The 253,340-nt window shown below is 42.7% G+C and overlaps 1 protein-coding gene across 3 annotated transcripts; it reads right to left on the minus strand.

Annotated features, from left to right (window-relative positions):
- Positions 1–86,419: 86,419 nt before the first annotated feature.
- Positions 86,420–214,278, minus strand: ESRRB (estrogen related receptor beta). Of its 3 annotated transcripts, none has more exons than XM_084208527.1 (8): positions 213,846–214,278; positions 185,934–185,975; positions 127,349–127,758; positions 118,293–118,409; positions 103,965–104,075; positions 103,177–103,338; positions 97,002–97,271; positions 86,420–91,183 (listed from the first exon to the last, which is right to left on the minus strand). In XM_084208527.1, coding segments are annotated over exons 1-8 (1,359 nt in total). In that variant the 5' UTR covers positions 213,848–214,278; the 3' UTR covers positions 86,420–90,938. The 3 variants fall into 3 exon arrangements, with proteins under 3 accessions (XP_084064653.1, XP_084064655.1, XP_084064654.1); XM_084208529.1 differs by having other exon boundaries at positions 185,875–185,975; XM_084208528.1 differs by lacking the exon at positions 185,934–185,975.
- Between the last annotated feature and the right edge of the window lie 39,062 nt (positions 214,279–253,340).

The raw sequence follows: 253,340 nt of genomic DNA on the forward strand, positions 1-253,340 counted from the left end.
TTCTGGAGCACAGACCGGGTAGAGTGCTACAGCAGTGGATGGAAACTCTAAAGCCATTTATGCTGAGTGGAGAAAGGCTAAATCTGTTACCAGGCTTCCTGTAGAGTGAAGCTCTCATCTGTGGCTAAATCTGATGATTTCAAAACACATCTCATTACAGAGCTCTCAGAATTCCTCAAGTTGACTGAATACCTAAAAGTCCCAGTATTGTAACAGCTATGGGGGCCAGCTGCCCAACACAAATTGTCTGTTGGTTTGTCTAGTGAGTCCATATTTAAGTTGATGACAAGAAGGTGTTTGCACACCACTTCAGCATTGATTTTAGTAGTATGCAGAGTCTGTACTTTTCCTATTCCACTTGTTTAAAATCTCCTTTTCTGTAGTGTTGCAAATATCCTTGAAACAAGAATTTTGTTGAATCCAGTTACTACCTTGTGTCCTATTACACTTAATGTGACAAGACTATAAATCGTTCACTGTCTCATAGTAAAATTTTGGCACAGATATTTATGGCAGAGGTCCTAATCTTTGTAAATCTCCTTAAATGTATTTTCCTGTGCTGTATTAAAATAAGCTTCTGATGCCTAATAACAGTGCTTAGAACAAAGATCATCTTCAGATAATTAATTTTTCAATTTTTCCTCTTAATTTTCTTTCTTCTATTTTGGATGCACAAGTAGGCTTTGTAGTGTCCTGTAAGCTGTTCCATGTTTGCTATTCACTTTTCATGTTAATCTGGAGAAGGGAAAATGAAGAAAGAAAATGCATCTTCAATTTAAGAAATATTCATCTAATGGCAAGAATTGTATTTTGTGTTAAGACTTCCCTTACCCAATCCCCTACCTATCCTGCAACAGAGAATGTTGCATTTTTTCCTAGCTTTGTACTACTCAATCTTCTCTAATTTTCAGTTGCTTTGCAGGTATGCTTGAGCTAGATCCCCACTAAAATATCAAGTTACACAGGCAGAAAAAACAACAGGTGAGAACTAAAGTGAAAAGCAGCAGAGCTTTGGGATTTCAAAAAGTCTAAATAGCAGGAAAGAAAATAGAATGTGAGAGATTTCACTGTGTTATCAAGTTTTGTTCCTACAAACAGTGGCTATTCTGGAGCTTCCTTGGCTTCATCTCCCACAGTGTGTAGAGCTGGGGGGACCTGGTGATTAATGGTGGCAGATCTCTCAGTTCCTTTGGATCTTTGTATCCTCATGGGCCATGTTACCTAAACTCCCTGGCATCCTGGAATATTCTCATGCAATGAACATACAAAACTCCCTGCTGTTCAGGAAGAGCCATATATGAGTTTAGTCTTCTCTGGCTTGAAAGCTTGCTTGTGTACATTTGGGTATGAGCTCTCATCCTCCTGTATGCAGTGACTGCCAACCAGACAGTGACTGCCAACCAGACTTTTTCAGGGTGTGTTAGAGGGGAATATTAGAGTATCTGTACTGCAACCTGGTTCCAGGCTGCTAAGGTTTTCAGTTTCCTCAAACAACCGTGCCCTGAGGGATCACCAGCTTTTGCCTGCACTCTTGATGTACAGCACATTAATCGTGCCCTCCCTAATTCCTGCTTCAAGATAAATCTCTTGCGCTCCCATTATTGGGCTAATTGCTGTGGATTATATGGCAGTCAGTTGCTCTTTGGCAGGGAAAGATTAATGGAGGACACTTCCTTTGTTTTGATTTCATTTGCTAATTGCTGTATGGAGAAGTGGTTATGTTAATTCATCCTCTCTCCCTGTTAGATAGCAGGGTTTTGTTTAGCATGTGTTGGGAGAGGAGTAGTTGCCAGGAATCCTAAACGTTTCTTTGTCTTGCTCTGGGGATTTGGGACGGTTTTAGCAATTCATAGAGAGAGTGCTCATATGTTTATGTGGTTTTTTAATGTTTCCAGGCAGAGGATGTGCTAATTACATGTGCACAAAATAACGAATAAAGAATTTTCTGCATTTTTGGTAGGGGCTGAATCGTCTGGTTGGTCACTTTGTACCAACTCTGTCAGACTCATGGCAGAAAGTCAGGACCCCACTGAAAAACCTGGGCCTTTTAATTGAGCATGTATGTCACCATTTTGGCCCCTGGACAGGAGGCAGAGGCAGAGCCTGTGAGCAGCTAAGCACCTGGGAATTGAGTGTTGTTACTAGCTTTGTTTTTATTAGGTAATTTAAAAAACAGCTGTCACCAAGTGTGCAGTTTTCTCAGCTTTAGATAGATGCAGAGGTCTGAGAGAACTGGACAGATAATGAAGCCATTCACACTTGTTAACCAGAAAGGAGTCCAGGCAAGTCACTAGTGAATGAAAATTGCTGCCATCTGTTGCTTGTTCTTTGGCTTTTGCAAAGTGTCTGGATGTCACTCTTTCCTGCTGAGGCAGATGTTTCCCACTGCACATCTGCAGTCCAGGATTTGTGCTAACTGCCAGCCTCACCACAGCAGAGATGCCTCAGAACAGAGATTTTATTTGAGTAACAACTAAAAGGCATACTTGTGGGGAATCTGCCCAGTGCCTTCTATAATTTAATTGCTCTATGAATAAATAAGACCCCTCAGTCTCCAGAGTTATCAGCTTGACTGTTTTTACTAGAATAAAATTCTTTTGATCCAGTGGCTGCAGATATTAATTTAGGGATCCAGACATAAAGTCTTTAGTATAGAAGACTGCCAGTCTTTTTACCAAGAAACCTGTCAGCCAGATCTCCTAGTTTGGGGAAGATGAACAATCTAGTCATCTTTAGATCTGGATGTTTTAAAGACCTTTAAATTGAGCACAATAAAATCAACCATGGATAGTGACAGAAATAATTGTGCTAAACTATTTATGTTTCTGATTGTTTGTAATAAAAATGGAGGGAGAGGATTTAGTTATATTTGGATTTATAAACTATTATTATTATTATTATTATTAAAATTCCAGTGGAAGCCTATCTGTCTTCACTTTATAAGAGTATAGAGCATACTTGCCTGCCCCAGACTGTTCATTATTTTTCTATTGCTATGAAAGCATCCTCTTTTTGATAAACTCCTCAGAAGGAAACATTTTGTGGCCTCTCACAATTTTGTTGGTCCATTTTTATTGCTATTGCTTCAAGGTAGGCTCCCTGTATTATGTCACTGGCAATTTCTGCTGTGCCTGCATTACTTTTTGAATCCTTTTTAATCTTTTCCCCATTGCTGTGAGCTTAGCCTACAGAGGATCTTAGCTGAGCAGTAAAATTCCACTTCCTATAAGTCCATACTTCAAATAAACATGAAATATCTGATCTTGGATATTGCTGGATTACAAGTTAGGACTCTTCAGGTACGTCCTTAATCTTCTTCAAAAAACCATAATTTTGTGTTCAGAGTGCATCCTGTATACAAACTGTCAAAATTGCTTTGTGTAGGTCTTCAAATTGTATCTCATGTCTCCCAGGAGGATGCTGATTTCAAGAACTTGCCAGGAGGCCTTAAGACACTGGCCTGTTTCAGGTCTCTCAGAAGATAGCTGGGCAGGCCAAGCTCTGCTCTGTTATAAATAGTTCCATTTGGAGCACTTGGAACTTCTCCCATGTCAGGTTGACAAATTCAGCCTCAAGCAGGTTTCTTGGTATAAGGTAGTCATTGTCTGGAGTGTGAAAAGTGGTTTTCAGAGATCTCTTCACAGCTACTGAGAGCATTAGAATTTACCACTCAATGTAGCTGGGGAAACTGCTTTATTTTGTCATATATATCACTACTAGACTGTTTCTGTAATTGTGAGTGAGGGTGGGGGTAACATGAAACATTACAGGATGTTTCATGTTAGAAATGGGTTTGAGATAGGCTGGTGACTAAGGGTGTTTTACAGTGGGTGTCTGAGAGAAGGCCCACTATGAACTAAGTCATGTGGAAATGATTCCAAGACACTTAATGTATTTTGCAATTCATAGTACTTATTATCCATGGCTCTCAAAGCACTTTCAAGAAAGGTTAATGCTGTGAGAAGCCTTTAACACTGGGGCTGCTGTTTTGCATGGAATAAACTCACAAAATCACAGAATATTGAACAGGGCAAGCTGACTGAGAAATGCAAAGAGGAAAGTTGGTTAGGAAAAAGATGAGGCTCAGCTCCTCAGGTGATTAAATAAGCTGCAGTGCACATGGTACTCGTTTGCTCCTAATAAACTGATTTTGCCCCAGGAGTCCTAGCTCTTAGTTAATGTCTAAACTCTGGCTGTTGCTCCCTACTGTGAACCATCAATGAAACAATTGCAAGGCTAGACAGGGGAGACACAGTTCAATAGCAGGGAAAAATAGCATCAGCACACCAGGACCTCTTCAACCTAAGGGATGTAACAGTCAGAGGCCTGTGAAGACTCTTGTGGCCCTCAGAACAACAGAGAGCGTTGCCATCGTGGCATTAAAGACATGAAGCCTAAAGGTAAAGTAGCTAGTGCTCCCTTGAAATAGCAAAGAAAAAAATGCGCTACAGTGACCTAGCACTTAGCTAGAAGTGGCCTTCATGGTGCATGTGTGTGTGCATCTGATGAGCTAACTGAGATTATACATTTTTTAGTGCACTACTGGAAACATGATCCTGCAACACAGGTTGCTGCTGGAATATGGTCTGGCATACACCAGTCACCTGGAAGGAGTTCTTGATGAAACATCATTAGCAGCAAATTCACCAGGAGAGCGAAATGATTTCCATAGGCCACCGGATGAAAACCAATCTTGCTAAGTATTGGTTCCAGTTCCTAGCAGTTTCTGATAAACTTGAAAGCTGTGTAAAGGGAAAGGGTTTAGGACATTTAGTCACATGTCTCTACTACTTTGCCAGCTGTTGTTAGTTCTAGTAATAACTGATTCCTCAGGGTGACTTTCCTGATCTCCTAATCTTTTAATTAGCCAGAACTGATAACAAGGAGGTGACCTTTATAGACAGGGCAATGGAAATTATACTGAATCCCAAACAGAGGGGAGACTTACACTATTTAAGAGTTGGAAACTGTTATTATTTAAGGTATCATTCATTGTTCAGAATATGGCATTTCCCCTGTGAAATGACACACAGGTGGAGGACACAAGCATGCAGCTTTGAAAGACACCTAAAGTATTATTAATGTACGTGCTACAGGAACAGATAATGATATCCCATGCATACCTACACTACACAGACATTTTATTTGTGCTCTGTGCAGAAGAAATACCATATGTAGCAATGGAGGGATGGGGGTTTTTGGCGAAGTCTGCTAACTGCACTGGATGTTTGGACTTCCTCTGCCTTACTTCCTTTCTGTGCTAAAATTTGCTATTCAATTCATGTAGATACGACTCCCAGTGATTGTTGAGAAGTCACTGGAATCTAAGCATATGCTTTTGATGAAGCTGATGCTGATTACCTTAAAAAGGAAATCTGTCTCTCCCATAATGCTCTACACTGTTTCATCTTCCAAGCCAGCTTCCACAGGAAGTGAGCTGCTAGACATCATCCTTCCCAAGAACCCAGAGAAACTGGTACTTGCTTTCTGATGTGCTCTCTGATCTTGTGGATCCTTGTAAACTAGCAACCTTGTAAAGCAGGAACCAGCCAAGATTCTCTCAGTAAGGAAGGCGGTGGGGAATACACTGTTATGTACCTATTGATATGTAAGAGAACATAACAGAAAGGGATGTACTTTCCATGCTTTTCTCTTTCCTCTTTGAAAATAAAAAGAAAAATCTGGGCAAGTAAATGTAGAAATTATCATCATTGTATGTTTCTGCCTCTGAAGTATGTGACGGGTGTTTCAGGCAGTTTTCTCCTCACTGAGGAGAGACCTAAGGGCAGATATGGAGTCATATGAAACCATTTTACTTCTCTAGCAGTGTTGCTACAGATATGGCTTTGCTTAACATGGCTGTGGATGGCTGTTGTACAGCTGTGAGGTACCACATCTCACCAGCTGCTGCCATGGGGGGAGCCCATTCCCAAGGCTCAGTAGTATCTGTGCCTCATTAGGCCAGAAGTACAGGATGTTCGGGAAGCCCCTTTATGTTATAGTGCTTTGTCTTCCAAGGAGGGTTGGCGTTGAGCAGGCAGGAGGCAGACAGGGAACTAACTCAGTGGTGAGTCTTTCATGGCAGGACGTGGAGGACACCAGGTTATCTTGGAGTTTGGAAATAGATCTGTGGAGCTTTTGTTTTGCTGCCATTCCTATCAACATGTGTTTTAACCAATTGTTAAAGCTGTGCTTTCTGCTTGTTTTTAGAACAGTAATCTGGTTGGGTTGTACACATTCAGTGAGGTGGAAATGTGTGTATGTTAGTTATTCTTTTGATTTACTTACTCATGCAGAGGAGGTAGAGATGAGCCATGAGCACATGGGTCCAGTCACTACAGAAGCACAAAACATATTGACCCTTACCCTAAAGCTATTATCGTTTATATGTAACTGAGTTGAATTTTAGGAGAAAATGATGATTTGACACAAAGTATTTGAAATACTAGAAGGTTCTTCCAGCTCTGTAAAATATATGAAATTATCAATGGAGACTATAATGCCCAATTGTGCAAAACCTTGGATGATTACTAGGGCCTGATTGTGAGAAATTATTTAGACTGTGGAAGTTAAAAGAGCATAAGCAAAGCAGTTCCATAATTTCCCAAAGTTTCAGAAGGAATGCCATTAAAAAATTAACTTTGTTGCAAAATGAAATTTAAAATGCAGAATGCAGTGAGACAGTATCCTTAATAGAGGCCAGAAGGGTCATATCCATTGATTTTTATTTTTCTCCATGGGATGTTGCCATCTGAGAATACTGTCATGTCCCAAGCTGAGTTCTGAAATAGGGAGTTTGCAAGTTCATTTAATCAATCTGTAATTATTGTTTTGGTTTCAGAGGGGAATGTATGGTCAGTGAAATGACAGGCTGGCTGTACTTTCTATTCTCCTCCCAGAACCTAAGGGAAGACCATGATTGCCCAAGATTATTGCCAGAATCTGTCTGTCTGTTTACAATGACTGTCCTATCTTCAATGATTCCTGCATTGCAATAAGGAACAAAAAAAGATTTCTTGTTCTCATACATGTTCTGTTCACTTGCTTGAACCCTCAGAAAGAAATTTCCTCCAATACAGCAGCTGGCAGGTGTCCAAAATGGATTATAACCAGAACCACTGCCCCAAGAGAGTATCTGCTCTTTCTGGGAAATGGAAAATGCACATCAATCAGAAAAGCACACAAAAGGCAGGCCATAAAATGTTAGTAGATGTGACCACAGAGGAAGCTTTCTGGCCTTGATACAAGTATAACTGTGTCATGCAAAATCAGTTCTTGAGCTCCCAACTCATCATAACCAACAAATTCATCTTGGGTAGATGCACCTCTTCCAGCTTGTGCAACAGCATAAACCCTGCTGTTCTTAAACTGTCAATGGCTCATTTCCTTGACTGATCCTCTTCCTTCATCAGTTCATTGGAACATGTTTACCGAAATAAAAATATGTGGACTGAAAGAAATGTAGTGCTGACACAATGAGACGAAGTACAAAGTTACCTGTAAATGAATCAACAGAATGCTATAGACCTGTCAAATTAAGACTGGATGGATCAGTGAACCCAAGAGAAGAAAGTACAAAGGAACATAAAATGTCCAACAGATATTTGGTCTCACACATTTTAAGCCAAAAATGAAGAAAGAGATTCTGAAACATGTAGTGAAAAGATGAAGCTTGTAAACAAATAGAATTGAGGCAAAGAATGGTAGGGAAATATACTTACTTATACTGTAAGAAAGTTACAAGGGAAGGGAACAGTAGATTCTTCAGTAGATTAGAAGGATTATATTATCTGAGGGCATTACTATGTTTTTTTCAAGTCACATGGACAAAGCATCACAGAGACAAAGACTTCTTAAAGACTAACAATGTGAGACCAGTCTACACAAAAGACAGGAAAGAGTTCCCAACAATCAATGTAACTGCTAATAAAGTAGTACAGACAAATGTATTTAGGGTTTATTTAAGCATCAGCTAGTGCTTGCACATAGATAATATGGACAATGGGATATTTAGGTGAAGAGTCTGGGGTCTGCAGTAAAAGTGAATGGCTCCAGTGAGGGATACTGAGTGTCTGTTTTTATAGAGCACTCATCTTCAAACTGTTTTGATCAGCTGTCCCTATTAAAAAAAAAAAAAAAAAAAAGCATGCTCCACAAAGCCTGGGCCCTTGGAGTTAGCTCCTGACTCTGCTAAGCTCTGAAGGACTTGCCTGCTTTTCTTAGCTGATGCACACCCCTTGCTTCAGCTGGGATGAAACCCAAGGTGGGCCACACTCTGCTGGAGACACCAGGTAAGGGAAGGTAGGGAAAGGTAAGGGAAACACTAGGGAAGAAAAGTAAACTAGTAAGATTGATGTCTCCAGAGAAAATTCAACTTTCAATGCTTAGATACCCACTGCTTGAATTGATTCTCAGAGTCCCCTGGCATTGTTTGGGTGGATGTTTGCTGGGAAGTGTTTTCACTGTTCTTGGAGTCTATGGAGGAATGAAAATGATTTGTTCTAACAGATAACAGTTTGGACACAAAAATAGCCATTTCCATCTGGCTGTAGATGAGGTACCAAACCTTTCATTAGAACACTTATTTTTGATCTAAAATACTAAATCATTCAACTTGTTGACTATTAAAAGCTTGGCAATTTAAGATACAGAATCAAGACATTTCTGGAAGCTGGAATTTTCTCTCTACAGGCTGTGCTAGTCTTAGACGTGTATAATTTGTGATTTTTCAGTAGGATTTGAAAAATGCAGTTCTTCATGTTTTTTTTCTCTGTTTAATAAAATTCATGTATTTTTGAGTTATGTTTAGCAATAACATGATTTCATTTTAACTGCCAGCTATCTGAAAGACACATCTAAGTGATTTCAGTGACTCCTTTTTAGCTGTAGCTATCTGGGAGATCAGCCTGTCAGGAAGCAAAAGTTTAATTTCCAGTGTGTTTACATGCATAGGTAAACTCCTTTTTTCTAGTTTTTCCTGTGTGCCAGGAAGAATGTTAGTACTAAGCAAGACTTCTCAGTTGTCTGGGGTAAAGAAAGGAAATGGCCTCTGCATTTGCTCTTCTTAATTGACTTCTGTTTTCCTGAGTAGAAGTTTAAAAATCCATTGCAGATCAAGAGTTTTCTCACTGTTGAGCAACATGTAATTCCAGGAAGATTAATGTAATCCATCAGATCCATTCTTTCGTTCTTTGGATTAACAAATTTAGCTAAAATCTAATTTCTTAGTCCAATTTTATGTCCACTCCAGGAGTTTGCAAGGCTATATGGATTCACTATTCAATAAGATTGAAGACTTAAACTGAGGAACAGGAAATATGATCTTAAATCTCTTTTAATCTTGTAGTGCAATTTTACATTTTGAATTTCTGTGGAAATACTGGTTTTATTCTGGTGTTCACCATTGAACGTACATGCTGGTATACTGTGTATGATAGTTCCCCTGACCAAGAGAATAGATTATACCTATACCACTCTGAGTCAAGAAATAGTGCAATTTAATGTGCACCCATTTAGGATCCTAATTTTTGCATTTTATTATACTAAAAAAATCATGGCTTCATTTTTATCAGACGATTAATTCGTGTCAAGATCTAATTGGATTAAAATTGGAATTCAATTACAATGCACAAATAGCTTTAAATGTTTTATTTTTGTTACCTATCCAGACTGTTGGTGGTAGTTTTACTTGAGGTTTAGAAAATATTTTTTACTGAAAACTGAGTATTAAAAATCCATCTATACTTAGGGAATTGAACAGGTTGTTTCTGTTTGTTCATGTCTTTTGGTATTTTAAACCAGCCTAATTTCCACTCTCACATGTTATTTTTCTTAATATTTTGTAAAAGAAAAAGAAACTTTCCTGGCTTTTCAGCTCCCAGTTGATTTTTCAACTTTCAGTGAACAAGCCTTTGAACTGAAGTAGTTGAATAAACCAAAACATTTTCCTGTACTAAGAAAAAAGGCTCCTGTTGTCAAAATAAGATTCCTTATCTTTTAACAAGCCATGAATCTAGAAGTTTGGACAGTGGGTTGTGTGGATTTAGTGGTTTGGTTTAAAGTGCCAACTGAGAACCTGTACTACTTGCTCTTTTCAAGTTGATTTTTAAAAAATCAGGTTATTTAAGAAAATCCCAAAAGGGAATATGCTTCTGCACTTCAGATGCTTTGGTTTACAGTCCAAGAGAAGTTTAAATGTTTGGAGTTTGTAATGTTTCCTGCATGTCCAGTGACAGCAGCAGTGGCTGATAAATGAGCAGGTACTGAGTAGGTTACATGCATACATATTATGCTGAAAACAGTAAAAATGTAATCTCCCTCCCACGGCTGCTGCAAGATAGGTGTTCATAATTTCATTATATTCTTTCTGCCTAGAGGTGGGTATGCTTTCTTCTAAGCAATTCTAGGGGTTTTTTCCCCCTCTTCATTGTGGAGCATGAGAATAGATTAAGGAAGCCCATTACACACTGAAAGTCTTGGTTTGGTCAAAAATTAGATTAGAATTAGGGTGAAGGTATTCAGGTAGTAAATGGTACAAATCCTGACTTGTAAAACCAGCCCTAGACTCACCACTGCAGTAGTGTCTTCAGCTATTCTAAGAAGATGAATTGTGTTCATTCAAAGAGAGGCCATATTCAGGTTTTCTTAAAATGCAGCCTGCACAATTCTTTGCTTTTTGTCACCTGTAAGGCCATCCTCTTGCATTGTTATACTGCTAGCTGAATTTAGTTTTATTTTCTCACTCTTTAAAAATTTCTACTGCCAAACAGTTGACAGCAGGACCGACCCGTGAGTGTTGTGGAGTAATCCCAGGAGATGAATGGCTGTCCCTCTGTTTCGCACTGGAATGTCTGTAGTCCTGCACATGGGGTACCTGCATTGTGAACCTCATCCTCCTTCCTTCTGGGTTCCACTTTTGTCCAGGGAGCCTTCCTGCTTTCAGGCTGAGTACCCCTGCTGAGTATGTAACATGGTTTTGGGTTTTTTTTTTTCCCCCACAGCTCCCTTTGAATTCTCTCATTTAATGCCTGGAGCTCTTTTCAGTCAGCTATTCAGTCAGCAAAATTTATGACTACATACTGCTTTCCCCTGAGTTTTTCCTGTAGGTGTGTTTAAAGCGTGGTTTGAAGGAAATCAGGATGGTGACTCTTGCTCTTTTTATGATGAATAAATGTCTCCCATTCACAAAAAAACAATAACAACAAGAAAACCACAAACGTGTTCTCTCCCCTCTCTCCCTACTTCCAGAAAAAAAGCCTGTATCCTTTGCTGTTTCCTACGGGAGGGCCCTTTGGAGAGGTCGAAAACAGGGATCTTTCACCATCCTTCGTAATAGAGTTGTTGAAGTCTTTTTATCCTAACCAACAAAAACTCTTTACTGCGTTTTTCACTGCTGCTTAGAAGCACAGCAAAGTTAGAGCCGTGTGCTTCCGCTGCCGGGGAGAAGCTCCGGGGCTCCTCGGAGCGAGGGCGCGGAGCTCCCGCGGGCTCCTTCGGGGCTGCTCCTGCCGCTCGGCCTCTGCCCACGGGGCGGCGCCAGAGCACCGCGCTTGGCGCGGCGGGGCCGCGGCGCCCCCGGAGAGCCGCGGGCAGCGCCGGCCTTCCGGAGCCCTCGCTGGAGCCCTCGGTGCAGCCCCGCTCTCCCCGCCGAGGGGCGGCCCGCGGGCACGGCCGGGGTTCCCGGAGCCCTCGCTGGAGCCCTCGGTGCAGCTCCGCTCTCCCCGCCGAGGGGCGGCCCGCGGGCAGTGCCGGCCTTCCCGGAGCCCTCGGTGCAGCTCCGCTCTCCCCGCCGAGGGGCGGCCCCCGGGCACGGCCGGGGTTCCCGGAGCCCTCGGTGCAGCCCCGCTCTCCCCGCCGAGGGGCGGCCCCCGGGTACGGCCAGAGGAAGGGACACCGGGAGCCGCTGATGGCCCGGCCCCTGGGCTTTCGCCGCTCGCTGGCGCGGCCGTTCCGCGGCTGCCCTGCTCTGCTCCCTACGGCGTCGCAGCCATCGAGCCCGGGTGTGCTGCGAGCTCCGGCTGCAGCCCTGCATTTGTTACCCGGCGGCTGGGCAGAGAAAAGCCGAATAGGATAGCGAGTCTTCCCTGGAAGGTTTGTCACGTCGCCCCACACAGTACTCGGGTGCTGCCTTCAGCCCTCACCATCTCTCAGAGTACCTCCTGCCAATCTCTTCTGCATCGTGTTTCCGTGCCACATTTAAAAATTACTCAGAAATCTGGAAAAGCTTTTCAAAGTAATGTCTTTAAACAATTTTCCTTTTCATCTGAGATTGGCAGACACTTAGTGACCAGTCCTGGTTCTCAAGGTTGTGAAACAGCTGTGCAACCATTCCATGTTGATTATGGTACAGACTGATAGAAATATACATGGTATGATTCTGGCCTATGTTACTCCTGTAGCTCTACGGGACAACAGCTGGGAGAGCCTGATTCTGCACAATGTCTGAATGTGACAGAGCATATGAATGTTGGCTACTTTGGGGACCAGTGCACACTGAAAAGTACAGTGGACATCTTTGAAAATCACTGTTTTATGGTTTCCCTCCATTAAATGCGACTGTTTTGCTAAACAGAGATGTAGGGAAGCTCTAGTGTGCCTGTTGCCATCAATTCAGTGTACAGCAGCAACTTGGTGGCGAGGCACGAGGAGGTGCTGGTGGATGGTCACGTAGGGGAAGGTGGCAAGGGAATCCTTGATTATAGTTTGGGCCTATGTGTAACTGTGGTAGGGAACTGATCAGGTCTTTGCATCTGAGGGAGGTTGAATAGAAGACAAGCTAACTTAAAATGTATTGATAAAAAGTCTTTCTATTGCATGAAAAGTGTTGGTGCTCCGGCTCCACAAGCCACAAGCTCTGTCTCCAGTGACATTGCCCCGATGGTGCAGTCAGAACATCAATGTTCCTGCTGGTGCTGGCAGACAGGCTGAGCTCAGAGCCAGCTTTAGCCCAGTGTATTCTTTGGCTTCTCAGACCTAAGTTGCTGTGTGGATTGTGAGGGAGTGTGGGAGCACCTGGGAGCAAACACATCCCTGGACACTAGTGGAGAGTGTGAAAAATAGATGGCAAGTTAGTGAGAAAGCAGCTTGGCAGCTGTGGTGTTGAAGAGTGCGTACTCGTACTTGCTTGCATAGAGTTTGATAGCTCAAGCAAGATTGTGAATGGCTTCCTGTAACATGTCCAAGCACCTCTGTCTTGCTTTCTGTCTCAATGTAAGGTTTTGTTCCCAAATCCTTGCTGTATAGCCAGGTAGTAACAGATGGTCATGGAAATGCTGAGTGTTCAGATGCAGCTGAGTAGTAGAATTCCTTCGTCTCTTGATGTAAATGCCAAAAGCTGCAGAGACTACAGCAGTGAGGAGTGGGAAGGACAGTTTGGGGCTTCAAGCTTCTTACAGGAGCTACCTGATGACACCAGTCTATTTAGTTTTGAGGCCCTCCAGGAAACTGAGAAACATGCTGAGAGATTGAATTCCAGAGGACAGGTTTCTATTCAGGGGATAAATCTCACAGAAAACTCTTTTGCTGTTTGGTGCATGAACCCTGATATCCTTCAATCCTGTAGTATCTTTCTCAGAGCACCCCAAAGTACTTAGCTATACTTTTAAATGCTCCACTGACCTATTATTTGGTCCAGAGTTTAAAGTCCTGACTGACTGATGGGGGCCCCAAGGCATAGAACTAGGTTACAGGATTGTTGCAAGGTCATACTAGTTTATTAGCTCCCATTTGCTGGCTTAAAACTTTAAAGGTTTTATAAAGCTTCAGAGCTTAAATCCCCTTTCAATTCTCTGTCTCTGTGATTTTCGCCTTTATTTTTTTTAATGTAAACCTATTGAATCTCCTATGGGCAGCCTTTTCTGTTTGTAGAAGATCACATAATCTAACTCATGGTGGGAGGAGGCTTCCAAAGCTCTACATGCTAGACAAAAATCCTGCTGAATTCTGTGTATTTATTTAACCTCTTTAGAACCTAACACATGCAGAAAATACTTTTGTCCTATGTCTGAAAAGCACAGTGTGCTGGTCAACCATGTGAGGATCCATTAGCTCTTCTGGTCCATTAGTTACCACAAGTGAGTGTTAAACAACATTCAAAATGAGAAAATCATTTTAAATAAGCAAGTCATGGGTCTTAGGGAATCTCTGAATTACTGATACTAGCTTTTGTTCCATCTGGGTATTTCTTTACTGTTTCAAGGACTGTAAGATCACCTGGAGAAGATTCACCCTGGATATGGAATGGAAGACAGCCAGGGAGGCTTCAATTTCCTATTAGCACTGTTTGGTGGTGCCTTTGGGAAAGACAGTATCACCACATATCTCTTCTCTTGCACTTCTCCCATTCCCAGCCATGCTGTGACTGCATCATGCCCTGCCTTTGTATGCCAGAAGTCAAAAAAGAACAAGGGAGTAATGGGAAATCTGATATGGAAGTGAGTTGCTAAAGAATAGGGATGTAATTAATGCCAGTCGACATAGTTGTATGGAAACTAGGTCTTGTCAAACAAACTTGATCTCAATAATGTAATCTCAAAGAATGGATTGTTAAAGGCACTTGTATAGATGAGAGGTACTTATACTTTCATAAAGCATTTGGCTTAGTACTGCGTGATAGTCTGGCTAAAATTTTAGTATTACACGATATCAGTAAAGTGCCTGTTAAATGGATTAGGAACTGGTTAGTGAAGAGAGCTCAAAGGCATCATTTGTGGGAAGTATCACTGAATGAGAGAGTGTCCAGGGGATTTGGCAAGAACTGATATCAAGTTCAGTGCTATTCAACAGGTTTGTCTATGATTTGGAAGTAACTATCAACTATAGCTGAGTGTTAAGTTTTGCAATGTCACAAGATAGGGTGATAAATAATGAGAAAAACTATAATATAAAGTGATTAGCATCACAAGGGAAGTTAATTCTACCAAAATGTGTATTAGCAGTCGTGTTCAAAGTAATACACTTGGGAGCAAGTATCTTTCAGTTCTCCATTCTGTAGCTTTATATTAAAAAAAAAAGTTATTGCATTCCTTTGAGTTGACCACAGGATCAGGAAGTGGGAGTGCTCTGTAACCTCTGTATATGGGACTGACAGATTGCTAGTAGAATGTTGCATATACCTCAGTTTGTATTGTTTAAAGGAAAGTAGAAAAACGTAAGAGATCAAAGCAGAGGAACCAAGATGATTTAGAATGAGGAAATAGATCTCAACTAGTTTCAAAAACATTGAGAATAGTAGTGCAGAAATATCTTAATGAAGAAAAAATCCCAGGTGCACTTTTACCCCCTCCATGATGAGAGGACCCTTTCAGGACAACAGGAACCACCATCTGGAACCTAGAACAGTTTCTATTAAAATTGCTAGAGAAATTTCTATTAAAATAAGGCACATTTCTTTCAATAGAAGAATGAACAAGTACTGGAAAGACTTAAAAGGATGCTTTTTGTTTTGCATATCCTTAGCATCTCTCCAGTGCCTTCACGAAAGAGTCATTTTAACTCATTCAGACAAAGTGTAATTTTGTGGTCTGAAATACACAGGAGGGCATCCACATGGACTTCACTCCCTTAAGTGTGAATCCATGAAGTGAACACAGTGTTAAAGTTTCCTGTTGGCTAAGCATCTTTGTCTTTGCATCATATGTGGTCATAGGCAGCCCTGCAGTGTTTCACTGTGCCCATATTCAAAAAGAACAAACTGCAGGACCAGGTGATGTATTCTGGATGCATAAACACACACTCTGTAGCTGTATATAACTTGCAAAATTCCATCGTTCTTTCATCTTGTGCTCCCAAGCCACGAGTGAGTTAAAGCCTTCTGTTGCTAACAGCTTAGGCTGCATTTCCAACCTGCTGCCTTCAGTCATCTTGCCAAGTCAGGCAGCCTCCTGTGTTCCAGTCTTGTTTTTCTGGCCCCTTCACCTACACCTAGAGCTCCTGACTGTTCTGACGACTTTTTTTGGTCCATACTACTCTGTTTCCCTCTTCCTCAACCTAGAGTTCAGTTAGGTTATTTCTGGCCATCTCTACTGGTAGGAGTCAATGTGGGGAGCTGTGAAAAACTAGAAGGGTGCTAAGGAAGTCTCAGTAGGTCCAAGTAAGAAAATGCTCTGCTATGTCCCCTTTCTTTGCACCTATGAATCTGCAGATCCGGGGGAGGGGCAATATTGGAAATACTCAGAGGCCTTGGATAAAAATTAATAAGCAAAGATGGCAACAGGCACATGAAGATATGAGATATAGGAAGCAGAAAGAACAGAACAGAAAGTATGAGGAGGCTGATCAGAGGTCTTTCTAATAATTGTTTTTGTATTAGAAGGTTTCAGGAGAATAAGAAAAATCATTTGCAGCCAAAGCTGCAGTTTTGAAAACCCAGAGGCTTATGTGTCTGTCTCATGAAAGAACTGCAACACCATCCTGTTTCTCTCTCATAATGGACCTGGGCATGCATCCTCTCCTACTCTTTTGTGCTTCCTGTGGAGTTGAGTTGGCTGAGTTCAGGTACCAGCTGATCCTGTTGTAAATGCTGATGCCGTGTTCCTGGCAGTACCCCTGCCTTCCCACAGTGGTTGTGGCCAGGGTTAGTGGCCCTTACAACAGCTGTGTGCCCTTTACCCTTGCCTTCATTCTCTGCAATGGCACTACCACTGATTTAATAGCATTAATGTTTAAGCCTCTCTCAGATCATTCTACTTCCATTGGCCCTCTTCTTTTATCTTAATTTGGCTGGAAGAAATGGCAGCTTTTCTTATTGTTTGCTAATGAACTTGCCTAGAGCAACTTTGCAGGTGGCAAGGAAAGCGATGTGTCTGTGGCACAGAGCAAAGCCTGCCAGTGTCTCTGTGGACCAAGACTTTTTCTCAGGTATGTTTCATGTTCTCCAATCCAATGACTCATTTTGTGAGTCATATTTTTTTTCTCTGTTCCATGTGTGGTTAAATCAGCACTTTGTAAAGCTTTGTCAGAGGAAGAGAAAAATATTTGTTTGTAGGATAGACAGTATTGAGCTGGTCAGGATTCTTAGGTGGGATGCTGCAAATAATTACTGCAGCAAATCTGAGCTGGACTTTTCCACAGGCTAGTGCAGCTGTAGGACTGTAGCAGCTGTAGAACTCAGCCCTTGCCAAAGAAGCACTTACTAATTCACACAGAATGAAAAAGTTCCAACGGGAGAGACTGATCTCAGAAAGAGAAATTGCACTATTCAAAGTATTTAGCTATGCTGGGGAGGAGCTAAAGTCAAGTTTCAGATCCAGAAAAGTAGACCAGGAACTCAAGCCCAAATCCCTCATATCTGATGTAGGTCTCTTTCTACATGCAGGCTTCTGTGCTGCCCAGTGCAAATTAGGGGAGCCAAAACATGTGGATTCAACAAACTGAGTATCTCCCCATAAAGCTGGGTAGGCCAAAGACACAAGGAAGAGAACTCCACCGCCCATAAGCAGCTCTGTGGATGAGATGCTGACAAGTACATGGAGAGGGAGATGGTAAGAGAGATAATTAGATAGTTGCCCAAGCATGGGCAGACTTGTAGTAACTGTTTAACCCATGTCTCTCTTTTGAGTTCTTGCAACTGCCTTTTGTGTTCGGGCTGCAGCATATGGCAAATGAACCAACTTTATTTGGAATCATAGGGAAGATTGGGAGGTTTAAATAATTCTCTATGCAGTCTCTGCCTACAAAATACCATACTCCCTTTCCTTTGCCAATAGGAGTGGAGCTGTGTTTTGATGTGTGGTGCTTTTATGTGCAGACATGAACTTTGGGATTTTAGCCTGTATGGAAACAAATCCTACCATTACATTTGCTCTGCTTTTCCTGTTTTCAGTACTGTTGTTTTGGAGCAGTTTCTAGGACTATTATTTATTTATTATTATTTATTTCAGATTCATGGCTGCTTCTTCTTTGTCCCTGTTTGGACTGGGGCTACTAATCAGTGCTATCAAAAGACATCTGAGTAGGTCTTTAATTTACCACCTTACACTTCCTAGAATTATTGTTGTGCTTGCTTGTAACTGGAAGGATGTGTTCTCTCCAGGCCCTTGGTATTGCATCATGTAAGTGCAAGGTCACTTCTACAGCACTGGTTTTCATCCAGCTCCACTACTGCTTGTAAAGCATTCTCTAATAACTGCTTGGCCTTTGCAATGAGACACTCTCAGTCTATTGCCAGTGGACATCTGGATCAGAGTCATGCCTGGCATTGACCAGCCCCCTTGACAGTAGTCTTGGCAAAGAAGTCAGGAGTTGAACAGACCATTAGATAATTACAATCTACTCCAGTGCCTTGCAATTAAAGATCCTAAAGAAATGGATGCAGAGGGTCCTCTTGTACTCATAGAAGTAGTAAGTCCATAAGTATAAGTAAGTCCATAATAACTTAGGAGTAATAGTGGCTCTGAAAGTGTTTTCTCTGACACAAAATGGCAAGCTTTTGTAGAGTTTCCTGACCAACTGCTATGTCTTCTAAGGGGCTTGCAAAGCCAGGAGGTTTATAGAAGACAGGCCTGGATCTTTCTGTGGCTTGTTTACCATCCATATGATGGTTAAAGGTTTCAATTGTAGAGTTTTCTATTGCTAGGTGAAGAATCAGAGAGAGAACAGTTCTAAAGCCTAAGCTGAACTTTAAGATATCTTTTCTCTCTTCTCCAGGTTGAGCATGAAAGAGTGGAAGTTTTATAAGTCTGAAAATCTGACACTGAAGTTGTTGTTCTTCTAAAGAAACAAAGGGAATGATCATAGCATCTGTTTTCTACCTTTTTTTGTTTTGCCAGTACATTTAGTGAGAAATCTCAATCTTTTCCATTTCCCCTCTGCCCTCTTGCTCTCCTGTGAAAATGAGCAAGATTCACAGCTGGGCCTATACACTTAGAGAAGTTTAAACTAACACTGTAAATTGAAGCTGGATTTTCTGTAAATATTTCCTCTTAGCAAAGACATTCCTAAATCAGAGGTGTTTGTGTCTATTGTTTGCAGGTCCTCAGATAAAGTGTGATGAAATATAAAGTCACTAGTCAGCAACAGCCTGTCTGAATGGCCTTTAATGAGGCTTTGGTGCAGAGTGTTTTCAGACTTTGTCTTCAAAATCAGAGCCTTTGCCTGTGCTGTGTTAGCACCATTTCATAGCCAGAATCTGTATGAAGAAACTAAGCACCTTATTACTGTCTGGTAACATACAGAAGCCCTAATCCACAGGGAGACCTGACTAACAGGCCCAACATTTATTTGGAATCAAAGGTCAGGAAACTCATGTTAATTATGATGTTGGACTGTTTCAGCAGTAGTTTGTAGGGAACTTTTCCCTCTGCATCAGTCCTGTGCTACATTTATGTCCTTTTCTGATGGTTTTGACTGACACAGAAACTGCTAACGGATTTCTGTAGGAAAGGCTTCACACTCCAGATAGAATCACCTCCCAAAATGACTATCACTTTTGTTGTTACAGTGACCTATGACAGAGACATTATTTTTACTTTAATTTGTGGCTTATAACAAGGGAGTTAAACAGATTTCAGGACTGTAGTTCAAACAGGTATGCATGTAGAATATTTTTCTCACATGAATCTTGCTGATTCCCTTAATTCTTGATTCTCTCTGCTGTTTGTCACATATCATTTCAAGAGCTAGCCCCATCTCTGACTGCAGCTATTCGTTATCAGTCCCTTTGCCTTTACCATTTCCATTTGTAATTTAAACACCCTAATTTAATAGGTTTGTCTCATTATTTTGATTAATCATATTAACTCATATTAATTAAGAGATGGATTTAGGTAATGACAGAGGTTAATGGAGTCAGTTTTCACTTTGCCCTGGTTTTTCAGGGAAGGGGGGACTTTGGTAGGAAGGGAAAACAGAAAGAGAGACTAGAAAGAGTGAAAAAGAGAAACTGGGGGGAAATCTCAGTTAGCAATCAGAAATTCCCTGCTAATTGAATGTCTGATTTTATTAATGATGAAATTTATAAAGGTCCTTAAGAAAAGAAAAGAATTTAGCCAGTTCAGCAGTTAAGTGTGAATATTAACTAACTCCAAGATAAAAGTTAAAATATCCATTTTCTTTTCTTTTCTCTAGTTCTTTAAATAAAAAGCTCTCTTTGACACTTCATCCCATTAGAGCTTTAGCTTTCTTTGCCATCCATTGCTAAATGTCTGGAGACTATGCAGAGAATGTAATGTCCTGTATGATTTAAGAAATGCTAACCCTGGAGGGCAGGAAGTTAATACATGGATCACCTTAGTGCTTATTTTCCTTGATGCTTGCTCTCTGATGAGGTGTTGGTAAGTGGGAGAAGGTTTCCAGCTCTGCCCTACACTCTGTCTCTGCTCTGTCACACTTGTTTCCCTGGGGCTTGAGAAAACACAAACCCCGAGCAGAGTGTCAGATCCAGACTGAACTTTGTGTTGGTGCTGTGGGCTACATTTCCATCTTCACAAAGGCAGGGGGAATCCTTTGCTTATCCAAGACCTCCATGGCAGGGTCTCACGGTTATTATTCCTGGGGACGTGCAGACTGCTCCTAATTTGTCTCTTTCCTATTTGCACCAACGCTATATAGGCACAGAATCCCATTTAGGGAGCGGAACTCTTCATAGCCCTACTGCCATTGTGCAAATAACAGCATGAGGGCTACTCAGTGGAAAGGTCTTCCATCCTGTGCTCCATGACACTTCAACTGACCTGTTTCAGTCAACGTTTGAACAGAAAGTAATTTTGGAGCTGGAGTCAGCTGGTAGTGAAGTGTGGGGTAGCTGTGCAAGACACCAGACCAAGCAGTTAACCTATTTCCTTACCAGAAAAGACATTTCCATGACAATAGTAATATTTTTTAAAGAATGGTCACAAGTTATTTAAAATTTAGAGACTTAACCATACAGGAACAAAATCTGTTATGCAAACCCTGAAGTAATGAACACAAGTAAGCACTTTGTACAATTTGTCGCAAATCTGATGCAAAAAAAATTAGAAGAAAAAAGTTGTTTTGTGAACCAGCTGTTACCAAAAATATTTTAACAAAGTTGACATCTTTGTATATACTCTTCTAGCAAATGTTGCTGTTGAAATGTGTCACCCATAAGTGACTTACGAAAGGTAGCCAGTAAAGTTTGTAAGACCAGGTTCTAGTCTGAAGCGCAGTGCACTGTCAGCCCAAAGATTATAGGGCAATAAATTACAAAGCAAAACACCAGGAACATGGTGACCATTTCCTTTCAGTGAGACCAATTGTAGTCATTGTATTTATGTTAAATTATCCTTTCAGTGAGACCAATTGTAGTCATTGTGTTTATGTTAAATTGGTAGAATATACTGTCTGTGGAAGGACACACAGTACCTCTTGAGTATCCAGATTGTGCATCTGTGGGACAGTCCTTGCTCTCAGCTGCTTTAAAGTTTGCAACATAGATAATCTCATGTGAGTTTTTAATTTCATCCAGCTGGGGTGCTAATACCTAACCTGACTGCCACTCAGAAAAAAAAATTAATATTTATTCCAGAAGTTGATTATTTTCTGGTGATCTCTCAGTAAAACTGTGGAAATCTAAAGTGGAATTTTTCTAATTAGAATTTCAGAGTGGATGAATGTGACACATTTTTGTCCAAAATGCACTAGAGAGGTTGAAATCTGATAGACTAAAGACTGACTGACCTTTTTTGTGGCTTTTATGAGAGCATCAAAAATCAGTTTTGCTTTATGTATGATGTTCCAGAACAGGTGAAAAATATACTATAATTCAAGATTGTTGGCAACTCGGAAATGTTGACTGTCTGTTTCTATGAAGGTAGGAAACACTATAAAATGAACATTCTATTTGTTGTAATTTTGTTTAATCTTTGCTTAATATAAGCGTCATTGAACTAAGGAATGATTTCTGTGCAAAATGGCAGGTGTCCTGAACAGTGGAGAACCATGAGTTTGAAAGATCCAACTGGTATTCTCAGTTTAGTATCTTTTGGCTTGCATATAGAGATATAAGCCTGTAGGACTTGTATTTCAAGAGCACGAGGTTCAGAAGAGAGAGAATGCTGGCTATGTACCATTAAGGGACTTCAGAAATAGATGACTGGAAGCATCTGAATGCAGCCTGACATTATGAAATGACCCAGCAAAATTTCACTAAATTGGGAATTAGAACAATATAACTGGCAGCATGTTTTTGTTCAGAGAGCTAAGGTCTTGTTCAAGCAGGGAAAGCCTCTCAGGCAGACTTTGTCTCTGTGGAGTCTTCCTTCGTGGTTACTGACCCATCACAGCTTCCTCTCTACCTGGGAGTATTTCTAAAACTCCAGTCTCTGAAATCCTGCTTTCCCTTGAAGAATTCTTACTTTATTAAAGGCTGCAAAGCTTTTATCTCTTCAGAAAAGCTTGAAACAGTAGAATATTAATGGCTCAGAAAATGTAAAAGCCTGACAGGAAAATACAATACTTGTATATGGATGTGTGTGTATGTGTGTATATATATATGTAACATTCAATAGTAGCTCATGATGTGTTTTAAGACATTTGGGAGATTATTTTGGAAACCAACTCACACTTGAAATCTTTCATTTAGCAAAACAGTCAATGATCTCAGTGAAGGTTCAGATGGACAGGACATCAGGAACAATACCACATCATTGTGGTATTGGAAGGACTGAAATACTCCTTTTTTGAGACTCCTAATAGATACTATTTGAATTAATAAGTGTCTAAAGGGCAAGTTTGAAAAAAAAAGCTTGACTTTAAAGGTTAGGATTTTTTTTTCACACTCCATCATTATAATTTGAGGTAGAGATTTTTTTTTTTAATTACAGTAGACATACAACCAGAGATTTGCATACTGAGAAAAAGTACTAAATGGGCAAAACCAGATTGTACTGTTGGACTCTGACTACAAATAAAGATTGAAAATAAAAAGAGCACAGACAAATTCTATAAATAGGATATTTTTCACCTAAATAAACCCTGTGGCAGCTTAATCCTGAGTTTTTTGGTGTTGAATTTACACCAGATGAAAGTCAGTGGAGTTGCTGCACAGTGTACAGTAGCACAAGGTTAGAACCAAGTGCTGTATTGTAAAATATTACATGTAAGTGTATACATGGTCCTTTGTGGGTGCACTGTATTTCTGTGTCTATGCATATTCAAGTGTATATATTTCACAGCTGCTGTCTGCATAATTCACTTCCAAACCCAGCATGCGTTCATTTTCATAACTTTTTGTTCTATTACAATATTAATGGGACTATCAATGGGAAAGGACAAGAGAAGCATTTTTAATGTTTATCTGACAGTTGCAAATTTCACTTGAGGTTGTTTACTGGGATCTGATTGTTGGCAAAGAGGAGTAGGAAAGGCAGCAAGATGAATGGGATCACAGGAAGAAGAGATGTATTTATGGGTCCTCTTAGCACCATCTAAGAGTAATAAAAAGTCTTGTTTTACCCCTCCTTTACCCAGTCTTCAGTTTAAAACACCAAAAAATGAGGGATTGTTTTAATTAACTTCTATTTAATCCAGGTGGCCTGTTCAAAGTGAAACACATTGCATTTAAATATGTGAAAAATAGGTGTATTTGTTTATTCTCATCCAGTATCTTTTCCCCAATGGGAAAAATGCCGGCAAATAAGAGAGTTTGTGGACTTGTGGATGAATCTGCAATGTGATGTCAAACTGTACCAAATTACTGTCAGAGCTTGTCTTTTTTGACCTTCAGTTCTTGGACTATCCTAAGTGAGACTTATTTTTTTATGGGGAGAACTAAACATTTTCCTAATTTTGCTCTGCAGTTTTATGAACTGGGTCATGGCACATCCAAATTTTCTGCTCTGCAGAAAACCTTACCTCAGACAAAAAAGAAAGGGCAAAAAAGAGCCTCCAAAACAACAAAACCAACAAACAGTCTTGGAATTCCATTTGTGTATTAGTTTATATTTTAAAGTGTTTGAGTTTTTCATCTAGAAGTTCAGAGCACCTGACTTTCCATGAGCCAATGTTTAAGAGCAGAATCAAAAATTTCTAGAATATAGGTAGCATAAAAATGGTAGTGTGGTAGCCTAAGAGTATTGTGTTCCACTCTGGTCACCTCTGTCACAGACTTCTACAGAAACAGAAGAATTTCAGAGCTAGGTAGTGGGCTAAGTTGTTTGGAAAAACAGGCTGTTTATCTGTAGTGATAATGTGAGGGAAGAGTTTAATTTTTTACACAAAATGAAATAAATTTTATCGAGTTATGTAGGTTTGAACTGCTAAATTTTTCTTTCCAGACATCACAACTCCTGTGGTTCTCTTGCTGTTCTTCATTAGGCTGGGCTTTTTTGGTGGACTCTGTCTCCTTTCATGCACCTTTACTGCTCCACTAAGAAGCTTTTGTGATGACTTAGGCCACCACTACAGAGCACTGTGGCAGATTTTGTCAAATAAAAGGTATGAAGTTTCTACAGGAAACAGAACCTTTCCCCAAAATTGTAATTATGTCAAAGGTAAATTATTTGGAGGAAAGCTTGCAAGACCTTTCACTTGTCAGTGTATAAAATAATAATTGTCATAGTACATAGTACATTAATTCTTACTGTGCTTTATCAGTGGGGAAAAAATAAATTTGGAAAGGGACAGATACAAAACCCTTGAGGGAGAAATCAAAAGGCTGTAGAAATTGGGGTAATGGATGACTTGTACCATTTGCTGTCTTTTGGCAAAGCAGTTCACAGAGTTAGACTGCTTTGTCCTGCACTGCAAGTGCTGTGGTAGAAATAGATGTATCACAGGTAGTACATGGGAAAGACAGCTTGGATGGGTAATGAGGGAATTTGACAATGAAACAGTCAACCAAAACAGTGACCTTTCCAGATGCTGTTGTGAGCCTGCCTGATCTGTGAGCATTTGGGCTGGATTGTTTTGGTAGGGACTCCCTTTTCTGGCCTGTGGTCTTGCCTTTCCTGGATCCCTCTCTTTCCCATTCTGTGAGCTGGGGAGAGCCATGGAGGCAGACAGTATATAGTCATGCACACAGTTCAGGTGATTGGAAAACTGTCATGTGGGGAAAAGGGGGGAGGTGAGAATGTGCTTCACTGCTGCTTGTGACAGGAATCCCAGGGAGACACAGAGACATCAGTGGAGTCTACACATCACAGCCCATTTACTCCACTCACTGTTTATCAACTACCAGCACTAATTTCTGTTCAGTGTTATGTTTGGGTTAATTACAGTTAGGTTCCTTTCAGTAGTTAGGTTAATTACAGTTGTGTATTCCCTGTTGTCACTGCCCCCAAAAGCAGGTCTGATCCTGGCTCGCTTTCCTGCCTGCAAAGTCCAAATTCAAACTGGGACTAAGGTGGTCTGGGGCAGCGCTTTGTTAAAAAGCCAATGGAGCATCAGCCATGTTGCAGGTGTCTTTACCAAAGGCTTCCCCAGCACTTTAAAATCAATCTAGATTTGGTGTGTCCCTGTTTAGAGATCCTTCCATGCACTGTACACAACAGGCAGTACACTTACCCCTGTGATCCATGTGTAGCTCTCTCTACAGTGCCACTGGTCCCTGACTACCTTGAGAGCCCAAGCCTCCTTATTTGCAAGGTCTGCAGGAAGAGAAGAGTCCTACCCTTTAGATTAATAGTGAAATTGTGGGTATAGTATCCAAACACATATTAACTGGGCTTCCAGGGCCAAACCCACTGTAATTTCTCCCCAGTTTGCTGCAAACTGGCCTCTGGGTTCCATTCCAGTTCTTTGTAGCAAGATGATCTCAGCAATCTACCACCGTAAAGGTGGCATCAGCAGCGCCTTTATTCTGTCATGCAAATGTCTACATCTTCAGTCCCCATCATGAATCTTTCTAACCTGGTTCTTCTGGTAAGAAACTAGAGTGTTTTTTGGTCACAGACACAGCCCTCTGCACAGGGGACAGTCTCATCTATTGGTCTAACATTAAACTGAAAGTTCCTGTCTGAAGTCACTTGACTTCACTGTCCCAGCTTTTTCCTTTGGGGAAATGAATTCAGCTCCTTCTTGCAGGGCAAGGGCTGAGGAGTGCAGCTGACAGACTGGCAAATGAGCCTACTGGAATGGAGTAGGCTCATTTCTTCCTCTTGGTGTACCTGATCCTATTTTTAGGGCCCCTGTGGTAAAAAGTACAATCCGGGGACAGATGCCTCTCACCGCAAAGGTGGCAGATATTTGGTAGCTTCTGGAAAAAGCTCTGCAGGAGTGCTTTCAAAAGGTGCCTTTATGAAATAAGATAATGCATAGGGAAAATGGAGAACAGTTACATGTGAAATTCTACTGTACTAGAACAAGGCAGAGCCCCACAATCCTGACAGGAGGCTGGTTTAAAGCAGATAAACTTCTGTGCTCAGCTGCTGGAGGCTGTGGCACCTGAGAGCACTAGGATGTTTAAAGAGGAACTAAGCAAATTTGTGGATAACAGACTAATTCAATTGGTGCCAAAGAGAACTTGGGGAGGTGCTGCTGAATGTTACAGTTCTGAAGGAAGAAAGGAGCTGCAAAGGTGGAATTAGAAGAGATGGTACATGGTTCTTCTCAGCTTGCTTTGTTTTAGAGTGTTGTGTATGACAGAAAACTGGTGTGACAGGACTAAACATGAGGTGACCTGTGGACAGAATTACCAGAAGAGCTTGTGATCCCAGTGGCCTACATGGATTTTATGTGAAAGTAAATACCTCTGCTGGCTCTGAAGTGGGTGTAGCACTCAGTGAATTGTTTCCTCAGGGTGATATTGACTGACATTATTATTTATGTGCTGTAATTTTCCTTAACAATATCCAGGTTGGCTGGTGGATGAAACTGAATGGACACTAACAGCATAAGCCCATGAAAAAATATCTTCAGCAGTGCTATATGTGCGCCAAGGCTGGAGCTTGTTCTGTGGCTCAGGATGTTGGGACAGACTGTGTGCTTTGTGTCTCTTCTTATTCTTCAGAAGCCACTTCAGCAATGAGGATTGATGTGCAGTAGGCTCCACTGGAGCATGCTGGCAGCAGTGATTCTCAGCTGGGTGGCATGATGGGTACCTGTTCATGCTTCATGCTTATCCTAGAAGCTTGTTTCCCAGGAGCATCCGAAAATGTTGAGAACAACTATGTTGTTAATGCAGAAATATTATTACAATGCCTTCGAAGCTGTGATGCTGAAAGTCATGTTCCATGTGCTTATGTGAAGCTCTGCTCTAAGACAGCTTGATTCCATTTCCAGGTCATATCCTGAAGTAGTAAAGGTGTTTGCTGTATTTGTTCTCTCTTTTCAAAGGAATGTCTTGCAGCTGTACACAGCTCTTCTCAGAATAAGCTTTCATAGGACACAATGGAGAAATTTGGGAATTATGTTTAGTATATTTGTAGTTATCTTTATTCATATTCATGAAGTGCTTTGCAGGCATTTACAGTGCATTTTCAGATCCTGCTCCTAAAATAAGAAAGTGTTATGTCTAACTTGAAGGAAGGAGAGTAAAGGTAGAAGAAGGCAAAGGCTTTTGCTCAGGATTACCTAGTGACTCTGCAGATAGAGTCACAAGGCATTGACTTCTGAAGTCTGGTGCTTTTATTTGTGCCTCAGAATTTGGCTGCACTGCTGATGGCCTGGGGAATCACTAAATAATAACCTTGCTATGCTTGGTAGTAATGAACATACTCTCACCTGTACTTCTTGGAAGGATGGCACTGGAGTGTGCATCATGGGAAGGTTGTACGGACTGGCAAATAAGTCCCTAGGTTTCACTGGGTGCTGGGTACGTGAAGATGAGAAGAAGGAAGCACTCTGAAGTATGAAGTTGAATTTAGCAGTAGAATTTATTCTCACTGGATGTTGTGACCAAGAATATAAATGATATTAGATATTCAAGTCCATTGATGGGTAATAAATGGAATGGTTTTAATACAGCCTTTGGCTTTATTAACTCACTAAAGGACTGGGTACTAGAAGAGTAGGTAGACACTTTCCCAAACACCTGGCACCAGCTGTTGGTGAGACAGGATATTTGCTGTGATGGACCTTTAGTCTGTCTGCTCTTATGAGCTTCATGATGCACATTTTGCTATGACAATCAATGTAGTCTTGAGAATGACAGATAGTTAGTAATATTAAAAGCTATGACAAGGTCCTACAGCAACTCTTCCACTTCAATATTCCTTGCTCTGTCCTTGCAGCACTCTATGCAAAAGCCCAGTTCTCCACTCTAAGAAGTTGATAAGTATCAGGTAGCATAGGTCCTGCTATCAGAACTGGTGGTAGGGACTTGCTCAAGCTGTGATTACATAAGTCATACTGATCTTCTGCTAGGCTGTGCTTGTGAAATTGCAGTGTTTCAGAAGCAGTTTAAGTCTGAGATCCTTTTGTGTTGATACGCAAGCTGATGTTAAACATTGTTGTTCTAGACTTTGACAAATATGTTAATTATATTCTGTATTCTCTAAGGGTTGTTACAGCAATACTGTTTACTTTCTGTCCTGACTTTTGCTGTCTGTGTTGTGAAGTAGCCTGACATATATCTGGTTTACAGGTGCCAGTGTTTTCAAGAAAAATGAAATTATTCCAAGGTCTTTTTGAAATGAAACTCTGCATGTGCCTAGTCCATAATAAGCCTTTTTTCAAATGCCAATTGCACAAAAAGCTGTTGCCATCTCAGTGTTTTGTATACTTTTGAGAAGTCTAATGGCTAGTATTAAGAAAAGCGTGTGTCCTGTATCAAAAGTGTAAGACATAAATGAAGTAACTGGGGACAAAGCTTCTCCAGACTCCTTCCTTATGTTGAAAAATCTTAAATAAGTTTAAATTTGAAATCTGGTGTTCATTTGTGGACTAGGCCTGTAACATTCAGATTTGTTTCTGTGACTTACATGGCTGGGAAAGGAAGAAATTTTGGAGCATAGTGAAGTTTTTTCAGAAATCACACACCACTGTGTCTGCTTGGGAAGAATGTAAATGTGGCTGTGTTTCCCCATGATTGTCCAGAAGATAGCCTCTTTGGCATTCCACCGGACGGCCACCTGTCTGCCTGTAATAAATGATGGCTATAAAGGGAAGTGATTGCAGCTATGATACAGCCAGAGGCATTTGTTTATATTCTTACAATATGTATCTGATTGAATAGAAATTATCACAATTGACAAATGGAGAGTGAAGATAGTTGGTGGGTATGAGGAAGCTCAGTAAGAGCTGGGCCAGCTGCAAACTTTCTCCAGTGAAGGCTGTCACCAGAAAGCAGGTGTCAAGCCAGCAAGTGATGAATGGTGAAGCTGGAGGCTTGCTTGTGTTAATGATCCACATATCTTTGTATAGCAGCTCACAGTCAGTAAACCTTTTTGTTGCTACCCAGAAAGGCTCCTGATGGGTAAAGGCTGTCATTTTGGGCATGGGGTCTGTAATTCAGTAAATGGGAGGCAAAGCAGAGGAGTATTCTTGAGCATTTCTCCAGAAGAGTAGTACTGACATGCAGTGTTTCCCCTCATAGTTTAAGTGTTGGCAAGACCAGATGGCTGAACCCAAGCAGAGCACACCTGGCTGGATGTAGAAATGCTATTGTATGTTACTATAACGATAATACTGTTGTGTGAACAGGGGAAAGGGATATTCCTCAGAACATTTCCAGATCAATAAATTGCCTTACATGACTGCCTTCCTGGATGGCTTCTCCCTCTTGTGTCTGTGTAGATATAACTCTTCCTTCTCCAGATCAAGAAACTCAGTATGTCCAAGTGAGAAGTCTAAGAATTTATTAGTGGCCTGGACAGAGAAAGCACATTCAGTCTGAAAACAGACAATGTTTTAAGCTCCCAGTAGCATCTGATCTCTTTTGCCAAGTCTTTGGAGGGATACTGGAACTAAAGAAAAATCTTGGACCAGAGATAAAAAAATGTCATGGCTTAACCCCAGCTGGCAGTGAAATACCATCCATATGCTCCCTTATTCCCCATAACAGGATAAGGGGAGAAAGGATGAGAATCAGAAGAGTAAAAGTGAGAAAACTCATAGGCTGTGATAAAGACAGTCTAATAGGTCAAGAAAAAGCCATGCACACAAGGAAAGCAAAACAAAGAATTAATTCACGACCTCCCATGGTCAGGCAGGTGTTCAGCCATTTCCAGGAAAGCAGAGCTCCATCATGTGTAATGATTACTTTGGAAGACAAATACCATAATTCTGAACATCCTCCCCTTCCTTCTTCTCCCTCCCCTCTTATATGGCAAACATGATACCATATGTGATGTCCCTTTAATCAGTTGAGGTCAGCTGTCCTAGCTGTGTCTAACTCCTTCTGCACACCCAAACTCCTTGCTGGTGGGATGGTGCAAGGAGAAACTATTTGAACCAAAACCAGCATAAGAAACAATTTCTCACGACAGGTAACAGCACCTGTGGTGCTTGACATACATATAAAACAAGAGCGGATAAATCTCTAGAATATATGCAGCTGGTAGAAGCAGTGAATATATGCCCTCTATATGCCCTCTGTGATTTGCAGGAGAGTGTGGTGGTGTTCGCAGGGGTCCCAGGACGAGGGAAGAGATGAGAATCTTGACTCCATGTTTCAGAAGGCTGAATTATTATTTTCTGATATATAGTATATTAAAAGAAAACGATATATTAAAACTACACTAAAAGAATAGAGGAAAGGATTTCAGCAGAAGGCTAGCAAGCAATAGATAGGAACGGAAACAAAAGCTCGTGACTCTCAGAGAGTCCAAGCCAGCTGACTGTGATTGGCCATTAATTAGAAACAACCAACATGGACCAATCAAAGATGCACCAGTTGCATTCCACAGCAGCAGATAATTATTGTTTTTCTTTTCCTCTGAGGCTTCTCAGCTTCTCAGGAGAAAAATCTTGGCAAAGGGATTTTTCAGAAAATATCATGGCGACAGGAGAGCTTTTTGGATTCTACACGTGAAGATATATTCCTGCAGACACCTGTAATGATGTGCCATATTCTTATTTCCTGTAGGAAGTTTTGGAGGTGGGGTTGAAAAGAGATGAAGTAGGAGTGGCTGTGGAAGCAAAGTGCAGGTGAGAGTGCTGCAGAACAGGTCAGTTCCATTCTTAGTGCTTTTTCTCCATTTTTGTATGAAGGAATAAAGATAGCATCACCATCTATCTTGAGTAGAGAGAAACCCTATGGAACAGGCAACAAGATCTAGAAGAACTTAATGTCTTCTCACCCTTCTCTTGGTCTCTGAAAATGTTCCATATAGGCCCAGTCTATTTGTGAGTCTGTGGGATACAGAGCTCACTTTACTGAAAGCTCTTCAAGAGAGAGGCTCATCACATAGCTATTGTCAGGCGTAGGAATAGACTGGGTTATAAGGTGCCTTGTGGTCTTCTTCTGTTTACTAAAGTACTGCCTTGTGCCTGCTAAGGGAGGCTACCCCCTAATTCTTGGAGTCTTTCCCTAAAGCTGTCTTTTCAGTTTGGTAGAAAATGTATGTCCCAAATATGAGAACTCATTACTCCTGCTGGATGATAAGTTCAGGGAGTGCTGCCAGTCAACGCTATGCAAGGACTTTGAACTTGGAAAGGAATGTTCTCTCTCTTAATTTTCTGTCCAGATACTGGGGTTACCCTAGGGAAAGGGTTATACATGAGCTGGGTGATTGAAAACAACGTTACAAAAAAGTGAAACATTTGAAAGAAACTCATGCATTAGCTCTGCTGACAGCTGCTACCTTTGGTTTCCCCAACAACAGGAAGCTGTTGGATGCAAATAAACCCTCTTTTCTTTTTTTTTATGCTGCTTACAGTTAGAAGATGAATGGTTCTTTGTCTGGCTTCAAATGGAACAGCAAACTGTTCTGACTGAAGACCCATTGGCTTTGGCCTGCTTCCTTGTCTTAAATTTCTTTTCACACTTCATGTTTGTGCAGTGAGAAGGCTTCCCTCCAGAGACCTGGCTTAGATAGAGTTCACTGCTCTACACACTGCTGTCTGCTCTTGCTAGGACAGAATGTTCCTTGCATAAATTAATAAATCACAGAATGCCTGATGTGATCAATATACCCCTTCCATATTGGAATTCTGCTAATCAGCTTCTCCAAGAAAGGAGAAGGCTAAACTTGGTACATATACATTTCAAATCATGTTATGTCTATCAGTATGCTGTTTCAGGGGATTTTGTCACAGATGCTGGCACTGTAAAGTCTCTAAAGCAGTAATTATGATGTGTTTCTGCTTATGAACCATTGTTCAACAGAAGGACATTATTTTTATCCTCATGTTTAGAATGATGTGTTTATTTTAAGTTTTATGTCACAGCTGTGGGCTTGTATTCTTAGTTCTGCCATCAACTCCTATGCTCTGAAGAATTCACTATTGGTCTCTGTCCTGTACTTTTGATGGGACAGCAATACTTCTGAAACCACTTCAATGTCTTCAGGCAAGATGAACCACCCAAAGAATGTTTTATGAATAAACTACTTGGCTGAAAAGTAAAGCAGAAGCTTATAAATCCCTTTGCTGATTTCTTAATATCTTGTTGTTTTAAAAAAAAATCAACTCTCCTTCTTTTAAAGCTTTCAACATAAAAATTTTGACACGTGTTTTAAACCTCAAGATCCTTACAATAGGAAAAAACTTGTTTATTGCCTTAGCTTTACTATACTTTTCTTTCTGTGTTACATTGACAAATTCTTGTCATCTTTTAATACAGAGAAGCACAAAATGGTGTTTTAAGGGTGAATCTAAGGCAGTCTGAATTTATCCACTCAGACCTGGTACTGAGGTGATAATAAAGTACTTATAACTTTGCTTAGCTAAGTGCCACTTTGCTGAGGTATCAGAAGTAAGGTCTGTGCAGTTTTGACAATTAAATTAACTACTGGCAGTAATTAGGTGTTGTCTCTTAAATATATTTGTTAGCAGGTGTGGACACACCTAGACTTGTGATGTGTGATTGAATGAAAGATACGTCTTTAAAAGACCCCAAAACGTTGAAAACCAAAATCCTGTAACAAAACAATCAGCTTCTCCTCATCTTTGGAGGTTCGCTTTCTGATGTTTGATGGAACATTACAGATCTGAAGGGCAGTGCTGTTGCACTCATCTAACTGGCATTTCAGTAATAACTTAATTTGCTGCAGCTTCAGCATAGCTGTGCTTACCCACTTTGGAGTTTGACTATTATCCTTCATGTTCTTACTCCGCTGTCTTCTTGTAACTGAAGTTGAAAGTGTCTACTGCCATATTCTTTTGGGAACACTGACTTTCATTCAGAGATACATTTGAGCTATGGAAACATTTAAAATTAAATAGAGATAACAGGCAGGCAGTGACAGCATATCTCACCAGTATAGTGCTAAATTAATTAAACACTGTGAACTCATTAGTAAAGTTATGGAAGATACAGGAGGCCATAATATATATTGATTACATAGCTGCCACCTGGATATTTTCCTAGCTGCAAAAGCTTTTCCCCTAACACAAACTGATGTGGGTTGGGTGTGAGTTTTCTTTTTCCAACCAGGACTTTTGTACATAGAATAATGGCCTTTACTCAAGTTTGGAAAGTCCTCTCTGTTTCATCAGCATGGATGTATGAAAAAACCCAGTGGAGAATGAGAGGAACTGAAAAGGATTAAATTAGTCTGTAGAGGATACTGTCAGTGGAGTTAAAAATGAGTGTAAGCTGATAAAAGCTGTTGTAGTGCTAATGAGAAGCAATGGACTGAGCATGGCTGCTCAGTGTGCTTCCTAGAGAAGAATGTCTTTCCTCTGCTTTTGATTGGGAAACTTTCCATCTTTGTCCTCTCTATTCACATTGACAAAATCCATGGGAACTTTAGCAGTATGAAACAGCTGTAAATGTTTCAACAAGAATTCATGTAACTTGTTATCCTGTTTGATGATGACACTACTGCATACTTTGAGAAGAACAGTAGCATTTGGAAATCTAGCATTTGGGCTTCCTGAGCCAAAAGTTTCCTATTAACTGCTGGATGAACTACATTCAGCAAAGCAAGAAGGGGAGCTGTGAAACTTAGATCTTCTTAGATACTTGAAATATACTCAGAAGTGAAACCAAAGTACCGTTAGTCAAGTATAGAGGTGGTTGTAGGGCAACAGTGCCCTGGGTGTTTTGATGTACTCAAAAGAGCAAAATTCATCTTTAAAATAAATGGGAAGGAGTTAAATTAAACCCTGTGGCTGGGAAGAAGGTAGGACTGGAAAATACAATCTGTATGGAGCGTTGTTTCAGTCCAGCAGAGGTCTTGTTTCTTTGGTGTAGGATATGAATCACAAGAGGAGCTAGTTCTCACTCCATAAATTTGTGACTAATTCTTGACTTTTTCTTGTTCTGGAGAGAAAATGTATTCTTGTTAATGTGGTTGCAAAGAGGCCTGCCATTGTGTAAAAGAGAAGTTTAATTATACCAGGGTCCCTTCAACACTTAGAGCTCTCTCAGAGCACTCACAGTTTGTATATGAAACAGAACTGATTATAGCCTTCATGTGAGACTAGAACGTTAATGGTTAATGGCTCAAACATTCAACCATTTGCAAAAGCAGTAGTGATTTGCTGATGATGTGCAAGGTCACAGCCCAGGTGCAGGACAGTTGAACAACCACCACAGGATGCTACAAGTGGGGTTTGAGCTAGATAAGGGAAGAGTCTGAGAAGCAGATCCTGTGAGGTGGGATTTTAGCATGTATGCTTTTTGTCATGGCAATATTGCTATACAATTGGCTCAGGTGTGAAAACTCCCTGAGAAGTATCAACATTCACATGTAGACTTCAAGGTATTTGTCCCTTCTGATGAGCCATAGTTTGCTCAACTACTGATATGAGAGGCAGCTGTAACATCTTAAAAGTTTTCATAAATCATCAAAGACATCCCCCATGTGTTCCATCAGATAGTGTGAAACTCCCCACCCCAGGGGAGGTACCTGGACATTCCCACCTGGAACCTGAGCACATATTAAGCCCTTGAACTTTGTGTTTTCTGGGCTTCTCCACCCCTGGATTAAGACTGTGACCATCTCTTCAACCAATGGAAATTGCAACAATCAAGTCTCATCACTGAATTCAAGGGTAGTGACTATATACCTTTCTACTTTTATCCTTTTTTTCTCTTTCCTTTCCTTCATACGTTTTCCTAGGCGTTATTTTTATGCTTTTAGATTGTCGCTTTTTTAACCAAAATGGCTATAAGTACCTTGAATTTCTAAAGTTTGCAAGCAAAAGTTTGTCACTGAACCTCCTGAGAATTTTGTTGTTTCTTTGTAAACTGTGCAGAGTAAATCAAGCAACTTTCCCCTAAACTAACCAAGCAGACCAGGGCAAAACACTTCCTTGCTTGGAACTGGGCCATGAGGCTTGGAGTATGAAGAACATTTATGTGTGTGTGGCTGGGATGAAGATGGAAAAGGGACAATGAGGACAGGAGCCTGCACTGCTCTTGGTTGTGCATGTTAATAGCCCAAAAAGGAATAGGCTATGAACAATCCAACCAACTCAGTCTCAGCCACAGATTTCTGGCAAGTAGATGCTATTTAGGACTGGCATCTATTTTGAAGAAAAATAAATCAGAAAGCTATTACTTGTGAGACAAAGTGATAAAAAACATAGTGTGTGGGATTTCCTCTTTCTTACAGGCTTATTGCTTGTTCTTTCTACCCACCTTTTAAGGAGAATCAGGGATTTGAGTAATTTGTTGGATTTTGCATGTGTGTTATTTTCCTCTTACTTTTTTCTGACCTGCTGGTTTCTCTTCTTTTCTCTGTATCTAGGCTTTCCAAGCTGGCATATCTCTGTAGCATGAATGGGAAGTCATGCAACTAGGCCATCCCCTTTCTCCTACAAAAAACCAAAAAAAACTCCACCAAAAAAATAACCCAGGACTGACTTATCTCTTCTCTTCCTAGCACCCTAGGGCTCCTTGTGCAGTATTTAAGCATTATTGTCAGCAGGATGGAACTCCCTTTTGGGGTGCTTGGGAACCCTAAGTGTCACTCTTGAGAGTCTTACACACACACACACACTCTCCCAACTGTGTACTTATTCTCAAATTTCAATCTAGATGGTGACCTCTGCATTTTGTTCTGTTGCATCCCAGGCATCCTGTATGCAGGTGAGTATTCTTCCCATACAGAACTGATGGCACTTCTCTCTTGAGTAAGTCAGTGTTGCCCCTACCTGGGCTGCTGGATAGGAACAGGAGGTGCAACGTCTCTGGTCCTCCTTTTGTAACAGTTTTGTCCCCTGTGAAGGGTGTGTCCCATGGCAGTATATCTCAGCATAGCCTCAGTGCATAATTTGCTCTGGAGCTGAGTTTTAACAGCACTAATTACCTTCCCTGTTGTTTTCCAATAGAGAACCACCACATGCTTTACATGGGTTAATGAATTGAGTACCCCATGTGACATCAGTCTCTCTCATTATGTTCCAGGGGAATGAAGTAAACTAAGCATTATGATGGGAATTGACAACAACTTGTAGCCTAATGCAGCCCACACAGCTCTTTCCATGAAATGAAAGGGCGCATTCACTCTGAGCTGGATAACTTTTGGGTTCTACTTGCAGCCACTAGCTCATGACATTAGCCAATGCTTCCTCTTCTACTTGTCTCTTTCTTTTTCACTTTGGCTCCTCCATCTGCTCACCTGAACAAAATCCAAGAGAAGAGAGTTAACAACAAATAACATGGGGTGGGAATCTTTCCACTGCACTCTCTCCCCACCCCCCCTCCTGTCCATACAAGATTGATAATGAAACCAATACCTTTCACCAGCGTAATTTTCATATTTAATGAGCGTGACTCAGAAACTATTACATTAATTAGTCAAATCCCACAAACCGTTAATGGTGCACGTGGTAATTAATATTGTATTCAATTAAAAGATGACCTGTTTCAGGTGCCTTCCCCTGGTTTGGGGGGCTCTTTGCAGACAGCGTATGTTCCAATGCCTGAGGCCAAGCCTTTTATTTTGTTCCAGTGGTGGGCAAGGGAGGTATTTTTTTTCCTATTTGGATTTTATGTTTTTTTTCTCCATGAACATATGCTGGTTTCTCCCCCCAGCCCCCGCCCCTCCATCTCCAAACGTGCTGCTCTCACTATACAGACAACCTGCTTGCTGTGATTTATGGGATAGTGCAGCGCGGGGTTCACAGACTGGAAAATTTCCAGTTTACACAAGAATTCCCTGAAAAATGAGCTTGGTTAATTTATTTCTTTCATTAACGAGTTTGAACTGTGAGATAATCTTTCTGAAACCCTCTATCCTCGCATTTACAAACACTGAGAAGCAAATAGGGTCCCTGTTCTGCTTTCACAGGGCTCAAAATTGCACCTTAACTAGCTGTGGACAAGTATGTGTGGTCAGAACTTATTTTTGAAACTTATTTAAAGAGGAGAGTTTTTTTTTTTTCACCTGAAGTGTGGAGGTCCTAAGTCCTAATGTTAATGCTGCAGCTCATCTGAGTTAACTCTGCTATATCCTGCCTGTGGAGTAGCTGCTCATTGGTTCTGTGGGAGGAGGGTGCAGGCTTTAAGATAAGCCCCCTCTTGTTCAGCTGTGGTTTACTGGTTGCCTAAAATCCACAGACCATATCCAGTAGTTTCCTGTGCTGTTTCCTCCTGGTCAGTATGAGGTGAGGAGTTGTGCACAGGTCCAGTCCTGATGCTTCTGTCTGCTGATGTCATCTGAGGACCACTGGTCACAGTTGGGCTTGTTTCTTCATATCAGTTTGGACCATTCCATCAGAATCATTAACAGCATTGATTATCTGTGGTATGCTATGACCACCACCACAACAACAACAACAATAATAATAATAATAATAATAGTAGTAGTAGTAGTAATGTGGTTGGTTGGTTGGTTAGTTGGTTGGTTTTGTAGCGTGTGTGTGTGTTTTGTTTGGGCTTTTTTTTTAGCTTTTTCCTCTCATGTCCTGGTCACAGTTATGGTATATTTCCATAATACTTCTACTCCATCTTGAATGGCTTGGAGTTGTCTAGCTAATCCCTTCAGATCATATTCCAAGATCTTGCCTGAGGTCTCTCTGATTTTCCTGTGTTGTGAAGTAAGAAGGAGGTGGACTCATTGGAGCAAGTCCAGATGAGGGCCATAAAGTTAATGAGAGGACTGGTGCCTATTAAGACTGAGAAATGTGGGGCAGTTCAGCCTGGAGAAGAGCAGGTTGTGTGGAGACCTCACAGCAAGCTTCCAGTATCTGAAGGGTGCCTACAGGAAAGCCAGAGAGGGACTATTCATCAGGAACTGAAGTGACAGACCATGGGTACAGACTGAAAGAGGAAAGGTAAGATATTAGGAAGAAATTCTTTACTGTTCACGCAATGAGACATTGGAAGAGGGTGACCTGGGGAGCCTGTGGATGCCTCAGTCACAAGTGTTCAAGGCTGTGTTGGATAAGGCCTTGAGAAACCTGATCTAGTGATATCCCCGGCCATGTCAGGGAGTGGTTGGGATGACATGTTATTTACAGTGCATTCAAATAATTTAACATTCTGTGATTTGAAGGCATCCAAGGAGACAATAATGAATAATGCTCTAAAGTTGAATTAGGAAGTTGAATTAGGAGGAACCATTCCCAGCAGTAAAAGCAGCCTTGGGTTAAGCCTGGTTGCAAGGAGGAAGCTGTGGAGAAAGCCATGTAGTGGCAGTTTTGTGTTGCCCTTGGGATGCCTTTTGCAGCTGCAGTGCACCTGGAGCTCTGGGCTTTGTGGTTTTCAAAACCCTAACCCTAGGCGCAACCCTTACCCTAGGCAGTGCATTGAATGCAGCCCTGACCCATGTTTCTCACAAAAGGTGTGCATTTTGATAAATATTAAGATGATATTCATCGTAAAATCACCCTTTTCTCTCCCTAAGCATTTGGTAGCTCCTTTTGCCTGTGACTTTTCCCCTAAATTCCTGCTCTCTAGAAGATATGTAGTGGTTTCTGTTGCATTTTTTTTTTTGGTCAAGAAAAAGATATGCCTTATTTCTACAGAATTGAAGATAAAAATATGCTCGTCTTTGAAATATGCTGTTGTTGGATAGACTTTGAATAAGAAATGCATGAAATATCACTGTGATTGTTTTCTAATAAAGTTTCATTATATTTTTTGATGATTTTAAAAAGCTGGCTTTGAGACCAGTTAATGCTGATGCTTTGTAAACACATATTTTTGTCCCTTAAATCAATAGAATTTACAAGTTTTTGGAGTTAGGAAACAGTAGTCCCTGAATGTGTGAGCTCCTTCATATTTCCACTGAGCCTCCTGACAATGGGTTTCATTCCTATGGAAGTCTTTTGTGATTCTTTTGTGAATATTTTTAGGAGTCCAGGTACTCTGCAGCATAGCCTGAGAATGTAGTGTGGACTGCAGGCATGCCAATATTTGATTTCAGTGCCTTGTAGGGCAGGAAGAATGTTTCCTTTTCTTCCTTGACTGGAATTACTATTTACTTTATTAAATACCTCAAATGTACCAGCTGAGTAAAGTATCACAAACTCTTTTAACCTGCATATGCTTCCTTGTGAAGGGCAGGTAATATAGTGACCATTTTGCCCATACATTCTTCAGTGCTTTGTGTTGAACAGAGAGACAGATCTTTGACATGGAAGTTTAGCTTACCTTTTTCCTTACATTACTGTGCTAGACCATATGGTAGAGGAAAATAAATGAAATTTCTCTTATTTTCAAGGGCTAGGGTTTTCCACTGAGCAACTGGTGATATTGATTAAGAAAAGTGGGGGCAGGGCAAAGTTGAGCACATATTGAAGCTGGGTTCCAGTCTGTCATCTAGAGACTGAAGTTAGTGGGGTAGTGTGTGAAATCCCTTGGTGAACAACAACAAGCACTGAATGTGTCTGCCAGTTATTCTCCTCCCATCATCAGGAAGCTCATTGTGCCTAAATAAAGGAAAGTCTAATTTTTTTTTTTTGGGGGGGGGGGGGGGGGGAGTGTGAGACATAAAAATGCACATACTTCATAACAGGAAAAACATAAGAATTCTCTAAGTCTTGCTGACAGTGCTTTAGCCTCAGTCTGAGGGTAAGCTCTAAGATAGGTGGGTAAAAAATTCTTTGATCATGTATTAAAGTGTGGAAGGTAACACAGCTAAACTGAGGAGAAACCGTGGGATGGGTATTGCTTGATAAACTTGGGATGAAAGAGCCTTTTGCATTTGGGTTTCTTATCCTTCTCACTTAAAAGGAAATAAAATTGTGAATAGGAATATAATTTTTCTGCCTTTGATTCCTAGGACAGTCCACTCCTTTAACGTAATTTGCAAATGAGAACAGATTCAAGTAAAACTAGTTGACAATCTCTAAAAAGAATCGGAGGAATAAAACGTGATTCAGCACTTCTGCCTGAGAAAAAGACATTTCTAGATCAAATTACATTAGAACAGTAGATAGCTGCTTTTTTTCTTTCATTGTAGAAATATCTTTATTTGATTTCCAAAAATCCTGCCATGAAGAACTGAGCATATTACTTGCTAAGTAACTAATTTGGAGGATAGATGAAAACAAATAACTTGGATGTACCCAAAATTTTATTTTTTAGATTTTTCCTCAGTTAGTGAAGCACAAGTAATTGGACTCAATATACTTGTACAAACAAAGTGTCATCCTAGAACATGGTTCCAACCCGAGGCAGTTGTCTGCTTTATTTGCTTGCAAACATGATGCTGTGTTTTTAGCAGCTCTATCACAGATACCTTGCAGAGGATCTTTGTATGGCCCATGCACAGTTCTCAGCCTTCAACTGTCATAATTCAGAAAGGCAACAGTGTTTTAAAAATTATTCATATCTGAGTTTTACCCTTCCTAAATCTCTTTACCTTGACATTTCTTTTTGTTTCCTACTAATTTTCTCTTGTAAATGGCTGCTTTTGCTCCTACATCCATTGAGGTCTAGCTGGCCTGGGGCTGCTAATTTGTACCTTTCTCATTCAACAAGTTCTTCAGGGACCTCACTGGTTCTGTCTGTAGGGAGAAGGGCATTTTTCACTGCCACTAAAATATGCCGAACCTGCTGTAGTTGAGCTTCTGGAGGCATTCCAATAACATCATCAGTTCTGTAAACCTGCCTATAATACATCCAAAGTGACAGGCATGTAAATACAGATACGACTGCCAAAATCTGGTAATGCAAAAACCATAAGGATGCTCTGAGAGTGTAATCTTTCTGTTACTAGTTAACAATTTTTTGTGGAATAAATCTGCAATTGAAGAACACAGCTGAAGAACTTACTGGCAGTCTGGTGATGCAAAACCCATAAGGATGCTCTGAGAGCATAATGTTTCTGTTACTAGTTGGCTGCTTTTTGTGGAACACAGGTGAAGAACTTGCTGGCAGTCTTCTACCTTATCTACCTTCCAGCTCCAGCTGTTTGTTCCCTGGATGCTAACATAGCAGAGTCCGTTTATAATTTCTGTGTCTCACAGTCCTTTGTCTGATGTCCACTGAATCTTCTAGCCCTGAGCCCAGAGGCTTCTCATTCATATTTTTTTTTGCCCTAGAGATTGAATGAGTAACTCCTTGGCTGATGCCTAGTTTGTAGCTACCTGGAAATCTCCTGTTTTGGGAGTACTTGCTTTTTTTACATATTTACCTATCTTATTTCATATGTAATGTAGACGAGGACATTCTCTTGGCTTTTACCAGGAGTCCTGCAGGCCAAGTTCTGGCCTAATGGAGGATGCATGAATGTGCCCTGCCTGTGAACATTTGTGTACACCATCATGACAGGTTTCACTTGTTAGGACAGTTACTCTTTCTCTCTGTTCCATCTGAGGGTCCTCTCCCTCCATCATCTCTGTCAGCACCAAAATTGTCAAGACAGTAGTAGCTGTGATCCAAAGCACATGAGTCTCTTAGATCAAAGGAAAAGATGTCTGGGAAAATGCTGTATTTTGATTTTCTTTTTCTTGTTTAAAAAGAAGGTACATAAAGGGCAAACAAACAGGGTTTTTTTTGTACTGGTATGACTGGATATATCCCAGCCTGAGTCAAAGATGTCTCTCACCTTCTTCCTGAAGCTGTCTCTCTTTCCTTCCGTGACTACCTTCATCTGCTACTATAAACATGTCCACCAATATAGGTGTTGCTGATACATTTCATTCCTCCTGGCAATCTATGCAAGAAGTAACTCAGATTCCAAAGATTATCCTTTCTAGCCCCTCATCTTGGATGGAACATCTAAGCGAGGCAAATGTAGTGGCATGCAGGATTAGGCTTAGAGTTTGCAAGGAGCCTCAAGTACTACGTAAAATGATCTGAAACTTTCTAAGAACCATTTTGAAACCTTAAAGATGAGAATCTTCACATTACTCCTACTTGCTCAATGGTAGCTGGGTTAGAGGGCACAATTTGGCTTGCTAGACATGGTTACCTTTCAGAAAGCAGGAGACACTGCACTTTCCTGATCACAATGCTGAGAGCTGCTTGTGAGGATGGCAGTACCCACGCATGAGGAAAGCATCTGTGAACTCTGTGCATCTGTGTCTCTGTGTATATCTTGTGTGTGTGTGTCTCCATTTCCAGCACAGGAGAGAATCCAACAATATTTCACCCAAATGAGAAATGTTATTCTGCAGATTAAAGCCACGCAGTGCCTGGTTTTGTCTTTATTTATGCCTTTCTATTTCCTTCTCTGCTGACATGGGTGCACATGCCGGGAAGCACTGAAGGACATAATTGGCGTTGTGAAAAATTATTGGGAAGCCAGGACGTTCCCTTGCAGTGATCCCCCCCTTCTCTTTCCCATCTGTCACCATCTAATGTGACAAAGTTTTTATCGGGCATTGAGGCAGAGGAGATTAAAAGTAAATACTGCAATCAGGAAGCAGCTGGGGGGAAAATGTAACACATTTCACACTAAGCTGAACAGCTCATCAACTTAGCCTTGTATATCTACGGCGGATGAGAGAGAGGGAGGGAGGACTGCAGGGGGATGGTGTGGTTCAACGTGCTTCTCCACACTGGGAGTCTGAAGAGGGTCCTGTACAAACAGGACTTGTGCTTTCTGGAGCTTGCTTGCTTTGGGAAGGAAAAGGCCTCAGGAGCCCTGTAGCTCTCTATTTGCTTTTGCAACAAGCTCCTGTAAAACACTGTTCATGTATTTTTGGACTCCCTTCCTGCTTTTGTGATGATCCAGGTGCTATCGTGTCCTGTTCAGATAGGAGGGCTTTACCAGACATCTCTGGCTGTTGTGGGCATCCAGATGCCATGCCATCTCTGGGGAGCTACAGGATGAAAAGTTTGTTGGCTAAATGGGAGATACTACAGGGAGATACAATAATGTTTCAGGCTTATGAAACTGGACATTGAGATATTTAGTATGCACTGTGCTGGGCACTTCTATTCTGTCCAAATGGATCTGCCTTCGAAGGCCAAGAAACTGAAAACTTTGTATCATATTGCCTTATTCTTATTTGTGTATATAAAAATTAATGTTGTTGAGCACTACCAGTTATATTTTCTTCTAATAAAGCTTTTGGAAGTATTTGTTTTCGTTCCCAAAAATGTTGTCTATTTCATTTTCTGCTGTGATGATATCACATGAGCTCAGTGCTGTTGAACCTAAATAGACTGGTGCATGTGGAGGACTGTGAGAACCTTCTTATGCCTAGGATAAACAAAGCTTTGGAAAGTGTTGCAGACTTCCCTAGTATCCCCGCCCCATGAATGTATCACCTGCTATGGAAGGTCAGGATCCTCTTACTTCAGGAGAATCTCAGTCTCCAGCATTTGTTTGTTATAGCTGAGTGCAAATAAAATCTAATCTCTTTCATTTTGGCAGTCATTTCTTGTAAGGCATTTTTTCTTCAATTTTGCCGGGAAATCCCTGTTTCTTTAATTAATTTTATGTGATATCCTTAACTTACAATTACTTTGTCATTTTCATGTCACTTGCTCTTCAGTGTTGATGAGATGTCCTGTCATTGTTAACAAGTTTTCTAAGGATAAAAAAACCCCTAAAATCTTTACAGCTACTTGCTGAACAGTTAGATTGAACAGTATCTCCTAACATGGAAGTCCTTTTGCTGTGCTTGGTAATCTTTCAGGATTCCTAAAACTATAGACAGCCTTGGCTCTGAGGTAAATCGTTGTAGTTTTTGTAGTTTGTCCATTTGTGGTTTTTTAGTGGTGGTCTTCAGTTTCTAAGCACTCCTGGTGCAGCTGTGGTGGTGAGCCTCCTGTTTTGGCCTTATGTTACCTTTTGGTGCCCTGCTCTGGTGGTGTCACTCTGGGGCCATCCAGCTAGAAAAACTTGACCAGGTTGTAGAACGTATGCCAGCAATAAGTATTTTTGTCCATAAAATAACAATTTCATTATTGGCTAAGGAACCCTTTTATCTCTGTAGTGTGAAGGTAAAGAGGTAAGGATGCCAAACTGAGAAGCTTGACATGATCTAACAACATGCACTTGCACCCCAGAAAGCCAAAAGTAACCTGGGCTGCATCAAAGGCAGCGTGCCCAGTACTCTTCTACTCTGCTCTCCTGGAACCCCACTGGGAGTCCTGCATCCAGCTCTGGGGTCCTCTGCACAAGAAAGATGCAGACCAGTTAGAGAGGGCCCAGAGGAGAGCCACAAAGAGGTTGAAAAGGAAGGAGCACCTCTCCTATGAAGATGGGCTGAGAGAGTTGGGGTTGTTCAGTCTGGAGAAGAGAAAGCGTTGGGGAGACCTTAGAGCAGCCTTCCAGTGCCTAAAGGCAGCTACAAGAAAGCTCAAGAGAGACTTTTTACAAGGGGATGTACCAATAGAACAAGAAAGAAGGGCTTTAAAGTGAAAGAGGGCAGGTTTAGATTGGATATTCGAAAGAAAATTTCTGCTGTGAGGCTGGTGATGCAATGAAACAGGCTGTCCAGAGAAATTGTGGATACCCCATCCCTGGAAGCATTCATAGTCAGGTTGGATGGGGGTCTGAGCAAGCTGGTCTAGTGGAAGGTGTCCCTGCCCAAGGCAGGGAGTTGAAACTAGATGATCTTTAATATCCCTTCCAATCCAAACCATTCCATGTTTCTATGAATTACAGTGAGGCAAAGGGCCATACTTTCTTCAGTATCCCTGCATTATAAAAAGTGGGTAAATTACTGAGATTTTTTTTTCTGTAGCTCATATGAAACCAATAACTGCTTGCTAGTGTTTGGCAGCTAAATTCTCATAATGCTGTCTGTGACAAGCCCTCATTATGGGCTACTCATATGCTCTTCTATTGATGCAAATATATGCTTTATCTTAGATCAGTGGGCCTTGATCTGGTCTTCTATGTCATTGTTTTTCCAAACATCTGAAGGGCAATGTCATCTTACAGACCACAACTGGAAGCATTGCTCTTATAGTCTTTCATACTGGCATCATAGCCAGAGGGAGAAAAAGGAGCCACTGTCATGCAGAACATACAGATACAGAGGAAGTAAAATGAGGAGGGAGGAGCTCAGGGAAAAGTGCTGGATGGGTAGAGGAATGTGTCTGGGAAAGATAAGACTGGACTGTGAAACCCTCTAAGGATGGAAGGCTGCTGTACCTACACCCTCCTTAAAACCTCATTTGATGTCCAGAAGATTTTACATCTTTTGGTATTGGGTAAGGTATCGGACAAGCTGCTAGGGCTGACCAAAATAGAGATGGGGCATGCATAAGTTGGGGACTGACAGCATCTGCATTGGCCTTTACCTATCAAGAAACTGTTGGATAAATCCCCCCATGTTTTTCACCTGCCCCAGGAATGCATGTACGTGGGACCTTTCAGGCTGATGCTGTCAATTCTCTAGAAGGATTTTTTGCCCTGTCTTAACCTGTGCCGTATTTCTTTTTAGCTCTGGCACTAATAAAGGATATGGCAAACAGTCCATAATGCAATAAAGGAGGGAAAGATTTTTTTTTTCTTTGTATTTTGACTGTATTTGCAATATGTCAGCTAGTTCTGATAGACCAAGAAAGAAAAGACAATGGTCAACACCTGGAAGCTTTATGTAATTCTAGCACTAGACTATTACCTTTTGCATTCAAATATCTGTGAGCTATTTCTTTTTGGGTTTCAAGAGAACAAATTTTGGTTAAAATCCCTGAGGAGGTGGGTTTTCTCACCCACATTGGATACTTTGGTATGACTTGGTCTTTGGTCAGATTAGAACCAGCATTTGTACTGCAGCCATTTCAGAAGTGATATGGTGGAGAAAAGAACAGGTAGGTATTCAGCTTACACCATGGCAAGAGCCATGTCTGGTAAGAGCCACTGTTGGCCTCACACTTTCACAGGCACCATATTTATTAGAGAATCTCGGGGGTTGTGTGGTTTTTTTTCCTTTTTTTTGTTTGTTTGTGGGGGGTTTTTTTGGTTGTTTTTTTTTTTTGGGGGGGGGGGGTTTGCTTGTTTGGTTGGTTTTTTTTTTAATGCACCTCACTTAATTCTCTGACAAAGCCATTGAGGTAGAGATGGTGTTGCTCCTTTAAAACTTTTAGACTGGGTGACTGGGTGGAGAAAATATTTAAGTTGATTACCTATCATCTCAGTCACGAGTTCCCTGCCTCACTCTGTATCCCTTAGGTTTGGAAATGTAAAGGCTAGATCCCAGATCTGGGATTCCCTACTGGTGGGGAACAACAGCAGCTGATCAACCCAGGCACATATCTGGTGCATTTCCTTTCCCACTCCAAGTTAGAGGAGAAGGGAGCTGGATGATTTACTTCAAAACTTTAGTGCAGGGCGTCATATTGTGCTCAATATTTGCTCAAAATTCTTGCCAGGAAGTTTGTCTGAGTATACCTCCTCTTTAATTTTTTTTGCAACCCTTAGGAAGCACAAGCAACCTATATTGATGGCTACTGATTTTTTCATTGCTAGTAGTTTTCTGTTTAATAGTATTTTTTAAAAACAGAAGGAACTGATGGTTTTTAGCAGTTACTGTCTGAGGGTGCAGTCATGTGAGCTGACAGACTCAGCTCTGGGTCATGTCCTCTCCAAGGAATGCTTTACTGCAAGAAGCCTTATTAGAAGTAGTACAGAAAGAAGTACTTTTCTAGGGTTAGGTGGATGCTCTCCTGCTAAAGATTCTGCCTTTTGGATAAGATATGGAACTGAAGTTCTGAACTCTTTCATATTTTTATAAGTATTCCCTGACTCTCTGCTGGGTGTATTGCTTGTGCTTTGTTTGGGCAATACCAAGTACTGTGATGAAGTGCAAGTAACTCAATGGGATTTATACGAGCTTATGAAGCGGAGAATAAACCCCATAGTTTGCACAGTAAATCAATTTGTAAAGTGCTTTGGGATCTTTCTGGATGAAAGGCCCTATATAAATGTAAGCCATGACCATTCATCATTATTGAATATGAAATAGAGATATACACTCTATCAAGCTAGAAGCAATAGGCTTGGGCTCATGATTGCTCACAGGACCCAATCAGTCATCAGATCACGACATAATGCAGCTAGAATAAAAAAGAAAACCCACAGCAAATCATTTCAAGCAATGCAATTAATGGGCATCCAGTATAAATAGTGATCTCGGTCAGGAAGACTGGGCTTTTCCTGAGCAGTAGAGTTGATGGCAGAGTGTTAGCAAGGGAAGGAAAGATTCCTTGCCAGCAGTACACCATATAAACCTACAGCTAGATAAGAAAATGTATCTATGCTTTTCAGAATTGGCTTTCCATTTGGGAAATGAAACAGAAAATGGTCTTGTAAAGAAAGTGTTAGCTTTTGTTCTACAATGCACCACAGAGATGTTCATATTTTGCATCAAGTTGTAGACCAGGCACCTGGTGTTGTCACCTAAACTTGGTTGTCAGATGTAGCATCTGTGGCTCTGGCAATTCAACATGCACATCCATGGCAGCGTATATAATGTGTTTTGACTGCTTATCCTTGAAGGTACTGACTGCTGTCATGTGCACTGTTTTGTGACAATTGAGTCAAAATGTAGGCTGCTCCAGTCCTCTGCTTCAAGAGCCAAGCAAACTGAAGGCTTTCTTCGCTTGTGCTGGAGTTCTTTCTGTCTGTATATTTGCCCTCTGAGGCAAGGCAGTACTTTGTATGAACTTCCTCTCCTCTCCTTTTTGGTTGTGGTGATGTGTCTGTCTCAGACTGCTGTGATGCCATGGATATAATATTGTACTCTCATTTGCTGTTTGTTTGTTATCTAAGAGAGAATGAGCTTTTATAAAATAGAAGGGAAGGGGGTGAAAACTGAAATAAGAAATATGAAGGATCCCATTTCATAAAATCTGTCTTACCACTGTTCAGCTTATGAAGAATGGGAAATTCCCATCAGCTCTTCTACTGCCATGAGCACCAGTCTGCAGCCTCAGACTGTATGTAGTCTATAGTGCCCTATATTGTCATCTGCAGCTATCTTCATCTCTTGTACAGGCTTGCAGCTGACATGCTCTGAAATCACTAGATGGAGCAGATACAGTGTCTTAGACTACCCTTCTGTACCAGGGGTGCTGCTAACACAATTCAATATCCCATCAGAAGTATGACTGTAGGGAAAACAGGTGGAAAAGGCCCGCTTGTCCTCACTGCTCCATATTGTGGTGTCCTCTCTGGAGAGCTAGACTATTTTCTATTGCTTTCTTGACAAGGTAGGCCATCTTTCTTCTCCTTCTCTCTCTGTTCATTTAAACTCAAAGTGAGAAGATGAGGGGAATGCTCAAGTCCTGACCTTTCCTCCTCGCATCACTCCCCAGCCTTAGCTTTGAACTAGATACTGTGAACCAGAGATCTTTCTTTTGCCCACAGGCTAAAGATTGTGGTTCAAAGATGTGTCCCTTTTGCTTCCTTTGATTCTGCTAAGAAATATTTGGACCTTGCTTCCTCTCTCCATTGAGGCACAGGTGATCAGGCTGTCCTGCTACATCTGGTCCATGTGGCCTCAGAGAAGGCAAAAGTTGTGGTGCCTGCTACAACCATTTAAGGGTCAGACACTGCACTAGAAAAAAAGTAGAGTGGGAGGTGGGGGAATAAAATTTGTAAATTATTCCTAAATATGCCCTAATTTTTCAGTTGCAAACAAATTCAGCTGCCCTTATATCTGTTTTCTGTTCTGCACATGAGGTGTATTTTCTGACCTTGAATTACAAATCACATGTTGATTTTGTGGTGTTGCTAAGGCATATCAAAATGTGTGTGTAATTTTTGCAAAAAGCATGGGTCAGAACCCATGTAGTTAGAGAGCAACTCCGCAGTAAAGGACCTGGGTGGTCAGGTACACAAGTTGAAGATCAATCAGTAGTGTGACTGAGGTACTGAAAGCTGAGCATTAATGGGATTTTGTCCAGCAACTCAAGGAGTGATTATTCCCCTCCATTCAGCAATCACAGGACTGTACCTGTAGTCCTGTCTTCATTTTTGGGCTTCTTAGAATAGGTAAGATATTGACAAAGCAGAGCAAGCCCAGCTATGAGAAAGGTGGTTAGAGGACTGGAGTACATGATATAAAATAAGAGACTGGAAGACCTGAGTTTATTCAGCTAGGAAGAGAAAGCTAAAAGAGGTCAAATTTAGTCTTCAGCTGCCTAATGGATAGTTATAGACAGAGAGTCCCAGAAAAAGAATGAGAGGCAATGAATACAGCCTGCAATAGGGGAGTTATGAGAGCTCTAAGGAAAAAGTTCTTTGTAATGGGAGTGGTTACAGCGAGGCTGTCTTCAGGAGAGATTCACAGTTCGCCCTGAGCAGTCTGATCTCAGTCTGAAGCTGGGCCTGCTTTGAGCACAGGTTTGGATCAGAAGACCTCTAGGGTTCCTTTCCAATCCTAATTCTGTGATTTTAAGTGGGATTTATAACAAAACTACACTAAATTATGCAGTGAGCTGTCACCCTGGGTTTTTGAGATTTCTAGAAAGCCTTCTGATATTGACATTTTTTGTAAAGAACTTTCCCACACACTTTTCTGTAAACAACTTATAGTTTACATTCTTGTGGAAAAGGACACTGTTGATGGACTGTTGGTTAAGCCAGTGTCTGTGGAGAGGTGGCACTGTCACCCTCCAATCCACTGTCACCTTTGTAAAACTATAAATTATGGAGTCAGAGAATAAACGCCCTCTTTTTTCCTTCTCACCTGGAGAGCAGTGTGTGCGTGTGTTCTTTCGTGTCCTACAGCGACAGTGAGCTAAGCTGGAACATGGCAGAGCAGACTAAAACTAGTTCTTTGCTTTAGCCAGAGAAGTGGATAAAGAGCTGAAGTATGTACATGAGTTTTGTTTTTTTAGCCTTCTCTTGAACTGAATCAGAAGAATATCCTGAAGAAAAGGCTCCCTGAAGTCAATACCTGCTTTATTTGGTATTATACAATGGGTTTTTCTTGATGGATGGTTGCATGTGTATGAGCTGCCCTCATACACCTAGCTAATGATGAGTTTCAGTGGAATTAATTAGAACAAGAAGGGACAAGTGTGGCCCTGTGAGTTTATTTGTGCTTGATAACTACCTTAAGAGAACTGAGTAGCATAAATGAGGGGTCATAATCAGAGATTGAAATCCCTGCTCTGTAAAATGCCCTACTGAACAGAGAATGCCATGAAAGTTAGGCTTGCTGTCAGACATTGTTTAATGTCCTCTTGATTGTTTTCGTGCTGCTTTATTCTGTCAGAGGGAGTATCAGAGTACTATAATCTTTCTTCAGTTCTGCTGACTGAGAGAGCTTTTGAAAACAGAAATCCTGAAGGAGGTCCTGTAGTTAGTGCTAAGTTTCAGGTAGTATGAGAAATGCATTTGTATTCTCTTTGTGAATCTGTTTCCAAATGTTTGCTCACTTTTACTCATGCTTTGCTTACCATTTTTAAAATAGTCTAGGTAGGACTTTTTCTTTCTGCAAGCTCTGGCCACCAGTATATCCTGTGTCTTGGCATATTCAAAGCAGGCATAGGGAAAACTTTCCTAGGGAGCCTGTGCTGCAGTGAAAAAACATTACCCATAGATATGATGGAAGTTCAATCCTTGGAAGTTTCCAAGATTCAGCTAGACAAAGGCACAGCTGACAAGTTCTAGTGATGGTAGACATCCCACTTCATGACTGGACTAGATGTCCCGCAAAGCTTCCCTCCAAATGATTTGATGAGGTCACTGCACTGTGATGATTCCTCCTCTCTCAAGACTCCTGTTCTCACAGGAAGAGCAGATATGTTCATAGGGTAGCCAGTTGTCTTATATCAAACAATGCTGCAAGGACAGCTTGAGTTAAGACACGTAGACTGTGCTGCACCTTGGGGCTGGCCTGGGTTTGCAGGAGAAGGTGTGGTGTGAAGGTGTTTTAGGTGCTATATCTGTTTTTTTTCTGGGAACTGCAATGGATCAATTCAAACATTGGTGAGCCATGACAAAAAAACATGCAATGGCAAACACAAACCCAAACTTGTGCAAATATTGACAGGATTATATTTCAGGAAACACAGATGTTGAGACTTAGAGGTAGGAAAACACTCAGCCCTCAAAATTATGCTGTGCATGGAGACTATGGGAATGTCAAATGCTGACATGAACAGGGGCTTCTTTAATGTATTATGGCCCCAGAATTTGCTTCAGGTTTTTTGGGGTGATCTTGTGCTATGTAACTATGTATGTGCTGGCATGGCAGACTGATGAAGAGACCAGTTTGTGCTGAAATACATGACATGCTCACTAAATCAGTAACCTTAACTTCAAATAATCAGTTCAAAATAGTCTGGAATAAATCACTCCTTGTATGTATACATTCCACCCTCAGCTGGAAGCCATCTTGTAACACATTTGAAGAGAAAAAGTATGCCTTAGCACTTTGCACAGAATCCAAAGCTATCCTGTGGCACATCGTAAAGTTGTTATCTGTTGTTAAGAAGTTATTGATCAGAACTCAGGACCTTTTCCATTTATACCACAGCTTTCTCAACATTGAAACAGAAATAAGTTTTATGCCCACTTTTTATCCCTTGGGCATGCCCCAATCAATCCTTAAAACGGAGTCACAGGACATGCCACACCCTAGTGGACTGCGTGGCCTGTTCCAGGACTTCTTCTGACCCATGGCTTTTGGAACCTTCTTCACTGTTATGTTCTTGCCTTTTTTCAGAAGCTCACATGAGTGATAGTAAGGCCTGTTCTTGTTGTGGTGTGAGATTTCAGCCTCATTACCTGCAGAAGGGGTAGATATACCTGCTCTGTTAACTTCTGCTCTGTCCCCGTGGGATCATATCTATTGCAGGTATGTCCAATTGAAAATTGTAATTACATTTATACATAGGAGAGTCAAATAGATTGCAGTATACACTTACACGGATATCTCAGAACATCCTACGTTAAGCCAATTTTCTGGGACCCTTTGCAGTTGTGTAAGTTTTTTAAAATTTGTGTTTCCATTATCAAATTCATCTGACTTTTTAAATAACTGAATTTTCCTGTAATGTTGTCACAAGAGGGCAGAATCGGGGTTTGTACATGCAGTAACATTTAGCACAGCTGAACAAATTGCTGTGTATCAGCTGAGCTGTGGTAACAGCTGTGTGCACAACTAGCCTGCAGCAGACATGGTGTATTTCCACTTAACGCTGTCTTCTCCTAGGTTAAGTCAAATGACCTTGCATTTATCACATGCCAGAAGCATGCACATGCTCAATTATGAAGCTAGGATTATATGCCACAACTTCTTAAGGCTCGCTAACTTAATCCTCTATTTGGGCCCTAAAGGCTGTTTGTGTACCTTGAATTGGTATCTTCCCTGTTCCCCTAAAGCCAGACTGCACAGGCAGTCGGAGTAGCAGAGTCTGCTCTTTGGAATGCACTGGAGAATCTGCAGCTCATTTCCTTACAAAAAGCTGATTTTTGGAAATCTGGGACTGTGTGGGTAGCCCTGTCCCAGGAAAGGTTACCTTCACCTGCTTACTGATAGTTTCCCAGCATGAACTACTTCCATACCCATGGCTGAGTTATTTCTACCATTGCAACAATCTCAACTTAAGGGTGACTAAAGTTGTTGACCTCAATCTGTTCGGCAAGTGCAATAACCACACAGATCACTTTGAATGAATTCATTGGCAAATACATAATTCAAAACATTATAATAATATAGTTATATAGATAATAATTGCTGTGATTTTCTTTCCTATTGTTACTGAACTTTGAAACCACCTCTCATTTATAAAGAAACCACTCACAATTTTGGAATTAATAAAGCACTCGGTGAGAAGTACCTACTGAACTAGTCTGAATCACTCTGCTTTCTAGGTGAGAACCATGAGGCTGTAGTCCAGAAGGGACCTAAAAACGTGTCCTTTATGATGGCTGTCTTTACTTGCAGCTGGCACAACTATAGGAAGTGCTGCATGTAGTGTTTTCCCGTTATCTGTTTTAAACTACAAATGAAAGGAAAAACAAATTAAAAAGAGACTAAGTTTAAAAACAGACTTCACAGCTGAGCCATCCAGGCTCCTGAATGAACCACATCATAACCAATTAGATACATTCTTTCCAAATTAGCATCTCTTCTAGTTTGTTAAGCAGAACCTGTAAGACTCTTATAGTAGTGTCTTCTACAGTACTACATACAGCTATGTCTGCAATCACCCTTGCTCAAGAAGCATCTCTAAGGAGATTACATTGCATGGTCCCACCGTGCAATGGAGAGGGCACTCAAATAGAGGTGACTTATTGGTGGGATTTGTAGTCTCTGGGAACAGTGCCACTGGACAGAAGAGGAATGTGTGGAGGATTTTGCTCTCCTGTAGTAAAAGCTTGTCTTGAGAGCAAGTTGCTCTCATTCAGAACAAGTTTACATGACCTCAGTCTGAATCATGGATATTGTTCCTCCTGTTTTCATTTTTTCTCAGCTGCTGCTGAACACTTGAGATGGCACTGGCTTGTTATCTGTTCCTCGCTGTGGGTACAGAGGAACCTGTGCTCTGTGTGTGAGCATGCATGTGTGTGTCTGGCTGCCTGTCATTACAGCACTAATGGAAATACTGCACGGATCACAACTCTCAATTAGCTCCTTGGGAGATTGCTGTGACAGCCAGTTACTGAACAGCAAGGCCTGAAGGAATGAATTAATTTGTAGTACACGGCAGTTAGAGTCAGAGTGTTAGCAATGGAATAAGACAGCAATAGACCCTGATTAGACTTTGGCTGCATGGTGCAAGAGACGGTTACCTGGGGGACTGTTACCTTTCCTTTTTTCTCTATCACTTCTCCTTGAGTTAGAAAAGATCTTGGACCATGAATGAATGAGTTTAGAGCTCTTAGTTCAGTTCTTGGAATCACTGTCTGTCTGCCTGAGGCCGTTTGGCAGCAGGCAATGGGCTTTCATTCAACACAGACAAGGGCATGCTGCTCTCCTCCTGGCCTGGAGCCAGGCCACAGCCACCGAGTGGTATTCAGGGGAGGTAACCCGATCTTTCTGTCCTCTTCAAACAACAGCTCTCTTCCTTATTAGTTCAGATAATTGTGTATCACAGAGGGTGTCCTTAGCCTGCTGCACCACAGATGCTGGTGTCCTGCCTTTGCAGTAATACATTTATACATAGACTTAGAGGAGCAAAATGTGCTTGATAAGGTAGTCTTGGGGATCTTTATAGACAGTGTGAAGTTTCCAGGGCTTCTGCCCACAAACAGCCACATGCTCCCTGTACCTTGGTACCACACTGTTCAAAGATTTGCAGTCTCTTAGTCTGTCATTCAGAAAGATAAGTATTAGCTTTTATCAATTATGCAATCACTTTTTCTTAAAACTTGATTTTAGCATCTTTTATAGAGATGGCTTATTTCTGTGCAGAGAGGATTTGTCACAGTGGGACACCATCCTTTCTTTACCCTTGATCGACCGCCCATTGAAAAGCCATGTGAGGCCAAAGTAGTTTTGCACGTGGTTCTTGTTTTAGCTGGGTCAGATCTGACCCTCTGAACTGTGTGACATGCAGTGCTGGGGAGGGGTAAGGTGAAAAAAAAGGAATGTTCACAGAGCAGCCCTTGTGGAAGGTGAGAAACATTAAAAGAAAGTTTCTTATGAAGCTGTGTTGCTCTGGTAGGTGAAGTTCTTCATGTTCTAGAAGGAAAGATTTCTGAGTCGAGAGGGAAAGAGAAGTAGTTAACTGACAATGCAACCCCTAAAGGTGGTTGTCCTCTGTTTATCTGGAAAAGGACATGGAAGCAGCCCCAGCCAATCTTTTTATACCATCCTGGTTTTTAGGCACAAGAGGAATTTTTTGTTTTGACCAACTTCCCAAGAATCAGTCTGTGCTCCCTGCACAGTCAACCCCTTCAACAAACAAATGGAGCAGTTAACATGGCCTTTGTTAATAGAAGGCAGGAAATCAAGACCAAGCTCCTCTCAGCACTGGTGTCCTTGTAGCTTGCAAGTCAGCAAAGTGATTGCAAACAGGTTGGCAGCTCTGGCAGTGCTCCTTCCATGGGCAGTATCGCATTGATGTGCTTTTATTTTCCTTCATTTTGAGTACAAACAAAATTTCAAACAGTTGATCTTTTCCTCTGCAGCCTGTGGCACTTTGATCTTTGTGTCTGTGGTTAGTATGAAGCATGTCCCTTACTGCACATTCTGGCCAGTAAGTGGTGCTCCCCCCTTCCTTCCTGCAGCTCCATTCTTTGTGCAGAGCTGAGAGTGCTGTCATGCACTGCTGGTGCTTTCAGGTGTGTCTCACCCAGACGATACGTCATGCTTTGATTAGTGTATTGACACAATAATGGTATTTCTTAATGGGACTCCTAATGGTGTGTTTTTAATGACACTTCTTGGCATTATCCTGTTGTCTCTACATACTGCTACAGAGGCCCTTGGATAGGTTCCTCTGATACAGAGGACCAGATGTGTCTCAGCTGGGTCTATGTGTGCAGTGTTGAATGCAAGGAGAACCTTTATGTGGCTAGCATGCCTATAAGAGCCTAGAAATACTGGGAAAATGAGACCTTGTGATTTGGTAGTTTTTGGATCCACACATCCCAGTACTGTATTCTTGCCAGTTGAAGAAACATGTTTCTTTGCAAGGCTATGTGATTTGGCTAGTATATGGGATATGCCTTCTCCGCTGGCTCTTTAAGGATCTTTTCAGTGACATTATTCCACAATGAATTTGGATGAACTCGGTTATGATTTTTCCACACTTGATCACTATTGTCATGGGTTTTTTGTCTGGATATAAAATCCTACATGCTGAGCTGGTACCTGTGTTGAGTTTGTTTTTCTATGTAAAAAACATGACACCAGGACCAAGGCAGAAGTAGTTCATCTTTAAGTGGTGGTACAATTTTTGAAAGTAGCAAATAGCTACCCAAATAGTTATGTTGCAGAGACAGGGAGTAAGACATATCTGAGGAACAGGGAGGAAGAAATGGACTAAAAGAGAGAAGCAAAGAAGATGGGAGTACAGAAAGAGAGGAAAATTGATAAATAAAAAAAAGAGAAGTGACTAAAGCAAGAGAAGACAGAGGGAGATTCTCTCCTGATTAGAATTCATGAACTCCATTCTTACATTAAGTCTATATATGACACCTGGCCTTTAATGTGAAGCTGCCTACGAGCATTAAAAATTAAAAGCAGAAGGTAGGATCCATCCATCTCGGGCAGTGCTGCTCCCCTCCTATCTGAGCTCTGCACAAAGCTATTACACATTGATAAATTATTTTGGGTAATAGCTGAGATATTACATTGTTTCTGAGTGAAGGTAAAATCTCTCCATGACATGGGCATTTATCAGGAGAGCATTTCATCCTATTTATTATGGCCGAGACGAGATCGCAGGCTGCGGGCAGAGCTGGCACGTCGTGCTGATCACCTCCCCCATCGCCTCCCTTCCCTCTGTCACTTAGATGATGGGATATTGATGGAGCTCATGACAAGTTAATTATTAACTAAAGATATGCAGTTCACCTTTGCCAGGGGAGGGGGCATAGAAGAGAGCAACAATAGTTCTTAAAAAAATAAATATATCCATTTTATCTTAGAATTCTTTTCTCCACCTTCCTCTCCCTTCTACCTGTGGTGTTTTACAGCCTCCCAAATAAATCAGATATGTTATATGAATACCAGTATGGTCTAGAAGGCCAACAGAAATGGAAGAAACTCTAAGAACCTTTTGTTTTCTTAAAAAAAATGTACAGTAAACTTTTTATCCACTAACTTGGCACTGGAAATAACTTGGGAGAAATTTTTGTTGTCACTGAGTAACAGTGATTTCTCTCACTCTTGAGAGGGCCAGAAAGCAGAAGCATGGAGTTTTGATTCTGTCCAATAAATGAATATATTCTTTATGAGGAAGAGATGTCTTGACACCATCTGAATATTTCAGCTACTCCCTTCCACTGAGTGCTGGCTGTTCCCCTGGAGGCTGGTTGGTTGTGCAGGAAGGCGATGGCTGCGGAGATAACGCCGGCTTGCATGCTCATCTGAGCTCCCAGGCTAAACAGGATGAGTTTGCCAGCGCATGAAGGAGAGTTGCTCAGTTGATTGGTTCTGATCCTGCAGTTTGACTAGGTTGGAGCCAAGGCAGTAAAAAGCAGTGAGGTGCCAGAGGTAACTATTTTACACTATTTTAACACCATTTTACACTCAGCTGCTTCTGGTTTGTGCATAAAGTATCTTAATATTATGTTGTTCAGGTAGTTCTAGAAGAAAGGAGCCATGGCTGTAAACCACCATGACAGTGGTCATTTGGAAAATAATCACAAGGCAAAATAAAACAGTCTATCAAAGGAATCATTCCCTCCATATGGTTACTTAGCAGGACCTGCCAAGTAAGTTTTCTCCACTTAAGAGTCCTTCAGGAGAAAATGTTTGTTTTTCAAAACCCAAGCTGCTCTAGATGCCATCCTAAACTACAGACATGCCAAATTTCCCACAGGTTAGATTTGAGCCGTAGAGCTCATTTAGGACCCATCTAATTCCCTTCCTTGAAGACAGTATAAGATCATCACTTCTGCATTGGAAAAAAAGAAGAAGGTTATTTTTCTAGTTGTCCTCTTATGAGCTGTGGAAGGGGGTGCAAGATCTACCTTTTGTGTCTGCAACAAACTGTTCTCTCCAGAGTAAAATTGTACATACTTTCTTCATCCTATTCTGCTTGAAGTATTCCAAAACTTGTGAAAGCTGCTGGTCTCTATTGTGTGAAACATATATGCCTGTGAAGCAGCATTGATCAGGGTAAGGGAAAGCCAGCAGCATTCTTTGCAATCCACCAGTTCTGTTCCCTTGGATTAGTGCCTTATCCAGAAATTTCAGGAGCAGATATTTTGTTTTAATGATTTTTGGCTTCTCCAATGAAATCTGAAGTTTTGGTTCTGGGCTAATCCTGAAAGTTCCTTAAAAAAAATTTAATTATTTAAATAAGCATCATTACCTATTCTACAGCTGTGAGGACTCTATCTTTGAAATTACAGATCTCTAATTATTTGCTTCAAAATGGCAAATTTTAAGTATTTTGTACAAGTAATTTGGATTCTCAGGTGTAACTCTTTCTCCATGAGACCATGCCAGATACACATGCATTGAAATTGCTGCATATAAAAGCAAAACTTTCAGTGCCTTAATTTGCTTCATATACTTTGGCTTTTTGAAATCTCTGAAAACTAGCTGCTTGCTATCAGAGGTATGAGAAGGAGAGATGGGATTTGTCTCCCACATACAGATAAAGTGAGTGCTGTCTGAAACATGGTGGGTAGATGAGCTGTCTAGTTTCCGAGTAAGAAACTGCCCATCACTGTAGTAAGGCTAATCTCCCTGTCCTTGTCTGGTCATAGTGATCAGTTTGCCCTCTACTTAATATAATAAGATATATAATAAAATTGTATTAACAACTGAGAACCACCCTCATCTCCCTTCCAAAACCCCTTGGGATCCTCCAAGGTTAGAGGATGTGCAGTATACTCACCTCAAAGTAAATTCACGGTCATTATCTTCACCTTTTATTGCACACCTTGTCCTTGTCTGTTGCCTCTCTTGCAGCTGCTTTTTACTCTGGGCCTCGGTCTGTAGTCCCTGCCTGTGCAATGTAGCTGTGTTGACATCACTGGTAAAATACAAATGGTGCAATACCTGGTGGTCTCATTTATCTTCCAAAGATACCTTTCTAGTGAGCTTTGTGAGAGCCACATCAGGCTGTGAACATGTAAATACGTGTTCAGGGGGTGTGGGCTCATATGCTGTCTGTAACTCCTCCAAGGCAGAGGCTCCATCACAGTTTCCAAGCAACATGCCCACCTGCTGGTTTTGGTAATGACAAGGCTTGTAGCTTTTCCCCAACTTTTTTTACTTTACCTAGACTTTTCTCCAGACATCTCCCAACTCCAGCTGTAATTTCTTATTAAAACAGTGCCTCTCACACTAACATAGGTAAGAGCAGGAGTTCAGTGCTCTCATGTTGTTCATTAAAACACAGCTCTGTATTGGTATTGGTTTGAATAAGGAGGTGATGGAGAAGGGGCTCTGCTTGAACTTGGAAATCAAGCTGAAAGCCCATACAAAGAAGCCTTGGAATGATACACAATGGTATAAATATATTTTTGCTGAGGTCCAAAAGTGCCTATCCATAAAATTAGCATTTTCTATCAAAAATATGGTGATGCATGGCTGTATTACCTGCTGGCTCTCAAAATATAAGAGAAATTCTGAGTTAAGCTTTACTAACTTAGCTCAGCTTTGAATGTAACTCAGAGTGATTTAACTGATTTGTACCTCGGAGAGTGTTTTTGGCCTGGCAGTACGGGAAATGTCACAGGGCAGAGAGCAGCAGCAAATCAGACAGACCAAGACTCATCAGAACAGGGTTCCTTCCCAAGAGCTAGAACTGAATGTGCAGTTTAATCAGTGTTGTGTCCTGTTGTATATGACAGTTTTCCCTGAGTGTGAGCTGCTGGGCTGGCAGCCTACTTGTTCCACAAGGCTTTATGGCTGTGCTGCCTTAGATGGGAGGCATTGTGCTGCTGTGGTGTGCCAGATCTGGTATCCTTTGCTAACCAGGTTCCTTCTCTTTTGTTGTGACTGATGCAAAATCAGCTGAGAAGGTGCAATGACTCCAGGCAGGTGGAAAGTTAAGGAACTGCTGGACTGTAGGGTCACATCTACTGAGACTGTATGTGTGGAAGTTGGGCAGGGGCTCAGCTATTGTCTCCACACCAACATAGGTCTAGATCTCTCCTTGGACCTGCCTTACATTTTTCAATTGTGCCAAGCTCCTGGTATTAAATAGCAAATGAGGTGAAGATTGCACAAACTATTTGTATTTGGAAATGTTACTTTGTCATCTTTTCATTGCAGCGACTATCCCCTTCTTCCGTTTATACTCCAGCTTAGACTAATGGAAATAACAACCCCAACTCTTAGCTTTACTTTTCCTGTTCTTTATTCCTCGATATCCTCAGCAATCTGCACTTCATGTTTCTTACTCATGAGGGAAACCTAGCTGATCTGTCTTTGGTGTCCTTTGTACTGTTTCTTTTGTATTCCCTGAAATGACTGGCAAAACCACTTCATCCTTCAAATCTTTTCTTGTGATCCACTCCAGTATTTTGATGCTTTTAGCAAAATAACTGGTTCTAATGTCAGTAAGAAACTTGGTATTTATTAGTATGTATTTGTCTTAAAATTTCATATTAAAAGCATGTTAAAATAATTTTTTCTTAAAAGTCATCTACTCTTGCTTCTGGTGAGTCTGTCACTGTATGCCACCTTCTTTCTGCCACCTGTTTCAGTCTGGGATGTTCTTCAACTGAGTTTTCACATGGATTTAAGCAGTAAACTGAACAGTGAAACCTTGTGCTTGAGGGAGGTGCGGTGGCTTTGAGTGGTATGGTACCATAAAATAAATCATTCCTACTAATTATGTGCTCTAGGCCAGACCTGGCGCTGCCTTCCAAGCATGGCAGGCACACAGTGAAATACGATGTACCAGCGTGCTCCTTCTGTACACCTGCAAGCCTTGGGCACCTCCATGCCCCCCACCTTCTCCCTTCCATAGCATAAATGGAGGATCATGTTCCATATGCTCCCAGGTCAAACCCAGTTTAAGCAGCTTGAAGAAACACACAACAACTTAAAGAGTTAACCCCACAGTAATTGTGAGGGAGAGGGGGAAACAGTGTAATGGAGGGGTGAAGAGTTTCCATAAACCCATTGCCTCAGCTCAGAGAACCTGCTAAGGGGCAGTGGTCAGAGAGAAACAGAAGGAGAGAGAGAGATATCAAGTGTAGTAATCAGAATGAAAAATGGAGCTCCGGTTACTTTAAACAAGAGCTAATTTATCACGGGAACGAGTGGATAAGTAGCTGAGTTTCAGGCGTTCAGTAAGTTCCCCGTTCTGCTCCAAAAATTATTCCACCCCTGTCTCCATGCTCCCATAAATCATCCCCTTCTTCACTTCTGCTCCGATTACCAATTACTCCTGCCTACGACACGCTTTCCCCTGCCCGACACAATCTGATGGGCCCCTGCCTTTTAATTTTACAAATGCTTTTTCCTTCTTGCTTCTCAGCTCCCTGTCCCTACTCCTCCCCTCCCCAGTTTCCCTCTGTATCTTTGTTTTCCCTTTCCCTTCTCACTTCTCATCTACTTTTTTTTTTTTTTTAATTTGAAAAAAGGGAGGGCAGTAATGTTTTCTGGCACCTCCCCCATGAGGTTGACTGAGCTGAAGGAGAGGAATAGAAATTAATTATTTTCCCAAACCTGAACTCTCTTTGGGTTTGTGAGTCTTCTCCCTAAGCACATGATGAATTCTAGATCCAGTACAGCTGTATCAAAGGTGAAAGACTTGTTCTTGAAAGGATATGTTGCTTTTTGTTGAATCTTTGAAGGAAAATATAGGGTTTTTTTCCTTTTTTCCCTTTTCTTTATTGTGCACAGAACTTTTTGCAGAACAGAGATATTTTGTGAGCTGCACAGCTGCAGGCAGAATAATTTTCATTTATATTGTATCGTGCAATTTTTCTGTGTATGCTTCACCACTGCTAATATTTACACTGGAGTACTTCTAGCTAGGCATCATACAAATGCAGGAGGACTGATCTGTACCAAAACCCTGATAATTTAGAAAAAGCTCACACAAGAAACTTTTGTTGGCTTCAATGACTTCATACATGAAATCAACTTAAACTGAAGTTGTACTGATTAGCAAATATCTACTTTAGGAGCTTGTGTTGAATTTATTGTTATAGCTATACCTTCCTAATATAAAATCCTTTGATGCTGCTAATGAATGGTAATCTAGTGTGCCATAAGTCTGGTGCATTATTCAGATGCTGCATACATATGCACTTGGATTGCATATATAAAAATCCTAGAAAGAGATTTCAAACATCAAAGAACTGGCATACAATAATGTATTATTTTACTTCTATACATTTCTTTTCACAACATGAATTATTTCTGAATCTTTGCCCAGGCTACTGTTAGAGTGGTTGAAATCATAGTATGTCACATTTATGAGTTCATCATAGATAGACTCAACAGTTCTGTTTGATTGTAGCAAAATATTTTCTGGATGCTTCATTAATTGAGACTTAAATAGCCTGTGTTCAGGAGGGCTAACTTGCATGAATCTAGTAGATGCTGGCAGCTGCTAAGTTGGACGAGCCATCCCAACTGAAGGGAAATATTTATGCAGGTCATCAGTCTGGCCTAATGTGCACAGAGCTGTTATTTCCACCTGTAAGACATTCAATGAAATTGCCATGAGACTTACTGAATCTGGAAAGAGAAAATTCCCTTGCCCTGCTGAGAACAGGGTAGGCAAAGTGAAAGCTCTGCCTGCTCTGCTGCAGAGAAAGCGGCAGAGCTGATTTTTGTGCAGGATAATGGATGGAAGAGATGGATTACCAAGTGATAAATCACACAAAGGAACTGGCTGCTGCTAGAACCCATGAGCAAGAAAATAGCTGGCACGCTTTGCAGTGGGTATTACCATCTCCATCTAAGGAGCCACAGCCTTTATGCACAAACAGTAACACAGAACAGGAGTTATAGTTCAGCTTCTTGACATAAGACTTGTACAGCAAAACAAGAATGGCAAAGGGAATACATCAGTTCATGTTTATTGGACAGTTTATCTTTTTCTCTTTGGGGAAAGAGTTGAGGAAATCCTCTCTGTTCTCATTTCCCCCTTTTAGTCTCATCTTGTCTTTATTCACATTCTTTAAAGCCATAAGTGTTATTTTCTGACCAAGGATTCTTGCAGGAATCTTTCAATAAAGAAATAGAGGAGCTAACCAAGCATGACTCAAGTCATTCCTATCCCACATGATACATATGTAGTCCCTCTGTCCTGTCAGGCAAAGAATGGCTGCTGGCATTCACTATGTAACTCAGTTATCAATAATACTGCTCCACATCACCCTAAAGACCAGTGATACTCTGAGCTGAGTATACTCTGGGCTGGGAAATCCATGCATAAAAAAGAGTTACTTGGAGATGGTGGAAATTTGGCTTCATCATACAGCATCTTCCTATGATCCAAAAGACATGTTGTGTACTTTAAGTGCACCCAAAAAGTGTGCAGAGGTGCCCTTTCTTTGTGAAATCCTTTTCCTTTAAGAGCAATATAAGGTAATTCTTAATTCTTCTATTGACTGTGTACATGAAAACAGAGCCAAAAAGAGCACCATGCTTCTGACGTGCAGGGACAGTTGCTGGCTTCAGGTCAAGCCTTGTCAGGATGAAGTGTGCTCTGTTTAGCTGTCTTTAATAACCATACTTTATTATCATTAAAAGCATAATGAAGAAAGAGGTTGTTGATATTGTTTTCTAAAAAGCTGTCTTAGCTGAAGAAAGAAGAATCACAGAATTGCAGACTGGGTAAGGTTGGAAAGGACCACAGTGGGTCATTTGGTCCAACCTCCCTGCTCTAGCAGGGTCATCCCAGAGCACATGTCACAGGGTTGTATCCAGACATTTCTTTAATATCGCTGGTGAGGGGAAACTCCACAATCTCTCTGGACAACCTGTTCCATTGCATAGTCACCCACACAGTAAAGAAATTCTTCTCATTTTCAGGTGGAATTTCCTGTGCATCAGTTTCTTCCTGTTTCCTCTTGTCCTGTTCCTTGGTGCCACCAAGAAGAGCCTAGCTCCATCCTCTTGACACCCTCCTTTCAGATACTTAGAGAAATTGATGAGACCCCCTTTCAGTTGTTTCTTCTCAAGGCCTTAACAGGCCCAGCAACCTCAGCCTGTCCTTGTAAGAGAGATGCTTCTCTCTCTTGACCGTCATTGCTGCCCTCCCCTGGATCTGGTCCACGTCTCTCTTGGACTGAGCACTCCAGCTGTGGGCTCACCAGGTCTGAGCAGAGGGATAGGATCACCTCCCCTCAACCTGCTGGCAATGCTGTTCCTAATGCCCCCCAAGATATTTTCAGGTGTTCAGTACCGGGCTAGCATCACAGTGGAAACTGTACTAAAGTAAACTGAATTATTCCTGACTTGGGAGTACCCTAGTGTGCATGGCCTGTGTAAGCATGAAGATGACAATGGTGATCCTATTTTGATAGAACTGTGGCAGAAAGTTATTGGCAAAGAATCAGAAGGGGAAGATAGATACAAAAATGGCACTTGTGCAAGGTGTTTCCAACATGTCAAATTTCCTGAAAAGTGCAGCAAAAGTAGAGCTTATGCAGCTCTCTAGGAGGGGCTAGAAGTCACCAAAGAGTTAATGAGAGCAAGTCTTTGAATTCATTTTTTTCAGGACAATTGTCCTTCAAACTAATCTTTTCAGGACAGTTTTCCATGGACATGAAAACTTAAAAGTTTTCAATATAATGTCTAAGACCTTGGTGACTTGATACTTTTTTAGTAATTGTAGCCTGACACTGTTGTTTTTAATAATGTAAAACATTTGACCGAATCTTGACAAAGTCATCCATTACACATGGAATTAGCCCATAAGTTGTTTCATGACTTGAAGAACAAGTGAGATTCACTCTGCTCAGACACATGGGCACTGGATTAACATCTGACACACCAGCAGGTCCCCACCAGCACGTGTCACTGACTGTCTCTTTTTGACAGAGATCCTTGAAGCTTTACCTATATATTTTGAACATAATTTTAAAAGGTAGTTTGATAGTAGATGATTAATCTTCCAGCTGGCTCCTCCCAAGGACCTGGCATGTGCTGAATACTGACATGACAGATCCACTACCTTGCTCTGCTCATTGTTGAAAACACTGTGTGTGATTTAATGTTCAGAGTTTTCTCCAGAAATCCTTAGTATTTCACAGCAGTCTCATCCTAGAGAAAAAGAGAGTGACCTTAGTTTGCCTTGAATTAAGCATTCTTAAACTTATATGTATTAGATGCTCTGACAGGTACACTGTTTTATAGCCTTATGAAATTTGCCATGGAAGGAACTTTTATAAGGGTTCTTTTTTGGTTGTTATGAAGATTTGGCTGCTAGAAATCTCTGTTTCCTTCCTGCAGCTTGTGTTTTTCTAGGACAGCACTGACACAGTATCACAGCAGTAAACATGCAGGGTTTGTGGTCAAGCCAACAGTTGTGTTGCATAATCTGAAACCTGGTAGAGCCACCTAAGACTGCAATAAGAGACAGCTGGGCTTGCATGGACTGCCTCCCACCTCGTCTCACCTTCCTTTGGATCTGACAGGGAGCTTTCCCAGGGCCCCTATCCCTTTCGTGTGACACCAGGTGTCCACTCCCCACTTCAAAATGTACTGACTCACCTGGTTGGGAGCAAGAGCAAATCTGTGAGTTTCACTGGTAGAACACCACTCAATTTGAGGTGGAACAATTTTTTTGAAACCTAGATTTGATGTGAGGTCACAGATGTGCCTGAGGCTTTCTCTGCAGAGTGACTGTGGCAGAAGTAATGGCCATTACACTTCTCCTGGCTTTCTGTTCTCAGTACAGTCACCTTCCAGTGGGAATACTCTGCTCAAAATCCTAGACAGAAGATTTGACCCTCCCACCTCATCTGGGGTGAGTGTTTATACATCAAGAAGGGGGTTAAGAACTTCCTATTAGTTTCATAGGTGACTGAATGCTTATGACACCGTCACTGTGAGAATGAGCCCTTCCCATATTGAGAGATCTTCAGGCTAATACTACCTGCCACATCCATTTTGTCTTGAAAACAAATCTCACTGAGGAAGGTTAGCATGAAACTCTTTAACTGATCCCCTTGTATGTCCATCACAACAAAGGAAAACCAATTAGGCCTTACTGCCTTGCTTGCCTAACCATCACTTAGGAAAGAAAGGACCTGACAGGATTCGGGATACAGTGGAACAGAGGAAAATGGCTCTATTTCAGAATCCTTACCTAGAAAAAAAGCCCCTTTTATTTCTCTTGGTTTTTAGTGACAGTAACACTGTAAAGGGACAGGACTTAGAACTTGATCTGCCTAAAGCATAGTTTGAATGACTCATCTAATGCATTCAGTCTCTTCCTACACCAACACTTATCTGCCATTTTCTAATTATCTGAAATGGAATTTTCCAAATAATACTGTATGATTATTAATTTTCTGCAATGAATTTAGTTAAAGAAGCCCATTTTACTCCCCCAGAGGAAGAAATGGAGTTTATGTGTGGTATGAAGAGAGAAACAGAGTTTCTTCAAGCATACAGCAAGATTCCTGCTTGCAAAAACTTTAATCAGAAGGACAGCAAGGTACAGAGAGACAAGTGGAAAACACATTTCTGAAATCTGTCTTTCAATGTGTTACCTTCTTGTTAGCAGTTATGCAGTTTTGGAAGCAAAAAGAAGCATTTGTGATATTTTACATTGCAGTTTGATCAACTCAGGAGGAAAAGATGCAGGTTTCTGTTCCTCCCTTACCTATTGAATCTGTGACTTCCCAGAACAGATGTGGAGGGAGGCAGGGGAACAGTTGCATTGTGCCTGTAGCTTTAGTCAGAGCCAGACACATTTATGCAGTAGAGCATTTCTTACGGACAAGGCACAAGGAACCAGAGTACAGCATGATTTTGTGAGACTTGATTGAGTTCACTCATGACAAGTAATGATAGCTTTATGAAAACAAGCACATCAGTTTTGAAGTCATTAGGCTTCAAGTACTCACACCTTCCCATATGGGTCTAAGCACCATTTCATTTATAGAAGTACAGGAGCAATAAATAGCTGTGTGTATACATTGCAGCATGCACTGATGGCCAGAAGTTTTCAACAGAAACCAGAGCCCAGCTATGGCTATATGACCATAGAGGTTCTACAGGCCTCATCTATTTCTTCTGCAGGAAAAGCCTACAGGGTTTTTGGTTATAAGCTTTCCACTTCTGATTAGGAAAGATTTTGAGCTTGTGCAGCTTTTAGTGAAGTAGCTGGTGCTTCCAGGCGCTCAGTGCTATTCTGATTTGGAGCTTGGCTAGACTTTGGGGTAGCCTGGCTCTTTTTATTAATGTGCTTATTAATGAGGACATTCTGGGTGGAGATTTTTTATTCCTTTCTAGAACATGCCTGGATTTTTATAAGAAGATGTGTCCTGTAAACTAACAGATAAATGTTTCTTGTGGTCACTTCAAAATTTCCTCATAGTTCACAATAGAGAAATGTGATGCTTTGTAAACCAACAGCCTGCCTAATTCAGCTTGCTTTCTCAAGTCTCTCCTGCTATGGGAGGGCATTTCTTAGGCTAACTATCAAGCTGCATTTCTATTATTGTTAAATGCCTTCATCCCCAAGTGCTAGAAATCTATTTCCTTTAATTCCAGACACTAATATCTCTGGAAAAATTCTTTTTTATATTAAGTCAAAACAAGAAAAGGCTAGATAAAAAAAAAAAAAAAAGAGAAGCATGAAGAGTCTGGTTATGCAGCTGAACCCCCAAGAGTGTGTAAGAAAATACAATATTATGATAAAGAGACCACTGCACATCACCATTGCTCACCCCAAAAAGAGGACAGAATTGCCTAATATTGTGCTGTAAACCATATGCCATTAGCTGGCAATAGGGATTTTTCTTTAGCTTACACAGGAGTTTTGTACACTTAAAGGAAAAGGACCTGCACAAGAGCAAAACAGAAGATGGGATAAAAAGCAAGGAGATAGCTGGCTTTGATAAGATAACTGGCTAAAGCTTGTTTATCATGAGCTCAGAAAATCTTTAGATAAGGTGGTGCAAGGTGATTAGGGGAGGAATTCTGGGGTGACTGAGTGGGGGGACAGCAACAGGTGCTGCTGAAAGTCAAAATACTATGCTGAAAGGAACTTTTCTCAGAACTGATCTCTTCACCATTGGCCTTGGACAAATGGTCAACATGGCCCTGAGGAAAGGTCCAAAGCCAAGAGGCATTTTCAGCATAGAGATGCTTCCAGTAGAGAAATGGAATTATTGTGCAATAGTCCAAAAATCCGTTATGACCACTCCTGAAGCAGCAATGCAATTCCAGTCACCACCACCCCAGAGGAATGAGTACAAAGAGAACTGAGCACAGAATGGTACTGGCATGACCAATAACATGGAGAATGTGTTTTTCAGGATAATAAGAAATGTGCTAGTTCAGCCAGGCAAAATGAGGAGAGAGGGGATATGATTTCTATCGATTCATCAAACTGCAAAACCCTCAAGAGAGAGAACAGCTATTTAAGCTTAAGGAAATGTTGGCACAAGAAAAAATGGGTATAAACTGGCTGAGAATAAATTAGCTTGGAAATTAAACAAAGGTTTCTAGCCATCAGAAAGGGAAGTAAGATTCTGAAAAAGACTTCCAATGGAAAAGGAGCAGAAGAAATTTTAAGATATAGCTTGATCTTTTGTGAAAGGTCTTCTGTAATGGAAGAGAGTAGTCTACATGACCAAGGAGTCTGTCTCAATCTGTACTCCCACTCCACTCTCCTTTCCTCATCCTACACTGTGCCACTTCTCTTCCTTGGTACCCTGAGCTCCACCTGCTCCTGCTCTGAAGGCACCATGGATCCCTTATCAAAATTCTGCACTGCAATAGGTTGTTTTTAATCCTCCCCGTATCTCCCTATTTTTTTTCCTTGCCAAGCTTGCTGGGCTGTAATGTTTCCCTTCGTGTAATCCATCACAGACACAATGTCGCTTGTGCAAATTAAAATGCACCTCGGAATAATAAAAAAGGGTGGGTTTTTTTTCTTCCTTCCCAGCAGCAGTTCCTCAACACAAACCATTTGTCTCTGGAAAGAAATTCAAGAATGTTAACCCTGTGTATGCTCCTATGGGGTACACAGTACCTCCTGTGAGAACAACACTTAAAGGAGACCTTGCAGTTGTGGACCTTGCAGATGTGGACCTTGCTGATAGCTGGAACTGTAACCTACTACTTTTCTAGTGAAAACATTGGTGGTAGGGTCCAGTGTAACAAATTAAAGATACCCCATGTCAGGACAAAGAGATATAATCCAGAAGAACTACACAGCAGACCTTGTGCTGCTCCACAAAACTCAAATTGGGACCCTTAGAAGGAACCATTGGAAGCTATTTGAGTGACAAAAGAGTCACCAGGCTATCCCATACTGATGTAGAGTTCTGGAGGTTCACGGATCAGGCACTGGTCACTTATGATATAGAAATAAACTTACAATGAACCGCTGCTGAATGAATTCCATCCTTGATGAGATGTGCATGTAAAAGGTTACGTCAAGGACAGGATTTTATATTTCTTCCTTCTTTCATTTCGGGGGAGGGTGTGAATTTCTCCTCAGTGGCATATAAATTCCATTAAGTTAAAGATGCATTTTAAAAATCCATTTTATGTGGTAAGAAAGGTCCAGAGTTGGATTGAGAGGTAGGCAGGCACTAGATGATTTGAATGCTTGGCCACAGAGGTGGTGTGGCATTGCACAACTATCTAGGCTGCAATGACATGGAAATAGCAGTGTGGACAGCAGACCAAGAGGAACTACATTCCCTGTGGAGAAGCACTGGTGCTTTGATAGAGGATGCTTTCACAAGGTCATTCTTGAGAGATAGGACATCTTTTTTGTTTGTGGCATAGGTTTTTGGCTTATGGCTTTAGCTTTTGTGCATCCTAGATTTTGCTCAGACACAGATGGATGATTTTTCTTACTTCTGCCAAAACCTGTTTCATCCCAGACTTTGACTCCCATCACAGATGTTGCTTTATTTACTATGATAGCAAGAGGGCCAATGGGTCATCTCATACTCCCACAGAGTCAGTATTCTTTACTCTCCAGTTCCTCTCTTTCTTGCAGTTTTCCAGTTGAAGAGCTCACTAAGCTCTTCAGTGTGTGATCTTATTGGGAACTTGTTGGTGTACACTTACATGGCTTTCCATGTCAGGCACAGGGCTGGAATCATCCACTTCAATATGGGGAGAAAGCATATCCCCAAAACAGGAGCTAGACTAAGCCATGAAGGATGTGGAAAAGACAGCTGGTATGTGAAAGAAAAAGAGGCCCAAGCTTGGCTGGAAAAAAGCAACTTCAAAGCTTCAGGTCATCAAGAGAGGGGATATCTTCATTGTTCTTCATCCTTACTTGGAATAACATGACCAGTAGTGCTTAGACAAATGGGCATGTATTCAACAGTTTACAATGCACAGGCATACTGAACATCACTAGCTAGGCTTCCAGAGGAAGCTCTTCTGTCTTTGGAATGGCCTGATTTTGTCCTCACCTCAACCTCAAAAATTTGAGGTTTTTTTATTTTTACAGTTTTGTAGAGGCTGGGTAGGTGGCTGGAATTCACTCTGTAGAGTAACAAATTCTTTTTCTACATTGTGTTTTGTCTCAGCAGCAAGGCTGTTCTATTTTTCATTTTCTTTAAGGGTCTCAAAAAAATGACGTAAAATCCTGGGGGATTGTTGCTTTAGAATTTTTTCCCCCCAGTTCTTCCTACTGTGAGACTTGCTGTTTCCATGCTTCACCATTATAATCTGAAGATAATAATTCCAAGTTCAATCTCTTCTGAAAAATTTTGTTGCAAAAGAAATAGTGCTGTTTTCTTAAAGTGTGATTGTCTTCCTTAAACTCTCTCTTATAATTCAAATTTCATAATTTAAAGAACCACTAGTTTTCTGGTAAACTTTCAATCTCCAGTGGGTAGAGTGAAGATTTAAATTCCTCTAAAGCCCAGCTTCCAAAGGAAACAAGGCTTAAGAGATCACACTGTCTGTCCATGACAGTCTTTATCTGTCTATTTCATTCATTCCTCACAATATGTTTTGAATTAAACCTCTCACCCACAAATAAATACACCTGAAAGAGTGTAATCTCACCACTTGCTAGAGAGACAAAAAGTCCTGAAAAGGAGATGCATGAACATCTTAGTTGAGGGGAAAACTCTGACTGGAGTTTACCTGTTTTGATATGCAGCAGGGTAAATTCATCATAAGACACAAATCTCTAGGAAGCTGGGATTCATTCATGCCCCTGCTCACAAAACTACTTGCAATGGGTTCAGTAGGTGCTTTCAGGACTCCCCACACATGCTCAGTTGAGTTCTACCTGCTATGTGAATTTGTATGTTTCTTTCTATTGCTTTCTTCTAGACTGAACTTGCCTTTTCCACTGAATACTCACACTTTTCCCATTTTGCTTGTGCTCTTAATCATTAGGTGTCTTTAGCAGTGCATTCTGTTTAAGTGTCTGTGTCCATGGGCATCCTTCACAGCAGGAGGGGAAGTAGCCAGCAGTGCTCAGACCCTAAAGAAGACAAGTCCAAGCTGGTGTGGCAGAGCCTTCCTGCTTGATGGGGCCTTACAGAGTTGTTGTCTGCAGTGAGATGAGAGTGTCTACCTAGTTTGTGGACAGTTAAATATATGGTTGGCTGTGCTGGTTTGGGCTGGAGTAGAGCTAATTTTCCTCTCAGTGGCTGCTATGGGGCTGTGTTTTGGATTTGTGCTGGACGCAGGGTTGATAATAGAGAGATGTTTTTGTTATTGCTGGGCAGGGCTTGCACAGAGCCAAGGCCTTTTCTGCTTTCTGGGCTGCTAAGCTGGTGAGGAAGCTGGGAGGAGACTCAGGTCAAAGGGATATTCCACACCGTGTGACATCATGCTCAGTATTTGAAACTGAGGGAAGAAAGAGGAAAGGGGAATGTTTGGAGTGATGGCATTTGTCTTCCCAAGTCACTGTTACAGGTGATGGGGCCCTGCTGTCCTGGAGATGGCTGAACACCTGCCTGCCATGGGAAGCAGTGAATCTATTCCTTGTTTTGCTTTGCTTGCATGTGTGGCTTTTGCTTTTCCTATTAAACTGTTTTTATCTCAGTCCATGAGTTATCTCACTTTTACTCTTCTGATTTTCTCCCTGATCACACTGGTGATCTCCCTGATGACACTTGGGGGAGTGAGTGAGTGACTGCTTGGGGCTGGGTTGCTGGCTGGTGTTAAATCATGACAGCTGCTAGAAGTTTTAGCTCAGCTTGAGAAAGAGCATTTGCTAAAGAAGGAGATTAGAAACAGTATGGAAAATAGGGAGTTGAGAAAGCTTGTATATGAATCCTTGCTGTGTTTGGTCTTGGAAGCTCCCTTCCCTTGCAGAGTCTCAGTTTCCCCAGATGCAGGCTAAGAACAGTAACAGCTCTCTGTGTCTCTTGCCATTAGTGGAGTAAAATGAGATGTGCTTGCCAGCAGAAGAATCACTGAGTATTGTTGCTGTTCTGTTAAAGAGAATTGGGACTTTAGCAGGATATACTTTCACTGGAGTTTAGCAGGAATTACTTTCCAGTGCCCCCTAATATTGAGAGGAACAACCTGTCAGAACAGTAGTGCTTGAAAGTCCTTCCTGGCTCAGGCACACAGATTCACTGGGTGTCATGTTTTCTGTTTGATTCAGTGTGGGAACAGGGCCAACTTGGGTCATAGAAGGGGACAATAGAGAGCTGGTAAAGGCAAAACTGGGCATGATACCTCATTCCATTCTTAATTTTGTGCTGGCCAGTAGCCTTTTCCTCACTACCAAGCCTTGGACTACAACAAGGGCAGCTACACTGAGCAGAGCACTTATTCACCAAACCTGGTCCTCAGGATGCCTGACAGAGGTGATTGCTTTGGAAGCCTTGCATTCACTAGTTACTGCCATGGCCCTGGTGACCTCCTCCTGTGAGAGGATGGTAAGATGAGGAAGCCCCAGGAAGAGATTTTTATGCTCCTCTGCAGGAAGGCAAAGCTTTGTGTGGGGTCTGAATCTGGGGAAGCACTGAATGGTATTGGACACTCTGATACTCATCTTCTGTAGTACTTTTTCCAATCTGTCTCACAGCAGTGTCCCATAGTACCCTTTGATAATTACTAGGGCAGTGTGAGAAAACTTCATGAGCATCTGGAGCTCTGTGATCCCCATCCTTTTACAGGTCTTCTGCACTGTCATCCAGTGCTGTCCTGACCCTGTCTATTGAATTCAATGCTCTATGGAGCAGCTGAAGTTCCTAGCTAACTGAAGAGAAATGACTGCCTCTTTCTTCCCTGCCCTTTTCTGCAGGAACCTGGAGAAGATGAATTGGTGTGTTGATTCAGAGCAGAAGTAACTTGATCGTTGTGTGCTTCTCTGGAAAATGACCACACTGCCCTGTGCCCACATCTTGGTGTTTGCTGGTTTCATTGCTCTGACAGCATGAAAGATGTTTGGTTTTGTTCCTAATGCTGTTATCATTTATCATCCTCTTGTAAAGTCAGAACCTGCTGCTCACCCATCCTCCCTCTATGTTAGGTTTTCTGCTCCCCCTCCACTCCTGCCCTGGTAGAGAAACTGCTTGTGTGCCAGAAACAAACTGTCTGTCCACTGGGTACTAGAAAAGACACAGGATCCTTCTTGCTCCCTGAAATCACTGTTGTGATAAATAGTGATGGTTTGACTGAGTTTCAGCTCTTGGGTTTTGGAGGAGCAGCTCAATCATGGAGTGGAGAGCTGATAGTAACTTTATTTTATCCCACAAAGATGGTAGTTGGTCCTGAATCCAGGGCACTCTTCTACAGCTGATGCCTGTGGAAGGGCATAATCATTCAAATGCTAGAGATGGTGAAGGGGATGCAGTGTGTAAAACCCCTATCCTTCTGCTGAGTATCCCAAAGCTGCTTGGACTATAGCATGCATGTATCAGAGCTGTGAAATACATGGGGCTAACATGTGACTGAAAAAGCATCCTGCCATCTTCTGTCTTGTATGCATGTCCCCAATTAATGCATAGGCAGCCCTCTAACTGCAGATCAATGGAACATCAGTTTCTGTGGATAAGCTGAAATAATTCAGAAGGAAACAGAAATATCTGATAAGACTTGGAGATGACAAGGTGAAGAAAGGAGACTTACCATTCATGCCTTCATTCTCTCTGGTAATGTTTTCAGATAGCAACAGCCTGAAACCTACAAAAATGTAGTTTGGGACTAGAGGTATGCAGCACACTGCTACTGTTTGTGGTGTTAACATGGACTATGCTGAAGGATGTATTGCTCCTCCCTTCCCCTTCTCACTCCTGGTTCAGCAGTAACGATAAGTCTCATCCCTAGAAGCCTACAAACATTGTACTGTGTTTCTAGAGATATTGTGTACACCTTGTATGGGATTCCTCACCCACCTTGCAGAGCCAGGCTGTGATGAGCCAAGCCAGACTGCTTGCAGAAGGACCAGCTCTGTGAGGTTAATGATGGGAAATCCTATTGTGGGAGGATGGGGTCTGGTGTCCACCTTGTGATTTAGAGGGGCATACATCACAAATCTGCAGCTGGGATGGTGGCCTCTTCTCTGATGTCAAGCTCTTCAAGGACCAGAGTGGCCCTATACTTTCTAGGAAAGCAGAAATTACTTTTCACTGTCTGGTATCCCTGGACATTATTTCTTATGTGAACTCTTTGTAATTCTGTGTTGCGTGGCAGCCAGACATGCACTTGTAGGAATTGTTGCATCAAATTGGCTTCCTAACACAGCACTAGCTTTGCTCTTGCTAGATGGAGAAGGATTTTGATAGGTATTGGACCTCGTGCAGAAGCCCATTTTGATGTAAAATCTTCCCGTAAGCAGAATGATTTCATTCCATGGGCAGGCCATCATCCTTTTCCTATACATCTGCCAGAGTTGCCAGCATTAGACTCTTACTATCCTTATTTATAGAGCAATATAAAGGTTCTGAGCATTTTACAGATACATAAAAGAGAAGATTCTCTCTTCAAGATGCTGACAGTATCTCATATATATTGGAGAGATGGGACAATAACTCATGTTCTGAGGAGGGCTAACATAGTGCAAGAAGATCTCAGAGCAGAAGTCTGTGACAGGAGGCTGTGAGAAGAGGGAAGATATTGGCAACAATTTGGTGCAAGAAGCAGGTGTGGGTGATGTGGCCAGGGACATGATGAGAAAAGCTGGGAGAAGGTGGCAAGGTAAAATTTTAGGACTTGACTAGTAAGATAAGGGGACCTAGGGGTCAGTAAAATGCTATTGATGAATGGATTAAAACCAGCCTAGCAAGCAGTGCTCCATTCCTTTCTGCTCTCAGCACTGAGAAGATTAAGAACTTCTGCACCCTCCCCACCCTCCTTTTACTGCTCTGGTTGCTGACAAAGAGAGGGAATTATGTCAATGACTTCAGTAGCAGTACTTACAATTTGTCTGCCAGAATGGGACAAGGGCTGAAGTTCACTGTGGTTGGTACAATGAAGATTGTGGCATTTTTTCCCTAGTGACTCTTGGGGTCTGTGTACAATGTGTTTCGCTCCTCCTTCATGACATGCTAAACAAATCGTTGTTTCTATGCAACTCTAGTTTCTTGAGTCAGTTTGTGGGTCCCCAGGCTTGATGCAGATCCCTGTTTTAGGTCCATATAAGCTTAACAGCAGTGGAGTTGCATGGTTTCTTACCTCTCCTTTACGGAGTCATGTTCTCCTGTGACTACAAACCATAAGTCAGTAATGTTATCTTTTCAAGTCAGTGCATGTGGTCTGCACTGACCTTCCTCCACAAGTATGATAATGATTGTGGGAGAAAGCTGCAAGTTTTGCTTTTTTTGTCTGTCTGTGGTAATGGGCAACAGCTACTAGACTGAAAGACACCGTTGTCCTCCTCCCTCACTTCCCTCCCTGACTTTGTGCCCAACTGGGGCTAAGTACTCCTGCTGCTTTTTATTAATCTTCTCCTGGGACAGCACTATCCGTGGCCCATCAGCATTCAACATGCCCTCAGTCACTAGTGCTAACTCGATTAGGGCAGTGAGGAGTGACTTACAGGGGAAGCTCTTCTCCACAGGCTGTGTTTGCATACAGTGATTGATGCTGGTACCTCCTCTAAACACATCCACATTTTGCATTTTAAACAAAGCAATTGCTCTAGAGCTGCTCTCTGTCACTCTCTAAGATTCCCAGTACCAGCATAGGAAGTACCTACCCTTTCTTGAAATGGCCTCTCCTTCTCAGAGGACACTGCAGTAGAATGAGAAGAAGGTCACTGACCCCACCTTATATTTGAGGGCATGACACTAAAACCTATTGTGTGTCCTATATTGTGAAGTGGCTTGTGGAGAGTTCTGGGCTGTGTGGTCAATGTCACACAGTTAGTAGGATTTCACCTAGAAGATCAAGCTCATGTGGAGTACATAGCCTGAAGCGTCCTGAGTTTCCTTCAAACAGTCTTTCCTTGTCAGATTTCAGGCTCAAAGTAGGATCCCACCATAATCTCCACTGTCCCTGTCTTGGGAATACATGAGCTGACTGCACCATGGAGCACTGAATGAATTGTGTGTTATCCACAAGCATTTTTCATATTATATGTATGTATTATATGTACATATTATATGTGTACACCTCTTCCCCCATATGTATATGTATAGGAAAAAATCCATCTTGCAAATTGTCCAAAGAAACAACAGGTGCCATATTTTATTACAGCTTCTACTCTGGATTTTTTAGCAGGTTGTGTTCAAGTGAAATTCTGATTTGGAGGGGGGTGTCCTAAGCCATGTCTCTGAAGAGGACAGTGTACAAGGGAGGAAATGGGTGTGTTTAACTTCTGTTTGAAGGAAGAACAAAAGGAACAACAACAACAAAAAAATCTGTGGTGATACTGCTGGTATCACAGATTGCTTTGCAAAGTGGCAGTTGTTTTATCGTCTTTATTATATCTTAAGTGTTTCCTTTCTTTCAAAACAGAAGGAAATTTGCCTGGAAAGTAACCCCCTTTGAACAGCAGCAGGGACTTATTTGTAGTTGAGGCTGTGAGTCCCTTGGAGCAGGCACTCATTCCTTCCCTTTGTCCCTGGGGTGCAGGGATCACTATGGAAGCTAAATAAACAAATATCACTTCCATCCACTGTCTAGTGGTCCCAGAAAGAATGGCTCTAGAGGCCCAGTGCTCTTTGCCTTGCAGACTGCCTGCTGCACTGCGAGGGTGTAACACCTCCAACAAAACTCAGAGACCTGCTGGCACAGTGTTCCAGGGAGGCCCAGAAGAGTTTTGATAAGGTTTAGTAGGAAATACCTGTTTTCACTCATTCCTGTCATTACTTTGTCATCTTTGTGCTTATCTTAAAGGACCTGCCATGTGCTGCTAATTGACAATTTCATGTCTGAAAACCTCATGGTTGTGCAAAACCAGGCACTTCACCATTGGGCTCATGCTGTCTGGCTCTGTAGACATGGGAGCTCTACAGTGAAGGTGGCCCTTTCATCTCCTGCCACACCATATTAATTTTGCAAATGTGATAAGCTCAGCTTTGCAAAAATAACATATTGCCCATGTCTTGTTCTGTCTAATATTGTATTCAAATGGTCCAAATGCTCAGCAGCAACGTGGGCTGGGGAAATGGCTCTGCCGACTTCTTTATCACTTGAGTGGCAGCTGGCTTCCAGGAGTAATTATAGCCGTTCAGTGCTGTGGTATATCAAACCTCTTGGGGATTAGTGAGGCATCAGGTGCATGGTGACTGAGAGGAAAGAACAGAGATGGTCCAGTTCCCAAGCCATAGAGGTCATCATCTTTAGAAATCCTGATGTCCACTTAGCCTTTGGACTTCAGTGAAAAGGAAGCATTGCAGTGACCTTGCTGAGAGCATTCTAATTTTCCATGAATCCAAACAGAGAAATTTAGACCTTAGGAGTTTGAAAGTGAATTGCATTGCCATCGTGTGGATGCATGGAAGCTAACGTCTAGTCAGAAAAAATCTGGAACTCTCATTTGTTAGTTAGAAATAAAATCAAATTCATAATAGTTATGAAAGTTGTTAAATCAGAATGCTTATCAAAATGTGGAATGAAATGATAATAACAATTTAACCATGGTACTGTCCGAGTAAACACTGAAGTTAGTTTGACCCAAGTAGAATGGGTTATTGCTATGAATTAGAGTCTAACATGTTTATTAATGTCACTACTTAGTGACATTTGGGGCTTACAGAATTAGGTGTTAGAAACATTAAGTAATTAGAAAATGAATATGCAAAATAGCTAAAGTGGTACGGGATCAACATGATTCTTTTATGTCTTCTTCAGAGTGGTATTTCCAGACACAGAACTGCATGAAGGGTTGTTAGAGAAAATCCTATCTGCTCTGCTTGAACAATTACAGGTGTTGACCTGATAGCTCCTTTCATTTCTATTTAAGTAAATGTGATTTTATGTAGCAATTGCAGTACCAGAAGCAAACCTGCAAAATTAATGAGTGTTTATTAGGCTCTCTATAATCTTAAATTAATCTAAGTCAACAATGGCTACTCAAGATAGGGTACGTTTGCAAATACTCTTGCAAAGATCTAAACAGAAAATGAGAAACTGTAATAGTGCTGTCTGTGCTCTTTCAGGGCATGTTAACTGCGGGCTGGGTGCCTACATGCCTCTGGCTCAGGTTTTTGCAGGACACATACCTGTGCTCTTGAGTTTTCTGATTGGGATCTTCTACTACTCTGCCTCTAGCCTCTGATGTTTCCCCATGGATAAGAACCTGGCATATTGCCTGGCTGTCCCAGAAGTAACCCATGCTGGTTTCTGTCTTCTGCTTCAAGCTGCCTGTGCCCTCAACAGCCTGGCCATAGCTTGGCCAGCACCTTTCATAGGTCACTGCTACCTCCCATGTCTTGTTCAGAAAAAAGTGTTGTGCTGCAATACAAAAGCAAATCCTGAGTCAGGCACAGAACTGAGACCCAGGCTGGATCATTCTCTTCAGCGTATCTTACTAAGGAAACTGAAGAGGTGATCTGGCCTTTCATTTCATCTCAAGACTCCACCTGGATCAGGAATCATATAAGGGTTTGTGTAGAAAACTCTTTGCTAGAATGTTCTTACGGGTGGTTGCATGGTGTTAACATGGTAAAGAACAGTTTGCAGTGGTTTAAGCAATTGTTCTCCTAGAATATATAGTTCTTGTCTGTTAAGACTGGGACAAGTGAGAGACGGATGATGGAACACTGGGACCTCAGGTAGGGTTTCTGCTATTGCCACTTTTCTCTGTGGCAATGGGAATAGAGTTATGACATAAATAAATACAAATATTTCCTTATGCAGTTTTCCCCTGCACAGAATTGGATGGAAAGAAGGAAGAAGAAAAGCCTTTTATTTCTGCAGGACATAGCCAAATGCACAAAGAGTAAAGAGGAGTAACCTAAGGAGGAGAATTCAGAGGAATCAACAGGAGTTTTAGTGAGAAACACTGGAAAGAGGGCAAGGACACTGGAGCAAAACTAAATGAATTCCTTGTGATAGTCCTTCCCTGTGATTCTAATTTTACTTGATAATTCAACCAATTTACCTGGTTCAGGGTAAAGTTCAGTGGTCTGTGACTTGCCAGATCATCCCAAATGCCTTTTTTAGAACAACTTACAGCATTTGCTACCCTTCATTACTCTAGCATAACAGATGACTTTAATGAGAGAATTCATGTCTTCAGCAGCTCAGCCACTTCCATTCAAAACTCCTACAGATCTCTTGGATGTACATGGTACACTGTGCTGGTGATTTATCTGTTATTTAGCAGCTTGTTCCAACACCTTATCTCCTGACACTTTTGACTCAGAAGGTGTCTCATCTTCATTACTTGGAAAGGGTAATTCTAGGAGAGATGTCTCTCCAGTGGGTCTCTCTCTGGTGCAGTCTGGCACAGAGGAGCACCATGTTTTGATGTCTGGACAAGTACTTGTCTTTGAGGTCTGCTTCCCTTTCTTGTGTGCTGAAGAGACTCAGCCAATTCTTCTCCACAAAAAAGAGCACTAGGAACCACATGAATGTGGGAGCAGGAGACACCCTGTGTCTCACACAAATGTATATGAGTTGAGCTGCATTTCAGCAACTGCAATTTTTGCTGCTGGGAAGCAGTCCCAGAATTTCTACACTCCTCACTCCCTCTTTTTCGGATTCTTTGCTCCTGGCTATCAAAACACAGATTTGGGGTAATAGGTTAAATTCTGCTTTTTAGACAAAGAGGTGATTAGATATTTGGAAGATTAGATATTAAGAAGAAATTCTTTACTGTGAGGGTGATGAAGCACTGGACCAGGTTGCCCAGAGAAACTGTAGCTGCCACATCCCTGGAAGTGTTCATGACCAGGCTAGATGGGCTTTAAGCAACTTGATCTGGTAGAAGGTGTCCCTGCACATGGCAGAGGGGTTTGAACTAGATGATCTTCACAGTCCCTTTCCAACTCAAACCCTTCATTGATTCTTTGATCCAACAGAAAATATTGTGCTCATGTCTCCCTCCTCTCATTAAGAAGTGGAGTTTGGGGGACTGTGAAGGGGAGAAGTAACAGAAGAGGGATTGATTATTTATTTATTTAACCTGCTTAGCAGCAGTAGCTGTGAAGCATAAAACTATCTGCAAAGGATGATTGATTCCTCAGCAAAGTCTGAAGCAAAGAAAGGCCCGTGGTACTGCTTAATGTTCCCTTTGTGTTATAATTATATATTTTTCTCTCCTGTTTGTTTCAGAAGTACTATGTGTTCCTGACTTGCTGGGTAGCTGGTTACTTGATGAGTGCTCATGGAAGAAAGAATTACTTCATTTCTCCACCATGAGTAGGAGGTCATGCAGATATTTTTGTGACAGACATCTAGCCAGCTCTGCTCACCTTGTGAAGCATTGTCCCAGTGCAGATTAGTTGCTCTCCCTTGGCATCTAAGAGGTGAATTGCAACTATTCATAGACATAGCCCAGACAGTTTCTGTTGAAGTTTCTGTTCTTTGACTTTTTTGAGTCTGACAGATGAACAATTTGTGCCATGGAGGGTGCAGAGCCAGATTCAGAGGAAAGGGCATTTGCTGTGATGACCTGTGTGAGAATTAATGTAATCAGCAGAGTATGGGAACTGCTACCAAGGAGGTGACAGCATCAGCACTTAGCATGATGTCACTGACAACTTGGGGTAAGTTATTTATTCCTTGTACTGGAACAAATAACACACGCAGCAGGCAGCTTGTGGATATACCTTAGCTTGTGAAAATGTCCAGAGGACTGACAGGAGCAGCTTAGCAACATGCTCTAGGACACACAGCAATCACCAGCTCCAGAATGAGTAATTGTTGCATACTTTTATGAATGTGCTCCACGTGAAAGCAATACCCAAAGACAGTTGTCAAATCCCAGTCCAAGCTAATTCAGCCAACACAGTGGTTAGGTTTCCCAGAATTTGAGAGGTCCCAGGCATCTCCTATATTAAGTTTTCAGTCACTTTTTACTTATTTGCAAGCCCCATTACCTGAAGAAGAAGAGGTGAGCCAGGGGCCTGCTGTGTGTGCAGTGAGCAGCCATGGAAGGAAAAGGATCCTGCCCAAAATGCTTGCAATAGGCAATGGATGGCAGAAGGAAGTGCTGAGCTATAATGGCTCAGTGGGCTGGGCAGAGATGTTATCCAGCTGCAATCCCTCTTACAGAGCTCAGAATATACTCAGGGTATATTCCTCTCACACACTTTTACTCTGCTTGCAGCACAGGTTGGTTGGCTCAGAGCAGATCTGCAAAATGATGTCACATTTGCTTATCTATTGATTAAAATTATACATTGTATTTTTATAGTTATGATAATAACATTTTAATTTTGGTAAACTCAGAACATTTTATTTCCCTGTCCTTGGAGGTTTTGTTTATCCCTTACTCATTTACTGGCCTAATGTATGTCCAGGCAGGCTTTGTTCTTTTTCACTGGTTGTTTCTCTCATGTTTACATTTAGAAGGTTTCTATGATTTATTTATAAAAGGTTTTTATTTTCTGTGATCATTTAGTGTGAATTTCATAGTGTTTCTATAATTGCTATAACTCAGTTTGAATTAATAACTATTTGCAAAGGAAACACAGCTTCATGGGAATGCAACTGTTCTAGTTAAAGCACTGGCAACACCACATGTGGCTGTGTGCTGCTGCATGGCCTCACTGGCTTATACTGGCAGGATTTTGAGCTTCTCTTGAGTTGTGCAGTGGAGCCTGAGGTGAATTTGGTATTTCTCTGATTTGGCATAGTTTGTCCAATTAACTAGAGCTGCTGCAGCAGCTGCTGTGATGTAATCTGGCTGTGGACATAAGTTTGAGAATGACAGGAAAGGATAACGTGACCTAAAGGGCATCAAAGGTGTAATTTTACAAATATCCTCCTGTAGCCCTTCCTTTGGTTTGGGGAATGTTGTTTAGGTGACATTACATTTCTTGCAGCACTGGAAAACCAGGACATCTGAGGAAAGCTTCAGCAATGGGGAACAATAAACACTGTTAGCTGGTGTGACTCTCTTTCCAAGGGGAGGGTGTCCAGAACAGTGATCTGGCTGCCAGACACAGGGACTGTGTTTTTGAGGAAGCTGGAATAGTCTGTCCCACCAGAGGTCTGGAGAAGTTCAGTGTGATTAGCTGCCACAGGGGATGCCACTTGTGGTCTCCTCATCCACATGTTTCAGCAGTGTGCCAGAAACAGGACAGGAGGAGGGAGCCAGGAGAAAAAGAGACTGTCTAGTAGTGTAAAAACCAAAAATATATCCAAGCTAGCCAGGGAAACAGGCTGGATCAGAGCAGGAACCTTGTGATGAGAAATCTTAGAGCTGTGATGAAAAGAAGAAATGTGCAGAAGGAGTGATTTAGGATTTTTTTGCAGCTAGAAAAAGAGAGTCTGAGCTAGAAGAGATCAAGACAGCAGAAGAGCTGGATATAGCACCCCTCAAAGCTGATGTCTGTGCCAATGCTGGAAGCATCACTCCCTTAGGACTCTGCTGAATTTTTGTGGTGTAATGACAAAACCAATGGGGGGACATAAGTAATTTCCCAAGTCTTGGTTACAAGGGTTCATTAGATCAAAAAATATCTGATGAAACCTATTTCCTAAGACTGACCCAGAGGATCATTGAATTGTAGTAGCATTAACTACTGACAAAAATAAAACAAAGGTTTGATTGATGTGTTTGAGTTTAATAATGTAAATAGTAATAGAAAATTATTTGCAGCATCATCTGCTTTAGTGCTGCAATGGAAAAGAATTTGCAATGCTGGAAATACAATTATTGAAGGTGATTATAATTTTGGCTTCAGTTAAAGAATTTTCATTCCAAGTATAACACTCTCCACTCCAATGAGATTATTTACAACTTAATGTATTGCACTTGAATTAATTGGCATATGGTGCAAATTAACCTCTCTCAAAAATATGATTTATGTGCTTTGTTCTAACTGATCTACTAAATGCAGCTTTGTTTATGTTGATTCTTGCCAGTTCAAACAAAGTGATTTGAGTTTACGCTGTCTTGGCTTCTCTTTATCTGATCACTGCCCTGCTTTTTATAATTTAACAATAGCAGTGATGTCAGGGATATATGATAGGGCTTATTGAAAATATTGAAAATTGAAAATAAATTATTGAAAATTTCTTAAAATGAGAAAAAATGTATAATAATTTCATTCATCAAATAATGAACTTGTTTTTGAGCCTCTTTATGGAATGGTGAATGTGCTGATTTTAAGCACCAAAAAGAAGTAAGAGGTTGGCATTTCTGAATTAAGCAAGCTGGGACTTCTAAACAGAAATCAACTTCTTACAGTGCAATACGAAGAAATACATTAAAAAATGATTTTGTTCACTATGTCAGGGAATGCCTTAAAATATGCAGGGTTTAAAACAGTCATTATATTATAATAAGAGGATTACATCAGAAAAGGTGCCTTATTCGTTTCCTCTGTTTTTCAGGTAGATGAAAAAGAGAAAAAGATTGAGGAAAAGACTGTGTCCATATAAAGGAGGAGGGATTCCAACCTGTTGTTGTTATTATTATTAGGAAAAGGTGATTTAAATAGGCAAATCTTGTTTCTAAGTTACTTTGAAGGCAATTGTGAGCTCCAGGAGTGCTGTGAATGAGAACATAACTAAATAATGCAACAGGTGTGTACATTTGTGTGTAGCTAGCTACAGCAAGAGAGGTCTCTATATGTCTGTGGATCTCAGATAGGGATTAGATTTTTGTAGTTGTCTTTAAGACATCAAAATCAAGTGATGGAAGGCAGCCATTTGCCTTTCTCATTGTCACATTTTCCTAACTTAATTGGTGCTGAGTGTGCCCAGGGAAGGTGTAAGGCTGGCAGCCATACTTCTTCCCTGAGAAGAAATGACTGTGGGTGAAAACAAGACACCTAGAAGATTGTGAATGGTAAAGAAAATTGAGCAGGACCTTTGATCCTTAAATTGCTGGGAGACTTAATTATACCTCTTTGCCATGTTTTTACATTCTTCTCTGGTTATCTGCTGCTGGCCATGTTAGCAGAGACGGGTAGTAGGATAAATGGGTCTGTGGTCCGAACCAAGCCAGATGTTCCTGCATGTGCTGTGTGTGCTGCCAAGAGATGGTTGCAGTAGGCATGTGACTAATTATATTTATGAAGGACTCTGTGAAGCACTGAAGTCTTTAGCAAATCTGTGATATGTCACTGGTAGCTGTTTTCTTTCTTCTGTTTTTCTTGCACAAGATGCTTTGAGCCTCTAGCCAGTTCTGATCTTTCCTGTGACTTCACTTCTACTTATAATTATTTGGATGCTGCTGCTCTCAGCACACTGCTAGGTTAGTCCTCCTGCTCCTCAGGCACAGGTGTTCTGCTTTTCCCATGGTGTCATTTCAAAAATGCTGCAATGAGAGAAAATGTCTTTCTAAAGAAAGCCAGGCACACAGCGTAAGCTCTCCAGCTTTCCATTACTGGAAGTTGAACATTAAAGTTTTCTGTACCTCAACCAATGTTTGCTTTGATTTCCTGTGCAATACCTTGGCCTGAAAGAGAAAAATCATCATAGAATAATAGAATGGCCTGAGTTGGAAGGGACAGTTCTCTTGCTGGTTTTCCTTTTATTTTGGGTGTAGGTAGCCACAAAAAACTACTGCACTCATGTTTTAACATTTGAAATTTAAGCACATATCCTAGCAGTTAAGTGTGCTCTTAATTTTTGCAGGAGAAATGTGTTTGAAGAACTCAACATTGATTAGTAAAGAAACCTGCTTCCCTCTCCAGCTAATCAGAGAAATTAGAGTATTTTCCTAGTATTTCCTGTGAAACTCATCTGTAAGAGGAAATATCAGGGTTGGCCTCAGTTTCTCTCAATGCTACACAGGATTACTATGAAGACAATCCCCTTCTCTTTCTTTCTTTAATTCTAGTGTGAGTGAACACTAGCAAGCAAAGTAAGGAAAGCCTCAAACAGACCTAGACAAAGAAGGATGCCCAGGAAATGCCAGTAAGGCAGCCACAACTTTAAAGTAAGGGACTGAGGAATGGTAACAGCCCTTAAATGGTGTTTGAGGAGTGGTGCTCAAGCTCTCTGTAGTCTGCCTCTGTACTTACCAGTCTCTTGACACCATCAGCTTCAGTGCCACATGAACTTTCCAGAACCCCAAAAGCCACACATTTACATCCCTTTGCTATATTTAATCTGAAGTAGCATCCATTTTAAAGTCCTGCTGAGGTGGCCAAATCCAAACCTTCTGTGAATGGCTACAACATTGAGAGGACTTTTGCACGCAATGTAGGAGGGCTGTGTGTGACTGTGAGCTGCTATGTGAACTTGGAAGAGGATTGTGTTGGTTCTAAGACTGCATCTGTCACAGTCAGGGTGCTGCTGACTGTGGGGCAGGGGGTAGTTGTTTCCAGTGTAGAAAAAGCTTGTCACACTTCACATCCCACTACAGCTCTGTGCTCATCTCATTTTTTCATTCAGGCTCATTTTTAGCCCGTGGCCTTTCCCACTGGCCACCACTAATTCAGCCACCACCTCTTCTTCAGAGGGCAGGCTGAGCTGCCTCTTGATTGCCTGGTTTGATGCATCATAAGGACATTAGCAGTGTTGGCTGAGGTGTGTTGGAGGTGCTTAAACAGGGTGGGACAGTGTCTGGTACCTGATAGAATCAGAGGTAGAACAAAAACCTGGGGTCCTTGTTTCTCACACCTCTGCCTCAATCAGCAGAGTGCATTTCCTTCTGCTTTCTCAAGCAGCTATGAGCTTTCCCTCTTGCAATGCCTGGCCAGCAGATCAATGTGAATGCCACGACTTTAGCACTTGCATCCACTTCATAAGCACTGGACAGCTGCTGTAATGCTTGCAACACTCATGATGTCACTGCTGGGTTTAAGCCAGTGATCTATTTTATGATTAGAGGTTTTTCTTCACTGGAACAACTTCAAGATTTTTTCTTCACTAGCTCCTGTTTATCCCTTGCACCACTGAAGTGTAGAACATGGAAAGAAAAGGAGTGAGGGGGAGAAATAAACTGGTGTGTGGCAGACTGGCAACAGTGCCTGTCTTTAAGGTTCTCAGCAAAGCTCATCTCACAGAAACTCAGAAGCTTGCTGAGATTTTTTTTTTTTATATGGGAAAACATGAAATGAGCATTTCTAAGTGAGAGGGCTGGGGGGTTTCCTGCTCTTCTGCAGCAAATACAGACAGATCACGCCTCCCCCCGCTGGCCTTTTCTGCGGAGCCATGTGCATCCTGAGGGACAGAACAGAGCAGCTCCTAACACAATAAACATTACTCTGTCTGCATTAGTTTTTACATTTCTTTGTTTTATTTCTTGGTTTTTTTTGAAATGACCTGTACCACAGGAATACAATTTATTTAACAGGTTGTTATTTTTTTAGGAGCAGATAATAGTTAAGTAGATACTGTTTATTTCACTGACTGTCTATGACTACCTGCATCATTCTCACAGCCTCTGTCTCTCTCTGCCTTCTCCATGTAACCCAGCCACAAGAACAACAGAGCAGCCTTTGGCCATATGATTGATTATAGCTCCAATTGGTAATAAAAGCTCAACATGTTACATTCTAGGGTCTTTCTCAATTACTTGCCCCTCTAATAGCTGCTTACACATTTCTGGTGAAGCATGTTTTATTTTATATACTTATAATAGTTTTGAAAAAAAAGATGACATAGGTTACAAAGAGAAAAATAATGCCCCCTTAGCATGAACAATACTGCAAGGTTCTGATTGTTGTGGGGATGTTTCTTGTCGCTTCACAGTTTTGCTGCGAGGTGTAATGCCCAAGTTTCCCTAGAAACCTAAATTCAGAGTGGTAATTTACCTTTTAATTGATCCCCATGAAATTTGTTTTGCATTACAGGTCAGACACTGCTGTTCCCAGAGAAGAATGTGCCCAAAACAGAAGAGCTGGTCACTTGGGAAGAACTGCCTTTTGTAGTAGCTGGCAGGTACATGGTTTCTGTTATCCACCCGTGCAAATCAGGGGCTGGAGCTGCTTTTACTATAGTTGCTGGTGTGGGTTTATTCACTGCCATTGATATACTTACCTCTAATGCTTCTCTTTCCTTTAAGTCACAGAGCCCATCTGTGTCCCAAGGCTCAAGCTCCATCATCTTTTGCCCCATGAAGAAGGACAGCTGTTATGACACTGACTCTGTGAATCCTAGATTACAAATGAGCAGCATAAAGACTACTGACCTAAAACCCATCTCCTAGTTCATGTCTCACCTTCCACATCCCCAGACCTTTTTGTAAGAGACTGTGAGCATTCAAAGACCTAAGCAGTTGCTGAAGCTTCATTTCCTACTTCAAAGTGCATTGGGGGGGACTACACTGTTACACTCCTCTGCAATCCCAGCCCATTGTGTAGCTGGAAACGCTCCTCAGCTGTGTCAGTGTGATAGTACTAGTGATGCACAGCAGATCAGAGTAACTGGAAAGAGATGATTGTGATTCTTGCACTTGTTTGACGGGCTCAAGAGACCTGATCTGCTTCCCAATTTAGGATGATACAAGCCTTTTAAGGGTTAAATCTAGACAGGTGTTTGTGTCCCAGTTCCTGGGAAAGAGTTTGCATTCCTTGGCTAGAGAGTTTAATATATCCTAAGTACTGTCTGCTTCACTTCCCATCCTATTTCAGAAGAAATGCAAACATTTCCCTGCATATTATCTTCAAGCAATGGAGAGTATTTGGATGGTTTCCAACATTACGCAGCTTTAATGGAGAAAGAAGTTCCTGGAAAAAATGTATTTGGTATCTTCATATTGCTATGCCAAGGCAGGAGTTGCCTCTATCCCACAGCCCTAATCTAAATAGCCAGCAGTCTCTGTGAGCTAGAAGCTAACTCGGCCGCTCTCCATAATCATGTTTTGTAGACAGTTTCCTGTTATGGAGAGCACGCCTGAGTTCAAATACAGCAAAGCTAGAAGAGCCTTTTGGGGTTGTTTGGGGTAGTTTTGGGGTTTTTTTGAGAGGGGAGACTGGGTGGGTGTGTTGGTGTGTAAGTAGTGACCTTTCTGGCAGGGCCCAACAGAGTAAGAATTGCTTCTTAGGATCTTTTCAGCCCATTTTGGGACAGCTACCTTTGCACAGCAGGCTGGGACGCAATGTGCTGCGGCTCAGCTGGGTGGCACTTAGCAGCATTGCAGCAGTGCTCAAGTGAGTCAGACTTACAGGTGATAATGCAACCCAGCACATCTGTGAAAGCAATTATACCACAGCCAGAAAGAGTCGCCAGAGTGCAGCACGTGGCAAGCTGGTTCTGTAATGGTGGCATGCATTTCACTTTGGTCCCGCTGTTACAGATGGGTACAGGGATCATGAGTGCAACCAAAATCCTCTCATTTTCTCCCCAGCTGCCTTTGGGAGGGAGTGGGGGAGAGAAACACAGTATCCTCTTGAAGCACAAGGTTACTGTGTAATTGCTGCTGCTGTGAGCATAAAAGGAGTCCCAATTCCAATGTGCCTTCTGCCCGTAAGGTCTCTGGTGGTTTACTAATATGCCTGAAGTAAGACAATTCCTTTATCCAGTGAGTACAAAATGAGTGACTGTGTAGCATAGGAAGAAGTCAAAGGAGATGAAATGGAACTAACTTAAGCACAAGGTGTGGACTGGCTATGAGAGCTGAGAGGTCACCATGCCAGCATCCCTGTGTCTGAGCCTGCCAGGGCAGGGTTCTGCAGTATTGACAGCCCTGCTGGGACACATTCTGCTCCAGCAGAAAGCGAGCACCCAGTGTTTCTGATCACACACCTCAACCCTGGTTTGGAAGACTTCATCCTGAGGGCAATTTACTCCTCTTACACACTACCTTTCTCCTGGGGAAGCCAGGAAGGGGTGGAAGCTTGAGGAGAGCAGACACAGTAGAGTTAGTGGTGTCTCAAACGTAGATCAGAGGTTTTTTCTCACCACTAGTGCCATGCTGTTGACCACAAAAAAAGAGAATACACTCAGGTTTTGTCAGCTCAGGATGGCTAAAAACTAAGTGACCTAGAAAATAAAGTTTCAGAGAACACCAACAGACAGTTTTGTCAGTCACCTACATTCCCCTCTGGCTACTGGGAATGCAGTATGGTTTAGGCAGCAGATCTAAACCAGGTCTTGGAGACAGTAGGAACCTGGTTACATAAGAGTAAATAAACACTCCCCCTGTTCTTTTCCCACCACCTCGAGGTCAGGTATTTGCTTTCTGATCAGCAAGAGAATCTCCTACCAGCCCCAGGTATAATCTATGCTAGCTCTTTTTCTGCTGTTGTGGATAATGGGATGAGGCAGGGGAAGACAGTAGTTGGAGTATCAGGGGTTTCATGCCATCCTCTAATTTATTTCCCTAGTCTGCCACAAGAAAGCAATCTCTCAGGCTCTAGAGCTGCCTCCTCTGAAAAGCAGTGCCCTTGATTCCTAACTAGAATTTGGCAATAAGCCTAAAGTCTCTGTGGAGCCAAAGAGCTCTAATGAAGTCTAGGAAAGATCTGGTTTGGGGTGTATTTTTACTTGGGCAGTAACCATGCAGACAAAGCCTTGTGTTCTCTGCCACAAGGAACAGGTGGGGAATGGCACTGAGCTGAGCTGAAGAGGCAGGTGTGATACACTATGGGGTGAAAAGTGTGGAAGAACTGTAGTTAGCACCACATAGGAGAGGATGCAGAGATTATCAAGTCAACCCAGCACTGAAGTATAACATCAGGCTCTTTTCTCTTGCCATTTGGGAAAGACTTGCATTTTCTCAGGGACATACATCCTGCCTGTTCAGGGGCCTGCAGGGATTGTACACGGGAGGGACTAGCCAGGCGTAATGACACACTGTACAAGGTTGCAGAATATCTTACACTTAGTTAGGAGCATCTTTCCCAGTAAGAAGTGGGGCCTGTATGTACAAGTGTTAGAGGAGTCTGGGAGGCAGCCTTTTTGTCCAGGAGAGGTCCAGCAGCATTGTTCTCCAAAGGAGCATCTACTCTATGGTAAGAGGAAGAAAGGTGACAAAAAGAAGGACCGTGGCTGCTTCCCTTGCTAACTGACCCCTCATAACACCAGCAGATAAAGTTTATATTGACTCTATTCTTCCTCTCTTTTTGCTTCTGTCCCCACTCCCCCTCCGGAACTGGCAGAGGGTGCTGGGGAGCAGGCAGCCTGGACAGCGCTGAGAGCATCACTGATCAGAGGGGCTGAGCCCCCATGATGCCTCAACAAGTGCAAGAGCATAATCTGGTATTTCCCACAGAGAAAACAACGAAAAAAAGAGAAACAGGTGACCGATTAAAAGTTTCCCCCCTCCTGTACACAAGATTCTGCAGTCACGCCGACAGATAGACATTAAATAATTCTTCCATAATAAATGATTGGAGATAAAAGCCGGCGGTGCCTGCTGCTGCTGTTTGGATTGCTCCGTTGTCTGCATCTTTGTTTCTAGTTTGTTCCCCGGCCACTGTCGGCTGGTGCTGGGGCTGTCAGACCTTTGCCTCTAGCATTTCTAGGAAGAGTTTATGCATGGGAACCTTGCCCTGCAGTTTGATGCTGTAGAAGTGCTGCACAGCTTTAGCAGCCGTCTGCCGCAGGAGGGGCAAGGTCAGGAGCAGCTTGCCTGCTCGCCGGGGCTCCTCATTGCGCTGACTCAGCTCGTAGTCCTGCAGGGCTTCGTGGAGAAGGTCCTGGAGTTTCTGCACTGCATCCATGTCCTCTATGTGCATGGAGTCTGGGGTGAGGGAGAAAAGACACCAAACAGACAAGTAAGATGTGAGAAAGGAAATCCTTTATGCTTCTGAAGCTAATGATGTTTTCTTTCCTTCTTATCTGTTCTTGTGGGGGTTTTTTGGGTTGTTTTTGTTCCCCCCACCAGGCAGGGGGCGAGGGGCATTGTTTGGTTTGTTTCTTAAACAGAAAGAACCAGCTAGCCTGCAGCTGTGGTGCTGCTGCGTGAAGTTGGCAGCAGCCAAGTGTGATGGCCCAGCAGTGCAGGAACAGCAGGGTTGCCAGGGGTAGGTGGGTGACACACGTGCCCTGTGCGCTGCCCATTTTGCCAGCCACCCCAATGCAATGCAGGGGTTAGGCAGGGGCCTTTGTGATTTGCACTTTCACTTGCCCTCTATGCTTCTTATGGGGAGAGTCACCCTGCAAGGGGCAGCAGCTGCTGTGCCGCCGCTTGGGAGCAATCTCATTAAGAATAATTAACGCTGCTACAGCGCTTCATCTGTCTAAACTGCCTAATTGCCGTGCAGCTGCTAAGGGTGTCAGCAAGACAGAAAAGCCCCAGTAGGTCACAACCAGTGTGCCCAGGGGTGTTGCCAGACCCACCTTTGTGCATATGCCCCTGCTTTCAGAGACTGCCAGCAGCTGCTCAAGGAGCTTCCTGCTGAAATAAAGGAATCCCATGCCTGCTGCAAGGCCTCTTCCCTTAGGCTGCCAGTTAGATTTCTGTGAGCTGTTGGAGGGGCTAGCAGGGTTTGCAAGGCTCCTTAGTGTGTCTGTGAAGCGAAGGTAGGTAGCTGGTAAGGACCCAGTCCAGGGCTGAGATAGGGAACCAGACCAAATACAGACTGCTAAACTTGTGGGTAAGTCATGGTGAGAGAGGGCAGCACTGAAGAGCAGAGGCACAGCATCACCAAAGGGTTTCTCCTTTTTCATCTTGCTGATACATGCTTCTTTCTTACAACCGTGACAGAGCCGGAGACACTGATGCCTCATCTTCATTGTTCAGAGACTTTTAATCAATACTGAACCTATTGATAAAGGTTCCTGCCACAAGGCAACAAATCCAGAAGCAATGGCAAAGAGACAGTACGGCAAGCACACGTGTGCACATGTAATTGCACCACCTGCCATCACAGCTCAGGCTTTGCTTTGTGGCAAAGTGGTCTCATAGTCTCAGCCTACACACAAACACAAACGTGAGGACATGGGTTCCCCAGAGTGAAAGCAGTGAAGAGGAGGAAAGCTGACTGAAGTGCCAAAATCTCTCTGGAAACGTGTCATATTTATGGAGAGCACAACACAAATTAGAGACTGTGAATTTGGTATGATACATTTATGGTAAAGATGCTATTTATGATGCATGATTTATAAAGTATTACAACAGTTGGGAAAATGTTATGCCTAGCAAGAAAGCTGTTTAAGAAGCTGTTCAGAAGGAATGCACTAATAAGAAAGTATTAAAGGAAAGTATTCCCAAGAAGCCTACTGAAGAACAACTCTTGATACATTTACATTTTTTATCCAAGAGACCAGGCAAAGAAGCTCAGAAGAGGGCTGCTAGGTCATCACAGTGACCTGAGCTAGACATAGAGGTTGATTCTGAAAAGTAGGGAGGAAAAAGCATGTTGCCAAGTCAGTCTGGCAGCTTCTCCCAGACAGGTAGCACCTCTGAAAAATTTCCATACACAATCCAAGAGAAGTGAGTGGGATCTGTTTCCTGCCAAGTCACAGAGGTCATTTTGAAGACTGGAAGTATCAAAAGCTGGAATGTCTTCTGTCCTTTCTGTTTAATGTCCTTCTGGCCAGGGGCACAAAGGACAAGTAATGACACCCTGTCAGAATTTGCAGATCCTAGTGAGTGCTAGAATTACAATGTAATGAGCCATGCTTCAGGGTATTGTGGGTGCTCTGCTTTTGGGTACTGATGCTGCTGTACACTAGACAGAATCCCAAAACTGCCCTTCTGCCATCTAGCCTCTTAAGGTGACAAGATTTAACAGCAGTAAATAAGTGTATGCAATGAGAGAAATTGGGGAAATAAAGCTCAAAGCCTGCCCCACACCCACCACACTCTGCTGAAAGAAGCTCAAAATTGGCAGCTGACTGCAAAAAATAAAACAACATTGCAGGATTAATTTCCTTGCAATCCATCAGTGAACTGGTGTCAATGGCATTGATAAACTGTTAATTACGAAATCAATAGCTATGAATTTTTACAGCTATCAGAGCACTGAGGTGGGGGCAGGCTGCCTGACCATGTCCCTGAGGGTCAGCTGGCCTAGAAGCTGGGCTTCATACCAGGAGCTCTTGTCCGGCACTGCTGGCATGGGGCAGAGGGCAGGTGTGAGAATGGACAAGGCCCACTGCTTCCTCACCTCTGTTCTTGCAGCTTCTGACAGGAACAGGAACCTCACAGGACCCATCAGTACAGAATTTGCTATGTATCCCTTTGCCAGGTCCAGACATTGCTTACTCCATTTTAGCATTAACATGCATTGCAGAAAAAAAAAAAGGGTAAATAAATTTCAGCCACTCTGGGATGTCCTAAAATGAATGTGTGCTGTATGCTAACCTAGAGGGCTCCTCAATACATAGGTTGATCAATTTTTTTTTTTTCCTAAGGAAAGAGGACCTAGGAATGCTTACAAATGGACTGCTGACTCTGAAGGGTAACAAATTAGGTCTACATCACCTCTACTCTGTCAAAAAATGGGTGATCATATTACCTGGGACTTGCCTGCAGCTCTGGGAATTAAGAATTCATCCCTCAGCTCTCTAGAATGCACTTACTAAACAGAGATCCCTTGAATTATCTTTGCCAATCCCAGCAGGTGTGTCATTGGTGCATCACACCAAGGACTCAGAGATCAGCCTACTGCCAGCTTCTTCTCTAGTGAAGAGAGAGTGAGTGAGCTCCCACTTCTGTTTTCATTCGTTTGAATTCCTAGAACCAAAGGGTCAGTATACACAGGGCTGCATAAGTCCCTAGAACTTGGATTGCGTGAGCAATTGTATCCAGAATTTATCTGTGTGGGAGGGAAGGCAGAAAGCAGTTTTAGGCAGCACAGGTGCTAATCTAGGTGTTCATCTTCAAGCCCTATCTCTGATCCAAGGGAGCTGAAGCCTGGCCCAAACTGCTTTCCTCTCATTTTAGGAATTGTCTGTTTGCATGCAAGCACAGACATGCAGGCTCTGTAAGTTTATCCCTGTCAAAAATACACCAAGAAAAATAACTGGCATTAAAAGAATGTGAAGGTTCAATGTTAAGTTACAACAGAAAAATACACTTGCCCTAATCCAGCTTCCTTACCTGTGTGTCAGGAGAAGCTTTAATTACATGAAAAACAAAATCCCATGCTTCACTTTCCTATGTTTCAATACAAATAACAAAGCAGGATTTTTTTGTGGATTATGTTTCTACATAGCTACACTTCTAGCTGCACTAGGAGAAACCAGTGAAGTCAGAGTAATTTTTTCCATCCAGCTGAGAACATGCTTTGGCCTGTGCCTCCTGACCCTTACCTTGGTTCCTTTACTCCACAGCACTAGAAATGGAACCCCAAAGTGTTGGTTGTTCTGCTCTGTCTCTGCTCAGTGTTACTCCACTCCTCTGGAGACTGTCTCATTAGGTTTACTCTGGGCTTAGTCCCGAAAGTGCAGTGAGCAACACAGCAGAGAATGCTTCTGTTGCACTGTGAAGAGCTTGACAGCAGCGTCCAGAGCACAATGTCCCAGCGTGGCACCTCTCCTGTCACAACTGCTACCTCAGCACTTCAGCCTCTCTGAGGAGCCCTTCTCCCTGTTTAGTCCTGTGACCCTCCTGGTAGACAGGTTCTTTAACAAGTTGATTATGTCACCCACAGCCACCATTGCACAGAGGAGAGAGGCTAGCCTTGGCCATCTGCCCAACCTGGTTCACTGGCAAAGTGAAGGCAGCAATTAAAACTAAAAAAGCACCGTATGAGAAATTGAAAAAGGGAACAAAATTATGAAGTGCAGAAAAACCATAAGGGAAATGAAGGACATAGGACGAAAAGCCATGTCTAGAAGGGCTAAGGACAGTAAAGAAGTTTTATAAATATTTAAGGAATAGAAGAAAAATGATCATTTGTAGGAGGGCTCTTTTCAACTGGAGATGATTAACCTATTAATAGCAGTGCAGAGTAGAAAGAAGTCCTCCATGAGTATTTCTGTCTTGTTTGGAAAAGAGAAGCTTTATATACCTGTGTTATATGAAGGTGATGAAGACTTCATAATCTGTTGTTTATGCAAGAAGATATTAGAACTATTAGGACAAACTTCACAGAAATTAGCAGAGCTGGATAACTTGGCTTTAAGAGTTCTAAAATTGCTGGCTGGGGGTCATCTAGGGCAGATTAATGATTAGAAAGTCTTGGTATTTTTATGACATTCAAGATGACTGGAAATGTTCTAATGATGCCCACATTTTCCTAGGTCTTACCTGATAATTTCTATGCTAGCTTGATGTGAACCAGGGCAAAAGAAAGGAAAAAATAAAGGTGACATTCAGTTAAGATTAATAAGATGGCATTTATAAGACATGTAAATGTGGCACTTAGGGACATAGTTTTGCGTTGGACTTGGCAGTGCTGGGTTAACAGTTGGAAGTGGTGATCTTAAAGGTTTTTTCCATCATAAATGATTCTGGGATTTTACTGCCAGTCAACATGATACTTGAGAAGAGAGGTCTTGTCAAACAAACTTGATTTCATTCTCTGATGAGATTACAAGTTTGGTTGATAAAGTTAAATGCACAGATATAATAGACTTATGTTTTTATAAAGCACTTGGCTTAGGACCACAGGACATTCTCATTAGAAAATTAGCACTATGCAATATCAATAAAGAACACTTTCAATTGATTAGTAACTGGATAGATGACAGATCTCACAGTAGCTATTGGTGGTGAATCATCCCTGAAGAAGGAGTTTTCTCATGGAAATCCACAGGGATCAGTAGAAAAATCAGCTGCTACTCAACATTTTTATCAATGAGCTTTAAGAACTTTTTTTTTTCTTTCACATTGCTATTGCTAAGGAGTGGATGGATGGTAAACAAGGATAGAATGGTGTAAAATGGTGAGGCAGCCTCACAGAATCCTGGACCACATTCTTACACTTGAAGTAATATATCCATAGCCATGGAACAAAACTATGGAACAGGAAGTTTATCATGACAAGCTCTCAGGTATAAAAAGACCCAGAGTCATAGGACCCAACTCAACAAAGATCATTCTTTCGAGGCTGAACTCAAGCAAACAAACATTAAGATATGGCACCTTTCTTTTTCTTTTTTTTTTTTTTTTAATTGAGAGAATGATTAATCATTAGAGTCAGCTGCCAAGCAAGATGAAGATTTCCCCTCTTTTAATCCTTCCAGTTTCACACTGGGTGTTTTTCTGTAAAGTGGCTTTAGCTAAACACAGATACTGGCTTCAGGGCTGGGCTGCAAGGGTGAATTCTGTGACCTGCATGATGCAAATTTGAAATTTAGCAAAGAGATCTGATGTGAAACAATGAGACTCAGGGGATGTAGAGGGAGCCCTTGTTACACAGTAGCTTTAGCAGTTTTCCTTTCAGATGGGACTCCTGAGCAAATCAGTGTCCGGCTGGCTTTGATACAATGCAGCCTTGCTGGATTGAGGGCTGCAATCTACATCCACACTGTCTCCCAGTTAAAGGGGGATTCAGTGTCTCTGGTACCTCAACATCTCCAGGACAAGGCCAGGCAGCCCCAGCCCTACAGCTTTTTGGAACTGGGATGAGAGTTTCCCTGTTTGCTGTACCTCACCAACTATGTACCTGAGTTGGCGAGGGCCAGAGCTTTGAGTGTGACAAACTCCTCCTTTTCCACCTTGAGCTTCTTATAGCGGCGCACCAGTTGTAGGATGGCCAGGTAGAGCTCCAGCAGCCCTGTCAGACGAGAGTGCTCTTCATCCATGATGTAGTCCTCAGCATAGACCAGCTTGTCCTCGTATGGCAGGGAGCGGTACACAATGCCCAGGATGAGAATTTCCATCCAGGCACTCTGCAGAAGGCTCATCTGGTCTCCAAGGGAGAGGTTGGAGAACCCTAACAGGGCAAAAGACAAGCAGGGTCAAATGGGTGTGCAGCAAAGCCTTTAGGAGACTAGGGTCCTTAGTTTCCCTGAGATCCAAACCCTGCACTCTTCCCTACTGACCTGCTGCTTTAAAAATACCCCAAATAACTCACTAAAGTGACCCTGTCCTGATAGCAATCAGCACACATGGACTTACCCTTCTCTTTGTTCCTATGCCCACCCACAGCCTCAAAGAGGAATTCTGATGCTTTGATTGCATTTATGGGAGCCCAAGATTGGTGACAACCTCTGTTCAATGACCACTGCTTCTTTCATAGCAGCAGCTCTTTTGTACCACATTGCCTTCCCTCTCTTCCTCAGTAGGTCTATATTGCAGCCCATTTAGTCTGCCCCAGCTGAAAAATGAGCAGAGAAGAGCTCCAGACCACAGAAAAGAGGGCTTCTGATGGGATAGGAGGGAATGACACAGGCCTGAATTACTAGTATACTACAGTCTCATATTTTGGCAAAAATGAGAAAAAGTCCTGCCACAACAAAGCACCAAAATGTGTTAAAAAATGAATACATTTGTGAACAGAATCCTTCTCTATTCCTCATCCCACTCTGATTTCCATACCAGCAGCTCTGCCTACAACTCTACCCAGATTTAAAAATACCTTTGTGGTGACACTGAAGTACCTAAATCATAGCCAAACCTGGTAGCAATGGATCAAGCCCCTACAATGAACCAAATATTCTTGCCAAATACACAAAGAGCCTGACAGCCCTGACAGCTCCAGAGTCCACTTCAGAGGGTGGAGAGGACAAAAAACAGAGGCAATGTCCACCTCAAGGTGGGGAAAAAAGTGTATGGGGAGGAAAACTGTTATGTCTTCCATACCTGGTACCTTTGAAGGCCAGACCATGAAAGATCCTGGGAGATGGGCACTCTAACAGTCATTCCAACAGGAATGTCAAGGACAGTGTGCTGGTCCTCTCTAGGCAGCTTTTGCCCACCATGGACAGGCAGAAATTGCACTTTTTTTGGCAGCCCCTTGCTTCCAGCGGTTCCTAGGGCTGTGAAAGAACAGGACACCCAGGCATGCCTCGGCTGGAAGGGGGATGCTCTACCAGCCTCTCCAGGCAGTTTTCTCCCCAAATGCATATGAAGCCTTGGGGATTACCAAGAGACCTGTGAACTCACGAGCCTCTATGTAGAAGCCTCCCAGCTCCACTGGCTGCATGCAAAGCTCAGCTGGACTTCTTCATCCCACACCCCACCCTGTCACAGCTCTTGGCCCCACATCGAGGCTTATGTAGGCAGCCACCATGATGATCATTTGATTTCTCTCGTTATCAAGTTGGCAATTAACAAAAGAGCTGATGATTGCTATATTGACTGACTGTGGGATCTCTATTTCTATCTGCACTATCTCAGCTGGGGAAGGGAAGGCAGAAGGGTGGGTTAGTGGTATTTATTTATCTCTACGCCATGTTTTGTGTTTGTGTTGCCAGGGGAAGCAAAGGGTGATAATGGCCTGGCAGCCCTTGGACATCCAATTTCCCTTATCAGGCCACTGAATAGAAAAGAGGCCCCAGGCCACATTAATTAACAGATACCAATCAGCTGTCACGTGCTGTGTGTGCAAGGTCTGAGGGGAGCAGTGGGTGGGAGGGAAGAATCAATAAACCATTGGGGAGGAGTGCCAGAGGGAACAGCTAAAGAGGAGTCCAGGATAGTGGGGAGAAGAGCTGCAAATCCAGCTCCATGACTGTGAGAGAGATTCCTGTACCGCACAGCCTGTGCTCCTCATAGCCCTGATGAATCCCACCTCTTGCCTGGGCTGGGAGGTGGGTGCCTTGTCCTTTACCTCACCCTTCTGCCCTTTATGTCCTGCACTCAGAACTGGGCTGCTCTGGAATGCAGCCCTCCTGACTCAGTCCAAGTGCAGGCTGCTGCAGCTCCAGTGCTGGGGATCCTGTCTCCACAGCTCTGCCTGCTGCACAGGGAACAGATGAGATTAGCCCTGAGATTAAAGCTGCACTGCCACTGTTCCACTCTTTAGAATCTGAGATCTCTCCTTTGGTCATCCCTCTCCTAGCTTTGACCATGGAGATAAGTCCAGCATTTAGGCTGCTGCCTTAAATCCATTTTCTGGATCAGTCACAAGGCCTTTCTGCATCTTCATCCCCATCTGGATTACAAAAGGCATTAGGCCATTGCCTCACTGCAGTCTGCCAACAACATTTCTTTAAGCTTGAGAAACAGTCACAAAGCAGAGAAGATCCAGGAGAGGCATGGCTCATACTTTTCTGCTACAGAATAAAGTAGAAAAATTTATTTAACTCTAGCAGTAGCCTGTACACACAGCATCTCTATTAATTGCCCTTTCCCAGAGGCTGTTGTGGCAGGTGAGAACAGGAGATACCATATTTTACCCTTTGCCAAGAAGAACAGACCAGCCAGCTGCAATATTGCCCCACCCACCTGGGAAAGTCCCTGGCCAGAAGCACTCCCAGGTAGCCAACAAATCCAGCTCCAGCAGGCAAGTGGGAAGAGGGAGCTCTATGGTGTCAAGCCTGGACATGAAACGTCTGACAGAACTGGGACCCTTTTCCTCCAGTGTTCACACATGTGGAGTGCAAGGGCTCAAGAACTGTCCCTGAATCACTGAAGTAAAGGGGAAATCGTATAACTTTCTTCATGATGCAAGAGTTGAGATCAGGGAAAGTAAATGTTAATTACACCTGGCCAAAATCACAGGCTTGCTATTTATTATAGGATTGTAACACTGGGGATCCTCTAGTTGTGAAATTTTCTGTCATCTTACAGCTCCTAGGAATTGCTAGAACACAACTGTTTTGCATTCTTAGGCTGTTGATGGCCTGGCATCCAGGAAATGCCCTTACTGATCCATTTCTTGCTGCTTTTCTCAAGTCTGACCCTGAAAGGTGCCTAATCCACCACTGCCTCAAAAGAGCTCCTGGCTCCAGCACAGAGATGCATGCATGTTTCCCTCCTTCCCAGGTGCACCTTGAGAAAAGCTACTTTATTTGCAACAGCTGATGTGACATTCAGGTTGGGGGTTTTTTGTTTTAATTTTTTTATTATTATTTCAGTGGTTTGGCAGTGGGAGCTCCCAGAATTAAAAAAAAAAAAAAAAAAATCACATAATTTGTGGCAAGTGGAGTTCATAATCTGTTAATTTATTATCATTTCTGTCATCCTGGAGGGCCATTAGCAGAGGTAATAAAAGGAGATGTAATTATAGGATCTGAGGCCACTCCAGACACAGCTGCTGTCACTCCACTAGCCATATTTCATTCTGTGCTAGTACTAATGTCCTCCTGGTGAGAACAGCACAACAGCTACCCTGGGAAAGCCTTCATCATCACCCCTCAAGAGAAGTCCTGTCACCCTGCATCAAAGCAAGAAGCAAAGGAGGATGTTGTTGTTCCAAGACAATTTCCATGGGGGGAGACTGAGTAGTGGGGAGGGGGCCTCATACAGAAGGGAACAACCCCACATTGGCCGAGTGTGGCTTTTGAGCTCATGGCTAATAAGGCTATTGAGCTAATAACATTTGCTAAACACGATTAAACATGTTTTATTGTTATCATAGGAAAGTGTGTTTAAGTTTTACTGATTTTATTTGCCAGTACTGTGGGGTAGAAGTTTGTGTTGACACCTGGGATCCTTCAGGGCTGGTAAGACTTTAATGTCACATCTTTCTTCATTAATTCCAGCGTGAATACAAGGCAGGAATATGTGACTTTTTCTCCTTTCTCCATCCTTCTCTGACGAATAGTTTATGCACAAAGGAAGCAATGTCATGTTTTACTCAAAATTCTTGGAAGGCAGAAATACGGGGCATAGATAATTTAGACACCTGGCAGACTCCTGGCCCTGCCCTGCTCTGCCCCCTTGCTGCATAACTCAGTATGTTTTGTACTTGTTGCAGAGCTACAGAGTTTTTGTTCCATTATTATGAACTGTCTTTTATTATATTTTTTTCCTCAGTAATCCTCTCTTATGTAACAATTCTTGAGCTCTCGCCTTTGCACAGTCCTGTTATAAAATACTCCTGCTGCCCTGAACTGTGCCAGGCTGATTACTGGGGCTGTTACTGTGTTTTATGGCCTTTGATAGGAGAGGAAAACACACAGAGAAATTTGAGATTATGGCAGGTATGTCCTGATTTCAGAAAGGAGAGGAAGAGCCCCTTTCACAGTGCAGGAGCAATCTCTCCTACACTCCTGTTCTGGGACAGTATTGCCAGGATGGAAAACCCTGTAGGAATTTGTCTCTTCCCAGAGCCATAAGGTAGGGAACTGCAGTAGGGCAGTCTGTGTGAACAGACATAGCCAAGGTTAGAGGGATGTACAACAGCACCTCCCTGGACAGCCACAGCAGCTAATTGCATTGCATTAAAACCATTCCTGTTAACAGGCCAGGTATTGGGTTAGTAGAGCAATCCAGGCTGAGTTCTCTAATCACCACTGTAACCCCACTTGTGATGAATCAGCCCCAGATGGATTCCAGCACTAGTGATGGTTATAATCCCTGCAGATATGGCAGATCTCATATAAGAAGGGCACCACCAAGATTAACCTCTTCTCAGAAATACTGTCCTGAAAATGTTTCTTCAGACTTCAGAGTCCCATCTCATAACAATCCATATTCCATACAGTCCATAAAACCATTAACTCTTGGGTCCCAGGAGAAACACTCTACAGAAAAAGAGAAGCAGCTGCCAAAAAGCCAAAAGAGGAGCAACAGAAAGAAATAAAATACATGGGAAAACGAAACTGTCTGATCACATATGTTAAGATGCTTCATCAAAATAAAAAAGAAGAAAGCCAAGAAGCAAAGCAAAACAACACATGGAAGACATAGTCAGCATGCAGTAAATCCTGTGATCCTGTATCAGAGCCTCATATATTCTCCTGACAAAAAGAAGGAGAACAGAAGGCAGGAGATAGCTGAAGTGAGCTGTTTATAAACAGCTTTAGTGAGCTGTTCATAGTGAATTTCTGAAGCAATCTTTGGAAAGCAGCCTTGTAAATCCCGAGGATATCCTCTACGTTCCCTGGCTAGCCTTCTCCACACAAAAATCCAGCCCATCTGTTTCTGGTGGGGCTGGAGAGAGACTAGAGAGAGGGGTGCTATTTCCCTTCCCAATTTAAATCTGGGAAGAACCCATAACTCAACACTGAGGACCATATCTGCTCCTTCAGCCTTGGACCACCCTACCTGCAGGTGTGGGACACTTGCTATGTCACTCAGTCACACAGACACACACTACATATAGTCAGTGAGCCTTCCAAGGCCCGTCACACTGCCAATAGGTTGTCCTCGTTATTTGTCAACAAAGAAGCCTTGAGTTTCACTGGCAATAGCACATCATCCATTGCAATGGGATTTGTTCTGTCACAAATCCATTAGGACAAGTTTTCCTGAGTCTGGACAAGAGTGCCTACTGCTGAGAGGGTGTGTATCTGCCTTGTTATTAGAAATAAAGTCCAGTCACTGCCATAATATTTATTCAGCTATGAACACAACAGACCTAGGTCACGTTGATGTAGTGCAAAACTATGCAAGTCTACCATTCCATCCCTAAGGCTGTTCCCCAAGTGCTTTCACTGGGCCACTCAATGTTGGATATGACAGAGAACTTCATTGTATCATTGTATCATATCAAACCCTTCTGCATAATACCAGGGCACACACATGTACAGTGATCAATTTATGCACCTCCATCATAGGCTGCACTGGAGTTTGTTACCAATGAGAGCAGTATTTTCCACCCATCCAACAGTACTTTCCACCCATCACTATAGGAAAAAGTCCTCATTGAGACCAAAACAGATAGGCACATAGATAAATAATAGCTCCCTTTGCTGTTCATGCTTACACCCTTGAAATCCCCCATTTACCTGGGATGTGCTTTGCCCAGCCAATGATCACCACCAATTCCCTGTCTGCCAGGTCACAGAGGGTTGTCAGGGCTTTGATGTCACTCTCTGGCATGGTTGGATCAGGCATGGCATAAATCTTCTCTGGCTCAGCCACCAGCAAGTGGGAGACGATCTTAGTCACTGCACATTTCAAAGGAGAAGTTGTTGTACTTCTTGTGACACAAGGTGAACCCTCCTTCATGGATAAGACATGACTGTAGAGCCCCTAGGACCTCAGTAATGGTTTTGGTCACAACAGAAATCCACACTGCAGCTACACAAGCTGTAGTGTCTGCCTATGACAAACCAGCTCTGCACAGGGATGACAAAAGCAGGAAGCTGCTGTAATGTTGTCAGTCATTGTCTCAGGTAGGTCCACTGAGGGGAGAAGGAGGTATAAGCAAAAAGTTGCTAGGATGTGGAAAAGTTTAAAGAGCAACGGGTAGTATTGATGAGAGTAATCAGCATGGAAAAGGTTTTGTTAACATGGCTTGGGTTGTAAAGGAAAAAATCAGAATATCACTAAATGGATTTACATAATCTCCTAGGAAAGGCCTGGTATTTAACCTTAGGTACAATGAATACAGTACCTGAGCTGTACCTAGGCCTGTCTAATTACCTCTACAATACAATCATAACAAAATATTCCAGTACTCTTGTCTGATACAGGAATTGGAAGTGACAATTGCTACACTGTACTTTTGGGAGACCAGTGAAAAGAAATACAGTGGCAGCTCAGAGGACCACAATTCAAGACCAATACATACATGGCTTTTTAGCTGGGGGAGGGATCTGTAAGCTCAGGTAAGTGCTGCTCTCAGAATCCAGTCTCCTTTTGTATTTCTGACGGCCTCCACGGACTCGATCCAGACGAACACCTGCAGGGAAAAACAAAATTCCTCATGATTCCTTAGTGCCTTACAGAACCTTGACATGCCAATACGAAAATGTGCTAAGTAAGATGTTCCCCACACTCCAGGCAGCTTCCCTCTCCCTTGAGGGGAGATCTCAGAGATCTCACTTTAGATCTCAGCTGAACCTATAAATCTCAATACCAGCTAGACTGCCTCCAGCTCTAAGCATGCTGCTCTGAGCTTCACTTTTATTCAAAACATTATTGAACACAGAAATTAACCCATTCAAACTCTTGAATCACTATAAATCTTATGGGCAAATGAAAAGCTTCAGAACTCAATGCCCTCTACATGATCCTACTTTTCAAAAGAAACACTTTAAATGTCAATCAAGCCAGCAGTTATAAAAATGAGAAGTTAAATGTTCTGTGACCTCTCACAGAACCTTGTGACCTTGTTCTTAAAAATGAGAAGTTAAATGTTCTGTGACCTCTCACTGTTTATATTTGAAAAAAGTGACCTATAGCAAACAGATAATGAACTATGAGTTCAACAAAGATGCTTCAGCCTTGATCAAGTAAGGCAACTGTAATAAAAGTAGAATCCAAATAAATAGAAACAACCTTGGCTACAATAAAGCAATGATAAAGACAAAGTAGGGAGACACTGAAGAATTTGTTGCAGCTCTTTCAAAGTACAGTGAAAAAAATCCCAGTGACTGGGAAGTACCAGTGATTGTCACCATGCAAAAAACCAAAGCATCATCAATAGACCAGGAACAACAACTGAGTTGTCACATTAGTACAAAATATGATGTTAAAAAGAAACTGTGAAAAAAACCCTACAGATATTTGTGCAGTTGTCTGGTTTTTTCTGAGCAGCCATATGGACTCTGATAATCAGTCTGTGAAACTGGGGTAACTCAGTCTTGCTGGGAGAAACAGCTTTGGAAAAAAAATCTTCCAAGGTAAATGTAGGAGCATTTGATTGGAATAAAATTTTGAATATACACTATACAAGTGCTTCCTTAGAAACACACAGGAGTTTACCTAGTCTGATCATGGGAAGCAATTATGTGATACACTTACTAATCACATTAAGTCATTAATATTTTGTAATCATACCGCTACATAAACACAAACAACTAAAAGCAAACACTCCACATCAGTTTTGAAGTGACTTTTTGAACAACCAGTACACCTGAAAAAATCTGCAGTCAGCTGGCAAATATTCTACCCTAGAAGGAGGCATGTCTGTCACACTGCATTTCAATGCCATGTTTGCTTACTCTGTTAGGGAAAACATAATGCTCACACCTGACACACTTGCACCACCTGAAACTGCTACTTGCAACAACATCTAGATCCCGATATTCTCCGTGGCTAGAGCACCAAAACAATTTGACTACCAATTGCCCCCTAAGCAACAAGAATACCAGGCCAACAACGCTCAGTCTGGCAGCAGGATCTCACACTGAGCAGGAATGAGCAGGCGTGGAGCTCTGCACAGCAAGGGAGCTGCTGCTGTGGGTGGCTGCCATGGGAGGACAGCAGGTGTTGGAGAAGATGGAGAGAAAGGTATGAAGCTGATGTAGGTGAACTCAGGTCACACTGAGTAATTTCTTTCCCCTACCCCATTTTCTATTTCTTACTCTGTATAGAGAATTCACGGACATCCCTAAGTACCACCTTTCTCTTCCATTATGTGGTATTGTTTCTGAAAATGATGCCTATTGCTTCTTTTACTTCCATTTCCCATGGCAGGTAGCCTGTGGGCAAGACTCCTTCCTGGGAGCCCAAACACACTTCAGAGAGCAATTTCAAAAAGGACAGCCAGGGAATCCCAAACCTGAGGTTATCTAGGGAGATCCCTAAGGAACAGCAGTAATAAAATCCTGGGTGAAGCAGGAAATTTTCACTTCCATCCATGATTTCTTTCCCTCTGTAAATGTGCCGTGGTTTCTTAAGAAATAAGACTCTATTCTGTGCTTTGCTGAATGAATGACAGCTACCTGTAATCCAGGAGAGAAGGGAGGGTCACAAATTTCTGGAACTGCCAGTAAACCAAACAACCAGGTATGAAAAATAAAAGGATCAGGAATACACTGTTGGAAGATTATAGAGGAACAGGCTGCCAAGATTCAGGACTGAATCACATCTTCCCAGGACCCTCCCAGATAAGGATCATAGCTGGGTGCATTCCCTCACACCAGTGGTCAGGGGGAGGGAAAGAGGGACAGAAACCAACACACAGCCCTGCAGGATGCTTTTGCTGTGCAGTTTGCTAAGCAGCAGGAGGGGGAACTAGGAGGAGTAGGGAGGAAATGGGGGAAGGAGCCTGTTTCCCCCTCCCAAGGAGAATGCCATCCTCCAGTGCTTGGCAGAGAGATGGCTGCACAGGTTGCAGCAGTATTAGGGACCCTCAATCAGATTATAAGGACACAAGGGACTTAAGTGCATTAAAAAAAGATAAGAAAGACGCAGAGAGATTTACCCTCCATCCCTCCCTCCCCCACTGAGCAGATAGAGGTCTGTTTGCCCAAGGACTTCAGCTTGTTAATTTTGAACAACTGTTTGTCCTCCTCTTGTTCCCCTTCCCTTGTGACACTCCTTGAGGCAAACATTTTCAATCAGCACTTGCAGAGCCACAATTCTACCCTGCCATCGTTGCTCCAACCGCAGAGCTGGTGAACAGGCTGAGCCCCACACAGCACAGGCTAGCTCCAGCTGCAGAGTGAAGTGACTACAGGGGCTCTGTAGTCTACAGTGACAGGTACTACAGTAAACAAAAGCATTTCAGCCCTCCAAGTCCCTGACTGCGACACTCCAGACATAGGTATCATGGCAAAATCCTTTTTCTAAAGATCTGACAGCCTAATGGGTCATATCTAGATGGAAGGAAAGGGCATGGCCAAAAATCAGTACCTGTGGTATCTAGGTATTCAGGTTAATGCCTGCTGCTCTGCTTGATTTCCTCTGTGGTTGATTTTAAGACAGGCAGGCTGGTTACAGGGCAGCTCTGAGAGGGACACTGAAGGACAGACATTAAAATGGAGTGGAGGGGTGTGGTGGGTGAGCTCAGAGAAGCAGCATGAAGGAAAACACTAAGCAGAGAAGAAATGGAGGGGAATGTAAGCTGGGATATGAATGGAAGTGAGAGAACGTACGGTAAAGGAAGACAAAAGAGAGAGGGCTGGAGCAAAGCTGAGGGGCCGGTACACTGTAATCACTAGGGCAGGTAAAACACCACATGTGCAGCCACCTGAGTGTCAACTGCAAGGTGCAGCAGCCACGCATGAGATGCAGCTGTCCATACTGATGACTTACATAGGATGTGGTACAGCAGTCTCACAACAAGACAGCAGCAAAATAAAGCTCCTGCACAAACCTATGCTCACATCAATCACAACTGGCCAGTTCAAAGGAGAGAAGACAGTCATCCTACAAAAATGTCACCTCTACAGGCACTCCTGGACCCCCCCGCTTTCTATCAGCAGGGAGTTGAGATCAACAGTATAGGACAAAGTTTGGAAAGCACCACCCCTTGATAACTTATCTTGATGGCAGTTCCATCAAATTAAGGCTATCTATTCTGGAAACATGCCCTTTCCTCCCATTCCCCTCTATGGCAATAAACTGCTGTTCTTCATTCAGTTTTGCTACCTTTTGAGAGACCCTGCATAAAAGTCCTCCTCATCTGACCTAGCTATGGAGCTGACCCTGGTGTACACCCCAGGGATTGAATTCCAGCTCCCCCACAGCTTGTTCTCAGCTCCCCTGCCTGCCCAAGCCCCTCTGACCTTGCAGGGAGGAGGGCAGGGCCAGGACTTGTGCAGGACTTCTCAGCTCAGCATCCTGCCAGGGCAGGGATGTCAGTTTTCTAAGCGTCCTGTGGGTGCCACTCGTGTTCCAAGCACTCTCGCAGAGAGGTCTGTGCCAGCACCAAGCCTCTGCAGTGGGAGAGCTGATCTGCTGATCGTTCAAGCTCCCTGCACTTCTCTGACATGCCCCTTGGAGAGACGTCTGCCCGACAACTTTGGGATCAGATGTCCCCTTACCGACTTGATAACATCAGGCCTTGGGGTTTTTTTCTTAATGGAAGTAAAATAATTCCATCTTTTTTTAAAAGCTGGACCCAGGCCGAGACTGTCGGAAGTAAAAATAGCCGAGTATGCAGAGGCGACAGCACACAGAGTCAGGTTTAGTTTCTCTTTTATTTTCTGGGGACTAAAAATACCCTTAAAAGCTCTGTGAAGCTAAGCCCTGGCCAGTGGGAAATGCAGTCAAGGCCCAATATCAGCTGTCGTGTCAAATTACCAGCCTCACCTCACTTTCCATCGAGTCCTATCACATGCCCATGGATTGATAGGAACAGAAAGATCTATCTTGCCAAAAGAGCTAACGGAGGAGCCAGGCTACAGGGCTTGCATGGTACAATATGTGTCTAGACCAAGAAGGGCACAACCAAAGGGAACACAGGGCAAGGGCTGGCCAGGAAGCAAAAGGGCTGCTTTGCTGAGCTTTCCCGATACACTAGTCAGGCTCTGTGTCCACTGCCCACCTAATCCTTGAGCTGCAGTTTCCACACTGCTCTCCAGGGTCTGTAGCTAGCAGAGCACCTGTCTCTGGGAGCTGCAGTCTAAAGTACATGGATTGGTACTGGCCAAGGAAGCCAGAATGTATAGGCTAAAAGCAGAGAAGAAAGGAAGGGAGAAGGGTTGTATCCTAAGTGTTTCCTACAAAATTTCCCTCTTCCTTTCTGCTCTAAACTTCAGGAGAGACAGCAGCATGTGGTAATGGGATGAGTGAGCCAGGAGGAAGCTTATCAAGGAAACAGAAAGCAGAGATGACCGTTAAAAGTCAGGCCTGCAAGATGAAGAAAGAAATAGACTATAGGGAAAAGCATCTCCTCCTAACAGGAGTGGAGAGGCTGCAAACTGACTGGGCTGTCTTTTGTTACTCAGGTTGGTTCCAGCTTGGGAATGAGAAAAGATCCCTTTATACTATTAGGCTCTAGCACTGTGGCTAAAAGAGGCCAGCCCCTAGAGAGTCTTTTGGTAGGTGACTGATGTGATTACCCAACTCATCTGAAAAACAGGAAAGCAACTTGATGGTCACAAATCAGCATCACCAGAAGAACCCAGTGACTAGGCTGGCACAGGGGACCAAGGCTGGAGATTACACTTGCAAAGAGAGGGTGAAGAACTATCCTGGGGATGAGGTGAAGTGGACATGAAAATCTATCTCCTGTATTACAAGAGCCTACAGAGAAATTAGATCAGTTCAAGTAGGATGCTGCAGCTTCTTCCACCTTTGATGGTTTCAGGGTTATGTTAGTTGGGTAGGCAAGTTTCTTCACTGTCGGGCTGACTGAAGAGTGCCTGGTTGCAGAGAGACAGGTTAGCCCTGTGATGCCTGATGATACCTGGTCCCAGAGGCTCTCAGATGCCTTGGAGCAGTGACACAAGGTGTCAGCTCCTCACACACAGAAACACAAGCAGCACATCCCAAACAGTTGGTCCAAAGCATACAGAGTCAGGTGGAACCCGCACAGCTTCAAACCAGTCCTTCTCCTCTGCCAGTGCCAGCTGCATGGCTGCCAGCTCTGCAGGGCTGTCTGCAGCACTAGCCACTGCTGTCTCTCAAATGTACATCTTTATTCCCATGCTAAGCCCCTCTCACTTTGCTCCCCCCACTTTGCTCCCTCTGGAAAGTCAGGAATTAACAAAGGCTTCAAGGACAAATAGGAATAAAGAATACCCCTGTACCTCGTTCTCTGCAACAACTCTCTGCAATAAGCCCCACACCCACGTGTTCACCCTGTATCCATGGTCCGTGCAAGTGTTCTCCTCTGACTTCCCTCCCAGCCCTCCAAACAGTCTGAAGCAGGTCAGCAGCTATATTGGTTATGTCACCCATGGCCACAATACCTGCACAGCAGAGGGCTGAGGGACACTGTGCAAAAGGAACAGATGCAGACACATGCCTGCTAGGGAAACACCAAGGTTGTCTTTCACAACAGAACCTAAAAGATGACAAAGTCTCAGCCCCACTGATTTTCCAAGAGGTAGGACTCAGAAATAAAGCCCCAAAGCAGTGTTTGCTGCCTAGAGGAACATGCAGCCCTAGGTGTGATTTAACTCACCTTACTTTAGACTTTGATAGCTCCTTCTGTGCATCTGGACTCCCTTGACCCGCAAGAGATTAAAAGGCACCTCCACATTCAGCTCACTGGCCAGACATTTACCTGAGGAGGCATCATGACAGATACCTCTCTTCACTGACTACCAAGAGAACCCCTGTGGGGTGAAACCAATGCTATCTCTAGTCCAGTTTTCTGTCTCAATGTATTTCAGTGGAGCAGATTTTGGAACAGGTAGAGGAGCATAAGTATGGCTCAAGAACAACAATTTTTGATATATGACACAATAGAGAAGCCCCCACCACTGCATGGAAAGAGGTCTATTTGTGATGGAGATCCACAGAGGCGAGGGAGTTAGATCCACCTACACAGCATGCTCAGCTTTGTTCAGCCTCTAACAGCAAATCTGCTTGAGCTTTGAAGCATCTCCTCAAGTCCTCACCTCAGCAGTGGCTTTTCTAATGCTAAGAACTACTGTCCACTTCCACAGGAAGTTCTGAATAAAGATCCTCTCAGGATACCCTGCAGGCCAAGAGCTGGCACAGTCTTCAAAGGTGAGTCAGGGGAAGGGATTGAGAATCCTGGCAGAGCCGAGTCACTGGGGCACACAGGTTACCAGAGGCACATGCCTAAAGTTACTGTAGACCAGTGGGGGCATATATTCAGTCCCATCCCATCCATTCTTACATTGAAGAATCTTACCTGCTGTGTTGTCAAAACTGCCTAAAAGCTTCTAGGACAATGGCTGGGTTCTAAAAATCCCAGGATGGTTGTTGCAGTATGTATCTGCTTCCTCTTTTCTGTACATATTATAAGAGCACTAAGCACAGTTTTGGTGACTGAATACACAAAGTATTTATTACAAACCTATGTAGAGGTGATGTCTCTCTGAACCCACCTAGATGTATATTGATGGAATGTGGACTTCAATGTTTAAAAGAATGGAGATCTAGTTAGGTGTGGTAAGAACCACAAAATTCAAAATGAATGAGAGGAACCAAATTAAACAGATTCATAATCCATTAGATAAGGGAGAAGGTGTAGGGATGGTCCTGGGGGTGCCATTCCTATGTCCAGAAAACAGACTGCACTCAGCCCAATGTACAATTTGTGAACAGTCCATCTGCTGGAAGTCTCCTCTTTGGAAAATTACCATCAACCTGCCAAAGCACATGCTCTCTGTCACAACTCAGCTCCAGCCACATTGCAAATGCTCAATTTATGCCTTGGAAAATAGTTGGGTGTGGAAGATAGAGCCATCAAGATGCCACTCACTGCTCCCAGAGATCCCATTTCAAAGGACAGGGGGTTGCCTGTCTGTTTTGAAACACAAGGATATTTTAGAGAAAGAAAAATCCTTTTTTCATTCTCTTTTTTCATTTGGGTACCTCCAATAGTGATATATCTGGCAGCGGCTGGAGGCAGAATACTCTATAAATACAAAGCCATTAAATTGCACACAGCAGCAACCTGATCTGGGCTACCTTTTAATTTCCTGACATGAGCTGGCCACTAACCCAATTACCCAGGGTCCCCGGAGGAGCCCTCATCCTTCCCAGGAAGCACAAAGCAGGAGCCCAAGCATATTGCAGGGATGTCAGCTGAGCTTTCACTGAAATCAAATATCTTTTTGAGAACACATGGTCTGGAAGCGGGCATGAGGGCAGGAGGGAGAGGCTGCTAGAAGCACTTTGCTCCATTGAGAGATTCTTTCACTTGAAAACAGAAATTAAGCACCCTCCATTTGGTTACGTTGCTGAAAAGGAGCTCTGCTGTTGACTCAGTTATCTGGATTTCAGCAGAAGATGAAGGCAAAGTTGTAAGTGGAAGCGGTTTGAAATCGCCAGTGCTTGGAATCCCTTGCTCAGATATGACATGACTGCATCAAATTTACAACATCACACAGCCAAGACTGTCCAGGATGACAGATTTGATTCCTTGTGAAAAAATTATGACATCAGCAGCTGGTAAGGGAAACTGAAGAGTTAGGAATAAACACCTGGCCAATTCCACTGAGTACAAGGTTTCCTGATCAGCCATGGTCTTGAAGAGGAAATGGATTCAAGCAATAGCTTCTTCTGAAATTTGGAGATTACAGTCTCACCATCTTGGAAGTGGGCATCACCTCCAGCATTCACAGAGATGCAGGCACTAGATAACACAAGGGTTACTAGGTTGTTGCAAGTTTCTGGGAGGCAGGGTATTCCCAAAGACACCGGGGAGAGGAAGGACAAGGGAACAGGAAGAGCTGAATGAACTTTGTAGCCTTCTTCTGTAGACTTCTCTTGCCTGTTTCACTGCCTGCTGCTGCAGCGTCCGTATCCACACATTCCAGCAAACTTTACATCAGAAATTATATTAGACACATAGGAGTCCAAGAGCTTGGGAGATTTGTAGCAAAGAATTTGGGTTCCCCGTTGAATTCAATTTTTGAATGTTCTCTAGCATTTCTTATTGAAATGCACTTGGAGCAAAGGAGAAAAACCTGGCAAGGAATGGTTGTACCTGAGCTTACTACAGCATAACAGTTTTGGGAAGAAAGAGTCATGCAGATATGATAAATCACATGTCTTTACTGGATAATTGCCTAACTTCTCTCTTGCTATTAAAAAGCCTCCCTTTTGTGCATCCAGATCAAGATTACATATCCTTCTACTTTCCTTCCTTTTATTTGTAGACTTCACCCTCACCACACAAGGGTGATTCTTGAGAGCCAGGAGGCAAGGCCTGAGGACAACTTACCTTCAAAGGCATTCAGAGTGGGGTAAAACACCTCATACAGAGCAGGTTTCCTATCTGAGGAATCCCCACTCCTGCTTTTAGCACGTGCAGTGCACGCACTCCTGTGAACTCCTATCTTCTGCTTTCTGAAATAAGGTATACCTGGTCTATCCCTGGACACATCCACAGGGTCCTTTCAGTCTTTGCCCTCTTTCTTGGAAGCTGTCCAGTGATGTCTGCAAGAAGCTGGGCAGAAGCCACTCATACATCCCAGAAAGTTGCACTTAGGACTCAGTCATGAGCAGGACTCAGACAAGTCTCAGCACTGGCAGGGAGCAGAGGACAACTTCAGCAACATAATACACATTACTTCCATTAAGAAGGAAAATAAGACTCAAAGGCTGGGGGAATCATCAATGGCATTTCAATGCCTGGATGAGATTTTTTTTTTAACAGACATTTTCTGTCCTGTGTGGTTTTCTGCTGTGATGTGATACAATTGTATATGCATGCACTTCATGGAAAGCATTTCATGACCCAGCTTTGCTTCCTTTTCAGAACTGTTTATGCTCCATTTGGGTCTCTGCAAATGTGCCAGCACAGAACAGGGAACAACACAGCTTTAGGGACAATACAATCCTTTGAAGAAAAAGTTCTGCAGAGCTTCCACAAGAGAAAGGGCCAAACAACCAGACAACAGCCAGTCAATTCTCTTTGGTGTGGCATGGTTTGATATGTCCAATATCTGTCTCCTCCACTTGCCTGTCTGTCATTTCCAGCCAAAGATGAGTTCTGTAATGAGAGGCCTTGATGTTTCATTGCAATTCACCTGTTATCCCCATCCCTCTTCTGATGATCTCAGAACATTTCCCTTTCATGGGCAGTACTGCATTTATGTTACAAGGTTTTTGTAGCAGGAGACTACTACAGGGTGGTTTCTGTGAGAAGACATCAGAAACTGCCCCGATGTCCACTCCAGACAGCTCCAAAAGGGACTCACCACTGCCCAAAACTCAGCAATGCTGGTAGTGCCTCTGTGATAACAAATTCAAGAAGGGTAAAAGCAGCTCTGAGAGAGGCATGGGAAAATACAAAAGAAACAGTCCTACAGATACCAAGGTCAGAGAAGAGGAGTTGCCACAGGTTCTGGAGGACCTGAGTGTGCTGCAGGTTCTGAGAGGCAGCAGAGGTGTGGAGGGCAAAGTTGTGAGGTCATGTTTAACCAGCCAACCAATGTCCAAAATGAAACCTCTAAGCCCACATACACAAACATCGTGTCATCTGAAATTATATCTGCCTCTTGAAGAAAAACAAATTGCTGTAGAACAGAAAGGTTATGGGTGACTAGAGCATGAATGGCAAGGGTATATTCTTCCTAAAACTGACAAGGTATACTGAGTTTTTAAAAGAGTTTTGAGCAGCCAAACTACTGAAATTTCTCTGTATATTATTCCAGAAGTCCGGGAAGATCTAGATCCACTCTGTAGGGCCCACAGTTAAAGAACTAAACTTAGTCATTGGAGGCACAGCAACAGGAGCAAAGAGAGGCCATGGGCTGGACAAATCCTGGGATTCCCAGCTCTGAAAAAAGCCTCTCCACTACAAGTTGCAGGGCACACTTTTCCTGCACTGGCCATCCCCCTACACCAGACATGATCTTCCCCATTTGGGGTGAGCAGTATCATTGGTTTCCCTGATTTTTGCAGAGCAGAGGGGCATGCAATTCTACTAGACAGAGCTGTGAAGATGCCCATCTCCACTGCCTGCAGGCTGGTGGTGCAGCAAGGCAAAGAGCAGCAGAGCACAGATTTTCTGGGGACAGTGCATCCCTACATGAACACTGGGACTGGAGTCTGCTGGAATGCTGTACTTGAGATTCAGCAGGTTCCTATACGAGACTGCTAGGGCTAATTAACGCTCCCTGGAGGCACGCTCTAGATGGACAGGGAAAGTGAGAGACAGACAGGCCAACACTTGAGACATCTGAGCCAGCTGGGCTCCGTGGGCAGAGCTTTCTGCTCGCCACTTTCCCCAGTGAGTCTTGCCTGCTCTGCAGCACCACACCAGGAGAACCTGAGACAGCAGAGCTCTGGTGTCCGTGCAGTTCCCTTGTTGCAATACATTGATCAGAGCTCTCTTAAAGAAAGTGGCCTGGATATCTGAGACACCTATTGATTGCTCCATTGGCTCTCTTCCTGCCCTGATCCTCATTCACTTGGCATTGCCTGAATAACCTGCATGTCTATGTCAGGGCCAATCTCCCTGGATCTTAAAGGGCTACATCCACAGCTTTCTGCCTAGCTGCAGCCTATGCAGGGAGAAGAGATGTCTGGTGACCCTTATATGCAGTCCCCAAGAGGAGGATTCAAGTCTCCTGCAGCATCAAGCTGAGCATTTCAAGTGCAAAGCAGATCTTGAAGTCATGGTTATTTGTTTTTTGCCATCTTTGAGTACTGATGCCTTCTGCTTCTAGAACAAGGTAACGCCACATGCCCAGCAGGCAGGAGATGGCATTATGTATGGCAACAATAATCAGGAAAATGAGAAGAAATCATGAAGCTCTTAACTAGTTACTAATGGAACATCATATTCTTCTTGAGCAAATGGATAGTTTCTCTACCCAGAAACATCCCCACTGAGTTACAAGCCCAGTGGCTTGCCCAAGGAGAAAACTGTGAAGAGAAAAACTGGTTTCTAGATCTTGCCTTTAACCAAAAGACTGCTTTTCTCCAAACTTTTGATAATCAAGCAGGACAAAGAACATGGCTTAGCAACCTTCTGCCATGCATGAACCTAGAGATGATGAGAGAGGTACACCAAGGCAAAGTAGGAAGCAGATCTATTAAAAGGAAAAATAATCAAAACCCAAATATCAAGAGACAGCTTGTCCTAATGAGAGTTTGGAGACTGAAGAATAGGCTCTCTGGGGAAACCAAAACATCAGGGATTCTTAAAAACAGTTAAACTACTAGAATGGTACAGATGGGAACACTCATGCCTTGGCAGAGAAAAGGGATGAATGAGCTAATAGCATGACAGATCAGAGATGGAAAAGACCAATGAACCTTTTCTAATCTGAAATCCCTTGTCAATTCTGCATTTTGAGCAATTCAAACAATTATGGATTTGTTCTTTCTAGAAACTCTTGGCTCTATGGAGACCAAATTGTGTGACACTTTTTCTCCCTTCTTGGATTTGGCTTTTAAAGATGTGTATTGATTGAATTCTGTATACTAATACTTTGTGCTTCCACCAAGCTTCACATAAAGTTAACTAATTGGTCCTCAAAATTATTTTGCAAAGCAAAGCAGAATGACCCTTATTTCTCAGCTTGGGATACTGAGCAAAAGAGAGAAAAAAAGATGCCTGCCCAACATCACTTGACCACTCTCTGTCAGGACACAGGACCCCTATTTGAAGATTGCTAGGGTAGTCTCCTCTGCTCTTCTTGATATTATCATGTGCTCTTGTATCCCATTGCTATCAATAAATCTTTATGCTGTATTTTCCACAGCTCTAAATATTATGGGCAGGATCATAGATACACTAACGTCAATAGCAAACCACCCTTCTCCAGTGACTTTAATGATGCCTGATCAATCCCTATATGAATAACTAAATACATTTCAGCACAAAAGCAGCCATAGAGTCAAATTTCAGTTTACCACGGGTAGTATCCCACAGGGTTTGGGAGTTCAGGTGCAGCAGTGTGAGTGAATTTACATTGCTTTCCAGACTAATTCTGGTCTGGAAGAAGTTAACTGGTTTCACAGAACTTGGAGGCTAAGACATAAAACCCTTCACAGGACCGTGCTCTGGATCGTGCTGAACTCCCAGATCTGGAAGCAGAGGTGCCCTGACCACACAGCCAGCACACCAGCACTGGCTCCCGTGACTGTTCCCCCAGCTGCCAGCTCCAAGAACCTCAACTGCTCAGAAGCAGGACAGCTCAAACACTGGCAGCCAGCAAGCCTGAACCTGTGCTGCTGCTCTGCAGGATGACTGGAGCCACTACAGGCATTTAAGGTTGTTTTGTGGGATTCAATGAATAGGCTACAGCGCATTAACAACTGCACTCTCACTAAAGCCGGTGTCACCAGTGCATATTGGCTTTGGTGGGTGACGGGACACATCCCCTCCCTGAACTACCACATGCAGAGAAGCAGGTTTCCAGTGGTCTCTAACTACAAAGTAGGTGCCTTCCTCCCAGTAGGAGATCAAGATCCTCTGAGTCAACCACCTCTACACCTAGGTCGGGAACGGCCGAACTGCAGGAGCTTGCATCTCCTCCCCGTGGGAACTGGTATGCTCTAGAAGAAAGACATTTAACCACAGAAACGACACATCCATCAAAGAACAAAATGGGTTTAATGTCTAATCTACATTCTTAACAACACTGGCTGCCATCAACCTGACTCTCAAGAAATGAGAGAACTCTAGTGAGAAGCAATACACACTCAATTGACATTGTACAATTTATTACCAGCTGCTGTGATGTTATGACCTGGAAGAAAGTTGTATGCTGGCATCTTGGCTCCAGCCTACAGGACTCGTGCATAACCACAGCCAGCAGCTGTTTCTTGTGGTTAAGCTGAGAGGACCTTGCTCCGCTGGTATAGCAATGCAAAAGGCTATGTGCAGTGCTTCTCCTTCCTTCCCCTCCTCCCCCACTGCCTTTCCCAGAGGGACCCAAGGGAAACAAACCTTTAAAGTCAATCCATAAGAATGTGTTTAATTGCCACTGAATTCCCTGTGGTTCCTCTTTAATGGACAAGGATTGAAAAGGGGGGTGTGGGAGGAAAAACAGCACAGGAGAGAAGCTGAACACTGCTCAAAGAGCGCTGAACAGATCAATAGGCTGAGCAAAACACAGACTGAGTATGCAGGGCAGGGGACCCACAGCTCCCAAACAAACCTGTGCTACCAACCATCTTCAGAAAGTCTCCTGAGTGGTAATACAGGCAGGCTTTCATTGCACACTGTGCCACAGCTCTGCATTAACTCCATCCTTCCCTTATGAAGAGCTGCCAACTTAGTAATGTTAACAAAAGAGCCTCTCCTCCTCAACACCGAAAAATTACTAGAGTGCAAGAAGAGAAACACCCTCCAGCCCAGGGTTCCTTTGGGAAAGGAAAGAGCCTGGAATCACCAGTTTCCAGTTATTTAATAACGGAGCATGAGAGCACTGACCAGAACCACTCGTCTCTCGGGACTGCCCTCTTGGTCACTGCCCATCCTGACTCTCTTACAAAGCCTGTAAAAAGATACATTCGGAAACACAAAGAGGGCAAGCATGTAGTTAGCCTGGGAGATTCTGCAAGGTCTGGAATCCCAGGCACTGTGGGGACAGAGAAAAATTTCATTCTGTCTCTGTCTTACCTTCTTTTAGCATCCCCACTTTGAGGCATTTCATGAAGCGACAGGCCTGACAGGACTTGCGCCTCCGTTTCGTGATCTCACACTCATTGGTGGCCGGGCAGCTGTACTCAATATTCCCTGAAAGCAAACACAGAGATGGTCACCCAGGAGTCATGTTCGTCCCATGGATCCAGGGACAGGCTGCAGTGCCCAGATATTTCCACCACGGTCAGTCTGTAAATGTTGCATGTTTGCTCATTCACTTACACACACATCCTCTGAGACTTGACCCTGCTGACCTAGCCAAGGGGATGGCTGCAGTGCTGGGTTTTCAGGCACGTGTCCTCCAGGCATGTCGTCATCCCTTGTGTGGCACCCCTTGAAACCTGGCCTGTTCCCTGAAGTCCAGGGATGAGAGTGGGAGCAGTTCAGACAATACTAGAATTTCCTTTGTTGCCAGTCTTGCTCCATGTCTGTGGGATGGATGTCACCTGCCCTTTCTTGTCCTGCTTGGGCAACTAGGGAGTTCAGAGGGACAGCATTTTCTCCTTTGCTTCCTCCTGCCAGCTGGCATACTACAGGTAGCAGGGAAGCAATAGGTCTGCGTTGAGAAAAGTGGGTAATGTCCTGTAAAATGAACATGGGTTCTCTGTGCAAATCTTTACATTTTTACTTTATTAGTCCTTGTGCCCCTACTCTCACCCTCTGCACAGGATTCTTTCCCTCTTCCCACTTTCCTCATTCCCTTTTATTTATGATCACGCTTCAACACTGCCTATAAGACAAGATGAGAAAGAAGCATCCCAAATTTATCTCTAATCACATCACATTTTATTATAAGCCAAAATATAACCAAAACATGGATGCAAGGGTCTGATAAAAGGATGTAAGTGGAATCACAACGTAAGGCAACACTTATTTAGTACTAGAAGACAACAAACAGAATCCTGCCATTCACTTTGAGCTGATGCTTCTGAAGAGGGCTGGGCAATGTTTGCTGTGGAGCTGGTCTGGAAATCTAAACTTGGCACTGATGCATTGACAATGACAATACATTTAAAGCAGTCTAGTTACTGGTAAATCAGGCAGCGCTGAAAAAGGTACCTAAGCTCTACACCAGTGGAACAATAGAAAAGCTGGTTTAATGATTTAGAGTAGGAAACTGATGTTTGAGAGTTCAATCAGACCTGTAGAGAGAAGTCAAGGTAAGAGCTGAGAGAACACACAATATGGACTTCGTATAGCATCAGATTAGAAGTACAGTTTACAGTTTAGTAAAACTGGGACAAGACTTGATTTCTATTCCTACTTTTGTAATGGATTTTTGTGTTTTGTGCAAGACCATTCCCTCCTGTAAATAAAGATCAACAATCTGAAACATATAAATCTCTTGGGGTGGTAAATAGACCTTGGGGTTCACTAAGCTATTGGAAAGCCCCCTGGATTTCTGAGTGGAAAAACAGAGCACAGAATCAAAAGAAAGAGAGCACCATTTGATTTATCTCATTATTCTTGGCCCATGCCAAGAAATCCCAGGAGCACACAAACCCCAAAGCCTAAAGGTGGTCAGGCTACTAGCAATAAACATTCTTCCTCTTGCTTCTTGTTTTGTCATAAGACTTGCAACTTCTCCCTAAGCTTCAGCCCAGCCACCCTGTTCCCCTCACCACTGCTCATCTGCCCCCAAATGCAGTTTGTCAGCAAGAGCAGAGTGTGCTGCACAAGTTGCTTCCATTCAGGCTGTATTTCGTCATTGTGCAGCATCTGAATTTCAATAGCCAGCCATGTATCAATGTTCTCAGAGAGCTGGAAATTGAGATTCAAGCTAGATCTCAAGGTAATAAACCAATTCCTGTTCTAGACACAGAGCTCCAGCACATTACAGACCCATGAGTATGGTGGCCTTGATCTCGTGATCAGATGCTTGCTGTACCCCACACGGGAAGGAACAGAGCAGGAGCAAAACAGGGAAAAATCTCAGACACAGTCTCATTTTGGGAGGCTTTGCCTTTGTTTGAATGCCAGCCTTTCTCACCAAAGACAGGATCAGAGCTCTGGAGAGATGCTAGATTTCATGTTTTGTGGTGCAAAGGCCAAAAATTTGCCCTAACACAGAGACACTACAGTAAGGACACTGAGCCTTTATAGCAGTGGGAGTCAGTGACAGCTCTCATCTAGAAGCTCAAGGTCCCTCCATAGTATCAAGCAGATCCCCAAGCTTCCCCATGCCTCTACTCCCTGGATCCTTTGACTGGATAGAGCCTACAAATCCTACATCACAACTAAATGGGAGAGTGTGAGAGATGTGTAGGTACTGGTTACCATATACACACGCAATGTGCAGCTCGAATAAGCAGCTCTCAGAGACACGTCTGTGCTGGGATCATGATTGCTAACTGAGCCTCAGAGGAGGCTAGGCACTGGGAGTTTTATATCAGGCCCCAGAAGATGCTGTGCACTGCAGAGACTGAGAGCCACAGCTGGGGGCAATGCCTGCCATTACTGCAGAGAGCAGGGGCATCACTAGGGAAGGCACAATCAGCCTTACCCAAGCAGAACGCGACCAGAAAAAAACCTGACATTTCCAAAAGTTTACCAGAGTTCTCGGATTTTTTTCTTTTTTTTTTTTTTTTTTTTTTTGTGTCTCAATTTCTTTTATGGGTCCTGGGGCTGGCTGCCAGCACAGTGAGTTGCTCACAGCTCCCTGTAATTTCTGTAAGTGCCCTGTGATAAAGTGATGAGATTAACTCATCGAAATTCCAACAGCCTCCCAGCGGCTGGCAGTCAGATCACCAGCCCAGCTGCCAGCACAGGGGCCTCAGAGAGAACTTCCCTTCACTGCAGCAGCTGGGGATGCTGCAAAGTCCTGCAGAAGAGTGTCAGCACACAAAGGTGCACACAGACATGGACAACTCTGTATGCAACTACAAAATGTGAGTCAAGACTCTGTGTGTCATGAACTGTAGATTATGTGCCCTAGACGGAAGGGGGAAAAAAGGGGATAATTCAATAGACAAGGCCTTGCTTTGAGCTGTTGCTTATTAGAGAGATTCCTTTACTCAGAAAATATTTACATATTATCTTAAAAAAATGGTAGAACTTCACCGATGCCATGGGACAAGATATACCTTAAAAATGGCTTCAAAAGTCAAGTGGTGAACAGATCAGAGTTTGGATTTCTTCTAAGCCTCGTATATCACCTTGGAGGTTAAATCACTTCCTCACCATGTCCTAGTTTGCTCATGTGCAAAATGAAATGAACACCAAACCTACCTTCTGGAGAGATTGCAAGTCTCTATTCATTAAGGTGTAACTGTACTTTAAAGGCCTTAGATGAGAGATGCTACAAAACAGCAAAGGACTATTAAAGTGATAGATCATGCTTTTTTATGCTGGAGAACTGCAAAACTACCCTATTTTCTGCAAAATTAGACCTCTGGCTGTTAAACAATTTGGAACATATTTTCTAGTGTACATATAATTAGTAGCACCTGAAAATTGTACGCCAAAACTTCAAGAGACCCTATATTCACCCTACCTCTCTGGAGCAGGATGGACTGGGAAGACAAGAATGCCTCCCTGAGCTTGGGGAGCACAGAAAAATCCCACCCATCTCCTGCTTAAATTAGGGATAGGGTCCTCAGAGGAACAGAGCTCAAAATCAGTACAGCACTGGGGACTCAAGCTACTCCCTGCTTACTGATTCTGCCTTTCTAGAAAGCCTTTCTGCAAGGAAACTCAGGAAAGACTAGATAAAAATAGCCAACAAAGTCCTTAAATAAGTTTCAGCTCCTGATTCTAAAAAAGCCCATCTTGTTTTTTCTTGTTTCTTCTTCATTACTATTCACTTCAATTACTCCTTCTAGCTGAGGCATCACAGTTCAAGCCCTGGTGTGAGGAGAGGTACTTTGTGAAAATCAGAGGAAAATCTCTCAGTGATCTGCATGAGGTAAGAAGGGTTATTTTTTAAGCCTCAGCTTTCAAAGGAAAGGATTCAAATGATGTTACAAGGAAAACAGGATACATATAGGTGTAACACCAGCACTGTTTGCCTCCTCAGGGCGGCACACCAGGCTCCTGCTCACAAAAGAAGGCTTGGACATTTCACAAAACCTCACTCAAATCGGCCTCCTGCTTGCACAAGCATGCAGGATGGCGTTTCTGGGGCTCCCTATCAGCAGCAAATTTGACCACAGAGTTTCAGGCACAGAAGTATTTTACAGAACTTCCACAGAAAAGATTCTTCTACACAGAGCTTGCTGTACAGATGTACTGAGGCAAACAGAAAACACTAGATTAATAGAGTTGAGGTTGCACTGAAGATGGTTTTTTAAATTCAACTGATCTGTGAATAGTAAGTAGCAGTCAAGCACTAGATCATTGAATGCCACACTTTCCCTGGGTAAGCTTCAGAAGTCTTTGGAAAGCTGTGAACTGCCACCTGAAAAGTAGCAGGCACATTTCTGGGAAGGACAGAAGGATAGGACAGTGCCCAGCTGATGTGGCTGCTACTGTAGGGACACAAAACCTCCTTTGTGCATGGGGATTGTAACGCTCTTCCGCTCAGGAAAGCCTCTGTCAACTACTCCTCTTCCTAGGAGCCACTCCAAGCACCACAACAAGAAACAGAAAGCCCTAGAAGACTTTATTACAAGCCTGTTATAAATCCCTACAAGTCTTCTGAGCTCCATTATCCACCTTTTAAGCCCCTTATTGGTGTAGAGGAATCCCAACACAGCAGTTCTGTTGCTACACTCAGCTTGAAGCTCGCAGGACTCAAGCTGCAAATCCACAGATGCAGGCACTTTGCCTAACACAACTTTCCTATCCAGAAGATGATGGTAAATGTGTCTCTTTTCTCTGAATCTCCAATGTTTTGCTGAGCTTTGAGCTTTTTGTTTATAATAATGGGTCATCTTAGAAATGGCCTTTATTTTTACCATTTGAAGATGAAAAATAGACGCAAGGTAGTTATAGTCATGAGTATGTTGAATAATAAAGGACACACGTGGTTACACAGCACTGTTATTGGTTAATATTCAAAGCAGGCAAAACTACCTACTAGTTGTAACAATTAATGAACAAAAGAGATGAAAATATATTTGACTGATACATAATGCTCTACCTACTGAGCAAACTGTTAAGAGAAGGAATAGACTTTGATTGAGAATTCTATCCTGTAAAAAATCCAGTATTTGCCTTTGCCTAAATCTGGATGAAAGGATTACTTAAAATTTCCATGAAACAGAAATTAAAAAAGCTTTTATTTATAAACATCCAAAACTATATTTTATGCAACAGACCCATTCCTTTAGATTTGGCTAATATGAAATCTTTTGTTTCACATCAGACCTCTCTTGAGCACCAATGGCAGCCCACTTAAGCATGTCTGAAATCCAGATTCTCTCCTATCTGCACTAGATTGCACATTCCACAATATTCACAGTCAGGTGAGGTAAATGCAAACTGCTTCTAGAATATAATCCCATGAAACAGTACAGTGATAGAGAAACAGGATTAAAATTTTGTCAGCCTAGCTGAGACTGAAAATGCTTCAGGTCAGTTTAGGATTTCTGACTGCTTCAAAGCATGGGAAATGCAATCCTGGGGTTCAAAATATCATGTTCAGAGAGAAAGACCTGCAGCCCAGGGGTGTGTTCTCTCACCTCACCTCAGGTTTTCACTTTTCTGTCTCAAGCATTGTCAGCCCTGCAAAGTGGAAATGCCACACAGGTTTCCAGGCCTTGATCCTTTGGCAATGTAACACAACATAAGAAAGGACAGAGGTGTGACACTTCCCCATAATCTGTGGGACAGGTTAAGGGTGGGTTGGGTGACCCTGTCTTCCTGTCCTAGCTCAGGAAAACCAAGCACTCCATTTCAGCTAGAAGGGAATCAATGGTTTGGATTTTCCTAACTTCTTTTTTTTTCTCCTATCATCAAAATTTTTCTTGAGGAAATTTGACTTGATAAAAATTCCACTTTTCTTTGGAAAAATTCTACTGATAAAAAACTCCCACACACCCCACAGCACTATCAGCGACCTCAGAGATAATCAGACATGTCCATGCTGGCTCTCAGTCTATCTTCTCCCCATCATTTGAAAAGCAGCAGCCCTTGTGCTGTCCATGACAACCTGGCCTCACCTGGCCAAGTGAAAGTGAGCTGCAAAAAAGTTGTCATGTCTAAAGAAGGTCTGCAGCTTGGATGTCCCTTCTTCCTGCTGCTGCTAGAGCAGCAGAGGGAGTTGAAAGGCCATTGCAAGGCATTCTTGCCTCAAGATATGCAGGTTTTACATGAGTTAATGCAGCTTAAAAAACCTTAATAGGCACGGGGTAATTTGTAGTGGGGGAAGGGGGGCAAGGCTAGTTGGAAGTGGGACTTCATGTGAAGCTCTGCTTCATGATCAGGGGTTTCTAGATAGGGCTGCAGTGGTTTAGTAACTCAGCACAGATTTAGACCCATTTTATGGCAGCATGCACGTGTAAGGCCAGCAGAGTCAGCACTGTCATAGCATCCATTGGTTTTTCACCTGTCAATACACAAGCACAGAGAAGTGAAGTGGCTTGCCAAGACCACAAAAGCCTGATGATGAATTTACCTATTTCATCTCTTGAGCGTCTGGGAAATCCTGGGGTCATTGCTCCATCTCAGTGCTCAAACCATTGAGTCAGTGCCTCTCCCACATACTGAATCATGGCAAGATTTTGGTACTAGGATACTGGGAAAGCAGTTACACAACATACACATCTGCATGCTTTCTGCAAAGCCTATATCAGCGTTAGGCAGCCTGGACGAAGATGTTTCACTTGGTCTATTAGATGCCTAAAAGAGCTACTGAATATAATAAAGTTGCAGGATAAGCACCTTTTGGAAATGCTCTTCCCACTCACCTTCTCTTTCATCTGATCCTTAAATCCTTTTCTCCCGCACACCCAGGGCTATACTTGGATATCACACCCAGCAGCAGAGCCCTGGGAACGGTTTGCTTTCTTGACTCAACCAAACTCTGCAGACCTGTTTGCTGCCGGCTTCCCTGGGCTCAGCCTTCAGCTCCATAGCTGAAATTGCTCACCCTCAGGCACAGCACACTTGACTCTCACATTCTGAGGAATAAAAGCATTTTGGTACCTCAGTTGCCAGCCCAAGCTGATGACAGAGTGAGAGAAATTTCCACTTACTCCTTTCCCCCCGTCTGCTACATGTTAACAGGCCATCAATTAGGGAACCACCGGGAGAAAGAATATGGCTCTGCTAGGGAAAGGAAAATGGAGGGAAGCACTCTTCCCTCTTGGGATTCAGTCAGCTGGCATATCATCTGGTTGATGCAGGCTCCATGTTCTGCTACCATGCATTATTTTCTTTTGAAGAGTTTTCAGATAGAATCAGAAGTTCCTATGTCTTTTTCTCCTTCTCAAGATTTCTGCTCTGCCACAGAGATCCTCCAGTATCACTCCCATGAAGGGTTAATTATCTGGTCTTTTCCTTTATTAGGAGACACTGGGACTTTGCTTCAGAGTGCTACCCTGTCCCTCCTTGAGCATCTGAATGTGCCTAAAAGAAACACTAGGAAGGGTCCAAGGGCTGGAGAAGGGATGGAGTCAGTGCTGACAGAAATGCAAGTAAAAGTTCACATTCAGTCACAGAGATTCAGCAATGATAAATCACAGAAACCCTGCCAGGGAACAGGCCAATGCCCTGGAGATGGCCATGGTATAATAAAGAAGGAAGTATCACTGGGGCAGAGTAATTATTTCCACAGCTGGATTTCCACATCAAGGAGAGATATCTGAAATCTTTGAAAACAAGATAGATATAGTGACTTTTGTGAAGACCTGGGATAAACTGCACCCTGTACTGCTCAAGAGTTGAACATCCCCAGCAACAGAGTGTAATCAGATCCATTCAATTAACAAAGTGAGTGGTCTCCACATGTGCATTTCTTTCATTTCACAGGAGGCAAGAAGTATTGATGTGGTGGACTAACCCTAGCCAACAACCAAGTACATGCGCAGCTGCCTGCTAACTGCAGCCCTGCCTTCAGTCAGCATTCCATCTTGGGCAAACCCAATTCACTTCCCACTGGCAGATGAATTATCCTGTCATTTTTCCAGTTAGTGGAGGAAATAAAGGGAGCATCTGTACATCCAGGCATGTTTGCTCACATGGGGCATGTGTATATAAGTATACCCAAGCATCCACGGATATTGGAAGTTGTTTGGATGCACTCCTGCTTTTGATTATATTGTAGCTGCACATGTGCACATTTGCAAGCACACTTTTGGTAGTCAGGACACAGCCATACTCCTCGTATGTGACTTGTACATGAAGGAGCAACACCCTGCATTTCATCTACACATGCATGCATTGAGGTTTGCAAAATCACCTGAGGAATTGCTCGTCCTTAGTGAGATGGACTAAAACTTCATCTTCTTCAGTGCCTAGTTTTTTTTTTATCTTCAAAGAATCTGCATCTTAATGAAAAAGGTTGGTGAAACTGGAAAAGGAGAAAAAGACTGACTATCACAAAAGTTCTCTGTCCAGATTTGTGCTGGGGTTTGTATGGGGTTCATTGCTACATATCAAGACTGGTAGCACAGTAGAATTTCTCTACTCTTGTAATGCTGGAGTTTTCACCTCAAGGTACAGACACATAAATTCCATCTCTTGGCAGAAGCATCTACTCTTCAAATGGGCCTTAAAACATCATTAGAAGGTAATGCATTTCCTTTCCAGGCCTTACCCCACTAGCTGCCACATTCTCATAGTATCAGTGCCACTAGCAGAGGCAGGAAGATCCACTAGTCCGGATACCCAGATCTGGTAGCCAGTCAGGCACGGAACTTGGCAAAGGTTCCTACCATCACATAGCCTAACTCCATGTCCATGCTGATTTGGAAGGACCAGAACTGAGCAGGAGGAGAGAGGAAGCATACAAAAGGATGGAGAGCTAGGTGCATTACATTAATTCTCCCTTTCCCCCTTTTGTATGACACCACAGCCTCAGCAACGTCTGGGGCCACGTCCCTTTATTCCTATGGAGCGAACGCCTCAGTTTGCATTCCTTCCCACCATACCTTGAATAGTCCTCTTGAAGAAGGCTTTACACGCCTCACAGGAAGCCACGCCGTAGTGGTACCCCGAGGCAATGTCCCCACACACCAGGCACAGCCGCTTGGGGATGGCATTGAGCATGTACTCGCACTTGGTGGGCGAGTCCTCCATGATGGCGCTGGCGCAGTCATCGTAGCGCTTGCGGCAGGACCCGCCGCCGATCCCCGTGCCGTTGAACATGGGTGGCGAGTCCAGGCCGTTGGGGTGGCCCCCCATGGCGATACCGTAGCCACCGCTGGCGTCGGAGGAGCCGCTTGGGCTGTGGTGGCTGATGGCGTCGATGCCGGAAGATGGGCTGGAGGGCTCGGTCTTGATGAAGGACCCACAGCTGGAGGAGAGGTGCCGCTCCTCCGTGGCCATTCTGCCGAGCAGCCTGCAGGGAGAGAGCAAAGGCACTCAGCAACCGCCTGGCCAAAGCCGGTTCCAGGTTTAGTCAAAAGACAGCCCTCCTTTCGCCACCTCAGTCCAACTCCAGTTGGCTCAGGCAGTCCAACCCCATGCAGGTTCTTCCTGAGGAATATCGGTACAATTGACCAAGACCATCCCACCTGCTCCCCACAGACTTGCACTAGAGTAAGGACAAAGCTCTTCGTGAAGATCATAATTTCAGGCTCTTCACAGGCTGCAGTGCTGGGAAGGGGCATGAGTGCTGATGAAGCAAAGTCCAGCCAGAGCACCATCTACCCTGAGAGAGCAGAAAGAAAGAAGCTTGCCTGTGGCAGACCAGGTGAAAAAGGTGTTTGGCAGAGAATGGGCTGTCCTAGCTTTATGCAAAAGGTTCAGCAGCATACTCTGCAGAAAGGACCTGCTCAGATTGGATTTTCATTTTGTCATTTGAAATACAGAAGTCTTTCATTTTCAAGTTTGACTCCTTCTCTCACCCCATCTCACCCTTTACCCTGCCCTGCTGCACTATCATCACTAAAAGAGGAGCTTAGAAATGGAAGGAAAAATCATCTGATCAAAAGTTTCTTCTGCCTCAATCTTAAATCTTTATCTTTTTTTGTTTACTAGTATTGAGCTTTTGCATGGACACACAAATTTCTACTTCTTAAAGAGAGGTCACACTCCAAAGTTTATGGAAAGAAATTCACCATTTCCGTGCAGAAAAGAACTTTTCAAGCACTTCATATTTATTTTAGTCACAGATATTCTTATTCCTTATAAAAGTGGTCAATCTTTTTTTTTGAAGACTGCTAAATGTTATGATATTTACAGCAATGAGTGTCAGGGATTACTTGTGTGGTGTATGAACAAATCCCAGTTTTATTTGCCTATAATATATTTGCAGCCTGTCAGGCTCCCTGAACATCTCCTGACTCTCCTTCTCAGGAAATGTAGTTTTGCCATGTTCTCCTCATTCATCTCTTCATTATCTATGTGATTGCCCTCCATGCAGAAGTTTTTGCAGATCTCTTATCTGCTTCATCATCCATCTCTGAACTTCCTCTAGTCTGGCTATTTCTGTTCAGTCCAGAACAGAGTTCAATGAGCCAGCTCCTCAGCAGCATGGAACTGGCACTGCTCCATCACTTCTCCAGCTGAAGGTCTGGACAGGAGTCAAGGCAAAGGCACGCCATCAATTACCTAGTGACGTTACAATATTTTCAATGTTATTTTCAGTCTACATGTTATGTAATTCCTTGCACTATTTGCTTTTTTTCCCCTCTTTAAATGAAAATCTAAATTGTTACAATTTCTTCAACAAATAGTATCAGGAACTTAGTGCAACACTTGGTCTTATTCCTGAGTTGCTACAGTCAATTTAGAATCATTAAGATGTATGAAATATCAAATTAACCCTTCTGGCGTGCAATGTTTTGCAATAGTCAACAGAGTATTTCATGTGCTACTATGCTGTGCAGGCCACACACCCAGCTTTATTAGGATCCTCTGGAGTTCTTCACTCTTCCTTGGTAATTTGATTTCATCTGCAGTCTCATTGTTCACCCACTTCCGAGATCATTAACACATGGATCAAACACCACAATACTGATCTTTGTGGGTAATGCATGTTAACCTTTATCATGCTGAAAATTGACTTCTCTTTCTTTTCTGAGTAGGGTCTTTGACACCTTTTAATTGATAATAGTATTAACCTGAGAGGTTAAATTTTCCTTTAAGCGAGACAATTTGTCAAAGGCTTTAAGAAAAACTAAACATGAATTTTCCTGATGACATGGCAAAGAATTCTGACTGACTGGAGATGCTTGACTTTTCTTCTTGGAACCTCTGTTGTTTAAAGTTACCACACCATGGTCATGTGGGTAATTTCTATTTCAGTTTCGGCCTATTTACCTGGTAATAGTGGCAACTCCTTCTGCCAAGGGTTCAAATCCGTCAGGGGACAGGACAAAACTTTCTGTGAATCAGCAAGGCTGGAGTGCAGACTTTTATGTATCACACCTATGAGTCTGATGATAGGAATATAGATGTTTGATATGCAGCAAATTCACAGTCCTGCATCCTTATGATCTCATTTGACCTAAGTATCTCCTAATTTTCCCTTCTCTGTTTCATCCTCAAAGTTTGACCTCATATCCTATCTCTGGGATCGATCAGCCAAGTTTGTTTTTTGGCAAGACTGTTGACCTTGAGAATATGGGCAGGCATCTCACGTTCCTCAGCTGCTTTGCCTGGTGTTACATGAGAGGAATCCAGGGTTTGGGCCCTCTCAGAGACAGTGTGATGAGTTGATAAATGCCCATGCTTTGCCCAGAGGGCCACAATGAACGAGAGGTCATGGAGCAGTTACAGAAATCGCTGCAGGTGCATCCATCTCTATTCCCACAGGGCACCTAGACATATTGCAGATTTGGTGTAACGACAGCTGACCGTGTGAAGGAAGATGAAACTTTGCTAGCTGAGACTAGATCTTAGCATCTCACAGCAAAGCTGAAACCAGCTGTGTGGGCTCTGGAACCTCTCCCTACCTGAGAAGTGCACCTGTCATAAAGAAATGAAGATCACTGGACACAGCAACATGAAATTAAGGTTAAAATGGAAGGCAAAATAACCATAAAACACTGTTCTGCACTGTGGAACTCCACAGTAAGAGGAGCTGGAGTTATAATTCTCAAGGCAGACAGAGGAAAACACTATGAAACAGAATGATAGGGAGATGAGCTGGACTGGAAGATTACATCAGTGGAGCCCAAATCCCAACTTCTGTTACTTAAATAGCCCAACATTCACAGATGACCTCAAGAGTGCTTACCAAGGTACTTTCCTTCAGTGGAGAGAAAACAAACAAAAAATAAAAATAAAATAAATTTTTTAAAAAGAAGAAGAAAAAGAAGAAGAAAAAGAAGAAAAAGAAGAAGAAAATTAAAAAGGAAATAAAAAAGGAAATGAAAAAGAGAAAGAAGAAAAAGAAAAAGAAAAAGAAAAAGAAAAAGAAAAAGAAAAAGAAAAAGAAAAAGAAAAAGAAAAAGAAAAAGAAAAAGAAAAAAAAAGAAAAAGAAAAAGAAAAAGAAAAAGAAAAAGAAAAAGAAAAAGAAAAAGAAAAAGAAAAAGAAAAAGAAAAAGAAAAAGAGAACCTGGGGAAATAAGGAGCCTTCTTCCCCCAAGGCATGCAAGCAGTGAGTGTTTGATGGTGAATCAAGAAACAAGTCCCCTACATCCTTACAGCTGAGGACCCTCCTGTTCCCTTCCAGCAGGCAGCAGTACATAGCAAGTTCTGGTTGGATGTGAATGCATGCTTGAGAGCTAAAGCCCTTAACACCAAGATAGATCAAAGATTACAGCTAAGGTGACTCCAGCCATTCCAGAGCATGTGCTTTTCTTTTCTGGCTTCTGACTTTCTGCAAGTCTCATGGAGATCCCGTGCTGATTTTTAAACAGTCAGAGTGTCCCCTGGCAATGAGATACAACATCTTGAACTTCAAGAAGAACAGCTAAATGTTTTTTGCAAAGAGTTCAAAGTGATGAACAGCCATTTTGCTTGGCTCTAGTTACCTTAATAGGAATGTAAAAGGAGAGAGACTTGATCCAACTCTCCTCCGTGCTGGCACAGGAAACTCCGTTACTATTTCTGTGCCCATGTAACAGGCTTAGAGGTTCTAAACATTTCGTTCTTTTCACCTTTCCTCATCATAGGTCATTCCTTCTAATCCCTTTAGCATCTTTGTGGTCCTTCTCTGGATTTGTTCCAACTTCACTGGGTCTCTATTGCAGCAAGGTGCCCTGAACGGCACAGTGCAATGCTGCAGCACTACAGGGGAGAGTCACTCTGGAAAGCACGCAGCCAGGAAGACATATGGACCAACGGAGCAGTAGCTTTGCCAGACATCAGGTTGCACATCAGCTCACACAATTTGATAGCCTGTCTCACTGAGACCTCTCTGAACATAAGCTTCTTTGGCCACCATGCTCTGCACAACACAAAATTTGGAGATTCTCCTTGTTCCAAAGTAGACCCAGTATCATCTTTGAACTACACAGTGCTAATTATCACTTGTTTTACCAAAGCCCATTCACAATGCTCATTTTTTCAGCTTAGCTCTTTTTTTTTTTCCTACACTGATTTTTTTAAAGTATCTTTTGGTTCTGTCAACTGTAAATTTAAGAGCGATCACTTTTACATTCTTCCAGGTCACTAATGAGTATTTACAGTCAAAGCATTGTCCTTTTGGACATCATCTTTGCAGAAGGATAAAGAATATCTCTAACCCTTCTGTTTACACTCTGTCATTTAATCCGTTATTCATTTCACAGGATTTGTATCAAAACCAATTTGATCTAATTTCCCTAATAAGATTTTGCACAGCTTTGCATCAAATGCCCATGCATGGTCCAGAGTCAGTCTATTCACTGCATTCCTTTTGCCCACTAATTATCTAATTGCATCAAGAAAGGTTATTGTGTGCCTTGTGTGGTTATTGTACTCCTGTTTCATAAACCCACTGCTGTTTATCACTAACAGTGTTCTTGGCCTTTATGTGCTTGTAACTGCCCTCAGACAAGCATGCTCTGACCTCAATTATTCTGGATGTAAATACACAGATTTAGACCAAGTCAAGACTGTGCTTTAGGTTTTTACCCATTAGTGTTCTCTCCTTTGGACAGCAATGTTGGTTAATATTACAAGTTTCCTCAATTCTTCTCCAGCCTTTCATCGTTTGCTATTTCTCTGCAATGGCTGGTACTTAGCCATTAAAGGCTTATGAGCTTAATGATCATTTGAGAACAACAGCAATAATAAGAGAGGGAAAGCTTGCTAGATGGGGAGGAACAGAAAGGGACAGAAGACCGGAATTATAAAATTAAGGCAGTAGTGCCCCCGATTATCATTCTTTTAAACATCAAGGATTACAAGCTTGGGATTGATGCAGGTAAGGCTATTTTATTGCACATCCTTCTGGGTTATTTTTGCCTGAAATAGTAATTTGTACCTACATTCAGCTCTTTACCCCACTTATGGATTTGGAAATTACAATAACTCTGTAGTCTTTATGTATGAGCAAGAAAACAAATGTCCACCACTCACACCTGCTTAGTAGGACAGCCAGAACACCCAGCTTTGTAACAGAAGGTAACTTCTCCCCTCCAGGGGAAATTTTATCAGCTAAAGGTATACATGATTCAGTAACTTAATACCATCTGAGCATTGAAGTGCTCATGCAAACATAAGTATTTGACCTTCTATGTTCTCCAAGTACCACTTGCTATTCCAAAACTGGATCAAAAAAAGTTTAGTGTCAACACTGCTAAGCTTCCTTAGTGTCTGAAACCTCATCTTCACCAGGAAATGCAAGGATAGATCAGTTTTATACTCCAGTTTCCTGAAGAAAGGTAAGGAATGGGCATAAGTTCTGCCATGTAGTCCAGCCCCTTCACCAGTATTTTCTGGATTAGTCATTAAGTCACCAACTCAGCGTGTTGGAGATTTTCAACAAAAAGACTGAAATGATAATCAAAATGGGTACTGAAATACAGCTGTAGAACTAGTATCACCTTATGGAGGGGTGGAAGAGAAAACACTCAGGCCCTCCTCAGGAAAAATCTTCCCTATTCTGGGCACAATGAGAAACATAAAAGGTCAGAAATTGACTTTTTTTGGGGTGGCTCTACCCACTGGAGTATGGATTCCAGTACAGAATGAAATCTTGATTTTCTGAAGTTCCTAAAACTTTCCTTTTCTTTAGTTTTCTAAACTGGTAAACCCTGCAGAAAAGATGCCTGTAGAGCTTGACTTCCAGGAGCCATAGGCTGTACTTGTGGAACTGTACTTCAGTCCTGAAGTCCTCACAGCAGATTTAAGTTATATTGACAAAACCCAAGAAATATGCCAGTATAAAGCTGCTCACTTCAGGAACCAGCTTGTGATAAAAACACACTTTGGATTGCACAGAAATTTTTAAACCAATCATGGAAGATGAAAATAGCTTTAATCTGCTAACACCAATGATAAGAGAGATACAAACACGAATGATAAGAGAGATAAATCATCCATTCTCTTCTCTGGTACAGACCTATTTCTGCTATCAGTATTTGTCAGTTCAGATGACACAAACTTGCATTACATGCAATGCAATTAATGCAATGCACTGCATGTAAATGAGATGTGCACATCATGGGCAACATAGATTCTGTGTCTTTTGTGAGCCACATGAGAGAGCTTTGCAATCTACAGTGGACTGACAAACAATGTAGGTCAGCTTCTCAAACATTGGCTGCAACTCCAACAAGCCAAATTTTGTCAGGTGTTTTTTTTTAGATACAGAAGACAGAAATAAATAACGTTTTCCAAGTGTCAGGGTAGATGTGACAGCTGCAATAACAGCCAGTGTAATTTTAGGCCACTTATGCAAGGAGTTAATGTCACAGAGCTGAGCCACACCTGTTGGTCAACCTGCTTTTACCATGGACAGCTCACAGACACGCTCTCACTCTTGCCTTGCTGAGAACACCCACCAAAGTGCTAGGGAGGAAAGGCATCAGCACCCACACTTCTTTCTCACGCTCTTCTACTCCATATGGACTTCAAATGAGAGAGCCATCATTTAGAGACCATCTATACTGACAGCTTTTCTCCATTCAACAGTCCAAGAATAATGGGATCTGCCAATGTGCCACTTTACTCCTGTACAGTGGATAACTGTGGGTAACTTGGCCATATTAGGAATCTTTTCTGGGCTTATTCTATCACACAGGAACATACTCTGTTTCCAGGACAAACTTAATTTCTCTCTGAGCAGAGGCAAGAGCTTGGGTAGTACCCGCATGACAGGCATCATAAACATAAATACATCAGTGCATGCACTTGAAAGAGTTTTTGTTTCAATCACAGTATTTTGCATTGCTATAAAGGACAAGAGTCAGAACTCAGCTCAATTTAACTATTTTTCTCTGGAGTACAGATCTGATTTCTAATAGTTCTGCCATGTTTCCTAGTGATGACTCCCTTTGGTTTGCACGGATTGTGCTCCTATTCTGTTGTGGCAAACCCCAGACAGCCAGTTTTCAAGGCAATTGTCCATAATATGCCCCCCCCACGCCCCTAATACTACATACTTGTCTTTGGACAAGCTAGTGCTCACATTCTGGCTATTACACAAATAGTACTTGCTTGTCTAATGCTCAGAAGATATTTTATCCCTTTGACCCATTGCATAACCAGAGCCCAGTTACATATCAGTAGATCTTCTCTAGTCCAAGTTAGCTCATGCTGAAAAAAGCTGCCACAGCAAAATGTCTGGAGCCTGCTTAATAAAAAAAAAAAAGGCTCTCATGGGCAGAAGACATTATGGATTTCCCACTAGCCTTCATCCCTCTCCTCATTACTGTAATTTCTCTTCACCCTTACAACAAAAATGGTCTTGTTAGTAAATGGTAGAAAGTACTACAAAGATGAAGTGACAATTAATCTGGAGGTGTGACACATATTATCAGTTCACTCTCTTATTCACACAGTGCCTTTTGAAGGTATCTTGCCCTCTGGTGCACTAAATGGCACTTCCTCCAGAAGTGCTTTAGCACTTGAGCCAATGCCTCTTGCTTATACTTACTGCTGATACCACAGCAAAACAAGGACAGGGTTGACTTGCTGTTCACTATTTATCCAAGTTCTACCACCACCCTTTCTCCCCAGCGTTATAATTTTGTGTTTTACATTTCCACTTACACCACTATTCCTACATTCACAGCAGTTCAACGATTTTGCCTGTACACAGCAAAGCTGCAACTCAATCCCTGTTGAAATGCTCAGCTAGACCTTCATTTCTTCTTGAGTGTCTTTCTTTATACTCTGCCTATCTAGAGCACTTATAATCTGTATCTCTCTAAGCACTTCAGTGTCCTTCAGACACTTGTGAATGAGACCCATACACAGGAGGCTCAGTAGAGCCCATTTCAAACACTTATACATCAGAATTTTGCTTCCACCTTCTCAGATGAGCAAGGAAAGGAGAACTTCCAGCACTGCCATTCATATCGCACTTACTTTTGCATCGCAGCCTGATCCAACACCTCATCTCTCAGACACCTTTGGCTTAGTATCCTCTCAGCATTTCTGAGAGAAATCTGCCACCAATACAAATTCATCAGCCTGCACTTCCTTGCATTTCAAGATATTAATTGAAGACATCCCCCTTCAACCTTGCTTCAATTCTTGGTGAACAGTGGGATGAAAAAAGAGAGACCCAAAGGTACTGCTTAATTTTTCTAAGTGTTTGAGGAAGGAGTTAGGATGGGAGATACATATCAAAGACATCACCCTAGAACAAATGTGCAAAGAGACTTAGTAATTGACATTTCTTTAGGAATAATAGCTTACTTTAAAGGAGGACTTTGGGTTTATCAAGACAAAATATGAACTTGAATGTTTTTCAACCCGGATGCGTTTAGAAATTCTCTGGGTTTGAGCTGGTAATAATTTTTGGGAAGGTTTCTCTTTCATATGCTTAAACAACACAGTTGTAGTGTTGTAGTGGGATTCTGCCTCCTTCTCCCACCCTGGCCAAGACAATCCAGACAGATCAGATGAGCTTTGCCTAGACTTCACCTGTAGCTCTGAGAGAAATCTTTTACTAAGTGCCTCATCATTAGAACATTGCTCAAAACCTGTCAGATCTTGAAAAACTAACTGAAATTAGTTCTACATAAATTACAGCATATGAAATAACAAAGGGAAATTAGTGCTTTTTAATTTGATATTTTTTTTAAACTCTGACAATTCAGAAAGGATTTCTAAGATGATACAGTGACAAAGCAAGGTGACTGTGAGTAACTGTAAACCGGGCTCCTTTTCTGCTAATGAATACCACAGGTGTCAGGAGAATAGGTCACATACGGAAACAGTGGTTTCCTTCTGCACACCTTACACTGCTGTAACATGCAGGATTATCCTTAGCTACCTATTTAGAATAACCTCATGGTTCAGTTTTGCTGAGTCTCTAAACTCTCACCTCTGGTAAGTATTTAGATCTCTCAGCATACACCGCATATATTAAGTAGGCAGCTGTATCTGACCCAAATTCCAGCTTCTGACCCCCATAACTTATCCGTTTCATTCATCCACCTCACTGACTGTCCCCATTTCCTCTGACTGACAAAGCAGCTTCCCGTCCACTCAAGTCTGATCCTACCTGAGGCCCCACATTCTTACTTGCCTGAACCAAGAGATGGGATCAACAAACTGCTCACTAAACAGAAAATGTATAGCAGAATAAACACATCATTTTCCCAAATACTCTGCAAAACTTGCATGCTCCTTTCTCTAGATTAAAAAAAAAACAACAAAAAACAACCAAACAAAAACACAAAAAAAATCTCAGTTCAGCCAAAACAAATTCTGAAGCAATATACTTTTAATTACTTAGATTTTCCTCACAAATTGGAATCACTGAAGGAAAATTTAACTAAATGTGATTACAAAAACCCCACAAAAATAATCCTTTTGTCATCATGAATAGATTATTTTCTCATCCCATTAAGTTTTCACTTTTCTCTGTTACTGTTTCTGGATACAAAAGAAAGGAACACAAGCTTGCAAGCTCCTTAACCTTGGTTTCTCTTCTTCTTCCATTCTTTAGCATCCCTACTAATGGTTAAGCAGAAGCTAACACACAGACGTAGCAAAGCAGACAGACAGGCAGTCAAACACCAGCAAAGAAGCTATACAGCTGCTTCTACACTTTCATATAGTACCTTTTTGAGATAGCTTTAAATGTTACATGGCTTCATTCTGGAGGGTATCTGCGTATGCATAAATTTATTGTGCAAATACACACAATTCCCTTCTCTCACATCTCTCCTCTCCTCATCATGTGCATGCACCTAGGTACCATTCCAGTAGCTTTGCTATAGGAGCCAAACGATGACTTCATACTTCCTGATCATCACTGTGAGTGGTCAGACCTTTATAGCAAACATAATGCAGTAAAGCAAAAACAAACAATCAAAACCCACTGCCTAACTAAGCCATATCATCTGCAGCCTGCACCTTGAGGCACACTCCTCTGTCTATCAGAGCATGGGAGGAAGAAGATCTCACGTGGTTTTACACGTCTGCAATCTGTCCTAGCCCATATTTAAACTTGTTCTCTCTCCAGAGGTCAGGAAACCTTTGCTGATGCAACTAGGAGGGGGCCCACCCTCTTCCAAGCAGGGACCCAAAAAGAAGCAAATTTCATCAACTGACGGCCTGGTGTGACCCAAGTGAAACCAGCCCACCCTGACGGCATGTCCTCCCCGCTGAGCTTGTTCCCTTTGCCCTTGGAATGCTATCACTTGTTATCACGCTGACTTCTCCAGATGGGGCATTTTGGCTATTGATCTGATAAATAAACAGCCTGCTCGCTCGATCAAAATGTTATTTTGCATTTCAATTACTGTTCGCTAATGCAACCTTCATCCCGCCAAGAGTGCTGCTGGCAATGACACTCGACCTGGCACAGGCGGTTGCAAGCAAATTCGGCAGCACCCGCTGCAAGCACCTAACGGGATTACCAACCTCCATTAGATGCACAGAGAGAGGAGATGATGAACAGACAGGAGTGGGCTGGAGGGGAACAGACACGCAGAACAGAAGGTGTGAGCAACCTGGCCAAGGGGCAGAGAGAGGCAACAAGTCAGCTTTACCAGATATTTTGACAGTGGGAGATCTTGAAAGCTAAAGACTTTCCCTCCAGTGAACAGCCCCAGCAGCTCATAGCAGATAGACTGAGTTCTCTGTGTGTGAACCATGTAAGAGCAATGGGAAATAGAAATCAATGTCTGCTGACCAGCCAGCAGTGAGCACTGCAACCCATCAGGGCAAACAGGGTCAATTCTAAAGCTAGTTCTGAAGCCTAGCTCCACCAGGGTCCAGTAAGCCCTAGAGATACACACAGCATTCTGTATCTAAACTTGCAGGGAGGAAACCCTCTTAATCCTTGCTGGATTCTTCTGGGAAATATGACTGCCTCTGGAGAATCTGGTGGTGGTACAGGAAGAAAGGGGCATCCAGGTGAGTTGCTAAAATCTCTGGTACGTGTTGATCTCTGTTAACTCAGCACTCTGTTTACATCAGGGAATCCTGTGCCAAATCCACAGACTGGTTTCACTCAAACCCTGTCTACAACAAGAAACAGAACACAAATACTAAGTCAGTGAGCAGCCACCAGCAGTGAGATCAGACATGAGACAGCTTCTAGTCCCAAACTCTTTTGGTCATGTGACATACTTCATCAGGTGGCTGGTTTTGCACCAGACTCCTGCATGATGCAGAATGTACCTTACCCCTCTTTCTTTTTCCTATCTAAATTCCTAAAGGAAATGTAACAAAGTGACACAATCATTTACCATTGCAAACAAATAATGGTCAGGGCTTTCACCACCCCATGCACAAATTGCCTGTCTGGATTTTGCTCCCAGCTGACAAGATTATAAGTCAAGTAAATGCATTTCTCCCAATTTCCAGAAAGCCTTTGTCAAAAATCTCTTGCCAGGTTTGGACAAATTTCTCCCATTCATAAACAGACAGGATTCAGACTGAAACTGCCAGTCATCTAGGAGTTAAAAATAAACAAACCTCTGTAACACCCTGAGATTATATAAACAAAATGCTAAGTATAACACACTGAATGAGATCAATGCGATGCATAAAGACAGGATCTATAACTCCCCACACTCACACTTCATCTGCTCTGTGTGCCCAGCCTTCCAGTTCCCTCTGCCCTTGGAAACTAAGTCAGTGTCCCACACCCATCTCTCTCTACCCAGTCTATACTGTAGACCTTACCCTCCCAGATCTGCCTCTGTGCCCAACCTTTCTCTGTGGCCATTCTTAGGAGCAGTGTTTTGGCAATCATTCTGCATGTCAATCACCACTAGGTAACCGTGCCCCAAACACAGCCCAAGGACCCACACACATCTTGTGACTCCGAGTCACTGGCTCTGTGCTACAACCTGGGGCAGTGAGGTACAGCGCCCTCGGCCCTCAAAATGCAGCCAAAATGTCTCAAAGTCTAATTCCAACCTCACTTCAGCAAACCACTGCAGCTCTCCAGGACACTGCTTCCCCCAGCTGAAGGACCTACCTCTCAGGAACACCTTGAGAGTCAAACAGCAACTATGATTGAAAGAATGGAGTGTGCAGATGAGTGTCATAACCAGAACGATGGACAGACAAATTCTGTGCTCACATGATGTCCTCTGCTCCAGGCTATCAGCAGAATTTGAACCTTTTTCAGCAGCACCACAGCTCTCCAGCTTGCCTGTGTTAAGCAGTGTGAGTAGCTAGTGTTTTCCTGCATGCAAGCCAGCCAGAGGAAGAAAACACTGGCTTTGCAAATCTGTTTCTTCAATGCACACCAATTCTGACCTCCTCCTACACCTCACCATACTTTAAGCCCAGACCCCTGTGACCCAGTCTACACAATAACCTAATCTCTAATACTGCCTAATCCTATCTCCATCTCCTCACATACTATTTCACACACCAGCTGCCTCCTGATCACACCTCGATTCAACCCATTTTTCCATTCTCCTTTGCAATTATACTTCACTCCAAATTTTTCATCAAAAATCCATTTTTGTTTAAAAATGCTATTCTGTTTCATTACAGAACTAAGTTAATTTTGGTGATGTTTTTACTGTAGAATTTTCAAACAGCTGTAAAAAATTAGATGTTTAACTTTGCTTTGCTCCTAGCACTTTGTTTAGCCTGTCATGTGTTTTCTCGTGTTGTTTGATGAACTAATCACACACTATTTTCAGGAACATAAGGAAACAAAATATTGGAACTTTCTTGAAATAAATTTTATTGGAATTTCTACTTTGCCTAGAAGTTTAGGTTGCAGTCAGATTTGTGATGAAATAACATTGTTAGACAATAAATATTCTTGAACGAAGATTTTAATGTCCAGGCAGCTCCCCTCCCTGTGTTTTCCACACAGTCCTTTCTGTGCTTCATTCAGTAAGTCTATTTTCTCTACTTATATGCATTCAAAAAATATCTATGTTCTAATGTACACAGAAATGTTTTGACACTTCATGCTATCTTCTTTAGCCAGGCAACAGAGAGATTGAGACTGGGAAACAAACTGCATCTAAATCATCTGAAAAGGTGGGATTCTACATGAAAGTTCTGGAAATTCAAAAGTACCACAAAATCTGTGCCATCAACTCATATAAAATGGTTATCCTGTATTACTCAGAGATTAACCATGTGTCAAGGAGCATCTTGTAGCCAAAAATCAATCCCTCTGATTTGAAAGCTGAGTGCTGTTGGAGAAACACAGTTCCACTTTTCCATCTGGTGCCATTTAAGCTTTACCCCATTCCTTCTGCATCACAATGAAATCACTGCTGGCATGTGATCAGAAGCCCTGAAACCCTGGCTGCCTATCAGTTTACAAAAATTGACCTGAACATTCTATCCACTTTGATGAGAGCCTGAATGAAACTTCTTTCTCATTCACTCCTGGTAAGGAGTGCTACTTCCTTGCATCTCTGTGACCCACAAAAAATGCTTTCCTTTACAGCTCGCTGAGGGAAAAATGTTGGAATTGAGAATAAGTACCTTAGCTGACACCTAAACCTTACCCAGAATTTTCTAGCTACAGGGGAAATAAATCAGAAGTAGTTGTTACAGTATCCTGGCTCTTCATTTGAGCCTTGGTCCAACTTCTATTGAAATCAAATTGTACTTCCTATTGATCTGAACACAAACCAGTCCTCAGGATCTGAAAAGCCATCTGAATGTCCAACACTGCAGCTATCCCATGTCCTTTACTGCATTTCTGGAGATTGTTTTCTAGTGTCTAACTACTCCTTCCCCAAACACATTTTTATTTCAAATGCTCCTGGGAAGGAAAGGAAGGCAAACTTTTCCCAGTAGAGGACTTTCTCTGAAATTCCCACTTACACTAACAAACACTCTTCTCCTGCCAGTCACACTGCACAGATTGATGGCCCTGCCCACACATTGCAAATCACAGGGTACAGGGCATCCATTCATACATCTCCATCTCCAGGTGACATTCATTGGCCTGAGCATCTCTTGGACGTCATGTGCTGCCAGTTCTAACAGGCTTCTCCACTCTGATCAGTTCACTTCAGAGAGAAAATTCAATAACAGGCTTCTTTAAAACATCTAATATGGATTTTTTTTATTTCCTTGGATTCATTCTAAGCAGATAAATCAAAACTCTAAATGCCTCTGACAACTTCCCTGCTCGCAAAGAGGAGGCAAATTCTGTTCACGTTAAAGCAATCTTCTCACTTCCCACTTTTCCAACCTAGAAATAACATTATTCTCAAACCAGAATGAATTCAAGGCACCCAAGATGCAAATCAAAACAGCTACAAGTAGCTAAATTGTCTCCCATGCCGTACCAACCAGCTTCACAGAGAGAGTGCCAGTCCACAGGGTTAATAGCAGTTGTAGGAAAATCACTGCTCTTCCCAGCTACACCTGACCTGCCTGTTCTGACTTTCTGAGGTGCTGGCTGCAGTGCTGTTCACCCCTTGGCATTAACAGCATATGGTACAAAACAGGCTGAATCAGCAAGGAAGCTACTGGATTGCAGTGCTAGGAGAGGTTGTTCCTGACTGTGCACTAAGCTGGTGAAAACATGAACTTCAATGGTAGTCTTCCTATTTTTTTGTGCATAATTTAGCTGAGGTGTTTAAGTTCTTGACAAATCTGCAAACACTTTAAAGTTCCTCTGTTCCCTGCAGAACTGCTGGATAGGGTTTCAGGCCACGAGTTGGTGAGAGAGTGCCTTGTAATATGCTCCTTCCAAACAAAAAAAAACCAAAAACAAACCTCTCAAATTTGGTACAGCAAAAATCTCACTCATCTACAAGGTGAGATCCCTCCAAAGAAACTTACGGCCTGGAATCCTCCTGGAGGGATACACAACCTGTTGGATAAGGGACCAGATCGCAAGTAGGAAGCACATTTCCTGCAAACCTATAGTATTTGATCAGTTTGGAAGACTAAAACAAAAACAGGAGTTGTTTAGTCCAGCTTCAACATAGAACAGGGGAAAACATGGGTTTAGCTAAAGCACTGGCTTGCAAACCAGAGCCATTATTAAGGGCCTGTAGTCTTTCACCAATCCAGACAAATGAATTTTGGTCACACCTAGTTAAAAAACAGCAAGAAGGCACATTTTAAAATGCCACTTTGCATTATAATCCCCTGCTTCACATTGTGCCTGGAGAAGCCTGAGCTAAAGTATCAGTAAAAAAGGAAGAGGAGTTATGGATTCTGGTGTATCCCATCAGAGCAGTGTTTATTCTAATCAATCAACTGAAAAAATAGTAGCTGAGAGTAATTATTAATAATCAAGTAAAATTGGATTATTTCTCTGCACTGCAGTGTCATCTGGATGGAAAGGCTGGTATAGAAGCAAAGTCCATCAGTGCAAGCTACTGAAATAAAATTGCTGACCTCAGCAGTTCATCAAAGGAGGTGGAAAAAGGAATCTCAACAATGCATATGGTAGACTATCTACAGAGCATGAAGACTCACTAAAATAATTACTTGAAGGTGGCTCAGGCATTGAATCAATCCAGCTGTATATCCAAATAAGAGCAGCAAGACCTACTGCCTAAGTCTTCCATTTCTGAGGTATCTGGTTTTGTGATTCCTCATTCCCAAAAGCACAGTCAGCTCCCTTTCCAAAAATGCACTTCTTGAGAGGAAGGGTCTCAGACTGTCTCTGGATATGTTGTGTCCTCTGCGTAGCTGTGGTCGAGGCTGATTTTATACCCAAGGAATGCAACTGAAACGTGTACCATAAAGGACCTCTCTACTGAACATTTTGCAATATACTGAAGTCAGGAGAGCTGGTGTCACTCTGCCTCACCAACCTTAACATGCCATTGCACAGAGAGGGTCACAAACACAAATACTGAATTGTAACCACAAACCATGCACTTTTACTGCAAAACCAATGGCTCAGTCAACTTCACTCCCAAACACATAGGTGCAATTATATTAGCCATCTGTGTCCAGGAGTGCCTTGCCTATGCAATCAAATGGACATCTTGTAAATACTTTGCAAACAAAAATTAGGAGCCACCACTGAAAATAAAAGGCAGACATGATAACAATGGCCAGACTGGGTATAAACCAGTAAAGCTACTTTGCCAAAAATGGAATTGTACCACTTAAAAAATTTAAGGCAGCAACTCCTAGAACACTATACTTCTGGCAAGGAGAAATAGTACCCAGCTGCAGGGGGAATACAATACTGCTACCAAAGAAGGCAGAACTTGGAGCTTTCTGACATCAGTGCAAGATTTCAGCCATAAAATCAAATTTACGCAGCAGACATTTTGTGTTTAACAGCTTACTAATTACATTTTTAAATTAAATATTTCCTCCTATCTTGAGTATTTCTATAGCACCCAACAGAATCTAAGATGAGTTGCTCCTCCATTGATATTAACAATTTCTTAAATTAAAATAATTCTTTATTTTAAAAGGGCCATGGAGAATCTGGAGAGTTTCTTCCCCTCCCTGTCCCCGTTCCAATTGGTTGCTCCACAACCCCACCTACATATCATACAGGAATATGGGATCTGAAGAATGAAGCCTAACAGTCCCCAGGGCTGGCTTTTACATATCACCTGGCAAAGAGCTGTCTTCTCTGTCCCACTGCAAAGACCAGCTGCGCTGATCTATTTCTTTCTTTCTAACTTTTTTCCCCCCTATTTCAGGAAGGAAGGAGATGGTTTAATATTTTACCTCAAGTTGGATCAGTCCTGAAAAGTTTGGATCATTTGCCAGAGCAAAAGCATACTATTACTTCGGCAATGTTAGTGTCTGCTTTAAGCAGCAGCCCACAGAGCAGGATGTAGGAATGAGAAGAGGAAAAGACAATTCTATATAAAAAGCACATCAGGTTCTGTTTGCGTGGGAAGAAGGGGCTAAGCCTGCTTTGAGGTTCACTTTGTTCTCCATGGTTTGTGCAAGGCCATCAATCAATCAATCAATCTTCTCTCTTTCCTCCTTTTTTTTTTCTTTTTTTTTCCCTGGGACCCACTGAAGGAATATCATGCCCAGGATCTTGTTTAAATCCACGACTCCTCTCTGTCAAGCCAATTCTTCCAATCCTCCCCCCAAGGCCCCCCTCAAGACACCCCTTCCTTCTCTCCCAGAAAAGGGGCCTCCTGAGCTCGTTTTGCTAATGTATTCTCAAACCAAATTAGGGGCTCTGACTCTCAGTGAAGTTCGTGAGTTAGTTGCGGCGATGCACTGAATTAAAGATACCATCTCGGACTCAAATCAGATTAGAGCCCACACACACACATGCAAAAGCCCACTTTCTAATCAATTTTATAAAGGGCCTTCAGCAGAGATACACTAATGGTATTGAGCTAAGATCTTTAAACTAAGTCTGCAAGAAGTCTGCGGAGATAAAACACACACTGTATTAAAGAGAAAGCTCTCCACTGTGCCCTTGCCACCCAGAACCCTGTGCACATTGGAAGAGCACCTCAAAATACAAAACAGCTCTCCCAAACCTGACATGCTCCCTCACATCCTCCTCTCCTCTTCCTGCTTCAGACCCTTACATCCCTTCTTTCATTCACTGTCAAATGGCCGCAGAAGGTCCCTGCACAGAGGGCAGGGGAGACAGGGGAGCTACACAGCCATGATACCTGTGGAGAATTAGACATAATGAGAACACATTAACCCTTTTAGGCCTGTCACATGAATCTGTAAGAAGTGGGCAAGGTGAAAAATCAGCTGACCAGCTTCAAGGAGAGTTCCTACCTCAATACAGGTGCCCTGCAGTTACACACAAGGTGTTTGGCACTGACCTGGCGCTGGGCACATCCAACTGAGATGCCACAACAGCCACATCGTGAGAAAGATGTGACTAAGTGTGTGCTAAAGGACTCCTTTCAGAGAGCAGCTGCTTTCCAAGCCCAGCATCTTTGCATCCTTCTGTCCTCATCCCTCTGTTTAGCAGGGGAAGTTCTCATCTATGGCAGCAGGTTTCCTTCTCTGAAACCAACATTCTGACATGAAAAATAATGTTGCCTAAGGTGGCCCACAGAAGGTGATGATGAAAGGGAGACAGAAGGGTTTATTAAAGAAGCTGTAACTAAATATTTAATAGACCAGCTATTGCTCAGTCACCACTAACCAGAGAATAAGGCTATCTCTGAATACTCTGGTTCTCTGTGTCAGATCATGGAATAATCTTCTGCTTTTTTAAAAATATTTTCAGTAAAAATACCTCAAAATATTTCAAACAAATTAGAAAGCCAAATCTCAGACCCCAACATTAGACTTTACTTGCTTTCTAGGATGCCATTTCTAACAAAAGGGCAAGAGGATGCTTGCTAAGGTAACACAAAGTCTGTATTTAAAAAAAAAAAATCACTGCAAAAATTGAGATTCACCAGCTTTCTCTAAGCAAAGTAAAGGGACCTTAGCAAGAGAACTGTGATGCACAGGGGTCTGAATGCTCTGCACAGAAGCCTTGCTGAGAAAATTTTCTCAGGGCTCAGAGGGGCTTTCTTGAGACAGCTTCAGGACTCACACCACTGTGGAGTTCTACAATGATCATACGGTGAGGATGATGCCAGTTTTCAATGCAATTAACCTTTCCAGCCTAATGAAATGGGTCTGTTGGCTGTAGTGGCAGCAAGGAGCCCCTTGACTCTGGCAGGCTCCTCAGGACAGGTTATCGAGGTTGCAGAGGGTTACTGCTCCCCTTCTATTTGCAGGCTGCAGCTAATTGATGCCAGACCTGAAAGGAGTAGGCAATGCCAGCCCCAGTGTTGTACTCCAACATCATATTGATCCTTGGGAGCAGGGACTTGGGTCTGTGCCCACTGATGTGCTGTGTCACAGGCAGCGTTCTTCCAGGAACACACCCTGGCCAGCAGAAGGGAGAAAGAGGAAAGTCCCTCAGATGGGAAAGCAAATGGATCACTCTAGGGCTGCTCCCACCTTGTGACTTAGAAAGAACCAGAGCTGGGATGGAGCCTCAAGGTTTTGTGCTGTTTTTTCTCCAGCTGGGAAAAGAAAGGAATAACATCCCTCCCAAGGGTGGGTGACAGCTGCTGTACTCTAAGGGCTGATACTCAGGAGTCCCTCCTTTCCTTTCTAGCTGTTGAACTTTGACAAGTGGTGAGGGGAGAAAAGGCGTGGGATGTAAATCTGCGATTATGGGATACGGCCACAAACACACACTGCATGTGCAGGGAGGGAGGGAGGGAGGGAGGGAGGGAGGGAGGGAGAAATGGGTGCTTTGAGCCCTACATCAAGCCATCCTGCCAACACAGCCCACAGATATTTTAGTCATGGAGTTCCAGGAAACTACAAATCAGACCCACATTTCCATGTGACTTTAAGAGTGGCTATTGAGATTTACCCTGCAGCACTCAGTCCACCATACTTCATTAATTTTCAACCTGCCAAAGGGGTGTCACAAACTTAAGCACCCAAAATATTAGAATCTAAATTACACCCTTAAAATTATTTAAATGGCATTAAACACAGAAAAGAATGCACATTTAAAAAGTCATTTTTGTCTTCTGTGTTTGTTTCATGCTCTTAAGCTGTGATACCAACTTCCTTCTAATGCTGAGGGAAAAAAATTGCATTAAAAACCAAAACAATAATTATTTTCACACACCTTTCTTACTGTCTTTTACAAATTGTTGCTGCATTTTTTTTCAAATAGCCAGTGTATGTTTTCAGTGTTCCAGAGTGAAAAGTATATAGCAAGGATATATTCAGGACTTGGCTTCATGTCCTACATGAAACTCTAGCTCCATTTTGGACACTCACTCATTGGAAAATAAAGAAAGGAAAGAAGAGCTGCCAGCCAGCTGGCCTGAGGAGCTTTGAGATGCATTGTCCATGTGCACCTTACACGGGGAGTCTTCCTTGCTTTGTGTGTAGAGCTCATGGAACAGCACAAACCTCCCACAGTACCTCAATACTCAAAGGCAGAGGAAACAGCGCAGGAGACAGAACACACAGATGGAAATACATTTTGAAAAAAAATTCATTATTGTTATCATCTTTAACAATGTAGAGCCATACACATTCTGCATTACATCCAGTAATACCTACTTCACCTGGAGGTCAGTCTGGAGCCTACTGTTACACAAGATGACAATCATTGGATAGGAATCATTGATTTCTTTGGAACTCTAGACTACAGGAAGGACAAGTTGAGGAAACCTAGACTTCTGCACAAGAAAGGACAACAAGAATTCTCATCTCTGACAAGTTCAGTGATGTCTCAGTTCTTAAAGAGCAATTTCCTCTCCTGTCATTACAGTTTGTCACATTTTAGCTCCAGTGAGTATTTTAGGACAGCTAGAACTGAAACCAACATGTGGAAAAGGATCTCCTACAATCCCAAACAAGCATCATACTCTCACTGCTGCACTTCAGGGTCAGTGATGTGTGGTCCCATTTTCCTGGGAAATTGAGGGTAGGCTGCTGAATAGTACCCTGTCACAAAAAGCTAAGTGCTGCCAAAGCAGCAGCCTCCAGACAGGCGAAGATGCAATGTTAGTGTTTAAATCACAGCCATTAGCTGGGGAAGGAAGGAACCAGGAAGTTACATTTCTGTTGTCGAGACCATTATATGTTGCTTGGGTCTGAACAGAGCCATATGATTGCAGGGCACATCAGGCAAACAGATGGTGAACTTGTTGAAGCCTCACACTACAGAGACTTCCAGTACCAGCCATCCACAGGCTGCGTCCTCTGGTGCTGGTACCAAGGGAAGTTCCCTTATTAGAACTTCCTGGTTAAAGAGCCATTGGCCAGCAGGGTGCTAAATTTGATAAGTAAAGGGTGATACTGCAGAACTGCCCAGGAGATAAACCTAAGTAGTAGCTTTGCCCTCCACACTGACCTGGGAAGTAATTAAACCAACAATATTGACTTCTTCAGGTTACAAAGCTTCCCAGAATAGCAGAGTATATAGCAGAATATATCAGTCACACTGGTAGAATTCAAACACTTTAACTCATCCAGTCTGGGGCAAAGCAACACTGCAGATGAGGGGGAGGCCTGGCTGAGGTGGGAGGAGAAGTGAACCTGGAGTGGCTCTAACAGACCTGTGATGCAGTCTTGGGAGGCCAATTTAACTAGTGAGACACTGGTGAGAAGAAGATGGGAATCATGGGGAGTGAAATGGATGTAGAAGAGAAATTAGCTCTGAAAACTTTAAAATCTGTCAGAAACAGAAAACTAAGTTCCAATAAGTTTAAGTCAAAGGCAATCTGGATCAGACTGAAGCAGATACACCTCAAAACGAGAAAGCCAACAGGTTAGCAGGAGAAGCAAGAAAAACATTTTGTCATTTATGACTTTGGCACGGAGTATGAATAGACACAGGACACAGACAGTGTGATACAGATGCTGCCAAGATTAAAAGGTCTCTGAAATTAGTGCTTACGCACACACTGCAACACACAGAGATCTCCTCACCAAGGAGGATGTTTTGCAGAAATAAGAAATATGCTTACTTTGTAGGCTTCCAAGACTGATGTATGTATTTCATTTATTGGTAGGGACATAATACCTCACAAAAAAAAAACCTCTCTTTAACAATAACAACAAAAATAACCAAAAAAATCTGCAAAAAGTTTTTGATTTGCTCCAAAACTTCCATTATAAATACATTTGAACGGTTTTCAGGATTTGTTTTCCTTCATGATGTATGTTTGATTTTGCTTCAGTTATTTTAAGAGAAAGATCATTTTCACCCAGAACTGACAACAATGCAAAGACATAGTTTTGCTCGGGCACAGCTGGGAAAAAAAAAAAATAATTTTCTCCAGCTAACATTTTAGCACTACCATAAGGAAGTTAGGAAAAAACACCCAAAATGCTGCAGAGATAATCTCCGCTCACTGGGAACATGAACCAGACAGCAGAAGAAAGTTCTGGGCAGGAGAAACATCCACTTGACTGTCTGCAAGGAATGGAAAGAAGGAAACAGGGAAAGGTTCCCTCTGCCAGGCCAGAAAGCATTAACTCCACTCTCTGTGAGCACTGCAGGATTTGGGGAGCCTGTGCTGCCATCTTCAGGGATGCTCTCACCTTTCCGTGACCCAAAATCGCAAACGAAGGAAAACAAAAAAGGGCAATTTCCACAAAAAGTAAGGAAGAGAAAAATGAGATATCTCATTTAGGTCTGCTCGTTTACCTCCGGGATTGCTGGCTGCCTGGTCTTGACTAGCTCACAGAGAAACACAGAAATTAAAATTGGGAAAGCCAAATAAATCCCGCCTAGACCACATGCATCCCCAGGCTGCACTAAAGCGAACTAATCATTGCTGTTTCACCCTGTCTGATTTCTCTCCTCTTCTAATGCAGAGTGGGATTATTCACTGAGCCTCCGTGGCTGATGCTCAGTCGATGTGAACTAACCATCTCTCCTACAAAGCAATTTCAAAGAGACAGAGTGAGAGACCCCGACCCTTTCCCACAAGGGCTGAATTAAAATGAGTTAATTGTGTGCCCACAGGCTTCTCAAAGCCCTGCTTTGCAAGAACAAATCACAGGTATTCCAAAAACACATGTATCTGTTACTCTTCCTCAGACAAAACCGCGAGGTTTCAGGTGTTGTGGGGGTATGTACTGCATAATAACAACGTTACACTGAAGAGGACAAACCCGATTCTCATTCTTTCTGACCTAGTGGACTTGTGTCTACCTTGAATCTTTTTAAAGTGCTTTCTGATATGTGCATTTCTCTCTTTTTTCCCTGCTACAACCCATTCCACACTGTTGTAAATTCTTTTCCTCTTCTCTTACTTCTTACCTTGTTACATATCCCTTACATTTTTCAAATTGCTTTACAGGCTTCCAGCCACAGGGCCCTCACAGATCAAATATTACACAACAAAAACCAATCCACTAATATTGCATTTTGAAGCTGAAGATCATGTTGTCCCCTACTTACTATGCTAGGACAGGACTTTCTTTGCTGGTCAAAATATTGACTGAATGAGTACTGTATCTCCAGATCTCTCTTGTCCTCCAGCCTCACTATCCCCACACCCTCAGCAAATATGACTGCTTCATCTTCTCAATTCATCTGAATGACAAAAGAAGAAATAACATTTTAATTCAAATTAATCACCAAGTATTTGCTCCTACTTAAGTCAGGATAATTGCTGAATGTTACAGTATAAAACAGTATTATTGTGTTTTATTAACATTAATGATCCATTTTTGTACAAAGCTTTTGGCTTTGTACTTTATTTCACTTAGGTTACAGTTATTACTTCACAAAATGGAAGAGTTCCTTTTCTATCTGCTCAGGTCACTGTAAAAAAATATATTAGAAATTATGATTATTATATGAATAATAAGCAACATGCAGTATTTTTCATTCACAAAGCTAGTCCAAATTGTATGCACATTAGGAGGGCATTTCACTCATCCCATCTCTAAAGCCTAATGCAGCAGCTCTTCTGCTGTGTACAGCCAGAGCTTCTGAAGCAAAAAAGAGAATTGTTTGTCCCATTAAAACTATAATGGGAAATAGGGAAAGATGTAAACACCTGAGCTGAAATTTAATCAGAACACTGGAATCCACCAAATAATCAATACTGCAATGCCAACATGGGCACGAAGGACACAGGACAACCCTGATCCCAGGTTGAGGTGCCAGCTCTCAGATCAAAGAATTTTTGGTGAGCAACACCAACTCTTGCCCTGCCTTCCACATTTGCTTGCTTGGCTCCTGCTCAGCTTTGCTAACCTGCAAGAACACTCAGAATCACAATTTAGCACAAGTGTGAATGAGAGAGGAAGGAAAAAGGAAATGGTTCACTCCTACCTGCAGAGGCTCTTACTAAAAAAAGTTGACTGAACGGAGTAGAAAATTGTCCATTTGCTGACAGATTATTTTAGTTATTCCACAAAATTTAATAGACAGTCATGTCTCACATTGTCCTGATCCTTTCTGTGATCCCTCACATGCACTCAGCTTGGTCCATCTGTTTTGCTTGTTTCTCAATCACGTACCTGCCTTCCCCATGCTGTCCATCCCTTCACTCAGCCAACTGGCTGATGTTGTCTTGCAGACAATGCCTGCCATGCCCCTCTCTCCAAGACCTACATCCACTGAAAACACTGGCAGAAAGCAACTCACCAACGATGGGTGAGATGTGCAATGAAGGATTCATGCTTCGTCTTTCTGAAATCTTTACAAAGTAAACACACTCAGTCTACAAAACTGGACAGATTGTTTTTCTTTTCCCCAGCACAGCCCTGCTGCTGGTCTGAGAGAAAGAACAGAGCTGTCAAATCCTTCATCTTTGGAGTTTTGTGACCTCTGCCTCGGTGCCTCCTCTGCTGACCCCTCTCCCCATTCCCACCACACCTTCCAGGGCAGTACCGTGTTTCCCCACACCCCAGTACTGGAGTGCCCCACGCCCGGGCTCTGGGAAGAGCCGTTCCTGTGCCATCCCGGAGGGAGCCCGCAGGTCTGCTGCCTCTGGAGCTCTGGGATGCTCCCAAGAGGAGCTGCGGAGGCGCAGGGAGGTGTGTGTCACACTGGCTGCACGGATGCTGCTGCAAGGGAGGGTAGGAAAGGCAGACTGTAGGAAACATGTAGGAAACAGCAGTGGCTACTGCAGGCCACCACAGGGGAACATGAACAGAGCCAGCAGGAGACAGCTTATCCATGCTGTGCTTTGGTCTATGCAGTAATTCCAGCCTCTCACTTTCATAAGTGCTAAATTCACACAAAAATGTTTTTTTTAAAACCCACCACAGGCGATTAAGCTGTGATCTAGATTAATTAGCTGCCATATTTCATTTTTAAAATCAGAACTGGCCTGTGCTGACACCAGGGAAACTTATAATATTCTCACTCGTACCTAACTGCCTCTGATTTTTCACGCTGCCTAGAACTGAGTGGCTGCTCCCAGCCTCACCCATCCGTGCCAGGCAAGTGCCTGCACCTACTGCAGGCACCCATCCAGGGCGCTGGGGTGAGGCTGGAGGACCAGGGATCTCCTAATGAAAGTGCTGACCCTGGTGTAACCTGTGTGCCCCAAGTAGCACTGCTTCAGTGTTGAAAACAAAAGATCGATGAATTGTATAATGTACTTTTACTGCTGTTAATTTTTCTGAGTGCTGCTGTTTTGTGTCTCCTGGAGGCTAACAGGACCTTTTGGCCACGAAGCAATATTTACTGTATCCTGGCAGCTGGGCTGCTGGAGGCAAAAGATGCATCCTTGCTCCCCAAATGATAAGGAAATGTCAAAATGCACATCATGAAAAGGACATATCTGATGGAGGCTCAGCACCACTGCATGCAAACATGGCTCAGCCCTCGCTCCTACTCCTGTGATGTTCATCTACTTTGCTCCTTTAAATCATTCCAGAAAGCAGGAGGTAGACAACAATACTGTTTAAGCAAGATCTTACAAGTGATTTTTTTCAAAACTAATTTTTCAGGTGGTAGACTCTCTTGTCCAGCACTATATTGCTCCCTGTCCATTAAAATTGTAGCTCCTCAGAACAAATGCTGTTCAACTGACCTCCACAAAGTATCTTCTAGTCCTGATGACAATTCAAGTAAGTGTTTGCTAACAAAGCCCAGCCCCAAATCTCCAACTCCTACTGGAATTCTCTCATGGATTTAATACGTTCACACTCCTGTTATGTTGTTTTATGTACTACCTTTACAGAAGTCATCCTTACGGCACCTTCCTTAAGCCAAGGAGGTACTCTGAGACTCAGTTCAGTGAGAAGCATCTCCTGCAACAGAGACAGAGCTTCTCAGAAGATATCCTTGCTTGCTTTAACATAGCTGGAGACAGTGTGTGCAAACAGTGAATGCATAAGGCACAGAGGCGGGGTAACAAAGTGATTTACACCAAGGAGTAGAAGACAGACAGCATGCAACTCTCCTTATGTTCACTGGCATAGGAAGTATTTATATGAATAACAATGCAAAGTATTCCTCAAAAGCAGGTAAAACACAGAACCTTCCATTTCTTCCCCATCTCTGTGTATAATTTCTAGAGCAAGCACTGTGCAACTGTAAAGGGCTGCCAGAACAGGAACTACACAGCAATTCCATCAGCTCATGAACTTCTCAAGTAGAAGAGGTTTCCCATGTGCTGTTCTCTGTTCCCTCCATCCCACTCAGCAGGAAGAACTTCAGGTAAAAGTTGGGGAAAAGTGAAACCCTCTCTTGTTCCACACTGCAAAAGCCAAAAGGTAAGCAACCTGTAATCCTGCAGCACAGTGTGAATACTTGAAGCCATATTAATACCCAGCAGTGGCCACTAGAACATGCCAGAATTTTTTTTAGAACTGATTAGTGGTCCCCAGTTCTCTTGTTTTCCAGCTCACTGACTGAGCTTTTTCTCTGGGGGATATCCTGCAGTATATCTCTATCCCCATGAAAAACATCAGTTAAGATTTTCCTTCTTCCACACCAAGTCAGTGTTCCTCTAATTTGCCCCAGCCAACCTGCAGAGCTCCACTCCCATCCCACCTCACAGCAGTGTGTCATTGCTGCCTTTTCACTGGAGCAGAAGTGCAGCACAGGCCTCCTACCAGCTGCCAATGTGTATCTTTCGTCTCTCGTTGCAGGGGTGCTAAACACACTGCAATAAATCTCCTCATCCCAAGGGAGCAGTTTTCTTTCTTCAGGCCCCATGATATTATACACAGCAGCTCTTCCCGTCAGAAGCTCCATTTCAATGCTCCTCTTCCCTCTGAAAGATCCTCTGCTTTGTGTCTTACCACAGGGCAGTTTGCTGCCATCACCACCCAGATTTCAGATTCCCCACCACGGGGGTGGGCTGTGCTTTCAGCCAGTGACAGGGTCACAACAGGGCTATCAGGCAGAAGGGACCTGTGTGCTTGTGTGGGCAAGCTTTTCACGTGTACCTCTTCCTCACCTCACAAGGATGCTGACCACTACTTTCACCTTGCAGCAGAAAGACAAAACCAGACAGTCGGCAAGTGTGAATGAAAGTTCCGTCCCAGTGCAACAGCCAAATGGTGCATACTGAATAAGAAAGCTGGGAGGGAAACAAAGCAGTAGTTTTCAAAGGTTTGACCCCAGTTTTTAAGCCAATTCTCATTCAATTTTAACAACAGAAACCCGTGCGTGTGCTAACAAAATCTTTCTTCCTCCTCTGTGATCTCTCTTTCTCCTAAAGCTGTTGTATTCAAATTCCATCTTTTTGCAGGAAGTAATGGTTGTGTGTTTTCAGAGGATCTTCAGGGAAGTTAAATGAGAAAAGGTGTGAGAAACAGCTGTTTTCTACCACACCTCACACAAAAACCTTAGTCACAAGCCAAAATGCAGATACAGTGACGGGACCTTGCTGTTGGCTCTTCGGCCACCATTTCTCTGTCCCAGTGTGACCTCAAGCTCCGTGGCACAGGCTCTACCCTTGCTTGTCCTTCCCCCAGTGCACCATCTCCAATCAAACACAGCTCCAACAGTGTTCAGTGGAAGTACACTGTTTACAATCCAAAATCAAGATAATTCTGAACGATCAACTCTCCTTTGGATCTTGGGCAGAGCAGTAGAACGTTGTCTGACATTGTGTCTTGCATTTCTTTGCAGCATCAGAGTTCTCAGAATACTACAGAATCAGATGGTACTAAACTTAGACTTCCTACCCACAGGGAGCTCTTGCTTAAGGCATGATATGTTACATTTGCCTTCTTCTTTATCTTGATTTTATCTATTGCTATAAAGATGCAATTGCTACTCAGCTTGATGGCATTAGATATATAGATACCTCGAAAGAAGCTTAAAACCAGACCTGAGTCTCTTCTTCCCAGTCTTCTCCTTTGCACAGTCTTCTCCTTGGCATAGGGGATGGGTTTTATCCATATTCTATGGGTTTGTTTCATCCTCATAAATTTGGCAAAGGGCATTCTCCTCTGGAGGTCTCTGGAATTCTCCACGTGCTGGAATGCTTCTTTGAGTCCTGCTTTACTCACCTCTGGTGTGTTTTTATCTGGATAATCTTTGCAACTTCAGCGAGTTCACACTTCACCTGCTCTCACACCTCATTTGGCATTTTGTCCTCTGTGCATTTTAGCAATGCATCAAACTGCTCCCCAATTACCACTATGCTGCCTTCTCCAACATACTCCAAATTATTCCCAAAGGGGTGAAAGAATCATTTCATGCATTAGAAGCATGAAACCTGAACTCTGAAAGATCAGCCAGTGATCTGAGGCACTAATAGCACCTGGCAGAGTTTTATGGAAAGAAAATTGCTTGTTTCTGCCACTACCATACAAAGCTTTGAATCCTGCCCCCTCACTTCAATATGATTTTTTATATGGCTTGTGCATATTTCTTCTTCTACTGTGATGTTGAACTGAATGGCCCAGTATTATTCTTGTACCAATTTTACATTGGTGTAACCAATCTGATTTTCAGAGTTCCTTGTCATTTACAGTAGCAAAAATGACAACAGATTCCTATTCTAAGTACCTGGGAAGACAGTTTTAAAAAGAAAGTCCCCAAGCATGCTCAAAGGTTGTAGATGGCTTCTTCATCTTGTGGCTTCTGCTTATCTAGTTTCCCATATAAATTTTCAACACCAGCCTCTTTCTTCAACAGCAGTGACAGCATTTCATGGTTGTTAGCTGCTCTCAGAAGATGAAGTAACCTGATATAAATTACCTATTGCTGTGAGTGCAAGAGAACCTGTTAGCACAGTAGTCACTTCTGGAAGGCTGCAAGTACTGACTACATTATTACAGGCAGAAGGTTTTCTATCATGGTAGAAGTCATTTTAATATGGCATTCTCCTCCAAGATTTTTCTCTATGGCTATTCAAGGTTCAGTAGCCCACATGATAAACAGTGGACCACATTTGTGTCCTGACTCTCACATCGGTGATGTACAAAAGCTACCACTTGGATGGCATTCTTCCAGAAGAAACCAGAGGCACTAAGGACTGAGAACAGCAGTCAAAGTAATGGGAACTGCCAAATGAATTGACTGTTCCTGGTTAAATCTACATTTAATTGTTGCTCACTGCTATTCATTTGCCCTGTTAAGACAAGACGGGGTGGCTGATGAAGAGGATGATAAACCAGCTACTGAGTAAAAAAAATATAGAGGATACCTAAAACAAGTACCTCTATATATTCCTCATATTGTGATGTGGATAAGCTATATTCTAAAATAGATGAGAAATTCCTGTATATCCTCATGAAACATAATAGATGCTTTTGGTGAACCAATTGTAATTTTAAGACAACATACCTGTCATTCTTAGCTCAGGTTGCCAGAGCCCAACAATTAAGGTCTCAATGATCTCAATGACAGTTTTATTCCTAAGGAACCAGGTAGGAGATACTTCTCTTCCACATACATTTAGCCTTAAAAGATCTAAAATTTCTGCGTGCCACTTTATTAGGCAGTGACTGACAAACTAGAAAGAGTTTTGAGACACCATAAAATGACTGTAAACTCAAGTAGGAGATAAAAACCCTCAAAGGATACACAAGGCCATGAACTGAAATAAAGTAGGGTCTTTATGAACATAAGCCAACACTTTGTCACTGCTATGGGTGACCAAGCACTTGCACAGTTTGCTCAGGGAGGTTGTGGTGTCCCCTATCTTGGAGATATTCAAGAGCAGTCTGGACCTGGTCCTGAGCAACCGGCCCTAGATGGTCCTGCTTGAGCACAGGGTTGGACTAGATGATCTCCAAAGGTCCCTTCCAACCTCAGCAGTTCTGTGACTCTGTGAGAAAGCAAGTTAGTTCCACTTTGGAAAAAGTGTACATAACACAAATTATGCAGTCATGAAGATTAATGTATTTCTCAAAGTCTGCATGAAACTCATATACAAAACACTAAGGTTTCTCTTTTCCCCATCAAGCTTCCTTACCATGAGATCTTCACAGACTGTGGAATCGCCCGTCAGGCATCCAAACTTACACTAGTAAGATGCTGAAGGGAGTGCACAGCAGGGATGACAGAGTCTCCCTGAAGACTCCATCAGGTCCATGAACATGGACATGCTCTCTTAATGCAGTACTGAGAGCCAAGATGCCCAAGAGAAACCCGCATGTACTTTTAGAGGAGGACAGAGTAATTTGACCATTTTCAAAGCTCTGGCCTGTGAAAACAGAGGTGAGAGGGCAGCTCTGCAGGCGGTCCCGCAGCCCCTGTGCAGCCCGGCGCACTGTCAGCAGAGCCCTGCAGATGGCTGCAGAGCTCTTCCAGCTCCTACCTGCGCTACAGCAATGGGCACTTGGAGGCAAGGACACTGGCCGGTCCTGCACTGAAGGAAGCAAAATTGTGTCCTTTCAAAAGATGGACACCTCTCTATGCTGCCTTTATTTCTACCCAAATGTAACAGCCAGTCGCCTGCAGGCTGACTATCACTGTCTTTAGCCTCACAAAGATCCTCCGTTTACAAGTTTTCCCATGACACAGCTGAGAGACAGAGATGCTGTGGCTCTTGAATGTGACAGTGAACTCCCTACACACAAGAACAATTTATCGCTCAAGATGCTTTCCTTAACAAGGGTCTGTAGTCCTAAGAAGCTCTTATGAAGCAGATACTTGAAAAGATGTATCCTTTCCTGTCTTGCCCACGGCAGCCACATCCTCTTTGTCCCTTCCCCAGACTTCCATCTAACTGAGCTGAAGGGCTCACAGTCTTCTTATACCTCACATCAGGCTCAAGCACTGTTCCTAAAACAAGCTACTTCATCCACCATCTTTCCCTTAAACTCTACCTTTAGCAATGAATTCTTTAAAAAAAAACATAAATTGAGATCTCTGTCACTTTGGTTGCCCTCCTTCCTCCAAAGCCATGTCTCCTACTTCCTTCTCCCCTCTCCAGCGTTACACGGCAGATCTGTGTAGGGACAGGGGGGTTTTGCATCACAAAATTTTGTGTGCAAATCTGTCCCCTGTCTCAAGGGATTAATGAGCTTTTCTGTGTCCACCTTGGATCAGTGGCATGCTTTGAACACAGGGTAGCCTGATGTCTGTGCAGGTCTCTCAACAATTATGGACAGCTCCCCACCACAGGCACACTGCCACTCAGTGGAATTCAGTGCCCAAGTCAGATCACTCTGCTTGAAAATTCCAGCTACAGTATGACAGTAGGAACCATTTCTTCGTAGTTTATATTTACCTAGTCCCTTTCCAATCTATCCATCTGAATCAAGTAATTGTCTTCTAAGAGGGAGTCAAGAACTTATAATAGACACCAGCTGCCCATTCTCTTTTAACCCATCCAATATTAGATTCGTTAGTCATCAGGAAAACAATCCTGTTTGCAAATCAGCTACCTTTATCAGATAATCAGTGGGACCTAGTACAATATCTATTAGTGCAACAATATCACAACCAAGATATATAACTGCTTCTGTATTAAAACCTTTCTTCTAATCCTTCTTAAACTCAACAAGACTGATTGGCTTTTATTATTTGTGAATTAATTTTTAACTCTTGGTCCAGCAGGGGAATTGAATCTATAACATTTTGCAGAGACTGAAGCAAAGTAACAGTATGTTAAGAAAGTAAACCAGCCAAAAGCAGGTATCTTTTCTTCTTTCAACGAAAAATTAAGAGGGCTGAATCTGTTTTTCCCTAAACACCCAAGGGAAAATTCTAGGGAAAATTAGCACATTGAAACATATATAGATAGCGCATCACTGTACTGTGAGAGCTTTTGTTTTTGTTTCATAATTATGTCATTTAAAAAAGGCCATGGAATTAAATTGTTGGTATTTTAAGAAACAAGTCCATGTTAGACTAGGAAATCAAGAAGGAAAATTTCAACAGAGACAGTCCATATTATTAGAGAAGTAATGATCATGGGCAGTGATTAGGGCTTATAGTTGCTGTGTAATGACAGTTCCCTAACTGTAATTGCTAGGAAAAAAGAAACTGCTCTGTAGGAAAATAAAAAACACTTTAAAAAGAATATAAAGAGAATTGTCAGATACACTGTAGGTGATGAAATTAAAACCCCAAAATATTTCATACTTAAATAACTTTTTAAGTTATTCCATAAGGGGAAGCACACTATATTTTGTGGCTTACTAAACAAGATAGCATTAAAAAAAAAAAAAAAGAGAGAGAGAACACTTCCAAAACCACCTTATACAAAAATTAAATAAACTGATAAAAAAAATTCCAAATCACTGACTTTTATGGCTATGGCACTTGAGCCCATCTTTATCTTGACATGTTATAGCTGGATCTATGTTCTGCATACTGTTTTTCGAATTACTCTGCGATATTCCATTTAAAGAAAATCTCCGTTCCTCTTTAAGAAACACCAGTTCATTGATTTATAAACAGAAGATTAACTGCAATTATTTAGCAGCACCTAATCCTATAGAATCCATAATAATATATATTCCCAGAGAAACACCCAATTTTTTCAGTGCAAATATTCTGTATGGTGTATTTGTACAGCATTTTCCATTTACAACACACCTTCTATGTAAGGCCATGAACAGATTTACAAACTTGAATTAATAAAGACTGGGAACAATCCTGTGATGAAAACAGACAGACCTACCCTTATTTCTTTCTATACATTTATACACTAATACAGGCAGAAATACGTAACCACACACAGAAAGCCTTGTGTATGCATCCAAAAAGACATTGGATGGATAAGTAAAATAGTTCACTATGCAACATCAAATGCAAACTTGATTATATATAAAATTATATAGTTTATATACATGTGTGTTCTGTTAAATTATAGCATGTGCACAATTACGTAAAATTAAGTGTGTACACACACCCCTGACAGGCATCCATCCATGCACTCACAGATCTCTGTATGCAAGAAAACTCTTTTCTGTCCTACTCTGGCATATTCTAGTCCTGCACAGCGGGCTTGGTACCCCTACACAACTTGTATCAATTATTTCAAAGGAGATACAGCTGGCATCAGCGATGTAAAATAGTACCTATAAATGCATGATACACTTAAACATCATTTTCATAAAGTCATGTCTGCTATGACCTATTAAGGCAAAGACAACCCACAGAAGGTGAAGTCATCATCCTTCACGATGCCCAAGCACAAAAAATGCAAGTTCCTGTGTCGGGATCTGCTTGGCTTTGAAGGTGAGTTTCGATTGTACCAGACAGCTGTGGCCTCCTCCCTGTCGCAGTCCCTGGTTAGGCTGCACATCATTGCTCAAAGTCGCTGTTTAACAGCACTGTGTGGAGAGCCCTCATCCAGCCAGACACCTTCGCACTACTGATGAATCTGATAACAAATATTGCCTACTAGAGAGTGTTGGGCAATAGGCACCGATGCTTTTAGAATTTTTTCAGTGTCTCACTGTATCATTACCCCGTTAGCCTACAAAAATTATTAAAAAAAAAAGCCCTCATCAACAGAAATACAAAAACTATGAAGAAACTAAATTAACTAAATTAAACTCTTAAAGATAAAAATAGAAGCAATATCATATATGTCTGGAAAGGAACTGAAGTAGTACTGAATTTACGTTTTCTAAAGAATTAAATCGTTCTCCCTCTATTGCACTTTCTGAACTGTTAAAACTAGATGGTAATCACATGCCACACATGGTCATGAAACAAAGAAAAATAAAACAATGGCAAGTCCTTAAAATTAATGTGCTAATTATAAATGGTTTTAATAGTTATAAGCGAAGCATGTAGAAAATGTACACATTGAAAATGTGTATCTGTTAATTCTGGTTACATGCAGTAAAAATAAATTTTACACCAAATCCCCGAAATCAGTAACATCCTATGTTCTTCACTGCTATATTGCCACATCCATGAAAAACTCATCTAAAAAAGTGTAATTTCTTAAATCATGAAGCAAATATGTTTGAGAAAGAGAAACTCGTCAGTTTGACCTGAACAAAAACAAAACCAACACAGAAGACTTTGGAAAAATAAAATCTGTCGAAGAATAATTTTTTAGTGTCCTTCAGCTCTTTAATTTTTTAATACATAAAATGATGTAAATCTCACTGAGAAATTTGGTTTGTAATTATTCATGTCAGTACATTAAAAAAAGTACTTGCAGAAACTGATGGAAAATTGTATTTCTGTTTTATTTTCACCTAAGTGCTTATACATTCTTAAAATTATCTTCCTATGCAAAGTCATAATTGGAGAATTGAACATTTTTTTAAGCTGTTCTTTTGACCTTTGTCTTGAGTGAAAGGACAGCGAGACAATACACTCACCAGCATTGTTCACTGTGACGGCTCCATCACCAGAGATTGAGGGCCATTATTACAAAAGGGAACTTTAAAGTGACATAAGGAAAAGGGGGAAAAACCTAGAAAATAACACTTCTAAATATGCCATACGCACAAACAGCCTTTCAGACCAGCAGACATACAGCAAGAAAAATCTTCTTGTAAAAAGATCTGCAGTAAAACACAGACAATCAATTCAAAACAAAAGGTGCTGTAAGAAATTTTCTCCTGTTATGCGGGATACTCTAAACTGGAGGTCCCACTTCCACCACACACATTATAGGCTATGCTAATTTAAGGAAAATATATTACTCTTATAATACATGGTAAAGCAAAGACAATTTCCAGGATTGGGAGAGGAAAATTTGGACAGAAAGAAGGGGTCCGCGTCAAACGCTCTTATCCTACCAAGAAGAAGCTAGAACAGGTTTCCTTTTCCTTCCAAGCCTTCAACAGCATGCAATATTTGGACATGCCCTTACTGTCGTAACAAAAATTGTATAAAATTGTATAAAAACAGCCCCTTTCTACATTTAATGGATTTCCTTTCACATATACGAAAATGCAAGAATAAATAGAATTCTGTCCAAAACAACAGCAATCCTATCATAAATTTTATTGGAATTGAAGTCTTATCTTGAAAACAAAACAGAAGAAAGGACTGTTAATATGAAAAAGTGAAGCAGCCCCTTTTTGCTTCCTATGCACACATAAGTTTGTGACTTTATGAACTGATTCTGTGTTGTTCACTAAATCCATACGGACCAGGAATATCTTTTGTAGGGCAAAAAAGTCATCCTAAGGGTGACTAGACTGAGATTTGCCAGGATTCCATAAAACAAATAGGATTTGCTAGATATTTATTCCTCCCCCATTCAGAAAGGGAGTGCAAGAAAATTCCAGCTCAGCAGGGACAGAGAGCCATTGCAGGTTGTGTGATAACAGCTTGCCACCTGCTTTTCGCAAGTTGTCTCTGCGAAGTGCAAGGGGCACTGAGTAGTAACGTTGCCTGTGGTGATAGGAATGCACTGAACAGCTCAGTATGCAAAAGCACTTACTGGTACACAGTGCTCTTCACAAAGGGCATTGCAGAATGCTTTCCAGGCTGTGTCAGAAGTGCTAGGAAAGGAAATATTAGTGCATGTGTCACAGGAGGAACATAAGCACTTGCTATCACAATAAAAGAAGGTATAAGCAAATACAGGTAAAATGCTGCTCATAGCCAAAAAACAGGGGAAGGTGGGGGAGGGAGCGAGGTGGGGACCAAGGAGAGGGAGAATACAGAGAACTTAGCAGCAGTCACATTGGAAGGAGCATTTCTGTGCAAGAACAGCAAGGGTTAACAGTGACATATAAGCTCCAGTCCAGTCAAGATAGGGTCAAATGATGTGCAGTGAAAGTTTCAAGTCCTCAATCCCCCAGAGCTTGTTTGCTAATTACATTTGCAATTACAAACATGACAAATATATTATTATACAGTGTATTCCGCCTTGAGCAGACATGTTTCTCCTCACGGACAGTCATTACCAGCAGCCAGACTCTCAAGCACTGGAAGAATCAAAGTGCACTGTGCTCCACCTGCAAGCATCATTTTTTTTGTGGGCATCTCTATTGCTCTGAAGAGACAGGGCAAAGCTTTAGAGAGAAGCAGCATAACAAGGATGGAAACAAATGCAAAGAGTAAGTTATTACAATTTAATTTCTAAGAAGTAAAACTTGCCAAGTTAGTAGCTATTACTAAGAAGTAATACTAAATTGTGTTCTGTTCCCAATGACATGCAAATAGCACTTTACACACGCAAGCTTTGTAGAAATTACTACATTCAAAACTCAAATGCCGCTAATACTGCAAAGACAGAAAGAAACCAAGTGTTTCCTTTGTTTTTAGGCAAGGTCACCATAACTATGTACTGCTAATATCTTCTTTATTAAGTTACTTTACTAAACAAACAACCATTCTGATTCATAGTTTGTCACAGAAACTCTGATCTTTCCCCCTTTTTCCCCCAGTTTCCACAGCGGCATTACCTAAGACGCTCACTGCTGGGTTCAGGGCAGATGCTATATTTACTGGCTCACACTGCGCAGACTAAAAATTCTGTTGTGCTCCCTGGCTGTAATGTTACTGCCAGTAGCTCCACAGAATAAGGAACACGTCTGACTGGGAAGAATCTCCTAGCCTCTGCAGTCTACACTGGAATTGCTGATGTGCAGCTCTATGACCCCCACCTCTTAAACCAAGGAGCACAAGTTAGAATAAGAAGATGGGAAAAGGATTTTGGCTTTGTTATCCCAGATTTCTCACCACATTTTTCTACTTTTACTATTTCTTTCCTTAATTATATCTCTCTTAGACACCTTACGCTCTTTGGAGAAATTCTACCTTGCTCCTGACAGAACCCGTAAATTTCATCTACACTCAGGTTTAAACCTTTTTACCTTCTCCCTGTTTCTGTTCCCTAAGAGAATTTGTATGCTTCAAGCCATGGAAAATTTTGTAAAGAGACCAACTGACACAATGCACAAAACTTCTTATTGAGCTGAAATAATTTGAAAAATACAGGTATTTTCTAACAACATGAAATTCAGAGCAGTAGTGACAGTGCAGAAACAGGGCTGGGAAATAACAGCAGAAAGGGCACAGAAAGCAGAGCAACATTTTCTTGGAGAGGAAGAAAACGGGATATGAAACCTCTATCACAGCAACTTTCTCTGATGCAATCTCTCCAAAGTCTTTCCCCTCTCAGGCTAAATGCAATATTTATTGATTACTTCAAATCAATACAATGAAAAAATCCTATTTTTTAAATATATTGATCTTTCCATATTTCTCAATAATTGATAATGATTAGATCATGTTTACTTTTACAAGTGGAATTAGAAGAGGAGGGAAAAGTTAATACAAATACTCTAAAGGTACTGACTTCCTCATCAGCCCTCCGCTTACAAAACTTAGTGTACTGAGACCCCATTTTATGATGGGAACCTTGTCAGAAACCCAGTAACTACCCCAATTCCTTATAGAGGTTTTCAGTTTATTCTGTCAACGAAACAAGCAACTCCATCCTAGTCTCTCCAATTAACAACAGCTGGAGAGACTACTCCCAATTCCAGCCTCTGAGATATATTCAGAGCAGACAGTTGTATTCAGATTCTCTAACTCAGATTTCTTACCATCCACAGAATATGGAGATTTCCAGTAATGTCTGAAGTCAAGTCACATTACTTCAGTCTATGCATTAGGGTCAGCGACAGCAACTTTGTTAATTCCCTGCTGCAGGGTCTGGAATTTGCTCCTTCATTGCCTGAAAATTCCAACATTATACCACTTCACCTCTCCATCAAATATGTAATTTATTCCTTTCAACTTTTTCCTTCTCTTCATAAAATAATTTTTATTTTTATTACATCAGTGACTCACATGTCTTTCTTTTACCTCAGAGGAAACAGCGTAAGAGACATAGCATCTGGCAGGATGCTCTCATTTGCCAGTGATTTTTATTTTACCTTCATAATGGCTCCTTGGTCACTTTCTGTCTGTCATGTAGAATATTAATAAGAAACAGAAACGGCAATTTTGTAGTCCTGTCAACATTTCTAGTGGCAACTATAATGAGGCAGAAAACAAAATTCTGAGATTTCGAAGTTAATACGGGAAAGTAAAAATGCCGTATTCTACTCTCTACTGACACAGCCTTAGGTTTGCACAGGAGGGAGATACAACACCAGTACTCCACATGACCATACATATGCATGTGTGCATACCTACACACAAATATTTACAGATGCACACTTGTGTTTGAGTGTGACTATAATGACACGTTTTATACGGCAGTGTGTACATTAGTGGTGTCTGCACACGCATTCCCTTCCCGCCGTACCGCAGACAGCGCTGTCAGTACAGCTTAACTAATGTATTCTCACCATATGCCCTCACCTGAGAGACAAACTGCAGGTACAAATCACTGCCTTTGTTAATTTCCTAATTTGAAAATGCTTTAAACAAATTCCAATTCATACAAAAGCTTCTTTCTTGGACCTGCATCATCTACCCCAGGAACAATTCTCCCAGAGGTCATTACCAAAATGTAGTAAGCGGTTGCTAAATAGTGTATTCCTGTGTAAGAAAATAAAACATACGTGGCCTTAGAGTACATGCACAGGGGATCAAAATTAGGAAGCAGCGTTTTCTTACTCTCCCTGGAAGATTCTGCACTGAAAGAAACCACACACCTGCTAACAAGAACTTCCACAGGTTCCTGGTGCAATCGCTTAGATCAGCACACCCAGGCAATGGAAAGGGAATTTTCACTGCTTGAGCAAGATAAATACAAAACCTGAAGAATGAATTAGAGGCAAGGAATTCCTTTGCATAGGTTTTGTTCAGACTCCTTTTGGGTCTGACTGTTACAAAAATTAAGATCTCATCAAACTCCAAGGTTAAAGGAGTCACCTCTCCTCTCCTTAGCCTTGCTCCTTCACTCTCTGTTTCAATAATTATGAGGTGAAAAACAGTTTCCAGAGAACTGTATGGATCATATATTGTGTGACCACATCCACTTCTCTCCCAACATTTTAGCTTTCCTCATATTTCTCATATTCCTATAGCTTAACAAACAACTAAATAAGAAGAAGCAGTTTGCAATATTTTTAAATTAGTTCCTAATTTAAGGTTTAATGTGACAAAAATTGCCATCTACAGAATTAAAAGTGGCATTAAAAAAAAGGAAGAAAATAATTTAAAATCATTTCAATAGCTAGCAGTCAAAAGAATAAATCAGTACAGTAAGAATAATAGGCTCACACTGCTAGTTAGGGATACAGGCACAAATACAACACCTGTATTTACTTTGTATGTTCACAGGGTTACTGTGCTGCAGTGGGAGAAAAAGATGGTTAAACAGATATAGATGGGACAACTCATCCTCAGCTACAGGAATATAATGTGAAATCTACCCTTAATAAAACCAGAATGTAAATCAAATCAATACCAGACACACTGCACATATACTTTTATATATATTGTATTTTTAAAGCTGCTCATATCTTACTTCTCTCAGTAACTTTTTTCAGACTTTCCTGCACCTTCATACTCCTTTAAATTAAAAACATTGAAAAAATTGAGGTTGAAATATTTTAAATTATATCCCTCTATTTTACCAAACCTCAACAATGTTAAAGAGAAGGTCAGTTGGCACAGGGAACCAAGCACCTCTTAAAACAAAGAGCTCTCCAACAGTTTCTCATCTCAAAAAGCAGCACTCTCTGTCTGCTGTAAAGCCATAGGGGCTCAGTGGCACTTCCCCCAGGGCCACCTTCATCTGTCTACTCAGCAGCCAAGGAGTTGTGCATATGGGCAAGGTGCACTTGACATTTTTGAGAGCTGACTGAAAGCCCATGAAAAAGTAAAAAGGGTGAATGGTAATACAACATGCAGATTACTTCTTACTATTTTCATGTTGTTTGAGTTCCTTTTTCTCAATTCCAAAAGTACAAAAAAATAAAAGGAAAAGGTTAAGAGACTATATAGTAAGTGATGAAGATCTAGGTTTTCATTGTGGCATTTTGTTCTTTTCTTTTTTTTAATGAAGGTAAATACATCTTCTATTTTTGCCTTAATATTAAGACTCCCAGCAGCATACAGAATACATTTCCCTTAAGAAACTGTTTGTTTATTTTTAATTCAAAGTGGAGCAGCCACAAGTGTAGCACCAGTAGGGAAAAGAAAACCACATGGGTTAGATTATTAATTTCTATTAACAATACGAAGTCTCATTTTAATGAAACTGCTGGAAGCTGGGGATTAAAGGAAAGAGAAATGAGTGTGAAGACAGATGGAATATCAGAAAACAAGGTACAGAAAGACAAATAAAAGCTGAAATGAGGAAAGAGGGGTATTTGTGGATGATTTGTTTGACTTTAATTATTTTAATTATACTAAATACAATGTATTCTTAAGACAAAAGGAATGAAATAGGCAAAATTACTCAATTCCCACCTCTAATGACACAAAACCTGCATAGGTGACACTCGGATTAACATGCAAACACACAAAAGAGGACTCTGCTCAGGGTGTGATTTATCAGAGAAATGCATTTAAAATTAATTGTTCCAGTCAGCTGGAATCCACTAAATGCTGAAAAGGTTTTGCCTTGTTTCCTAACTTCCCCAACAGGATCAAACCAAACTTAACACGCTGAAGTGATTTTAAACACAGCATTACCAGGCACAGCCCACTTCGGAATACAAAGAGCAGTAGCAGGTGCTAAGGTATCAGCCACCAGTCCCAGCTTGGGATGTCTGTTTGCCAGCCCTCCGACTCACTTCACTCTTTCCCCGGGCAGGCTATCCAAAACAGTAGTCTGTGCGAAACTGAATTTCCATAGTGCATCTCAGATGAAAAACAGACTTTTAAAATAAAAGACGGTGCTTTAATGGATCTGGTTCGTATAATTTTATTTGCACATCTCTTCATAGGTACCTAGTAATTCATCTAATAAAAATCCTAGCACAGACGGAAAGTAAAACTGCGCAGAAAGGACTGTCAGTGCTCACTGTTAGCTGCCTGTTCCTAGGAGATGAAGCATTAGAGGGAGAAGTTACACGGCAAGAAAGAAACACACCAGCACGCCTACCCTCCCCAAGTGCTGTTCCGCAGACTCTTCCGAGGGAGACGCGCGGAGGTGCGCCCTGCCCTGCCCTGCCCTGCCCGCGGCCGGCGGCTCCGAGACACCGGGCACACTCCGTGCCCCGCGGGGGTGGGCGGCGGCGGCGACTCTGCGGCACGGAGACACCGGGACTGCGGGGTCGCTGCCCCATCCCACCCGCAGCGGGACGCAGCGCCGGTCCCAGCCCGCCCCCGACCCGCCCGGTCCCGGCGCGGCAAACTCACTGGTTATGGTAGCCGAGCGGGTCGGAGATGCACAGCTCGGAAATGTCCATCAGTCCAGTTTGAGCATTCCCAGTTGGAGGAGAAAAAAAAAAGAAAGAAAGAAAGAAAGAAAGAAAAAACACAAGATAACAACTAAACTGCGGCGGGCTGGGAAGGTGGGGAGCGCCGGGAAGAGGAGCCGGCCCGAGCCCGGCGGCGGGGCAGGGGCGGCGGGAGGCAGCACCGCTCCGCTCCGCTCCCGCACCCGCGTGCGGACACACTGACGGCGGCAGGAGGCGGGCGGCGCGCAGGACACGGCCACGGGGGATTTCGCCGCCCCGAGCCCCGCTGTAGCTTTAACGCCGGGAGACGGATGGAGACGGCAGGGCGGCTATTGGCTCCCGCGCAGGGGCTGGGCTTGGACGGCGGCTGGGGGAGGCACGGCCGGGGGGGCCGCCGGACCCAGCACCGCAGCGCGGCCCGCGGCACCCGCGCAGCCCCGGCCCGGCAGCGCTGCGCTCCGCCGAGACGGGGCGGGGAGTCCGGGCCGGGGCCGCAGGAGTCGGGGCGCCGCGGGGCGCAGTGCCGGCCGGCAGCCGGGCTGCCCCTGGCACGGCGGCGGGGGCTGCGCGGGTGACGCGGGTGACGCGGGTGACACGGGTGACACGGGATAGCGGCTCCGGCCGGTCCCGCCGCGGGAGCGGTGGCAGCGGCAGCGCACGCGGCCCTTCCCTCTTGCCCAGCGGTCTCTGTGGGCAGCGGCTGGAGAGTTTAGGGGGACCCAAAAACTTGAGGTGAAGGGTGCCCCGTGGCTGTTGACGCGGGCGGGCCGGCGGGCGGCCGTGCGCCCACACAGCACCCCAGCCGCTCGGCACAGGGCACAGCGTGCCGCTGGAACACGCGTGTGCCAGGCGCTGCTAATGCAAACACACCACCCCACAAACACTTCGTGCGCATGCAGACCCGCGTCTCAGCGCGTCCACAGCGCTGCACTCGGAACCATCTATTTTCCCATACCTATATCCATTGCCACAAACGTGTGCAGAAGAGCGCCGGAATCTCGTTTCAAAGCAGTGTAATTCAGATGTCACTTCAGTGCGGTTTATGAAACCACACTGGAATAAGTTGTGGCATGTGAGATCAGAATCAGGCATTCAGGATAATAGCACGCATTCCCAGGCACAAAAAACATAGCTACAAACCCTCAGAAGCCTTCACAAACATCAAAACTGGCACATACAACTAATTTCACGAAGGAGGCATTTTCAAAGCTCTGCATATGTACCGACTGCTGCTAGAGTCTGTGTCCTTTCACAGTTCCAGCACGCATTTTCACACTCACACAACTGCACTGCATATTTACAGCAACACACCAACACCTCTCTGAAGGTCCCTCTCCACAAAAGTACGCAAACCTCTCTGGCATGTGCCTGCCACACGCTGTCCTGCACTGAATGCCTGACTCACACGGAGCTGCACTAAAGGTTCTTGCCCCTTGCTACCTACTCTCTACCTTTAAAACTGCACTCACAAACCTCACTTGTATTTCTCCTATGCTTCTAGCTTATGTTTAGATGTTTGCTGCTCAAATATATAAAAATATCCTGAAGAGGTATACAAAAACCAGAGGCCTTTCTAAAACAAAAAATATGTACAACTATACCTGGATAAAAGCTTCATGCTCTTATGCCAGGCAAACGAAAATTTCTTAAAAAGTAGAAATCAGGAGGATATTTCTAAATATAAAATCAAGAATCTAATTTGAGGCAAATATGTACAACACCAGGAGAAGCAAGGGCAGATTAGAGCTTTTTGGATGATGGAGGTAATACAGAATAAAAGAAAAATAATAAGAATAAAAGAAAATGCAATGTGGCTCAGCTCTAAGCCATCAACACAGGATTAATGAGGCTACAACTTTTCATACAATTAGTATTTGTAGAAACTTGAGAATATTTGGAAAAGAGGAATGTGCAAATTCAAAGCCATCTCCTCTACCATCTCCTCTATCAGAGATCTTAAATGCATATAAAATAATGGTGTGCCCTAACTTGTCCCCAGGCCACGTGAGGACAAATTACGTGATTCTGATCACCTACCTTTAAAGGATGTCAAGACAGAGGTCTTTTATGGTACACATGAAGACAGCACAGAATACAGGTTAGTTTTAAAAATGGAGACAGAGAGAAGATGTATCCAGTTTTAAAGTACAGCAGAATCAGATTACCTGAATGTCGCAGGTGGCACAATTCAGATTATACATTTTTCCTCAACCAGAATTAATACAAATGAAACATAAATACGTATACCTTTGTACACTTCAGTGATATATCATCACAGCAGAAACCCTAAGATGCTTTAAATGTTGCAGAGACAAGAGACAAGCTTTAAGAAGGCATTAGCATTAGTAGGGCCCAAGGCTGTAAGGAATCTCACTAACCACCTCAGAGAACACCTGACCAAGTAGAGGCAAGGACAAAACCTGCACCTTTGTGTATCCAACAGAAAGCTGAGGCAGAGAGGGACTGACTGCTGACTTAGTTGCCCCATAACAAAGATTCCTGTTATGCAGTAGGGTGAGAGGCAGGAGGCACACAGGGCCAGGGTTAAGGCAGACTACAGTTCAAGAGCAGTCAGGGTGTTTGCAGTGAGCTGATTTTGACAGAAAACAATTTTCTTCAGAAAATCCTGACTGTGCAGAGATTAACTCTGGTGTAGGCTCTCAGCGAATGGGAGACCAGAGTGGGAATGGCTTGGCAGGCAGGTCCTGCTCTCCCAATAGCTGATGCTTTAATTCTGCACTTTAACTTTTATCCAGGCTGAGGTGATGCAAGCAGGGAGCCATGAGATTGCCTGGCACAAGGTCCACAGGGCAGAATTAACTGATATAAACAGTACAATAGTGGGTTTGTACGCTGGAAATGGGCTGTTGCTGACAGAGGACTACCTGGGTGAGGTGGGCATTTGCAGAGTGGTGCAGAAACGTAATATTAATCTCTTCTGACCCAGTGCAAATGGACAAATTGAGCTTCCACTGCCTTGAGAGTAACCTGTGCAGAGGTCTGACCCTTCCTTTCTGAGAAGGATAGAAAGGAATAGTCTCTGCTGGCTGGGCTTGATCTGCCAACCTGAATTCGCTAAGAGAACAAGAGTCCTGCAAGTTGGTTTTGGAAATGCAGAAGGCTTCATCCTTTGCAAACCTCCACACACAGCTGTGCTCTTCTTACAGCTTTGGCCAATTTTCTTCCCCCAAAGAAAAAAGAAAGAAACACTGATCTCAACATGGCTATCCTTCAAATAGGTGTGGGTTTTAAAACAAGTTCCAAGACGAAGTTAGAAAGGATTGTGAGATCAAGCTGCTGGATCTGGAAGCAAAAGAGCTTCCAAGGCAGAAAATCCACACAGAACAGAAGCACCAGACTTGGTTTGTGAGCACAGCCTTTGTTTGCTGCCCTGACCAAATCCTCCCCTGGAATCGCTGCAGGAGGGGCAGGGAACCATCCTGGCCAACTCTGTCTGTGGTGTCTGAGCAGAGCCTACCCAGAGGTGCTCTAGTAAGGGCCTCCCTTTGGGATGACTTTCATAAGGCAGCCTCTGGTTTTGAGGTCACCTGTTCTCCTCAGACATTGTCCCAATGCAGAGCAACAACGTTCCATCAATATTACCTTGGACAGATCACAATCAGAGCACTACAGGCTGATGGAGTGATAGGCAGTATCAGTTCTTTGAGACATGCAGGAAGAAAAAAGAAAAGAAAAGAAAAGAAAAGAAAAGAAAAGAAAAGAAAAGAAAAGAAAAGAAAAGAAAAGAAAAGAAAAGAAAAGAAAAGAAAAGAAAAGAAAAGAAAAGAAAAGAAAAGAAAAGAAAAGAAAAGAAAAGAAAAGAAAAGAAAAGAAAAGAAAAGAAAAGAAAAGAAAAGAAAAGAAAAGAAAAGAAAAGAAAAGAAAAGAAAAGAAAAGAAAAGAAAAGAGAAAATTGTGATATATGTCTCTAAGTTTCCTGGCTCTTCCAAGATATAATGGATAGAGACTTTCTTTAAGACTTTTCTCCAGCCTTTAAGGACCAATCTGGTTTTGATAAACTGATGTTTTACTTTTTAAAAAACTCTTATCATGAAATAACGACCAACTTTCCAGCAAGTTGACTGATTGATTGACAGAAATTTCATTTGGTCTAATATAGGAGTAACCTGGAAATCATGCCAAACAAACTCTTGATTTTGCTTGCTGATAAGGGGCCTCTTTTTTTCTTTTTTTTCTTTTTTTTTCTTTTTTTTGACTTAGGAAAATGCAGAAGAGGAAGAGATCTAGTTACTTTTATGGTTTGGGATAGTTTTTTTCCCTTTTATGAAGGCTCTATTATTGCATTTGCACAAGGAAGTGAGTGAAATGCTGTCTGTACAGGGCAAAAAAAAGATAATAATTAGGAGACCTGAACTGGGCTGAGCAGTTTTGTGTATGCACTTTTTTATCTTGTCTGCTGGGGAAGGAGGAGATTGATGACAAGAAATCTTTCCCAGCCTGTGTTTCTTTCAAGTTACAGAGGGGTCATTGAGTTGAATTCAGAAGACAAGCCTTTCACACCTTTGAGGCCAACAGAGCTGCATGACTTCACACAAGTCACTGTTACATGCCCTGATCCCTTTGCTTTGCAGGGCTAATAGCCCTAAAGAGAAACTTTAGGAAACACAGGTCCCTGATGGCTGGTAGGCTCTTGCAGACCAGTCTTCTTTATTTAGGGCTCTATTCTATTTTCTCTTACTCACCCAAACAAAACAGTTTGTTCTCCCCACCAAAAGCAATGCCTTCTTTTGCACCAAACTCCAATAGATTTTTTTTTCTGTAAAGATCAATTTGGCCTTGCAAACAATATGCTTCCATCTAAAGGTATCATGATGAAGCTCAACATCTGTTTAAACAGAAAACAGTTTTCATGCTGTGATTTTCAACCAATGAACACCCCTCTGAACATCCTTACGTGTGCTTCAAACACTACCTAGTCTTTAGAAAGTGTTGTAATTCACAACTTATAGACTGCTCAATCCTACCATAAAGAGGCTGTGTCCCTTGCCCCAGATCAATCTGAGCAGACCTGTAGCACAACAGTCTGAATATAAGTGTCTTAACCCTTACTGTCCTGCTTTAAATGAGAATTCTCTGTCCCAAAACTGTGACCTTAAATTCTGTGCTTGGATATGGGGCTAGGAGCTCTGTGCTACAGTGTGACACAGTGCTCCTAGCAGTGTTAGGAGCCCTGAGTTAAGACAAACATAGTCTCTACATTGCCAATGAAAAGTCAAGGCTTTCTTTTAATAACCATTTATAACTTTTTTTTTCCATATATGGCCAGTGTGGTTGTATACCCATTTTTGTCTTTGCAGTGTTAATAGCAGGCCTCAGTTCTACAGCAGAATGTGTTCCTGCTGACATCTTAAATGAAAGTTCACTGCAGAAACACACATGCTCAAAGACAAACCAGGCAAAGGAAATCTAACTTTTGTAAAATTAAAATAACATCAGAGTCAGAGGCAGATGTAGAGTATTTTATGAAATGGGAAAGAATAAAGACAATCAGAAGAGAGACATTTCTTTCCAGATTATGGAAGAATTTGTAATAGAAAACATAGAGAGGCAGGAGAGGAAATTATATAGCTGGGATTAGGCCTTCTGCTCTTCCTTGCATCATCAGTTAGCTGGGGTATTTGATAAGAACTTCAATCCTATTTGCCCAAAAACACAGCAGTGTATTTTCTTTCATGTTTTGGCAACCTACTCCTTAGTCAGTCTCTGCCTAACTGTTGTTAAACTAAGAGGACAGAAACCTTCCTCAGAAAAGACAGGTAATTAGAGAGGTAGGTTGATCTAGTAGGCTTAGAAGATTTCAATGGAGAGCTGTCATCCAGCTCCAAATTTGGATCTGTTGGTGGTCTTTTCTCCATTATATGTTACACTAATCCTCAACTGGATTATTGTGGTCAGGCAGAACATGGCCAGGGCCTTGACTGGAAAGGGATTTTTATTCACACTCACACCTACACATAATTTACTGGCACAGTAACTGCTACTTCCTATACTCTTTCAATTCCAGCAAAGCAGAAATTAATCCTTCCCCCTCCATGATCCTAGGTGTCCACAGGGCAGCAGCTGGGCTATCTGCTCAGCTACCAGGAGGAAGGAGAGAACACAAGGCATCAAGGAATCTTTACCTCTGCTTAGCTGTTGCAAATCCTCCATCACAAGCGTGGCCTTCCTAGTATGGTGGTTCATCCTGTCAGATGGGACATAAAGTCAAAGAGCATCTTTTCAACTTTAGCTTTCCTAAAATTACATTAGCTTCACGTGCACTATCTTCAGGTCTGGTACTGCAGAAGGCCAAGGAGGATGGTCAGTAGAACAGGGGGTGCTTGTTCATTGCTCTGATCTGGGGAGATGATTAGCTGGTTTCCTCTCCAAGCCCATGCACTCCAAGCCCATCCATTCTAATCACCCTAGGGCCCTAATATTCACAGTACCAGCTTACTCACCGGACCAATCAAAAGAAATGCCTGTCTTGTCAGGAGAAATAATGGTTACTCACTCTTATGCTGCATGCCAAAAATGAAAACACTTTTGGCATGTGCATTGATAGTGTTGAGTGTCTCAACCCAGAAAAGGAGTGGGGCTTAAAGAATTAAAATTTTTCAGAGTTACTATTGGTAAGAAAGTATGCCTACTGAGGGTCAGGCAGCGAGGGCGAAGGGTGATTTTTCCAAGTCTGTGATGGAAACACATGCAAGATAACTTATTTCCCAGCAACAGCAATGAGGTGGCTGCAGTTTGAATACAATGATGTGAGAAAAAACAGTGGGTAAGTGTGCAGGCTCCTCTTAGCTGGGTTCTCTGGGTAGGTAACAGAGATATTTTAGAACATGAGGTAGGCCATTATAAAGAAGAAAAGCAGTGAAAGGACTTTTCTTCCCAGGGTGTAAGGGATGAAGAAAGCAAGGAGAAAGACCTTCCTTTCCCTGCAGGAACCTCCACCTGGCCTCATCTGGGCACAGTTGATAGAAGAGTATTGACTTTACCAGGTCAGTCAGGCCAAATACAGAGGAGCTCCCCATCAGTGGATCTATACAAAAGTATTTAACAGTGAGATGAACCTGCAGGTCCCAAGTGACATTAGCAAACTTGATATAGTTTCTGTCTGGAAAAAGCAGAGATATCAGATGATCAGGACTGCTCTTCTGGTCATCATCTCCAGCCTCAGAACACTTCAGTTTCTCATAGTGATGGACTATAGGTTTTGGCTAGAGCCACATATGACAGGCCAGCTTCATTCTGGTATGCTGTATCAGCAGCACAACAACCTCAGCTCTCCTCTGCTCTGAATCTCCAAACAGCTCAGTTAAGTACATGACCATTTTAAGATTTGTTTTGTACTACCTTGAGTGTTTGTAGAACAATGCAGATTTTTTTATACAGCTCCCTCTTGAGTTTATTTATTACTTGAATAACATTTATTTCACTTGTTGGACAAAACAGCAAATTGCTGTGGCAGATTATTTGATTAGATAGCTTTGCCAACAAACCCCTTCCCAAGCTTAACATACTTTTAAGTACCATCATGAGTTACATATCTGCATTGCATTCAGACACCTTCAAGTAAAGTGCCTTAGGAAACCACTGTTCTGTCTACAAGTCATTAACATTCAAACACTGTGCCTACACACCATGAATGATCAAGTTTTTGCAGTACATTTTCAAAAAATAAAGAGAAAAAAATAACAAGCGAAATAATCCTTGCTTATACCACAAAGCATCACATAGAAGAGGCAGTGCCACTTAGGACCATACCTGCACAATATATGAACATACAGTGCCAAGAGAGCAGCCAGTCATGAAGAGACAGATGCTGGTTACCAGATACAAAACTCTTCCTTGCAAAGGAAAGGAGAAGTTTCAGCAGCTCAGTTCTAGTTCTGTTGTGCTGTTCTATGTATTCCAAAAGACAGCAATCTTTCTCACGTGTGGAATTACAAGCCCCTGGACATCTTTGAAAAGCTCTTGTTGAATGAGTTACAAGTCTGAAAATTTCTTGGAGATTCCAGCACAGAGGCAGTTGTGGGCAGCAATAAAATCTTCTCCTGGCAGACCTGAACATGTGTCACTCGATTTCAGCAAAAATACCTTTATCCTTCATAGTCACGTGTTGCCAGCTGCACTGTTCCTATGGCAGCAGTAGAAAGGATTGTTTTTCAGTTTCATTGTTAAGGCAAACTCAAATCTCAGTCCCATGTGGTTGGAGGGTGACTTTGGTGCAGCCTCCTAGCAACAGGTCCTCTTGGTCTCCACATTGCTTACAAAAGAAAAGCCAGTATTGGTCTTTTGCTAATCTCTCAAACACCTTTATTTTAGTGGTGATCAACGACTACCTCTCTGTTCCTGTGTTGAGCATAGCAATCTTCCATTAAACATTTCCAGTCTGCTGAACTCAGTAGTGCTCAACTCATATTTTAGACCTTGCCCCTCAACATTTGGCAGTATTTCATAACCACTGCAGTCAGCAGTAAGGGTAAAGGCTCACAGTAAAGGGTAGGCTTTTGTGATGTAACTTCCAGAAGTTGTTGCTACCAGCTTTGTCCTGTCAGCCACAGAGTCTGGGGACAGACTCTACTTCTCTTTGTTAAACCCATTGCTTTTCCAGAGCAGCAAGAAGTTAGACAGAAACAGAAGAGAAGGAAGGCAGTGGGGCAGACTTGTCACTGCTTCAGATACAGAAGTCCACTTAACCACCAATGATGCAGCACCCAGCGGGCCCTGCCTTGCTAATGAAATAGAAGGTTCTAGGCAATAATACCACCTTGAGATGCTACTTTGTTTCCAGCAGCTCATTTCATGAGGATACTCACTAAAGTGACTGGTCAAGGGGGACGTTAACACCAGCAAAAAACAAAAGTCATTAGCCATCAACCATCTGGGCTGAATCAGCCCATTTGGCACTGCCCATAGGCAGGGCAGCTGCATTCCCCCCAGACAGACTAGTGCCCCTTCCAAAGGCACTGTGGGGTGATGGTCATCAGCCTGCAACACAACACAAGGCTGTGCTAGTACACATCCCACAGGACAGCTAGGTCCTACTGGAGGCAGGTAGGTTCTGCTGGTGGAGGTAGTGCTAATACTTCCCTACAGAAAAACCTAGATGACACCCATCAGAGGAGCAATAAGTATCTCCAAGGGTTGCACTAGGATACAAACACAAAACATTTAGGTTTGACTGTCCACTTGCTATTTAAGGAGCATTTTTTTTAATCTACTACAGTTCATACACACAAGGTACCAAAGCAACAATATAAGGTCTAACTATTTGTCAAGCTGTCAAATGCCCATTAATGGGATGCTGTAAGTCAGCTGAACTGAAAAGTCAGAGCTTTCACTCCTAACTTATGTTCCCAGACTTTTACCTACACACTGTGGAGCAAAGGATAAGCACTCAGATGTCTCAGTGATTAGCTCTCCCAACAGTAAAACACATCCCAGAAATATGGGGTCTTAAGAGTGGTGTAAGAGTTATTAAATGTTTGTGGGATGTCTGTGAACATCACAGGTGTCCAGTGCTCTCAAGCAAGGGTCAATGCTATCTGCAATATCCTTGGAGGTGTCCTGTAGAGATTTGTCAAAACAAGGTATGGGGCAGCCTGAGAGAACCAGAGAACTGTGGCTTTGCTGGTACTGCTATACTATTTCACCCAGCCAAAACCCTTGACACAACATAAATATCCCCCAAACCCCTCTCTCTAAAAGAAGAAATTGTTCTTCTAAAACTAGGATGAGAAGCTGGGTCATCAGATGAGGGCAAAATTGGTTTAAAAGCCATTAAAAAGAAAGCAACCTAGGCATTCAGGAGCAATCACAGCTGCTTGGGCTGATCAGGAGAGACAGAGGGAATTATTTATTTATGGACTTCCTGCTCTCCCTGAGCGGATCTCTCCACTGGGGAAGCTTTAAGAGGAGTGGGGAGCAGAAGGCAGGTGCTGCTTGGAGTCCTCCAGAGATTTTCCTGGTCTGGGCCTCAGGAGATTTAAACACAGTTCGTGCTCAAAGCATCCTGGAGCCATCAACTAATCTTTCTCAGAGCAGGAAAGGCAAGCAAGAGCATCACACAGATCTCTGCTGGGATGAAGCACATGGACAGCCCCAGGCACCCAGACTGCCATGCAAGCTTTGCACAGCTTTCAGCAGGATCCCTTTAGAGCAATAGTGCTTGAGCACACAGCCATTTCTCTCTTCTTGTGGTTCAGCTGCTTCCCTTTAAACACAGATCAAGTGTCTCTAGGGACCCAGCAAGCATTTAACAGACCTGCCTGATGGAGGGACCTCCAATGAGAAAACCAAGACCTGAAACTCCCAACAGACATCCTCAATTCAATCCACATCTGAGAAAGCAACCCTGAAGTTACATGCAACCAGATTCTAACCGCACAGAAAGCATGTCAGTCAGTCTAGTCTGTATCCAAAACTCACCCAAACATTTTAGACCTTAGGGGAGGGAAATACTAGCAGAGTAAACATGAAGAAATATGTGAACTGAAAAAGGTCAGCATGGAAATACAGAGCTATTGATATGGTATTAAGAATTCCTTTTCAAGATGCAGTACTGTCTTTCTCAATGCAATTTCTTACTGTTTGCCAAAACTGGAGGACGAGGAGGAGTTATTCCCTAAAATCACAGTTGATAGTCTTCTATCAGCTGCTCCCTAAAAGAACACACTTCTGCATTCAGAGATGAGCCTTCATAACAAACTAAAAAAAGCTGTAGAGACAGAGAGATCTGCCCAGTCAGCCAGATCTGGTAACTATCTTCTTGTTCTGGCCTTGGTCAGAGGGTCAGAGAAGGGTACTAGGGGGTGGAAACTACCAACCACTACCAGAGTCTTTCACTAGAAGATATTGCAGAACTAGTGTTACAAGAGGGTCACTGATGGGGATTGAACAGATTATGAGAGAGGTACAGCCTGCACTGTGTCAATTCATGTCTGCCTGCAATTCATTACTGATGAAATGCCAGAGATTGAGATGAAAAGGGCAGGAGCAGATGGCAATCTACTGCTTTAGACACATCTCATTCAACTATCCCAGTTTATTTCTGCCCAGCCTCTGCCAGTTTATCTTGCATTACTCCCCACCAGTAATGCTTTTCCTCAACTCTGGTCTCAAATCAGTACATTGTTTTGTGCCATTAAAGCTACTGCAAAGGCTGTTATGGTAGCAAAATAACTCATTACGCTTTGGGAAACCTTTGAAAAGGAAAGGACTGAAGAGCAAGAGAGTACCATCTTCATCAAGATCAGTGATCCAAGGCAACCTCAACATCAAAAAAGAACAAAATCTAACCATGAGGGTGTTTAAGCAAGTCCTAACTGCCTCCTCCCCAGTCTGCTCCTCCCAACACTTAAAGGGATTTCTGTTACTTGTAAATGTATAAAACCAGGTTTGTTCTTACAGTTTATATTCCTTCAAACAAAGGCCAGTAAAAAAGGGATCCATTTTCCTTTCAATAAAACAGGTCTTACTTGGCCTCTCAAAGGAAAATTTTTCTGCTGCCCATTCAGAGATAGGTTATGTTTTTAGAGTTGTGTAACCTTTGTTTCCTGCTCTGGGAAGCACATCATTAAGCACTGACAGCTACATAGCCCTGAGAGAGGAGTGCTCCAGAGATGGTTGCATCCCCCAGGGAGCTGGAACCAGCAAGCCAGGGCTCTCCAGGGAGCTGTTCTGCTTTGACCATTGACTTGTGGCTTTACAGGGCCAAACCAAATACACTTCTAGTTCATAAGGGCTGGGGTTTTTCATTTGTGTGCTTTAACATGTGTTGTTTGAGAAATTCAATTCGTCCCTTAGTTTGCCAAATACAGCTTTAGGTTCTAAAATCCTTCAGAGTCTGTAGTGTCCTTTGCCCCCTCATACTCACTCATATGCCCTTTTTATTTCCCTTCCAACTTGCTAAAATTAAAAAAAAAAAATCCATTTTGATTCTCTTCCTGGCCACTTGACCTTGCTTTCAGAGCATGGCACACCAGCTTTTCCTGCCACAATGGTCAGATTACAAGACCAAAATAAGAATATTTCCCTCCTTACTGCCTGGGCACAGGCAGGCCCTGATGGTATTAGCGATGCCCAGTGTTCACCTCCTCTCGTTTCAGGCTTTCTTTGCATGAGAATGTTACCACAGTATAATTCAAGGTACAATTTGAAATAGATTAACTTAAGCTGGTGCAAGAGGCACTCATTACTATCAAAACTTAATCTGTTTAGACAACCAATGAGCAAAAATGAAGCATTCTCAAACTGGCAGGAGAGCATCCACAATTTGGATTTTCAGTAGTTTAAATGGATTGTTCCAAAATCAATGCAATTTAAAGTGCACACCTTACTTGTGTAGCAAAGATATTCTCTGAACTGAGGAAACAACAACACTGGTGGAAAAAATGACTGCCTGTCCAAGGGTGCAACACCCATTGAGGACTACTACAAAGCAACAGGAAGAAACAGCTGAAGAGGTAAGGTCACTTTCTTGCACACAGCCTGTTAGGAGATACTGCATTCAAATTGACTGCCTACAGGCACCCAAGAAAGAGCATCCAGAAGTGACAGCCAGGCAACAAAAATTTCAGAGACATCCCAGAATATTCAGAATCCTCCCTTGCCTGGGAAACAGGAGGGGAAACAACAAAAAAAAAGCACATGTGGGTGCTGCTTTGGAGTGTTCTGTGCTCATGCAGTCCATGCGTTACACAGAGGTGCAAGGTTGCAGTCAGCAGAGGACGCAGATTGGTTCTTGTAAAGCAAGCAGTGGACACAGTAATGCACATCTTGCAGCGCTCCTGCCCTCTGTCCCTGCCATCCAGGACAGCCCACAGAGCCCTGTTATGAAGAAAAACCTCTCAGAAGTTGCACCAGCCCTTGTGAGAGGCTGGGGCCAGGATCCACTGCTGTCAAACAGCTCCGCGGCCCTGGATGTGACTGCGGCGGGCGGAACACGTTAGCTAATGAAGATTGAGGCAGGCAGGCAGAGACATCCCTTCAGCCTGTTAATCCACTTAGGGAAGGAGAAGGGAAACCTGAGCTGAATTCCTCTGTTCCCTGCAAGGGACCCTACTGTCCTGGCTTTGGCACTCTAGGCAGAGCAAATCCAGCCAGAGATGGGCCACGGAAAGCTCTGAGCGCAAGACTAGAGCTTTTGGGAGGCAGGAGCAAGAGCCCAGGCAGGAAACCACAGTCCCTAGGGAGAGAGTCAGGGCAGGATTTGGTGACCACTGGGAATGAATGAAGTAAATTGAATTTTACTTACCCTCTCATTGGGAGAAAGCAAGAAGGGCATGTAAGTAGACTTTTACACAACAGCATGGTAGGGAGAACAAACGCACCTTACACGCTTTTCACTGCCCTAGAGTGGTTCCTAAGAATCAGATTCCTGGGTTAGCGAGTCAGAGCGAACATCTGCGCCCCAAATACCCTTCCCAACAGTGACAGTATGCCGGCATTGCCTCGCGGCCGCAGCTCATAGGGATGATGGGCGCCTATCCCAGGAAATGTCAGATTATCCTTAACCACCAGAGGGTGCTCCCCATCTCAGAGTCAATGTCACAGATGCACCCAGAGAGCCAGAGGAGCCCTGATTTCCAGCAATCGTGGAATCCGAGCAAGGGAAAAATTAGAAAATTAATAGTAAATAAAAATTAGCGATTCTGATCCTGTGTCTCACTTCTGTTTTCCCATCCCTCCTGGCCAGGCAAGCTACGGCCCCCCTGTCCCATTTGTCCTCTGTGCCCTGCTCAGTCAGGTGATTTTCCTCACACTGAAGATTAAATCACTTTTATTCATTCCTCCTAGATCGTGGATCCAGAGCAGGAAATAAACACTTTCTGCTTGGCAGGTCTGTAAGACTCCAACTTCCTGCCCCTGGGCAAGGTTAGGATCATAGCCTCTGGTCAAACTCAGTTTTTGCAAATGAAGGCCTGATCTTACCCTTGCACCACCACAATGGGGTGAGGGCCACTGGCCCTTATGTTCAGGTTCATTTACCCCACTCTGTCCTAAGCTAGTTTTCCAGAGATCAGAGTTCCTGTTGTGCAGGGATGCTTCAGGATGGTGTTTTAAAACATCAGTTTGGGGGCACTAACACTGCCTAACTCTATCAATAAAACACCTGTAGGCAAAGACTGTTAACTTTGGTAATGCAGTGACCCACAGGCTCCCTCCTCCTCGCACTGAAGGGAAGCAGAAGTGTCTCTGGGGTTGTACATTCATGAGCTGTGCACCTGGCAACGCACCACCCTGTGCCTCAGCCTCCTGCTTGCATAGGTTAGAAGCAATACCCAAGAGTTGCATCATACGTGGAGAACAGAGCAGTTAGGATGAAATCATAATGGTTGTAGTCCACCCTGAGATTCAGAAGAGAGCTTAAAGCATGCCAAGTAAGATCAGACACCTATGCAAAACAGACTAGCTCTGCTGACGTGATTGGCATAACATCTGTTTGTCCTAGCCCCAGCTTACTTTGATAGTCCAGGTCTGTATATCCCATGGGGAAACCAGCTCTCATTGATGGCTCCCACCCAGCACATGTGCTGCCTCTCGCTGTCTGACCCCTACCAGAACAGATTGTTATATTTTTTAAATTGTTCTTTGCTCTCCTTTTGCCACTAATGCCAGACCCTGCCTAAGGGGATTTTTGTGAGAGTTCCTGCACTTGGGTACCCTGGCATCACTTTTTCATGTGTTGTCTTTAAACCACACAGTACATTTATCTGATGAAAATGTTAAAACTGAGCAGTTAAGCCACTGCAAATGACACTCATTCAGTCTTTTACACAGGTTAAAATATGTTTGATCAGTTTGGCTTACTTTATTTCCTGAATGAACCATTGTCTGTAGACATGTGGGGACCAGTGCTTTCCAAGTCATAAACCAGCCAGCAGCAATACTAGTCATCCTTGAGAGAAGCATCACATTCTACAGCCTAAATAGGCCAACAAACTCTTCTTTGAGTATTTGAGATAGTTAATAAGGGAGAAAAGGGGGAAAATATAGGAGAAAAAGATTTTATGGCACATTTTTTAGACATCTTAGACACCTGCAACAGACAACTCTAATCCTTACAAACAAAATGTCAGGGATAGATCACAAAGGTCTGCTTCCTCTACCATTCATAACAATCTCTCTTCAAATTACAGCAAATATCAGACATGGCATGGAAAGATTAACCAGCATTAGGTTTGTATGCTGATCCTCCCAACACCATTAACCTTTTACTTCTCAGCTTGATACAGTTTAACACTTCTGCATTACAGTCACTACATACTTCAAAGAATGGTTTGGGTTGGAAAGGACCTTGAAGATCACTTAATTCCACCCCCCTGCCATGGACAGGGACACTTTCCATTAGACCAGGTGGCTTCAAGTCCCATCCAGTCTGGCAATGAACACTTCCAAGGATGAGGCAGCTACAACTTCTCTGGGCAACCTGTTCCAGTGCCTCACCACCCACAGAGTAAAGAATTTCTTCTTAAAATGCAATGTAAATCTATCCTCTTTCACTTTGAAGCCATTGTCTCTTCTCCTATTACTACATACCTTTGTAAAATGTCCCTCTTATATTTGTCTCTAAACAAGCACATAAGTAGTCATCAAAATTGTGGTTATTTAAAATTATGTGCTTTGAATGTTATATTTTTGCATACTTGCAGTAATTCCTTAAGCTTTGCCATTCTTCCTGCACATGTTACAGCAAAGACTTTCTAAAGAAATTTCCTAGCCCTAGTGATATTGTCCTCTTGCAGAGTGCTGCTGGGGGACTTATTGTTTTAATTACTGTTAGTAGGGTGTAAGTTCTCAAATATCCCAAGTTCCTTCACTGTTAAGAACAAGAGCATCTGGGTGTCAGTTTTGCTCATGATGCCAAATTACAGGGTCAGATCTGCCTTTCTCACTCACATAAATCTGCACCTCAGCAGAGATTACAACACTTGGAATACATAATATAAAAATGAACAGGTTTTGACTACCTGCATTTAGTTGATCTGCAACTACATGAAATGGCAACACTTAATCCAAATGGAGAGGCTGGAACAAAATTATCTTAATCCCATAGATCCGCAAAACTTGACAGGACTCAGGAAACAGAGACAAAAACTGTGTGCTAAGTAGAGCAGACTACAAGTGAAGTCAAGAGTTGGGAAAAACCACAATTGTGTTTACTTGTGAAAAATACTCTTAACCCTCAAGTACATAGGTATTGTTTTAGAGTCCCTAATTACAGGATCGTATTTTTTTCACAGTACCTCATCTCAGACTGCACTCAGAGGGGATTTTTCCTATGTAATGAGCAGCTGCTTGAGATGCTGGTTTCTGCTTATTGTTCAGGGTGTGGCCCCAGGCCTTAGTTACTGCACATTATTCAAACCTAGCTCTAGAGATTTATTAATTTCCTTATGTGTTTTTCTATGGGTTTGTCATTACACTGTCCAAGAGCTTCACTACCCCAAGATCTTTTATTTCTACATGCCTCTGCGAGAGGAGAGGGTATTTTATTCCCATTTTGTGGATGAATGACTGAACATGGTGTCAAAACATATCTGCTAATTCTGGGTGCCTACTCCAAGACACCAACAGCCTGGCTGATCTGTGCTTGTATAGCACCTCGGGTTTAGTGGACTCTCATTCAGTTAATTTGCAGCTTTAAGCACTCAGTGTTTCTGTAAAGAAGGCCCTTTGGGACCAAAAGATCCCCTATAAAATAAGGAATACACAATTAAACAACCCCTGGCATAGCAGCTGCTTCAAAAAACCCCCAAAACTATCATATAGAAATGGTCACGTACAAGAAGAAGTCAGCTGTCAGGTCAGAATTTCACTGCCTCAGCTGTAAAAGCTCCCCTTTCTCTCCTGCAGTCCCTTGTCTCACTCAATACACACCTGACAAATGAGGCAGGGGTCCTACAGATGGTGTCTTTCACAGTGTAACTCTGATTTACCTCAGAGCAGGTCCATCACATGCAGTGAAGGAGGCAGGGGTCCTGCGAAGGAAACAGCACACAGTGATGTAGCTAAAACACGAGTTGTAGAAGACACACAGTCAGGGAGACAAAAGTGCTTGAAGAGGATAACTGGTCTTTTTCCATCATCCAGTTTTTGTATTAGTACCATTTGAAGTGCCATTTTTAGAATTTGTTGTTACTTTTACAGCAAAGAAATTCTGTCAAGAAACATCAAAATGACACTTTTGTGGATTATCAGAAGGGACAAATCCTTCACTTGGGCCACTACAACCAAGGTAACAGAGTAAACAGGCTGCAAAGGTAGCTTATCCTCCTTTGTGAAAACTGTCATGAGGAGCATGAAACACTGAATGAATTTCTGACCCTGGTGACACCTGAGAAGTCATGATGCAGAGGCTCCTCCAACCACTCAATCCAAGTCATGCCTCTTTCCTTTTTAGCCCACCCGAGCCCACTTTCTTCTCTTCACTGTCTCTGCCTTCCCATGCTAACCCTTTCCTTTGCCTTATCTCACCCCTCCAAACACTATTCCCCCACACTCCACAGCCTTAGCCTCCTGTTCATCTATGTAACTATTTGCTTCCCCTCCTCTCCTTTTTGCCCAGCCCCCCTTGCACTGTCTTTCCATTCCTGTTTGGTGGCCCCAGTTACTGACACTAGCTGATTTAGAGCTTAGCAAAGAGGCATCTTCTTGATTTGTTTCTAAATGGAAGGCATAATTCACTATATTTTCTTTAAAATATAAAAAGTGCTGTTTTGGATAACAATTTGCACAAAAATTTCCACAAATAATGGAAAGTGGCAGTGGTATGATCAACTGAAATGAAACACCACTGGATGCACCAGTAAAGAAAAAAGATGGTGCTACCAATCTCTCTGTTGTATGAAGCAGTGGAAACGAAGATAACAACTAAGGAAGTTGTTTAAGCAAGAAAGACTGCTGCTGCCATCTCTTCAGAAGAACTACTGTGTTTGGGTATTTCAGCATTTGGATGGCAGGCCTTTGAAGGAATGTGGAGCACTTGTACTCCTTTGTAAACTATCCTGGTACCTTACAGATGCTAGTGCTTATTTGATATAGGCACCTGCACACATCTCAAGCTTGCATCAGCTGGACATACACGTCTTAACATCTCACAGTCACAAAAAAGAGGGCCAGGACGGGGTGAGGTGTGAGGTGCATCCTTCCATCCTAATGGATAATGCTATGGCAGTGTTATTCTTTCAAAACAGACTAGAAAAATATCTGTCAAAAATTTTATCCCTTCTCAGCCAGGCTGTTCTAATGCTTCTGTATCAGCACCAGTTTGTAACATCAAACTGAAATCTCCCACATTGCAATCAAAGCCCATTTACTTCCAGCTCTGTCAACATCAGACACAGCAAATGGCTTTAATCACTTCCTCTTGGACAAAGCCTCTTACTATTTGAAGACACATTCCCCAGATCTTGCCTAACATCTAGATTTCCAAGACAGAAATACTAACCTGCCTAACAGAAACAAATTAGCACTTCAGTCCCTTTAACTTAATTCCTGGGCATCCAACTTTATCACTTGGAAGGCCAGAGAGTTTATAGGAACATCCAGAACAAGGGACAAGGCTGCAACTGGCCTGCTGGCTTGCAGTAGACAAACCAAATTTCCCCTCCCTTCTAGGGAAACTCACTGTAGTTTAAAAAAACAAAAAAGGAGGGAGTGAGGAATGTGAAAGTGTTAGCCCTTCGCTCCGGCATATCTCCCACCTGGATTCAATTTCTCACACATTTTCAAAATCTTGATCTGGAATCTTGGGAAACTTGAGAAGATATATTCTGATAAATCAGGTCTATCATATGTTACATTCTCTATGTAGAACAGCAGAATTTATTAGCGGTCTTTGATGCGTCTGAGAGCTGTTCCTGTGTCCTTACATCCAGAGTACAAACCAGACAGATCTAATATAAAACGGTTCCCTGGAAACTGGAAGTCCACATCCTTGGTGCACATAGGTATGAGTGTACACAACGGCCAGAACTGTGACCAGAAATGTCAAAAACTTAAAAATGTGGGATTTAATATTAATTAGATAACACAGATTTGCCTCCAGTGCTACGAACTGTGAGCTCCCAGAGCAGCCAGGAGCCATTCCATGAAGACAGGAAGCAGAGGCCCTTTCTCTGCCACAGGTGTTGCGATGGGGGGAGGCGAGCTGGCAGCTCAAAGGCACGAGCAATGGCTCAGTACCTCAGTGCCGTGTGTTTGCTCAACTGCTCGGGAGCATATCCCTGGCTGATGTTATTCACAGGCCTTGGCCGACAGTAAATAAGACGGTGGAGCTTGATTCATGAGGGATGACAGGAAATCTATAATGTGTGGGCTCTATAATCTGCTCGCTACTGCGTAGCAAAATGAAAGAACAACAGTCCAATTACCAAGTCCTTGCTGATCCCAAGCACATCCTCCAGATCTTGTTCTGCTCAGAGCAGTAGGAGTTTATTGGCAACAATGGAAACCAAGCTCTGGCACATGCTGTCTTCCATTTTGGGATGGGGACAGTACTTTAGAAGCTCAGACTGCCTTACAGGGGATAAAAATGCAGCCAAGACTGTGGCATGATCTTCAGAGAAAATTTCTGTTGAGTTTAGTTCACCATAGGACTGTTCTCGTGGACAGCAGCTGCTGCACTCCACTACAGGCACTGTCTGTCCCGAGGGGCTGGTTGAGCCAGGGAGCAGTGATCTACCCAGCCTCTTGCTCTGTGGGGGACTGTGAACACCATTCCCCTGTCATAACACAAAGCAATCAAAAAGTAGCTCCACAAAACTGAAAACAGGGCTGCGATCCAGCAGGACACAGCAGCCGGGATACAAATGATGACCAAAAACACCTTAAGGGGAAGAAGAGAGAAGATGGGAGGGGTATGTGTATTCTAGGGCCAAACAGAAGAGCATTGGCTGAAGCTAGTATTCATACCAGGTGAAGAATTGGCCCAAAAGTCAGCCGGGACCAAGGCCATGTCAGAAGCAACCACAGAGCAGACTGCCCTCATACCACCAGTGCTGAAGATACATGGAAAGATGGAAGAAGGTTTCTTTCAGCCATGGTGTAGTGGGAGAGAGGAGGGCTGACAGTTCCAGACAGAAGGAAAAGGAAATAATTTTGATTCCTACTGTGCAGTGCCAGAAAATCCACACGGAAACTCAGGGCTGGGAAGGCACAGGGCCAGTCAGGTGAGGATCCTGGTAGCTTAGAAGAGCCAGTTCCCTCATTTTTCTCTAACCAAAGGTATGTTTGATTCCTTGGGTCTCTGGTCCTTAACGACTTTCAGATCTATCTTCTGCCTCTAGGAAAGGGGCAAGGGGAACCTTTCCCACTCTGGCAACAGGTAAACAGCGTGTCAGGGTGGGGAGAGCAGAACAATTTCCACTCCATCCCTAGCAAAGGCCTTCTGTGCTGAGCACACACTCTGGGGACTGCCGTCCCTTCCCCGCTTCCCCCTACAACAATCTGCTGCCACCTCCCCTCCCTTGTTATCTGTCAGTAAACAGTAATTAAAGAAGTGGCCTGCTTGATAAAGCTCCCGCCTGCCCTCACACGGTGCTGCCCTCTCGGACGTGTCTAATTAAAATCCTGATGAGAAGATGAAGAAATCCCAGCAGCTGGGAGTCTGCTGACTCTCTCTGCGCTCGGCCTCTTCATTACTGACGAGGAGGCACAGAGATATAAAGGACCCCGGGAAATGCTCCGACAGCCCAATCGATGCAGCCTTTTGTGGAGCGTGCGCTCCGCTCAGGACTGCCTTTTGAACTGTGTGGGTAATGAGGATGCTGGAGCGTGGCTCGCTGCGTGGGGCTGGTGGGGCCGGTCCTGCTACACCTCCGCTCCCAGGAACACGCTCAGGGCCCCGCAGCTTGGCAGCCGCTCCCACCATACCGTCCATCCACGCTGTTATAATAGCTGGGGCACTTGCCTGCCCCCCACCAAGCCAGGAATCATTGCTGGTAGTGCCAGAACCCTGTCAAACCTCCGAGCACTCCATCAGTTCTGTGCAAACACGGAGTGTGCATCGGTGCTGTTACATGCAACTGCAAAATCCTGAGGGCCAGCACAAACCTTCCCTAAGCAAAACCACACACAATGTGCACACCAGTGCGTTTACACGTCTGCTTGTACATGAGAGGGCTCTGTTTTCGCTGCTGTCCCAGGATTTTGGGCTAGAGGGAAAATGTTGGTGTGCACAAAATGAAACAGCAAAGGTTTACACACGTGCACAGCAATATCGTCATTGTGACTCACTATAACTATATTTAGACACACTTCACTTCATGCAAATATATCCACTACATGGTTTTATTCATGTGGGACTTTTTTAATGTAAGATCAGCTTTACCTGGAAACGAGCCATTTTCACTGTCCAATTCATGTTTATCTCAACACCACAGACTTCCTTGCTCTTAGTTTGAAGATGAAAGGAATAGTAAAAAGGTGGAGCAGATCTATACTTTCTAAAGTTTGAAAGCACATGAGAGGCACCTGCCTCCACGTCCCTCTGAGACAGCAGCAAGCCCACAGGAGGTATAACGCCTTGGGAATTGAGAGCATGCGCAAGAGTGGGAGTGCAGACACACTTGCAAATACAAGTGCACAGTGTATGTGCATGAAGGACATGCACATTCCACATGTGAAATCAATGAAAGAGTGAGCTTGATTCTAGTTCACACCTCTTGCTTCACAAACCACTACAGTTCATGCCATCAGTAACAGTCCAGCAATAGTTTGTTCCCTTTTTAGAGTCTCATCTAAGTCCTTGTATGCAGTTTATTCAACAGACTCAGTCACTTTCTTTCCCACTTCCTCAATTGTAATTACTTTTACAGCCCTTGTGTTCTTGGAAAACAGAAAAAAAGAGGAAAAAAAAGAACAAAAAGAAAAAAAAAGAAAAAAGAAAAAAAAGGGGGGGGGGAGAAAAAAAAGAAAAAGAAAGCAAAAGAAAGCAAATGAAAGCTTGAGAAAAATACATTTCATGAAAGTCTCATGAAGTAAAAAAACATTTATTTCTGTTACCATAATCTCTCCCCACCATAATCTCTCCAATTGCCATAATCTCTCTCCACTGTCCTCCTTGTCATGCCAGGTTCAAGGAAAAGAAACAAATCATTCCTGGACTGGTTTACCACTGAATTAAACTTGCCAAAAAACCCAAACCATCTCAAAACAAATAGTTAATAGCAAAATACAATCAGGAACAGCAAGAAATGATCAGGCAAATACAGAAGCAGTGGACTCAAAAGCTCAGGAATGCCACTACTAAGGGGCTTTGGGGAGTGCACTGGAAAAGACGAGCGAAGAGGGGCAGCAGATGAGAGGTGCCATGGCAATGGTGACAGAAGCACTGTCACACGGAGGTTCACAGCTCCTCTTGGCCCTCAGCCTCCCCTGGCAAGAGATGCTGTCGTGCAGATCAGGGCAGCAGCGTGGGATGCACAGAGCTCAGCACCAATCCCTGCCTGTCCCACTACCTGTACTTGATGGAATGACACATTGCTGCAGCAGCTAATAAATAGAAGTAATTTGATTAGCTTTCCCTAACTAGCGATAAGATCCTGACAAACCCTTTTTAATGCGTTTCTGGAGCAGGATGAAATTGTTTCATTTGGCGAGCAGGGCCCCACGGGAGTTGCCTCCAAGCTCCTTTAGTGAGAGGTAAAAATATGCCAATCATTAACGAGGGGAGAATTACGGAGACTTTAATGCAATCAGAAAAGAGGAGCCCTGAGGCAGCTGGGGAATAAAACCTGCCCTTAAATCAGAGGCAGGCAGCCGGAGCATGGAAATAAAGGCATACACAAGCATGTACATGCACACACACACTTACCACACACACACACAGACCTTGCAGAGCTGCTGTAAATGCACTGAGAGTTTTGCCTGGGCAGCAAACACCTATCTCAGCAAATGGAATCCATCTTCCCTCCGAAAGATTTTTAAAATCACAGTAAACTATATCCATTTGTCAGTCCCCTCCCTCTGCCAGGAGGGAACATCGCCCAACAGAATTGCAGGTTTAAACATTTAAAAGCCAGAGCCTTTTGTGAAGGAGGCATATTAGCTGCTTGGGTGTCAAGCAACAGCAGCAGCAGCAGCAGCAGCAAGGCAGCTTTGCCAAGTGGAAAGGTGCCTCTCTCAGGGAGAGACTTGCTGCACGAACACAACATGTATAAACTGCTCACTGTCCTGCACTCATGCCAGAGGCAACATCTACTACATGGTGAAAGGCACCTCCTCCCATCCCCTCTCCACTCCCTCCTCAACCACTTCAGTGAATTCCCTCCCTCGTGCACAAATCCTGTAACATTTATTCCTTAGTGAAACAGAAGTTTAAAGCTGCTGGCATTTTCTCTGGCACTGTGGCAGGCCCTAGTGGCCTGGCTGGTCTGTATTTTGCAGGGGTGTGTGTGTTCTTTCAGAGACTCCTCCTATGAAAGAAAGCATTCCATCTTTCTGCAGCAATTCTCTAACCCTTGCTTGCATAATACAGATAGCTGCATCAGCAGAGACCATCCCAGAGAGTGCTAGCTCTCAGTTTAATGGCATAAAAAGCAGGACAGGAGTTTTCCCATATCTCTTTCAGATTCATCTTGTTTACTTGAAAATAATGAGCAAGAGTACTGGGATATCAAACACCAGGCGCCTTTTCTCTGCCAGATACCAAAAACATGACGCTACAAAAGCTGGGCATGCAGTACTTCAGCCCTTTTCTCATACAGAGAAGCAACTGAATGGCTGCTGAAAACTCTAAGCGGAAAATCAGTTTTAATTTCTGGCTTTAATATACATTTGAAGGGATGTGAGACAGCTGTTTCTTCCTCCCATAACTCCTGCACTGTGGTGAGAGAGTGTGGCACCCCTGCCTTCTGCTAGGTGGAACGACTGTCCTGCTTAGCGTGCACTGAAACAACACACTCCTGTATTGAGAAAGTGAGGCTGCTGCTTCTTCTGCCCCTGAGATGTATCAGACACCTCTGCCACAAAAAGGCTGTGCTTCTGCACCACATTCTCACATACACTAGACAGCTGTGGAGCAACAACACTGGGGCAAGTGACTACCAGCTGTTTAGCCCTAAAGGCAAAGTTACAAAGTCGCCAAGACAGAGTCAAATATTAAGAACAAGTAAAGAGGAAGCTGGCCTGAGACATGGAGCTTGAAGCTTAGCAGGTAAGTTATGGTATGCAGGGGGCACATTCCCAATCATGTATCAAGCTGCATGGCCCACTGTTAAATGATCACAGAATGTTTATCCCCAGATAAGGAAGCCTGCACAGCCCTCAGCAGCAACTCCTACTAGCTACTTGAACCCTATGATGATGGGCTCCCAAGGTAGCATTGCAAAGCTCTCTGTAGCTGAAAGTTTGGAATGAAAAGCACCTCAGAAGAAAAGAAAACCTCCAGGGTTCTCCCAAATTCTGTGTATCTGAGACATCAAAGCAAGTGTTGGGTATATTGCTCAGCCAGACTGCATGGCCTCAAAAGTCAAAGAAAACACTTTCCAGAAATACAAACAAGTGAGAAGACCCTATGACAGAGACCATCAAGACTGCAAAAATAGCTAGCAGGAAATTCAGCATGGCTATAGGACAATGCTGTCTAGCATCTAGAAATTCTATTTCTGCCCCTTTTGAGTCAGGGCCAATTTTGGTCCAAAGTTCCAGTTGAATTCAGTGATTTCTTCCAGTCAAGAGCTTTGGGCTATTCAAGACAGTTACTATACCTCTTCCTAGGTTCCACTTCTAGGGATGATGTGAGTTTTATTGTCACAGTCCAGCCTAGTTTGTGGTGGCACTCAAGCAAGCAGAGCAGCCTTGTGTCTCCCCTGAGCAGCAGGCAGAGGTCTGAGATGGTGTCACACACTCTGGCTCCACACACAGGCTGCCTTGCTGCAAGCAGCTCCTTCTCATTCTGGTTTGTTATGATTAAAAATGCACATCACCCAGCGAGGCCTTGGAGTGGAACTCAGCTGGAAATTGGATCATTAATATTCCTTCTCATGCCCATTGCCACAATTTCTTACCTCTCCACAAGCAATTGCTAGCAATGCAACAATTGAGGGTCTCAGACTAAAAGTGGAGTCAAAACTAAAATGCCCATTGTTACTCCAATTCATCAACCTTTGTCCATGCCCTGGCATCCCATCAAACTTAGGCCAATGTGCTGCATGTCAGCTGTCTTTCCACCCTCTGAACTGCCTCTCCACAGTTTATCTACCAAAAGCTCTTAGGATCCATATTGTCTTAAACCATCAGAAACAGGACTCAAGATTATTCTCATTCCCAAGCAGATGGAAACACAAGGAAAGGAAACAATTAATTCAAAGAATCTATCAACTTCTGGTTTTAACTCTTGGTCACCACACTTTCCACAGTTAAAGTACTCTAAAAGGGTTGGAGAGACAAATTCAAAGCAAGGGTAGGACATACCACATGATGGAGAATCCCACAAATGTTCAGATGGGGATATTTTCTTATCTAGCAGAGTTATCTACAGGAGCTCCTATCAATCCTATGTGCTGCCACTGCTGCAACTTATTAACTGGGCAAACTAGGAGACGTGCAAATCCCCCACCTCTGCTAAAATGATCCTTTGACAAAAAGGATCCAGAAGCATAGAAATGGCACAAGACACAGAGCAAGGGATTGAAATCCCCCTTAAGTCTCATTGTAGGCACTCATTGGCCTATTTGAATGCACCTTCCTGTGTGGTGTTTACATTAGACAAGAAAAAGCACAACACAATCAGGACTACAGCATTGATCATGGAAAAATAAAAATGAATAGGCATGTTTTCTCTTAGGACACTAGCATCATCTCTATGGACATTGGTACCAGGCAGAGGAACTTTGTTCTTGCTGAAATTCCTTCGGCTGTGTGCTGCACAGTGTCCAAGAGGTTGAACATCTGCTTGAGAAGTGGAGAAACCTGCAGGCCAGCACCTAGTATAAGGCAGCTGGGAAAACATCACACTCGCTAGAGTCTCAACAGCAACACCTATAAATTCTGCTCCAGATAACTGTTAATTCTCCATTGCCTTACTCAACTCCTCAAAAACATCTCCTTCCAGTAAACATTTTGCATCTTAGGTGGATAAACTGTTTGGGACTCAAAGGATCTGTTACATATCACTGAAATGCCCCGCAGGCTGAGGACTTGCTTCGTGTCCCGCTCCACAACACAAATACAATACAAATATCTCCAGAATTAAGTGTTCGCTAATTATCACAAGGGCATGATTTAATTTTAAACTGCTCCTGCCACACACAAATTTGCATGTTTGGCACTAGCATTTTGATGTCACTGTTTCTTTAGTTGTGTTTTATGTCAGAAATAATAATTCTTGATGAAAAACCTCTAACAGTAAAACACGTAGCTTCATTACCAGCCACTTCAGTGCAGAAACATGAATGGTGACCATCTCAGAGTGACAGGCTTCATGAATTTACACAGCAGTGTCAGCTCAAAGGAATTCAGAAAAGCAGCTGTCCCATCAGTGAGATGGAATAAACACAACCCTGCCACACCAATTTGAGATAAACACAAAGAAATAAAAGAATAACCAGAGGGTCTGAAATTATATGACTGGTCTTACCTACTTAAAAGATGTAAACTTTTCAAAACCAAAATCCTAATGAATTTACTGTGCCACACCACAGACATTTCCCTTCAAGGAAGAGGAAGAAGGCACTGCCACTGCCTGTTCCCACTGGCAGCTCAGTCAGTTGCTGGCATCTCAGCTTAGCACTCTGTTCACAAGGGCAGAGCTTTGATGGCTCCTAAAAGCCAACAGAGCTCCAGCAAACACAAATCTGCAGCCCACAGAAAGAGAGGCAAGTCTTATACACATTAAATGTATTTTAAAGAGACAATAGATAAGAACAAAGCTCTGCTATAGGATTTGTCAGCTCTGGACTCCTTTGAAGATATACAACATGCAATCTCCACACAAGGATCTGTGACTTCTTGTGAATCACTGAAAGCCACAAACTGTGGGTACCTCAGCCATTCAGCATTCTGCCAATGCTTGAGTGCCTGCTTTTCCTACCTGAACTGAGAGGCAACTCCTGAGTTTTCCTAATCCTCCAAGCCCCAGCCTCCCCAGCATTCCTGGGGCCAACTTACATGCCCCTCTAGACATCCCTCTCTGTGACCATGACAAGGGCAGAGCAGAGGGTGCTCGTGGCAGTCTTGCTCAGGGAGCACTGGCTACCATGCCACAAATTAATTTAGCCCTCAATTTATTTAAGGGGGTGGGGGAGGCAGGCAGAAAAATATTGAAAGGCTCCTTCTTTCCTGCCAATTTTTCCCATCTTCTACCTCAGTTCTGGCTGGATTCCCCCTTCCCCCTGTCCTCAGCTAGCACTGCCAGGCTCAGTCCTCCTCACCCTAGCCCCCCCTCCCCAAGGACAAGCAAAGTTATTACAATAATGAATTAGCCAGGCTGCTTACTGCTGCCAGTGGCGAAGGCAATTATCCCACTCCACGTCCCCAGCCACCACTCAGCTCCCTCATAAAGAGAGGCTTTTGGGGCCGCTTTGTGCTTTGATTGGAAATGAAGAGATTGCTAATTAGGGAACCCCTGCTGGGATCGGGCTGGCAGGAACAATGGTGAAACGGACGGAGCACGCGTCCATTTAGAGAGGGGGGAGAAGAGAGAAATGTGAGCCCCTCTGTAATGTAGTGCATCCTCTACTCACACCATAAACAACAGGGCAGACAATTTTATAGAGATTTTCACCTTTTAAAGTATGCTAATTTGTTTATAGAAAGCAATAATTTGGTGTGTGTTTGCATAGGTCAAAGCCTGTAGTTTTTGTGTACAGTATGCGCTGGCGCATGCGTGCGTACACACGCTCTTGAAGAAAACGCCTCTGGAAGCAGCTGAGGGTATCCACACATCTGACCATATCCTTCTTGTTATTCACTGGGCAGCAGGCATCAATCCTTCATTAACAGGGAAAGATGCTTAGAAAAGCCTGTTGATGAGTATTAACGCGGAGTTTTAATGCCTGATTCACAAATCACCAAAGTTAAAAATGACTTGCTGAATTAGTCAGTTCACCTGAGGCTTGCCCAGGAACCACTTCCACTGCTTTGCCCAAGAGCTTTAAATGACAAGTGGACCTCCAGGAGGAGAAAATTTCACCGTTAACACAATTATTTTCTTATACTCATCCTGAAATTTCTTCTTAATTCAATTGCTCTAAATGCCCATGGAGGGTCACAGGAGCTAAATTTACCTTCCTCATCTGATAAACTGTGCACCAAAAAATTAGAGAAGACCTCCCTCACAGGGCACAAGCACACACTTCACAAAAGTGCATCAACAGCCCTTATACACCTAGTATGCTGTGGGGTTGGGGTCTAGTGACTTTTAACTCTTGTCAAATAAAAAAACATCTCCCCCAACATTTCAACATATAAATCTCACCATTTATAAAATACAGCCCGTCAACAAAAGCAAATGTCTCACCTTTTTGTGCAAAGCTGACAGAAAGCAGTTGGAACCTATCCTGCATTACTTGGTTAACTAAGTCATTGCATCAGGGGAGCATGAAAATACCATGTTAAAACTGAAAATACAGTTTTCAACCATACATTTGACTTGCCATGCAAAAAAATTGCATACTGTTGATTAGTGCAATGTATACACTATACACTAATGATTTATTTAAACTAAAGCAAATTTCAAATTTGAAGATTGAATTTACATTTCAGAATTCCCTTGCAGATACTGAACCATTTGAATATACAAGTGTAATATTCCCTGAAAATATTTTCAGTAAAGCACAAGTCTCAACAGAAAGCGATTACTAAAGGCAGAAACACAGCTGAACTGAAAATGACTTTCAAATTCACAGACTATTTGTCCCCACTGTTTGCTCACCTCTAGTGTTTATATCCTTTCAAGCAGTTGTAGGTGGTTTTCACGTTCCTTCTTAGTCATCACTTAGCCAAGCTTCACATATTTAGCTCTTTTGATCTTCCCTCATAAAAACAATCCCTCCAGCTCTGTTATCATTTTTGTTGTTCTTCTCTTACTACCTTCCAAGTTTCCTCTGCATTTTTTTTGCTGCTGGTGCCCAGAGCTGCACATCTCACCAGAACACCCCTCACTGCTTGCCGGTGTCCTGGCTGCAGACAGCACAACCCAGCCTCTTCCAAGGCCAATGTCTGCAGCCTGCCCACTCTGCTCCCTTGGCCTGTCTCTCACTCCCTTTTCACCAGTGTTCCACTTACCTGATGGAGCATTTCCCCTCGTGTAGCCATACAGTCAGAAAGTAAAGCCCTGTGCTAAAACCATGCTTAGGGTTGTTTCAGCTTGCTGAAAACCCTGTAGTTACTTACTGAGTGCATAAAACCTGACCACTTAAAAGCAAGGAAACATCTACCTAGTGACCCCAGAAGCCAAATAGCAATGTGATGTACAGTGGCAGAGCTCGTTTGCTTTCACTGCAGCTGTACCAGTTTACACCAGCTGAGAAGCTATTTCCATAAGTCTTGGATTGCCCATATCACAAACAATCACAGTCAGAGAAAGTACAAAGAAGGGTATATTTCACTGCAGCAGCTGTTACTCTGATGGATGGATGAAGCCTCTTTACCTTGATTTCACAATCTAAGCATTTCCATTGTAGGGATACAGCTATACTGAATGTACAAGCAATTCAGTACACCTGCCAATACTTTACCAAGTGCTTCTTTGGTAAAGCACTTACCATTGCACTCTTGATAAGCAAATTCTTATTTAACAGAAGAGAAATAAAACTCATGGTAAAATTATGGATGGACAGGCCACCTTTATTTGAGACAGATGAATGGGCCTCATTACTACATCCATTCACAAGGTCTGATTTTGACTGGCCTAAATATCCTTGCAAAGGGGGTGAAAGAAAGTGGCCTTCTCATGGCATTATAGCAGGCAGGGCAGGGGGACATGTTGGAAAAAATAATCAAATGCTCTAAAATCCCAAAAGATGGAAGACAGTCCATTCTCTCTTAGAATGATTCTATTGTGCCCTTAGCAACACACTACTGGTTCTGTCCTCATGTAAAACTCACTCTCTTTCAGAGCCCAACTTCCTTGAAGTAACTGAGTTCTTAATATTCATTCCTGCGTAAAGCCAGGAAATATGAACATAAAAGCACTCAAACCAGGACTTCTTCCCCGGATGCTTCCTGAAGCAACACAACCATATTCTGCCACATAGAGTATGGGCAAACCCCAAAGGCTTTTGGAGTGTATAAAATTTCTTTCTCTAGTGGATTTAAGTGTAAGATTTTGTATTTTAAATTACCAATGAATCACATCCCTTCCTGCCCTCTGCAGAAGTGTAGATTTTCCCTTAATTTGACACAAATATGTGCTACATTCACAGAGCATAAAACTACATTGTTCTTGCCTATTTATTTCCTTTAGGAGTTTAACTTTTACAAATTCAATTGTAGAAAAATGAAGTCCCTCTACTTAAGCTCTTTAATGCCCCTCTGTTGCAGAAAGCAGAGATCTTACCATCCTTCTCAGCTGAGCCACATTTGTCCTGCCTCCTCCCTTGTGTTAACACATGTGTTTGTGCAGGTCAGATTGAGGAGCTGGTCTGGGTTAAAAATTCCAAAAGGTTAGCTTAATTCAAAATGACCACATGCAGGATTATTGGCAGTCCAGCTGAACACAAATACCTGTACGTGGCATATGGCTCGCAGCAGTCGGGAAAGTTGAGAAACCATTAGCAATGTCAAAGGGCTTCTCAAAAGAATTCATATATGGGGTATTTTTCTTGGAAAATGTCCCCATTTGTGTAGACAAATGATGACATGGTTGAGACAGAATGAGATTGAAAGACATAAGTTACTGAACTGAAAAGCATGGTGCTGTCAAACTAATACCTGCTTGAAACAAAACCTATCCAATGACAGATATGAGAAGCATAATAAATTTAATTCCAAGAATAGGCTAAGGGTTGACCTGATCTAATTGTAAGTGGGGGGAAAATTAATCGTGGAAAGTTCTTTAATTTAGCTTTAAAAGAATATAAGACAAGATTATTCTTGGTATCTGAAACTAGAAAAATTTCACTTAGCTGTAAAGACATTTTTAAGCAGCCAGAACCAGCCATTGGGACCACTTGTCATGAGGCATGCTGGTTATTCTACACAATGTCTCTAAATCAAGGTTGTATGTCTCTCTAGAAGTTGTTGAGAAACTGCCCAGACAAGTGCAGGAGTTGCTAAGTGGATTTTAGATTTTAATGCAGTTAGGGCTAAAGCATGAGTAGTGTGGGTCTACCTTAAAAATCTGCTGAGAGTCCTCGTGGTTCTCTAAGGGTTGTAGAAAGCAAGACAAGCGTTCCAAGACAGCTTCTGCTTTGCCTAAGCTGTTCACTAAGTGTTTGAGATGTTTGTCCAGTGCTTGTTTGTCCCCAATAAGCTTCAGTTGAGACAAGTCATACATGGCATTCATAAGGCAATTTCTTATACATTCTAGTAATCCTGCTATGAAAAATTACACATTTTTGCCAGAGGACATATGCTTTATCTACCAGAAAGTATAAAACATATACAAAGAATGTGTAAAGGCAAGGCAAATGCTGTGCAGTGTACAAATCTTAAACAGGTGAAGTGGTTAGCTAAATTTGTCCATGTCTTGGAATTCAATAATCTTTGTGTTGGTTAGAGGTGAAAAAAATGAGATTTAATTTTATTTAAAATCTCTTTTACTGTTTTGAAATTTAGTTCAAGCTTCATAGAGCAAGTTGCCAATGAGAACAAATACTCTAAATCCATCACATAATGGTTACAAAAGGGTGAAGAGATCTGCTGGTCAATCAGTCAAGCCCAATATGTTTGCCTTGCATCAAGGTTTGCCTACACTACTACAGTACTCATTTTCAGTGTGGGTGCACTGAAGTCCAGCTGAGAACTCTGCTGTAACACAAGCTCATAAACAAGAGAGGAAAAATTGTTCTTCCAGTTTCTCACATATTCTGGCTAACTAAACATGGCTCTAGTTTTAACAGATAAAACAAATCCATGATTTCATTCAGACTCTTTCATAGTATTGGGGAAAATACTGTTCTATTCTTCTCCATTGCATGTTCATTTATTACTTTATTGCCCACTGAAGGCATGTCAAAGGCACACACTGTTGTTCTCCAAATCCCTCTGATCTGCGTCATTGCAGGCTGTGTTCAAAAACTGATCACCTGTTCCCTCTACAACATCTCTCAAAAATCAGCCTTGCTTTCCTACTACAACTTATTGCCCCTTGGCTCTCAGCAAGGAAAAGCTATATTGCCTTTTCTCTAAAGGGATCACACCAGCCTTCTTATTCTTCTGGATTCTATCTTTTCATAAGGATGACCCAGGAAAAATTATATTCACTTCATCAGGAAAGGCAAAGAACTTAGAAAAAGATATTTTACGTTTATTGAATATTTTTTAGAGTTTTGTTTACTCTAACATGAAACTATTCAATACTCTGGCTGAATTCAGTGAGGTGTCTTTTGAAATCACTTTCTGAAACAACTCACTGTAGGAGCAAAAGTCCTTGATGATACTGTTAATTTTTTAGGAAGACCAAATCATACTTAATCATCTGAAAAGCCACACTAGCACAGCTTGGGGAAAGAGGAGACAGCAACCATCAAAGTAATTTGTGGTCTCAGTTTCAAGTACCTGACTGAAGAAGCAGTCCCTGGGTCCTGGCAGATGCAGACTATGCAGACTTCCCTTACAGAGCTCCAGTGATGCACCAATGAGGGCTGCAGCAAGGCTGACCCAGACCACAGGTGCAGGACTTGCCAGGTGGTAGCCTCTTGAAAAAGTCCTTGTCCAGGCTTGAGAGAGAATGTCCTCCTACACACAAAAACCTGCTACCTTTGACTGGCCTTGAAGACAGGTTTAAAACAGAAGAAGGAGTCACTGAACTCAAAGAGTAAAACATTCTTAACAGAACCACAAAAAAGATTATACAGCACTTCCAGAGACTGATACAAGGTTGTAGCAGGGGGCAAAAAACAACCCCATAGAGTCTACTGGAGGCAAAGAGTATTTCGAGACAGGACTGAAATCCAAAAAGTATCAAAGAGTGTAAACAGTGAGGAAGGGACTGGACAACATGAGAGAGAACCAGGGAGAAGAAAAAAATTTAAAAATTCTTTCAACTGCCTAACTATGAATATTTCTCTTGGAGTAGAAGGAATTTAACTGCACAACTGTCATCCCAGAAGCGAACAGAGGTTTGCTTATGCAAGCAAAGCAAAGCAAACCAAAGAGAACAAAAGAAATGGAATAACCCAAGAAGCTTTTCCATCTCTGATTGTTGTGATCTTACAACCTGGAGTATTTGGTAAACTTAGGAGATTTGTAGCTACTATCACAAAAAAACACACAGAAAACAGGACCAACACCTCCCCACCAAATCAGTGATATGTTACTGTTAAGAAACAGTTTTCCATGCTCAGAAGAGGTTTTGGGCTTCCCCTTTAAGGGACATTTAAGTATGGGACATTTTTTCTTCCCTAATGATAGGAGAAGGAAGTGAAGGAGGTCAGAGTCCTATAGACCTCTGTGCACTCCCTATGGTCTAGTTTAGGAGACTTAAAAGGATTCAGATTAACTGGGGTGGCTTTGTTGATTAGACACAGAGAGGAAAATGACCCCATGTGGTAAGTGTTTCCAGGACAGCTGCTCCGTTGGTGAAACACTTCTGCATTCCAGAAATAAACTCCTACTGTCAAATTAGCAGCTCAAGTCCTCTCCACAGAAATGTGCCTTTACTAAAGTTGCAGCGTTTCCCAGATGAATGGGAAACCAGCAGCATAAATTCCTGCTTAGCTCTGCTTTTAAATAGAAAATGATACAAAAAGATGTTTGTACAATATCAAATCATTCTTCATAGTCACATAATTGCCCCACATTATTGATGGGCTCCAAAAAAAAAAGGAAGTTTGGAATATTTCTGGGCAGGTTGGAGAGCTAAACCTAGCATGGTTCCCCAACACTTCAGGCCTGTCACAAGTTTTCCAGGTTTGAGGGCTTATCAAGACTGCAGTATGAAAGATTTTGGGTTGATTCCCATGCATGACAGTATCTACCCGTGCAAAGCACTGAAATATGCAAAAGATTACAATCAATGTGAAGCAGGATAGGAAGCACTGCTGTCCCTTGCCTGGCCTCTTCTAGCTCCCAAAAATGCATAGCTATCCTCTCACTGCAGAGGTGAATTCTGGCCCATGAAAGTAAATGTGCTCAGAAGCCTGGAGTCATTTCACATCTTACTGAAAACATACAGCAGCAAAATTACATGAGACTACATGAGCTTCCCAGCTTACACAGGTTTACAATTACAAATTTACATATGGCAGCATTGTAAAGGCCCAAGAAATCCTGGGGGGAAAAAAAAAGCCAAAACACCAAACCACAGTTTTCAGCAAATAAGAGGGCACATCTTCAGTACTCTGGGCTCACAGGATTGTTCAAGAAGCATGCTTCACCATATAACCACCGAGTGCAAGATGTCTGTGGTCCTTCCTCTTTCTCACACTGTACTATCTCAAAATATCTTCTTCTTCTCCAATTTCCTCCTCTGTCAGGTAAAACCTGGGAAGGTATTCCCATGTGCTGCACTGCAGAAAGAAGGTATAGAGGGCATATCACTCCCTCTCACTCACAGATGGGGAAGTCAAAGCCAGAAGCCATTGACAAAGTTAAAGGAACAAGTACCAGCAAGACGAGGGCCCTGCTGGCTGTTCTGGTGCAGTGACCATTTGCTTCAAGAAGCCTTTGCCAGCTGATACAGCAATGCAACGCTCCTCTGCCTCAACACACCACCAAACCAAAACCCATCAGGTGACTAAACCTTCTGCAGAGCTCAGCATTACAGAGCAAAGGATGTGATACACAGAAACCAACTCCCAGCTGCTGCATAATGTGGCCTTAAACATAAATACCTGACAGGGTCCTCTAACCCACTGCCTCTTTCCCTTTGCCTAAGTTCTGCCCTGAAAATGTTACTTCAAGAACCATGCAGTCAGTGGGAAGGAGCACAGTACCATAAAGAAAGGGTAAATTCAGGAAGAATAATTTCTGCTTAGCTGAGTCTTGCTCCATGGCTGCAGTCTTCTCTTCACTACTACTTTTAAATTGGCATAGCTTTTCTATCCTAGGGACTTTAGCAGCTTTAGAAACACTACCTACAGCAGGAGAAAAACATTCAGGGTAAGCAAGGTTGGATATCCCAAAATGTAGATTCTACATATCTGTAACAGAGTATCATGTAAGCAACTGCAAAAAGTGACAACACTGAATTCAGTTGCAAGAAAAGTTATTAACAGAACTACACCAGGTCAACTTAAGACTTTGTCCCATATTCTACCTCCGATATCAAACACTACTATGTACTCAGGGAATGACTGTAAGAAAGGAGAGTTTTTCCCCTGTTCTTAACCTTGTTGAACCTTTGCAGACCTCATCATCAGTATGTTGGCAGCCTGTGGCTTAGACAGTTCCCTCTAGACTATAACATGTACTTGCCACTATTGAGTCCACATGACCAGTATATGCCTTTATGGGGATATCTTTTTGAATCCATCCATAACTTTGTCACTGAACAACACAGAAAAAAACCCAAGGCTAATTTTATGTGATATGGTATTTTATTTGTTTTATTTAAAGCACTTCTTTATAAAGAGAAAGATGACTCCCTCATTGAAAAAAGTAAGGAAAAGACTCATGTATGTAAAGATACTGAGAACATGTAGCAGAGCTCTCTTCTCAGTAAGAAAGTGGAGGTGCTAATTTTGCAAAGCAAAGAATTAGACAAGTGTTACACAAGAAGATAGAGGCCTGTGCTCTTTTTGGTATCTTTTTGTTAAGTCCGTATCAAGCGAAGTCACCTGTATTCCCAAGAAGCCACACTTTCAGCAGTATATTACCACAAATTCCCATCTCAGCCGCTCTCATCTGTCCTCTAGCCACAGACTTCCTGACTGACTCTACCCCTAGTAGTCTCTTGTTTTGAATCAAATTGGAAGCTCTTTCAAACAGAAGGTGTCTCAGGGCTAAATGCAGCAGCCCCAGCTGTAGGGAATGTATCATGATACAAACAAGAGCAAAACAGAAGCAACATCCAAAGCTGCCAGTAGAACTCATCACTATAGTCTGAGAGCTAGTTAAGTAGAAGTAGAACAGTCACAGCATGAGATTTATTAAGTAGTAGATAATAATTTTACATTACATAACATATGATGTTTCATACTATATTAAATTCATTATTTTGAGCCTTAAATGTTCAGCTACTGATCAAATCCCAAAAGAAACATAATTATATATTCTATTATGCATTGGTGCTTATTAATATAATCTCTTTTTTTAAAAAGACTATAGCTAGCCTTACTTTTTAGTTGTTCCCTGAAATCTTGTGGTAGAGACACTTTCCTTCTTTAAAAAAAAACCTGCAATTTTTCTCATCATCTTATTTCACATGGTTGAGATGCAAAGTCAAACATCAAGTGCTGCAATAAAGTTGTTGGCAACATCAAAGAGGATGAAGTATAGAAATAATATGTAGGGTAATTAAATGGCTCTGTATTTTATTTGCATATCTCTATATATAAGCTGGCCTGACTCAACAAAGAAGCATTTCACAATAGCTTTTTGGCCCTCCTAGCTTTGTGCAAGATTTTGCAATGCGCTCCAAGTGGCCCCAAGATTTCTTGGTGTACCGACCTTGCTATGGGAAGCTGCAGAGACCTGCCTGAGATTCCTCAAAACACAACACATCCCAAAAGAGAAATGGTGCAGAGCCTGTTGAAGTACAAAGCAGAGACAAAAGGATATGGGGAGCATCATGAGCAATCTGCTCATTTATTTCTTCAGGCGAGAGTCCAAAACTTGTAGCTACCAGCAGTGGTCCAGCTAACGGTGTGAGCCAGCCCAGGTCATCAGCTGCTTGTGACTGATGCCTCAGGGGCAGCAGTGCAAGGGCTTCCCCAGCCCACTGTGCTGCTGGATAACTGAGAGCCCAGACACAGTCAGGGCCTCCACTTCTCACAAGCCCATGGTCATAGAAGCACCCAAGGGATGCTCAGGGCTGACATTCCGCAGTGCTGTGCTCCTTGAACGAGTTTCATGCGCGCACAGGGGCGGTGTAGCTGAGTGACCAGAAGCACCGCTCCTCCAGCAGCCCCTGCACCTGGTGGGTGTTTCTCCTTCTGCCACCCTAAGGCCAGAAAGAAATCCCTGACTTCTCAGGGCAGGTGCTTCAGTGCAAAGGAGGTGGGATGTTTCACCATCCACTTCCCATCAGCCCACACAAGTGGGCTGGCTCCTGGCTAGGAGGTGGCATTGGGATCACAGGATAAAAAGCACTTGGACCACCCTGGTTCAACAAGTTGGTCAAGCAAGACCAGCTGAGTGTTGACTGCCAATTGACCAGAAAGGTGAAGGGAAGGAAAGGAATGGGAGAGATGGATATCCTGTGACATGACAGCCTGAGACTTTGTAGAATCATAGAACAGTTTGGGTTGGAAAGGACCTTAAAGGCCATCTAATCCAACCAATGCTTCAGACCAAGACACTGCCAGCAAAGACTCAGCATGGCAATTCACAAGCTACCGTTTGCAGCCAACCTCCATTAAGCACTATAAAACATAAACACCTTCTGAGCTACTGCTGCTCAGTCACCTCTCCCTGGGAGCAGACAGACAAGTGGCAAACTCAACATGTCTGGCATGGTTTTTTCTGGAATGAGTTAGCAATAGTGCAGCTCTTGCTTTGCACTAGCCTAGGTAAACAGAGGTTGTTGCTGGTACAAAGTGCCTCAAAGTGGCAGGAACAGCATTATCACTTCAGTGCTGTTCCTGAAGGATCAATAAGCCAAGACAATCAATTCTTCTGGCTAGTCCTTATTCCCCAGGAGAAGCTGTGACTCTCATCCCCTATCATTTAACTCTTCACAAACATAGCAGCAGCCCCATTAATTCTGTCCTCCTTAAACACACATTTCCCAAACCCATGTGCCAGGAGAGATTACAGCGCTAGAACTGCTGTATCCACATCAACATGGTATTACCAAGAGGTATGGCCCATCACTTCAGCACAGTAGTAACATGTCTATAAATACTTGGAGCACATGGAGGCATCCTCACATCTGCTTTCTTTGTACAGGACAGAGAGCCCAAAGAAACTGTAGCTCTCTCTCCCCAACTACTTCTCTATGCAGGGAGTACAAGGCAGAGCACCAGCTGACGCTCACAGAAGGGGCTGCACGGGCAGTAGATGGCATGAACAGTCATCACAGAGGGCCACAAGAGCAGAGCCTATTTAGAGACACAAAAGTGAGGTTCAGTCCTATGTAGCAAAAGAGAGTAAGAAGGGTGGGAAGAAAGCTCAGGAAGAATGGAAGAATCATGTGATTATCTACAATGTGAAAAAGAGAATAGAGATTATGGGGGCAAAACAGGACCATACTCAAAGCCTGCAGTAACACAGAGCATTTTGCTGGGATCATACAGTTCTCCACAGAGAATTGAGAATGGGGAAGCAGGAACCCAGTTAAGAGGTGGGCAAAAGATATCTCATCAGTGAAGAGGCTCACCTTGAACTGAACAGGGAGCCTGTTAGAGCTAGAATGGAAGAGCAGCACTGATACAAACACCTTTGTCTAAAGATTGGCATGAACATACTTAAAGCTGTACACAGCAGTTTCCACCTAAAAAGCAGTGGGACATGAGATGGGCTCCTCAAATATCTTTCTGAGCATTAGAGAGGATGCTGATGCAAGTAATCTCTTCCTCGCCAATGTTGCACTCAGAAAATCCTTGTCTCCCTCTCCCATGCAAAGATAGCATTCACCAATATTTATAACTTGAGTGTTACCACACTCTCAGTGCTTCAGACTGTAGATCAAAAAAAGTATCACTGAGAAAATCCTATTCACATGAGCTCTTCATCAATCTACTTGAGTTCACATTCCCAACAGGGAAAGGTTGGAACCCCCTGTACCAGGCCATGGGGACATGATGCAAAAGAAAAGAACTTCTTGTTTAAAGGGAAGAAGTAGAAAAATCTGCCAGTGACAATAACTGCAATTTTGAAAAGTCCAAGAAGCCTGTGGGGAAAAAAAAAAGGTCTAAGGATGAATTAAAAAGCAAACAAAAAGAAAGGCAAGCCTGGTGGCAGACATATCCTCTTCTCACCCAGAAAGTTACCCTCTAGGTCCTGTGAGCTTTAGGGGAATGTGAATTAAATGCCTGTTTTAGTACACAGCTACCAGTCATTTGTTCAGGCCTACTACAAAGAGGTGATCAGAGAAGAATGGGGGAAGAACTTGTGGAGTACATTTCCTGCTGATCCAGCAAACACAATTACGAAGAAAAAGAGAATCCATTCTGAGAGCAGCGTGAAACTCTTGTGAGCAGGATCATTCGCATCTCACATGGTTGGGGCAAAGGAAAGGGCAGCAACTCCTTAATGAATAAAAATAGCCACTTGTGCTTCCTTCTCGTATGTGCTGGGTATATGCTCTCCAGTATCCAAACAGCAACATTTAGTTGCAAGATTCATCCCTCCAAAAAAAGTAATTTTCCCTCAAGGTGCAGCACTTTTTCTAGAGATTTTCAAGAGTGCTGAGACTTTAAAACTGTTGTTACTTTAAAGACATAATGTCAATTAAACTATGTATTTTAAAGTTTTACACCTGCAGTTTTTCCTTCCTTGAAATTCCTCTATTACTATATTTTTTTAAGTAATTGTAGCATGCAAGAACACAGTAGCTTTCTTGGGAAAGTTGAAGAACACTTTTCTGTTTCCCAGTTCTTCATAAAATATATATGTGCCAGGAAACGCTTCACTGAAATGCAGCCACCTTCAGGGTAAACAGTAGCAAGTCATTCATAAGATTCAGCATAGCACTGGAAGGATAAAAAGAGAAGAAGGAAGTGTATTTTGCCTGAAAGGTCAGCAGGGAAAATCTAAGTATAAATTGGCCACAGCAGAATAGTGATAGTGCAGGAGAGGAAAAGGTTGAGGCAAAAAGAAAGGAAACTGCAACGGGAAGGAGAAGGCAGGAAAAAAAATGTTACACAGTTTTCAGCTCAGCCACAGAAAGCTTTTGTTTCAAAGTGATCTGCTGTATATTCCAGTGATTAGAGGGAAAGAACACAATTAATATGTATTTCAAATGCATTTAATAAAGTACACCCTAGCTGATGGTGCTCTCCTCAGCAGGTCCAGGCACAGGGCACAAAGAGAAAGGGGCCTCAGGCACTCACATCAGGTCGCAGTTTTAAATAATTTTAAAACTAGGGCAAGATGCCAAATCTTACCTCAAGGTGCTACATCCAGATAGACATGTCAGCAAGTTTGGTGCCTACAGGATGACCATTGATACACACGGCTCCAGATGAAACAGTGACTTACATTTTTAGCCAGAATTTACCACTTTTGGGCAATAAGCCTGGAGCTTCATCTCAGCAAGGGTCACTAAGACTAAACTCAGACTTAGTGTACAGGACAACACCACTGAAAATTACACGAGAAGTAAGTCAGTCTTCTATTTCCTACTTATGCTAAAATCAGAAAACCTTATTGGTGGCTAGTATAAAATGTATTAAAAAAACTGCAACCAAACAAACCAAAACCCCTCCCAAACAACAACAACAACAAAGTGAAGGGGGGCAACTCTTGTTCCCAGTATAAACGCTCTTGTGTTCAAATATGCACCCATGCCAGTGATTCCCAGTTTTTCCCATGGGCAAATCAGCCCCTTGGGATTTATATAGGATTGTTTTTTGCAGATCTTGGAGTTATTTTGATGGCAGTCACATATCATTTTACAAAGAGGGAAACTGAGGAACACAGAGAACTGACTTGGCCATATGTCAGAAAACAACAGGTTTCTATCCCCATTCCTTTCCAAGACCTCTTTTGAGAAGAGAGGCGGGATCATGGCATAGTCTTGATTTTGTACAGTTCACCTGCTGCAGACAAATTTTCTGAGTCCCAGCTTGGAGCAAAAAAGCTTACTGCTGGCTATTCACAAGACACCAGCCCTTAGCAGCACAGAGGTCCTGGGCTTGCTGCAGGCAGGCAGGCCGGCTCTTTTGCAGCCACAGAAAGGTCTCCTCAAGCTGCCCACGCATGTGTGATGAACTCATCACAAAAGCAATCAGCCATTAATTTGGTCAATCATTCCTGTCACAGCAAATACAGTTCTTCAACTAGACTGTTTGATACAAGACTCCAGCTAAACTGAAGGACAGAAAAAAATGCCTCCAAAGGTACCAGTCTACAGAACAGAAAGAGGACAATTTAGATATTGACCCATCCATACTTCCTTTATGCTTTTTTTTCTTTTTTAAAGAAAAGGTGACCCGAGAGTTAAGTCGAAACAAAAATAAAAAGCATTAGAAAATTAAATTGTGTCTTCCAGGCATTAATAATAAAAAGGCGACCCACCCTCCAATCCTTCTCATTTAGAGGAGTATTTATTTGGAGTTTCTGTTAGGCGGCTGCATGCACTGCGTGCATCCTGCTTCACTGAAGAAGAGCCTTTTTGAAGCATCACTTGACTTTGTTTTAAATATCTTGCTACAGTTTCCATTTTAGCTCGTGAGATGATTATTTTCTCTCAAACTGAAGTTATACAGCAGTTGAAAATGCTGATGGCTTAACTGGTTTCCTTTTTTTTTTTCCCTCTCCACAGCAGCCCTGAGGGGTTTTAACTCTTTCTTGCAGCACTGAAATCCTGCTTTTGGAGTTCAATGTTTAACTCTCGCTGGGAGACTCATAAATATTCGGAGTCACTCTCTCCCTCTCTGTTTGATTAGGAAATGAGCCTTTAACTCAATGTAATCCCCAAGCCATTAACAAAAAAGCCCTCAACAGCTCCACTATTAGAATTTCACTCCTAGCCCACAGAGGATTGAATTAGATTAACATAACTACCCGCAATCTGAGTTTATTTTCTGTGCCAGATAGAAATGTGTCTTCAGGAAAGGAAAAGAAGAGAGCTGGAGAGCAAGCACAGCATAATGAAATGTAAAAATAGATGAGAAATAGATGGACAGATGTACAGGTAAAGCGATAAAAAAGGTAAGAGAGGGAGAAAGCTGCACAGTCTTTAATAACTGGCTGCTGGCTTTGGGGGGTTTATGCAGAAGGCCCCTCAAAACACAGAATTGTTTCTGGAAGAGTATTTTTATTCTGCTTGTGCTTACTTCATATTCTCAGGGATTTACAGTGAGGCACCTGAGCATGCTGTACTCCAGACACCTGTGCAGCAGATCTGGCACAGGTTTTATTTATAATTCCCTAGAGATGTCATACTCAGCAATGAAAGGAGAGGCGTGGAAAAGAGAATCTGCATGTCAATCATTACTTTGCAGTCAAAGAAACAAATAAACTGGGATAAAACAAAAGATGTTTGTTTGGTTGTTTTAAGGAATGAAAAAAAAATCATGCAATAGCATATGTACAGTAAGACAGTTCAGAGGTTGATGGGTGCTTAGTCCACAAAATGTGAATCATTACTGAAGCAGAAACTAAATAACAAACTCTATCTGCTACATAATGCATTGGTCTTCCCTCTAACCACAGGTAATGCCTTCCCTCCCAATAAAAGCGGTCCTATAAAGCATTGATCCTTATCCCAAAGGACAGTAGGTGCTTGGTTATTTTTTTTTTCCAAAGCAGTAATAACAAGATATGGCAGGTAATAGGGCAAAATACTCACATGTGGTTGAAAGAGAAGAATAAAGTCCAGCAATTATGTGGACACAATATTAGAACAGTCCAAATAAATTCCTAAGACTGAACCTTTTACAGCTTTATACTTAGAAAACTTCTTTGATTTCTCAGATTTCCGCAAAAATATGTGGTAAACTGGGAGGGGGGGGCGGTGGGGGGGTGGGTGGTTTGCAGTAATTTCCAAGCATAGTCATGCTAGCATTGGTTTTGTGTAGGGAAGAAAATTATTCAATTTTTTTTTCAGCAATGTCTCATGGTTTTTAATTCTTAGTGGGACCTCAAACCAGCTATATGATAGATTCTTTGTTGGTTACAGAGTCAGCAATTTTAGTCCTTTAATGCTTTTCAGAAAAATCTGCTTCTTTTATTACAAAATAACATTGCATTATTACAGAGAAGCAATAAATGTAATATGATGGCAAAACAAACAGAAAAGGACTTAAATAATTTGAATATGTTCATTTTTAAGTAAAGCAAAAAGCTTTAATAATCAAAATGAAGCTTCGTATGATGACGGTTTTATTTGTGAGAAAAAAGGTTCATAGCAGGAAATGTGTTGGAATGATATTTTGGGGCATTATTTGGGCATATTAATTTACCTGGTTTATTCATATTCTCCTAAAAGCCTTCCTTATATCAGAATTCAAGCTGAATGATGGAGTATCCATATTGATGGTTAAAAACTTAGAGAGCATCAATATGTAGTCAATATTTTTTATTCCTTGTACTTAAGCTAAATCTTCTAAGTATTATAAAATGTACATTGAAGAAATGCAAAATGAAGAACTAAAGAAGAAGCCTATTTGTCACCCTTCTACAGTCAATCCAAGAAATTTGTCTCTCAAGTATTCCTCAAAACCTGATGTTTTAATGGTGAGGCAGCTCTGGTTTTATTATTCTGTTTCTATTAGACACTTTTTCTTCCAAAATATTTTAAGTTCAGCTTCATTTTATTTGTTGTTACCTTCAAAATGGTACATTTTGGGGGTAAAAAAGTTTTCTAGAACATATATTTAGTGACAAATTTAAGCTAAAAACTTGACATACTAAAATTAAAATTGTAATATTAAGATTTTGGGAGGTAGACACAGCAAGGTTATTTTCCTATGCTTAGAAATAAATATTAACCCAAAATTTTGTAAAAAGATGTAACTCTGAAGCAAAACTATGAAACAAAAAACCTCTTATATTTTGACAAAAAACATTATACGAAAAGCTATTAACAAAAAAATTCAGAGTAATTATTTTTCTCCTTCTCTTCATATTTCTACTGAAAGCTATTAATAAAAAAAAATTGACTAATTGTTCTCCCTCTCTTCAAATTTTTGTTAATAGAAATACTCCAGAAATATATAATTGTTCAAACATTTTACATCTTGGCTGCTTTTAAGCAAACATCTTGTTGGTGATGAGATAGTAAGTTCCTTTGATTATCACTTTGCCGACTTTGCAAACACTTGCACCCCTCTTTTGTTATTGAAGATTCTTCAGTTGCTTTGGGACTTTTAAAATTAAAGAAACATCAACTGCTTAATGCTAAATACCTTCAATAAAAGCAAAATTTCATTGCATGTGTCTGATAAGAAAAGATTTGATATGCATGTGGGGGGGTACTGCCTTTTGGGTTTTTTAATAGAGGGAAGGTTGTCACTTGGTTCTTTTAAGACAGGACTGCTAAAGTTCCCAGGTTTGCCTTTACCAGCATGGGATAAATAGCACCTGTCCTTGGTAAGCCCTTAAGCAGAGTTACGTTATACATTGACCTTTTTGGAATGCCAGCAAACCTGACTGTTTCTATTCCCAAAACAAAACTGTTCCACTCAAACTTTCATTTACTTATTTCCAGAGGAAAAAGCCACACTCAAATAGTGAAACCGCCTGATTTCTACAAAGTTCTGAACCAACTCCTCTCCTTGTGGGTCGCACTGACCTTCCTTTGAAAGAGTGAAAATCAAAAAAATATTACCTTTAACTGTACCGAGATGCTGCCATAATTTTTAGACCAGATAAAAGGATTTCTGCAGAGCAATGCTTGGATTTAAAAAAAAAAATAAAAAAGAAACAAAACACAAGCCCATAAATGCAATAAAAGATAGAAGTTCGCTACTTACATGCTGCAGGCTGAGAGATGAGACTTGAGGCTGGAGTAGAATTTCCCTTGCCCTCAGGTGTTTCTAATTGCTGATTAAATATCTTTTGGTTCTGCCTGCACCAGCCGACAGTCCCCTCTGCGTCTCTGCCTCTCTTTGTGACTAGGACACAGTACTCCGAGTCCCAACCTATAAATAGATCCCAGCTCTGTGATTGATATAACAGGCAGCTGACAAAAAAAAAAAAAAAAAAGAAAAAGAAAAAAAAAAAAAAAAAAAGAAATAACCAGGTCTTGAGCAAGGCAGCAAAAGCTGGGCTTTTAACTCTGCACTGTGCCCAGGGAGGAGTCCCCCACAGTCACCCGTGGGCATCAGAAAGAGAAAGTGCAAGGCAATTACTTTCCCAGCAGCATTACAGCAACTTGAGGCATGTAAAGTGAATGAACAAAATCCACTGCACAAAGAAGAAGAGGCAAAACACAACTAGCAGACTGCATCCAACTCTTTTGCAATTTAACAAAAATAAATTCCATTTTCCAAACAGGCTGGGAATTCTGACAGAACGAGAGAGGAGTTCAGAGCTGAGTTCTGGGGGTTGGTCCAGGCATGCTTGTATTTCTGCTGCAGAACAAACCAGTGGGCAGGTTGGCAATTTAACAGCTTGGCAGTCTACTTAGGGTCTCTGCCCACAAACACTATTTGAAGAGGCTGCTCCTGCAAACAAAACTGAGGGCAGTGATGGTACCTCCCTATTGACTCAGCAGGAGTTACTTGGCTCTCAAGGACCTGAACCCTCTTTTCTGCTTAAGTCCTTGGCTGCCAGGAGAAAGTGATGAGTTACAGATATCAACAAAGCTCTCTCACAGAGGCTGAGCTGGGAGCCCACCATCCAGAGAGTGACTTGAGAGAACACATCACAAATGCTTCTGTTCTGGTCCTTATTACCCGACACAGGGGGAAGGGTCCTGGATTTTCCCATATTTAGTCCCTGCAGATTCTCCTGTTAGAGCCACAGTCAGGCAAGGCCAGTAACGTTTCCAGCAGGCAGCTGTTTCTCCAAGCCTTTGCCGGCTCCTGGACATTCGTGATCTCCAGTAGAGTCTTAGTGTCTAGGGAGCTTCACAGCTAATGGAATCAAAGGCAAGGCAGCTAATGATGAAGACCAGTGGAAGAGTGGGGAAGAAGAGGGAGAATAGTAGGCAGGGAGAGCCAAAACAGATTTCATGACACTGCTGTCTTTGGCAAAATCTCCTACAATCAACCCTAGTACCACACTCACTTCTGCTGGAAAAAGTACTAGAGCAGACAGGGAACCAGACCCACCAGCCTTCCTTTCAACATATTGCAAGGCTTGCTTGAGCTGAGATGGTAAAGAAATGCTAAACTCAAAGAGCAGGATGAAATCCTCAGGCACCAAGCCCGTGCTGAACCCCATGGTTCTTTGGCTCAGTGGCTAGCCGTACCTGAACTATTTAAGCTAGTTTGGGCATGTCTACACCGCACTGCAGCTGCTGCTGTTACTGGAGTAAAGAAAGTTAGTTCAACAAGAGCAGCTATCCCAAATCAAGGCAAGGACCCACCACATCAGAGCCAAGGTCTCATTCAATTTCAGCTATTGATTATATAGGAAGATACAGTTCTTTCTTCTCTTTTGGTGAAATCCTACTGCATGCTTAATTCACCTCGTGCCGATGTCCTTTGTGTCTAAACTGGTAGGATTCAGTCAAGGAGTTTTACAAAAAAACACTGTGTTTGCTGGAGAGGGGTCTGATGAAGCACTGGGCAAAGACTCATGAGGATTAGCCATTTTCCTCAGCTGAGCTGCTGTCCTGTGTCAAGTCTGGCTTGTCACTTTAGCACAGCTGCATATCCCTCAGCTTTAAACAACAGAGATAACTGTACTTAACACTGTGCTTTAAAGCACTTTGATATCTACAGATGAAGACCTACAAATGAAGAGGGGGAAAAAAGTATCTGACAGGCTGAGCTCCAGCATGGAAACACACCCTTAAATGCCTGCTGGATTCTGGTCCTTCACCTAGTTGAATCAGATCTCAGATCAAAAATAACCTGATAAACAAGAAAAAATTTTATTTTTGCTTCTCAGTTGGGCTGGCAAGTACAAAATACTTTGGGATTTAATACTGAGAGCTGTAAAACCTTTTACACTACCCATTGCTATCAGAAGGAATTTTAGACACTCAGTACACAGAGCAATCAGGCTGAGGCATGGCAGATGAAGGTCCCAAAACCTAAATCCAAAAGTCACTTTTGAAAAACTCAGCTATAACTGTCAGACTGATCTTTGCTGTTATATGTCGCTGACATCTCAAATTCTTCAAATACTACTCTGTCAAGCTTTGTGTTGAATGGAAAAGCATCATCCCTGCCCCCTTACATTGTCATGGGCTGAACTGATGCTCTGGTGGGAATACCCATGATGTAGTCTAAAACACAAGAACTTTTTGGGTACGTCTCAAGCAGGTAGCTAGGAAGTTCTATTCAGTTCTTAGGTCCATGTCCAGTGTTATCTCTAGCATCCCATACCTACACAGCAGAAGTAGTCCTGGGCATACACTAGTACCCCATTCTTCCACTCTCTGCCTGAAGGGTGAAGGGAGGAGGTCTTGGCAGCATGCCACAGTTAACTAGCGTGAATGAACTTTGGATGGAGTCAGAATTCCTCCATCCTTCCTCTCTGCCTTTAGACAGCAGGTTGTATGACTTTAATTGCACCACAGTGGGGTACCCAGCAATCCAGAGGAGATCTGCTTCAGATAAAACTTCAAACACAACTTCCCCACCCCCTCTGCCAGCACCCTTGTGCATAAACAGCACTTGATTCCAGACTCCAGACTCAGGGCAAGACAGGGAAAGAATCCAAGAGTGGAGGCCATAGGACTGAATGCCCACTCAAAACACTGCATGAAGAAAGCCAGAAGATTTCAAAAGCAGATACATTAAAAACAAAAAAATGTACAAAGATAAACATTAGTGACTTGTAGACTCTAGAAAGGCTCACCCCTTTCCTTGAGGTACCCGAGTACAAGGTATCCTTGAGGTACCCTTTATCCATTGTAAAGTGCAAGTGATGTATTTTCTACTTGTTTCTTGGGAAGGTATTTTTTAAAATGCTTCTTGCTAGGGCCACTTCGATCATGTACCTGTATTTCAGTCTCAGATCCTCAATTCTACAGTGGACGTAAAATTTCAAAGCTTATTTTCTTTCAGACCCAGAGTTTGAGTCTTGCACATATAAATTTGGGCAGAATTTGCTCAGCTGCATGCAAATTATTCTAGAGGAATGCAAAATATACTTTCCTTTTAAAGAAAAAAACAAACAAAAATTCACAGATACCTTTTTTTTAGATAGGGCCAAAGCAAAAACAGTTGAAGCTTGAAAATACTGGTCCAATCCGTGTAATCTTCCAATTGCCTCCACCTGTACATTAAACTATATAGATAATCTTTGTCCCTTCTCCTGTGTGCCTGAAATGTGCAAATCTGATTTACATGTTGTAAGTTTAGAGCTCAGAGTCAGTGCTGCTTTTGTATCAGGAAATGCAGGTATGAACACAAGTATTAAAAGACAAACTGAAAGTCAGCTTTGCAATTTCCAAGGCTAGCCACAACCTATGAAGAATAATTATAACACACAATAAAAAGTATCTTCATCAGAGTCATGCTACTTTGAAAAAGCCTCACAAACCCAAAATTTCTAAACAGCTGTGCTAGTGCCCTGCGGGATTTAGTGGGATGTGAATTGCACAGATTTCAAACAGGGACTACTTACACCAAAAAATATGTTCTAAAAATGATTTTTTTTTAATATAAAGGAAATAAATGTAAAAATCCCTAAACTAACAAACCTCTTCCAAGACTGAAAATTACATGACGAGAATTAAAAGAATGAAAAAGTTTGAATAGCCACTCTCTTCTGTATGCTTGGCACATACAGTATGACTCTTAGATCTAATAGGAAGTTAAATATACTATGCATTTTGATGCAAAATAGTCTGAAAAACAGCAATTGCTCAAGAGGGAAATGCTGATATTATTGCAAGATTAGTGGTTTTTTAATTCCTTAATTAATTTTAATGCCATAAACTTCATAATGCTTCAATATTCTTTTTCTGTGCAACCAGCAGCCAACATTGAACACAAAGTTCATATGTTTGCATCCAGTTTTTTCATGTACCCTCCAGGATGCTTCATGCCATGTTGCCATGTCAGGTCTCTGTCATCAGCAGGGAAAGTCACACTGTTCTAATACTCTTGCCAACTTTGCCCCTTCTTTAGTTCCTATATATTTTTAAATTTTTCATTTTTCTCAGTCCATCGGTAATAACAATACACTAATGAAAACTAGCTTGGCCTGAGTAACAAAACACATACCAGAGTGTGTTCAGAAACTATCCAGAGCAAGGATTCAGTTCTGCATGTGCACACAGAAATAAAATCAGTAAGGATTTAACTAAAGCCTGCAAGCACTGGGACACTCATATGCTGCATTACATTTAAGTACCCAGCCTTTGTCAGCCTATCACACACAGTATGATAATACAGTCTCTTCTACCCTTACCTCGCTTAGATCCATTCTAAACTTTCACTCCTACTACACAGCCTTTGCCTAAAAGGGCTCCTGTGCTCACACCCATGAAAAAATAATAATAAAAACAGAATAAGAATTCTTGAATGTACTCCTGCCTAAATGATGCAACCACGATATTCACTCACTGGAAACCACCACCATCCTCTTCCAGCAGCAGCTGCAGTGCATTCCTCCAGCGCTGGGCTGTCCATTGCATCATTTGGGGCAAGCGCCTTCTGCACTTTTTTTTTTGCTGCAGATGCTTTGCAGAAACTCACCGCTGCTGTTGTACCTTGCTCAGAACCTTGTTTAGCACCAGCAAGTCCACACCTGTGCTGGCAGGGCACTGGCTGTGCACTCAGACAAAGCTCAAAGCAGCCCGGCAGCCTACTACAGTCAGCTTGAGGCAGCAGATACTGTTTCATGTTCTCGGTGACCTTGGCGGGGTGCGGAGGGAGAGGAAGCGTGGTAACTGTCATAACAGAGCTGGTACCAATTCTGATATCAGGATAAGGAGGACAAAGTGAGATTTAAACCAGCTTTGGTGCCAGATCAAATCGAGACCAGGATCGCCAGAAACTGCTTCCCTTGGGTTTTTGTTTTGTTCTTAGTTCAGATTCCATCAGACAACTTCTACAAAACCCAAACAACAACTACATTATAACCACAGACAGGCCTAACCGTGATGTCTGGCTCCAGATCTGAACTCCTCACAGCCAGACTGTTAGCTCAGCTCCCTTGAAAAAGCATCACCATCCTCCAAATTTGTGTGGCGGGGGGCTGTTAGTGCTCTCTTCTCCTCTCCAGGGAAAGGCTCCGTACTCTGTGTGTCTTGCTTGATTAAAAGGTAAATTTTTAAAAGTAAGAAAGATGGGAAATAACTGATGAAGTTCCTCAGAGGAAGAGGATGTTCTGCCTGCAGACACCCAGATGAGGAATAAGCTTTTCCAGGAGCCCTCTGCATGGAAGCTGAGGGGTTTCACCTGCCCCCATTCCCACTGGGGACATGCCAGCAGGCTGGCACAACTCAGCAGAGCTCTCAAAAGAAAGTGAGGTGCTGTGCAAATCCTGCTGCTTCTAAAGTGAGGAAAGACCCATCCTGCAGTGGGTCCTACATGAGTCCACTCCAAAGCAAATTACCAATCTCAGCCCTGCCTGACCCCCCAGCCACATTAACTGTGACAGAAAGAGCCCCACCTCTGCCCTGGGGGTGGGACTCTCGCCAGTCTAAGGAGAAGGTCCAGCTCTTCCCCCTGTCAAAATACTGCTAAGTGTCAGTCACATATCCACTCCAGGTGTCTGTGGCCAGGTGCTGGCTGTGGGGTGGCTGCAGGGCAGCATCAGTGAGGAGGAGCTGGGGCTAGCCCATGCCTGAAATGGCCAGTTCCACATGGCTCCAACCCACCCACCACAGGGCACAGCTGACCCCTTGGACAAGACGGTGGTGCCCAGGGGAAAAGGTGTAAGAAAGGGCAGAAAACACTGTACAGGCAGTGAGAGACAGCTCCGAGGCACTCAGGTCAGAGCAGGAGGGGAGGAGGCACTTGAGGTGCTGAAGCAGACAGTGCCCCCATGCCCCTGCTGAGGGCATGGTGCAGCAGGTGGGTATTTCCTGAAGGAACTGCAGCTCACAGCTGGCCAAGGTCAGCTCACCACAGTGTGTCACAACTGATAGAAAAAATCTGCTTCCTTCAGTAGCTCTCCCTCTTGTACCCCAGACCTGGTCAAACAAGTGCTCCTGACCAGGTTACCTCCGGGGGTTTTGTGTCAGGCTGGATACACCACAGGGACAGGTAGGAGAGGACAGGCAACCAAAAATAACCCTGAACAGTACTAGAAACTGTCTTGATACTATGGGAGAGCCTATTCTCCCACACAGGTCAGACCAAACCCCTACCTACAATTCTTGACTGATGAGGAAATGAAACAATTGTGTTTGGGAGGCACTTGAGGGCACACATGACTTCCACAGACACAGCAAAGTGTATGCAGATGCCTGCTTCAATTCCCTTGCTGGCAGTGAAGTTCTGCCACCATAATAAACTCCCTCACTGTGGGTAAATCAAACACAAAATGTCTGGCTAAGCATTACCCCCACAGAAATCTCCCTAGCACATAAAGGTACAACGTGGTTCCCTTGCACCTCTAGGGAACAGGAATCTGCATTTCTGACTAAAGCCTTTCAGCTTCTCTGTGCCATCTAAAATCCCTTCTGGGCCCACTATATGGCTGCCAGGCCTTTGGCAGGGAGCTCTAAGCCCTTTTAAAATGTTGAACAGGTACAGACCCAGGTGGTTTCCTTCTCTCCCTTGTATCTCTTTCTATCTTTAGGCTAAGCATAGCAAGTTCTGCTGAACTTTGGCTCAGCTTCCTCTTAGCAGTAAGTGAGGTGGTTTCTTCCTCTTCACTACAATTCTGTTGCAGTCTCCTTTGCCCCCTCATTCCATCACCTCAAGTCATTTTTCATCTCAGAATTGCCAGTCACCTCTGAAACTCTTCCGACCTGGACCCTTCCTGCTCTGCAGCCTGGAGCACCTCAAAACTCAGAGCATTTCCTCTTTAAGAGAGTGGAGAGAGACAGAAGGGGAAAACAGCAAGAGCCTTTTCTTTAAGTATAGTTACCCATACGCTGCGGAAAGAAGAGTTTCACAAAAGGATTTAGCGTTCCTTTCCTCTACCCTCCAGGCAGCCAGGAACTCAGCTACAAAGCATGGAGCTCATCCCACGGGAAGGAGCAAGGCCACAGCACACAGAGGGGACAGGCTGCAGGGGAAGTCAGTGCAGCTACAGAGCTTTACTGCTTGTAAATCAGTCACTTAGGATTTGGCCTGAAGATGCTGTACACTGAGAGAATGTGAAGGAAGGGACACACATATGACACACATGGGCCCAGCAGAGAGGTGGCAGTGCCAGGGGGTACTGGGACAAAGTGCCAGGTGCTCAGACAAGTGCAGCACTGCTGTCCCCACAGCCCAAAAGAGCCACGTGCTGCCAGTGACAGAACGAGAGACTGAGAAAGAGCCAAAATGCCAACACTTTCTCTGCAGATGATCTGGGCATGTGCCACAGAGAACATCTCCCCTGCAATGTCTCTGTGGCCTTCTTCCCCCTCCTCCTCCCCTTCTGTGCTCCTGGAAGTGCTATGGGCCACTTCTGGGCACAAAGCTGTTCTGCAGCTCATCACAGGTACTCAAAGCTGCTGGAACCTGAGCTGGAGATCAGGTATAGCACAGTCCATAGCCAACTACACTGCCCTCCATACTCCCCTCCTCCTCCCCATCCCCACCTACCCCCTGTAAAGAGATGTCACATTCACCAAGGTTTAACAGTGAGAAGGGGGGAAAAAGCATCTATCAAATTCTTAACTTCAAGTGGATTTACCCAGAGCCCCTTGGAAACAGCTGCTTGAGGAAGGTTTCTGTGGAGCCCGTGTTCCAGATGCAGACATTTGGTTGCTCAGTCCCTTGCTGTTGCTTTAGTCTGTGCTCTTGCCACACCTGGACCTGTCCTCACCTGGAATAACCAGTCCCTTCCATCGCCTCTGCCTAGGGCCCTGCTGCTGTTGGGAGGTGAGGCCCAGCTCCTCTCCTGTTCCCTCCCTCAAGGAATGTGTCACGGGCATGGCCTCACACACTCATCATCCACTGCCTTGTGTGACTGCCCACCCAGCACAGGGAGGAAGGTCTAAAGCACTCATAGCAGCTTCTTCCCTGACACACCCCGTACCACACAACTGTCCTGTGCTTACAAGCCTGGGGAAAAACCCCCCTATGAAATCACAACCTTCCTTTATCACCTCTGGGCAGCAATGAGCTTCGTGCCAGGAGTGTTGGGTTCTGCCCCCTGCGTGCTTTCGAGGCTGGGCAGCAGTGTCACTTTGCCAGGTAACAGGGACTCCAGGAGAACTCCTGCTTTTATGCCACACAGCAAATAAAGGTACATTAACAAAACAAAGCTATATAGGGCTATTTGAGCATGCTCCCAAGAAGCTGGTTTGGATTTCAGCAGAAAGACAGCCTCATTCATTTGGACGTTATATCCAGATGAGATCTAGGCTATATTAATTCAATGCAAAGCACCATGAGATTGTATCGAGGCTGAGCTATCACTGAGTTAATATACCTTAATATAGACAAGAACAGAACCTCTCTTTCTTGAATATATTTTGTGCCTTGTCATGAGATCCTGAGATTCATTTACCTGGTGAAACCCCATGGAAACTTGAAGGACAGACTACCTTCTTCTCTTTGGAAGCCCGTTCTTCAAAGCTATTGAGCTACATACGTGTCATTCTCCCAAAGAAATTTCTTTATCAGATGACACAGTTCACATTTTTAAATTTGTAAAAATGTGATGTTAGAAAACATATAGCCTGTGGAAATGTTTTTATGTCTCCTTCTTAAGTTTTCAAAGACAACAATTCATGTTTAGAAAAAAAAGTTAATTTATTTTTCATTTTCTCCCTGGTCATTAGGCAGAAAATGAGACTCCAGAGGCATGTGGACTGCTCTTTGTAATCATGGGGCATTTCATATTTCTTGATGATATTAGCAAATTCCTCAAGAAAATATTTTCCTAAATCTCTGTGGTTCTCTCACAAAATTTAACAAAACACTATTTTTTTAAGAATTATTTTCAAGTCTCCTCTGTTAACTACTATTGTTCTGAGCTGTGGCGGTAACTTGGTGAAATTGTTACTCACTCCATAGAAGCTTAATCAAAGAGCAAACAAGCAAACAAGACCTGACACCCAAAGCCACAAGGAAGCAGTTCCTTGCCTTGAACTGCTCATTGATTCCCTCCTTCAAAGGTGATTTCTTCAGCCAGATTCTCCATAAATGCAAACACATATTCAGCTCCTTCTTCAGGATGTGTGAGACTGTGCAGAGAAACTGCATCTGCGTTGCTACATCGTGTTTGCAAAATGTTGCCTGTTAGCTTTGCAAACATGGTAGAGTGAGTCATGGGCAGCCTCAGTGGTCTACGTAATGGCAAAACTGCAAACAAAAGCTCTTCAGCAATTACCTTTATTTAGTGTTCAGAGCAGGCAAAAGTAAGGAAGTTCTCAGACAAAAATGTCATTAAGGTTGTGCCCTGACAGAGATGACTGCATAGGTACTGCTCATCTCTGAGACTTAATGCTTCCAGATGCCTCATAAATGATAATTTTTACTTCAACTAATTACAGACATGCTGTGGTGACTCCCCAGACAGACTTTTAGGTTATTTGTCTTGTTATTATTATTATAACCAGCATTCAGAACCTGTGGTCCTTTGACACTTAGCACCACACATCTGTGAATATGCAAATATGGTCTTTACTGCAAATACTTTGTAATTTGAGGCCTGGTCTGCATCATTTTTGTGCAAATGCAACTATCCCACTTCACAGGAATGATTTTACAGGAATATTTCACTGAAAAAAAGTTATGTAACTATAACCACATTTGTGTTAGTCTGGCTTACATCTCCAAAGAACCTGTGCTGAGCTAAGTATGTCGGACCAACGTAATGTTTATGCCAGAACTGGACCATGGTGACCATACTGGGATCCAAAATCACAGTGAAACCAGTACTTAGAGTCTGATGAAAACTGGGGCACACATAAGTTGAGGGCAGAGGATACAGTCAGTAAGGACATCAGCAATTTTATATCTGCACTTCAACTTAACTCCTTTAAGAATCTTCTATTTGAAACAAAGATGCCTTGTTTGCAATAGCATTTTCAGTTGTGTTTGACTGACTTTTTAATTCTATTACACTGAGGCTGCACTGTTACTCACCTCTTACTAAATTCCAGGGAATCCACATGAATTAGCAGGATTATGAATGTCCAAAGAGAAGGAAGCTCATGCCTTACTATTCACTACAGAATCTGCGAGACACTGACCAAACAATGGATCCTCTGATGCACTCACAGGAAGATGTGAGCCTCAACTGAACTCTTCTGTAATTAGGGCATTTGGACAGTGCCTGTCCCATGTGGATTTCCTGGACTCTAATAAGCATGAGCTCATCTTTCCCTAAGGTATAATAATAAGGTCTCTACCTGTCACCTATTTCATGAAACTTGTCTGAACTTAGTACCTTTCAGACTCTGACTGGGTGTAAAATGCATTTGAAATTAGATAACAGATTAAAAAGCTACCCAGACTTAACCAGTGTAATCACATACTGAGTATTCCCTTAGAAAAGCGGGCCTAACAATAAATTCAAATTAAACTGAGGGGGAATTTTTCTAAGGAACACAATTATCTGTATTTAATTTTCTTTAAAAACAAACCAAAACCAGACAGACAAGTGACACCCACAGGGAACCAAGGCCAAAAAGAGCTGAATGTGGAACCTGCAGCCCTCACCTGTGCAGTGCTCAGCTTCTTCCTGCTTCACTCTTCTGGTTTTGCCAAATCCCTCCTTGCTGATGAGCATCATCCCACCTCAACTCTAATCTGCCTTACATGAAGCATAGGAAGGGAGTAGGCAAGGGCTTCATGAGCACTCCTGGATTCTGTAATTGGCGGCAGACTTAGGGCTAACAGTTTCCTTGGCCGCCAAGATGTGCATAGACTAAGAACAATCTTTCATGTGCTGATAAATTGTCACTATTGTGCACAAACACCTGAAATTGAAAGCCAAATTATTCTTCCAGATTTAGTGCCTCTTTTTGCCAGCTTCTATCTTTAGAAACACCCCTGTTCACTCTGGATCTCTTAGGGAACTTGAGGATTTGAAGTGGTGACGGTAGGCTGCAATCTGGATAGCTGTTTTCCTTCTGTGCTCTATTACTCCAAGGAGGGTGGGTAGATCCTCTGCATGTTCCAATAGTAGACAGGTTTCTTGGAAGAAAATGCAGCAGACAGCTACATTCTCTAAAGGCAGATCACAGGATAAATAGATCTGGATTGTGTTGGTCCCATATGAGGTATCAGTTCTATGTCTTTGTCTTATCATTCCATTCCTCCTGCTTTGCAAACCCAAAACACTTTCTCTGAATAATCACAACTGTACTGATTTCTTCCCTCTGCAAGGGAGCCAGGAGCCTGCACTGATATTTTTAGGTAACCCACTTGCCCTGTTTTCTTTCCCCTCTGTGAATAGATCCCTCACTTATTCTAACCCATAATCTCACATACATTTCTCGTCTCTTTCTGTTCTGGCACTCTCAGAACTGCAAATGCAGCACCTACTGCTTACATGCAGGGCTACACTATTGCTTTCTGCTGGGGTTTCCTTGCGTTCAACCCTCTCCCAGGGCTGAACAAGAAACACATGACCAGAAGTACAGAGCTAGAGACTGCAAAAAGACCTTGATAAAAGTAGAGAGTGGTTGAATACTATATAGAAAGCCAAGCAGAATTTCCAATGAATATTTTTATGATTATTCATCAAAGCTGATAAAGATCCCATTCCAAAGGAAGGAAGGTAATCTACAACCAAAGAAGTTTCTCATCTAAATTCTCTCCTGTTTCATAGTGACAGTTGGCATAAAATATCACTGCTCTGACATGCGGAAGCCTTGGTGCCAAGTTTGTGGAAGCACGAACAACAAAACCAGTAAGAAGGTGAGAGAGAATCAGTCAGTCCTTTTGTGGCTGTGTCCAACCCATGCTGCTGCAGTCTCAAAGGAGTTCCCCCTTTGATTCTAACCATATCCTGGTTTTTCATTTTTTCTCATCTTCTGCTTTGGGAATCTTAGGAATGTCTTTTTACACACACCTCTTTCAGCCTGTGAGCTTTGTCCTACCCATCTCCTTTTTTCCTCATGCTTTCCATGCTTGATCCCAGTCTTTCAGTTTCTCTTTTTTTATTTTGGCCCACAAACAGCCCCCTTCCCTTGCATGTCAACAGCAGTGGGAAGTAACCTAATTAATAGTTTCTTGATAGGCTACCCCACACATGCACACACCCATCCCCCCAGTATCCCGCTGGCAATTCAACAGCCCTCTCTCAAGAAAGGAAAATATTTCCATACTAATTAATAACAACATCGGGTAGTTCTGGGCGGAAGGATCTGGGATTCCCATCTGGGCCTAGATCTCTCGAGCTGAAGGAGCAACTGTACCTCAGAGCACATTTCCTTTTCCAAATCCTTGTGTTATTAACTGTTTACACTGTTCTCCGTATCAAACATCCTTGCAGCCTGGCTCCTGTGTTAGCTGGTATCTCTGCAACTGAGTTCAGGCTGAATTCCTTCAGCAATCAGACTGTGCCTCTCATTTAGCACATGGCACTTGTTCAGAAACCTACAGCGCTTCCCTTCTCTCTTCCCCATCAGGATTCACATGAATCAAGGACCTTGCATGCTGTGGTTCTCAAAGGACACAGACGCTACTGTATCCATTTAAAATGTCTTTGCTGCTTGACTTCCCCTGACACGCACTTCCCTGTCTCTGCTTCTGCCACTTGCAAAAAAAAAAAAAAAAAATCAAGCTCTGTTTTTGAAGTATTCTGCAGAGAAGGAGTAGTTCTGTGTTTACTGAGCTTGAGCACAGATGTTTTTCTCCAGATGTAGTAGGATAGTCCACTCCTGTCTTCACCCAGGCAAGGGGAAAGGTACTAAATGCTTCATTAAAGACTGTGCTCAGAGATGGGCTTCCAGAGAAGAGGTGAAGCATATGAGAATTTTGCTGTCCTGTCTCAGAGTCACCAACAAGGGAGACTTGTGCCTTCTGCCTCTAGAGGGAACCTGACACAACATGACTACTTGCTTCTTCTGCATCACAGGCCGGAAAAAAAAAGAAAATCGAATAAAGTGAGAGAAACACAAGTGCTTCTGAAAAAAATGCAAAAGACAGAGCTCTTCCCAGTAAGCTCTTCCCATCTATCAGCTCCTTAAAGCTATGACAATTAAGCAAGAGTATTTTCTAGAAGCCCTGTACAGACAGCTTTGTGTTAGGGGACACAGTATTGAAGCAAGACTGCCATTCTCCATGACATACACTGGAGGAAAACAGGCTGTCTCCAGGGTCTGTTGAAGAAGCAGAAACACCAGCAGACACTACAGAAATGTTCACACTATGCAGGAAGATACCCGCAAGAACAGGTCCTTCTCCTGTACAGAGTGACCTGGAAAAATACTTCCAGAAAAATACTTAGATAAAAGAAATGTACAAGGAGCACATTTAAGAAGCAGTGGGCCAATGAAAGGCATCTTCAAAACAGAGTGATAAGGAAAGAAGAGTAAAACAGAGAAAATGAAGATAAGTGAGGTGCCCCCAGTTATTCTGTCAGAGCAGTGCTGCCTGCTCAGCCTTCACAGCATCACATCCTCCACATATCCACTTCCCATGCCAGCCTTCTTCTGAAGAGCCTTTCAACCCCCGGCTGCTGTCCAAGCCTCAGTGCATTCTCACTATCCCCAGTACCTGCTTTGCCCCAGTATGGCCCAGTCTCCCCCATCTCCAGAAACAACCATCCTTGTACAGCAAAGCACATGTGTCCATCCACAAGACTGAAAGAAGGAAGGAAAGAAGGAAGAAAGGATCCCTCTTAAAGAAGGGGGAAGAAGGATGGAGACAGAGGCAAATAGGAGGGAGAGTGAGAGGGGCCATAAATTCCCTTCTAATTCCAAATAATTCCGATTACATGGATGAGTAGTTTTCAATCAGAAAGATAATCTCAAAGATAGATGGCAGGATAATTGCTCGTCGGCGCGACGTAAATATTGTGTCGTTTCTATTAATCTCAGCGAATCGGGTGTCAGGGTTGTCACTCATTCATCAAAACAAATTAAAAAAAAACATATTAAAAAAAGAGAGAGATGCTGGAGGGAGGGGGATGTGTATCCAATAAGCAGCTGAAGGCGTGCAAGGTAATGAATGCTGCTTACAAGCTGTTTGCATTTTTTTGCTTTATAAAAGCTAAAGCTAACTCAGGCAGTAGATCTTTATTAAACTCTTGGTAGGCACTGCAAGGGCCACTGCTGCACACAGAACTGAGCAATAGGGCTGCAGAATGAAGCAAGGGAGGGAAGGAAGTGGACAATACACCCTAAATGTGGGCCTGAATAGTCTGGGCATTAACAACAGGCAGGAGGTACTGCAGGGTCATCATGGTACCTGGAAGAAAGGACACAGATCACACACAAAACAAAGGCAGTGCCTCCATTGCCAGGAGAATGAAGAGTAATGTGGAGGAGGAATGGAGAGTGATGTGGAGAGGCCAGCTAGCAGGGACACAGACAAAATTGCCTTGGTGCAATTTTGCCACACTGGCTGCAGGATGACAGCGCGTCACTGCCCCACTGCTGTATCCACCTGTCTGTCTAGTATTACATCCCCAGGCATTGTGCACCTCCTCTCCCTGCCCTTGCAAACCACATGGCCTTAAGCATCTTCCTCACAGCCCTTTGGTCCCCTGACTCTACTGGACTGGCTTAGTTCATTACTGCTGACTCAAGCAGGACTGATGCCACCCTCCACCCCCTAGCACTCTCCCCCTCTCCTGAAACACACTCACTTGCCTGGACAGTGCCCTGGTCTGGGACCTACAGGTAAGAGTTTGGGTCATGCACTGGTCAGTCACCAGTGTTTCGCCACTGACTACACAGAAAATTCCTTGGGAAGACCCTTATTCCATTCTGACATCCATTTGCTGACATCCTGTTTCCTGAAAACACCACATTCCCCAGTTCAGGACCCTAGACTCAGCTTCTGTACAAAGGATTTTCTGTAGTGGGTGCTGGACTGAAACTGCCACTCACATGACACATCTGGCACAGCTTTACTGGTAGAGATCAGGTAGGAACAAATAACCTCAAAGAAAAGGCTCCCCATACAACTTTCACCTTACCCAAGGATAGAGAGGAAGAGTGGAAAACTTCTGCTTGACAATAACCTCAGCCTCATGCCATCCTGTGCAGCAATCCACCAGAGCTGGTGAACTAGTCAGGGCTAGATTAGCATTTGAACCAATAACTTCCCCAGAAAATTCAGCCATGGGCAGGAGCAGTTCATAACTGTGCAGGAAGGTTCTCTGGGCCAAGACTGTTTGAACCTGCTGCTCACTGCTGTGATGCACCAGGGAGGCCTTTCAGTACATCTGTGGTCACTGAAGTGGTGCTCTTCAAACAAATCACCTCACTTTGCTCTTGAACAAAGCTGTTTCCTTTTCCTTGCCCAAAGTCTGGAGCAGCCAAAACACTACCTGAAGCTTGTGCTCTTGACCGGTGCATCCTAAGTACCTTGCATTGAAAGAAATGCAAAGCTATTAAGTTTTTAGACCAGACTTAGTTTGTCAATAAGTCAGACAAGTTTTGCCCTCCGGTGCTCCAGGAAGAAGCTGGCAGGTTTTGGCTGTAAGTTAGCTTAGTGCTTTGCAAACAGCCCCCTAACACAAGGGCCTGAACCTGTGCCAAGGGGCTGTCTTCACTAAGCGGATTTGAAAAATGCTAATATTTCATCCCTGGCCACATCGGTGTTTCTGTTCATTTGCTGCTGCTGTTTGCTAAGTGAACTTTTTTATTTAAAATGCTGTTCTACTGGTAGCTCCTGTTGAAATTTGGAAACAAATTCTCCATGAACATCTTCCTGCCAGGCTGCAACAGAACAGGTTCCAGTGTAGGACAGGATTCATTAGGATTGAGTGCTGTTCTCACTGCACAGTCCTCTAGGACAGAGGGAGCAGGGATACTTGTCCCAGCAACACATTTAACCTGTCAATCCAGCCAGCAACGCAATATCCCCTGGGGATTTCAGTTCTTCTGTGATCCTGCCTTATCTCCCTACATCCCCCGGCGTGCCCACCGCTCGGTGAAATGTCACTTCTCTCTCCCCTTCTTCCAAGATGGAAGTGAACTTGTGTGCCTGGCAGGGGTCTGACAGACATGAGCTGAAAGGCTGTCAAGGACCCACTGAAAAGCAGGCAAGCCACACTGTGTCAGATTTCGGGGTGTAACACTGCAGCCTTCTGTCTGCTCTTGGGCTAACTCTAAATGGAACCTTTGAGAGGCAGCCAGGCAGCTGTCATCACAGGGTCAGGCTCAGAAGCAGGAGGGTATGAGCACCTGGGAAGCACATGCCAGTGAGCAGAGAATAGCAGCAGCATTGTAAGGCTCAGTACTGCAGGGAACCAGGAGCACCAGAATGAAGGGAGAGTCAAGCACTGGATAATGCAATAGGCCAGGGGCATCCATCCATAAGTCCTGAGAAGACCTCGGTTCCACAATGGTTTCTCAGGGGTGAATGTCCCACAAAACCAGCCTCCTACTAACTCCTCTGCTCATTTCACTCTCTTAGAAATCAGCCTAAAGGAGACTCTTCAAGGGGAAAGACTGCAAAGGTAATTCTCTTCAATAACCACCCAGTGCCATTTTTCACATCCCATCAGCCTCTGACTTCACTGTGACTGGTGTCAGAGCATCTAAACATGACTTAATGCTCAAGAAGAATTTGCCATTTCTCTGTATGTCACACCTTTTCCAGTGAGTCCCTGAATGGCTCTCTACAACAAATGACTGAGCTCACCCATGAAGGATGTGAGGGAAGAGTAAATCCACACTGAAGGGAAGCTACCCAATTCCCTGGTTCAATGGTCCGATCCCTGTGCCCATAGAAATTGGAGTTAGAATTACGAGCTAAAAGAATTAAAACTGTATAAACTATACACAACAATATACAAATAATTAACTTACAGTACTAATTTAGTCAGTGCTCTCACTCCTGAACAAGAGTTGGTCCTTTGTTTAGTGGACTTCTTTAAAAGTACCTCTGCAACAGCTTTGAGAGGTAACCAGCTGACAATCTAGACCTTCAGGTAGCAATTTTTTCAGAGACATTCTTGGAAAGCCAACATCTCACCAACAAGAAAGTGGATTAAATTGAAAATGTTTGTATAGAATGAAAAGATACTCTTCAGAATGTGTACAGCTCAAAAATTTAGTCACACCAGGGTCTGTGCTAGGGCTACTGAGGTACATTGTGTGTGACCTGGAAACTGAGAAGAACAGGTTGTAGAAAAATGCAGATGACAGCTTCATTTAAATTAATCAAGACAAAAGTGGACCAAGAAGAACCTCAGAGTGACAAAGCTGGATAGAAAAGCAGAAATCTGCTGGGGAAATTCAGCATCAGCCAAAGCCAGGCAATGCTGACTGGCCTCAGAGAGCACTTCAATACTCCTGGAAGCTCCAAAGGAATACAGGAAACAGACAGTTAGATGGAAATGACCTTTCACTCCACAATGGTGGCAAGGGGAAAAAAAAATCAGGGAAATAAATCCACCAGGATTTATTCAGATACACCAGGAAGGAAATACTAAGTGATAATAGACAGGAATTTTTGTCCCTGTGTTCTGTGCACTACAGTAGCACTGTCTCCAATAGTATACATGGGGAATCTCTCAGTAGAAACATTGCTGTTCTCCATCTTTTTCCTTCCTTACACACCACCAAAAAGAGCAAAAGGAAACCATGGCCTCAGAGAGATCCATAATAGCTGGTTAGCACTGAGTATCTTCTGGAAGAGAGCAGAAACAGGAATGCAAAGTTGAGAGAGAAAAGTTTCCAGAGAATATAGAATATATAAAACCACATTAACTCCTGGGACTTACCCCACCAAATAGCACTGAGTCAAGCAGCACAGCTTAAGCAGAATTAAAAATTGTATCAGGTAGATATTTGAATTATAGTGTGATCTATAGAGGTTCTTCAGTCCTCCTCACTGACAGCAGCCAAAACTTGCTGTAAGAATATCACAGTAGTTTAGAACAATCTGCCTCTCCACATAAAATTATCATCATGACAGTCAGAGATACAGTTGGTGAAACTCTGAACATCAGTGAGTAACACTGCACCCAAGCCCACATCAGTGACTGGATGCCACCTGAGGGAATATTCCACAAATTTTATAGATAAATTGGGTGGCAGCTCTTTGGCTTAAGTGGTGATTTGTGTACTGACAATAGCTGTTTCTATATCTAAGTTCTTACAAAAAGAGGTGAGAACATACAAAGCTGTTCCCTGAGTTTGCCAATGTGCCACCAGCTGGACACACCTTCTTGGAGAAAAGCCAAAAAATATCCAAAATTGGAGGCTGAAGTCAACCTCAGACCAGCAGACAGAGAAAAACACCTTTCCTCCAAACTGGGCTCTTCTGAAACATCAGCCAGGCTGGGAAACAGGACTGAGGAGCAGGAAGATAATTGGTGTGAACTGGCATGATAACTTCCATACTTGTACATGTCAGCCCACCTAGCGTTGTGTCAGGTGCTGGTTGGATTTTTTCTGTGTAACTGCCCTGCACCTTCTTATAGCTGCCCTCTTTTGTCTCTCTAGAGGAGGAGAAAGGTGTGGAAAGGTTTGCCTTGTCTGCCATGTTACCCAGAGGCAGAACAACTGTACTGGCCACTAGATCCACTTGCAGAGGTCAGGCTGGAAAGCATTGCAGGGTAGAAAGAGCCATCAAAGGCAAAATTTATAAGCTTCCCTTGTTACATTTCCCATCTCTGCCTCACCCTTCCATGACCTTTACAGACTGGCAACCCACCACTGCTGAAATGCCCCTCTTGAAGACAGCATTTCCCACATTCTGTAAGAGCCCAGGATCAGCCAGTTCCAGCATCTAAACTGAGTAGCAATACTTCATTCAAAGCTTTTTGTAAAAGTGATTCTTGAGTCTGTCAGGATCAATGCTACTCTACAAAACAGTTTTAATATATATTCTATTTAATCTTCTCACTTCTTCCTGCTCCACAGCAGAACCTGCCAAGACTGGCAAGGTGCATGGTACAACTAACCCCAAGGAAAGCTCATTTGCTTCCACTCAGCCTCTGTCAGCCTCTCCTGAGCACTACAAAGGCTACGTAGAGATTTTATCATTGCTGTGAGCACCTCTGGGAGCATCCATGATGCTGCTCACAGGAAAGCCCACACACAGAGCACTCAAGGCACCCAGAAATGAGAGAGGGACATGCAGAATTGTTCTTCAAGGGATGGATTTTCAGAGTCCTCTCACATCACCTACCTCACTGACCCGGCCTGCCACATACAGCTGGTGGGAGATGTTTACCACATGTCCCAGCTGAACAGGAAAGTCAGGGACATAAGGGAGAACATCCTGCAGCAATGGCTCAAAGCAGTTCTAGGCTGACAATGAGGCAGATTCCCCAACAACATAAAGGGTGAAAGCTAACCTCCAGGATCTATACTGTTCTCTTCTCTCTCTCAAATGATAAATGGAAAAAAGACAGAGAATGACACTGTAATGCAACAACAAAATCCTGGGACTCCCAGGCCTGAGTTTGGCTTCACATAAATAGCTCCCTGCTATTTATCTCATTACTTCCCTGCTCCTCTGTTTCTCCACCAAAGGTTACCCTGGGTACAATGTTGACTAGGAGACCATGCTTCCACAGCTCCCTGGAGATGCTGGGAGGGGAGCCCTGGAGAAGGCTAGAGCAAGTTGGTTAAAGTGCATTTGACCATTGATCTCACTCACTCAGCTCCTGCATTGCAGCAAAATCCTTCTGCTCCTATTCCTGCCTCCCCTTCCGATCCCCTCTGACTGTAATTAGGCACTTTCCCCTGTGGACACCCTAAAGGTGGGGCTTTTTACAAAGGACATGATGCAAAGCACAAGCACTGACTCAGTTGGGTGCACACGGTGCTTCTGACCACTCTCCCACTGGCTCACTCATCAGCACTCAGACACAGTCTACAGGCCATAACCAAACCTCTGGGAAGCCTCTGGAAGGTTTTCCATTGTCTTCCTCATATAATGAGGCAGCCTCCTTCCTCTCTCCATGGAGCACAGTCTCAGATTTCCTCCAATGGACAGCAATTTACCCGCTTCCAGGCACCAAATAAATACTCTGACCTAGCTGCATCTTCTTCTGCCACCACGGCTTTTTCGGTTTCTCATCTCCACACACCATGCTCAATGTGGTTTTCTTTTGCTTCCACATGTCCTGGCAGCAAGGACCTTTCTTTCTTACTTTTGCTTCTAATTTCAAATCCCTTAGCATCGCCACACTGCAGGCATTGGTTACAGTGCTCCAAATGTATATCCTTTAATTTAGTATCCTGCACATTTAATTAATGGTCACTTTACCACCTCTTTCGTATATCTAATCAAAAGTATTAATCATACCAGCCTGAATGGTGATTCCTGTCCCACCTCACTGGCCAGCCAGCTTTGCAATGGCAAAGATCAGATCTTTCTATCTCAAGCTTATATAATTCTTTTACAACCATCATCACACTTGGATCAGTTTTAAGTCCCTATTCCTTCTCCTATCTGGAGAACACCCACATATTGCTAATGGGGTTTCATATAGTTGAATCAAATGCTTCACCAGTGATCAGATTCCTGTAAAGTATTAGTAAATGAAAACATGAATAAGCAACAACACCGGAAACCAAGAGCACTTTCCCGATGTAGTTTGCTCTCCATGCTATCTTTGCAGATGGCACTACCTCCACCCAAGGTGTTCCACATTATTCCTAATTCTTTTACACTTCAGTGTACAAGGACATACCTCCACTGCAAGAATCTAAGTCCTTCCACCACCCCTATCAGTGATACCTCCACTGCAAGAATCTAAGTCCTTCCACCACCCCTATCAGTGATCCCTATCCCCCATCTATCCTCTCTTAAACTCATTTCTCTTGTGGATGTTCTCTTACTGTGGGTGAAAATAAAAAGGTTTTCAAAGTATGTTAATTACAGAAGGCAGAGCAGAAATAACACCGGACCATTACAGGATGAGGATGGTCACCTCACAAACAAGGACAGAGACAAGACAGAGGTGTTCAAGGCCTTTTTTGCTTGTCTTCAGCACTGATGACGGGCTAAGGGAGACACAGTGCCCTGAGCTGGAGAACCACGACTGTGAGAACAATCAACTTCCAGCTGACCTGCAAGTTGTGTGGGATCTGCTGTCCCAGCTGTATCCCTGTAAGTTTATAGGGCCTGACAGGATTCATTGAGAATACTCAAACAGCAGCTTGATGTCATTGCAAAGCCTCTCTCAATGATTTTTGAATGGTCTTGGGAATCTTGCAGTTGACTAGAAGCTGGCTAACATCATAGCAATTTTTAAGTAGGGCAAAGAGGATGACAGTGGACACTACAGGTCTGACAGTCTCACTGCAGGGACTGGTAAAATTATGGAGAAGATTATTCTGGAAAGTGCTGAAAAACTCCTGAAATGCAACACAGTCATTGATGGTCACAGATAGTATGGCTTCATGAGAGGAAAGTCCTGCTTGCCAAATCTGATTTCCTTTTATGAAGAGGCAACCTACCTAGTTGATCACGGGAAGCCACTCCATGTAATATTTTTGGATTTCAGTGAGGTTTTAGATACTGTCTCTCACAGTGTCCTTCTGGACAAAATGTCCAGCACACAGCTGGATAAACAAGTGATGAGATGGGTGAGCATCTGGTTCATGGGTGAACCATAAAGGGTTATAGCAAATGAGATGACATCAGACTGGTGTCACTAGTGGGGTTTCACAGGGCTCCATCCTTGGTCCAGTTCTTTGACATCTTCAGAGTGCTGAAGGTACAGGACTGGGAGGAACTGTTGACTCCCTTGGAGGCAGAGAGGCTCTGCAAAGAGACCTTGAAAATTATGGAGCTGGGCAATCATCAGCCGTACAAAGTTTAAGACAGACAAATGCCAGGTTCTGCAACTGGGATGGGGCCACCCTGGATGTAAGTACAGACTAGAGAATGAGATGCTGAAAAGCAGTGCTGCAGAAAGGACCTGGGGGTCCTGGTTGATGGCAAGTTGAACCTGAGCCAGCAGTGCCCTGGCAGCCAGGAGGGCCAACCCTGTCCTGGGGGCATCAGGGACAGCATCACCAGCCAGGCAAGGGAGGGGATTGTCCTGCTCTGCTCTGCACTGGGGCAGCCTCACCTCGAGTGCTGGGGGCAGTTTTGGGTGCTGCAATATAAGAAGGTTATAAGGCTGTTAGAGAGTCTCTAAAGGAGGGCCATGAAGACGGTGAAAGGCAACTCTGTGCTGGCTGTGAGCTGACCAAGGAAAAAGCAGCTGAAAGTAGATGACTTTACACACTGTGGGTTTCTCTCTGACCTGTAATTTCCTTCTGATCCATTTTCAAGAGGTCCAAAATCCAATAAATTAGGGTCAATCACCCTCACGTGTGTCCTTGGGAAAATCATGTAGTTAGTCCCCTTAGAATGTATTTTGGGCACGCAAAGGAGAAGAAGGTGATTAGGAACAGTCAGAGTGGATATTCCAAGAATAAATCATACCTGACCAACCTGATTCTCTCCTATGATAAAATGATAGCACTTGTGGACAAGGGGAGAGGCATGGAAGGCATTTGCCTTGACTTCAGCAAAACATTCAGCACTGTTTCCCAGAATGCCTCAAGACTGACAGTAAACCATTATGAGTGGACTATCAGATGAGTTAAAAACAGGTTGGATGATGAAGCTCAGAGGGCCATGTTTATACCCTGCCTGTAGGCCAGTAACAAGATACATGCAGGGCACCTGTCCTGTTTAACATCTGTATCCATGACCTAGAGGACACAACAAAGCACACTCTTATCAAGCTTGCACTTGACACCAAACTGGAGAGACCAGCTGATATGCTTAAGGCAGGGTTGCCATCCAAAATGCCCTAGAGAGGCTGCAGGGCTAACATGAACCTTACAAAATTCAGCAAGGACAAATGCAAAAGCCCTATACCTTGGAAGAAATAATCCACTGTGACAGTATGTACTAGGGTCTGCCTGCCTGGGTAGCAGCTCTGCTGAAGAGGGCCTGGGGCCTGATGGGTCTTGAGCTGAACATGAGCCATATGAGTGCACCCTGGCAGCAAAAACAGCCAGCAGGGCCCTGCATGGTACTCACGGGACCATGGGCACACAGGTTCCAGGGATGCAGTTATTCCACTTCATCCAGCACTTGCCAAACTCCATCTAGAATATGTTGTCTAGATTAGATACCCCCTTACAAGAGAAAGATTGATAAACTGGTCCAAGAAATGGAGGGTGAGCGAGGGGATCAGCAGTTCAGAGCATTTTCCCTGCGATGAGAGACTGAGGGCCCAGGTTTGTTGAGCCTGGAGAAGGTTTTAGAGGGACATAACAGCAGGCTTTCAATAAGCACCTTATCAAGAACACAGAGACAGGCTCTTTACAGTGGATCATGTACTGCCAGTACACAACAAATACAAATGGAAACAAGAGAGATTCAAACTGAACAGAAGAAAAAGCTTTTCCAGCATGAGGTCAACCAAGCATTGAAACAAGCTGCACAGACAGGCTGTACAGCATTAATTTTTGTAGGCTTTCATGATCTACCTCCATAAAGACCTGAGCAGCCAAGTCTGAATTTCAGTATTGATCCTGCCTTAAGCAGGGGACTGTATCAGAAACCTCCTGAAATCTCTTCCAACCTGAATTATTCAGTGATTCTACAAACAGATTGCAGAAGACATCAATTTGTTGCAGAGGTGTTTCTGGAGTAGGAGCAGGTAAGAAAGCACCATGACCTGCCTGCTACCTCCCACAGTTCTGCAATTACTGCCTCTGGACAGCAGCTCTTCTCATGGCACCCATCAATATATGGGCCAGGACCAGAGGGAAAACCAGCTGCTCTAAGATGATGACATGACCCTAGCCACTCCCAAAACCATCAAACTACAGCCATCTTTTCTAGTTCCAGGGAGGGACTGGCCCATGCCTTATCAGAGGCACCACTGACCACTCTGCCAGCAACAGCAGTGTTCTGAATGCAGCATGCTGTACAAGTATCAACTTCTCCATAAGAATAAAAATCTTTCAGAAGAAAACTCCTAAAAGGCAATTTGTACCAAGAAATATGCAAAGATATTTCCATGAGGGCAAAGTAAACTGGGCCTCAGGCAGAGCTGCATCACAAAGAAGTTTGAGCAGTTTATGTCTTATCTTCACATCTTTAAAAAAAGAGTTATTTCCCAGCAACCCACACATAGACCCATCTCCTTATAAAACCAGATATTGTGGTAGGAAGAATATCCTTGTCTTGGCCAAGATAGTTGGAGAGATGGCAGAAACCTGTAGCTACTAATTCTCTCCAAAACCCAAAGAACACAAGATGGCTCAAGCCATCCTTTGTTTTTTATATTCAAGACCTGAAGAAATATCTTTCAAAAGTAAAACTTTCAATTGGAACAACTCAGATACCTTCAAAGAACTCACTAGAGATATCACTTAACACCTTTATAAAAACAAAACCCAAAAAAATGCCCAACATGATACATGACTGAAGCAGTGATGATAGGGAAAATCCTGTAGTTTGAAAAGGACAAAGGGGATGGTGTCAGAGAATTCTAGATCAGTTAAACTTGAGTGCTCTGGACAAACAATGAAACAGTTAATCCAGAATTATACTGGGAAAAATAAAATCGAAGGCTAAAAATATAGTGAAAAGTAGGTCTTGCTAAGCTGTTAGCCTCTCTCTCCAGTCTTTCCTTTTTTGTTGGTTGGGGTTTTTTCCCACTTTTTTTTTTTTTTTTTAACATGAATGCAGGCCTGGTAGGCAAAGACAGCTGTGCTAATGCAGCCTACCTGGACACCTACAGCAAAGCCACAGCCATGGCCACTTCAGGTGTCATTTCACATGCATTATGCAGGTGCTAACACATTCCTGGCCCCAAAACCACCCTGTTCAGTGCATGCACCAAGCTCAGTTCCAACTGTCCTCTGTACATAGGAAGGCAGTAGGGGCAGTCTGATGCCAGTGCCATGCTGGCTGCAGGGGAGAGCACTGAACATGCTGCTTTCACTCAGTCTGCTCCGTGCACTTTGCTCTGAACATCCTGGAGCCATGACAAGCTCTGGGCTGGGCTGCAGGAGACAGCAACAGAGCACTCAGTCAAAGGACTGACACACAGGAATGGCAGGGCAATCTGTGTTCCCATGGAAGGAAAGCATAGAGCTGGAGGTTTCTGGTTATGGACAGGCTGCAGGTCCTGTCTCTGGAGAAACAAGTGTCATGACAGATTTGGAGCAACGTGACACAGAACAGGAACGTGGGTAGGATACAAAAATGTGCCTTGGTCTGGAACAAGGAAGACACTGGGCTGAGTTTTCAGGAACTTCATGAGGAGAGGAACATGTAGGACCAGATTCTTTGGCTCAAACTTCCTTCTGTGACACCTCAAGTAATGAGTGCAAGCAACCCATAGGGTATGTAATCCATGGATTAAAAACAGGCTCCCCACTTGAGATTCAACAGTAAGATGGCCTTACACATGGGCACGAGCAGAGGTCTGCACTGACCCATTGCAATTCCAGCTCATTGCTGGTATTGGTACTACCTACAGATGGATGGGGTGGGTTAAAACATGGAAAAGAGGCTGCTCTCAATGACATGACTCACATAATTCTCAGTAACCCAGCAATGCATAGCCCAGGGTAAAATACAAAGCTGGAGGGACAGATGCTGCAGGGGACTATCACAGAGATAAATCTGGGGCTCCCAAGCACAGCATGAGCTCTCATGTAACCCTAGGATCTACAGCATGGGAAAGATTAAAAGCACTGTGTAAACACCTTGCTTACATCAATTAGGCAGTTGCTAGAGCCCTTGTCCCCCACAGGTGCAAGCTTTTTGTCCCCTTGACTAGTCAAGACTGAGAGAATGTGCTTACCATGGTAAAGCACCTGAGAGCACAGTGCCAGTCTTGAAGAAAGAACTGTAAAGAGATACAGAGCCAAAAGGCTGAAGCTGCTGGCTGCAGTTCAGAATGAAATACTGCCCTACTGCCTCCTAATGGCAGGGGGAATCATACACCAGCCGAGGAAGAAGAGAACTAACTCACTTTTCTGTGGCTTACACATGTTTATATGAGATAAGTTACAACATAGAATAGTCTTCAGACACTGCTTACCAATCCTTGCAGATCTCCTGGAAGAAATTCTGTTGCAGGACTCTTCACCTGATGAGAATACAATATCTTGGACTGCTGAAAGACAAGCTGTGTGCATCTGAGAACATATTAAAAGCCAGCTATCAACAGAGGACCTGCAATAGGACTCTAGAGATATGGAACAGATCACACAAGATTAGTAGAGACATGACTGTATCTGAGGTTTCCAATACTTCAGCTCCCCGAAAGACCCCTTAGCTTTAGCCTTCAATAATCAAAGGACATGTAGATACTGTCCCAGAAATTTAAGTGAAAGCTCTTTCTTAGAACAAATTTAATTTTTATTTGAAGCCACCACAAATCGTCTGTGATGCAAGGTCCTCTTTGATAGGCAGGCAAAGAGACAAAGTAGCTCTGAGTGCTCTAGTACCACTCCATGAAAGCACTGAAAGTCTTAGCCTGCAGTAACTGATCACTAGCTCTTCTCTATTGCAACAGTTCCCATCCTATTTCCCCACACTCCCTTTTGTCAGGAGGAATTGTCTATTCAGTCCTCATTGGGATGTTTTTTGGAGCACTGTGATCAGCTCTGAACCAAAACTGTCCAACCCTTGTGGACCTTTTTTTCCTTCCTAATATCAGAATGAGATTTCATCTTGATGTTCAGAGCTTGAAGACCCAGAGGTCAGAGGCCACCACACGATCCACTGAGCCACCCAGTCCCTAGATCACGATGTTAACAAATCACCATTTATCTTTGTTACTGCAGCAAGTGTCCAAGGCAAAACGGTGCCAAAGATCATATCTGTTGGGATAACCTATTGATTTGTGTCATATTCTGCCCAAACCCTATTTTATTCTTGCTCAGGCAGAGGTCAAGACAGGTTAAAAATAACTCCTTCAGTCTGAAGCACAGGACTGAGGAATTTAAAGCCAGGCTGTTCTTCCCAAGGGTGGGGGTTCAAAAATCGCCAAGACAAGCAACTGAATCAGAAATCTACAGAGGTATGAGCAAGACCTTGTAGTCAGGGAACACAAGCCATGGCAAAAAGTTTTGCAGCTTTAACTATGATATTTTTTTTTTCTGTGAGAGGGAATAAATCAATCATCTTAGTTCATTCAAGCAACTAAGCATTACAAAATTTTACGTGATGTCCATACACAGTAAATGCTTTGAAATACCAGTGCAGATTAATGCAGATGCAGTTACAGCATCCACATCTCCTAGCCAAAGTACACTGACCAACATCAGCATAATTCACTGTCCTTATTTGACAGTAAGTTAAAATTTTGACCTTTATTACAGGGGTAAAAAAATAAAAATAAAAAATTTCAGAAATTAAGCACTTACTGCTGTTCCTAGCACTAATGTTAATGTGCCATTTTTGTCAGAGAGCTCTCTAGGTAGATGCAAATTTTTATTTAGATTATTTTATCCCATTTCAAAACCTTAGAGGTAAATTGCCAACACTTTAGAGATATTTTCCCTTCCATTAACATTATGCCCTCCAGAAAATGAAATTTTCAACTAATACACATTTACCCTTCTTTTTCATTAAAGAAACACAATGTACATGCAAAGCAAAAAACATCTCTTTATTGAATTTACATGATCTCCTGAAAATTTTGCCCTGTGATGCAAAAGAGGATCTTACCTTTACTCTGGCTTCATATTCCCACTCTCATATATAGATTAGATGATTAAGAAAGGAACAGAGTTTGTTACTGCATCTTCTAAAAACAGAATTTCTGACACTTGCACTAAAGCTCAGGCCTAACAGGTGAAAAGTCTTTTTCTTCTCTCCACAGAGAGACTTACATTCACTTAATGGCCACACTACTACAGGCCTCAGAAGTCCTCCATAGAAGAAAGGAAATTAAACCAGTCTATGCTACCAGGTGATAAAAATAGGGACTCTGAATGACAGAGACAGAAAAGAAAACCTCCCACCAACTATCAGTACCTCCCCTGTAGAAGAAGACGGGGGTATCAAGTGTGTCAGAAAATTCACTCACTTTCCCAATCAAATGTCAAAACAAATATTGCTTCTCTATCATCCTTGGACCTGAAGAGGCAGTGTATTTGAGGAATATACATTAGTCATAGCACTCTGGATAAGGAACAATTAAGGACTTCATTGCTTTTGCACAAAAGTAATATGGAAAATGTGTGGTACCTCCATGGGATGTGAACAAAACAGAAACTCCAGTTCTTAGATGGGATGAGAAAAATCTCTGTATAAAGTAGCTTACTGAAATAGAGCAGTAAAACCACCTTAATGTTGTAACAAAAAGCAAAGGAAAAATCAGGAGGGGCTGAAGTTTTCCTGGGCTTACAGACTGGCACGGGGGAGGCAGGCTGGCTCATTGCACACAGCATCCTGCAGTTTTGGCAGAGGGGAAGGGCATGTGAGAGCAAGCAGGGGATACTGAAGCAAAACTTGACAGCACTGAAACTATTGAAAAACATGAATATGTTCATCTCTGCCCTGTAATAATCAACAGGTGGAAGAGCCAAAGGGCAGTTTAAGTCTCAGCAGTGCCATTACTTGTATGATACATGCTCCAAAGCCATCTCTTCCCTTACTATATTCTTTCACCAGCCATTTCTGGAACAGCAGGGCAGAGCTGGGGCTGCTCATTTACAGGTTAAAGAGGAGACCACCAGAGCAGGCAGGAGGAAGAGCAGACAGGGGCAGGAAGCAGCAGAGACTTAGCAAAGCCCTCTCCTCTCTGCTCGCTCTCTAGTGGTTCTGCAGGCGATTACTCCAGAGCATCCAGCCATACCAAAATCAATAAACAATTTATACGCAGCCCAGGGAATTTTGCCACACTTAATAAAAGTCTCCAGTCACAGTTATGGCTTCATTTCACCCTAACGTCTTCTTTAACTGTCCCTTCTTTTCAAGATCAATTAGAGGCACGTGCAAAAAGAAAAACAAACAAAAAACACAACCACACACACACACAAACCAACCAAAAAACAGGGAAAAAACTAAAAAGCAAGGTCAAACTGAGCAGGCCAGCTTCTCTTCACCCCTCTCCCGAGGCAAACACAGAAATTCAGGGACTGACAGATTACACATTGGGACACCTTGTTTACACATGCTCCTCGCAGCCTCTGGTTCTGGGCACAGATCAGCAAGACAGCAGCCTTATTTAGGAGAGCTAGAGTATTTGGTAAGACAGTTGAGTCTGCAAAAGACACCTGTGTTCCCTGCAATTTCAATGGAAATTCAGCACCTCTGAAAATTCCAAATTTAAAGGGTGAAACTCTACCTATCCTCAAAAGGGACACAGATCAGAGACCTTTGAGTAGCGCTTATCTTGTGCTAGGATGATCCAGCCTCACTGTCCCAGTCATGCTTTGGCTTTTGATGAGACATCCAGAACCCTGCCACAGAATCATCTTCTTTACTCCAGCGATTTGCAAGAGGAAAGGGGTAATGAAGGAGGGTAACTTCCATTAATAGCAATTCGGAAAAAATAGCTTTTGATCTCTCCTTGACTTTCTGAATTGAGGTGCTAATGTTGCTTTGATGTTGTGTATTCACTTTTAAAAGTATTAGAAAAGCTGTCTGTGTTTTCTTGGTAACTTGTTAAAAAAAAAAAACTATCTCTGCACCTGGGATATCTGCTCTTGAATAAGACATAAAACAGTCTGGCAGGGCCTGGCCCATTTGCCAGACTCTCAGTCCTTATAAAGCTTCTTGAGTTCAAATGCTTCCTCAGAGAGAAGCCAAAGTCTCTGCCCTAGCTAAGTTGGCCCATCAGCCACCATAGCTGTTGCAGACAAGAACAGCTGAAACAGCCCTTTTCATTGTTTTACAACTTTTCAGACCCAGGCAGAGTAGGATTCAACAGCTTCATGCCCTTGATGCCAGCACTGCCTGTAGATCCTTAACCAGAAATATATAGCAGAAACTGGCTGAAATAATTTCAACTCCTCAATTCTTCTCACTGCTGCAGGAATCAGCAAGAAGAAGATTTGCTTTGCCTTCATGCCGCCAGACACAAGAAGGAATCACCTGAGAGCAACCCTGGCAAAGCAACAACTGGGATGACTGACCTCCTCAGGGAAGACACTGCTGAACTGCTGCCACTCAAGAGCATGGGCCCAGAAAATCCTGTTCCCACAGGTAATAGTCTGGCCTCTGACACTGCTCTTACAAAGAGGGACCTTTTCACTGAAAGCAGTTTTGAAATGCAAATAATGGAGATTCAGAAAACAGAAGAACACTTATCACCATGCCACTGTCCCCAGCAAAGCACCTCCCCAGCTCAGGCCTCAAACCTGAGGTGGATCTGTACTGAGCCTGGGTCTCCTCTTGTGTCTCCTTCACCAGAAAGAAAGAATTCAAGGGAGGAAGCCTGGGGACAGGCAAACACCATTCTCTAGCTGGCTCCCACTGCGTTGGTAAGGCACACACAGAATAAAATGCATGCACAGTCAGCAGGGCAGTCTGGCTTTCAAATGAAAAAAACTCAAAGAAGGTGGACAATAGGTTAAGATATAAGGTACAAAAAATTGCTCAGCTTTCAACCCAAACCATATTTCTCCGTTATCATCTCCAAAATGTGAGCTCCAGCTAGATGTCTATTTAAAACACATCTACCTCTTATCTTGGTTCTTCTTCCTGCCTGCACATACCTTCATACATGTATCTTCCCTGATGACTTTCAGTGTGCTTTAGCTAGCATCCTGAGATGCCCTGGCTCAGGTCCTGAAGGTTAAAGAAAATTAATTCAGCAATCAGCAGTTCAGCAGCATCTCTTTTTTGCCATTTCATTTCACACTGATGTCATAACAGATCATGCATCATCCTGCCCTTCCTCACCTTTACCACTTATGGCCTACACCCACATCCTTCTCTGCTGGACAGTGTGTTCTCTGAACAGTAAATGCTCCTATTCAAAGTCTGTAGAGTCTTGGGGGAAGATGGACTTCAATATTGACCAAAACCTTCTAGGGACTATAGAAGTACAGAAAGAAAGGAAAGACTGAGTTTACATAGATCCCACAGGCTATAGCAGTAGCTCAGGGCACCTTGGTCCTCAGATTCTTTGAAGTACTGCTTTTCCAGAAGACAACCTGGTCAATTTTCTTCATCTACCCTTTGTTGGAGGAGTTTAGAGCTCTTCATCCACTACTCCCATGACACCGTGCAGATTTTTCAGCACCCTCACACTAAAATAACCTAAGTTTGGATCAGATGGAGTGAAGCATTTCAAAGAAGGTTATGCAAACCTGCACCTGTTATAGCCTCATAATTCGAAGCCTCTCAGGGAACATTGAGATCACCAATATATTAAAGCACACATCAGAAACTAATAGGGTGTTAAATATTTCCAATTGAAAAGAGCCTATGTGTCTGGGAGGAGACATCTCCAGTAAAAAAACTGTGTGCTGCTGCATCACAAGCCTTTGGCCAGACAAATAATTTTCTTATGTGCAATATTTTACAGATTGTTCAAGGCCAAAGAAAATCTTTCTTTGTTATTTAAATGCAAAACATCTCAGTGATACCTTGCACTAGAGTTGGTCATCACCTTGTGCCAAGGTGCTGCTGCCTGTGTCAGTGGGTACACAGCAAGAAGTCCTAGAAATTGGCACCTTCAACAGAGTGCAGTCACCAGCTACTGGTTTGGAGTGTTTGGAGGAAGAGGAGGGGTCTAGACAGAATGGACATGGAGACCAAATAATGCATGCTGTAAGTTAGTCACTGCATGGAGCCACTAAGAACTGGAAACAAAATAATTCAGTCAGAGTATCACTGGGATTAAGGTGACCAGAGGGGTGAAATGCCAAAAACCATCCACTGGTAGGAATCAGAAGAGAACCTTCTCCTCCACAAACACATTGCTACTCATTTATTACACATCAAGTTTATATCTACCTGGAAAGCACCAGTTGGAAGCAAGGCAATCTCCCAGGCTGTGACAAAGCAAGATTTCTATTAATAATCCATAATGCCACCTAGAAAAACAGAAGGAACACAGCATTTTCAGAACTACTCAAGATTCTCACCTGCCCATGAAACCCAGTTTTGTAAACACAAGTAAGCTGATGGATTTGTTTTCCCTTAATGTCCAAACACTTGGCTATATCCAACCAAGGTGTCAGGAGGTGACCATGAGGAATAACAGTTTCTTAACCACTTTCAGAGACCTAAGAGTCAACTTCTGCAGCTGTACAACAATGAGACCAATCACAGCTGAAGCACTCCTTTTACCTTTTTTTTAAATAAGCAAACATCCCATACAGAGGCTTCCTCCTTTTGTATATCCCAAGAATTTCCATATTCAACAGAAAATTTTTCTCAATGCTGAGCAACCAAGAGTCCTTATCTTGGGATGGAAATGGACACCTAGTAGATGTGTTAATGGAGCTAGATCATATAGCCAAACTGGATTGCATCCAGTTTATAAAGACATGTCAGAAACCTGTGCCAGAATATGGGGCGATGGACCAAATGGTTTCCCAAAGGGAGACATATATTAGAGCCAGAATGGTAAAAAATATAAACTGAGTCTAAGCTTCTAAGCACTGCATTGCATTCCCTGGGTAGAAAAGGGAAATGAAGGAACTGCTTGACAAAGAGGTCACTTTTCCCTGATCCCCCTAAAGCTGGCAAAGCTGTGATTTTATACAGGAAAATTGAGCACTAGCAGAGTCTGGAATAGAACAGGTCACAACTCTTCTTCTCCCAGCCAAGACGACAGTCCTAAGGGTCCACCAAAGCACCATATTTGCTTGTCTTACTCTTTCAAGGATCACTTCAGCTGTAGCATTGCATTGGACCCTCCCATCCAACTGGGATTGCCTCCAATAGGTTTAATTAAGAGGAAGAAGTATTCAATACAGGAATACCCTGATGTTAATGTACTCCAGGATGCCAAGAGGCCTGACAAATATACAGTCCCTTGGGACAAGGTCTTTTGTGCTTTTTATGTGCTGATGCAGTCTCTGAAGGTGGAAGTGGATCTGATAACCAGCAATATGTGTCACTGCAGCACCTGAAAATAAGGCCATCCTGCCCTTTAAATCAACCTGCTTTATGCTTTCCTAGATGGAAAAATATAGTCACATGTTAAGCTCTTTCCTTAAACTCAGAGCCTCCAAGCCCCAGGAGCAGACAGTAACTGCAGTTCTACATCTGAGAATTACTCAGCACAGCTCATCTCTGCCTCAGAATGGCAATTGCATTGCCTGGATTGCCTCACTACAAGCACAAGAGGGCTGGAGAGTCAGACTATCTCTTCCACTGTGGAAGAATATAACCACTACATCTGTGTGCACCCCGGCACACAGGGGTCAAACAGCATTGAAGCAGTGACACTGCTACCCTGGACCTGGGAGATGGAAGAAAACAGAGACCTTTCTGGATTGGAGTGCACACCCCAATCAATCAGACATATTTCAGGCATTTGTTGTTTGTTTGTGTTTGTTTGTGGCGTAGTTTCTTGGTTTTGGTTGGTTGGTTGGTTGTTGTTGTGGCTCTTTCATCATTCACAAATGGCAGTTCTTTTCCTTCTGGCTTCACAGTATCCTTCCAGACCCCAGAATGCTTCAATACTCCCATCTGACAAATTTTTATCTACCTAACCTACTAAAAGGGAACAAGAAGAACAAAACATTTGTGTTCAACAGGACAGAAGGATTTGTAAAGTTAGATGGGGCAGGGCAAGCTGAGAGATGTTTGTTGATATGACAGAGAACTTGAGAGTGGGCTCAAGTGACAAAACTGTGAGAAAGACTCCTGCATTGCCCAGTGTGTCCCTCATGCCATCTCAGACAGGTCTGTCACTCCTGTGAAATCCTCACTTGGACATTCTGTCCTTCTTTGGTGGCTCGAATACTTAGCAAGCATCCCCGTTAGCAAAGCCTAAGCCTCCCTTTCACAAGCGGCAGGCTGCTGCAGACGGCTGCTTTACCAGGCAGTAACACCTGCTGGAAAGAAAATTCCTGTAAGCAGATTCCTTGTGACTGAAGCAGCAACCTTGACCAGTCACTTCAGAGCCCCGTTACATCCATAATGATACTGTCTCCACCTTTCCCTTCCCCCCAGCATGAAAGATGAGTGGTTGTGTGGAACGAGTCCCCGAGCTGTGATGGGAATCCGTCTCGCTTGGCTGCAAAAAATATATATATCCTGGTATGGCTGTGATGAATCCTTTCATTATTCATCTGCAATTGCCCTGCTACTGCTGCTGTTCTGTTCTCACTCTCTCTCTTTCTTTTATAAATAAAAATGGAAACAGATTAATGACAAATATTGACAGAGATTGCTTTTAAAGAGCCATACCTGAATGTGGGCTATGGGAGAGAAACGGTGGCAGAGCAGTATCAGAGGGATGGCAAGTCCAGGAAAGACTAAGCAAGAGATGGGAAAAGATAAGGATGCTCACTCCAATTGGGCTAGGTGAGTACTGACTGGAGCAAGGTATCGCTCTGGTGATGTGGACCTCAATTTGCTCCAGCAAATGAGCTCTGGATTAACAGAGCTGTGCACCCAAAATATTTGAAGTAATTAGAAGCAGTCAGTTGTGCTGTCAAAGATACTCTGAAGCAAAGTTTGCAGAGACTAGAGCAAAATATTCAGAGGGCAAACCCACAAAACACAGAGGGACAGTTACACACAGATCACCCAGTGATCAATAAACCAGTGTTTGTCCCACTCCACTCCCGGTGAGCAGTGAACATCAAGGCTCTAGTTGGCACAACTGCCAAAGCTACCTGGATGTTAGGAATGTGACTCAGATGGACCAAACAAATCTGTAAGCAGCCAGGTCACAGGCTGACAATGAGAGAATGCATCCAATGGAGGCAAACCTGGCCTCATGCTGCCCCTCCCTGTCTACTGCCACTGTGCGAAGAAACACGGTAAGTGTTATAATCAAGTAGCACTCCAACAAGATGAATTGTTTATTCCCGTTTAACATTTCATCCTCCTATTGAAGAAAGTAGGAGAGGAGTGGCAGAGATGGTATCTAACTCCTAAAGAAAGAAAAACCAACTCACTCTGGGTTTACCTCTCATTTTAAAATAACCTGTTGTAGTCACTCTGAGCAGATGGGCTGCGGGAGACAGAGCTCAAAGTCCTGGCCTCTTATAACCAAACTAGACCTCTTCCTTGTAGATCCTGGTACATTTTTTCTCATCACACAAACACATGAAAGACCTGACTTACAAAATGGCCAACTCAGGCAGCTTGTTGTGCCACACACTGCTGCAGCATCACAGAGAAGGGCAGAGAGCTTCAGCCATTGCACTTGCCTTAGTATTTAGCCCAGATGTTGCATCTTAAACCTCCTAGGTGCTGGGTAAAACCCACAGATTGGAAAAAGTCTGCTCTCCCAATCAGAGGGCTGATGCCACTCTTGTCCTAAGCACCTAGTGGTGCCCTTCAAACCAGCTGGGGGTTCAGAGATGACAGTATTTTTTTTTTTCTCCAATCCTCTCTCTGCTTTTAGTCTCTTCCTCATCCTCCACAAACAGCTTGAGTTTTATTGCTACTTCTCTATATATTTCTATCCCTATTGTAATCTCGTGATTGCAGTCTCCCCCTCTTAGGTCCCATACTTCCTAACTGAAGCACCACCTACCTCTCCAAAGATACCATGTCTACCAAAATCACCTTCTACCAAACCATTTCCAAGGCTATCTCCCCTTCCTGCCATTGGTTACACTTCCTCTCCAGCTCCTTATTCCAAAAAGTGTTTGGCCTCACATATGAGAGCAGAGACGTGCACAGACTCATTGCTGTTCCTTGCCAGCCTCTCACTTAACTAAACCCATTTTCATCCTTCCCTCAGAATTGCTCCTGCTCTTTTGGTGCCAAGACACTCTCCCACCCTCCTGTCCTCCTCAGAGCACACTGCTCCTTGGACTCCTTTCAACAGCAGCTAATTCAAGACATTACAGCACAGAAGCCTGTGCCAACATCCAGTACATAAACAAAGATGAGATACATGAGAGGAGAGAACACACTGTCAGCATTTAATAACAAACACTAATTGCAAACAGGGGGATGGACTTCTCCATTCCTGTTCTCTCAGCAGCCTAAAGCAATCTCAGCCAAGGGACATGCCCATTCACAAAGAAGGATCCATTAATCACTAAATGACTCAGTAGCTGACTGATTGCCACCAGCCTGCTTGGTGTCTCACTGATCCACTGAATGGAGTGGATCTTGCACCTCATTAGTGTAGAGACAGAAATATGAGGCCTCTAGTCATGCAACTTCCACAGCCTTTCAGGTATGCTACAGATCTGCCCTATAATCCTTGCAAAATTTTAACTTCTCTCTGTGCCTCCCATTTTCCTGAGAAAATTGCCTTATATCAAATCCCAAAACCTGCAGAGCAGGCTGTTTGTGGGCCTCAACATTTCAGTATTTTTACTGAAAGCTGCTGCAAACGATAGATGGCATTTTTAATAACATTCTCATTTACCAGAAAAGCTGGTTCTCATCACAAGCAACATGGGGTAGAGAGACCAAGTATTTTCAGTAATTTTGCCCCTTCATTCATTGTGCTTCATAGATAAACAAATCAGACCCTAAAAGAGAAGACAGCCATGTAAACGACACTTTGGGTTCTCTAGAGCAGGCAAGACCCTTTCAGCCATAATTTAGGAAGCATATGCAGTTATGTCACAAGAAATGTCCCTTCTCTCCTCAGCTATGTCAAAACCTTTAAGGAGCACCTGGGAGAAGAGGTACGTGCAGATTGTGGCCATGTGACTTTAGCACCCCCTCAAAGCCCCTCTTGCAGCCTGGCACTGTGTGGATTTCCTATGAGCTGCTGAATCCCTGGAGACCATGGGGTGGTGGGCACAGATCTGTAAATAATTGAGCCAAAGTTAAAACCTTGGTGCTTGCCAGTTGTATGAGTCTCCCTCCTTCAAACCATCATTCCCAGGACTTTCTCCCAGCCCACCCAACTCCCCAGTCCCAGTCCTGCCATCATGCCCTGGGCTGCCTGTAGCACTCCTCATGGACATCAATCAAGCCAAATCAACTGACTAAACCAGCAGAAACCAAGTCATTTCTTGCAGTTAAAGTGGTTGATGTGACTCAGAGGAGTCAAAGGAGGGAAAGGCAAATAGCAGGAGCTGACAGCCAAGCATGAAGAAACAATGCAGTGGAGATGGAAGGACAAGGCTTTTCCTTCCATCAGTCATAAACCGTTTACCTCACTTCATGGCCTTGCGTCCTGTATTTCCAACCAAAAAAAAATCCCTAAAATTTCAGTCAACTGCAGACTTTTTAGAGTGCTTTAGGATGTGCTCGGATGAAAACTTAGTGCAGAAAGTCAACACCCTTCCAAATTTCTACATGCTTTAGGGTTTCAGCTCCCAGAGACACTCAAGGTGATGTTGGAAACCCTTTGAGTGCATCTGCAACTGAACTCACCGTATCCTGATGTATCCAGCTGCACATGCAGCACACATGCTACTCTAGTCCTCATGGCACTTCTCCACTGATTTTAAGCTACTCAGCCCTTCAGAACTCGAAGTCTATCTCCTCAGTACCCGCCCCTCCTCAGGCTCTTGGGCCAGTAGTTGCAGCTTTACTAGTATATTTACTTAGGGCAGACTTATGAGAGAGTTTCAGCTGTTGTCATGCCTTGAAAACTTCATTAGCTTTGATGTTGCTTTACAAATGCACACCCTGCATTAACCAACATGTTTTAGCCTTAACAACACTGAGCAGATTTGAAATCTGTGGAAAGACAGAAGATCTGGAGTTTACTGACCTTCACACTCCATTACAAAGTCCACCTTTCACTCAAGCTTATGTTTAATGAGATGACATGAAGGGCTTAAGTAATGGGGTATAGTATTCATATGGATATAAACTATCCAAGCAAAGGCCTACTCCTGCCTGTCTCTTCTTCCTCCTTTATCTTGCCCCTTGTGTCTCACAGCTTTGCCCCTTTGCCCTTGTTCTGACTCCTTCCTGATCCTCCCACCAGGTGACTATTTGAATTTTAAAGCCATTTACATTCCAAAATGTGCATAATCAGATTTTTATCCTGTACTTTTCTGATGTGACTTTTTTATTATGACATCAAGTACTGACCCATAATAAGGATGTAAATGCCCATTTTAATGTCTATTAGCAGTATCTGCAGATGCATATAAAATTATAGTATCATCACATAACTACATATTAACCTCTTGAGCTCCATGACAAACTCTCCAGGGAACACTGCATTCCAATTTTCAATTACCAGCAGTAGTTCAGTGACAAGCAGTAGAAGCTGTACTCATCCATATCCTAAACACTTGAGGTACTTGCAGAATGAGAGAGTAGACATATTCCAAATAGACCAGTTCTGATGCTTCCAGTTGCCAGTTATTTGTGACAAGCATTTGGGTTCTTCCCAGGGACAAATACACAGCTACATTTGAGTATACACACATATGGGATGTAACTTACCTGAAATAAATTTGTGGTTTTCAGCAAAGTTGTTTATGAATCATATGGTAGTGCACCATCATCACTTTATCCACAGCGATTAGCAGAGAGAAGATAAGGTGTACAGCAACTTACCATGTGTCATCTTTTATGCTTCTGTTGAGCAAACAATGCACTTTCCTCACAAAATGCCCACTTAGCACAGGTGTGAGGTGTAATGTGTGAGCAAGGAATTGTGTGGACTGCAGTACTTTACTGCAAGGAAAAGAAAATCACAATTGCAGCTATCTGTCCAGTTCCAAAATGGTATTAATGGAAATTCAAACATTTTGATTTTCATCTTTCAGCTTAATGGAATGTCCTTAAATGAGTATTCAGCTTGCAAACAGAGCCTGCCAACCCACATCTAACAAATGAACACAAAAAAGCTTGTAGAGGGAGGTTGTTTGTCTTTGTCTTTTTGGGTTTTTTAAGGATGCACTAATTTCTCTAGAAGATGTAAACCAAGAGTCCATGGAGAGAACAGAACAAGACTTAGGATAATAAAGACAATAGTTAGTATAATTTTCTCTTTGTAACCTTTTCTTTTTTTCTAATACAGCTCAGGTAGATGATTGATTCTGGTTCCAAGGGTATTCTTCCCAAAATATACACTAAGACTTCTGATATTTA

The sequence above is a fragment of the Fringilla coelebs genome (assembly GCF_963513975.1).
Source record: "Fringilla coelebs genome assembly, chromosome: 6".
NCBI classification, from domain to species: Eukaryota; Metazoa; Chordata; class Aves; order Passeriformes; family Fringillidae; genus Fringilla; species Fringilla coelebs.

Excerpts from the sequence above, each read along its gene's own strand:
- ESRRB (XM_084208527.1), bottom strand. Across the intron at positions 104,076-118,292 it reads AGTGGGGATGCTAAAAGAAG|GTGTTCGTCTGGATCGAGTC; the intron begins GTAAGACAGAGA and ends TTTTCCCTGCAG. Across the intron at positions 91,184-97,001 it reads TCTGGCCCTCGCCAACTCAG|ACTCCATGCACATAGAGGAC; the intron begins GTACATAGTTGG and ends CCCTCACCCCAG.